Source organism: Cotesia typhae, unplaced genomic scaffold (genome assembly GCF_013202065.1).
Source record: "Cotesia typhae breed Kobodo isofemale line unplaced genomic scaffold, CoteBio_Ctyphae contig_22, whole genome shotgun sequence".
Taxonomy (NCBI): domain Eukaryota; kingdom Metazoa; phylum Arthropoda; class Insecta; order Hymenoptera; family Braconidae; genus Cotesia; species Cotesia typhae.
Genome location: NW_027423728.1, coordinates 7,471,220 through 7,676,213, shown reverse-complemented (window position 1 = coordinate 7,676,213; position 204,994 = coordinate 7,471,220). Strand labels below are relative to the sequence as shown.

The 204,994-nt window shown below is 28.0% G+C and overlaps 31 protein-coding genes, 3 long non-coding RNA genes and 4 other non-coding genes across 63 annotated transcripts; 21 read left to right on the top strand and 17 right to left on the bottom strand.

Annotated features, from left to right (window-relative positions):
- Window positions 1–385: 385 nt before the first annotated feature.
- On the bottom strand, window positions 386–2,166 carry LOC141524067 (uncharacterized). Its single transcript, XR_012478662.1, has 3 exons — window positions 1,620–2,166; window positions 719–760; window positions 386–640 (listed from the first exon to the last, which is right to left on the bottom strand). It is a non-coding gene; the product is annotated as an uncharacterized LOC141524067 (long non-coding RNA).
- On the top strand, window positions 1,075–5,560 carry LOC141524066 (CD63 antigen). Of its 2 annotated transcripts, XM_074237715.1 has the most exons (6): window positions 1,080–1,226; window positions 1,313–1,380; window positions 2,236–2,424; window positions 2,835–3,005; window positions 4,018–4,236; window positions 4,432–5,560. In XM_074237715.1, the coding sequence occupies exons 2-6, from the start codon at window positions 1,318–1,320 to the stop codon at window positions 4,495–4,497; spliced, it is 708 nt and encodes a 235-aa protein (XP_074093816.1). In that variant the 5' UTR covers window positions 1,080–1,226; window positions 1,313–1,317; the 3' UTR covers window positions 4,498–5,560. The 2 variants fall into 2 exon arrangements, with proteins under 2 accessions (XP_074093817.1, XP_074093816.1); XM_074237716.1 differs by having other exon boundaries at window positions 1,075–1,335.
- Window positions 5,561–8,533: 2,973 nt separating this feature from the next.
- Ubc2 (ubiquitin conjugating enzyme 2) lies at window positions 8,534–11,976 on the bottom strand. Of its 4 annotated transcripts, none has more exons than XM_074237876.1 (5): window positions 11,701–11,976; window positions 11,160–11,294; window positions 10,878–11,061; window positions 10,547–10,694; window positions 8,534–10,374 (listed from the first exon to the last, which is right to left on the bottom strand). In XM_074237876.1, the coding sequence occupies exons 2-5, from the start codon at window positions 11,288–11,290 to the stop codon at window positions 10,277–10,279; spliced, it is 561 nt and encodes a 186-aa protein (XP_074093977.1). In that variant the 5' UTR covers window positions 11,291–11,294; window positions 11,701–11,976; the 3' UTR covers window positions 8,534–10,276. The 4 variants fall into 4 exon arrangements, with proteins under 4 accessions (XP_074093977.1, XP_074093973.1, XP_074093975.1 ...); XM_074237872.1 differs by having other exon boundaries at window positions 11,618–11,975; XM_074237874.1 differs by having other exon boundaries at window positions 11,714–11,973.
- A 575-nt stretch (window positions 11,977–12,551) lies between these two features.
- LOC141524594 (RING-type E3 ubiquitin-protein ligase PPIL2) lies at window positions 12,552–14,938 on the top strand. Its single transcript, XM_074238617.1, has 7 exons — window positions 12,552–12,708; window positions 12,923–13,458; window positions 13,537–13,685; window positions 13,761–14,033; window positions 14,131–14,282; window positions 14,352–14,690; window positions 14,782–14,938. The coding sequence occupies exons 1-7, from the start codon at window positions 12,677–12,679 to the stop codon at window positions 14,855–14,857; spliced, it is 1,557 nt and encodes a 518-aa protein (XP_074094718.1). The 5' UTR covers window positions 12,552–12,676; the 3' UTR covers window positions 14,858–14,938.
- A 243-nt stretch (window positions 14,939–15,181) lies between these two features.
- Pax (paxillin) lies at window positions 15,182–27,721 on the top strand. 5 transcript variants are annotated; one of them, XM_074238614.1, is made up of 9 exons: window positions 15,182–15,565; window positions 21,024–21,187; window positions 22,781–22,940; window positions 23,152–23,284; window positions 23,361–23,550; window positions 24,011–24,508; window positions 24,590–24,820; window positions 26,105–26,225; window positions 26,331–27,721. In XM_074238614.1, exons 1-9 carry the CDS (start codon window positions 15,553–15,555, stop codon window positions 26,474–26,476), a joined length of 1,656 nt encoding a protein of 551 aa, XP_074094715.1. In that variant the 5' UTR covers window positions 15,182–15,552; the 3' UTR covers window positions 26,477–27,721. The 5 variants fall into 5 exon arrangements, with proteins under 5 accessions (XP_074094715.1, XP_074094717.1, XP_074094713.1 ...); XM_074238612.1 differs by lacking the exon at window positions 15,182–15,565 and adding an exon at window positions 17,012–17,605; XM_074238613.1 differs by lacking the exon at window positions 15,182–15,565 and adding an exon at window positions 20,654–20,784.
- An 85-nt stretch (window positions 27,722–27,806) lies between these two features.
- Xbp1 (X box binding protein 1) lies at window positions 27,807–30,026 on the bottom strand. Its single transcript, XM_074238618.1, is given in 4 exon segments — window positions 27,807–28,487; window positions 28,568–28,747; window positions 28,750–29,074; window positions 29,500–30,026. Coding segments are annotated over 4 exon segments (1,365 nt in total). The 5' UTR covers window positions 29,778–30,026; the 3' UTR covers window positions 27,807–27,905.
- A 1,382-nt stretch (window positions 30,027–31,408) lies between these two features.
- LOC141524134 (E3 ubiquitin-protein ligase rififylin) lies at window positions 31,409–33,582 on the top strand. Its single transcript, XM_074237802.1, has 7 exons — window positions 31,409–31,567; window positions 31,727–31,879; window positions 32,112–32,304; window positions 32,481–32,577; window positions 32,642–32,987; window positions 33,151–33,331; window positions 33,401–33,582. Exons 2-7 carry the CDS (start codon window positions 31,763–31,765, stop codon window positions 33,580–33,582), a joined length of 1,116 nt encoding a protein of 371 aa, XP_074093903.1. The 5' UTR covers window positions 31,409–31,567; window positions 31,727–31,762.
- LOC141524135 (carbonic anhydrase 2-like) lies at window positions 33,560–39,791 on the bottom strand. Its single transcript, XM_074237803.1, has 6 exons — window positions 39,646–39,791; window positions 36,180–36,224; window positions 35,926–36,087; window positions 35,443–35,690; window positions 35,126–35,365; window positions 33,560–35,052 (listed from the first exon to the last, which is right to left on the bottom strand). Exons 1-6 carry the CDS (start codon window positions 39,683–39,685, stop codon window positions 34,828–34,830), a joined length of 960 nt encoding a protein of 319 aa, XP_074093904.1. The 5' UTR covers window positions 39,686–39,791; the 3' UTR covers window positions 33,560–34,827.
- Window positions 39,792–40,870: 1,079 nt separating this feature from the next.
- Window positions 40,871–45,337, top strand: Nup154 (nuclear pore complex protein Nup154). The gene is made up of 3 exons (XM_074259890.1): window positions 40,871–41,035; window positions 41,171–43,965; window positions 44,046–45,337. The coding sequence occupies exons 2-3, from the start codon at window positions 41,173–41,175 to the stop codon at window positions 45,129–45,131; spliced, it is 3,879 nt and encodes a 1,292-aa protein (XP_074115991.1). The 5' UTR covers window positions 40,871–41,035; window positions 41,171–41,172; the 3' UTR covers window positions 45,132–45,337.
- A 188-nt stretch (window positions 45,338–45,525) lies between these two features.
- On the top strand, window positions 45,526–48,462 carry LOC141538445 (protein spaetzle-like). The gene is made up of 6 exons (XM_074259893.1): window positions 45,526–46,116; window positions 47,085–47,202; window positions 47,271–47,461; window positions 47,535–47,594; window positions 47,831–47,934; window positions 48,064–48,462. The coding sequence occupies exons 1-6, from the start codon at window positions 46,087–46,089 to the stop codon at window positions 48,245–48,247; spliced, it is 687 nt and encodes a 228-aa protein (XP_074115994.1). The 5' UTR covers window positions 45,526–46,086; the 3' UTR covers window positions 48,248–48,462.
- On the bottom strand, window positions 48,414–52,490 carry Smc2 (structural maintenance of chromosomes 2). Its single transcript, XM_074259892.1, has 2 exons — window positions 52,191–52,490; window positions 48,414–51,981 (listed from the first exon to the last, which is right to left on the bottom strand). Exons 1-2 carry the CDS (start codon window positions 52,356–52,358, stop codon window positions 48,586–48,588), a joined length of 3,564 nt encoding a protein of 1,187 aa, XP_074115993.1. The 5' UTR covers window positions 52,359–52,490; the 3' UTR covers window positions 48,414–48,585.
- A 288-nt stretch (window positions 52,491–52,778) lies between these two features.
- On the top strand, window positions 52,779–55,972 carry Cdc5 (cell division cycle protein 21). Its single transcript, XM_074260024.1, has 2 exons — window positions 52,779–53,059; window positions 53,437–55,972. The coding sequence occupies exon 2, from the start codon at window positions 53,497–53,499 to the stop codon at window positions 55,861–55,863; it is 2,367 nt and encodes a 788-aa protein (XP_074116125.1). The 5' UTR covers window positions 52,779–53,059; window positions 53,437–53,496; the 3' UTR covers window positions 55,864–55,972.
- Window positions 55,973–56,113: 141 nt separating this feature from the next.
- Window positions 56,114–65,748, bottom strand: LOC141538510 (dnaJ homolog subfamily C member 9-like). The gene is made up of 4 exons (XM_074260026.1): window positions 65,513–65,748; window positions 65,119–65,433; window positions 64,861–65,027; window positions 56,114–56,567 (listed from the first exon to the last, which is right to left on the bottom strand). The coding sequence occupies exons 1-4, from the start codon at window positions 65,604–65,606 to the stop codon at window positions 56,331–56,333; spliced, it is 813 nt and encodes a 270-aa protein (XP_074116127.1). The 5' UTR covers window positions 65,607–65,748; the 3' UTR covers window positions 56,114–56,330.
- Window positions 61,884–64,194, bottom strand: LOC141538509 (uncharacterized). The gene has a single exon (XM_074260025.1). It carries the CDS (start codon window positions 64,048–64,050, stop codon window positions 62,092–62,094), a length of 1,959 nt encoding a protein of 652 aa, XP_074116126.1. The 5' UTR covers window positions 64,051–64,194; the 3' UTR covers window positions 61,884–62,091.
- A 377-nt stretch (window positions 65,749–66,125) lies between the features above and the next one.
- Window positions 66,126–67,809, top strand: Tcs1 (Threonyl-carbamoyl synthesis 1). Its single transcript, XM_074237550.1, has 3 exons — window positions 66,126–66,320; window positions 66,487–66,650; window positions 66,926–67,809. Exons 2-3 carry the CDS (start codon window positions 66,609–66,611, stop codon window positions 67,691–67,693), a joined length of 810 nt encoding a protein of 269 aa, XP_074093651.1. The 5' UTR covers window positions 66,126–66,320; window positions 66,487–66,608; the 3' UTR covers window positions 67,694–67,809.
- Window positions 67,810–68,078: 269 nt separating this feature from the next.
- Window positions 68,079–95,130, bottom strand: S6kl (ribosomal protein S6 kinase like). 2 transcript variants are annotated; one of them, XM_074260045.1, is made up of 10 exons: window positions 94,894–95,130; window positions 94,381–94,442; window positions 94,217–94,311; window positions 93,796–94,063; window positions 93,555–93,639; window positions 93,368–93,475; window positions 93,133–93,291; window positions 92,957–93,045; window positions 68,540–68,752; window positions 68,079–68,447 (listed from the first exon to the last, which is right to left on the bottom strand). In XM_074260045.1, exons 2-10 carry the CDS (start codon window positions 94,435–94,437, stop codon window positions 68,325–68,327), a joined length of 1,197 nt encoding a protein of 398 aa, XP_074116146.1. In that variant the 5' UTR covers window positions 94,438–94,442; window positions 94,894–95,130; the 3' UTR covers window positions 68,079–68,324. The 2 variants fall into 2 exon arrangements, with proteins under 2 accessions (XP_074116146.1, XP_074116145.1); XM_074260044.1 differs by lacking the exon at window positions 94,894–95,130 and adding an exon at window positions 94,513–94,806.
- LOC141524642 (U6 spliceosomal RNA) lies at window positions 69,240–69,346 on the bottom strand. The gene has a single exon (XR_012478743.1). It is a non-coding gene; the product is annotated as a U6 spliceosomal RNA (small nuclear RNA).
- Window positions 73,312–73,418, bottom strand: LOC141524641 (U6 spliceosomal RNA). Its single transcript, XR_012478742.1, has one exon. It is a non-coding gene; the product is annotated as a U6 spliceosomal RNA (small nuclear RNA).
- Bnb (bangles and beads) lies at window positions 87,351–91,634 on the top strand. Its single transcript, XM_074237782.1, has 3 exons — window positions 87,351–87,563; window positions 88,758–89,229; window positions 89,659–91,634. The coding sequence occupies exons 2-3, from the start codon at window positions 88,768–88,770 to the stop codon at window positions 90,631–90,633; spliced, it is 1,437 nt and encodes a 478-aa protein (XP_074093883.1). The 5' UTR covers window positions 87,351–87,563; window positions 88,758–88,767; the 3' UTR covers window positions 90,634–91,634.
- Window positions 92,375–92,448, top strand: Trnan-guu (transfer RNA asparagine (anticodon GUU)). The gene has a single exon. It is a non-coding gene; the product is annotated as a tRNA-Asn (tRNA).
- On the bottom strand, window positions 92,709–92,780 carry Trnaw-cca (transfer RNA tryptophan (anticodon CCA)). The gene has a single exon. It is a non-coding gene; the product is annotated as a tRNA-Trp (tRNA).
- A 122-nt stretch (window positions 95,131–95,252) lies between the features above and the next one.
- Window positions 95,253–96,240, top strand: LOC141538522 (cytochrome c oxidase subunit 6A1, mitochondrial). The gene is made up of 3 exons (XM_074260057.1): window positions 95,253–95,413; window positions 95,685–95,839; window positions 95,988–96,240. Exons 1-3 carry the CDS (start codon window positions 95,314–95,316, stop codon window positions 96,102–96,104), a joined length of 372 nt encoding a protein of 123 aa, XP_074116158.1. The 5' UTR covers window positions 95,253–95,313; the 3' UTR covers window positions 96,105–96,240.
- Window positions 96,241–96,379: 139 nt separating this feature from the next.
- Window positions 96,380–125,914, bottom strand: LOC141538511 (uncharacterized). 8 transcript variants are annotated; one of them, XM_074260034.1, is made up of 3 exons: window positions 125,882–125,914; window positions 108,163–108,290; window positions 96,380–104,532 (listed from the first exon to the last, which is right to left on the bottom strand). In XM_074260034.1, the coding sequence occupies exons 1-3, from the start codon at window positions 125,897–125,899 to the stop codon at window positions 96,798–96,800; spliced, it is 7,881 nt and encodes a 2,626-aa protein (XP_074116135.1). In that variant the 5' UTR covers window positions 125,900–125,914; the 3' UTR covers window positions 96,380–96,797. The 8 variants fall into 8 exon arrangements, with proteins under 8 accessions (XP_074116135.1, XP_074116132.1, XP_074116134.1 ...); XM_074260031.1 differs by lacking the exon at window positions 125,882–125,914 and adding an exon at window positions 120,216–120,284; XM_074260033.1 differs by lacking the exon at window positions 125,882–125,914 and adding an exon at window positions 114,327–114,380.
- LOC141538519 (mitochondrial carnitine/acylcarnitine carrier protein-like) lies at window positions 110,092–113,580 on the top strand. Of its 4 annotated transcripts, XM_074260049.1 has the most exons (6): window positions 110,092–110,192; window positions 110,281–110,471; window positions 110,554–110,705; window positions 110,797–111,006; window positions 112,518–112,700; window positions 112,772–113,578. In XM_074260049.1, exons 2-6 carry the CDS (start codon window positions 110,375–110,377, stop codon window positions 113,051–113,053), a joined length of 924 nt encoding a protein of 307 aa, XP_074116150.1. In that variant the 5' UTR covers window positions 110,092–110,192; window positions 110,281–110,374; the 3' UTR covers window positions 113,054–113,578. The 4 variants fall into 4 exon arrangements, with proteins under 4 accessions (XP_074116150.1, XP_074116149.1, XP_074116153.1 ...); XM_074260048.1 differs by having other exon boundaries at window positions 110,146–110,471; XM_074260051.1 differs by lacking the exon at window positions 110,092–110,192 and having other exon boundaries at window positions 110,334–110,471; window positions 110,541–110,705; window positions 112,772–113,577.
- LOC141538518 (SREBP regulating gene protein) lies at window positions 115,068–135,927 on the top strand. 2 transcript variants are annotated; one of them, XM_074260047.1, is made up of 4 exons: window positions 115,068–115,216; window positions 134,707–134,931; window positions 135,191–135,403; window positions 135,493–135,927. In XM_074260047.1, the coding sequence occupies exons 2-4, from the start codon at window positions 134,710–134,712 to the stop codon at window positions 135,925–135,927; spliced, it is 870 nt and encodes a 289-aa protein (XP_074116148.1). In that variant the 5' UTR covers window positions 115,068–115,216; window positions 134,707–134,709. The 2 variants fall into 2 exon arrangements, with proteins under 2 accessions (XP_074116148.1, XP_074116147.1); XM_074260046.1 differs by lacking the exon at window positions 115,068–115,216 and adding an exon at window positions 134,041–134,499.
- Window positions 130,001–131,775, bottom strand: LOC141538521 (uncharacterized). Its single transcript, XM_074260056.1, has 2 exons — window positions 130,786–131,775; window positions 130,001–130,445 (listed from the first exon to the last, which is right to left on the bottom strand). Exon 1 carries the CDS (start codon window positions 131,423–131,425, stop codon window positions 130,805–130,807), a length of 621 nt encoding a protein of 206 aa, XP_074116157.1. The 5' UTR covers window positions 131,426–131,775; the 3' UTR covers window positions 130,001–130,445; window positions 130,786–130,804.
- A 23-nt stretch (window positions 135,928–135,950) lies between the features above and the next one.
- On the bottom strand, window positions 135,951–165,881 carry LOC141538520 (phytanoyl-CoA dioxygenase, peroxisomal-like). Of its 3 annotated transcripts, XM_074260053.1 has the most exons (7): window positions 165,729–165,881; window positions 165,496–165,646; window positions 138,283–138,460; window positions 137,762–138,139; window positions 136,661–136,862; window positions 136,415–136,576; window positions 135,951–136,091 (listed from the first exon to the last, which is right to left on the bottom strand). In XM_074260053.1, the coding sequence occupies exons 4-7, from the start codon at window positions 138,130–138,132 to the stop codon at window positions 135,951–135,953; spliced, it is 876 nt and encodes a 291-aa protein (XP_074116154.1). In that variant the 5' UTR covers window positions 138,133–138,139; window positions 138,283–138,460; window positions 165,496–165,646; window positions 165,729–165,881. The 3 variants fall into 3 exon arrangements, with proteins under 3 accessions (XP_074116154.1, XP_074116156.1, XP_074116155.1); XM_074260055.1 differs by lacking the exon at window positions 138,283–138,460; XM_074260054.1 differs by lacking the exon at window positions 165,729–165,881 and having other exon boundaries at window positions 165,496–165,718.
- Window positions 136,890–137,761, top strand: LOC141538525 (uncharacterized). Its single transcript, XR_012481063.1, has 4 exons — window positions 136,890–137,025; window positions 137,124–137,189; window positions 137,259–137,359; window positions 137,591–137,761. It is a non-coding gene; the product is annotated as an uncharacterized LOC141538525 (long non-coding RNA).
- On the top strand, window positions 139,287–161,457 carry LOC141538512 (uncharacterized). Its single transcript, XM_074260036.1, has 10 exons — window positions 139,287–139,564; window positions 155,678–155,850; window positions 155,925–156,118; window positions 156,220–156,664; window positions 157,465–157,713; window positions 157,804–158,041; window positions 158,639–158,881; window positions 159,126–159,260; window positions 159,337–159,470; window positions 159,941–161,457. Exons 2-10 carry the CDS (start codon window positions 155,749–155,751, stop codon window positions 160,328–160,330), a joined length of 2,130 nt encoding a protein of 709 aa, XP_074116137.1. The 5' UTR covers window positions 139,287–139,564; window positions 155,678–155,748; the 3' UTR covers window positions 160,331–161,457.
- On the top strand, window positions 162,680–168,709 carry LOC141538513 (scoloptoxin SSD14-like). 3 transcript variants are annotated; one of them, XM_074260039.1, is made up of 7 exons: window positions 162,680–162,905; window positions 166,325–166,558; window positions 166,809–167,225; window positions 167,306–167,756; window positions 167,839–168,029; window positions 168,089–168,332; window positions 168,405–168,709. In XM_074260039.1, the coding sequence occupies exons 1-7, from the start codon at window positions 162,859–162,861 to the stop codon at window positions 168,666–168,668; spliced, it is 1,848 nt and encodes a 615-aa protein (XP_074116140.1). In that variant the 5' UTR covers window positions 162,680–162,858; the 3' UTR covers window positions 168,669–168,709. The 3 variants fall into 3 exon arrangements, with proteins under 3 accessions (XP_074116140.1, XP_074116138.1, XP_074116139.1); XM_074260037.1 differs by lacking the exon at window positions 162,680–162,905 and adding an exon at window positions 164,941–165,387; XM_074260038.1 differs by lacking the exon at window positions 162,680–162,905 and adding an exon at window positions 165,265–165,535.
- Window positions 168,710–168,832: 123 nt separating this feature from the next.
- Window positions 168,833–173,024, top strand: LOC141538514 (scoloptoxin SSD14-like). The gene is made up of 8 exons (XM_074260040.1): window positions 168,833–169,200; window positions 169,272–169,474; window positions 169,563–169,976; window positions 170,041–170,491; window positions 170,572–170,762; window positions 170,847–171,090; window positions 171,156–172,841; window positions 172,920–173,024. The coding sequence occupies exons 1-7, from the start codon at window positions 169,183–169,185 to the stop codon at window positions 171,417–171,419; spliced, it is 1,785 nt and encodes a 594-aa protein (XP_074116141.1). The 5' UTR covers window positions 168,833–169,182; the 3' UTR covers window positions 171,420–172,841; window positions 172,920–173,024.
- Window positions 170,721–172,930, bottom strand: LOC141538526 (uncharacterized). Of its 2 annotated transcripts, none has more exons than XR_012481065.1 (3): window positions 172,802–172,930; window positions 170,945–171,107; window positions 170,721–170,859 (listed from the first exon to the last, which is right to left on the bottom strand). It is a non-coding gene; the product is annotated as an uncharacterized LOC141538526 (long non-coding RNA). The 2 variants fall into 2 exon arrangements; XR_012481064.1 differs by having other exon boundaries at window positions 170,945–171,096.
- A 241-nt stretch (window positions 173,025–173,265) lies between the features above and the next one.
- On the top strand, window positions 173,266–174,544 carry LOC141538523 (nuclear protein 1). The gene is made up of 2 exons (XM_074260058.1): window positions 173,266–173,580; window positions 174,152–174,544. Exon 1 carries the CDS (start codon window positions 173,366–173,368, stop codon window positions 173,573–173,575), a length of 210 nt encoding a protein of 69 aa, XP_074116159.1. The 5' UTR covers window positions 173,266–173,365; the 3' UTR covers window positions 173,576–173,580; window positions 174,152–174,544.
- On the bottom strand, window positions 174,450–183,716 carry Mu2 (mutator 2). Its single transcript, XM_074260060.1, is given in 10 exon segments — window positions 174,450–175,337; window positions 175,421–175,732; window positions 175,869–176,229; window positions 176,232–176,920; window positions 177,076–179,152; window positions 179,225–179,950; window positions 180,042–180,134; window positions 183,110–183,208; window positions 183,449–183,569; window positions 183,644–183,716. Coding segments are annotated over 9 exon segments (4,677 nt in total). The 5' UTR covers window positions 183,551–183,569; window positions 183,644–183,716; the 3' UTR covers window positions 174,450–175,119.
- Jhe (juvenile hormone esterase) lies at window positions 180,403–183,095 on the top strand. The gene is made up of 7 exons (XM_074260042.1): window positions 180,403–180,795; window positions 180,884–181,190; window positions 181,316–181,513; window positions 181,589–181,936; window positions 182,216–182,551; window positions 182,613–182,739; window positions 182,820–183,095. The coding sequence occupies exons 1-7, from the start codon at window positions 180,595–180,597 to the stop codon at window positions 183,001–183,003; spliced, it is 1,701 nt and encodes a 566-aa protein (XP_074116143.1). The 5' UTR covers window positions 180,403–180,594; the 3' UTR covers window positions 183,004–183,095.
- Window positions 183,717–183,882: 166 nt separating the features above from the next.
- On the bottom strand, window positions 183,883–186,652 carry LOC141538516 (uncharacterized). The gene is made up of 8 exons (XM_074260043.1): window positions 186,289–186,652; window positions 185,961–186,154; window positions 185,620–185,897; window positions 185,387–185,550; window positions 184,427–185,291; window positions 184,274–184,366; window positions 184,087–184,191; window positions 183,883–184,015 (listed from the first exon to the last, which is right to left on the bottom strand). The coding sequence occupies exons 2-8, from the start codon at window positions 186,100–186,102 to the stop codon at window positions 183,968–183,970; spliced, it is 1,695 nt and encodes a 564-aa protein (XP_074116144.1). The 5' UTR covers window positions 186,103–186,154; window positions 186,289–186,652; the 3' UTR covers window positions 183,883–183,967.
- Window positions 186,653–187,597: 945 nt separating this feature from the next.
- LOC141524101 (putative aminopeptidase-2) lies at window positions 187,598–201,461 on the top strand. The gene is made up of 19 exons (XM_074237756.1): window positions 187,598–188,143; window positions 188,555–189,001; window positions 189,069–189,258; window positions 189,808–190,049; window positions 190,126–190,487; window positions 190,547–191,003; window positions 191,212–191,523; window positions 191,586–191,670; window positions 191,755–191,946; window positions 196,922–196,966; window positions 197,128–197,663; window positions 198,248–198,694; window positions 198,761–198,950; window positions 199,004–199,248; window positions 199,335–199,696; window positions 200,058–200,526; window positions 200,585–200,893; window positions 200,986–201,070; window positions 201,144–201,461. Exons 1-19 carry the CDS (start codon window positions 187,620–187,622, stop codon window positions 201,351–201,353), a joined length of 5,709 nt encoding a protein of 1,902 aa, XP_074093857.1. The 5' UTR covers window positions 187,598–187,619; the 3' UTR covers window positions 201,354–201,461.
- LOC141538477 (aminopeptidase N-like) lies at window positions 192,450–196,571 on the top strand. The gene is made up of 9 exons (XM_074259958.1): window positions 192,450–193,014; window positions 193,632–194,078; window positions 194,134–194,323; window positions 194,509–194,759; window positions 194,840–195,201; window positions 195,263–195,718; window positions 195,792–196,085; window positions 196,173–196,260; window positions 196,343–196,571. The coding sequence occupies exons 1-7, from the start codon at window positions 192,494–192,496 to the stop codon at window positions 195,854–195,856; spliced, it is 2,292 nt and encodes a 763-aa protein (XP_074116059.1). The 5' UTR covers window positions 192,450–192,493; the 3' UTR covers window positions 195,857–196,085; window positions 196,173–196,260; window positions 196,343–196,571.
- Window positions 201,462–204,994: the final 3,533 nt, after the last annotated feature.

Below are 204,994 nucleotides of genomic sequence, written 5' to 3'. Positions count from 1 at the left end.
CTCTGGCTAGAAATCGTTGAATTAAATCAAGCGAAACCACACAAATCAATAACTGATTGTATTGTTGTAGTAACACGTACCCCCAGAAATTTGGGAATTAATTTTATTGCAAAATATGAACCTTAAGTTAAATAAAATTAATTTTTTAAATTGAACCAAAAAAAATTATCACATAATTTGTTTCAGTATCATTAATTTTCCAACAATTAAATTACAAGTAAAAAAATCCTTAAAAAAATTGCAGGTATAATTTTTAAAATCTACATGTGAAATTTTTTATAATGCTGAAGTTAGCCGTTAGCTGTCAATTTTAAAAATTTTAATAACAAATCAATTACAATAAAAAAAATGCTTCTAAAAATTTTCACTTGTAATTTTTATTAATTTTCACATGTGGAATTTTTTAATTAAATTTTTTTTATAATAATTGCATTATTATAAAATTACAAAATAATTTTTAATGTCTGCCAACTTCAGTGTAATAATTTTTTCAATAAAAAAAATTATAAAAATTTTCAGTCAGCTGATTTAATTTTCATTATTATTATTATTATTATTATTTATTTGAATTTCCTCTTTTCTTCTCCGCCGATTACTTTCAAGCTTCAATTACAAGGACCACAAATACTAATTTCTGTAACTTTAAATTGGAAATGTAATAGTCACTTGTCACGATACATCAAATCGAAACTCTGCCGACTTCAGCAGTTTTACTTACCACTAAAATTTTATTCGATATTAATTTAATAGTCTTCTCTACCTGAAAAGAAAAAATGAATTATTAGTCGAGTAAAATAGAAAGGAAAAATATCTTTCCTTTGTTTTCTCAGTCTAAATAATTAATTCCTGAAAAACAGATGTCAAATATATGAATGTACATAATAGACATATTTATTATGACTAATGAGTTTTTTTCAATTGTATAATAATAATTATCATCATTTCCGTCTTATTAATATTTTAAAAAATTCACCAGCTTTTTATTTCTCTCCCTTTTTATTTAATTTTATATTTCAGTTCCAGTCACCACGGCGTCAGTCGTCTTTTGCGTTTTGCGAAAGGTGCGCGCGCGCAGTTCAACAATAGCTACAACAACAAAAATATCCGGTGCATTTCAAAGCAGGGTACCGAAACGTACGTACGTAGTTAAACCGTGTGCTAAAAGCTGAGAGAAAGACTCGAGGAGAGTAAGTGAAATAGACAGTCGAATAACAAAAAACGACTAGGCAAGTATAAAGAAAAAAAAAAACAGTGGGTGTGTGTAATAATTGTCTAGTGTTTCAACGTTAATAATCTAAGGATATTTAAGCAGTCAAGATGGTGTCCGGAGGAATGGTTTGTGTCAAATACCTTTTATTCCTTTTCAATCTTATATTTGCAGTAAGTATTTATTATTAATTTAATATTTAATTAAAAATTAATTTAACAGATATTTTAATAATTTTTTTAACAAATAAAAAATGTCAAAAAAAAAAAATTGACATGTAAAAAATTTAAAATGCAATTTTTTTAAAATTAATTTTTAGGAAGAAATTTTTTTTTGTTAAAAAAAATTTTAAAATGTCATATTTTATTAAATTAAATATTTTTTTAGGGCATATTTTAATTCCCCTGTCTACCTATCATTGTTGTGCGTTAAACTTATGAACTGGAAGCTTCTTTGAGGCCGCTCGATAATGCATACACACATATATATTTTTATCCTCACACTAGCAAGTCCCGCTGCGAATGTGAACCCAAACGTGTTATTTATGTCCATGGGTTTTTTCTCCGTACCTATTTTCCGTCTTTTCAATACAAGTATTGACGTTAAATTAAAACTTTCAATGGATACACCGAAAAGCGTGACGCTGAGGAAAAATGTGTCAGGAAGAAAGAAGAAAAAAAAAAAATATTTTTAGATCTACAATATCTTTTTAAACGTTTTCTCAGAATCTATAAGTAGAAGCGATGGTCAATTCTCTTTGTAACGGAGTTGTTACGGAGAACAAAAAAAAAAAAAGTAAGAGAGAAAAGGTGGACGCCCAACAAGCGTAGGATGTACTTTTTGTTCTTCTTTTTTTTTTTTTTTTTTATTTGTTAGACAAACACGTAAGAGGATAAATTAGATGATTAATACTGGTGAATGAACGAATCAGCTATTATAAAGCATAAAGAATAATTGTCTGTAAATTGAATAATAAGACACATGTTACAAATATAATATTACAATAAATGAAAAAATTTTAATTTCAGATAACCGGAATCGTGTTTATTGCGGTTGGAGCGGTCATTCTGGCTATGTATAATGACTACAGTAATTTTATGGATAATTGGTTCTTTGCTGCACCTGTTTTGATGATTGCCATTGGGATTACAGTTTTCCTAGTATCCTTTTTCGGATGCTGTGGAGCAGTAAAAGAGCATCATTGCATGATAATTACCGTAAGAACAAAGAAAAATTTATTATAATTTTATTACAAGGGGACCCGGTGGTCTAGCGGCCTAAAATTTAAGCTATTTTAAAAAATTTTATTTTTACATGAAGGCAATAGCTAATGCTTTCAAAAAAAATTTTTTTTTTGTGAATTTAGAGTTCTGTAAAATTAAAATTTTCAAATTTTATTAATTTTTAAATTTAAATCAAATAAATTTAATGATTTTCTCTTCAAAAAAAAATTTTTTTTTACACTTATTCTATTACTTATCAAATGTACAAAAATTAAAATTAAATTAAGACAAAAAAAATTTGTTTTTAATCAGAAAAATGCCGCTGGAGTATCCCCCAAAAAATGGACCTAACTGGTGAATGATTGATTAATGACAAAATTTTTTTTATTTTTATCTTTACATAGTTCTCAGTGATGTTACTTGTGCTGTTCGCTCTGGAGCTCGGCGCAGGTATCTGCGGCTACATGATGCGCAATGAAGTAGGCAAGATGTTGCACGCTCGTCTAAACAACACCATGCCCCTGTACAAGTCGGATTCAAAGATCCAGAAGTCTTGGGATGTTATGCAGCACGATGTAAGTTTGTCGGTTTATTGCAATGAAAATTCATTTCGCAATAAATGATAGACATGTATGGCTGGCATTTGTTCAGGCGTTAATGTGCTAGCATTATAAACTAGCCACGTAAAAGTAGACCTTGCTTATGTCATAAATCAATATTCCGCCCTTATAATCGCGGCCTTATATATACGGTATAGTGACACTCCTCAGTACATTTCCTGTCTTTCCCCTCTTTTATATTTTACTTAGGTAATATGGTCAATGGCATCCTCGCGTGCATAGATATTATATCAAGAACCTTCCTCAACAAAACAGATCTCCAATCTCAAATAAAACTGAGACTCTTTTTTTTGATTCTCAAAATATTCTTCAATTCATATTTTTTTTTTTTGCGACGCAGTATATATTGTTACACGCCGCTAAAAAAATACCCGATAAAAAAAAAACCTGGATTGTCTAGACTGGCAGAATTATGTGGATGTAGATAATAGGGAAGTCGCGTGTCGCTCACGATTATTACATGACCATGTGCTATGCTTCACCCTTAAAAAATTTTACATAACATTCCCCCTAATTTTTTCCTTTCAACGCAACGTAAGCTTGACATTTCTAGACCATTGAAAAATAATTTTTATTCCAAGTCTTTATTCATCGTCCGTGGCTTCCTTTTCTTTGTATACGTGATCTATCATTCGAATCTTGAAGTCATCGACCGCAATAATCAATCTGCTCGAGCTGGTGCTCATTCAAGTTACCAATATCATAATTTAATTAAACTGTCACAGTGGAGATATTCTATAAATATATTAATTATTTTAATACAAAATAAAATTCCCTTTTTATTATTTTTATAAATAGCCCTTTATCTAGAATATCTATTTATGGCTCACTTTCAACATAGCTTAGATGCATACTTTATTTTTAACTTTTTTTTCTTACACAGTAAAACGTTAAAGAATAATTAAAAATTTTTATTTATAGAAGAAATTTATTTTTTTAATTAAAAAAATATTTTATAATTATTTAGTTCAAATGCTGCGGTATTGGAGGATCTGGAGATTGGGCTAATTTATACCCCAACACTGAATTACCAAATTCGTGTTGTCATGAAGTTGCATTCAACCAAAAGTGTGATTCAAACTCAATAACTGTTAGCACTGAGGGATGTATGAATAAACTAAAGAGTGCTATTGAAGACAAAGCAGTTATTCTTGGAGGCGTTGGTATTGGTATAGCTCTTGTTCAGGTAATAAAAAAAAAATAATATGATAGAGTAATAATAGATACTGAAATTAGCAGACATCTGACAATTATTTGAATTTTTATAACAACTTTTTATAAAAAATTGTTAAATTTAATATCATAAAAAAAAAAATTTTTTTTTATTATATTTTATTGGCATTATAAAAAAATATTAACCCCATAAAAATTTTATTTGCAGTTAATTGGAGTTATATTTGCTTGCTGTCTAGCACGATCGATTCGTCGTGAATATGAGACTGTGTAAGCTGAAATAAAACCGTATCTATAACTTAAATTACAAAAGAAAAAAAATAATTTGTATTCGTCTAAGTGTGCACTTTTGTACCGAATATTTGTTCTTTTGCACAAGCTAAATTTAAACACTTATTAAGGATGCATTTTATTCAATTCTTACGAATTAAAACTTCGCTTTGTTTCATCAAATCATTTCTTTAATCAATTTTGTATTTTTGTACGAAGAAGAAATAGCTAAAATTTCCATTTAATATTCTTGTTAAATCGTTTAATTTTTCAATTCTAATTATCATAAAAAAAAAAATTTTGATACAACTATTAAATGATTTAAATGTAAAATTTTCTTTTTCATTAAAAAATATGATTGTAAAAGCTTGTTTGTAAAATGTCTTGATGAGCCTTTGTTTACTTTTATTTTTATTTTTCACTTATCGATAAAAAAAAAGGACGTTATCATAAAAGCTTTCGCTTATAAATTCGATCGTCGTAAGCATGTACATACCTGTCTTTATTCTGCGACAATGGTGTCAGGGTTTTATTTCTTATTGACTTGTATAAAACTTTTCGTCCATAAAAAACTTATTTTCACGCAAAATGGTATGTTAATAAATGTTACTAAAATTAGCCGACGTTTAACAATTATTGATTTGCTTCAACAATTAAACTACAAGTAAAAAAATATTTTTAAAAAATTGCACAGATAATTTTTCTACTTGTGAAATTTTTTTTTTTTTTTCCAATTAACAAAAACTAAAATAAAAATTTTTCGCTGTCGGATAATTTTAGTTTCATTTAACTTTCATTGTTAATAAATGTTTTTGTAACTCACATCACTCATACTTATTCTAATTTTCGGTATATTTAAATATGCTTCAGAACACAAAATTGAAAGGCGCTGAGATCGAAAATAATTAATGCGTGTCTATGTAATTATAAAAAAAATTAAAAAATAACAATTTAAAAATTTATTCTTCAAAAATGTACTGTGTTACAATTGCCAAGGATCTGAGCATCGATATTTTTGTGTAAATTTGGGACAAAACAATTAATAATAAGTCTTTCTGTATTTAAAATTTTATTTCTCCTAAAATTAATCGTCAATTAAAAAAAAAAAAAAAAAAAAAAAAAAAAAAAAAATCTATACAAAATTTTAGATAAAAGAAAAGTATTAATAATTATAATAAAATATTAATTATATCGTTAAAAGAGTCGTCTATATACATAGATATATAAATAGGTATTATATATGTATGTATATAAATAATTCTATTGTTTTCTGCATTGTTAATTCTACGTAGAGTTAAAATATACTGAAATATTTAAAATGTTTCGGGTAGAACCGAATTTAAAATTAAAACTAACAAATTTATTATTTACTATTTTATTACTTTTATTTCTTCTTTATTTTCCGAAAGTACGTACAGAAAAGTCACTTATGTGCGACGAAGAGGATCGATCAATGCAAAGTGAAAAATTACCAACTTGGGACAAAGGGTGTATTTATTTAATCACTAAAAAATCTTAATTAATTAATTATTATTTCTTCTTGCCTACTGTATGCTCTATCTGGCGCTTGCTTGAACGTAACTGCATTTTTTTGCACCATGCAAGGCCTCTAAAAACTATTATTTCACTCAATAGAGTACAAATAACAATTTAAAAAATTAATTATGCAAATAACAATAACAACAAATTTTATTATTTATAAAAAATGATACAATATTTCAATTACAGTGAAACCACGGCACACTGATGAGCTACCAATTAAGAGGCATAACATTTTCATATTAAATATTATTTTATTCATCATACATTATTAATAATTAAAGTAAAAATTAACAATTACATCACCTCAATACGCTTGTTGAAAATAATGATGCATAAATTATTAAATCATGCGATAATCTTCATTAGCGGAAAATTAAATAAACTACTCGGCTTGTAAAGCTCTGATAAAATTGAATCAGATTAAAAGTTTTAATATAAAAAGCAGTTTAAACATTTTATCTGCTTTAAATTTCTAACAGCTTTTTTAACTGCCAGTTAAAGCCAAAAAAAAAAAAATTATTGTGTGAAGAAATAAATTATAAATAATACTTTGCTATTAATAACTAAAAAAAAAAAAAAAATTGTAAAGCAGCTTTTAATAATCTAATGCCTCATGAACTGGCTTGCAACGCTTCTGTATATTAATGAACAAAGAAAAAGACAAACATTATCACTCTGCATCACTAGCCCAGGATAAACTTTCGATAAAAATAATAACAACTTTAATTTGGACTGTGCGGTATTGATCGCCGCTTCCTTCATACAAACACTGTTTGATATTACATCACTGTAAAAAATAATCATTATTTATTTCCGTCCAGAGATCTTTTAATAATAATTATTATTAATTATATTTTGATTGTTTATCCTGGGAAGAAATAATATTTTAGTTACATATACTTGTTTGATAATTAAAAGCTAGTGTAGAGAAGAATATAGAATTCAAAATAGATTTAATTAATCTCTTATTATTTGAGATTATTATTTATATAAATTTATTAAAATATTTATCGAATAATCATAATATTTAGTTATATAATAGTATGGTAAATAATTAATAAGTATTTTAATTCCTTTTGGTGTTATTGTGTCCTTCCTCCTTCGCTCGCACGTTACACTTTAAATAGGAACAGTAAAAGGAATAAAAAAAATTAAATTTTTAAATTAGCTATCACTAATTACTATTGAAGTGTGCCTAATATATAAATGTAATCCTTTTTCAGGATATTTTTAAAATCTAATCTCCTGTAATTGGCTTTTAATAATTTTATTAATTAAACTTAAATTTTTAAATGCGAAAAATTTTTTATTTCTTCTCGCTTAAAAAAAGCCGATTTACAGAATTAAATTTTGAAAGTACTCTTATTGAAGATAACCTGAATATAAATTTATTATAATTATTACTTGATGATTTAAATACATCAAATAAATTAAATGTAATTTTTTCAATCCAAGTTTAAAAAAAAAAAAACTTGAACGATGTAGAAAAAAATTTTAAACAAAAGCATCAATTATAAAAAAAGTATTGTTCATCTTCTTTAATGACCAACATTATTTTTTGTATTTTTATTGTTATAAAAATAAAAAAAAAAAAAAAATTCAAGTGTGACCTATTTTGAAGTATTTAAAATTATAAGGAATAAGCATGTAATTTAAATCAATCCAAAATTTCTCTGAAATTTTTAAATGTCAGTTTAATTTTTTTGGGAAGAAATATTTTAACTGATTGATTTAAATTTTTTCTGTCAAATTTTGTATTGGTATAAATAATATGTTAATTTCTGGTAGTTTAGTATATTTTAGAAAGGTCACCAACCTAATTGGTCTACTAATGAAGTAATTATTATCAGGCCGCGATAAAGACTGAACAAAGATTATTATAATCAGTATTAAAAAAAAAAATTAATAATTAGAAAAAATATAATGAAAAGTTTACAGTAAATATTGGCTATATGTATATAAACATTTTTCGATTGGATATTCTACAAAATTATATTTTTGTCTTTTTTTATTATACTTGTATTTTTATGACTGATTTATAATACGTTGATGTAAGATTTATCACTATAAATTCTGAAAATAATTGAAATTGAATTTTTAAAAAATCAAAAAATAAAATTGAGATGAAAAAATCTGAGTAAATTTAATTTATAATTTACTCATTTTTTAAAATTCTATATAATATATTATATATATTTATTTATATAAGAATTAATAATAATATTCAACTTTATCACATAATTGTTTAGCTTTTATGGTGTATTAATAAATAATTTATGCGGAAAAAATTATTTTTTTAGTATAAATCCTTTATCTTAAACAATAAAACCAATAAAAAGGAAGAAATAAATTTAAAATAAATAATTGTACAGTGTTTTACATATTTTATTTTTATTTATACTGGTACCGATATAGTTAGCACTGATTAACATTCAATTCCATCATTTTTAATGGATATTTAAATTTTATTAAATAGATTGAAAAATTATACAATCTGATTATTTTTTTTTTTTTTTTTTTTTTTTTTTTGTACACACATGAGTATACTTATATATACTCAATTTATTATTTATCGCTGTTTTTCATAGAATACCAAAAAAATATATGGATTCAACCACTTCGCAACTCAACTCCACGCTAAACGATATTTATAAAATATCGATATTTTTCTTTTGCAAAAATTTTATCAATAAAATTTTGTTCACAACGTGTATCATTTTTTATTTTCTATAATACAAGGCTACGCTTAAGGCTAAATTTTTTATTTTTATTTTTTAGTTTATTATTTTTTGCCAATACTGAATAAAAGATATTTTTAAATATTTTAAAAAGCAAAAATATCTACGCGTTAAGAGTAAGCAAAGTGGGCTCATCCACCTTAGACTCGTTGATAAAAATAATAAATTTAATTAATTATGATATGAAATAATTACCGACAATGAGAAAATATGCAGTGATACTTTAACTTAACTTAAATATGTGTCTATAATTTTTCTCGCTTTAAATTTACATGACACACTTGTCAAAATTTGATTAAAAAGACATTTTTTATTCACCTTATTGGCTATTGTCTCAAACGGGCAACTTTTCAGACTTTAAATATTTAAATAAAAAGTATGAGCTTTCAGAATATTTATATATTCAAAGAATAATTGATTACAATTCTCAACGTATTCCTTTTAAAATCTTGTTACGTTACAAATTACTTGGAAAAATTCTTACATTTATTTCTACATAGTAAAATATACAATGAACAAAAAGAATCATACTTATTTACAATCACAATTATTAAATGTGTTGTATATTAAAAACGAAAAAAAAAAAAAAAAAAAATAATAATAATAATAATAATAATATAAAATTAATAAATCAATAATTAAATTAATCAAATACACTATAGAAATAAATTAGTGTTTTTTAATTGTCGGATTACAAAAATATTCAAAGAGGCATAAAAAATGGTTAGTATAAACGGCTTTAATAATTAATTTATATTTATATATATAGTTAGTAATTTTGTTTATATTTATCTTTATATGTTTGTAAGAAAAAAAAATTTGCGTACCATACAAGTTTCTTTAAAAACTAAAAATATTTAGTAATATTTTATTACTTACAATGCATTCTTTCAATTATTATATTTTTTTTTTTTTCGTTTTCAATATTAAAGTAGTTCGTTTTCCTAATATCTAAATTATTGATGATTGATCATAGATCACTTATCTTTTCCATTTACTTTCCAAGATTAAACATTCATTAAACACTACATTGTAATAGTAATGTACACCCGAAAAATGGGTATTTTTAATAAAAATTAAAATAGAAAAGTAAATAGTTACTCCCAGCTCATGCCTTTACAAACTATGACATAAAATAAAAAAAAAAATACCAATCTGCATTCATTCATCTTCAACACACTAGCTTTATTATCTTACATACAAATAATCACAATCGAACCGGATTTAATTATTATTAGTTCGTAACTATTACGTTTATTGTTAAAAATTTTTTATTCTTAAATTTATTTTTTTTTTTAATTTTTATTTTTCATTATTTTTATACGGGAATTATCTTAAACTTGAATCGAGGATTAAAACTAAAGTCCACGATGGACTCGATAATTAGGAACGTATTTGGCGCACACACGCACACGAGGCATTAAAGAAAAGGTTTGTGAGAGCAGCGCAGTGGATGGTTAATTGGCATGAGGCTGTTAGGAGCTGAGATTTCGAGCTAAAAGCTCATGTAGCATACCGTTTCGTCCAAAGTCGTGCTATACGATCATGTTCCTCTCGATTCTGGAGATATTGTGATGCTATACTACCAACCAAAGGATCCGCTGAAAAATTATACTTGTGTTTAGAAAATTAGTTCATCTCAAACCAGATAGCCTAGTTGATTTAGATTATATCACAATATTGTAATATTAGGCTATAGATTAAATTTAATTAAATTAAAATTTTTTTTTTAATTACTATAATTACGATAATTAATTACAATGTCATACGAACCTGGATTACAATCTGTAAGGAGTGAGCAGATAGACAGAAGAACCTTGGAGATGGTTAATGCGGGAGACCAATTGTCTTTAAGTATATCAAGACAGATGACACCTTGGCTGTTGATGTTGCAGTGATAAATACGTGTTCGAAATGTTACCTAAATTAAAAAATATTTTTTAATTTGATAAATATTCGTATTATGTTTAAAAAAAAAAAAAAAAAGTTACGACGTAAAATAAAATTAAATGATAATAAAAAAAAGTGTTGTTGTGAAATGACGCTTTAACATAAACATAAATACGAATAAATTAATTTTTATTTTTCTAAAGACAATACGTACTTTTGGAGGTTTGAAAGGATACTCCGGAGAAAAATGAATGTCCAAAAAAAAGACACCTCCTTCATAGACTGACCCTGGTGGGCCCAAGATAGTAGACACCCATTCATACAAGTTATCTCCCTTAGGGCCTGCACTACAGTTTGGCGGAGGGTCCAAAGTTATTTCTGCTAATTCTTTTTGTATTCTAACATAAAAAAAAAAAATTATATAAACAACAATAAAAATATAAAGATAATTGAGATAAATAATAAAAATAAAAATAAATGAGGTTATGGTATTTACCTTTTAGCTGAAGTACCTAAAGCTTTTGACATTTTAGGATTTGGCTTGGCTTCCTTATTCTCGGGCTTATTGTCTGCCAACGAGGAGCCTCTTCCTCGCCCAGTACCACTGGATCCAGCTCCAGAAGACATTATTCTAAAAAAAAATAAGCCTTAAATTATTTATTTAATACTTGATGGTGAGATTAAAAATTAATTTTCACAAAAAAATAATTAATTATTAATGAATAATAATTTTGCTTCTATCAATAATTTTTTTAATTATTAACAACAATAGTTAGATTAAAAAATAAAATTATAAATAAAAAAAAAAGTATGCATAATGAGTACTTTGTGTTTGAAATTTTCACGGCGTGTTGACAATTTAAAGTGATTATTTAAACGTTAATCAGATGGTAATCTTAAACAGTATCACAATAATTAGATAATATTTTAGAGGAGTAAAACAAATAATTGTACCGGTTGCTCCTGAATATCTTAGACTCGTCGGATTACGACAATGGAGGTTTTGGGTATATACAAAGGATACAACATCAACTCACAACAAGGAACTACCTTAAATTTTGACCATTAATTTTTCAAGGTTAAGAGGTTCAGCTGGATCACTACGTATCGTTATTCACTTAATAGTTTTCAAAGATTCAGGTCAATTTACTAGCTATTCCTTAGATACCCGGGCGTCTTTTCACGATTTCTTTCTTTTCTTCAAGCCTCTCTCTCTCTCTCTCTCTCTCTCTCTCTCTCTCTATTTCGCTCTCGGATCTTCTCTTTCTCTCTCACTAGATTGTTGAATTCCTTTTTGCACGCCGTACTGCCGGGAACAACCTTCACTGAATACAAGCTACAAAGCTACACAAGCGCACCGAATAGACACCAATTTTAAATCGTCCGCTCAGAAAATGTCGCCATGTCTTTTGCGATTGTGACTAGAAATAGAAAACTAGATACGTCAATTATTTTTTACTTTCACATATTTATTTTTTTATCGTAAACTATTTTATTTTTTTAACAGTAATTTTCCGGGATAGTTAATTCTTTTGTTTTATTTAATTTCACTTTTATTAAAAAAATAAAATAATCATTGTAGTGCTGAAATAAAATTTTATTTTTGAATATCGGAAGTGAGAAATTTAAAAAAGCGCCACCAGAGACATATGTACAGTGTTTCCGGTTGGATAATCAATACCTATAGCAAATTTTACTTGTTCTGTTGGTAACAATAAAAATGCAATAATAACAAGACATTAGCACTATGATTATTATTTATTAACAAAATTAAAAAAATACTAGAGTTAAGTACGCGCGCAAGCGCGCGCGTGCATGTAATCACGAATTAGATATATTTTCATGCTTAATATATATTTATTTAACCAATCACGTTACGAATAGTTTGTGCAACAACATATATTTTCATATTTTTGAGCAAACGTTTATGTTGACAAAAGTTAATAATATTATTATTTAAATAAATAACAATAAAATTTATTTGGAATTACTTGAAAATAATAAATTATAAAAATGGGAAAACGACAGCATCAAAAAGATAAAATGTGAGTAAAATTATTATTATTTTTTTATGACATTTAAATTAGCAGACACTTGATAATTTTTTAATTTAAAAAAAAAAAAAAAAAAAAAAAAACTAAGCCTAAAAATTATTTTAAAAAATTTTATTTATAATTTTTAGAGCTTCTAAAAATTGAATTTTTAAATAAATTTTCATCTCAATTTTTGTATCATATTTAATTAAATTATTTAATCCAGGTACCTGACGTACACAGAATGGACGACTCTTTATGGAGGAAAAAAGTCGGGTGAGAATTCAGAGACCAGTGAAGATTCAACCTTTCGAAGATTGCCTTTTAATCATTGTTGTGTCAGCTTGCAACCATTTGAACATCCGTATTGTGACCCCGATGGAAATGTTTTTGAATTAGAACCGATATTGACATATGTAAAACATTTTAAACACAATCCTGTGACGGGAAAGCCATTTGATGTTAAAAAACTTATTAAGTTGAATTTCACTAAAAATTCTGCTGGAGAGTATCATTGTCCTGTGCTTTTCAAAGTTTTTTCAAAATTTTCGCATATTGTCGCGGTAAAAACAACTGGAAACGTTTTCTCCTGGGAGGCTGTTGAGCAGTTGAATATTAAAACGAGAAATTGGAAGGATTTGATTAATGACCAGCCGTTTACTCGCGCTGATCTCATTACTATCCAAAATCCTACCGATGCTAGTAAATTTAATTTGTCTAGATTTCATCATATTAAAAATAATTTAAGGGTTGAAGATGAAGGTAATTTTAAAAAATAAAACAATTTTATTTTTATTGCCAAATTAGTATAAATTTTAAAAACCAAATTATTATTTTTAGAAACTATTCGAGAACGTAATGATCCAAACGCTAAACTTAAGACAGTCTCAGCAGAGACAAGTGATATATTGGCAGAGCTTGAGAGGGATTATAAACCTCCTGAGCAAAAAACAGAAACAGCTAAAGCCACAGCTGATAAATTTAATGCGGTAAGATATTATTAATTAAATTAATCTTGGTTATTTTTGAATTTTTTATTATTTAATGCTTTTTATTTATTTAAGGCTCATTACTCAACTGGCGCAGTAGCAGCAGGTTTTACTTCCACTGTAATGCCAAGAGAAACAGTTCATCAAGCAGCAATTATAGCTGATGACTTAGTTAGATATGAGAGAGTTAAAAAAAAAGGATATGTGAGATTAGTTACGAATTTTGGTACGCTTAATCTCGAACTTCATTGCGATATAGTACCAAAAACCTGTGAAAATTTTCTCAAACATTGTCAAACTGGTTACTATGATAATACTAAATTTCATCGATCGATAAGAAATTTTATGGTAGATATAAAACAATTATGATTTATAAATTTTATGGTACTGCGTGTTTTCAGCCCCCGATAAAATATCCCCGACAATTAATTTTTTTTTCTTAAAGATTCAAGGTGGAGATCCTACTAACACTGGTAACGGCGGCAAATCTATTTGGGATGCACCATTTGCTGATGAATTTAAACCAAATTTAACTCACCAGGGAAGAGGTATTCTTTCGATGGCAAATTCTGGACCAGATACCAATGGATCACAATTGTAATTTTTTATTGACAGCTTTTAATTATTTTTTTTTATCGTTATTACTAAATTTATTTTGATTTTTAGTTTCATAACTTTCCGGTCGTGTCGACATTTAGATCGCAAGCATACAGTTTTTGGAAAAATTGTTGGTGGTTTGGATACTTTAAATGCTATGGAAAAAATAGAAGTTGACAATAAAGATCGACCTATTGAAGATATCATCATTCTTCGCGCAAACGTTTTTGTGGATCCTTTTCAAGAAGCAGATGAACAATTAGCAACTGAAAGAGCTGCTGAATTAGAAAAAGCTGCTCAAGAAGCTAAAAATAAATTAGCTATTAACAAAAATAAAGAACAAAAAAATGTTTTACAGGCTTATCATTCTGGCGTTGGGAAATTCATAAATATTGCTAAAGAAACAGAGTAAATTTTTTTTTTTTTTTTCCCCATTAATATAAAATCTTTATTTTTAATATAATCGACTTTTATATCAATTTTTCATTTTATTTTTTAGAGTTGCGGAGTCAAATGTTCCAGTTAAGAAGAAAAAAAAATTAACATCTTCTGTCGGAAATTTTTCATCGTGGTAAACTAATTTTGAAAATAATAAATAAAATTTAAATTATTTTTTACATTGTAAAATAAAACTATTTTATTTTTATTATTGTAAACTGTTATATTAATACATAATGACTTAATAAGTTATTTAAGAAAAGCTATTTAGAAAATGAATAAATAATTAATAAATAAATAAATTAAGTTAAAAAAATGGTAAGTAAAAATTACATTTTTATTAAAATAATTAATTTAAATTAAAATATAATGACAACTTAATTTTGTTAAAAAAAAATTTAATTCAAAAGAATTTCTTATTTCCCGCGTTAATTTAATATTTGCGCGTCTGCGCAAAAATAAATGCGCAAGAAAATATGTTTTCTTTCTTAAAAATGAATTTATTAATTATTAAAAAGGTATTTATTCGTAAATTAATGATTGTCAATAAAAAATTGAACAAATTAAATATTAATACATTGCTAATTATCAACAACTATGAAATAATATTACTTTTTCCATAAACAGGTTTTTAATTCTTGGAACTGCAAACCAAGTCCACCATGTTAACTCCAGTCCCTCCCTGACGTTTCCGTACATTCCTTCGATAACTTTATTATCTTTTATAATAAAATTTTTCATGTGAATTATAAGCTTCAAAATCTGACTCAATGCTGTGAAATATCTGGAACAAGTTGCTGCTAATCGTCGAATAATAATTTTGAAAAACACTATGGATGATCTCGGTGAGTTTTCATTTTTTTTCCAACAAATTATTCATTATTTTTTAACCTCGAAATATTTTATGCTAAATTTTCAATATTGTCCATTAATTATGAACTTATTTCTTAAAATATGTTTAGATAAACTAGTAAAAATTTACCCTGGTAAGATTTTGTTCCTGAAGAACAATTATAAATAATTAATGTAATAGTAAATAGAATTTTTTTCCTATTCTAGATCTATAAAATCGCGGGAAATTCAAGTTATAATTATTAAATCTGACTGGCCGAGTCTAAAAATAGAAAATTACGTTTATTAGAGTAAATTTGTTTTGTTGACACTAAACATTGATTGATGACAGTGTTTATCACGTAGTTGGAATTTATACTTATAAACATTCTGCAAAAAGTAAGTGAATGGGTTTATAATTATAAAAGTAATTTTTTATATCAAAATTCTTCAGCGCTCTTGAATGACATTAAAGTTAGCAGTCATTTGGCAATTTTTTAATAATAATAAAGTTAGCTGACGTTTTTAATTTTTTAATTATTAAATTAGAACTAAAAAATATTTTTAAAAAATTTTACAATTGAAAAAATTTTTTTTTATTTTTTTGAAATGATTTTTTCAATTAAAAAAATTCTAAAAATGTCAGCTAACTTAATTTACATTATTTTTTATGATATTAAAGTCAGCCTTACATTCAACAATTTTTTATTTTTTTATTAATTAAATTAAGACTGAAACAACATTTTAAAAAAATTGCACGTGTAATTTTTCAAACTTTCTGTCCGTGAAATTAAAAAAATTTTTGTTTAAATAATTTTTCAATGAAACAAATTATAAAAATTATTTAAAAAAATTCGACATTTTGAACAATTTTTCAGAGATTAAAATGCCGGTAAAATATTTTGAAATAAACAATTCATATTAATTTAAACAAATTTATACTGAAGCGACATTTAAAAAAGGCCTTTTTGATTAGCTGTAAGTTTTTTTTAATTAATTATTTAAATAACGACCGTAACATTTGAACGCAAAAAGTAGAGACAGCTGCTTAAGGAAGCCCTTAATGAAATAAAAAAAAAATAAATAATTGCTTAAAAACTTGTTTAGAGCTTACAGTAAAAAAGCTCTTGAATTTTACAACAAATTTCAAGTGTAATTACAATAATTACAATATTTATCTTCTAAACTAGAGCTTAAAATTCCATCTGTACATGTTAAGTTTTCTCGTTTGTCGTGGGTCAAACACCCATGTTCTGAGATAGTATTACTGAAGCATCTCACCGTATATATGTATATATATATATATATATATATATATATATATATATATATATATATATATATATATATATATAGCAGTTGTTATTTCTCGTAGAGAAAATAACGTTCCACTTATAGTGTCGCGCGACGAACGAGTCGTAATATAAGTTGAGTCTCTTAACTTAAAACACTTTCTTTTTATCTGTCGAGCAATGCCGTTTATGTGTGATTTGTTTTAAAATTCAACAAGTGCCTTTAGTTAAAAGGCTCAAGTCCTTCTCAGTGTTCACCGTTATCATTTTACTCTACTTTCTGTTTAGTTGTCAGTTTATTGGATTTTTATTTGCTGATAGCAAATCTGTCTGTTATCTGTACTGTGTATTTACAGTAATGATTAACTAATTTTTCATTTCTTCACTGACATGAACAGTGGAGCGGTAAAGTCCTGATAATTCTCATTACTCATTACATAAAATCATATCGGAGTACGTGTGGATATAAGTGTTTAACAGCGTCTATTTAAAGCTCGTTAAGTTTATTTTTGTTTATATTCTTCTTAAAATAAAAACACCTAAATCGATTATGGATGCAAACACTTGATAATACTATCCAAGCAGTGAAAAGTTTAACTCGCTGAGTTTTGTTTGTAATTTTAAATATTGTGATAAAAATTGGTTTTTTAAATTAAGTTATAATTATGGATAGAACCATGTATGAAAAAGCGAACTATGGGCCAACTTACAGACCTTACAGGATAACTTTAAGAAGAGGCAGAGATGCCGAAGCTCCAGGATGTGAGTTTTAAAAATTTTTATCTAAAAAAAAATCAAAATTAAATTTTATATTGAATTAATAATAATTAAATTAGCTGAAAAAAAAAATTTGCACATGTAAAAACTTGAAAAAACAATCAATGCAAGTATTTATAATAATTAATGCGTGTTTAAAAAATTGTAAATTGATAATTATCTGCTGTTTAATTTAAATTCGACTTGTAGTTTGTGTTTTTAAATCTTCTACGTATGCATTTAGTTAAGAGACAGTGTAAGAACTGTTAACATTAAAGAATATAAATTAAGGTCGATGTTAAAGCTATTCTGTGTATAAATATCTGCATGACGGCATTCAAGAAGTTACTCAACAGCTATGTTTTTTATTCTTCCTTTTTTTTCTATTCATAAAACGTTCTTAACATTCTAAGATAAGCACGCGATTATCCCTTTACATTAAAAAAATTTTTTTTTAATTTTCTTCAATAATCAATTATTATTTTTATTAATTTTTTACTAGGAAATTTACTAGAAATAAAAATGCACATTTAATTTAAAATTAATCGTTATAAATAATGTCACTATTTTTCACTAGGAAGAATAATTTCTAACGAACACTTTTATTTAGTCTGGTTAATTGTAACACAAAATTTAGCGACTAGCACAATTTATTTGGGTGCATTTAGAGACCCGGTAGTGTCTCAAGCTAAACACACATTCAAATGCATATTTATGGATGACGCTAAGCGGTCATATATCTATTCTCGGGCCATGTGTCATTCAGAGCTCTTATGATTTATTATTTTGTTTTTTAATTAATAACTATTTTAATTTTTCCTGTTTATTTTTTGTAAAAAAATTACTTGCTCCAATAAATTTATTGAGAATTTTTGGTCGACTTACAAATTCAGATTTCTGTTGACTGCCCTTATAAAGTAATAGACACTGAACTACGCTTTATGGTGATTTTATAAAAAAATTTTTACCATTTGCCCGGAAATGGTTTTTATTACTGTACAGGAAATCTGTGGTTTTATGAATAAGAATTCTTGTTTTTTATGATAAATTTTAGAAAAATAAATGGTTAGACTATAAAATTACCACATTTAATGCGTCATCAGATATCGTTTTTTTATGTAAATAAGAAGTATTGGATAGAAACTAAGTATTATAGCAGTTTCTCTCTTACAATAAAGTGCGATACAGCTACCATATTTTTAAATATTCAATTACAAATAAAAGTAAAAAATAATTTCGAGAATTATAATTTTGGATACACAGTAAAAATAAATTTTTTTCATTAAAACGTAAAAAGTTCAACGTACTAAATTTATAAGTAAGTTTTTATTTCAAATTCCTTAAAGTTTTTTGACTTATTAATTTAGAAAAAAATTAACAAACTCGACAGTTTTTAATTTTAATTTATTTTGTAAAAAATTAAATTTTTTTATTTTTAAAATTTTTGCTTATAAAAAAATAAAAATAAATTTTCATGTAAAAATTAAAAACTTACAACAAACATTTAAATTTACTCTGTTAATTTTTTGTATAATTAAAATCAATTAAATTCTATTATCTTTATAGATTTATATAGTAATCAAAATGTCATCCATAAGTATGTTAATTTTTCTTTATTATTATTTATTATCACCGCGCTATTTTTATCCCAGATAAATATTTTAAAATAATTTATTATTACGTCAGGGCCAGTAATTTAACCATTTAATAAAAGCGATTATTAAAGTCCTTGATAATACGTCTGTTCGAGGTCTGGATCCATATGAGGTTTGGAAGATTAGTTATATATGAAAAATTCTCCTACGACATACACTGTACTCCCACGCAGTTTTTAACATTTTATTTCTGTTGATATAATAATATTATATCTTGGCGCTCCCACTATAGCTTCAGCAACTTTTATATTATAAACCATTTTCAATATTTTTTGTTACGTAATATTATACTCCAATTCGCATCGAGGCGCTGTCATTTATCGGTTATTAATCGGTTAATTTATAAGTTTAGATTTTTTGATTAATAAAACAAATTTTTTAGTAAAAAATTTATTTTTGATTCTTTTAATTAAATAAATTAGAACTAAAAAAATATTTTAAAGAAATTACATGCATAATTTTTAAAATTTTTCACTTAATAATTTTTTTTAAATAATTTTTCAATACAATAAATTACAAAAATTTTTTTAATTATTTTTTATTGAAATAATTATTCAAAAAAATTTTCTTAAATTTTTTATTTGTCAAAAAATTGAAAATCACTCAGTTCAATTTTTTAAAAATATTTTTTAATTTTAATTTAATAAATTAAAAACGTTGGCTAATTTTAGTATTGCGTTAGAAGTAAGACGGAAGATATTATTTTTGTTTGTATGAATAAGTGAGAAAAGAGATGTTGGGCACACCTTGGCCAAGATTATATTCTTTCGGCTATACTTAATGTACAGTAAGTTCAGTAAGAAAGACATAATCCAAGTACGCGTTCTGATTTAATAGAAGCTCTTTGTGATTTTAGTTTTCCTTCTTGAGTTTTACCAGACATATTAACCATCTTTGTTGTCTCTCTCACGCGGAAACGCTAAATGTTATTACTTGTGGCACGTGTTTATAAATAAAGGATAAATTTATTTTTGTTGGAACGTGTAAAAGTTTCGTTTGACAAATCAAGTTTAAGTCTATTCAATAAAATTTATTTTATTACATTTTTTTTTTTTTTTTTTTCAGATAAATTTTATTTAAAAATTAAAAAAAAAATTAATATTTAATAAAATTATGTAATTATTATTATTATTAAACTTTTGATCTAAATTGTGATTTATTTTTGGTTTCGGCTCGTCGTAATTTTCGTAACGCGTAACTCAACTTATGTTTATTACATCAAGTATTTAAATTTAATAAATAAATATTTTATTTATCGTTGAAAGTTTATAAAAAATTTCATTAATTAATTTATATATCTTCTCTAAATATTTTATAATTTTTAAAGAAAAAAATTTTTTTGCTAAAATATTTATGAGTTTTAATATTATTAATATTTAATTGAGGTAGTTTTGGATTAAAATATTGTATAAAATAAATAAAAAAAAAAAAATAAAATGAATCTTTCGAGACCAGTGTCGCCAGTATTTCCAATCAATTGTAATCGTTTGGCGACAATTCAAAGGCATAAGCCATTAGAACAACATATAAGTAAGTAAAATCTTGAGAGAAAATATGAGACCTCAATTAAAACATGCCAGCCTTTTAAATTTCTTATCAATTTAAATTCAAGTTAAAAATCAATCAATGAGATCAAGGACAAGAAGAAATTTTTGTTTGTTATATTTACTTATTAAAATTTTTTTATTTATTGCAGAAAAATTAATTAAACTGTTTTGTTACATTCACTGAATAATTCCTCTAATACATATTAATTTTTTTTTTTGCAGATGCATTGCTAGCTGATTTACAAAATACGGTATCGCCGGATGGAAATCATCATTTGAATAATAAATCAACTCCAGGATATGGATCGTTGAATGGCAGCCGAACTCACCCGCAAAATATTTATCGATCTTACGACAATCGGACGTCGCCACTACCTCCGCAATCGGTAAGTAAAAAAATTTATTTATTGAATTTTGTATTTTATAAAAAAAAAAAATATTTATATATTTGATTTTTTTAGATTTTATTATAAAAATATTTTCAACAAGAAATTATGAATTTAATAGACTTAAATTGTCTTCTTTTTATATTGTAGAAAATTTAAGCTCTTAAAAAATTAAAAGAATTATATTTTAAAAATTAGACTGAAAATAATTACTTAGCAAGTGTTGAAAAATTTTCTAAAATTGCAATAAAACTGAATGTTTATTTTTTAATAATTTTGACTGATAATTAATAAATTTAATTATTAAATCTTGAAAATAAATTTTTCATCAATAGACAGAAGAATAAAATTTTAGATATTAATATCTGTGAAGATGATAATTTGTAAATATTCCAAACAACTAGTTGAATAAGTTCCAACCATCAAATTAACTAGATGCTCCTAAAATAGTATAGTTTTTATTTTTTCTAGTATGTCTACTTGTCATTTATTTTCTTAAGTGTTGTTATGCTTGTTTACTAACACGAAAACACCTGTAAATATCATTAAATAAAATGAAAATAGAATCTAGCATAATATTCATGAGTTCATTAGGTTTTTTATAATTTCAAGACTTTGGCTCTATATTTATAAATAAAGTTATTTATAATCTTTAATAATTTTGCGTTTAAAAGCAAGACAAAAAAATCTAGTCATAGAGCTGTATTATTAGGTCAAATAATCTTTTAGTTACATAAAAAATAATCTATTCATAAATATCTGCAACTTGTAATAAATATGTTATATATACAAGTATAACTAACAGTAATAAATTTTCCTCCAAAACTATATTGATATCACCGTTATATTTTTATGTAGTTTGCTTTTAGATATTTTTGTTTTAACCCAGTTTCCGTTATAGCTATCTTACGGATTTAGATCAATAATATTTTACACATTGGATCATCATTTTTTTTTTTTATTTTATAATAGATAAGAATTTTTAAAATTACGACTTTTGATTTTATAATTTTTAAATTATTCAGACATATCTTCTTTAAGTTTAAAAAAAAAAAAAAATGATTTTTTTATAAAGAGAATGTCAATAAATTTTTGAGAAATAGTAAAAAAATATCAGATTAATTTTACAGGCTAGCAAAAAAATTGTAAATTAATTTTTTTTTAAAAAATTAGAGCTAAGTCTTAATTTTTTTATAAAATTAAATTTGAAATTTTTTTTTTTTTTTAATAATAAATTGCATATAAAGGAAGACAAGACATTTCAAAAGAAAATTTTCATTAAAAAAAAATAATTTAAATTAAAATAAAAAATTTTAATAACACGTTACATAAAATAAATAGTTATAAAAATAAATTAAACTAATTACAAGTTGCTGATGTGTATTAATTATTTTTAAGTGTACATTACTTTATGATGTAACTGTTAATGCAACATTTTCATAGACGTGGCATCATCATTTCGCATAATAATGTAATATTTTGGCAGACGCACACAAAATTGTTTTTAAAAGCCAAAATAAATATGCAGTTATCAAATTTTATTGTATGTTCTAATGTTCTGATGTTTATTAATATATTTTTATTTTTTTTCAGCCGACTTACCAAAATCGGGAAATAATAGAGGAAGTAAAAACATCAGGATCTTATCAGCCATCAGGAAAAATGCCATCTTTAAATAACAATCTTTCTGAATTAGACACATTACTTCAAGACTTGAGTAACGCTCGCTACAATTCTTACTCCATAGAACGCGGTTAGTATCGATATTTATTTCAAATTTTTTATATATTAAAATTTCTTAAAACTTAATAAATTCTGGCAAGTTGCCACTCGGTTGCTTCAAATATCTACATCTATTAATATAAATACTTGTAAACTATTTAAATTGACATATTTTTTAAAGATCTAATTTCATCATTGATCAGCTTCAAGTAAAGCCTTAATTAATTTTCAATCTATTACAGACACAAGATCATCAACTGGAGCATTGAACAATGAAACTTCAAGTCCAATGATGAGGTCACCAAGCAGCTTATCAACATCACGTCCAACTGTGGATGCTCTGTTGGAAGAATTAAACACCGCAGTACCTAACGGGTAATTTTAATTTAAAATCTAACAATAAAAATTCACCAGAAATTAATTAATTTATTTATTAATTTTAAAACAATAGAGATTACGGCCACGAAGGAAGAGTAAAAGTAACGATTCAAGAAACATCTACAGAAGTGCACCCAGTGTATGAAAGTCACCTAGATCGTCAAAATGTACTGGAGCGATCAAGTGGGTACGCAAACGGTCATACTGCTAGCAATGCAACGAAAGAGCTTGACGATCTGATGGCCTCTCTTTCAGAATTCAAGGTAACTTTGAATTTATCATAAAAAAAGCTTTTAAAATCTAAAATATCTGAAGGGACTAACTATTAACTGTTGCCATATGTATCGATGAAAAACAGTAACGTTATAAACGTTGCCTGCCCATTCTTGGACGGCTAGGTTACCGAAATAGCGTCAGTATTCCTCCATTTCGTTGGCAAATGAAAATTATCCACTGTCATTCTGTTTCCATCTCTTTTTTCATCGCCTTCGTCTTAGCAATCTGCTATGCTTTGGAGTGGGGTTGAGAACCTCAAGAGACTCAATCTCGAGAGCTTTTCAGTCAGTCTTGCAAGCTTACTAGGAGCCTAAGGTGTTTAGAACTTTCCTCTCATCCAAAACTATTTATTTATTCTAAAGATTTTTCGGATATTTTTGATTTCTCGGTCAATTTATTTTTTAATTTTTAATTTTTTAAATTACAAAAATATTTTTTGACTTTTAGATAAATGGTAGTACCCATCAACATCAAACAGTGACAGACTCTCCCTACGCAAAACCGAACAAGGCGACCAAGAGTGCTTCAAGTCCATTACCTACGGAAACTGGTGGATCAGCACAAACTCGGATTCATTTTTCTGAAACCCACTCGTCACATCAGTATCAACCGCAGCAAGGCGAGAGCAGTCATACATTGACAACAACCCACATAAAGCAAAACCAGTTGGATTCTATGCTTGGTAATCTCCAGGCAGATATGAGTCGCCAAGGTATCAATACAACCCAGAAAGGATGCTGCAGTGCTTGCGAGAAGCCTATTGTCGGGCAGGTAATCACTGCTCTAGGTAAAACGTGGCATCCAGAACATTTTACCTGCACTCATTGCCGCGAGGAACTTGGAACTCGTAACTTTTTTGAACGAGAAGGTCATCCCTACTGCGAGAATGATTACCACAATTTATTCTCACCTCGTTGTGCTTACTGCAATGGACCAATTTTGGATGTGAGACTCTGGAATTTTATAAGACTCATTTTTAAAAATTTTTTTTTTAATTTTTGGTACTAATTAAATTATTTATTTCAGAAATGTGTGACTGCGCTGGAAAAGACTTGGCATACAGAGCACTTCTTTTGTGCTCAATGCGGCAAGCAATTTGGTGAGGACGGATTTCATGAACGTGATGGCAAACCTTACTGCCGTGAAGATTACTTTGATATGTTCGCTCCTAAATGCGGCGGATGCAATCGTGCAATAATGGAAAACTATATCTCAGCTCTTAATAGTCAGTGGCATCCTGACTGCTTCGTTTGCAGGGTACATATTTTTTTTTAATATTATATTTATTTATTTTTTAAAAATTTTTTCAGCAAATAGGTGCCTAGGATTTTAATTAGGTGGTGGAAATAATATTTTTACTGTAAATTAAATTATAGGACTGCAAAAAGGCTGTGTCAGGTAAATCATTTTATGCGATGGAGGGAAAACCAGTATGTCCCAAATGCGTTGGAGTTGATGATGAAGAAGAAGAAGAAGAGGAAGCTTAATGAATGATATTTTTTCATGCCTTAATTACTTTAATGATTTTATCATCTTGCTTTTCAATCCCACATGCCCTCGGGCTCCAACCATGTGGAGCCCACCACCCCTCAAATATTTTAGATAAGCAAAATTATGATGATAAGTCATTTTTTGAACAAATTAATTATTTACATATTACAATACACAATATCATACACAAAGCTAAATTTATAGAGGTTGTCAAAGATAATTTTGCAATAAGAGAAAAATAAAATATTTTTCTCTCGTTGCATTTTTCTCTTATATTTTTTCTATGTAGATTGTACGTAATCTTGATAAGATTTGTCTCATGTTAAATAAAAAATATTATTAAAAAAAAAAAAAAAAAAAAAAAAAAAAAAAAAACAAAACAAAATAAACACACATACACACACAAGCACGCGTGGTTTACATACCCGCGGTCTTTGTTAAATTGTTTGTTTTTAATTTCGGGGTCAAGGTCTAAGTGTTGAAAGGGTATAATGACCTAGATACTGACCTTGAGAAAATTTGGAATTTGTGTATTTATCGTGTAATGTAGTAAACAATATTGATAATATTTGGTAATTATTTACAAGTGGGGTCTACCATTTTAATTTTCCATTTTTACTTAAAAAAAAAAAAAATAAAATAGAAATTTCGTCCAAAAACATGAGCAAAAATTTTTTCCAATTTTTTAAGGCAAAAAATCTATCGAAATATTAATTTTTTACCTAGATATGGCCAAAAATACGTTTGACCCAACTTGTAATTAATTACCTAATATTTTTATCAATATTATTACATCAATATCAATTAGAAGTAACTATGCTATTTCCGTAAACATTAATTTGAGACAATAAATTATAGTTCAGCTGTTGCTCAAAGAGATTCACTCGAGATCTCGGCTTAATGATGCTTTATGTCTCGTCAGCGTCTTGGAGAAATTTTTGGCAAGCACATTGTTTTGCCATTCGCAGAAATCAAAATAGATAATAATGATTTATTAAATATTTATCTGGCTATTTTAATAATAATTTAATTTTGAAATATCAATTGCAGGATTGTCGACAAAAATTCCAGGGCGGTTCTTTCTTTGACCATGAGGGTTTGCCATATTGCGAAACACATTATCATGCAAAGCGTGGGTCTCTTTGCGCTGGTTGTCATAAACCGATTACTGGTATTTAAAATGACTATCTATCTTGCATGTACTTTTTATCATGAGTTCATAAATAATCTCCTTTTTTTTTTTTTTTTTTTTTTTTTTTTTTTTTTTTTTTTTCAGGGCGTTGTATTACTGCAATGTTTCGCAAATTTCATCCGGAACATTTTGTCTGCGCCTTTTGCCTTAAGCAACTCAATAAAGGGACATTCAAAGAACAAAATGATAAACCTTATTGTCATGGTTGCTTTGAAAAACTTTTTGGTTAATTATTATTCTAATTATTTTATATTAGAAGAATAAAAAAAAAATATTATTCAAATATTTAATTAATTAAAAGTTATCAATTAATTAAAAAACATTTTTATTTTGCATTAAAATAATATTCATACAAATAAATGCTCTAAAGTTTAAACTTCTGATAATTTTAAAATGGTTATATGACTTTATAAAATTTATTTTTTATGATTAAATTGTTTAACTGACTTGAAAAAATTACAAAAAACAAAAATTACGGCAACGAAGTAATTTTGAATTAAAATTTATACTAAAGTTAGCCGACGTTTTTAATTTTTAATTTTTAATTTATTAAATTTAAACTAAAAAAAATTTTTTTAAAAATTGCACTTATAGTTTTTCAATTTTTTTACAAATGAAAATAAAAAAAAAAAATTTTTTTTCAATAAAAAAAAATTCTAAAAATTTTTAGGTCGGCTAATTTAATTTTCATAAAAATTTACAGCTCAAAATTTTTAAATAATTAAAAACAAAAAACACTAATGTCTTCTATTAACAGATCGTTGTTATTTTATAAAATTTATAAAATTTTATCTTTTGATCTAGATATATAATAATCATTAACTTTTATAATTTTAATAGTAATTAAAAATTATTAAAAATACTTTTCTATATATAATTTTACAATTGTTATATTTATATATGTACAGATAATTATAAAAACAGACATTATTTTTGTTTGACAATTGTCACGGAATTTTTTTATGTTTTTCATAAATATTTGATTATTCATTCAATTAGTTAAATTGATATTAATTAAATACTAATAATACATGGTTCTATTAATACAGTATTAATATTACTATCATTAATTAATCAATAGACTAATTAAAAAAAAAAAAAAAAAAAAAAACTAATAAGGGTTAAAAAAAAATATACCTTGTATCCTATCGATGGAAATCTTATCTAATAAAAAAATTTAATTACAATAAAGGCAATATATAATAATAGACACAACCTTAGAGTTTATTAATAAATAATTTTAATTTTTAATTACAATACAATACAAAATGCTTTTACTACTTGAATTGTTTCTAAATTATTCAATACAATAATTACTTATAAGACATAAAGTTAAATAATAGATATAGGAGACACTTATACGATGAAATTGTATGAAAAAAAAATTCGATTAAAAGTGCGCACTTTGAATAATTATTTTATAATTGAACATTGTTAAGAAAAAATACTCAATAAAATTAAAAAAAATTTTTGAACATGAAATTTTATCTTTAAAAGATGTACTCGAGAGAAAGAAACGATTATTGTGATGACATAAATAAATTTAAGTAAGTATAAAAATATATATTAAATATAATAATATATTTACATTTACAGAGTACAAAAACGAAACTTTAGTGAACATAAATATCTAAAAAATAGATAAATTAAATTGAATAATTAAACAAGACTAGGAAATAATTCCGAAAAACTTTCGTGCCATAAATCTATAGGTGTTGCAGTGTCAGTATGCCTTTCAGCTTGCGGAAAATCATGAGATTCGTATCCACAATTCGAGATATTAGATTTCATTTTATAACATACAGAATTAGCATCAGAATCATCAGAATGCATGCTAGAGGGTGACATAGAGTCTGCTATTGAGTAAAAAGGTGAAACATTGTTGTAATAATTAGGCGTTAAATTAGCGGATTCATCGCTGCTGACTTCTTGGACACATTCATCTATTCTGATAGCATCATCTTCTCCAGGATAAATAATAGTTATACAATTAGTAGCCTCATCGTAAGTCCCATAAACAGTGTCGACATCGCTCACTGGTTCTTGCTTGATTTTAACTTGACGTTTAAATAATTCTGGTATTGAAGATTTATCAACATATTGAGCGGGGAAAGGAGTTGACTCTTTGGGATATAGAATTAAGCTACTGCAGATTGGACTGGCTTCCACATTTTTTGATGCCGGCCCCACCATTTTTTTTGAATCATCAAATTCTTCAAAGGTATCTTTCTTGATGGTGACCTGAGTGCAGATAAATAAAAATTAAATTTTTGAGTATGATTATTAATTAAAAATAAAAATTTTTAGAGAAATAATCCCACCTGTTCATTTGGTCTCTGAGCATGAGCTTCCACGCCAGCGGTAACTTCTCGCAGAAGACTTTCTGCAAGTTCTTCGAGTCGCTCGACATAGCCATCACTTTGGATGTCGGCAAAGAGTTCCTCCAGATGAGGTAAAGCGTCAATATCTTCAACAGAATTTCCGCACTTGCTGACGGTGTTAGGGACAGTGCCAGTTGAGTTGCCCCACCCTGCGGCAGAGGGTTAATGGGGGATACAGCTGATCCCAGCGCGGGTGCAACACAACCGACACGACCCATGCACATTGAGCAATACCGATCTGAATCAGTTTTATTAACGCTTTTATCTCCTTCTTTCAGCCTTTGATTCTCCGCAAGTAATGCTTTGTTTTGCGCTCTCAGACTGTCACACTCTTCTGTGATTAGTTCATTTTTTTCTATTAAAGTTCTTACTGTTTCTTCCAGTTCATCAAGCTTTGCTTTTTTACGGTCTCTGGATGTTTGGGCAGCAACTCGGTTCTTTAGTTTTCTAGGATAAAAAAAATTATAAAAATGTCGGCTAATTTTATTTTCATTGGTATGACTGAAGTTAATTAAAGTTTTAGCAGTCACTTGATAATTTTTTAATTTTTTTTAACAAATAAATTTGCTCCAAAAAATTATTTTTAAAAAATTGCATTTGTAGTTTTTTAAAATTTCTACATGTCAATTTAAAAAAAAAATTTTTTTTTACCATAATTTATTTGTTAAAAAAAAAATTTATAAAATAGTCAAATATCTGCTAAATTAATTTTAATTAAAAAATTCTACGTGTCAAAATTAAAAAAAAATTTTTTTTTATTGTAATTGATTTTTTCAAAAAAATTGACAGCTGTCAGCTAACTTCAGGATTATAATTTAAGTAACATATGTTACATGTTAATCTCGTTGAAATGAATAAAATAAATTACTTACTTTCTTTGAAGTTTTTCTTCCCATGAAAGATGATCAAGCCTTCGTTTTTTTCCTCTCAGCCAAATGTCTGTTTTCATCAGCTCACCCTGAACATCACCATAACAATCGTGCTGAATTTTCTGCATGTTCTTCGCGTCAACCTTCGACTTTGTGGCAAGAATAGATGTCGTAAAATTTAAATTTCCAGTCGGCTTAATAATATTACGCACCGGGCTAATCACTGGTGATTTTTGAAGCCCTTTAGGCAACGTAATAATGACACTTTTTGGCGAAATCATAATATGCCATAGATTTATCAATAAACAATTTGAGCGATAAAAATTATCCCACTTATTAATTGTGTAATATCACTGTAATTATCTTCAAGCTTAATTGCGTTACTGAAGAAAATTTATTAATTTATTAAAATTATTTAATAACCAAACACACTGGAGCTTAATCGTCAAATGTTTAGTTTATTTGACTCCTCTGTTATGTTCTTCACTCTGTACCTGATGCCTGATGCAATAACTCGACCGTACTGCAGAATATTTCCCCTTGAAGTGGGATCAACGAACATTCTCGTCGTTTTCGAAGCGTTTTATTGGTTAGAAGTGACGTTTACTTGATGTGGTTCACTTCTATTGGCTGAAGATATTCGTGTCGTCGTCATAACTACCGGTTTTTTATACAAATGTGATTCATCATTTATTAATGACCTGTTGATCGACTTTTAACATTTTCCTTTACTTACAATAACAAAACTACATTATTATTTAGTAGTAAAAATATTTTTCAATGATCTGTAAGTCGTAAAAAAAAAAAGATTTTTATTTGTTAAAAACAAATTATCATACTTAAAATTGTAACCTATAATTTTAATGAAATTTAATTTAGCTGTCTCTTGACAATTTTTTAATTTTCTTTAACAAAGAAAATTTGTTCTAAAAAATTGCATTTTTAATTTTATTAAATTTTTACAAGTCCATTTTTTTAATAATTTTTTTTTGCAATTATTTATTTATTGAAAAAAAATTACAAAATTGTCAAGTGACAGATAAATTTAATGTCGTATGATTTCATTGATATTTAAATATTATAATTTGTTTATCTACTTGCAGTTTTTATTTAAACTAAATAAATAGGATCAAATTTATTAAATAGAAGTCTTAATTTACAAACATGTAGTAAAAGCGTTAGATTTTTTATTTTAATAAAAAAAAAAATTCTTTTCTAAACTTATAATAAAAATCTATTTTTAGTTTTCAATCGATAAAGTTAGGTCATTGAAATGAAAAACTATAAAAGTAAGCGGAGTTACTTTTATCAACATAATCTAGAAAAAAAAAAATATATATATATATATATATATTAAATGTCTGTATTTTTTAAATATAATAATAAAATAAGTATTTTATTAATTTTTACGTTGGAAAAAATTTTTTCTAATTTTACAATCTTTTTTTTTTTTTTTTTTTTTCAGATCAAGTGAAAATTTTTAGACGCATTTTTTTATTGTAATTAATTTGTTAAAAAAATTTTTTAAATTGACAGCTGTTTTAATTATATGTAAAATATAAATAATTTATTTATTTATCTGATTTTAGTGACTGTAAATTAATATATCAATAATTATTCAAATTAAATTCAAGTAAAAAATGAATCATTCAAAAAAGTGTTCAAAGTTCAAATGTAAAAAAGAAGATAATGAAGATAGCCAAAAATTTAATGCATTATTATTTAAATAAATATATATATAAAGAAATTATAATTGTCTCATCGATAATTCAGTACCCTCAACAATACAATATCTATTTTGACATTGATTCAACTTAATTTCAGAGTAGAATAATCACGCAAGACTGTCGTAAGATTTCTGAATAGCTAAATTATTATCTAAACCGTCAGATAATATCAACCATCTTTCATTTGCATACTTAGTAAATATATACAAAATAAAACTTTAGTATTGTGAAGATTGTAATGAAAGTCTTCACATTTGTTAAAATTTTATAAAAAAAAACTACATAAACAAAACTGTGACACAAGCACTTGTTTTTTAATTACAATTATAAGTGAAATAATTATTGTAAGTAGAAAATTATACAATTAAATATTACTGTAGCCCTAAAATATTCTTTTGTTAATAATGATTGTCATTACTAATTATATAAACTACAATAACGTTCAAGAAATAATTTTTTTTTTAAGATAATAACATTAATATAGTCATATGTTTACATTTCAGTATTGATAAAACTGAGGAAAACGTCACGCAGTGTGAATGGATAATGACATAACCTATAAAACTATACTAAATAGTATTAATAATCTAAATAAAATATTTGACGACATGGCTTGTGAAGCCTGTTCAACTAAATTCACATTATTTAAAAGAAAAGTAAGTAATTTTTTATTTTTTATACTTATTACTGTTATTTATTTTTTGTTTTTAATTATTTTAACGGGCCAACTTGATTGTAAAAAATAAAACTTTTTAATGACATTATCGTTAGCAGTCACTTGATTATTTTTTAGGTTGTAATTTTTTTTTATATTTCTAATTTTTTAAAAATAAATTCTTAAAATTATAAAATATCTGCTGAATTAATTTTAATAATTTTTTATTACAGAAACAATGCAAGGATTGTTTGAGATTTTTTTGTACAGATTGTGTGATTAGAAGAGGAGATAGAGTTTTAAGTTGTGATAATTGTAGTATGTTGTCCAGAAGACCACTTATTAAATCTCAAATATTGACTATGAAATCAAAAGATCTCAAGCAATATCTTATGGCAAAAAAAGTATCCCTCAGAGGATGCGTAGGTAAGAATTTAATATTTTATTATTTTTAGTTATAATAAAATTGAGACATCTGATAATTTTTAACAATTAAAATAATTTTTATATCTAAAAAAATTTATTTTAAAAATTCCATCTTTAAAAGTTCTAAAAAAACTACAATTAAAATGTTTATAATTAATTTAATGATTGATTTACAGAGAAAGAAGATTTAGTCAATATTTTAATGCGGTATGCCAATGGAGAAAGTCAAATAGACAACGAATTATTAACAAATAATGTGTCTCAGCCATTAAGGTAATAATAATTAAACAAAAAGGTGATGAATAAATGAATTATTTAATTAACTATATTATTACAGGCCGCAGGAAAGACAAAGCACACCACCTGGTTCTCCGCCAAGACGATCTAGAAGCCCTCCGATTAATGTAAGGCAAACAGTTGAAAGTCCGCAATCTGAGCACGAGCCATTATTTCCACCTAGAAATCATAATGTAGATATAGAAGAAATTTCATCCGAAGAGGATATCAGTCCATCGCAAGGTCCGGAACCTTTAATAACAGAACAAGAACAAGAGCAGGACCTCGAGCAAGTACAGCCAGAAGTAGATCAAGAACGAGATCCAGAAATAGTTATTCAAGAAGAAGAAAACTCTCCAGAAAGTTCTAAGAGTAGTGATCCATCTGAATTTAATGAGCTTCCTTCGGTAATAACAATTATTATTTTTATAATTATTTTTATATTGTGAAAAAAAATTTTTTTTGGAAAGAAATGAGAATTTTTGTGACAAGAAATTAATTTATTGGAAATTTCAAACAATTTAATTTTAACGTTAATTTTTTTAATTTATTTTTTGTTATTTTGATCAGTGGACAGGTAACGTGAAGCTATCTGACATAATGGAAAGATCCGATTTAGAATTTCTTAATGTGAAGCAGTTAAAAGACCTCCTCAGATCAAATCGAGTTGATTTCAAAGGTTGCCTCGAAAGATCTGAACTTCTTGACAGAGCTTCTAGACTTTGGGATGCTCATAAACGATCGAGAGAAGGTAATTTTAGTATATTTAAGATCTAATTAATTAATATGTAAATTATTAAAATATTAAATTATTTTACAGATTTAAGTGCAGAGGGTCTTTATGATGAAAGCTTGTGTAAAATTTGTTGGGATTCACCTATTGAATGTGTAATATTAGAATGCGGGCATATGGCTTGTTGTATAAACTGTGGCAAGCAAATGAATGAGTGTCCAATTTGTCGTCAATATGTTGTAAGAGTTGTGAGATTTTTCAAAGCTTAAATTGAAAGGTTTAAAATATTAAGTGGGGAAAAAAAAAAAAAAAAAAAAAAAAGTCTAGACTGGATACAAAGCGTATAACATTTTATTTTTTTAAAAGTTACTTTTTTTCACCGGTGTCAAAGTAATAATATATATTTATCAAATGTTTTTAATTTTCACTATATTAGTTTAATTTCTTACAAAAAAGCTTAGAGTAAAAATTCAATTGATTTTGAAGTTGTTTGTTGTTGATAAAAATAAAAATATTTTTTTTATTTCTAAACATCGAATTTAGAATTATAAAAAATCAATATTATAATGAAAATTCTATTTAAGTGTCTTCAGTACTATTTTATAAAAAATAAGTGATTATTATGACAATTAATATTTTTAAATAAAAAATTTAATTGACAATTTAAATAATTCTATTAAAAATTTTTCAATTTAAAATTTATCAAGAGTATTATACCGTTATAATAGGCCTTTGTAATTTAATTTATCGTTCTGTGCTTTATTGTTCTTTATAAATTAAAATAAACAATTAATTGTATCAAATATTCAATATTTCTTATGAAGAAAGACAGATTGTTCCGTCAACTTAAATATTTATAAGGTGATAAGTTGTTTTATAGTATACATATCAAATAAGTAATTAAATAAGGCAGAAATTTATTTATTAGGGCGATTAAATAGTTGAATATTTCGATTATAGTGTCTCAATAATTAAAAAAAATTATACAATAGTAAAAATATATAAATATTACCAAAATTCTGACAGCCGAAACTTGATGTTTAATATTATATTTAATTACTCTGTATAATTTTTAATTCATACTTTATTGACTTATTTGATTAATACAATAAAAATAAAAACTATAATTTTTATTTCTTCTTTACAAGCTTGTTAATTAATTAGCATTGTATTTTAATAAATAAGATTTGGCTGAGCATAAAAGTACAGTGCCATTTTTGACTTAAAAAAAAATTGAATAATTAAATTTTTTAGGACCACAATACTGAAGAAGAAATGATCAAACTTATTTTTGTAAAGAACCGAGTTTCTAGGTATACATATTAATTTTAAAATAATTAATTAAGCAATAAATTATTCTTAGTTATCTCATTCAAAGTTTACTTGTTCATACTTACACTATTCTTCTCTAATATTTATAAGTCATGTTCTTACTCATTTAAATAATAAATAATTTTTTTAAAGGTATTAAATTTCATCCAAGCATCAACGTAATTTATACTAAAAGTTATGATTTAAAGCCCGAAGAATGCGAGCCAGAGTTCCGGAGGAATGGTCAACAATACAGCGGCGAAAGTTATTGATAGTGACGATGAAATCGTCTTAACGTTTCCAGAATTATACAAGTCACTCACAATAACGTTTCTAAAAATTTTTCTATCCTCCAACTTCTGAACTGGACGGAAATTGTGAGTAAGTTTTTGATTATCAAATGTTTTAATACTCCTAAAGGCCTCAATCTTTGAAAAAAAAATTTTTTTTAATTAATTGCAAATTATTTTGAAGAAAAATTTGGCGAGTTTGATGACTTACTTGCTCATGGCTCATTCGGAATGGATCCTTAAAGTCAATCCAGATGACAACCTCCGAGCAAGGCGGAGTAGTAAGAGAGCCATGGTACGTGTAATAATCTGAGACAATTATTTCACCTGGTAATAATAATTTTTCAGAATTTATTGCACCGTTCAATGTAACATTCGTGTTGACTTCTTCAATTATTGGAAACGCTGCTAACAGTGGTTCATACACTGGATTAAATTTAGTGTTGTCAACCTAATTAATTTTTTTTTAATTTTATCTATTATTAATTAATTAATTAATTATTATTAAACAGAAATTTTAAAATTTACTTCAACAAAGTAAGCAAGAACTGCAAGACCATCAGCATAATGCATCGCTGTTTCCATGGATCCATAAGATTTTTTATAAAACACCGCATGGAGTTCCATGGCATACGCAATGTTATTTATACGATCTTCAGAGCCTTCGTTGTCATCCGAGCCCCAGTGGAAGTGCATTTGCTTGAAGATATACGGATAACTATCCAAAGGACCTCCGTATATTTTTATGGCTTCTGGATCGTCGAATGTTACCGCCACTGAAATATAAAACGTATTTATTTCTTCTTCTTAATCATCAATTTACTCTTGGCTTTGATAAGTCTTTTGTTGAAAGATTAGATCTTGCAATTTTTTTTTTTATTGTTTTTAAAAAATTTAGAGATAATTATTAAAGTCTCAAAAAATTTTTATAAAAATTTATTAAAAAATTTTATTATTAAATTTATTAACAAAATTTAATAATAAATTTATTAATAAAAATTAATAAATTACCTGTATGTCCATTATTAGTTAATGTAACTACTTGAGGATTTTGAAGGCCCACAAATTTAATCGAAGGAAAACTAACGTCCTCGACTTCATGTTCTTCAATGTTAATCGGTGATTGATGTTTGCCACTACATGTTCCGTAATCTTTAGTCCAATATTGTGGTCCTAAAAAAATTTAATTATTTTATTAATTTTTTATTTCTTCATTTAAAATAACAAAGAAGAAATAAACTACAGTAAAAAATAAATTTAAGTACCATGAACGCCTTCATAAGTAAATTCTTGACCTCCAGAAATTTTACCTGAAAAAAAAAAAAAAAAAAATTATTTTTAAACAAAGAAAAAAAATGCACAAAAATTTATTTCTTCATTTTTAAATTATTGATTCAATAATTCATTTTTTTTACTGTTGCCGTGAAATAAAATACTGAAGTAGCTGTCTTATTCATCACCAACAATATGACAGTACTCAAAACAAAGTAACTTATCACTTAAATGTCCATAAGTAGATGCACATACAAAAAATATATAATAGGCTCAATTAGTAAGTCTACATGCAAGTTCCCGACCTTCAAATAAAATAACGTTATCATACTCATTATATTTATATAGATATAAATTGATATCTACCGCAAATATATTTGCTATTTGCTGTACTGTTAACGTAAATGTCACGACAATTGAAAAGAAGAAAAAAAATTATTTTATTGAGATACCGTGAGAATTTTAACGCTGCGTAAGTTCCGTTGGTATTTTCATTGTTTTTTTTTTTTTTTTTGATCCAGTGATCTATAGTTGATAATCTTCCCAGCAATCTTTGATATATTTTATGTGTTAACTGACATTTCCGTTTTTTTTTTTTTTACTCACTAATTTTACCTGATAAATTTATCTGTTTTGACACATTATACCATTTATTCTAAATTTTTACAATAAATATTCATTTCTTTAAATACTGTATTTCTTCATACACATTTATTCATGAATTTATATTTTAAAATTTTAATAAAAATTTATTCTGAATTTTTACAATAAATATTCGTTTTTTTTTTTTTTTTAAATATTGCATTTCTTCACACACATATTTTTTTTTATATTTATTTATGTATTTATATTTTAAAATTTATTCTAAATTGTTACAATAAATATTAAAATTTTTAAAATATCGCATTTCTTCACACACATATTTTTTTTTTTAAATATTTACTTATGTATTTGTATTTATATAGCAATTGAAGACATTATCCTTCACCTACTTGGCAAAAGACTCCTGAATAATATGAAATTTTATTATTACGAGTTATCCTGCCCCATTATTGTCAAGGATAATGAAGAAAACGTGTACTTATAAATAAATTAATTTAATCTAATAAAATACTTGGCGCTTTATAGCTTCAATTAAATAATTGATGAGAAAACAATTCCTATTTATTTTTAAAAAAAATTTACAACCGCTTATACTGTATTATATAAATAAATATATATCATATTTATATAAAATTAATATTGAGATAGTTATGTGAAATTTAAATCTTTAATTATGTAATACCGGCTTGTAATGTTATATTTTAATTTCAATACGCAGTTTCTTAATATCAATTCTATCTCAAGACAAAAAAAAATTTTTTTTTATAATTTAATTAATCAATAAAATTAACTAAAAATAAAAATGAACTTAAAGAAGATATTGCAGAGATTTGTGTCATGTCAATTATTGATATGAATTATTGAGCGCAGTTTTATAATAACATGTCATAATAATTATTATTGTAATGGTAATGATCATATAATTTTTTTTTAATTATTGATAATTACCCGTAATTATTAATAATTTTTTTTAACGCTCAAAAAAATCTCTAAGTGCGAAATAATTTATTTTAGGATTTAATTTTATTAGAGTGGGAATTAAATTATTTAAATTTATTACAAATGAATCAACTTTACGTATTTTTCCTATTTCAGTGGGAATAAAATTAAAGGAAGTGAATGTTCGGTAAAAACTTTAGTAGACCAGCAAGTCTGAGTCACGATAAATTTCTTTTTTAAATAAAACAAAAAAAAAAAAAGAGTTTACTTTTATTTGTTACAAAAAAGTATGACAAATTAAGCGAGTTTATTTATCGATAAATAAATAAATAAATAAAAAAAATTTCTTCTTTATTTAAATATGTCACAAAATTAAAAAACAAGCCCGTTTTTTATCCAAAAGATCATTTTTGAATAATTTAAATAAATTTAATTAAATTTTTAATAATAAAATTAATTATTTAGACTGATTAAAAATAAAAATTACTTATTCAGATTAATTAATTATTAAAATTTAGATATTAAATTTCGCGATTAATTAATTGATTAAATATTATTTGATTCTTAGAATGATTGCAGAGGCGGATACATTAAATAGATTAATTTATTCGAGACACATAATACCTTCAATGATATCAAATAAAAAAAAATTTTACAAAGTGTGTAAACAATTACAGTAACAAGATATTTCAAACATTTATATAAATTATTTTACAATAAATCCTTACTCTTATTACAATTACAATTATTATTATCCAATAACTAAAAAGCGACTGAAATTATGACATAACAAGTATGACCGCTTATTATTAACAGTTTTATCACGATTTTGGCGTAATTACTTTGCCTTTCATTGTATTTTTCTACTTTGCATGCATTATATCGTGACGCTACCGGAAGCATAAAAAATATATTAGGATGAGCGATGCACGCAGAGTATAATAGATTTTATATTTGAAAAGATAAAAAATGAATACTTCTTCGACGTGACTTTCTTCACGTAAAAGATCGGACCTAACGGTCACTACTGGTGCTAACTTTCTTTGATTCTTATAAAAATATCCAGTTATTTTTTTTTTTTTTTTTTTTTTTTTTTTTTTTTATGGGATCAGCATTGCTAGACCATTTATCTTATGACAGCTAATTTTTCTCTACCTCATTTTGCAGGAATTTTTCTTTACTATTGTGCCGGATGCTTTCAGGTAAGCAAGAGCGAGTTTTATTTCAGGTGCATTCTTTGTGGATACTTATGAATGCAGAATGTAAAAAATATTTGTAAAATTCAATGAATTTTTTTTTTTTTTTACAGAATTTTAAATTTTTTTCTAAAGAAGAAATATTATTTAAATAAAATTAACATTTTTATTGTTTCAAAAATAATAAGAGCGATAAATAAATGCATCAGTATTGTTATTTAAATTCTTTTTTATGAATTTAGAAAACTAACGTCAGGATCAAAATTTAATAAATAAAAATAAAAAAATATGCGGAGTAAGAAGTTAAAAAATAAAGAAGCTTCTTGCAATAAAATTGTATTATTAAAAATAGATAAAATATTTTATTGGCAATCTAAGGACGTTTTTAATTGACATTTAAATATTTTTTTAATAGCTCAGTAACATGTTACTTAATGCTTATATCCATTTATTATACTTAATGCATTTTTACTGCACTTAAAAATAATTTAATTATTTCTAATCGCTCATTTACTTCCAATAATTTGAATTTTGTTAATTTTTTTTTTTGTTTTAAATTAATAAAATAAAAATGTTTATCAAAATAATTTTTAAGGGAAGTAATAATTTTTAATCTCAGCTGCGAAGAAATAAAATAATTAAATTAATAAAAAGGTTTTTTTTTTTTTTTTTTTTTTTAAATTAAATTTTGGTAAAAATAATAAAATAAATAAAAACTTACAAGTGAACAAAAAAGTGAGGATTAAAATTTTAAAATCCATTTTTGAAGTTAAAAAAAATAAGCTGGTTTCGGAACATGCACCTTCGACTTCGAATCACCGGAGTTAAGTTTGAACTGTTGAGCTCGTGTAAGCCATTATATCGTCCAGCCGCTCGCGATAGCACGAACATGAATAAAGAAATGAGTAATACAACATATTATCCTACACCAGCTCGAAAGAGACGAGGAAACCCAGACATAAGTCATATGTCATGATCATGATTGATTCTTACAAAGTAAATAGGTGAATACTTGTCAATTAATGGTCCTTTAATTATTTAAGTTTCATGAATTATAGGGGTGAAAAATAAATTCTAAAAGTCATAATTTAGCTTGTCATGAGGGTAGAAAGAATAATCAATTTTGTTATCCACCATCTGAGATTTTATGTACATAATTGCTGACATTCAATTATGTGGAGTTTATTCATTAATACGTTTAAAATAATTGTAGCTCATAAGATTTTCACTTTTGATTATTCTGGTCAATTAATTTTAATTTGACGGTTCGTTATCGCCTGAGAGACTTACTGGGGTCTTTGAACGTAATGTGAAACCTGTAAAATGAAAAATAATTATTGTTTAGTTTGTCAGAGTTACAATTTGATACTTATGTGTTTGAAAATTCTCTTTGTTAGAATTTTGTTGCTAACAGCTGTATTAATGAAGACACCACAGCTTTTGTTTAAAATATTATTATGACATTAAAGTTAGCTGTCACTTGATCATTTTTTATTTTTTTTAACAAACAAACTTGTTCGAATTTCATTTATAATTTTTTTTTAATTTTTACATGTCAATTTTTGTTGCAATAATTTATTTGTCACCTAAATTCTTAAAATTAATTATGAAAATTAAATTAGCCGACATTTAAAAATTTTTAGAGTTAGAAAATAATTAAAAACATAACATTACTTTTATATTTAATTTATCTGAAATAATAACTTGAAATTTTGAAATTCTTAATTTTAGAAAAAAAAAAATATCCTATCAAAATAAAATAAAGTATAATTTTATATAAATTAATAAATTATTATTCTATAATTTTATTTAAAAATTGACTTGTTAAATATAATTTTAACAAAACTGTAAAACTGTTTTACTTTTTAAAAGTAGTTTAAAACTAGTTCATTTGCTTACCGAAAGATGATGACAGGTGTTATTTCCATCAGAAAAAAAAAATCCGTTAGTGCCGCATTATTAAAAGCCATAAATTAACTTATAATCAAGTTTATTGTGTAGTTTTTAAATAAAAATCTGCAGCAATCAGTTGCTGATCAGATAAAATTTATTTTTTGACACATACTAGAGTAATAGTAATAATAAATTAGTAAAAGAAAGTTTCCCGCCTGGTAAGTCATACCTAACCTGCAAAAGTTGTCTATAATTTATTTACTTACTTTTATCACTTAAAAAAAAAAAAAAAAAAAAAAAAATAGATAAACAATAAAATAAAACAACAATTATAATTACAAAATAATTTTCAGACATGGAGACGTTAAAAATCTACTCCGACGCATTGGAAGTAGCGGGAAAGATGATCGACAAGCATGTGGTAATAGACAACAATTACCCGTCATTAATAAATTTAATGAGATACTCAGTGCAAGGTGGCCCGACGGTGAGTGGTCTGGATGACTACGAGTACCCTAACCTGAGCAGCAGCGCTCTGAATATCAGCAGTCTGAACCAAATAAAAGTCCACAGCAAAGTGCCGCTTCCGTCAGAAGTAATGGAGCATTTTAGTCACATGCAGTGTCACTGTATGATGGGACTGTTCACTGAAATTTCGAAAGCCTGGCTGACGATCGACAGTGACATTTACGTCTGGTCGTACGAGAATGAATCAGACGTCGCCTATTTTGACGGACTGAACGAAACAATCATCAGCGTGGGTCTTGTCAAGCCAAAGCCGGGAATATTCCAAAACTACGTTAAGTATCTTCTGGTGTTGACAACAACTGTAGAAATAACTGTCCTAGGTGTCACATTGATGGACAAAAGCGACGGAACTCAGGGAGAGATTCAGTTGGTGCCCGAGCCAATTTTTACAGTGACAACCGACGGCGTAGCTATCACCACAATAGCAAACACCAACAGCGGTAGAATATTTTTAGGAGGTCGCAATGGAAGTCTGTACGAGATTCACTATCAAGCAGAGAGCAGTTGGTTCGGAAAACGCTGCAAGAAAGTAAATCATTCCGAAGGACCTCTGTCGTTTTTGGTTCCTTCATTCGTAGCAGTGGCGCTGTCAGAGGAGGAAGCTATTGTCCAAATCAGCGTAGACGACTCGAGAAATATTTTGTACACTCTTGGAGACAAAGGTACCATCACAGTGTGGGACATTGACGCAGGAGGAGCTTCAAAAATAACGACTCTCTCCCAGTCTTCGCTGGTCCAAAACACTGTGCACGTGGTGAAGACTTTAGACAGCAATAATTTCCGACCTTTGGTCAGTATATCAGCGATCACCGAGTCCGAATCGGTCCATGTGAATTTAGTGGCGGTCGCTGCTACTGGTACGCGGTTCTACTTCACTTGTACATCAGTAACAAACCCCGGAACACGTCCTCAATGCTTGCAGCTGGTTCACGTACGTTTGCCACCAGGTTACGCTGCTAACGCTCCAGTGATGCGTCCCAGGAAGGTCCAGATGGCTCATTACAAGAAAGGAACGCTTATTTTAGTCTGCGGTGGCGAGGTAGAGACAGCTTGGTGTCTCAGCAATGACGCCTACCCATTTACCAACTACTTAGCAGAGACCCAGAGTATTTTACCATTTGACAGTCCAGCCTGGGCGATGGCTGAGATCCCTGGAGAGCCTGCGATTCATATTGACAAGCAGTTGGCCATGCTAGCAGACCCACCGCTGCTGGTCCGGCAGCACATGGAGCCTCCGAGAAAGTTTATCTTTCTAACCGCTCAAGGTGCTGTTATTTTAGTCCAGCTGCGGCCTGTTGATATTCTTCGGCAGCTTTTGCTGGAACAACGTGGTCCTGATACTGAATTGGTGCGTGATTACTTCCTGAGCCAGAGTCCGGAGCAAGCTTGCGCGACTTGCTTGATTCTCGCGACTTTGGAGAGCACGCAGAATGCCCAATTGTCTGAGTGGGCCACCAGAGCTTTCTTTTTGTACGGGAGTCAGAGGAATGTCAATCAAAATATGGATCTCTATGGATTTAATGTGTGTACTTCGACCCCTAGGATGAATAATTTTGATATTCTTCCAGGACAGTTTAGGAGCCACGGAATGGGGAATCAAACTTACCAGCAGGAGTTTTCGGCGAAACACGAGGGGCTTTATTTGTATATCGGGAGAATTTTAAGGCCCATTTGGAACATCAGGTGCATAAAAAGCGAGATTAGTAATAATAAGACTCAAATAATGAGCAGTATCTCGTCGATACAAGTAGGATGGATTCTGGGACATCTTCAGGCGTTAAGAGCGTTTTTGAATAAAAACACTCACATTTCTAAGCATCATAACACTTCTAGGAATATTACTGATGGTTTTGATGGGTCGCTTACTCAGTATCAAGAACCGATGGTTGAAGAAAGAAATTCTCTTGATGCGTTGAAAATTTTTATAACTCACGCCTGTGAAGTTCTTGGGCTCTGGAAAATTCTCTGTGAAAATCAGCTGCATAATATTGTCAGCTCGCTGTCCAAGGACCAGGTGAATCAGTTCTCCACTGCAACATTCAGGGATTTAATATTAATTGGCCACGAAATTTCTTCTCTGCTAATTCTCCATCTCATAGACAGCTACCTCGGTGATAACGCTTCAATTGACACAGTCAGCGCAAAACTTAGGGAAGTATGTCCTAATTTATATAAAAGTGAAGATGCTGTTTGCTCAAAAGCCAACGAAATAATTCTTAAAGCTAAAAGTTGTACTAACCCTGAAGAAAAAGAATCTTGTCTTCAGTCAGCTCTGAAGTTATGCAAAACTGTAGCGCCAAGATTAAACTTGTCAGCCGTGTGCCAGCAGTTTGTGGCTTGTCACTTCTACACCGGGGCCTTGGAACTTTGTCTCTGCTGCGCGGAAAAAAGCGATCCGAACAACGCAGCTCTTCATTATTATAAAAATAACAAACCTCCGGAGGATCAAGAAGGTTTTTTGGCGTACTCCAGGCGTCAAGATATTTATAAAGAAATAACTATCATGCTAGATTGTCTTTATAATCAAAGTATGTCCAATCCGTTGACTCCAACTGTTCCTAGCAAGCCTGGACCTCCAACTTACAACACAACAACTGCTGTTGCTCCTGCAAAACAAATTGTAAGTTTATTAATCTATATTATTAGAATAAGAGAATAAGAAAAATTTTTTTTAATAATTAATGATTAAAATTTTTTCAGCTACACGAAATAATCGATGACGCACTGCACAGTCCCTGCGAGGTTCTCCACGAGTCAGTCTACAACTGGATGAAAGACAAAGGCCTCGACGGTGAACTAGTAGCGTTAGCGGCTCCATCCCTTGAAGCTTACTTAATCCGCAATAACAATCCCGAGCTACTTTGGCAGTTTTACGAAAGGAATAAAAATCATGCTGCGGCTGCTCAAATTTTGGACTCGCTGGCGACCAAGCCAGACCCTGAAGTGCCTCTGGCTCAGCGAGTTAAATACTTAGCACGCGCTGTCGTCTGTATGCGCAGCGACCAAGCCGGCTACGCGCCTTACCTGGGAGTCTTCTTGCGTGAGCTAGAAGACAAAGTTGAGATAGCTAGGATCCAGCAACAAATACTGACCACAATAACCAATCAATACCGTCTGTACGATCCAATGACCAGCAAGGACGCCAAATTGCGCTTGAACTCGTCTCTGCTGGACATCACTCAGCTGTATGAAGACTACGCAGATCCTCTGCAGCTCTGGGAGTGCAAGCTGGCGATTATTCACTGCTCCGGTCACCAAGACGCTATGCTCGTCCAAGGAATTTGGAGCAACATCATCGACAACGAGCTGAAAAATTCTTTCTCACTCTCTCCGGAAGACAAGATCACAGTTGTGATGAGCAAGATTAAAATTCTGGGCCAGGAATATTCAGGAACTCCAAATTGTTTTCCTCTAGACTATTTAATCAAGGAGTTAGAAATTCGAGCTTGCAGGCTCCAAGTCTCCAATACTGAGATCATCACCGGATTCTTGCAGCTGGGTGTTGCTGTTGAAGATCTCATGGAGATCTACGACAAATTGAACACCGGAAACAACCGGATTTGGTTGAACGAAGGCAACGAGTTTCATTTAATCGACTCTACTGCCAATCTTGTGACTTATTTCACAACTAATACCAATATTGGGAACAGTTTTGTACGCAGAAAAGTTATTACCAAGTGCCAAGACATTATTTCTAAATGTCTCACTACACTCTTCAGTAAACCCAACAGTGATGAATTAATTTCAAGACTTAGGTCCATTCAAAGTGTTCTTAATAGATTGTAAAATTTAATTTAAATTAAACTTTAACTTTTCTTTTGAAAGTTTTTTTTTTTTTTTTTTTTGTTCATTTATTATTTAAAACTTAACGGTAAACTTGGTTTGTGTAATTTTAAAATGTACAGTTTTTGATAAATCAATTATTATTATTTTATATATCTGTCGAATAAATCTTACTGGTGATTAATTAAAAAAGTACATTTATTTCAACGTCAATTTTTTTAATTTTTACAACAAATAAATTATTACTAAAAAAAAAAATATTTAAAAAAAAGCAACTGTACATTTTTTTTTTTTATATTTACAAGTGGAATTTTTTAGAAAATTTTTATTGTTATAATTTATTTGTCAAAAAAAATTCTAATAATCAGCTGACCAGTATTTATTTCAGAAGATCATTTGAATGAATTTTCTTAGCTTAGAATTATGATTTAAATGTTAACTTGACAGGATAATATATTATTATTATTTATTTATTTATGATTGCTAGGTATTAAAAACGGAAACCGGTCATATCCCCTTCCTATCAATGTGTTACGATGATTGTTCCCCACTTGCCTACTTCTCGCAGACATTCTGACCACTTAATCATCATCGTGGTGTTTATTGGTGCCTTTATTTCATTTTAGTACACGTGGAAAGAGAAAATAAGTTATATGAGTGTTAATACAATTTTAGAGAGGACTCACATTGGCCTGATAGCTTAAAGAGTGCGGGTCAATTTTTGTTTGATAGTACTATCATTAATAATTATTTTATTTATTTTATCTCCCTTAATTTATTAAAAATAAAAAATATTTATAGAAATATATTTTATCGTGGGTTTATACAGTTTGGTCCCCTTGTTTCAAAATTATTTCCTATTTAAAATTTTTATCATTATGATTGGATATGTTTTTACTTCGTAGTTTCATTTGAAGTGTAACGAATCATTGATTAAACTTCGTTGTTATTTTTAAATATGAAGTTTTTTATAGTATTTATTATTTACGTAAGTTTTTTTTTTTTTTTTTTTTTTTATTAATCACTTGTTATTTTTAATTTAATTTTTAATCTCCGTGAAAATGTGTTTTTATTTTTTTAATTTAATTTATAAATATCATTTTATTAGCGAGCAATTAAAAATATTTTTTTTTAAATACTAAAGCAATTATTTTGACATTAAATTAAATACTTAAAAATCAATTGTTTTTTAAGTATTTAATTTAATGTCAAAATAATTGCTTTAGGATTTTAAAAAAAATATTTTTAATTGCTCGCTAATTGCATTTTATATTATTAAAAATTTCGAAATTTTTAAAAATATAAAATGTAATTAATCTTCAAAATAAAAATCAATTGTTTTTTTAGTATTTAATTTAATGTCAAAATAATTGCTTTAGGATTTAAAAAAAAATTGTCATGTAGATCTACATGACAATTTTTTTTGCCATAATTTATTTGATAAAAAAATTCTCAAAATTTTTTATTTTTTTTTTTTTTATTTATTAAATTGGAACAAACAATATTTTTAAAGTTTTTTACAAATGGATTTTTTAATAATTTTTTCAATAAAAAAAAATTATAAAAATTTTTAAATGTCAGTTAACTTAATTTTTATTCAAAATTATAAAATATCTGCTAAATTAATTTTTATAAAATAATAATTTATGGTAATAAACAAAAAGTAAAATTTTAACAAGTAGTTGACCTTGTAAAAAATTTCCCGTCACCAAAAAAAAAAAAAAAAAAAAAGTGTTCCAGTTCATTAATTCAGTTCGACATTTTTTTTACGACCTACGTAACATCTAGTAAAATAGCAAATAGTTTAACAAAGAATACATAAACCTGATAGTAATCTCCAGACCAAGGATGAATTAAATTTATTAATAATTATAAGTGTTTCTAAGTAGTCATATCTGATGGTTAATTTAAAACTTACCTCAATTTTAATTATTTATTCTATTTGTGATTCCCCAGGTGTTGCAGCAGGAAATACAGGCTTTTCTTGACAGTCATACGTCGTATCATTACGAAGAAAATTCAATGGGATTTAATAATTCCCGTAGCTCAAATGAACGACACATCCGTTTCAGTTGTGAGAATATTTAATTTTCTTAATTTAAGTCAAGTTTATTTTACAATAAAAAAATAAATTTATTTCAGCGTCAGGATCAGATAAAATAATATTTCCCACCGAAAAACCTTCAGAGCCTGAAATGAATTACACGCCAGAATTAGCTCCTGATTGTTATAACTCAACATTTTGCGAGTATGTACCAAACTATCCAAAGGAATATGTTAAGCATACTATAAAAAATATGGAAGATTTAAAATATTTGTCCTTTGTAGATGAGGTAATTAATTCATTAATTAATTAATTAATTAATCTGAAAAAAAAAATTATTAGAAAAAATTTTTTAATTTTAGTCACCTGAAATTAGCCAACGAATTGATCTTCCTGAAGATGATTCTCTGTGTGTTGTTGATGTAAGTAAAAAATAAACAATAATTATTTATAATACTGAAATTAGCAGACACATGAAAATTCTTTAAATTTTTATAACAAATAAATTATTAAAAAAAAAATTGTTTTTAAAAATTCGCGCTCAAATTATTTTTTTTAATTTCTAAATTTTTTTCATTATTTAATTGTTATAAAAATTAAAAAAAATTTTTAAATGTCTGCTAAATTTAATATAATTATTATTTATAATTAATTTCAGTCGACAGTAACATTTCCAAAGTCAGCTCAAAATAAAAAAAATGAGTGGCTGTTTATAATTAATGAAGATGATTTTCTTCAGGGTGTTCGTATTGAAAAATGTGTGTAAGTATCTGTGCGATAAATTCAATTATTATTTAAATTAATAAATTTAAATATTATTAAAATTAATAAATTAAATTATAAATAAAATTAATAATTTTAAATATTAATAAAATTAATATTTATTTATAGAAATGAAAACACCAGTTGTAAACTGATAGAGGGATTCGCCGAAGGTTACGTGACAAGCTGTAAACAAAAATTTATTTATCGTCAATTAGCAGCAATAAGAACCAATGGAACAGTCGGGCCAGATTGGTTTTCATTCCCATCAAGTTGTTGTTGCCATGTTAAATTTATTGGGCATCCGCTGTAGAGGATCGCCAGCGCCAGAATGAACATCAACAATAACAATAATAATTAAGATAAGAAAATTCATTCATGATACGTTCAAGCGTTTCCTCACGTTCTGCGATTATGCGGAAAAAGGAAATAACGTTAACTGTTATAATTAGCATAATAATTCAAATGAGCCAATGTAATTTTAAGTATTAATTTTTTTTATTTCAATAAACTTCAAAGTTATTAAAATATTGATGATAAATTATTTTAACTTTAATAATATCCCGTAAAAAAATTGTATTATTTTTTTATATGAAAATATTATCTATCTTAATAAATTATTTTACATAAAACTCTTTTAGTCATTAAATATCAACGACTGGGATTATTGTCACGGTCAGCTATTTTCCTTCTACCTTTCTCCTCTCTTGTAATCGAAGACATCCCATCAATAAATTGAGTAGTAAACAAAACATTAGCATTATTAAACATACCATCTTTAAGAGACACAATAATAAATTGAGAATTATTAAAATGTTTTTTCAACATAGTACCAACATTCTGAGTGTGCGAAAGATCCAAAGCGGCATCAACTTCATCAAGAATATAAAGCGGAGCTGGCTTGTACCTCAGCATAGCAAGAATCAGCGACAAAGCTACTAAAGATCTTTGACCTCCAGACAATTCCCCGAGAGATTCCTTCCAGACATTACCAAACCCGACTTTCACCTCCAGACCCGAAAGAACATTTTTATCAGGCAGAGTTTGAAGCTTAGCTTTAGCTCCAGGAAGCAAGCTACTAAAAATAGACCCAAAGTCTTGATTAATCTGCTCCCAAGCAGTCATGAGAGTATTCTTCTTCTGCTCTTCTAGCTCCTGAACTGTAAACAAAATATTTTTCTTGTCATTTTCTACAGTTGTCTTTTTCTTGATAGTTTCATTGAACCGTTCCTCTTCCATCGATAACAAATTCATGGCTCTAGTATTAACAGACCGGCTCATTTGTTCTTTATTTTCCTTCAGATGGTTCAGTTTATCAATAAGATTGGTCGGATTTTTAGCTTCAAAATCATACATATTCCCTGGAACTCCAAAGTATTTTTTGTCCTGTTCAATCCAAGGATTATTCCTTACCAGTTCTTTGATTTTCTGCTGGCAATCAGTGGCATTGCTTTTAATATTCCCAATCTCATGATTTAATTTTTTAATATCAAGCTCATACTCCCTCTCCTGATTAATAATTTCTTCCTTTCTAGCAACTAAACGCTGAACTTGTTGATTCTGCTGATTAACCAACATCTTATGGCGCTTAACTTCCTCCTGCTTCTCCTTAATTTCATCAATCAGCTTTTGTAGTTCTTCCAAATCAACATCGTGCTGCTGCTGTAATTCAGCCAGTCTCTCTTCAATCTTTTTGATCTGCTCCTCATCATTAACAATAGTCTTTTTATCCTCCTCAACCTGCATCACCAACATCTGAGCATCGTTCTCATGCTTTTCCCACTCTTTCTTACTAGCATTAGCCTTCTTCTGCAGCAACTCTAGCTGCTTCTTCACCTCCTTCAGCTGCTGTTCTTGAACTCTGTCAATGCATTCAATCTGCTTCTCCAACACACTGACCCTCGCGTCGTTCTTAGCCTTCAACTCTCTGTTAACCTTTATGTTCTCATCAGCCGCCTTGATCTTCTCCGTAAGACTCTTAATCTCTTCCTCCAGCTGATAGTGCTCATCAACAGTCAGCATCTGCCTTTTAGCCTCCACTTCATGTCCCTGAAGAACAAACTGCTCTTTAATTTTATTCCAGCGTTCAGCTTTGGGAGTTTCATTCCTAATTTCAAGGTCAATAGCTTTTAAATCAGCTTGCTTGGTGTCCAACTGATTTAACAACCCATTATAGTCGCTCACTTTAGTCAAAATAGATCCTGCAGAAGCTGGAGCTCCTCCAGAAAGAGTTCCAGAAGGATCACAGACGTCTCCTTCCAACGTGACGCACTTTGTCATTATTTTTTTATCAAAAGCTACTTTCTTGGCAATCGACAAGTCTTTGCAAATAAATACATTGCCGAAAATAAACGACATAGCTGCTGACAGCTCATTAGGATACTCAATTAACGACAAAGCTGTCTTTACATTATCCTTCCCCACCAATTGCTCTGCAGATCTAACAGTAGCTTCATCAATTTTGTGTCCGCTGATTTTATTAAGCGGAATAATCGTAACCCTCCTCTGTAAATTCCCACGTTGCAGCAAAGCTTTACTGGTCGTCTCTTTGTCCACAACTACATTATACAATTTATTTCCCGCCGCAACTTCTAACGCATACGCAACATTTCTCTCCTTCAAGTTAAACAAAGTGCAAACCAGTCCTTTGACAGACTTGCGATTGAAATTTGGCTCAGGATTTGAATAATCAAACCTTAAATTCGGATAACGATCCAAAAAGTTATCAATTTGGTCATTTATACCGCGGATCTCTTGATTTAATTGCTGCCTTTGGTGCTGTAACTTCTCCAAATTACCTTCCGTATAATTAATCTGGTTCAATTTATTTTCTAAACTCTTCAAATATTGTTCCTTCTCCTTCAACTCTTTGACAATTTGCGTATAATTGCTGTTAGTATTCTTCAAATCCCGCTGTTTAATTGCAAGCTGCTCACGATCGTGCTTAGAAATCATTTCTATCTGTTTTATTGCAGTCTCAGCCATAGAAGCTGCTTGCTTAGCGTTCATCAGTTGTTGACAGATAGTCGCATTCTCACCATCTTCATTTTCCAGCAGCCCGGTGCTAATTTTCTGATACTTATCCTGAGCAGCGAGCACCGCAGCTGCGTCTTCTTCTTGCGCTTGACGGAGTTTATCAAACTTACCGCCGAATTCTTCCAAATCTTTTTTCCGTTGCTCAGCTCCTTGTATATCATCCTCCAAGCTTTTTTTCAACTGATCAAGCTCATGAACAACAGTCTTGATTCTTTCTTTGTCACTGTTGATTTTAGCTGACAATTTTATCTCTTTTTTCTCGGTAACTTTCAACTCTTGCTCTATTGTTTCAAGCTTATTGCTCTTCTCTTTCTCCATTTTATTAATTAATTCCTTGACATTAATCTCTATCTTTACAATCTGCACCTTTCCGTCCTCAATAGCCAGCTGCTTAGCGTCAATATCAGTCTGTATTTTATTTAAATCCGCATTTGCCTTGTCGCTGGTTTTTACAGCAGAGTAATATTTCCACGCAGTGACAATCTTTTTACAAATTTCAAACTCACGCTCTATCCGCTGATATTCCAAGTACTGAGCTCTTTCCTCGCGCAATTTAACCAACCTTGGATTGATTTCTTCCTCGAGAATATCATTGATCTCTTTGAGTTTAGCTTTCTTTTTGTCGATCAGCTTCATCGCTGATTCCTTCTTTTCTTCGTACATTCTGGTGCCGGCAGCTTCTTCAATCATCGACAAGATCTCCAACGGTTTCATGTTTAGTACCTTTGTAATACGACCCTGCATGATGAGAAAATGAGGATTATTTACGTTAAGTTGTACCGAACAAAACATATCCTGGATCCGGTGATTCGTGACATTGGTCCCGTTCAACAAGTACTTATTTTTTCCATCGATGACGATTTGACGCGTCACTGCTATCTCGTCGTAGTTCTCATAGCCGATCGGTGAGGCTTTTTTGTCGGAGTTGTCAAATGTTATTGTGACTACGGCTTTTTTTATTCCTGCTTGCCCGGATTTGTAGACTAACTCTTGGAGCGACGTCGCTCTGACCTAAATAAATATTAATTAATAATTAAACAACGTAATATAAATTTAAAAAATTTTTTAACAAATAAATTATATCGAAAAATATAAAAACAAAAAAATTGTAGGAATTTTTTTTAAATTAATTTTATTTGACAAGTTTTTGTTAAATAAAATTATAAAATAATCAAGTAATTGCTAACTTTAATGTCATGATAAAAATAAATTAATATTACCTGTCCAAGAGCTGTGATACCAAGCACAAAACAAATAGCATCCAAAACATTTGATTTTCCACTGCCGTTTAGTCCAGTGATTGCATTGAATTCTTTGTCAAAGCCATTTATTTCAATTCTTTTGCCATATGATTTAAAACCATCAATAACTAATGACTTGATATACATTTTTAAATCCTTTTGATGACTAGTTAACTAACTGAACAAAAGCTGATATACATTAGCTATTTATTTACAATGTTTACAAGCCAAATTAGGCGGGAACTTTTCAGAGGTTACACACACGACGTGACGACGGTTGAATTGAACATATAAAAAAGCTTGTTTATCTGAAAAGACAAAAACAGAGTCGCCATCTAGAGAAAAATTTATTATTATTCTTATGAACTACCTAAAGGCGTAATATCAATTTTTTTTTAATACTGAAGTTAGCGATCAGCTGTCAATTTTAAAAATTTTTTTAATAAATTAATTACAATAAAAAAATGCTTCTAAAAATTTTTATTTGTAATTTTTATTAATTTTCACATTTCAAACTTTTTAATTAAATTTTACATGTCAAACTTTTTGATTAAATTTTTTTTTTAATAATTTAATTGCTATAAAATTCCAAAAAAATTTTTAATGTCTGTCAACTACAGTGTTATATTTTTTTTTCTCATTCCTCGCTGCTTTCAGCGTCTTTTACTGTTATTATTATTGACTGAAGCCATTAAAACTACTAAAACGTATGTAAATCGTGTTGCAATTCTTTAGTAATAACCTTACAAATATATAATATTGTTTCGTGTTTTTTTATAAGAATTTGCATTAAAATAAGTTGCTAAATATTAGTGCTGGTTAAAAAAAATAAAATTGTCATCAACCAGGTAATTCATCACTAAAATACATATTATTATATATGACATTAAAGTTAGCAGTCACTTGATCAATTTTTTATTTTATTTGACAAACAAATTTGTTTCAAAAAATTGCACTCTTAATTTTTAGATGTAAATTTTTTTTTGCCATAATTTATTTACTCCAAAAATTCTTTAAATTATAAAATGTCTGCTAAATTAATTTTTATTTATAATATATTAACAAAAATTAGGTTAGCCGACATTTAAAAATTTTTTTAATTTTTTTAATTAAAAAAATTTTTACAAAAAAAAAAAAATTTATTTTGAAAAATTATAAGTGCAACTTCAGTATTACAAACATTTAATCAAGAATAAAAATAAAAACAGTCCCTATAAAATTTTAGGTAACCAGACCGAGATTATAATTAAAATTATTCAACACGTTGCATCAACACTAATCCAAAATGCCGAGAATAATGATAAAAGGAGGGATTTGGCGTAATACAGAGGATGAAATCCTCAAAGCCGCGGTGATGAAATACGGAAAAAATCAATGGAGCCGTATAGCATCATTGTTGCACAGAAAATCCGCAAAACAGTGTAAAGCCAGGTGGTTTGAGTGGTTGGACCCCAGCATCAAAAAAACGGAATGGAGCAGAGAAGAAGACGAAAAATTGTTGCATTTAGCCAAGCTGATGCCGACCCAGTGGCGAACGATTGCGCCAATAATCGGTCGCACTGCTGCACAATGTTTGGAGCGCTTCGAGTCTCTCCTGGACCAAGCCCAAAAAAAAGAGGACAATGAAGACATAGACGATCTCAGAAAATTGAAGCCCGGAGAGATAGATCCCAATCCAGAGACAAAACCCGCGCGTCCTGATCCAAAGGACATGGATGAAGATGAGCTTGAGATGCTTTCAGAAGCTCGTGCTAGGTTGGCGAACACCCAAGGAAAAAAGGCTAAGCGCAAAGCGCGAGAAAAACAATTAGAGGAAGCTAGAAGACTTGCTGCGCTTCAAAAAAGGCGAGAATTAAGAGCTGCTGGTATTACCGTGTCGCAAAAAAACAAACGTAAGCGCGGAATAAATTACAACACAGAAATTCCCTTTGAAAAGCGGCCTGCTATTGGATTTTACGACACAGCCAATGAGCACGTGGACCCGCTTGCTGCTGATTTCAGCCGCATGCGGCAGCAACACTTGGACGGAGACTTGCGGTCTGAAAAAGAAGAATTGGAGCGCCGCAAAGACAAACAGAAGCTTAAACAGCGCAAGGAAAATGATATTCCCATGGGAATTCTCAATAATGAAGAACCTCCGCGTAAAAGGAGTAAATTAGTTTTACCCGAGCCACAAATTTCTGACCAGGAGCTCCAACAAGTAGTAAAACTAGGCCGCGCTTCCGAAATCGGACGTGAAATAGCTAGCGAGAGTGGAATTGAAGCTTCTGAAAGTTTGTTAGCTGACTATTCCCTGACTCCGAATGTACCAGTGACTCCAAGGACTCCTGCAATCACGGACAGAGTTCTCCAAGAGACTCAAAATGTGATGGCACTCACGCACGTGGATACGCCTCTGAAAGGTGGACTGAATACTCCGCTTCACAATGTCGACTTTAATAGTATTGTTCCTTCATCTTCAGCTGTTGCTACTCCAAACACAATTTTGGCGACGCCTTTCCGGTCACAGCACGGTGATGGAACACCATTGAGCAATACGTTCAGTACTCCAGGGTCTACCAGGACACTGAGTGGCAAAAATCCCTCAGCTACGCCGATTCGTGATAAGTTGAACATTATTACCAATGAAGATCTGGAGGCTTCTGAGTCATCAGGGCTGAGGAAGAGAATAAAGCAGCAGATGCAAGCTGATTTTAGCACGCTGCCCAGTGCTAAAAATGACTATCAGATAGTCGTGTCGGACAATGAGGCAATGGAGGAAGAGCCGGATAAATCTGAGAGGAATATTGTCGAGGACCAGGCGGACATTGATGCTAGGAAGCAACAAGATTTGATGGATCAGCAAAAGCATGAGTTGGAAAAAAGGTCACAGGTTATTCAGAAAGGATTACCGCGGCCGGTTGAAGTTAATTTGAACATACTAAGGTCTTCTACGGAGGCGTCCTTGACTGACTTTCAGCGAGCTGAAGAGTTGATCAAAAGAGAGATGGTCACTATGATGATGTACGATGCGGTTCAGAATCCCGTTCAACAGATTAACAAACGAAACACTGCTCTGGCTCAAGCTCAGTCTTACTTGGACCAGAATCCTTATGATGAATTTGAGAAAAATGAACTGGAAAACGCCAGAAAGCTTCTGGAGGACGAAATGGCTGTGGTCAGAGAAGGTATGGCTCATGGAGATCTCAGTTTGGATGCTTATACTACCGTCTGGGAGGAGTGCTTGTCCCAGATCTTGTATTTAGAGACCCAAAAAAGGTACACCAGGGCTAATTTAGCTTCAAAGAAAGACCGAGTTGAGTCTCTTGAGAAGAAACTTGAAGACAACCGGAGCCACATGACTGGAGAAGCTAAAAAAGCAGCCAAGCTGGAGAAAAAATTGAAAATTTTAACGGGAGGGTATCAAACTCGCGCGCAAGTTTTGTCCAAACAACTTAATGATTTGTTGGATCAAATTCAACAAGCGCAACTCGAACTTTCGACTTTCAAATTTTTGAAGACTCTAGAGGAAGCTGCGATCCCGCGGAGAGTCGATTCTCTGATGAACGATGTTAATAAGCAGATAGCAAGGGAGAAAAATCTGCAAGTTAATTTTGCCAATCTTCAGGATCAACTTCAGAAATTAGTTGTGGATAGTGAAAAAGAAAATTAATTATAATGCAGATTTTTTTATCAATATTGATTATTTTTTGTTTATATTAGTAAGTTTAACTTGTGGTAACAAATTAAATTAAATAATAAATGTAATTAATTATTAATCACTCCAATTAGTACATTTATTATTTTAGTTTTTTATTTATTTATTATTTTATAAATAATGTAATTTGATTTTTGCAGAGATTTTTAGGATAGGAAAAAAAAAAAAAAATTATAATTAAAAAAAAAAGAGTGAAGGATCAGAATTATAAACACAATAATTTATTTATAAATATCAATACAGCAGAAAAAAAATTGAAAAAAAAAAAAATAAAATGAATTCTGATGGTTCTTATTACTTAACATGAAATTTGTTAGAATACTAATTTTATAATTATTATTATGAATATAATAGTTATTATTATTAATTAGAAAATATGTATCTTAGATTATTGATCGAGCAAACGTTTAAGGTAAATATTTTTATGTTTTTTTCTTCTTTTTAGCGGAGGAATTCTTTTTTTTAGCCGGCTTTTCGGCTTTCTTCGCATATTTCTCTATCAGTGAATCAAAGAAGTTTTCAGCCTGTCCAGCACGCTCGCGGTTTCGATTTTGTATAGCGAGCGCAAGATCATCTTTGTTTTTTGATTTATTATTCTCATCATTCTCGAGTTTCATCTGCTTCTCAAGGCGCTCCGCTTCGGCAGCTTCTTTTGCCCACTAAAACAAATAAATAAATATTTTGATTAATAAATTTTGGATTAATTATTTCAGGTGCAGATAAAATACTCAGTATATATTTATAAAACAAATATACTCTAACGGCTTCTACTTAATATCTCACGCTGGTTTTATTTAATGAAAAAAATTTAATATGCTCATTATTAATGTTCACATTCTATTTTTGATACGTACCACGCGCTCATTCTTAAGAGATTATTTAATATTGTAGATATGAATTGGATATGAGACTAGAGAAGTTTAATAGAAAACAGATCAAGATTATGGAGAGAAAATTAGACTTTTTTTTTTTTTTTTTTTTTTTTTAATAAATAAAAATCAACTTTTAATTTTGCTGCCAGATGTGAAAAGTAAAAAATTAATTTAAATGAATCCCGCATTCTTTTTTTTTTTTTTTTCTCTTGACAAGATGATAACAGACTGTTCTGTTTAAATTACAAAAAATTTTATGGTGTGATGAGATGAATTAGTGAAATAAACTTGAGTAAATTTTTTTTCGTTAAACTTAATTCTAAAATTGATTTAAAAAAAATTACATGCATTTATTTTAATAAAATACAATTTAAAAATTTTCTAAAAAAAAAAATATAATTTTGTAAATATAAAAAATTTTTTAAATCAAAAATTTAAAAGATAAATTTTTATAAAAGTATTTTTACTGCAAATTTGTTAGAAAAATAATTTTTATACCTCAAGTTTTATTTGAAGTAAAATAAATTAATATAAGTATGTTTACAATTTTTGAATATTTTAGTCAAAGCTATAAAAGTTAAATATATTCTTATGGTGTATTCAGAAATACTTAAATTACAGTTCTAAGTAACTGAGAGAATTTCACGTGATAATAAAAGAAATTAAAAGACATTAATACTGATAAATGTCGGCAAATAAAATTATCTAAAAGAAGAAATAAATAATCGACTAATTTTATTAGTCTATTACAAATATACTTAAATTGATTTTTATGAGTAATAAATCAAAGATGCATAAATACATTCGGCAAAAGCCAATAAACAATCACATACTGTAATTACTTAATTGTTTACAAATCATTTGAATTCTTGATAATAAAATTTTGAAATAGCTTCAATGATCGAAAAATAATTGAATGGAAAATAATGTTTAGCAACAATTCATACTAAAATAAAAATGAGAATTCAATACGCTCATAAAATACAGCGATAATATATATTTTTCATATATAAATATATAAAAAATTGATGTGGGTACTCAAATGAAAGGTCTCGATGAGTGTAACATCAGGATGAGCTTATATCTTTAAAAATGTCATTAGTTCACAAGATACAAGGTCATTGCCTAATTATGTATCTAAAAATAAATAGAGCATTTTTAAATACAACCTAAATACTTATAAATAATGTTTATTAATTAATATATATAATAAAAATTAATTAGTGATAATAATTTTAAGTTTTATGCGAACTTTAAAATTATTTATGAAAAGTAGGGTCAGTAAAAAATGATAAAAAAATAGATGATGGAATCGTTCCATTTAAACATTAACGGGCATTAAGAAACAAGAGTTTAAGAAGCGCGAATTCCGGTATTTATAATTCCTGGCAAGCTTTTCTGAGGCACCAACTAATGTTAGGTTTACATTGCATAACGTCAATTCTTTAATGTATATATATATATATATATATATATATATATATATATATATATATATATATATATATATATATATATATATATATATATATCAATAGCCAAACACCAAGTCGATGGCTGTGATACAATTCAAGTATATACACATTAATATAAATATATATCTCAGATTCTAACGTCACGGCTAATCGTAGCCGTCGATGAACTCGATGAGGTAAAATCTAAAAATTTTCATGACCGCACTTCAAGTCTTCACCCTAAAATTATAAATTATAAATTATAAATTATAAATTAATAAATTAATAAATTAAAAAATAAATAATTATTTATAATTCAACGTCAAGAATTTAATTTTAACTTAATATATCAAACGGTAATTTTCTGCGCTGATGTAATTGCAGATATTTTATTGATAATTGTTTATTAAATATAAATCACTGTCAGTTTTCTTGATAAATATTTTTGATAAATATGAATACTAACTGAGTTTTAATAAAAACGGACGTGATGTAAGTAGAGCTAAAAAAGGTTAAATTATTCAAGGGCAAAACCGCTATGAATATTAATAGTTTTAATTTTAAAATAGAAATAATAAATTTATTGTGTCAACAAATGTGGGCCAGTAAAAATAATAGAGGTTTTAATTGTTTTTTTAGTTGTTAAGTGGCTGGAATAAAAATTTTTATTCGAGATTTATTGTTATGTAGGAGATTATTGAATAGACCGAATAGAAGTGTGATATTGAGATATGGAGTGAGTAATTCAAATAATTTATTTTTTTTTTTTTTTTTTTTTTTTTTTTAAAAGAGTTTGCGGACATGTTTATTTGTAGATGTAATACTGATTGATTTTAATTGAGTACAACAACCCGTAGAAAATTATTTACGAGAATTTTAATAGTGTCCATTTATTTTTATTTAACTCACTTTAATTCTGTGGAATGTCGCGGTCACTGTAATTAGACTTTTTTTTTTTCTGTTTTAAATATCTTGGAATTTTATTATTATTATTATTATTATTATTATTATTATTATTATTATTAATACTTTTTTAATGAACTAGAAAAATACAAAAATTATTTTTTTAGAAAAATGTATACTTAAAAAAAGTCTCTTTTATTTTTTTTTTTACCCAATGAAATTTTTTTTTTATAAAATCAAATTTAGAATTTTTTTTTATTTTATTATTTTTATCTAAATAATTATAATTTTGTTTATAATATTGATGACTTTCAAAAAGCTTTCAAACAATAGAAACGTATTTTTCATTGTCATATTACAATGCCTCGTTTTAATGATGAAATATTAATTCAAGTAAAATTATAAAATATTTTTGTTTTTATTTATTAATTAAATTTATTTTATTTTTTTTTTTTTTTAAATGAACTTTGAACGGTACCTTTATTTAAGATAATAAACTTTTATATAAGAAAGATAATAAATAAAAAATTTATTTGATATTAAAAAAGTTGACAATAAAATTCATTATTCCTCTAAAAAAATAAACTTCCAAAAAAATTGTGCTTAAAGTTAATTATTAAAAAAATTTTGTTTGAATTAAAAGGCTTGTTTGATTAAATTAAAAGTATTTATCACGCATAAAATCAATCACCCATGTCTAGACTTTTAAAATTACTCAAGTAATTTGTCTCAATCTTGTTATTCATCAACTTGGCGTATTATCGCGAAAAAAAAGCCGAAATGTGGGACAAATTCTCTGGAAGTCCTCCGGAAACATGCCAACCAAACCATCACAAGACTATAAGATGCCCTAAATATTTCATTAGTCATAGTGTTATGCTGGTTAGCTCAATAGGAGCATTCTAAGACAGTACCCACCAAAGTTCTGCACACTTAATGCTGGTATTTAATACTAATACCAATATATATACATAACAGAGTTACACATTCAAACAATCTGAAGTAGAATTATCATTAGCAGCTGTAACAGCACATACCTCATACATTTTAACATTAGCCAACATTTATTCTCATCATTGAACTATTTTGACAAATATTTGTGTTAGTTATTCACAGAGAGTGCCTAGATTTCTTATTTAATCAATGAACAAGTTCACGTTTTGTTTATATGACCGCGAATTATATATTATAGTATTATTTATTATTTAGAAAATTATTTTAGTAAAAAATTTTTATTAATTCTTGAATTTTAGATAGTTTAATTGTTTAATTTTCAGAAAAAAAAATTTACAAAATTTTAAATTAAATTTGTAAATAATTAATAAGAAAAAAAATTTTTATTTTGAAGTTTTATTATTTGGAAAATTACTCCAGTAAAAAATTTTAATTTTTAGATAATTAAATTTTGTAATTTTCATTAAAAATAAATATTGACTAAATTTTTAATTTATAATTAATGTTTAATATTTAGAAAATATCTACAAGGAAGCACATGTGCGATGAATAGATATGTGAACGCAAAAAGACGTAATCACGCTCCCCTTAAATAATTTGACATACTCGAGAGAGCTTGATATGATATTAGCAATATAACAATGGATGGATGGCTCCGATTCGTTATTAGTTATTATGTCTAATGGTTATTACTTCAATTGTATGTGGTGAAATAATCCAGAGTTGAAGAGAGATTGAAGGTCGCGCGTGAGCTTGCAAATAGCACACTGTCGATAATCATAATCATTAGGATTATTATCATAAACTACTTTTTTATCTCAATGGTAATCAATATTACACTACAGAGATGTCATTATAGACGACTTGCGTGAGATTAATATCGCTTCAACGTAGGTAATTTTTTTCGGCGAGTAAATTAATTGAGGAATTTACATTGAAGGCGAAGATTTTGTGATAAAGAGTTCAATTGATTTGACCGTGATAGTTCTCATGAAATTGATTACTTTTTCTTTCGCTTATTAGAATTTATGTGATTGACTTCTTCTTCGTAATGACATATTTTTTAACTGACAGTAATTTCATTTTTTAAATTTTTAATTTTTTCTTTTTTAATCTAAATGCAACTTTATGATTCTTACAAACATTTTTTAGTGAAAGAAAAATTTTTTTTTAATTAGAAAAAAAATATTAATATTTTTTAATAAAATTTTTTCTATACTAAATAAAAAAATATTTAAAAATTATTATATTAATTTTTTTGAATTAACAGAATAATTTTTTCATTCCCACTCCGGAATTACATTACCGCCGGCCTTCCTATTAATTTCAATAGATTCGCTACATTAGACTACTATCCTGCACGCATCTTTATTTATAAATTTAAAAAGCTCGTAGGAGTTTTTCTGATTGAAATAAATTATAACAATAAAAAAGCGAAAATAACTTTCGCAATTCTGGACCAATTTATATCTTCAATACTGTGATAATATAAATGAAGCGAACGTTGCGCAATTAATAATTAAAATATAGATTACGCGTAACTGAGCGCTAGTAATTATGACATTAACACCATGGATGCAATACGACCCTCACAGCTCGTTACTTTCAATTATCGCGCTGTAAAAAAACAAACTGTACGTAACATTTAATAAAAAATATTTAGAGTATCATGCAGATTTGATTGAGCCGCTACAAAACAATAGGCAATCCCAACAAAAAATAATTTAAATTGAATGAATAAAATAAATAAAATTATCATAAATAAAAATAAATAAATTGTACATACTCAGAATTAAATGAGGCATAAATCGGTCCTTGGAATAAAATATAAAGTCCATTAAACGTTGCATTAATAATAATCCATAGGTACTTGTTAAAAGCATTTTAAATAATAATTAAAGGTACTGGAGTTCAATATTTAAACGAAGCTATATGAAAAAATAAAATAAACAAGTAAGTCTTTCATCTCCAACTCTCCACTCTTCTCCTGGTCGTCGCGACTAGATCGTTCGTAAAATCGAATGGGAAACCGCGAAACATAGTATGGCAATGGAACCGCCAAACCCTATTGAAGCTGAAGAGCTGCAGCTAGGCAGAGGCTTGTCCGTGGTGGTTGTCACGGGTCCATTGGTCGGTTCCTCAGCAGTAAAAATAGTCACCGGCGGCATTTCATCGACCTGTTGATAATTCTCGAGCGTGTGAGGATTGCCCAAAGGCAGGCTAGCTACTTCGTCGGTGACTTGTTTTTCTTTCTCTTGCTCAAAAGGCCTGGTAGGATAATATCCACGCTCTGGATAATTAACATTGTGATTGTCTTCCCTGGAAAGCGGGTCTGCCTCAATCGGATAGTATATGTCGTCAAAGGTGTTGACGTCCTCGGAGTTTGACGTCCAGGATATTTTGGACGTCGACGTTGGCAGGCGGTGCGCGTTTACTTCGCTATATGGAGCAAAGGTCGATGATCGCGGATAATAATAAGGCTCTTGTGGCACTGACACTGGTGGGGTTGGTATGTCTGGAAAATTTCTTGAAGCTTCAGGTTGAGAATAAGTGCTCGGTGGCGTGTCTGATTTATCAGGATAAGTAACAGATGTTGGATAATGTATACTTGTTACTGGATAATTAATATTACTTGTACTAGAAGGCAATTCTGGGTTATGAGTTATTATTAAACGTTCACGATACATCGGCGTTGTTTCATAATTTTCGTATACTTCAGGTGGGTTCGTTAGATCAAATCTTTGGTAGATTTTTGGTGGCTCTGTCATTAATTTTGGTCTGGGGTGGTTTCTTGAATCTTCGTCAGGTCTTTCAGGATTTTGATCAAGTTCGGTGATTGATTCTGGTCGTTCGTAACCTCTGGGAACTTCAGTTCTTGAGTCAGGTGGTTCATAAATATTTTCATTTTCAGGTTGGTTGTATGTTCTTGGGTTATTTTTTATTGAGTCAAATATTTCATCAATTCTTGGATCTTCTGGTCGCATGTTAAGGATTTCTTGAATTCTTGGATCTTCTGGTCTCATGTTTAATATTTCATGAATTCTTGGATCTTCAAGTCTTTCATGAATCCTTGGATCTTCAGGTCTCATGTCGGGTCTTTCATGAATTCTTGGATCCTCTGGTCTTTCATGAATTCTAGGATCTTCTGGTCTTTCATAAATCCTTGGATCTTTAGGTCTTTCATAAATTCTAGGATCATAAGTTCTATAACTCCTTGGATCTTCAGTTGCCAACTCAGGTCTATCATAAATTTTTAAAGTTTCAGTAACCGACTCCAAGACCTTAGACAATAACTTAGCAGATTTAGGTTGAATTAAATCATGAGTAATTTTATCCCAATCATCATCACGTTCATAATTAATATTCTTGGACTGCATCAACTGATTCACGGCATTCGGGCACTTGAATTCAGGATTACGGTTCAAAAAAACACGTTTCAAGTCCACCAGGTGGGACATTTCATCAACATTCAAACACTGAAGTTTATTCCCGGCGATTCTCAGATCCACAAGACCGGGCAAATTAGCAAAAACCCCGTCTTCGATTCTCTCAATCTCGTTGTAATTAAAATCCAAGTAGGTTAAATATGTCAAACCTTGGAACCACTGGGCTTTTACAGAGCGTAAATTATTGTTATCCAACCTCAGCTGCTGCAAGTTGGTGAGAGTTTTAAAAGCGTCGTCATCTATCTCTTGGATTGAACAGTAGGAGCATGAGAGGACCCACAGGTTGTCGCCAAATCTGCCGAAAGTATTGGCGGTTATATGAGACAAGTCTATGTTTGCTATGCGGATTTTTTCAGTTCGTTCAGGGATCGAGTAAAGGTCGGCAAGCGTACCATTCTCACAAGAGTACTCAATCATGTCTTCATTTTTCACTTGCGTACATGTTGATGATACGCGGTTGATTATCAAAGTCAAAATTAACAGTTTTGAAAACAGATACACTGACACAGACATCGTGATTTTTTATTTTTATTTTACAAAATTCCGGGTAATTTATTTATCAACTATTTACTATTAATATTTAATACATCGTTGGAGCGAGAGTTTGAGTTGGAGTAACGAGGGTAGAAAATTAAATACGGAGACTGAATTTACTTTACGAATGCTGCGGTTATTTATTTACTAATGTTACCCCTTCTATTTGAAGTTTGGAGCCCGCTTTTTCCCTCTCTACACCCACGTGGGCTCATCTTAGTTATTGCGCTGCAGTTGATAGGATTGCTACCGCCTATCGGTATTAATGGAAATCATTTTTATTGAAAAATTGGATGATGGCTATCGAAAATTGTTGAGAGATTTAAATATATAAGAGATTTTAATTAAGTAATTGGGTTAAGATCTTCTAATTTGTATTAAATAATCCTTCATTTTATTTTTCAGATCTAAATTTATAATTTTTAAATCTAGGAATAATTTAATAAATTTAAATTTATGTGCTCTATAATTTTCTATAATTTTTCAACCTTCAATTTAAAAAAAAAAATTGAAGATTTAATATTGAGTAATTATTTTCAGTTTTTTTTTTTTTTTAATTAAAATTTATAGATTAATTTTTATATATTAAAAATAAATATGAATTTAACTTTTATATTGATTCATATTTCATAAGAATAAAAATAATCAGATAAATTATTATCTCTGACAATTTTTTAAATAATTATGACAATATAAAAAATGCATACGTTGACGGACAAAATATAAATTGGCATATTTTAATATAAAAACTGAAACTAAAAAAAAAAAATAAATTAAAATATTACTTACTTTACGTTTACGACGAGCTTTTTTCTTTTCATTTTCATTAGTAAAAGCTTTGTACTCAGGTACTTCACCGTCTTCAATAAGCTTTTGAATAATTGCGTGCAAGCGAGGCTCTTCATCACAATTAGTAAATGGCACGGCTTCTAGGATGTAATCCATGTCACCCTTGCCTAAAAAAAAAAAAATAATTTGTAATCATAAGTACATTTTTTTTTTTTTTTTTTTTTTTACAGATAAAATAATAATAATAATAAATTTTACTGTCAGTGTAGGCTCGCTTGAGATCTTTAATCTCAGTCTCAGATCCTTTGTAATCCTTTTCATACTTGTTGATGTCTTCGATAGTAACTTCCTTGAACAGTGTACGCCAATAGTCGGCCCAATTCCGCATCGCAACTTCTTCACTTTCTTCATCGTATTGGCCAGTTTCATCATAAATTTTACGTTTTTCAGTGTCACTCAATATTGAATGAATGAATCCAAGTACCTGGAATTTTTCAGTGGCTTCTTCCTTTTTATTTTCAGCAACACGATCCGGATGCACCAACAGTGACAACTTGTGGTAGGCTTTTTTTACTAAAAATTAATAAAATAATTTTTTTAAAATAAATTTAAACTAATAATTATTTTTTTAATAAATTGTGAGGTTAAATACCTTCTTTGTCACTCGCTGTTTTAGGTATTTCGAGAACTTCATAAAAATTCCGACTTCCGAAATATTTTTCGCACAAATCATGTAATTTCGCCATTATTTATGATTACTTATAATTTAATGAGTGTAAAACGTGTAGAAAATAAAAGTTATCACAAAAACAAAATGGTTAGACAACAAATCAACGAATGTTGCTTTTTTTTACCATAACAACGGAGTAAACCATTTTTAACCGCGAAAAATAATGCGCATGAGTTCTGAGTCGATTGTGAGACACTCCACTATTATTATTATTATTATTATTATTATTATTATTATTATTAAAATTTTTTGATAGTGAAGTTAGCTGACAGCTGTCAAATTTTTTGAAAATATTTTATATAATTTTTATTAATTTTCACACGTGGAATTTTTTTATAATAATTTCATTGCTATAAAATTCCAAAAAAAATTTTAATATCTGTCAACTTCAGTGTTATCTTAATTTTCATAATTTTTCAACTGTTGATAAAGTAGGGTTATGTCAGAAATATTTTATTGTTGATGGTATGGAAGATAGAGGTCCTCCCTACCCTCCTTCATAAATAACTCAAGCCCTAACCTGAAGTGAATAATATTAAATACAAGTTTTTAAACATAACCACGTGTATGTTGAACATTTTTAGAATTACCTGTTAAAAAATAAAATATTTATTGTAGACTTATTGAAAATTGTCATTAAATAATTATTTTATCAAGATTAGACAGTTTAATGTTCTACGCACTGAGATAATACGAATAGCAAAAATAATTTTTGCTCATTATTTATGAGGTAATATTCACGAATTATTGCAATTACATATGTAATTTTATAATGACACTGAAATTTTTTTATTGAAATTGATTTGTTATAAAAATTTGAAAAATTGGCAATTGTCAGCTAACTTCAGTATTTTAATTTTACATTACATTTAATTAATTATTATTTTTTATTGCAGGTGTACTCTCACTATTAAGCTAACAATGATTAGATCCGACGACTTAACTTTTTAATAGTGATTTGTTTGGATAAATTTAATAAAGAATCAACTTTGGAATTTAAAACAATTATATTTTTCAAATGTTGTTCACTGTGATAAGAGTTCAATCATCTAAATTAAAGGTTCAATATTATTTTAATTTCTTACATCAGTTTATTTCTAATATTTATATTTATTTTTTTTTAATAATTTTTTCAATTAAAAAAAATTATAAAAATTTTTAGGTATCAGCTAATTTAATTTTTATTAAAAAATTACCCTAATAATTTTATATTGATTTAGAAAATTCATAAACTAATTTATTATTAATATTATATATAATTTTTTGTAATTTAAAAATGACAATAATAATTGTGAAAATTATATTTAATTAATTTAAGTAATTTTTTTTTTACAGTACCAGTGTATTGTTGAAGCCAGAAGATCGATAGCAGACGTAAAGTATTTGCCTCCAATAGCAAAGACAATTCGGGAAGTAACAGTCATGATGGAGCACTTAAGTCCACGTGCAAAGCATTGGTTCATCGGTGGCGACAGGAGTTTAGCTATCGGAGTAAAATTACTACGTGAAAAAAAAATAATCGCTGTTCCAACAGACACGATATATGGTCTAGCAACACTAGCTCAAGACACAGAATGTGTTGAAAAACTCTACGAAATTAAAGGACGCGATAAAAACAAGCCGTTTGCTATTGCGGTAAATAGTGTTAAAGACATTAGTTGTTGGGGTCATATAGACCATATTCCCCCGAATCTTCTGCTGGCGCTTTTGCCAGGACAGGTCACTATCGTCGTGAAACGGACCGATAAATTGAACCCAAAATTGAACCCTGGAATTGACACTATTGGGATTCGTATCTCAGACAGTAAATTTCTGCGAAGTCTCGCTAAAATATTGAATGAACCTTTGGCGCTGACGAGTGCTAATCGCAGCAACGAACCGAGCAGTCTCACAACTGATGAATTTTCCGAGCTTTGGCCGGTAATTGATGGTATTTTTTATAATATACCTGATAAGCGCAAGCTCAATGAAAAATATCGGGTCGGCTCGACTATTGTTGATCTGACTGTCTCAGGTAAGTATAAAATTATACGTCCTGGAATTATTCTTGATCGTACTTTAAGGTACTTACATTATTATGGATTTAAACCAGCAGAACCTTAATTTTTTTTTTATATTTAAAAAATTATAATAAATTATTAGTTAAAATATTTATTTTTTTTTTGTAAAATTTTTTGTTACAAATAAAATAAAATTATTTTTAATTCAAAGATAAACAATTTGTACTATTAAATTATAGTATTTAATTAAGCATTGTAAAATAAAAAATAATTAAACATTATTTCTTATCAAAATGTTTAATAACTCCATTTTAATATTGAAGATGTAAATTATTAAATAACAATAATCAAGTTTTATAAAAGAGATAAAAATAATTATAAATATTATCTAATAGGAATTTAACTAAATATATAATAAACTGAATGTACAAAAATGAAGATTTTATAAACATAAATACCATTTAGTAACATCAGTATAAACTGAAATAAATATATAATATTTATTCCTGAGATTCATAAGCACATATATCATTAATAATTGACTTTATAATATTATATAGAAAGTTTAATATTAAGTAACAAATTATTTCGTTATGTAATTAAATTTTTAAATTGGCTATTACTATTAAATAATATCGTCCTGATTGGCAACATAGTAAATTTGTAATTGCTAATTAAAGTCTAAAAATATTTATTGGAAGAATATTGATGATATTAATTTGTTGATTGATATATCAATTAGTTTTCCGATTAAAATTATCATTGGAGGGATAATTATTTAAAATACCATTGCACTCAGTCTCGTGTAATTGTACACTATGGCCCATTTCTCTGCCAAGTAATTTGAAAGGTGAGACCTGAAATAAATTAATCGAATAAGCTTGACTTGATAGAAATTAATTGACAATATTATTTATTATTTTTATTTTAGATCACTGGTGCCTGATACCTTTTTGGACATGAAACTCTGGATGTCATGTCCCATAAAAAAAGCAATTCGTTGTAAAGCGAAGAGTGATCGTAACCGAGCTCTTGGATCTGGATTTAGGATTTTTTTTAGAAGATCTTCAGCAGCTTTTGAAATTTCAATATCTTCCGGTAATCTTCCAGGAACAATTGCAATACCGTTAAGGATACTGTCCTCAGTCAAAGTCTCTGGAAACTGTAAAAGATACATTGATTTAAAAATAGTTTCAATTGATGATTGATGGGTAATTTAATCGCTTGACTAAGCGATGAATAAGATGATTAATAAATTAATATTATTTTTTTATTGAGCAACAACGCTTAAATTATTTGATAAAAGTGATTGATAAATAAGTAGCTATAAATATTCAATGTAATTATTCAACCGATTAATTTTTGTTACCGAGAAAATTATAAATAATTATTGTTTATTACGCACTGCAATCAAATATTTTTATTCTTGCTGATGATATTATTTTCATTTTTAAATATTATTTATTTTGGCTTGGATAATTTTTTATCACGGATTTTTTTTTTAAATAAATTTTTTAAATTAAATATTATTTTGTATTTCTCGATTTAATTATTCGGAGAATTAAAATGTAAATTAAAGAGGTAGATTAGATTAAAATAAAAAGATGAGTTGATAATTTAAAAATGTAAATAGAAGATTTGAAATTGCAAAAAATGTGGAACGCTTCACGATTTTGCGTGTCATCCTTGCGCAGGGGCCATGCTAATCTTCTCTGTATCGTTCCAATTTTAGTATATGTACTGCCGAAGCAAGTACATCTATAAGTGCGTTGAAACTTTTATATATACTAAACAGCATGTATGAAGAGTACATACGAGAAACTTTTTAAGCAGAGTCACCTGTCGGTGGGGTTGGAAACACTATCCCCCACTCTTAAAAATATTATTTTAATTTTATCGATCAATAAATACTTGATTATTTGTTTATTTATTTTATTACTACAATAATGCTTAATTATAAATATTAAAATGATAATCTTTTAAATATTTCGAATTTTATAAATTTATAAATTGTAAAATTGAAACTCACTTTATCGATAAAGTTTATTTTCAAAAAATACAATAATAAAATTTGATAATTTTTTAAGAGTGAAAATTTTAATGAAATATTCTTTTTCGTGGGATAAAATTTAATTTATTTATAATAACAACAAATAATAAAAATATAAATGAAATATTGAACCGAATCGTCAGTTGTGCTCTATTAATAACCGAAATAAATATTAACATAATAAATATAGTTGGTATAATTAAATGCAAAACGGGTGTCTGGTCTGGACACTGACCTTGACCGAGACTCGTAACGGTATAAGTAGAAAGGATTAAATATTACGCGATTGAAAGATTAAATGTATTTTATCCCCACTTTGTTCCAGAGATTGTTTCCTATCCGAGTACTATCATATTGCGAAGCCTAAAGTCCTCGAATATTTAAAAATTGAAGAAACTTATACAAATATTAACATTGACATTAATATTTAATAAAATATTGTCTCTTAATCTGAAGATAAAACTCTTCTTCTGTTCTTACATCTCAAAAAGTTGTGTTAGCTCTCAAGCCAGCAAACAACAACTGAACTGAAACCGCCTCCTTGAGAAGTTTAAAATAAAAATTCTAGTAAAATGTTTAAACGGCGACGGCGTAAACATTGGCGAATAAAAGTATGTAAAAAATCAAGTTAAAATCAAGATACTAGAATAATTTAAGCTTAATTTATTCCAAGTATTGTTAAATAAATACGAGATTTCTTACAGGATAATATAAAGGCAAGTACATTCTCCTTGTATAATTATTAGCAAAGGGTGCAGTGATACATACATTTTCCCAACGGCGTTAGGATCACTCATGAATAAGGTAAAGAAACACAAGGGCAAAGTCATGGTCTCGTGAACTCTCTACAAATGTAGATAATTATTTCACTTGGCTACTCTTGTTTATCAACAAAAAATTATTTATTTAAAAAATTAAATATTTTTTATTGTTTAAGCCAAATTTAAATGGATAAATTTAATTTAAGGGAATTCTACAAATTTTTGAATTTCCCGCTAAGAAAATTTAAAATTTTATGTTAAAAATTTTTGTGATAAATATTTAACACTTTTATTTAATGGGTGAATTTAATATTTATTGTGTTAAATTAATACAAAAAAGTTTCAAATATTTAACATAAAAATTTTTAACACAAAATTTTTTGACGCAAAATTTTTAACTGTGTATTATAATTTTTATTTGAATTAAAACTTTTAAATAAACAGCTTAAAATTGAGTAAAAATGAACGAAAGAGGATGCGGTGAAAAAAAAAAAAATATAGTAAGTAAGATTGAAAAAAAATAATAAATTATTGATTAAATTGAGAAATGGGTAAGATGCGTCGAGCGGATGTCACGGAATAAAGAGGAAGCAGACAAGATAGACGTTGTAAGTTGTCTTGTATGCTACATACAATCTTTCTCTATGCCCTTTGGCTTATCTCATGAATATTCAGCGAATACAATAAGCATATAAATATAAAAATGAATGCACATTATCACCGGTAAAAAATCGTTACGACTGTGTAATTAATCGTAATATTTGTACGTGGATTAAATTAGCCAGAAAAAAAAAAATAAAAAAATAAAAAAATAGTAATAATATAAATGATGGCAACTACAGCAACTACAGGTGTTGATTATTGAAATATATAATCATAATCGGACTCGTTCTTGTCTACCTTGCTATGCTGTATTGAGTACATTGACATCGCGTCGGTTTATTTTATGCTAACTTTAGCTTTAATTCAATTTTATTCCTGGCGCCGTAATCAGGTTCTTTATCATACCCAGTTTCTCTTCCTCTCAATCAAGTTTCATCCTTCAAGATGCTCCTTCATTTTAATTCTCTTTATCTGCTTGTTATCTCTCAAAGCTCAGAGCTACGGAGCATTTAAATTTATTGAGTTTTGAAAAATAAAAAGGTGGATTAAGAAGATATTAAATTAATTTATAATACTCAAATGTTTAACAAAATTTCCTCATTTTACAGTTAAATAAAATAGTGTAATTAATAGACAAGTATTTTTTGCTGCGTTGATTTTTTTTTTCGCCTCATTAGTTAATTTTTAGATTTTTTTTTTAAAAGAAAAAATTAAAAAATAACTTTATTGGTTTTTTATCTGAATTATTAAAAAAATTAAATTTTTATAAAATTATTATTCATTAATTTTGAGTGTTAATAATTTTTTAAAAAATAAAAATGTTTGCAAATATTTTTGCGTAAATTTGTGTCCATTTAAAAATATTTAAATTAACAGAATTTAATTTTTTTTTTGTTAAAAACTGAAAAAAAAATTTTTTTCAACTTTTTAAATAATTTATTTGATAAAAAAAAAAAATTTGACGTTAATTTTAATTTAAATAAAATTTTACTTAAAATAAAATTATTTATGATATTTTTTAAATATAAATTTAAGAAAATAATGTCTCTTTACTTTTCAATGTAGATAAAAATTTAACGAGTAGAGACACGATGTATAAAATATATACAAAACTAGGAGTCCTTGTAAAAAATCCACAAAACGATTTTGATGTAATCTTTCGTCACCATGTAAATGATAACAATGAAAAAGCATGAATGTTAATAATATTCTAGTATTATCTTGGGATAATTGGGCTCCGCAAGGTATTTAGTAGGCGTCGAAGACATCACAGTTGAATGTAGTAAAATGTAGAGTGCAGTAAGATGTAGAATGCGGAAATATTGGCATAAGCTGAGCCAGATATTATATTAAATAAAATAAAGTAAAGTGTATCTGTAAAAATGAGAGGCCGAAAGGGGAAAAATAGTTTTGAGATAAGAATAAAGTGAAGATGGTGACGATGGTGATAGAGATGTTGACGATACAGATAGCAAGTGGTGAGTGTGGTGGTGGAGAAACGTGGTCGTTTGTGGTGAGCATGTAACGAACGTTATATTAGCCGAGTTGGTTATTAGAGAGTAAGAATAATAAAGATAAGGACTATGGTAAATCCTCCTTCAGGCGCCAGGAATAATCTTACGGTCGAGTATTAGATGCACGTATAATCTTCTCTCACGGCTTCAAGGCTATTTATAAACCAGCAGTACGAGATTGCGTGCTGTACGCAATACCCTATAGACTGGTCCGGTTAGTATATTTACAATAAGTAATATACCTTGTAAGAATTAAAAAGAAACTGATTGCTTCCGTTTCCTCAGAATTTATTTTATCTTCTTTGATAAAAACAATGAAAAATTTCCACAGTAACAACTTGCAATTGATGATTGATGGGTAATTTAATAATTGACTAAGCGATTAATAAGATGATTAATAAATTAATATTATTTTTTATTGAGCAACAACGCTTAAATTATTTGATAAAAGTGGTTGATAAATAAGTAGCTATAAATATTCAATGTAATTATTCAACTGATTAATTTTTGTTACCGAGAAAATTATATATAATTATTGTCTATTACGCACTGCAATCAAATATTTTTATTCTTGTTGATGATATTATTTTCATTTTTAAATATTATTTATTTTGGCTTGGATAATTTTTTATAACGGATTTTTTTTTAAATAAATTTTTAAAATTAAATATTATTATGTATTTCTCGATTTAATTATTTGCAGAATTAAAGTGTAAATTAAAGAGGTAGATTAGATAAAATAAAAAGATGAGTTGATAATTTAAAAATATAAATAGAAGATTTGAAATTACAAAAAAATGTGGAACGCTTCACGATTTTGCGTGTCATCCTTGCGCAGGGGCCATGCTAATCTTCTCTGTATCGTTCCAATTTTAGTATATGTACTGCCGAAGCAAGTACATCTGTCAGTGCGTTGAAACTTTTATATATACTAAACAACATGTATGAAGAGTACATGCGAGAAACTTATTAAGCAGAGTCACCTGTCGGTGGGGTTGAAAACACTATCCCCCACTCTTTTATCTTTTAAATATTTCGAATTTTATAAATTTATAAATTGTAAAATTGAAACTCACTTTATCGATAATGTTTATTTCAAAATTTTATTTTCAAAAAATCCAATAATAAAATTTGATAATTTTTTAAAAGTGAAAATTTCAATGAAATATTTTTTAGAAAAATATTATTCAGTTTATAAATACGAATAAAATTAAAAATTTTCTATAAAATGAATAATTAAGAAAAAAAATTTTAAATAATTTTTAAAATTATCTTTCTTATTATATTTAAATTCCACTGATAGAAAACAGACACAGAAATGAGTTATAATTTTTTTTTATTATAAAAAAAAAAAAAAAACTGATAAATTAATCATTCCTAAATCCTCACAAAATAATGAATTACAAAAATAATAAAAACCGACACAAAATGATTAATTTGAAGAATAAAAATTTTTTTTGTAAAATATAAAACCCACTCACTATATTTATATCTCCGTGCAGAATAAAATGTAAATAAAAATAAAAAGTTATAATAATAAATGTAAAAACGCGGAATCGCACCTGCAGGATTACCCCGAGTTATACCCGGCTATTTCACATCGTCCGTATTGAAGGTAGGTAAGTTGGTTGGTTGGTACTCATACACCGTAGATAATAGCCAGGATCTATAAATAGAAGGACTCCGTGAGCCCCAGGAGAGCTCCTCGCGAATTGCGAGTGAAGAAGAGGAGTGAGAAAGTTGTACACGCGAGCAGCTAAGTATCCATCAACCTTTACTTTTTATATTATTTAACTCAACTTCAACTGGCTTTGCTGAGCTTGAGCGTACATCGTACGTAAGCCACTTTGATGAGTACCTGATCTCTGTGCTATAAAAACTGTACTATAACATTACATTTTATAAATAAGAACACCGAGGATAAAATAATTCTAGAGAACCTCAAGAGACAAACTTTTATTCTCGTCTTTTCACTTATTTGTTATTTCTTTATCGTTCTTTGAATTACCAATAAATTAAGTCCCTTAATCAATTGACCTTGTCGCTTATTTATTGACAAATAAACATTCTATTTTTGGAATTAATTTCTTATATTTCAGAGTTGGAATTATAAATTTAACCACTAAAATTTGATAAAGTATTTCAGGCATTTAAAAAATTTTTATTGAGTTATTTGCTTAATTTATCAACTTTTTTATTGGACAATTCCAATGTAATTGCAATTTTAATTAAAAAAATTTGATTAGTTCAAATTTTTTAAGTATATATTTAATAAAAAAAATTAATATTAAAAATAATTATTTTAAAATTTTACTGAAGCTCATAATTTTGGAGATCAGTCAAATTAAACTATATTTTTTTTATCAAAAAAAAAAAAAATTTAATAATGAATTAAAGAATTGTTTCAATTTTTTTTTTACATATTTTTCTTCTCAACTTTGTTTGTAAAAAATTCAGATTTTTCTGAAAAATTCCTAAAAATCCATTCTTGATTTTTTTGAGTATTAACTGCATCCCTATAAATCTTTTAAAATTAATTTAATAAAGAAAAAAAAATCCTGACCGGTTTTTTGACTATTTTAAGGTCAAATAAAGAACAGTTTAGGACCGCAAAAAGGTTTTAAAATTATGTGTGGATCAAGCGCATCACAAAAGAGGTAACTAAAGGCAATAATTATTACTGTAATTGATAAGCAGTCTGCCCTGACCTGGGTCAGAAAGATTGCAGTTTCACAGTTGGAACAAATAAAACAGATTCCGAGAAAAGTCGTGTGTACTGATGCGGACTAGTTACTGAGGCGGATGAACACAAGCCGGCAGCTTGTCCGTTTAATATTTTCTCATGTTGTAAATAAAAGTAAACATGAAAATAGTATTGCGCTGTACTGTATAGCAAGCAAACTTATACAAGAAATTCCTTGTTTTTTTGTTTTGAATCTCGAGAGTCCAACGACTCGGTTAAGAGTTGGGTATTACATATATTTCCCTTCTCCGTCTTCTTCTTGGTCTTCTCAGGCATATCCTTGGGTGTGCTCGTCGTGCGGACGAAGCAGCTCCTGGACTAGGTATAAACTACCTCGGCATATAGAAAGGTAGAGCAATTCAACTCGGCCATCATTACAAAGTCGTCTTCTTCTTACTACATCCCCCGGTGGGTGATTGGTAGCACAGGTCTATTTATATCTCGAGCCAACCATCGACAAGTATAGTAAACTGTATACTAACTAGAAGAAAAAACTTGACTATTTTCCTGGCGCTGGATCAGGTCTTTAGTCTTCAGTCTTCAGTCTTCACTCTTCACTCTTCACTCTTCTTCTTATTCTTCTTCAGTGGAAAATAACTAAATACACAACAATTCATTTTATTAATCGACACTTGTCTAGATTAATCGGTGTAATATTTCCAGGACTAAGTCCTACTTAAATATTCTTTTGGCTCTTTTGTAATAAAAAATCGTGTCGGCTCTGTATCACAACAATCTGTATGAAATATTGGGCTCCGCATCCTCAGCTCTCAAGTCCCAGAGGTATTAAAACTCGTTAGTTTCTAGCCTGCAGGAGTTTGGGCTTTTAAATTACCATTGAACGTCTCAAGATTTTTTAATTTTTAAATCAAAGTTTTGTAACTATTCATCAATCGGTTTTTGGTATTTTTTTCACACAAAATAGTTCTTCAATAAGCCTAGTGGAGGCTAAAGAAGAAAAGTTTGAAAAATTAAATTTTTTACTAGGATTTATCGATTTTTAAATACCAAATTATTTTTTATTTCAGAACACTACAAGGGCTGGAAATCATGTCAACCAGGGTGGATCCTTTTTTTTTTTTGTAGCCTCCACTTCACCGGCCTGTACTTTAACCAATTTTTGATTTTTTTATATTCTTGAAATGTCAATAAACAGTATACAAAAAAAATTGGTAGCAAAAATATTTTCCATTTTTTTTTATCGTAGTTTTAAAAATCTCCAAAATTTATTCGAAGATCTTTCTAATTGTAATTGAATTATTACAAGATGTAGTCTCAAATTTAAGTGTCAAGGATATTACTCACAGTTTTTTTTTTTTTTTTTTTTTACAAGGAAACTGTTTTTTTACTCAAAAACTAATTTTTCCATGTGTTCTTGATTTTTAACATTTTCCAATATGAGAAAAAAATTTTAAGTAGTTATTTCAGCTTTAAGAACCGTAAATCCTTAAAAGTAATAAATATAAAAAAGATAGTTTTCGTCTAGATACTCTGATCGTTAAATTAAGTATAAGTTTTAAAAAGTGACCCTTACAAAACAATAAATTACTACAGAATTATCGTAAAAGTTCAGACATATGTTCAACCCTCGGCGGCATCCTGTAGTTTGAAAATGTTACAACAAAATTATACGGGTTAGTAAGAAATTTTTCACTGCCCGTTGCATGATATGAATAATAAAATAGTTTTTTAAAATAATTTTGTATGAAAAGTTTTGCTGAAGTAAGTTTAACTTGAATTTACTGCTCTTGAATTGAGTTTACCGTGTATAATGTATCCACAGTGCGTATCTATAGATACCGTATAGGGAATCTTATGTCCGATGGGTCTTATGTTCGCGATCGAAGCTCATGAAAGCAAAAAGCTAAACCTGCTTCTCAGCTCGCCCGTTCAATCCTTTTTGCTCGGTTTGTTTGTTTTTTACCTTTGTTTTTCATAATATTATGTCCTCGTTTTCTAGAGACCGCTCTTACTTTTTGGATTTATTTATATTTATGCACGCGAGGGATAAATGGATAATATATTATATATTATATAAATAAATGGGGATAATAGAATTAGTGTTTAAGATATGCATGAGATACATAATTGTAACAAAGAATAAACGCACGTCGGGATTTAAATATACACCAAGAATCGAAGGTCGAGGATGTGAGGATAGAACATTATAAGTATTAAGAATCCTTGAGATTTATGAGGGCACTGGCCATGAGTTGCCTATTAATAATCTAATAAATTAAACCCCGGAGAGCATTAACTCTCGTTACGATTTTACTTTACGTATGAATTGTATATTGATAAATTGCTGTGAGTATCCTACTTAAGGGTTGTAATTTAAACTTATGTTTGCTAATTTTTTAAACTTTATACTAATTAAATTTACAATTTTTTTCAATCAAAAATAATTTAGATAGTTATATTATTTTTTTTTCGTTGAAAAATTCTAAAGAAAATTGAGGCAATTACAAATTTTTTAAGTTAGTAAAAATTTCTATTTTTATTTTGAAAAAAGTTGATAAAAAAATTAATTTAACCTAAAAAATATCTTTAATAATTTTTTTAGTAGTTAAATTTTTGAAAATAATTTTTTACACTTTTAAAATTAATTTAATTAAAAGGAAAAAAAATTTTTCTTCTTATATTTATAATTTTGAATAAAAAAAAAAAATAATTATAAGGGTAAAAAATTTTTAACTAATTCTCGAAACTTCTAGATCAACACAAAAGCTTGTATTTGTGTAAAAGTATCAGTAAATAGCTAATTATGATTATAAAAAGCAAAGTTATTGTAAATAAGAATAAACATTGTTACAGCGAATTCATTAATGTGGGCGCCGTCGTGATTAACGTTATTGCATTGTCAAGGCGACGAGATATATTGCATGAAATAATTACAAAGATGAAGAGAACGTTTAAACATATCTTTATGAGTGGATGGGAAACCGCGTGATTGCAATACAAATTAATTTTAATGTCTACTAGAAATAGTGTCGTCATTAAATATTATAACAAAATTATATTTTTTTTTTTCTTTTATTCTTTACTGATGGTTGTATATTAAGTATTGCATCAGATTTCAGATGCGAGTCATTGTAACGCTTTTTAAATTTAATACTATTAACAGTATCGCGAGCTATTAAAAATGATTGGCTAATTAATAATGATTCAAACAATCACGACAGCAAGACCATGATCTCGGGGTCTTGTTAAAATAATTACATTAATCAGTAATTAAGAATACTATTTATTTTCACACAGTTTGCACATTATTTAATTTTGGTAATTGCTCTAAAGTGTTCAGAGAAACTAAGATATTTAAATGATTAAAATAAAAAGCTCTGTAAATTGTGAATTGGTTTGGGCGCTACCGATTTTAAAATATAATCCGGGTGTGAATAACAATAATAAACCGTAAAAACCGCGGCACAAGCAATAATCACCTCGGATGATATGATGGGTAATGATCGGGCGGCATCAGCCTTTCGCGTCCCCTTTCCGTCCTCAGGTCATTATTCAATTGAATTCAATGCTAAGCCAGTCCACAACCATTAGGAAATTGCCTTCGAGAACTTTCTTTCGAGACGTGTCATCGTTGTCACGATATGCTTTACAGACAAACTATCAGACTCTAAGCTGTCAGTTATGGGAGTTGAATTATTTTAATATGCGTTACATTTTTTTATTTTTATTTTTCTGGCTCTCAAATGTGAAAAATTTAATTAAATAAAATTATTTTTAATTAATTCTTTAATCATTTATAAATTATTATTACTCAAAATTTATAATAATAAATACTTTTAAAAAATAATAAATGATTTTAAAATTTTTAATTTTAAGTTTTTAAAAAATTACTAAATAGTTAAATTTATTAATTAAAAATTTTTTCTATAAAAAAATTAACTTTATCAATTTTTTCATTTTTAATTTATAATATTTATTTTAATTCGCGGGAAAAAGAAAATTATATAATTTAATGAAAGCTCTGAAAATTAACATTCACAGTTTGAATTTAGAAAAATGTAATTTTGAACTGCAATTTTTTTAGTTTTTTTTATAAAAAGCAACGCTTATTGCTATTTATAATGTAATTTTTCGATTTTTCTTTTTTTCATGTTGAAATTTAATAAAAATTTGATTAAATAAAATATTTAAAAAATTTTTTATTAAAATATTAAAGTCTTATTTTTAGCTTGAAATTAAAAAAAAAAATTATTTAACGATAAAATTTGTCGAAACTTTACACTTGATTTGCAACTAAATTTTTGTAAGCATGTGATGCTATTTAACGATAATTTCACGACAATATAATTCTTTATAGGTGTCGAGAATTGAATTAAAGATAATTATTAAATGATTGCCCGATGGAATTCGGCCGGAAATTATATATGAACGAATCTGAATGCGGGACCAGCATCGTCGTTGAAGTACAACAAAAGTAAATAAAATATACGCATAAAAAATTAGTATTCAAATAAATAAATGAACAATCAATCAATTCAAGCCTGATTATCTACGTCATGCAAGGTTTCTCACGTTATTCCGAAGCCGGTGAACTATTCGAGCCAGGACAAGAAAAGAAAAGCACCGAGGAGGTAACGCCTTGCATAAAACACCCTACTAATCTTTTTCTGTCCTAAAGCAGCGTATCTTTTATTCTAATTCAAGCATTGATTATTTACCGACTATTTATCCGTTGCTTTTACATTAACATTACACTAGATCAGATCTTCAGTTCTCAGTTTTGAATTCTAACACATACAATCCTGCCCTTTGTGCGCATAAGAATCTTTAAATCCTACAACCTCCCACAGGACTTATCTTCAACAGAATTGGAACTCAGTTCTTACAGAGCCGATGGAAAAAAAAAAAAAAAAATAACGTGTGACTCACATCAACAAGAGTAGCACCAATAATGAATTAAAATTACGTGATATTCTTCAACGTGATATCTCTTTTCCTTGTTGTTGTTGTTGTTGTTCATCGAAAGTTTGTTTTTATGCGCAGTTCAAAGCCTCGTGGCGATTGATAATTTTTTTTAATTCTATTTTTTTATATGTAAATAGTTCAATCATTTATCTATTGACTAATTTATAGTATATTTTGTGAAACCTTTCAGCTCAATCAAATTTTAATTCTTGATAATATAGTCACGGAAGTTTTATTAAACATAATGCGTATTATTTAATATCAACAGCAAATTTTTAAATATTTAAATTATATAATGATAAATTAATTTGTTTAAAATTTTAAACAATTTTATTTCTTAGCTGAAGAAATAAAAATTTTTTGCATAGTCACTATCTTGTTGAGAAAAAAAAATTCTGGATGAAAATTCAAAAGTTGTCTATTTATAATTTTTATTTTTATAAATTAAAAAAAAATTTTTTTACCAAGAAAATTAATATAAGAAAAATATTTATTTCGTCAGCTAAGAAATAAATTCATTTTTTTTTTAATTAATTGTTCTATCCATTTTTAAGGGATAAAAATTTGTCATAATAATTTCTCAATAAAATAATTATAAAAATTATAAAATTTTCCATAAAATTTACTCTTAAAAAAGTGATCTGTCAAAATAAAATTGATATACATATTTTTTCATAATAAACGATAAGCAAATGATTACATCGGTTTGAATATAAATTTAGTGCCTTGTAAAATACGTGATAAGCCTTGTTTCTTGTTTACTGGCCTCGGTAGCCGAATTCAGACAATAACACCCGGATATTAAATACAAAAAATTTTTTCCAAGTCATTAGTGATAGGACTTGAATATAAATAAAAGAAATAAAATTTACTGAACCATAAAAATTTCTAACTTGAGATTTCAATAGATTTTTGCGTCATGCCTGATCGCCTTGACACCTGTATCACGATATACTTCAAGATAAGAGTAATTATTTATTATTCATTAACAGATGACGCATAGTATGATAATACGGGCCGTAATGATAATGTTTATAGTAAATAATACTTGATACTCGGCCGGACGTCAGATGTAATGTAAGTGAGAACTATGAATGGAGTACCGTGGATCTCCTTGTCTCGCGCGTGATGTGCATAATTTTTTTCCCAGATATATGTGTACATTAAATATGTATGTACAAGACGTAGATACGTTTGACCCTCTTGGCGCCTCGTGCTAAATGTCATTACTCTGTTGACAAATAGCTCTTCATTTGTCAAGTTCATCATTTTTAAAAGTGACCATTATTTTTTCTAGCGACCTTGCTGACACATGTGCTTTAATTTTCAATTTTTATAATTTTATTCTTTGCTTTAATATAAAAAATTAATTTTTAAAATTAAAATAAAAAATTAAATTTTTTCAATTTAAAAGAAGAAAATTAATTTTTAATATAAAAAAAATTTCAGTGTGCAATTTATTTATTTTTCTGAGCAGTGTTTATTGTAAATAATAATTTTATTTAATTTTAATTTGAAGCTAACTTTGTAAATACTGATATTAATTGCTTAAAGCTAAGCTTTAGAAGCAAAATAAATAACTAAAAGTAAAAAATAAAAAAATTTCACTAGAAGCTAGAAATATATTTTTTTTAATTTTTAAATTAATTAAAAAAAAATTCTCAAGTTTCCAAATTAAAAAAAAAAAAAAACTTCTTTACAAAACAAGACAAAGCCAACATCCATGTTCTCTCGAGGTCGCACGTACGTTCATATAATACTCGTAATACATGTAATACAGATAATACTTGTAATACCCGTGTAACTTATTATCAAGCTGCACACCTGCACACTCATCGACAAAATCTTAAAACCCTACTGACATGAACTTGTACCTACAATACAGCGCATTCGATCCAATACAATGACCATAGAGTGCACATGTGTAGAGTACTTTCGTCCGTACATCGACCGCGCAAGTGCGTCCTTGCCTGGGGAGTTTCTTGTAATTCAGCTTGAAAGACTTGATTGCCCAGTCGTTGCACTCTCCGGTTTAAAATTCATCAAGTTCGAGTTTTAAATGAATACTTTGATTATCAATTCTTAAAATATATCTCTCTGGTACTATCACTTAGTAAAATTATCAATCTTGCGTTGAACCCGGACAGATATCGGCTTCCTCAACTGAGTGTGCGGCGCACTCATTGCCGTGATTTTAGCTGGAAAAATACGAGCTCAGCTTGATGATTTTGAAACCCGAAGAATAATAATAAGAAGAAGAGTTGCATCCTATCCGCAAGAAGATAGTGGTACAACAATGGTATAAATGCCAGAGTATAGTCGGAGTATATAAGAGTAGGGACGGAACGAGTTGCTGTTCAGGTTTTGCTGCAAGGGATCGTTAAGATAATCGTTACTATCCTCATCCTAACTTAGACTCTGTATAGTCGGATGCTGTTGCTCTTAACAACCCTTTCCCCTCATACTCTTCGTTGGGTCCCGGGTTTAGCTCTTGGGTATTTGCTTCAATGATATTTCTTCGCTCGTATCATCAATCTTTTGTCCGGAAAAATTCAATCGATCATCAATATTAGTTCATCATACGGTTAATTAAAATTTATTCAATTATCGTAGAACAGATGCTAATCTTAGGCCGGTTTCCAGCCTAAGTCGATGACCCAATAGACCCAAGACTCTTCGTCATAATAGGAATTCACGTGGTCGAGATTACCTTTGTTTGTTTGCTACTTTCTGGCCATTTTCAGCATAACTTCCAAGAGCTAATCAGAGTGAGATCCTTATCTGCAATTACGATGGATTTCGTGGCGACAAATGTTTGTCTAACGCTGTCATTATACATCGCAAGGAGCCCAAGGTCCTTGTCTTCTCTTTTTCCTCTTCACCTCGGATTCTCGTATAGGTGCCATATAATTCTCCTTATCCACACTAAGTTTAAATCTTTCTATTACACCAGCGACCTTCGTAGTCAAATTTATATTTATTGTCAAAGATTATTTTTTTTTTTTTTTTTTTTTTTTTTTTTTTTTTTTATTATTATATAAACTTTCATTTTAAGAAACTTTTATTTATTTCTTCTTCTGATAGTGCGATATTTTATTGTGTAATCTTTCAATTAGCAATCATAAATATCTTATATTGGTATTTTTATCTCGGAATTATTTTGTTATACTCTTAGTGACCACTAAAAATATTTAAAAATTTTTTGCTGGTAGTTTTAGATAAAAATTTGTTCTAAATAGATGAAATATCATTAATTTAAAAAATTATTGGGTGAAAATTGAGCGATAAACAAAATGGCTGTTTTAAAGTTGGCAAAATGGAAATTAAAAATGGCGCGTTGAAAAGCGCGCGCAATTTGAAATTTAATCAACAGTTTTAGTCGATAATAATTGTGATAGAAATAGTTTTGTTTAATATTATATAAATTTTACAAAACAAAATTAAAAAAAATTTGCTTTTCTTTGTTCAGTTAGCTTTCTTGAGTTATTTTCCTTTTAAATCAACAGTCAGAGATTTTCAAATAATTCATTCCCCTCAGAGATATTTTTCCGTGTTTTTATAAAATTTAAACCCCCATCTGGTTTGTTTTCTTTCTTTAAATCTCATAGTTGTAGATGAATAAAACTAAAAATAGACGTAAAAACCTGATACAAAAACTATCGTGTGACCGAACTTTGAAGGGCTCGTTCTAACACCGACTCACACATAAAAGCGACACACACACAACAGGGAAAACCGGATTGTGTATTGAGATAAATTTAAACTTAAGACGATCGTTTTATAAATTTAATATTATTCTTAAAATAGTTTTGATCATTAAAATTTAATATGAATAAACTAAAAATAAAATAATGTAATTACATGAAAGAGATTATTTTTATCTCATATAAAAATGGAAAAAAAAATAATAATATAGAAGAAAAAAACAAATTAATATCCACAGAAGGAAATGTTGAATCTACAAACTTAAAGGTTTTATATTATTCAGGTGTAATAATTTTCTTTCTGCGTTTAAATATTACTCACATTAACATATTCCCATGTATTACATACTAATGTATGTGTGTGGATTTGCTTGTAAATATTAAAAATATAAATGTACGTTCAATGTACTGCAAAAGAAGCACGAGCCAATGCAAGGGAATGCATTAGAAGAGAACGCGCATAAACTAAGTGTGACCTTGTATTGGTCACTCGACTGTAAAAGATCATAAGGCTAACAGCCATCTAAGTGTAATCAATTTTATATATTTTATGCAGGATTATATTTTTTAAAAAATAACATTTATTATCTATGGATCGGTAACTACAATTTTTTAATGTCTCTTGTTCATTTTTTTCCTTAATTAAATCACAAGGAAGTTTTTGTTGAAGAAAATGTCTGACATTGAGAATCGGCATTGAGAAAATGTTTAGATTTTAAAAAATTAATTTTCCCGAGAATAAAAAAAATTTTGCCGCTTTCAATAAAGATCTTCCCTATTTTTGGTCGTTAAATTGAAAGTTTAAACCACTTTGTTCCAGATTTTGGGAAAAAGAAGAAGAAAGAAAAAAATCGTTAGGGGACAAAAAATCCCCCGAACTTTTCTTTATCTTCATGATACATGTTATGTAAGATTTTTTCAACCTTTTTGTGCTAGAAAAACATTCAGTTTCATGAGAAAATTTATTCTCAATGATTTTCTTTGTTTTAAACAAACTTATTAGCTTGAAATTTTATCCCCGTGTTTAAAAATAATTATTTATACTTCAAGGGGTAAAATTTAATAGATCAGTTTTTGCTCAATAAATTTTTACAGATTAATAGCTGAGATTATCTTTGGCTAGAATTTTTAACGGGCATTAAAAGTATATGTTTCTGTATTGAAAAAGAGACAAGATCCATTAATTTTGCAGCAATTATCGGTGCCGATTTAAAAGATATAATTGTGTAAAAAAAGGATAATTGCTATTAGACCACTTATTGGATACTGAGCTCGACTTTAAAATTTTTTATTTTTATCGTACTTATTAAATTATTAAAACGAAAAAAAATTTTTTTTCATTATTTAATTGCATTTTACTGAAAAATTATTAAATAAACTTCTTTACGCATACAATTGTGTTGTGATTTTGACTATTTAAAATTTTTTAATACAAAATTTATCATTGAAATAACAAATTTTACTATCTAATCGTTAAAACGACGATATTACTATTTGAAACAATAATATTAAGTGTTTGTATTGCTTATTATCATTTTTTCTCCTTCTAGTTCAATCTAGAACTTTCTTGAGATTAAAAAAATAGATTTAAAATTTTTTTTTTTAACAAACTAAAATAAATTAATTAAATTAAAAAAAAAAAATATATTTAAACGTGAAACTGCAGTCATTGCTTTTAAATATATTTTTGAAACTACCCGTTATTTATTTTTATTTTTAACGTCAATTTGCGCGTTAAGAAATTTAAATTTAAATTTTAAAAAATTTATTGAAGCAAAATATTTTTAATAAATAAAATTTTAATGTAAAAATTGTTAAAATAATTGTCGCTCTTGAAAATAAGTGACCTTTTGAATTAAAAAATAAATTAATCACTCAAATTTAAAACGAAGAATTATTTAATATTTCTAAAAGTAATTTTTACAATGTCAGCAACTATTTATCCAATTGAAGAGCCTTACAGAAAAAAGTATAACTATAACTAATTTATATTAGTATGGTTGTTATTTAATAACAGTCTTTATTAACTTCTATATTTTTAGAAATAAGATTAATGCCACAACCCGTAAAAATAAAATATTGGTTCTTTTTATCCTTGTCCGCCTCTATATTGCAATCTTACTAACGGGATGTAACGGTTAGCAATCACTGGTTATACGAAACTATTAACTTAGAATAACAAAATAAAACAAAATAAATATATAAATCACCTCTTTAACAAATATACGCATATTTAAATACTACGGAAGTAATAATAAAAAAAAAAAAAAACAATCCAACTATTAATACAAACGTATTTTTTTTTTATCATTGTCTCGCGATATTCAATGACGAATGAAAGAAGACGCTTGGCAATTGGAAACCGCTTGTGTGAAATAAAATTAGTGATAATTTATAACACTAACAATAAGATAATTATTTAACAAATGAGTCAGTGTTTAAACGTTAAAATTAATTAAACAAACTGTTAAAATAGATAAATTTAAAGGAAACGACACCTACGTCTTTAAATTACAGATAATTATATAAAATAATTTTGTTGTTGTCGTTGTTGTTGTTGTTGTTATTTTTTATTCCGTGTCTATAATCTATGATCATGGGAACATTAAGTAGGTCACAATTAATAAGCATATTATTTACGGAATTTTTTTTTACAACTAAAAATATACTTGCGGATTAAATTTATGGCATAAATTATCAAAAAAATAAATCAATAAAACCGTTAGTGCCAGGAATTAAATTTTATAAATTTATCAATTAATAATTCAGACCAAAATAAATCAAAAAATATAAATTTTTTTTTAAAAAATCAACAAAGAGTCGATGCCCGAAACAAAAACAATGATTTTTTAAATTAAATTTAATTTTGGGAATTTGAACGATAAATTAAAAGAATTGCAACGTTAATATAAATATTTGACATGTAAAAAAAAATAAATTAAATTAACAATAATTAATCTTATGGTTAACATCCTCGTCTAAGTTTTACATAATCAATAGATGTGATAGAATAAAATAAATTCCCAAGATTAATTTATTTAAAATATTTTTAATATGGACGAAAATTTAAATATTATTTTTATTTAGTGGTAGCAAGACGCAGAAGAAAGAAGGGATTTTTTGGGGGGATAAAAAGAAATCTGAAGATGATAAGAGGTCGTGTGAGGACTGAGACCATAAATATGATGGAAAATTTCCAAAATAAAAAATAGGGATTGAAAGAAGATGGAATATAGGTAAGAAAGATCTTGAGTCTTATTATTTATAAAGAGAAAAGAGGGAGAAGTTTCTGCTGATGGCTGGTCCCGTGAAGCAGATGTAGGAGTAAAGGGAGGAGCGGGAGGAAGCGTTCGGGGTCCCTCGGTACGACCCGAAGAGTTGTTGGGTAGCTACAGACCGGGGTATATAAACCGCGGATCGTCGATTCTGTCTCGACACACGACCCAATCTTCCTCACGATCGCCTGCTACGGTCCCTCCGTTGAATTTATATATATATGTATATATATATATATATATATATATATATAAAAATATATATATATATATATAAATATATATGTAAATAAATATAAGATTTTATACGCGAACGTTAATTTGGTTTTATATATTTTATCGAGTTTGGAGATTAAGAAGTTTCGTGATTAAGGATCAATTTAACTAGCATTTCAAAGTGAGTATTAATTTTAATTATTATTTTTTTTTTTTTAATTTATGTTTGATTTTATTTGAATATTTTGTGATAAGGTAAAAGACCCAGTTATTGAATTTTACACTTGCAATTTTATTTTAATAAAAAAAAAAAAATCAACTCTAATAAATTTAATTTTTGAATTATAAATTTTTTAAAAAATTGATTTTTTGAGAAAATTTAATTTTTTTAATTAGAAAAAAATTGCAAGTGTCAAACAACTAGTCCAGTGTCAATAACTGGGTCTTTTTACCTTAATAATTAAAAATAATAATTGAATAAATTGCAAGTGAATTTAAGTAACTCCTTATAAAGAGATGAAAAAAAGGGTTTCGTAATGTAACAAGGATCTTGGAAATTTAGCAATAACTTGACCTGCTACCTCTCTTGTTATTATCATCACAAAGTAATGCAACAACTTTTGCCGTAATTGTTATTATTGTCACAATAACTCATCAAAATTAATAAGCTATTTAACTAATATTAATCTACTAATTTTGTTGAACCGCAAAATATTATGAAATTACTAAAAATATTTTTTTAAAAATAATTTTACTGAAGAAAGACTCTTTTTGTTGGTTGTTATTACATCTGATACAGTTGATGAAGTAATAGCGGGGTTTAACATAATCAATGGCATTTCCTTTTATCACGCCTGGTGTTATAAATTACTATCTCCGTTTTATTTTATTAACTTAAAAATTATTAAATATTTTAACTTTTTTTTTTTTTTTATTTATTTATTTTAAAACGAAATTTATTTTATTAATTTATCAATAAAAAATTTTAATTATAATTGACTAATAATTTGACAGCTACGAAGAGTGTTAAAATGAATGTCGCATCCTGTCATTAACTCGATAGAACTCGACATGTTAAAAGCATTCAGTTCAATGTCACTTATCCTCGTCAACGACCCCTTATAGAAGATATTCAATAAAACTCTCTCTAATCCCTTGTCTCGTGCCTAGTGTCCGTTAGTAACATCAATCATTTCAATCTAAAATTTTCATTTGAATATTACTCCTAACAAAAAACTTTTATTAATATTTTTATTAAATTAAATTTTAATTTTGATTATATATATATATATATATATATATATATATATATATATATATATATATATATATATATATATATATATATATATATTTTTTTTTTTTTTTAATTTAGACAAAACAAAATGAAGGTTATATTGGCAGCATTAGTATGCGCTTTGGCAGTACAAACTGTGATGCTGATGCCGGTAGCGGAGCCGGGATCTGAACCGCTTCCAGTGGTGCCGTTGGAGAAGAGTTCCGCCCAACACGTGCTCAGGCGAGAGACTGTCGAAACTGCACCAGCACCTATTCCTACCGAGCACAAGGAAAACGAGACCCCGGAGGCACACAAGGCTCACGAACACCAGCATCAGCAAGTCAGACTCGTCGATAGACTTGAAGAAGCCATCCAGAATGTAGAGAAGAAAGAAGAGAAGAAAGAGGAGGCTAAGCCAGCTGAGGAGAAGAAAGAAATTCTTCTTGATGAGAAGAAAGAGCTGCCGGAAAAAGATGAAAAATTAAAGTCCGTCGCTGCGGAGGCTGTTCCTGAAAGCATCGCACCCGTTGAAGCTCCAGTTGCTGCACCAGCACCAGTTGAATCAAAAGTAGGTTTTTATTGATATTATTTTATTAATTTATGGGCAGATGCAGAATTTTTGCCTTCATCTCAGAATAATAATTAATTTTTGATATTACGCCGAATAAATTGGTCATATAAAAATTTTTTTGAATAAAAGTTGTTAAAAATTTTATTTTGCAAAAAAAATTTCTCAGAATGTTTTCTTATGATGATTAATAAAAATTTGAATTATTTATTATGAATCTTAATTTTGAAATTACAGTCAAAATATTGATTTATAAAAAAATTATAGACATTTTTTGTTAAAAATTAAATTTTTTATAAATTTTTTTTCCAAGTCCAATATTTTCAGCTTAATGTCAAAATTTAAACCATTCATTTTGAAAAGACAAAAATTTTGATCTTATTTGTGATTAATAAATTGAATGAAGAGTAATTTATTGGTTTATTCCAGCCGGAAGCGATTGTACCAATCGGAAAAAGCGCCCCACAAGAAGAAGCCGTCGAGCCAAAGACTGAAGAAAAGCCAGCAGAGGTCCAGACCCCAGTTGCCAGTGAAACAGTAGCTGCACCAGCTGTGAAAGCCGCGGAAGTAATCCCCGAGCCGTTGACCCCCGCTCAAGCTGAACCCGCTAAAGAGCCAACCGTCGAGCCAGTTGTCGCTGAAGAAAAGAAAGAGGAAAAGAAAGAAGAACCCAAGAAAGAAGTTAAAGCCGATGACAAAACCGACCGCGTAACTCGCGGAACCGAGGAAGCTTCACCAGTTGCTGCTGCTGCCGCTGCTCCTGCTCCTGCTCCAGCTCCAGCGGCACCCGCACCTTCTTTGGAAGTCGCAGCTGCCTCTGACGAGCCTGAGAAGAAAGAGGAGCCTGCTCATGAGACTTTTGAGAAGAAAGTAGAAGCTGTCGAGGCTGCCAAAGAAGAAAAGAAGCCAGAGGAAATCAAAGAAGAGCCCAGTGTGAAGGCTTTGGAAGCTGTTGCTGATCCAGCTCCTGCTGAATCTGCTGCCGCTGCTTCTGCTGCTGCTGCGCCAAAAACTATTGAAGCTGAGAAGGAAAAGGAACAGGCCAGTGACATTAAAGCCGTCGAGCCAGTCAGTCTAGGAAAAAGTGCACCTGTTGCTGCTGAACCAGCCGTTGCTGAACAGCCCCAAGCTTCTGAACCTGCAGCTGTTGCCGAATCGACGCAGCCAAAACCAGTGCCTGTTGCTGAGACGATAATTGCTAAATCTGGAGCCACCGAGGCTGCCAAAGAGACCATCGAAGCTGTAAAAGCTGAGAATTCTTCAGAGGAAAAGTCCAGCGAGGAAGACAAGTCCAGCGAGGAGGAGAAGAAAGAAAAGCCCGCGGAGATCAAGCCTGTTGAAGCTAAGAAACTAGACTCAAAGCCTGAGGAGCTCCCGAAACCTCAGGAGTTGAAGGAAAATTGAGTTGATCAGTTCCAAAGTTCGAGGAAGATCAGGCGCTTTCTGGTCTGCATTCACTGACCCATCTTTTTTAAAACTCTAAAACGAAGAAATTAAAACTTGAGAGAAAGAGAGAGACGCGAACGAACGAGCGAAAGACAAAAGAATGGGCTAGAATAATCGAATTAGTATGCTTGAACGATGTTGAATGTATGTTAAAATGATTGAATGATGATATAAGAATAATCGAAATAATCGACGGCTGTTGGATTAAGGAGAGAGATGGTGAGAGGGACCAAAATACGATGGATTTATATGTAATAATCGAAGACAAGAGTTGTCCTCACGGTCCCTAGCGCGCTGCGACCTCGAAGAGACATTATTTTTTTTTTTTTTTGACTTATTTAATTAATAATTATTTAAAAAAAAAAAAGATTCTCTCTTAATTCGAGCTCGAACCGCTCGGGACTCCGTGATAATATTTCGTCGCGTTGAACAATTATCGATTGGTGTTCACCGCGACGATCAGCTCTCCTTACATTATTATTACTATTATTATTATATTTTTTTTTAATCATCTCACCTTTTATCGTTAACTTACTCACTCGCTCGCTCACTCACTCACCAATTTATTAATTACATTAATAACTCTCTCCATTTATATATTACATACCACCCCTAATCCATATTGTCCATTTGTCCTCATTAAATTCCGAATCCATTTGTTTTTGTTACTCTCCTTTATTTTATTATTTTTTTCTCCCAAGATGCACATTCAGAATTTTATTCTCTCCTTACATTTCCCTAGCTTACGTGTCATTATTTTTATTATTATTATTATTATTATTATTATTATTATTATTATTATTTTTATTTTTATTATTAATTATTAATTATTGATATAATTTTTATTATTAATACGTTTAGTGACGGTACCAATAATATTATAATATTATTATCGATTTGTATTATTGATATCAATATCGTTACTACAATAATAATTTTCAATTATTATTTAAAATGTTTATAGTTTTTTTTATTTCATTCCTTTTCGTTTTAAATCCTATCCTGAACTCCGAAATTTTATTATTTTAAGTAAATTAATAATAAAAAATATTATTTATTTTTGTCAGAAAATTAATAGATAATAATTTTATTAAATTAAAAATTTGTGCAAGTTAAAAAAAAAATTCCAGTCAAATTTAAAAAATTCAATTTTAATAATTTCAAATTACCCGCCAGTTAATTATTAATTTATAATTAAAAATAATAATTAATTGAAAAAATTTTTTCGTTCAAAATTGAGGAAAGATTATAAAATAAAGATAATTCTTAAATAATAAATTAAAAAAAAAAAAAAAGTTTTGTAATTCGTAAAGTAGTTAATGCCCAAATGCTACTTGTTGGTTTATATTGTACAAAATATGTACATAGTACAATATAAGAGAATGTAAAATTAATTATCATGCAAAAACTAACAACACTAGTTGTAAATACGTATGAGAAAAAATTTTTTAACCATTCTAATTATTTGCGGCATATTTGATACGTGTTATGTGTAAATTTCTCAATATTTTTTACACCATGGGATACTTGCAATCGTTTCTATTAATCAGACAAACAACCAGAAAGGCAACGAGTTTCAAGGGGTCAAAGGGGAAATTCTAAAATGTCATTGCATTTTGCAATGCTGGAATACCTGAGTAAGTTTTGAATTGTAGAAAATTGTAGAACATGGTGTAGTAAAAAGTATACTCTGATATCTGCTTCCGTGGCGCAATTGGCTAGCGCGTTCGGCTGTTAACCGAAAGGTTGGTGGTTCGAGCCCACCCGGGAGCGGTTTTTTTGTTTTTTAAATTTATACTTTTAAATTCAATTACAATTAAATTTTATCAATAACTATTTACAATTGCATTGGAAAAAAAAATTTTTTTTTTAAGTCAAATTTTAATTACTAATTTCAAAATATATATTAAAAATTTTTCAAGACTTTAATGGATTCTCTGAGGAAAAATTTAATTGATAAATATTTAAATAAACTTTTAATACTCAAAGATAAGTAAATTAAATTAGAAAATGAAAAAACAAAAAAAATTTTTTGACCCCGACGTGATTTGAACACGCAACCTTCTGATCTGGAGTCAGACGCGCTACCGTTGCGCCACGGAGTCCCATGATATATCGTAGCTGCTAATTCAACATAATAGTTAGGCTTTTCAAGCGTATATTTACCACGAAATATTCAAACTTAATTGTCAGTAACTGTGTTTTAAAATTCGGCAACCGATATTGCCGCTTGGCGTTAAATAAAATAAAATTAAATAAATAAAATAAAGTTAATTATTACCTTGTTTGTAAGAAGAACACAGGTGAGAACTCCCAAAGCCCACCAATCAACTTCATGGCCATAATACTCTCCACGTACAATTTCAGGAGCTTTTTATTAAATAAAAAATAAATTTATTAATTAAATAAATTTTTTGATCCAGTAATAATCAACGAATAATTTGTGTAAATATTTACCCATATATTCTTGAGTACCGCAAAAAGTATTTGTACGATGCAAAGGCCGTAACCATTTAGCTAGGCCAAAATCAATTAGTACCGCGTGTCCTTCATTGTCTAATAACACATTTGTAGCTTTTAAATCTCTGTGAACAATGCCAGCATTGTGAAGAAAATCTATTGAATATAATTAATTATTATTAATAAAATAATTATCAAATATTTTATTAAATTGTAAATTTAAAATTTTTACCTATAGCTAATGCTAGTTCAGCAACATAAATTCTAACAACTTCTTCTGGTAATGTCTCATACTCACGAATTAAATAATAAAGTTCACCACAATTTACAAATTCTGTCACTGTAACAATTATTTTACATTATTTATATTTAATTAGGATGTTATAAATTGTAAAAAAATATCTTTCAAAAATAATTACGCATATATAGAGTTTTCCTGCCTTGCCAGTGATGACAAGAACGGACGATGAATGGATGACTACTGACAGCTTTTTGAATCGCCACCTAAAATAAAAAAAATTTATTAAGTAACGAAATAACACTTGATTAAATTTATTTGATAAATTTAATATTGTATAATTTATATCTTTATGTATATTGCCGCTTGGCGTTAAATAGAAAAATAAATAAATATAAAAAAAAAATTTTATTATACTTTACCTCTTCTTTAACTTGCTCGATTGCATTTTCTTCAATAATTCTTGACTTACTGATGACTTTTAAGGCGTAAACATTTCCAGATAGTTTATCCTCGACTTTATATACTCGTCCGTAAGCGCCTTTAGCGATAAATTTAATGAAATTGTATTCATTATTAATTGGTTGTTCTCGAACTTTGAATTCTGGTAGAAAAATAGCTTCGAATTTTGGTACAGGCCACGCTGTTTTTGATGAGTTCAGTGGATTATTCAATGTTCCTTCAGTCCATCTATCGATAAATTAATTATTTATTAGTTGACATTGAAAATTATAATTATAAATTATTTAATTTAACACAATATTAAAATATATAAATTTAAAAAAATTTTTAACAAAACTTTCACACTTAAATATTCAATTTTTTAATTAAAAAAATACTAACGTTCGTCTAGAAATTCGTGACCATGGCCTACATTCCTCGTAAACAGATTGTGATTGTCCCGTACAACTTCCACTGATGATACTACTCAAACTACACTAAAAAATTAAAAAAAATTTGTTTAAATTAAATTAATTTATTTATTTTTATTTCAAATTAAAAATTACCTGACTATTATATTTACGTCGAGAATAATGATCTATTTTATGATTGCTGTTTCCCATTCAATCTGAAAAAATATAAAGAATTAATAAAAATTAAATAAATAAATAATCAACAATTAACAAGTAAAAACTAACCTATAAATTTTATTTATCTAAATAAATTACAAATGACAGTTTTATAATTATTTATAATACTGCTCGTAAATTGACGACTAATTAACATGTTATTTGTTAATTAATTTTAAATATTATTTAATGTCACGCAATAATTAAATAAATAATATTTACAATAATTAACAAATGACAGCTTGTGCAAGTCATTACAATTTTATTATTTAGGGATAATTAAATTGTAGTGTAATAGTTAATCAACAATTAGCACATGACAGGTATAAAATATGCGTGTAAACAAAAACTTTGTTGGTATAATGTATATTTGTTACGGATTTTATTTACAAGTATGAAAAATAATGTAAGAGACAATTAGGAAAATTTAGCTGATAACTTATTACTTACTGGTAAAGTAGTCGTCGTTGTCTATCCGTGTATTTGTGGCATTGAAGTGAAGTTAGGCATTATAAATTTTTTTATGAAAATAAATTTAACAGATATTTAATAATTTTAAGAATTTTATGGCATTTTATGGAATTTTTTAAAAATAATTTTTTGGAACAAATTATTTTATTAAATCTTGACAATAAAAATACATGAGAGTGTGAATTTAGTCAATAGTCGAAACTCACAAAAAATGGTACCTGATTCCTTATTGGTCGAAATTAAGGCACGCGCGTGGCGCGCTATTTAAATTTCTAATAAATTTAATGAATCGATATTTCGACTTCGAGCTATCGATTCAAATATGACTATGTTCACTCTCCTCATAGTTTTCACTGTCGCAATTCAGAGTATTCTGGATAGAAGACAGCAAGTGAAAGAATGGCGTCGAAATTACTCTTTACGGGCCGTATTTTAGCTCGTAATTATGTTACTGATATGTCATTTGTACCTGGATACCACAGACCTAAAAATGTCGAAAGTAAGTCATTTACTTATTTATTAATTCATTTATTCAATCACCTAATTTTTTAATTATTTGTTCATAATTAATTTCTCCAGGTTTATTTAATATATTTAGAGAATATTTATTATAAATTAGAACATTTAGATTAGAAAGTATTTTTTAAAACATTTATTATTTATTATTTGCACAAAAATATGCTCAGTTATTTATTTTTAGTTCTTTATCAAGCTTATAGGTTACACCTATTACATAACTTTTTTGTAAATAAAATATAATTGATTTTCAGAAACAAGGAGAATGTGGGAATTGCTTACATACTTCGTAGCCTTTCCATCAGTTATTTTGGGCATGATTAATTCCTACTTGCTGACTAAGGAAGAAGAGGAAACCCTTGAAAGACCACCGTACATTCCTTATGACCACATGTACATCATGAACAAGGTATTGAGTAGTTTAATTTTTTAATAAAATATATTATAAAAATTTTTAAATGTCGGCTAATTTAATTTTCATAAAAAATTTTAGTATACTTACACAAATAAACTATCCTAAAAATTAATCAATATTTTTATTAATTTATTTTTTACAGCCTTTCCCATGGGGAGATGGAAAACACTCTCTTTTTCACAACCCAGAGCGCAATGCAGTCCCTGGAATCGGCTACGAAGCTCCATGGCCACACGGTCCCAACGCCCACAAAAAATAATTTATTTCTAACTTTAATTAAACAGTAAATGTATAGAAATAGTTAATTGAAAGCTAAAAAATAATTTAAAAAAACAAAAAGAGAAAACAATAATCATTGTATTAATGGTGATTATAAATAAACACTTTTAATTCGATTTAATGTTTGTTTTATTCCAACAAAAATATAATTTATATTTTATTAATTTATAAAATGAGAATTTTTAAATTATATGCGAGTTAAAATTAAAAACTTTCATTTATTAAATAATAATATAACTGGTAAGGTGATTAAAAAAAAAAAAAAAACTTGGTTTGGTTCAATGTGTATTTAATAGAATAATTTAATTATTTTATCATTTAAAAAAATACATTTAATTTGACTATTGTTTAATACACTTTAACTTAAATAACAAACTTATAAATTTACGTAAAAGATAATAAAAAATTATATAAAAAAAAAAAAAAAAAAAAAAACAGTAATAGTACCTGTTGTCTAAACTTTGGATTATCAAAACATTAACACCGAGTCAATTATTTAAATAAATTTTAAATTGAGTTAAAGTATTTTACACTAGGTAAACAAAAATAATTTATAATACTACGTCACTACGTCACAGTCTTCGCTTTAAAGAGTTTTAATTTAAGATTAAAATAACTAAATAAATAAATCTATTTTACATTATTCGAGATCAATACTTATCAACTAAATCTCTTATTCCAATTTAATAATATCTTTTCCGACATTATTTTTTTCTTGATCAGTAACGTCGACGATATCCTCCATCATAACTTCCGCAACAGATTTATCAATAGTCTTAAAGGCGTCTTCAGTGATGCTGCAAACCCCCATGATAAGCGGGATGGAGCTCTCTTGATTATCAACATCATCATCGTCATTATTATCCTCAGCTGGCTTTTCAACCACTGAAGAATTATTAGCAATTGCAACGCAGTCTATTTCTTCATCAATTGACGACTGGGTGTATTTAAATTGTTCTATCTCCATTTCTTCTGCCTCTTCTTCTTCTTCTTCTTCCGGGTCAGTTTTAAGCGGCGTAGCAGGAACAGTAGAGTGAGATTTATTGTCACTACTATCATTATCATTACCATCACTAGCATCATTATCTTCAACTTCTGTTTCAATGTTAGCTTCATCATCGCTTTCTTCATCACTATCAAGCGTCACCAATTCTATTTGCTTCGACTTACAACCAGCAACTTTGTCATCAAAGCTTGTTGAGACATCAGTTTCAGCATCTATCTTCTTAGTTGCATCTAAACTTGTTCTGCTATTCACTGGACTTATTTCCGTTGAACTAGACACTTGATTTTCAACATCCATTTCTTGCTGCAATGAATCAGGCTGATTTTTACCCACATCAACCGAATTAGCTTCAACATTTAATATTTCTTCATTATCCAACAGCATTTCTTCTTTATTTTGAATAAAATCTACAACCAACTTTTCTATTTGATCAATACTGGTCGCCGTTTCTTCCCCAATTTCATTATTCGTGTCTTCATCTGACCCAGACAACAGAACAAGCTCATTTTCTGGAATTATATTCAACACCACCGGCCGATGTTCAAGACCTTTTGCCTTAGAACTTCCATCAATAACTTTATCCTTCAAAATACTGCTACATATATCTTCACTTTTATCCTGACTACTTTTTATTAAATCTTCTTTGTTCGCAGAAATAGTTTTCGTCGAATCAATAGACACTAATTCATGATTCGAAGTCACTTGGCTAGCTTCAATCTGATCCCTGGATTTTTTTGTAGGTGAAGGTTGTTGAGTATTATATTCCTGATTCAACCGTTTCTTCAATGGCAATCTTTCATAGGATTTTTCATAGGATTTTTCTTTGCTATTTGCTGGTACAGCAATTGCCAGTTCGTCAGAAATTTTATTTGTCAAATTCTGACTGTCTTCAGATGATTTTGTGACAACAGTTGGTGCTATTGATTCATTTACATCCATTTCTTCACAGGTTTTAAGTAAATTAGCTTTCAAACTCGAACTTTCCGCCTGTTTATTTAAATTTTTCTCACCCTCATTTACTAAAGGCTTATTTTTCACAGATGAATCTTGAGTTACAGCCGGAGTTGTATTATTACTTACTGAATTTTGAACTTGAGCAGTTGAATTGTTAATTTGAGCCAGCGCTATGCACCAAAGAATCACAGGCCTGTCTTGCTGTTGTTCACCACCATTCGGTTTACTATTTGATACTTGTGTTTCGTTGTTTATAATGACATTATTAGTTAGAATATTATTTTGAGCTAGAGGCGGATTATCAATAACTGTTGATTGACTCTGTATGGTCAATGTTTGACTTTGAAATAAAGCCGGTGCTTGTGAGCTAACATTAACTTGACTATCGACAACTGAAATGTTATTAATCACTGGAACTTGATTACTAACAGCAGAAGTTTGTGTTCTAATAGTAGTTTGATTATTATCACTAGCCTGCGATTGAACAACCGAAACTTGCTGGTCAAATGTTGTCGCTTGAGTTCTAACGACAGCTTTTTGAGCCGGATCAACTGGGACCGACACTTTATTTTCAATCGTTAAATTTTGTACAACAACCTGAACTTCATTTCCTGAATTTTTAGTTAAATTAACAGCACTGTTATTTATACTACTTTGTCCAGTCAAATTAATATTACTAGTGTTTGAAAATGTCGGCGTAAGAGCTTGATTCACTCCGGTGTGCGTTGCGGCTGTCGCACTTTGACTAACAGCAGCAGATGGCTGACTACTCACTTGATATTGATTTACATTGGCATGGATAGCTTGAACATTTTGCGATAATGACATACTGGGTGCAGGTGCAGCTGTCATTTGATGTTGGAATAAATTAATATTTTGTGAATTTACTCCACTGTTCTGTTTAATATGAGCGTTATGATGTTGAAGAGAAAAATACTGATTATTTTGGCTGGAGTAGGCTTGATGGTTAATGTCTGATGAAATATTCGGATAATTTGAATTACTAACAAGCTGATGATTTACCGAATACATTGCCGCTTGACTTCGAGCCAAATTTTGCACTGAATTAGGATTTGTCCTTTGCATTATAGGTACTATTGGGTGTTGCGGTAACTGCAACGGTTGATTCGACACCGGAGCTTGTATTTGTGATGAATATTGAGCCTGTATTTGCTGAGAAGATTGAGATTGGCCTGGCACTTGACTCTGCATCAGCGGATGCACTTGATTAGCAGGTGGCGTGTGAACTAAAGCTGAATTTTGAGCTGTATTAATTGGAACTGGTGCTTGGTAGTGAGATGGCGTCGTTGATGGATATTGTAAAGTATTTACAGCAACTGAAGATTGATATGATGCTAAATTACTACTTGCACCACCAGAAGCTGAATTGTTAGGGGCCATCCGGACTTGCTTGGTTATCGAATTGACACCCACGACGTAATTTGGCGGTTTATTTGTTGCTGAATCATCAAATGGATGGGTTATTTGATATACGGATGAATTTACAGTGTTTTGCATTGGATATGATGGTGGCAGTGGTGGTAGATTTTTGATTGGTTGAGAATCAACTGTGGAACTGGAAAGCGATCCTAGAAAATAACGATTAGTGAATTGAAAAAAATTATTGTTGATTAAATAGGAAAATATACCTTTGAAAGCTGAGTAGTCTTGTTGATTTTGATATTGTTGTCTAGGTGGCACTGACTGCAAATTTGTATTAAATGTAGACTGTGACTGTTGATTCACATGGAATAACATATTCTGGTATTGTTGAATTGATGGCTGTTGTCGATATTGTTGTTGCAATGATGGTTGATATAACTGCTGATTATGTTGTAGTTGTGGTTGTGGTGGTCGTTGTTGCTGTTGCTGTTGTTGTTGGTGTTGCAATGAAGAACTATTATTGAAGTGTAGATTTGACTGCTGCTGCTGTTGATAATATGATGATAATTGCCTGGGGTATTGTTGTGTTGGATGTCTTAAAAATTGTTGATGAGGTTGTTGTGAACGAGGTTGATTTTGCAACCATTGATTCAATTGTTGGCGTGGAAATTGCTGTTGTATTAATGATTGTTGTAGTTGCAGCTGCTGCTGCTGTTGTTGTTGTTGTTGTTGTTGTTGTTGTTGTTGTTGTTGTTGTTGTTGTTGTTGTTGTTGTGGTTGTAGTTGCTGCTGCTGTTGATGTTGTTGCGTTGAAGAATTACGTTTTTTCTGAGAAATTTGTGGTCGTTGTTTATTGTACTGCTGTTGTTGTAGCTGCTGCTGCTGTGGTTGTTGTTGTAGTTGCTGCTGTTGGGGTGATTGTTGCTGTTGTAGTTGTTGTTGTTGTGGTGGCAATGGTTGTTGTTGTTGTTGTTGTTGTTGTTGCTGCTGCTGCTGCTGCTGTTGCTGTAGATGAAATTGGCGGTGTAAAATTTTTTGAAATGGTTGTTGAGAAAATGATTGCACAAATCGCTGTTGCTGTTGATATTGCTGTGGTAATGATTGTTGTTCTAACATTGATTGTTGTTGTGCCTGTCCAGACTGTTGTAATTGCCGCTGCCTTTGTACTTGATGTTCCAATTGTGGTCGTTGAAGTTGCTGTTGCTGTTGCACTTGTTTTAGCAACCGTAATAATTGTTGCTGCGCTTGTTGGTCTTGTTTTTGTTGTTGTTGGTACGATTGCGGTTGCTTTTCAGTAGATTGTAGTTGCTGCTGCTGCTGCTGCTGCTGCTGCTGCTGCTGTTGTAATTGTATTGGCTGTCGTTGTAATTGTTGCTCAGAAGCTTGCTGTATCAATTGTTGTTGCTGAGATGTTTGATTAATATTCATTGATGCTTGACTAATGTTCGAAGTAATTGGACAAGAAGTTTCTGATGATTCAGATTGTATGAACTCTTGAGCATCATACATTTTTATCTCGTCAATTACTTGTGAATACCAACACTTAATTGTGTTCATTGTATTTAAACTTACTGGATGATTAATTTTTTTGCTATAAGCGACGAGTAGCTTGCTTGCAGAATCACGTTCGATGGGCTGTTTCATATTTAAGTCTAACTGACTCATCAACTCAAATACCGCGTCAACACACGACGTAAAATTTTTTCGTCCCTCTTGTCGACTTGCATTGTTCAGTAGCGTATTACGTAAATGTTCATAGTGCTTAATTATTATGTCAATATTATTGAGAATTGACAATAACTTAGTTTCTATATCTCCGACGAGATATTGATTAAGCAACCATGATTCTTCACTCGATAATTGCATACTTCCTCTGTGTGTATTAACAGATGATGTTATTATTGCTGCTGGTGTTACTGTTGTCGCTGTCACTATTGATATTGTCGCCGTTGTAGCTGGTATTGATGATGAAGAAGATGATGATGATGATGATGATGGAGATAAATAATCCAATTGATTAGCATTGCAAAGCATACGAGCACCTAATTCAGAAGAACTAGCTAAAGTATTACGATTAGCATTACTTTTAGTCTGTCGTTTATTAACACGACTTCTACGTGGAATTGAAACTTGTAATGGAAGATTGTGACTTCCACGTAGATATGGAGACTGTTGGAAAGATACCCCCAACGTACCTTCCTGAGTAACCGGTATATTCTGCTGAGATACTTGAAAAGTTTCAAGACTTTCTTGTACCACTGATGGCGCTGGGGTAAAACAATCCGATCTAGCGCCAAGTTCTGTAGGCCGGATTGCGCGAATAAATCCTGAAGAAGTTGAAGGAGAATTAATATTAAATGAGTTAATATGGTCTATCAATTGACTTTGTTCCACTGATTCTTCTCCAACTGCTACTAAATCATCTTCTATCGTAATGCACTCTACATCTTCCGGAAAATCATATGGCTCCTTTTTAATATTAACAGGCTCGTTAGAATCATTGAGAGTCAACTCATTTGAATTTGATTCATCAGTTGATTGATGAGTCTCACTTTCAGGTTCAATTTTTATTTCTTCATTAGATGCTGGAAGGTTTAATGACGAATCTGACGGCACTGTTGCTACCAATGATTTTGTTTGTACTGATGGATTTAATACTTCCAGCTGTCCCGGTGATTCTGAAGGCTGTAATAACTTGGGAAAATATAATTCTTGTTGATTCATAAATAAATTCCTAGATTTTGATGATTCATCACAACTTGATTTATCTTCCTTAGAATCTTTGCTAATAATATCAATAATATCATCCATAATATTATTTTCAGGTAAGTCATTTGTACAACTTATATTAATTACATTTGCATCGACTGAAAAATTATCACACGTAGGCAGAGGTCCTTGATTAGTGTTATAAACATCAATTGAAGGATCTTCAACCGAAACAATAACTGGCAAACTTAAAGCATCACTTCTATTAGCTTCTTCTGCCATTTCTTCCGAGTCAATTTGTACGTCAATATTCACATCTTGCGGAAGAGATGATAGAGATGGCAAACCTAGATTAGACACACGGATATAGTCAGGCGAATCCGGAGAAATATCAATTGATTGACAGCTAGAAGTGTTTTTAGATAAAGTTCTTCTTTTTTTAGATGAACTACATTCTTCATTAGCCGAAGAATACGATTCTGAATTTTTGCTAGCAGATTGTTGAGAATTCCTACGTTTACGAATCCGACTTTGGATCTTTTTGAAGTAATTAACTTCATTGCGAGCCATCCCTTCCAATTGCTTCGCAATACGATATTTTATTTCATCATCCATGTTGTTTGAGCTATCACATCCCAGTAGACTATCTCTCTTAGACCTAGATGTTAATTCTGATCCTGATAAACTTCTACCAAGTTTTATAATTTCTTCTGAGTGTTCTGTAGCAGATCTACTGCTTAAAGGTCTTGGCAGATCTCTATCAGATCTAGAGCTTTTATCTTTGGAACGATCTCTATCAGATCTGGAACTTTTATCTTTAGAACGATCTCTGTCAGATCTAGAACTTTTATCTTTAGATCGATCTCTATCAGATATCGAACTCCTTTTTCGCGAATGATCTTTATCAGACATTACACTATTGCTTCTGGAACAATTTCGATCAGATCTGGAACTGTCTCTTGAACTTCTATCCTTCGAGTGATCTTTGTGAGATCTGGAGCTGTCTTTTGAACGATCTCTCTCAGAATTTTTATTCCTCATATCTTCACTCAATTTTTCATTAGATCTAGGTGAAGAATAATTTTTCTTTTCCAATTGCTCACATCTAATGCTCGACGACTGCCTTGGACTCAAACTCACTCTTCTTTCTGGAGAACTTCCTCTATGGGACTCCATATTAGCAATATCAAAATCCTCAATACCGTCGTCCTCGTCTTCCCCAAGATCACGCGTTGGCAAATCAACTGGTGATGTGTCGCGAACTGAAATTCCAGAATCTACAGATCTGCGTGAATATTTTACTCGTGCCGCTTGTTCACTTTCAGCAATAAGTCTAGCATTTTCTTCCTTTTCGCTTTCATCGGCCGGCTTGCCAAAATGATCTTCAAGTTTGTGACTTCTACGGATAAAGTGTTTTGTTCTTATAACAGGATCATGTTTGAGGGGAGTTGAATAAATCACATCGGTATAAAAAGGTGTGTGATTTTCTATTATTAATGGTCTACAAGGATTTAGATTTTTATTATCATTACTGTGAGTTCTAGTGTCCTTATCTTTTGATTTTTGTATCCTTTTAGTAAATTTAGTTGATAAAGATTTTGATTTTATAATGTACTTTTTGTTATTATCAACTTTAACCTGCCTTTTCAATCTTCGAAGCTTAGCATCAATTTCAACTTGTTCTATATTATTCCTTGAGCTTTTAATACGTGATATACGTCGCTTAACATTTGATTCTTGTGTTGATGGCATAATTTTTTTTGATTCAGCATCAGCTAAATTTTCTTCTCTTGTTTCTGTTTCATTTAAATTTGATACGTTATTATTATTATTATTATTATTATTATTATTATTATTATTATTATTGTGCCACGTCCCGTCGTGTAATTTTTTAAATGTTATTTTTAACTTAGAATTTGGTGATTCATTCAAAGATTCAACAATATTTTCTACATCAGGTACTTTAATCACTGATGAATCATCAAGGTTAACTATCTCATGACTAATTTCATCAGATATTTTACTTTTCAATTTAATAAGAGATTTTTTAGATTGAAAAGGTATACGTGGCGTTAGCCCTACAGCTTCATCTAACAATTCTGGACATTCATCTGCAGTAACTCGATTATTTATATCTTCTTCAACTGCATTTAGATTTTCTACAGATTCATGTAACTTATCAGGTTCATCTAAATTTTCCGATCGAGATGTATCTTCAGAACCTTCAATTTCATCTGAAGATTCAGATACCTGTTCACTTGATGAATCTTCTGTGCTTTCAGATCTATCTTCTGTTTCTTCAGAAGATTCTATGGATTCCGCATCATCCGATTCGTCATCTTTATTGCCACTGGATCTGTAAGCAAAAAAAAAATTTTTTTAGATTATTTAATAATATTCATTTGTAAATATTTTGAAATTAATTTATTACTAAACGCATATATACAATTTTTTTTTTAAATAATAATTATCAAATTCTCTCCTGTAATATTCAGCGAAAAAAGTTTTATTTTCATGCTGATAAGTTTATAAAAACAAAATGATTTGCGAAGGGAAAATAAGATCAAAGTTTCTAACTGTTTAAAAACTTATTGCAATTGATCAATAATCAGCGAGCGAATAAGTTTAGGATTAAGAATGAATATGTTTGATGAAATATTTCATTAAAAATTTTATAGAAGAAATACAATGAAATGTGTTTCAAGTTTTGCAAATTTTATTTCATATTATTTGAAAATTAATAAAACAAAAATTAAAGTAAGAATAAATGCTGTCAATAGTTTATATTAAATTTATATCTATTGATTTTATTTAGAAGTTTATTTCTATTTATTATTAAATGTCACGTGATGTGACAACAGTTCTTTTTTTTTTTTTTCGCATTACAGCTATTGTCTATCCTCACCCTGGTGCTCATGTATTTTTAATAATTCATGTGCAGCACGAAACAGTGAATATAAATTATAAATAAAATTTTAGCTCACAATAGAATTGTAATAATAGTTTTTTATAAATTTTTTTTTCTATTTGTCTGATTTTATAAAAAAAATTAAAAACTGGCGTTTTAATTTTTAATATTTTACAAAATTTTTTACATAAATTCTAATTTTAAAATACCATAAAAAAAGGTAAAAATTTTTAAAATAAACCTCAATTATTACAATCATTATTGTTGAAGAAAATTTAAAAATCGTTTAAATTTTGTAAGTTTTTCTTTTATTATTCGTAGCTATAAACGGCTAACTAATTTTCCTTGTTTAGAAAGATAAAATTTTTCCGTATTAACAATTTATAAGTTTGATCTTACTAGTAAATAGAAAAAAAAATTTCTTAAGTATTAAAGATTAACCCAACGTATTAACTACTAACCCAAATAAAGATTTTTGTCAAGAATTAGAAATTTCACTAAGATTTTTTATCTTTACAACGGGCTCAAAATAAATTTTAACCCATTCTTAAGCCCAAAAATCAACAGTAATATTTTTATGACCCTAAGATTTAAAAAATTACATTTATATATTAACAGCACACAATATTAACCTAAGCGTAATTAACAAAAATTACAAATAAATATTTCTTTAAATTTTATCAATATTCAGGATTATAACAAACTCGTTTAAAGGATTTTTTACAATAACTCGTCATATTTATAATTAAAAACTTTGTAACTCATTTAACTTAATAACAGTAATTTAAAATTCGCTTCGAACATAAATAATAAACTATAAATCTACCTGATTAACCCATCATGACTCAAAGCACTGTCATTAATCAAAAAATGGCGAGTTAAAATATCGTCTTTGCAAAAATGAAACTTTTCTTTGGCACTTTTAATTATAACTTTCGACGGTGATTTTAAAAAAGAATAATAATTATCACAATCAACAGTATCATCAAATTTCGGTAAAATTTTTAACAACAATACAAAACACGCTTTCATACACTGACGGATTTTCCTTGGATCAACCGAGCACGGCATGTCTTGATGACTGTAAGGCACTATGGGTGAACATGTTATTTTTCTAAATCTTTTTTTCCATTCCACATCAGTACAAAATTGCACAATTACAGCTTGTAATTTTTCCTTGTCCTCAACCGGTTTTGTATCACTTAATTCTGTATTAATATTTTTTTTATCATCACAGTTCAGTAAATTTTTATCGTCATTTTTTTCCACTTTATTTTCATTATTATCATTATTAAAAAAATTATCAATTTTAATAATATTACTTTTACTGTTTTCAAAAGTATCTTTTTTAAATGAACTGGGTATTCCAGTGTAAAAAAACTGCGTCATAATTATGTTGATAAAACATTTTTAATAAAATAAATTAAAATATTTCATAAATAACTATTAATTGTAAATTATAAATTACTGCACTGTCAATATTTAAAAAAAAAAAAATAATTCTACAACACAATTTTAACACAAAACTTGCTGACGTAATGTCATAAGCCACAAATGCCTACTGGTGGCTTGCATCGCGGTGGGCTTTCGAAGAAAAAGAATAAATGAGAGAGTAAATATCTTGGAGAGGGAAGTAAGCGTAAGCGTTACCCTGAACTAGACCCTAGTCATAACATTTAGGTAAAGACTATTGCTGTGGGTATATGTATATTTATTACCCACACTGCAAGTGGAGGGGGAGCCTTAACAAAGGTCTATATAAACATATTGTGAATATAATACTATACCACCATAATAGTCAAGAGTAAAAATGAAGATAAACAGTATAAGATCGTAAAACTTATTTTACCCCCTCTCCAAACTTGCATGCGCGTTGCTTTAATCTGTCAGTTGATTTGCTGATAATGTCTGAAGTCTTTTTTTTCTCTCGCTTCTCACTGCGCTGTTCGCTTGTCTTCTTAAGTTACCCTTAATCCTCAATACGGCGACAGTTTTCATTTTTCAAGTTTAAACACACCGCACACATTGCATAGCTGTCGTATTATATTTATTATACTGTAACTAATTGATACTTGGAAAAACAAGAATTAAGTTTTTATTCAAATTTTTGACGTTGAATAAAAAAATTCAAACCTTTTGTTTAAAAGTCAAAGAATTTGTTTTTTTTTTTTATAAAATTTTGTACCTTGTTTTTTTTTTTAAGTTTAAAAAAGACTTAAAATTTTTTTGATTAAAAAATAAGTAATTTTTTAGTTTATAAAATGTAAAAAGTTTATCTAATCTAATATGTATATTTATGAAATAATAATTTTATGTGACATCTTAATATTTACTTTTATAGAAATGATAATAACTTATCTCTAAAAAAACTTATAAATAAAAAAGTATGAAAGCATCAGACTTCCTTTTTTTTTTACCAATAGTTTATGATTTATTGAAAAAAAAAATATAAATAAATAAAACAATTGTCAGACGTCTGTTACTTTCAGGGTCAGTTTTCCAATCCGAGATAAAATTTATTGGCATAGGATCAAATTTTATCTCGGATTGAAGAACTGGCTCTCTGTATTGTGAGTCAATGAATTAAGATAAGCAATCTTTATAATTAGAGGAAGAGTTAGCATCTGATGATTTTTATTTTATATTTTATAAAACTGAATTATTTAAACTACGAACAGAGCACAGTATTAATTGTTAAAAAAATTTTTAATTGTTAATTTTTACTAATACTTTTTAAAAAAATATTTATACAATTACTGGTAAAATTATCATCAGTTACTGAAACTTTTGACTTAAAAAAAAATATTTTTTTTTAAATTCCAAATTGAGAAAAAAAGTTAGCCGAGTTCTTTATTTTTTTTTAATAATTTTTTCAATAAAAAAAAAGTATAAAAATTTTTAGATATCGGCTAACTTAATTTTTATTAAATTTAATTATAAAGATAAGAGTAAATCACGGCTTTTCAACTTACAAATGTAAATAGAACCTGATATTTACTTATTATAATAGGCCAGTAAGTTAAAACTACTTGTTGTAAGATTTATGAGCCACAGAAGATGTTAAAACACAAAACTAACCGTTTAAAATAGCGAAAACCATGAATTTTTAATGGTACGACAACCACTTTTGGTTGACACTCTAGTTGTCGCAAACATTTATCAATCCTTCTTTGAGATAAGCCGATACGCTCAAGTTTTTTTTTCGCCTGAAACATTTTAAGGATAATCAGAATGTAATTTAATGTTAATATTAATCATAAATGAAAGAGTTTATAAAAAATTAATTCTCTTATTAAAGATAAAGTAGGAGAAATAATTTAAAAAAAAAAAAAAAAAAAAAGAAAAAAAATATAGACCCACTTGACGGAAACGTCGCACGTGACTGTATTTTCGCTTAAGCAAATAATAAATGCTCTGCCAAGGATTTAATCCGACGTTAGGTATTTTGTTTTGAGACATGTTCTCAACTGAATCTTACCCTGATAGCCACCTTACCTATAACTTACTGTCAATCTACGTCCGCAATTTGAAGCAAACTTGACGGAAAGAGTTGGCAAAGCGAGCGATTACCTATTAGTTACCTATAACTTACTCTGCAAATAGACGTCAAAACTTGCTGTACAAGTATTTCCTTCAAATTGTAGTAAAGTTGAAAGGAAATTTAACTACAAGTTTGATTGTTAACTTGTATTCAAGTTGCGGCCGTAGATTTCTGTCAATTTGCTTACAACTGTTGTTGAGTGAAGAATTACCGCCAACTTGATGTATAACTTAACCGTAACTGCTGGGAGTCAACACTTACTGAGAAAGCGCTGGCTATCAGGGTAGTTATCAATTTTTTTCCGACTTTGTAAGATTTATAAGTCATCGTTTATATATATATATATCACCCTCTCCGGGCCAAAACAACGAAATTCACTCCATTCTTTACGGCTTCACACATTCGACTGATTCCACCACGAATTTTTACGAATTAAAGAGCTGTGAGTAGCGGCATCTGCATATTTAATATTTAATTACGTAATATTTTTATTTTTCATTAGACTACTTTCCTACTTGGAGTTTTACTTTTTTCACACAAATTTGTAGAGAGGTAAATAAATTTAGATTTTTTTTAACTGCTTCTTAAATTTTAAATCCTTAATTTAGAATTTAAAAATTAATCACTCTGAATTTAGCTGTCACTACAATTTTCTAATTGTCTTCAACAAACAAATTTGTTCCAAAAAAATATTTAAAAAAAATTACATTCTTAATTTATTTAATTTCTACTTGCCAATTTTTTTTTTGCCATAATTTATTTCTTAAAAAAATTTTTAATAATCACTCTCACAGGATATGTATGTTTTTTAATATAATACTGAAGTTAGCGGTCAGCTGTTAATTTAAAAAATTTTTTTAACAAATTAATTATAATAAAAAAATGCTTCTAAAAATTTTCACTTGTCATTTTTATTAATTTTCACATGTGAAATTTTTTAATAATGTAATTGCTTTAAAATTCTAAAAAAATTTTAATGTCTGTCAACTTCAGAGTTATTTGATCTTAAATGTATAATTTGTTCTAAATATAAACATGATTTTTTTTATTAATCTACAATTTAATTTTTTTTCAGCGAGAAATTTTTTAATCTTGCTCTCACGACATACGATACCGCTCTTGGAAGTGAAACTAAAAATAAATGATTAGCTGTCAGAGAAAATTGCGTCTCAGTGATATATTACTCTTATTGTTCTCGTCATCATCACTACTTACATTATTATTGTTATTATTATTATAAAAATAAATAACATGAGATGAAACTGTAAATATAAACAATGGCGTCACTTATTTAATATTTTTATTTTTATGTTGGCAGTGTTAAAATTTTAAGATTGAAAACTAACCCCAGAAAATAAACAAAACATTGTTTTATGACTTGACGTGAGTAAAAAATAAAACATGTGATAAATTAAAATTATTAAAAAAATATTTCAAGCATCAATGCAATTTAATATGTCTGTAAAATTGATTACTAAGCTTAATTTACATGTGTGACTGGATTTAAGTACAATGAAGCTTAGAATGCTGATATATTGAAATTCAAGTGACGCAATGCGATATGAATGTAGCGTAATCCAAGCCAAAAGTTAAAATTCCATCATTCTTATCGCTTATTAATTTTATTTGAATAATTAAATTAATTTTATCCGTAGGTACTAATGATTTTTTTTACGTTTCCAAATTTGTGTGGTTAAATTTTGAAATTAATCCAAATATTAAATTTTTTATCTAAATTAACTTACAAAAATGGGTTTAAATAATAAAAATCCGGCAAATTTATACTCCGAAGAAGACGAGACAAGAGCATTAGTGCGAGATCGTCCGCCTGGAAAATATTTTATTGGTTAGTAAAAACATAAAATTATTTTATGCAGAATCATTTTATGGGTTTGCATATCAATAGTAATTACAGATGAATATCGTAGCGGGTGGCTTTGGTGGACTATGTACAACTTTGTGTGGGCATCCTTTAGATACTATAAAAGTAAGAATGCAATCTAAGCCAAGTGAGTATAGAAATACTTGGGATGCGATGTCAAAAATAATTCAGCAAGAAGGACCATCAGGATTATACAAAGTATTTTTTTAAATTAATTGATCAGTTACAATTTAATTCACCCTTTTTTTTTTTTTTTTTTTTTTTTTTTTTTTTCCAATAATTAACGCAGGGCATGATGGCACCTTTAGTAGGAATAGTCCCAATATTTGGATTGAGTTTCTTCAGCTTTAATTTAGGGAAGAAATTAGTAGCAGAGCCAAATCAACGCAAGGAAAACTTGACAGTATCTCAATTATTTCTGGCGGGAATGTTCAGCGGACTTGCTACCATTCCGTTGAGCGTGCCGGGAGAACGTGTCAAGTGTTTATTGCAAATGCAAGTAAGCGAATAATTTAAAAACCCTGTTGGCAGCTAAATTGTAATTTCAAGGTCATTCATGAGAGTAAGGTCTTATGAAATAGAAATCTCAAATATCTGAACGTTGTCACTTTGTCCGTTCGGGAGCTAAATTAAAAATTGCGTTGGAGTATGGAGTGGTACATCTTTTGCTGAAATAATTAAATAAATAAATAGACGCGGAGCTAGTCAGTTAAAAGTTAGAATAACAAAGTCGTTAAAATTTCTGATAGATGTCAATGCAGCATCCGGGTTATTCGGGTTATCTGGATAATTCATAAAAACCTCATTAAATCGTGGGAACGTAGCGTCGGATTTCTCTTATACAGACTTCAAGGGTACGACAAATTGTAAGCTGAAAATAAAGAGTAAAATATATTTAAAAGAAAAGCATAAATTTTGAATTTTAGCAGAGGTTACACATCTAACAAGTGGTCATAACATTAATAATCCCACTGAATTTTTTTAATGGCCTCAATATCTATAAGTACGAACACCTTTGATGCATTTTGAATGAAGGATAGTGCAATAAACCATTTATAGCTCGTTAAAGTGCAGAATGGATAATATACAAGCGATAAGCGATATTCAGAGGGGTTAATCTGGTTTTTATGACAATATTGCATAGTTACTACAAGTACAGGAACTATGATATGGCAATATTGATAGGCAAACTTTGATAATACTACTAAAACGTATACCGCTCTATCAAAAAACACTTAAACTAAGTAGGTTACTGACAAGAAGACATAAAAAATAATGTTCCAAGTTATTACACATATCCAATGGGTTATAGAAGTCAAGTGTTTAATAGCAATGATAGTGCACTCAAAGCGTACTTCTTAACTGAATGGTCAACCGCTCACAACTGAAGTCTGTGTTAACAATGCATTCTTACGTAATTTTTTTCTGTCATACGCAAAGTAACTTTTTAAAAAGACTGTTCTCACTTTAAATATGAAGAGGATACCTTTTTTTTTTGAGGACTTGTTTTATTATAGGCGAGAAAATTTCTTAAGAGGCTTAAATAGATCGTAAATGATTGTATAGTAGAGTTTTGACTATTTTTTTAAAGATTTTTTTATTCTAAGTATGTAGGGATAATAAAATCCTGAAAATCGTTGGTTAATCTTAGAGGAAGTCTGTTAATGCGGGAAAATTAACCAATCCCAGCCAGGGTTACCGCAATAAAATTTTTTTTTTTTGACCAGGAATAGTATTAACGATTTTATTTGGGATTCTACCTGAGATTAGGTTTTCAGAAGATCAGTTCAACTGTTACCTTTTACCTGGGAGATATAAATGATAAGAATATTTACGATAGTTTAAAACTTCACTTTTTTGGAAATTTTTACACTCTAAAATTTGTTACTGTTTAAAATTCAATTGAATTTGCAGTATTGAAGCGACATAAAAATATCTTGAGAATTAAAATTATTATAAATTGCATTAAAAAAAAATATTATTGCAGTAAAATATTTATTACTCCATTAGATTGGCAAAAAAAAAGTATTCCATGGATTTATAGACTGCGCTCTAAAACTTTATCGGAACGGTGGTGTAAAAAATCTTTATGTAGGCACTGGTGCAACATTATTGCGTGACCTACCCGCAAGTGGAGTATATTTCAGTGTTTACGATATTCTAATGAGATTATTCGCTAATCATTTTAAAGAAGTAATCCATATAATTGATTCTTATACACCAATGCATATATATTAAACGATTAACATTTCATTAAATTATAGACATTGATGTGGCACTCAATATTCGCCGGAGGATTCGCTGGGATGATTAACTGGGTCGTGGCTATGCCTGCAGATGTACTCAAGTCTCGATTGCAAACCTCATCAATTGATGAATATCCACGTGGCATGAGATCTTTGCTTCCTAAAATTTTACGTCAAGAAGGGCCTTGGGCGCTTTATCGAGGAGTTGTACCAATTATGATTCGGGCAATTCCAGCTAATGCAACTTGTTTTTTTGGGATTGAAGTAGCTATGAAAATTCTTGACTCATACTTTCCTTAATTCCGGTACAAATTATTAATTTATGAATTATTTTTACTAATAAACATTTAGAAATACGCTTTAAACTTTTTTTGTGTTGAGAATGATATCAAATTGTGTATTATTTTTTTGTTTATAATATTACTTGGAGAGTTGGAGAGAAATCGTGAGATTATTGACTAATACCGGTAGTAATACTCCATTATAAGTCAGATAAATTCAGATAAGTCAAATAGTACGTGTGCAGTTTTCTATTTTATTTTTATGAATCATTAGACTAAGCGAATCATTCACTAAAGAAAAAACATGCGATATGACATGTATTCTGCATTAAGATTGGAAAAAAATTTTAATTACATCATTAGCTCTATGTAGATTGCAGTTAAAAATAACTTTTTATCAATATAAACTTGAATGATGATAGAAAATGAAAAATGTTGCCGAGTTTTCATGTAATGCAATCGTTGCTTGATTATTCTCGATTATTTTATGAGTCAAAAATTTTCGATTACTTTTTTTGGCCTACAATAAACTAATATACTCCAAAATATATTATTCAAGCTTACTCCTACTTATAAAAATTCACTATTCTTCCCTCCCCTGCTCATATATCTATAAAACAAGCATTGAATTTACCGACTGTACTTGCAGCAGTTTGCTACAAACGTTTACTGAAGTTTTTTGATAGATACGCGTGTGATATGATATTCGATTCTCAAAGCGTGACAATAGCGATCGATAATATGTAAGTATATATCATTTTTTGATATGCTTTTTGATACCTTGTTTGTAACTGTTGAATATTCCGTACAAAAATTTATAAATCTTTAATTTTTTTTTATTTCAGATTTACGCTCAGATTTTTCGGTTTAAAATTTAAAGTATTCTCAGAAAGGGAAAGTTATTTTTAGCTCTGTTTTATTATCTCGGACACGTGGGTCACACAAGGACTCTTTCTGTATTAATATGAGCACTCTTTCCTTACAAAGCTGTACGAATATTTAGGTAAAACCATGTGTAATTTTTGAGACTTAAGGAGAAGTATAGACCTCATTGTAAAATATTTTTTTTTAGTTTTAGTTAGTACAAATCGATTTTATGATTTAAATTATAAATCATAAAGATTAAATACTTTTTTATTCTTCAGAAGATAACTAACGAAGTGTTCTACATACTTCTTATTAATTTACTAACTTCACTCAAAAGATTTTATTTCTTGTCCGATTAATTAACTAACTAATCATTGATCAGAATATTTTTACATGAATTTTAGTTTAAAAAAATTTAGGGTTACCTTTTTATAAAGACTTCCACTGCTTTGATGATACACCATGAATAAAACTTCTTAAAAACTGATAGGTTAGACATGTAAAAGCACCAAACCTTAACTAAAGAGCGATTTTGAAAAACTTTCCATTTAAATAGGTTTTTTTTTTTTTTTAAAAGAGTGGGAAGAAATAATTACCTTCTGCTGTAATAACTTCAAGGTTACTTTAAGAGCTTCACTTAGAGATTTGGGAAATCTTCGGTAACTTATCCCGACCTTATGTTACATTCTTACCAAGTAACGATCATAAAAAATAATATTTAAAGAGCTTATTCAAGTAATGACATCTGCTGTTACCTGCATCGCTTTAAGTTAGCAAACTATTTAAATTTTATGATTTCAATTGTAAGTTTTTTAAAGATTTTTACATTTTTTTTCTACTTTTCATTTATTACTATATTATCTGAATAGATTTTTAATCTTAAGAAGATATTTTTCGTTTCTCTATTGAGAACTTAATTGTAAATTCGAGATAATAAATTTTATGATCCTCAAAGTATTTAAAAAAAATATTTTATTAGAAAACTAAGGAAGATTACTGAAGTTTTCATTGTGGTTAATATAAAAATTTTTCTATTGGTCATGCAGCAACTTGAAGTTATCAGCAGATTACTAAATGACCAACGCGCATGCGTGGGTTCAGCGCATGCGCACTAAAAATTTTAACAGGTGTTTCTAACTAGTTTCAGGCACTATCTAGTTAAGCGAGTAAAAAGTAAAAGCAATCTTGTAGGCATGAAGAATACAATTATAATAAAAAGCGACAGGTCGTTAATAAATTCATTTTATGTGGCGTAAAAATTAATTTTATACTTACTGAAAGGTCGATTCAATAAGTTTAACCACATCCAACAAAAGTAAGTCAAATAAAGTTCAAGATAAAATTTAATATCAATAAATTAGTTAAGATTGAAATAAAAAATAAAATTTTTATGGAATTTAATTAAGATGGAAATAGGAGCGTTGAAAAATTTAGTTTCGATGATTCAATATACTTACAAGAATTATTCATTACTAGTTTTGCTTAAAAGTTTTTTAAGCAATCGTCTGTTAACTTATGACACTGAAGTTGAGAGACATCTGATAATTTTTAGAATTTTTTTAACAAAAAAATTATAGTAAGAAAATTTTATTTAAAAATTTCATCTTTAAAAGCTCTAAAAAATTGCAAATCATATTTTTATAAATAATTATATTAACTACAGAATATTTTATATTGAAGTAATTCGAATTTTAACCTTGAGTAAGGCTTTCAGCTCACCGAAAAAAAAAACGATGTGACTCCCAAGAGTTTTCGAGTCAAACTGTGGTGTTGAGGAAAAAAAAAACATTCTATAAGATAAAATGATACGTAATAATGAGGCAGATTTACTGTAGAAAAGATTGTGGGGTCGCAGGTTCCTAGAAATGCGTTTATATGTTGAGGCCACATTAGGTCTGTTCAGCCGAACTGAGTTCTGAGTAAATTTAGTGAGAATTAGTATAGTCAAAGTATTTTTTACTATACTTATTTTTACTAAAGTTTACTTAGGATTTAATTTATTTTTAGAATTTTAATTATTGGATAAGATAACCATTACAAGAGGGCGCATGATCCCTGAATTGTCTCCTTAGAAGAGAGGTCAGTTTGAGGTATAAATTTAATTACAATTTTTTTTGGAAGCGCGTTAAGCTAATTAACAATTTTATTTTTTCAAGCAACAATGGGTTGATATCATTTTAAAAAAAAATTGTTATTAATTTTTACTTGGTACTTATAACTTGTACAACACACTCGAAATTGGAGTGTTAAAAGATACCTGAGAATAGCCGAAAAAGGATCTTGGAGAAAATTGTAGATAAAAAAAAAAGAGAAGAGGAAAACACATGGTATAACTCCTGTGTTTAAGCAGTAAAGTTCTTATCCTTTGTTTGACATTGCTTTAGAAGATAAAAAAGGTAAATCTCAGATTACAAAAAAACTACAAAAAGAATAAGAAGATTATAATATACCTGCGGGAAAAATGTGTTGAGAAAAACCTATGCAAATATTTACAGCATGATACTATAAGCCTAGGGCTTCATTCACTCCGCCCAGATAAAATTTACAAAAGGTATTCAATAGTTGTAACAGCTAGACAACAATGAAGACGATAGTTTAGCTGCCAGGTATAATAATTAATGGTTATTGCTAACAATAGACGAGTGTTTTCTCGATATAGTCTATTAAAGTTAAATTTAAAGTAACTGGTCGTCATTAATATTCATTAATAAGTATGGTGACTGAAGAAAGTTCTAACAAAGTTCAGAAATCAATAAATGCGCTTAAAAAAAATTATTTCATTCAAAAGAAATGTTTTTTATCTAAAATAATTATTAAAATTTATTTTTCGAACCAAGTAATTTTTTTTTCAGTGCAAAAATAAAAATCACTCATTAAAAAGTGTGATTGCAATTCGCACTTACGGGGATATTTATTTAAATTTCGCTTTTTGAATGATAAAAGTTGCTTTTCTTCAGTCTTGCTGATATTCGCAAACTTGAGAGGCGTGGCAAGAGTTTATAGTGGGGGTTGAATAAATGTTATATATAAAATGATACGAAGAGAAGGGGATTATAAGGCGGTCTCAGTGATTGTTCTCGCCAACAGTTGGTTACAGCTAGAAAGCTTTTTTATTTAAATTATTAATTGAAAACAATTTTTTTTTCATACATTTCATATTAATCTGATAAACTTTAATTGAAGCGGTAATTTTTGTCGCAAAAATACTCACAGTGAATTAAAATTTCGCAAAAACTGCTTCTTTATAGGCAATTTACACTTTGAAGAAAACATTTTTGCACAAAGTTCAATTGATGAAAAGTTTGCAAATTTTTTTCGAATAAAAAATGTCTAATAGTAGCGCTAATAAAAAATACCATAAAAATATAATTAAAAAATCCACTGATTTTGTTAAAAAAAATTGTAGATGCAAAAAGGTTTGTCGGTATCGAATAAAAGTTAGTTTCATGAAGAGAGTTTCATTGTATTTTAAAATTGAAACGTGATTCTCGTTATAAATGAAAACATATTATTACTTAATAACGTGATGACTGGTAGGTAAATATAGGGGTGAAATAAATAGCACATCCGGTGGAGGTTCACTAGTAAATTACAAATGAAAACTAAAACGATGAATAATTGTGTAATTGTTTTCACTATTACAGTTAATTATAATAATCTATTTTAAATTCAAACCGAATTGAATTAAAAATATAATTATTCACAAAAATTGAGACAATATTAAAGTTAAAAATTTTTTTTTTAGCTCAAACAAAATTTCACTGTGCGAAAAAATAAAAAATACGTTGTATCAGCTCGGATTTTAACACTAGACTAAATAGAAATAAAAGCTTTTGTCCTTTTACACATTATTGTTAATTATAATATTTATAGTCGCGGCATGTGTGCTTACTCTGACGTGGCTTTTCAGTAGTTCATGTTTTATAACCGAGTGGCAATTAGCAACAACACAATTGAGCGCCCTTTATTGACTAATGTGTACAGAAAAGTGCAGTATTCCTCGCGAGTTCTAGAAGTTGTAAATATTTTAAAACTGATGGCCAAGGGTTGACAGTTGGTTCTGCAATTCTCCTTTTAAATTCTTTTTGTATAAGTATTACATAATGACGATTGTTAAATCGAGGGAAGGACACTAGATACTAAATTATACTTCTCTATTGTAGCCGGAAAGACAATTATTTTGGCTTAGGCTTTGTCGTTAAAATACATATTTAATTAATGCAATTAATGGGAATAGAGCCGGTTTTTATCGTAATTATTTTGAATATCGGAAGAGTTCTTAGTTATTGTTGAGAAGAATTCATTTTTTTAAATTCTTAATTCATTAATTCATTTATAATTTAAAAAATTATAATTGATTTATTTATTGCTGACTATTAGACGAATAATAAATTAACTAATTAATTTTTAATTATTTGTATATCGTAACTATTTGTAAATTAGTCGATAAATCAAAGTGAGTCAAGGATAATCAAAGAAAAAAAAATAGTAAAATAGATAAAACAAAAAAATCTGGAAATTTTTTTGTTTGATTTTATTAAAATTGCGGATGAACTGCAATTTTTAATGTAAAAATAAAAGCAGCGTCGACCATGCGGTGATTTTAATGCCTCTTCGGACGATAAAAGCGATATCGATTTAAATTATTAATCAAAATTATCCGTAATAAAATATGAAAATTCTATAAAAGTGACATTTAAAAAAATTATTTCGATCGTGAATAATTATTAACTTTTTTAAATACAATTTTATAAAAATGAAAGAGGAAAAAACTAGATTATTTATAGGTCACATCATGTTATGATATTTTTAATTACAGACTGTCATTTACATGCAAACAAAATTTTTGTAACTGCTAGAGCAATTTAATAAAAGTTTCTTTTATATAAAATAATGTAAACAGGAACCCGCTAGGCAGATTCAGTTTTGCTAACACACATATTGCCCGCGGGGGTTAATGGATATGAAACATAAAATAAATTTTTGATTTCGGAATGTTTACGCGCAAATATTCAACATGTCCAGTAGAAAATGAAGAGGATTAAAAATGAGGAGGAAAAATTTTTTTCGTACCGCGAAAATAAATTTTATAATTATAGTTGGAATAAAATTTTCTATACACTGTCATGTCATTAACAGTGTAAAATGGTTTTAATGATTTATTTATTTATTTAAAAAAAAAAATAAAAAGAGTAAAAGTTAAAAATAAAGTCTCCAATTCGTTTTATGTCCTAGGTTTAAGTGCTCTATACTCAAATCTGAGAAATCGTAAAATTTATTGACTGAAACGAATGAAAAGACCAAACATTTTCTGTAGAGAACAGTAAAGTACTGTGTAATATGAGCTAATAAAAAAAAAATACTAAATTAATTTTATTTAGAAAAAAAAGTCACTATTCTAAACTTTTTTTTTTTTTTAACCTTGAATGCTTGATTAATTTTCAACCAATTATTAAAATTAGATTAAATAAAAAATTTTTTGTTTGATTTTTAAATCACTCCAAATTAGTGACCACTTTTGGGAGATATTTAAAAAGAAAAAGTTAGATAATTTAGGAAAAAAAAATTATACCGAAAGGGTGAACCCGTCAATAAAAGTGACGTAATATAGAGATATAAATATAATTCATAGATATAAATAGACACCACGTGTAGTAACACGTCTAACGGTTGCTAATCGAGGATCTACACTCGTGAGCAATGTCATATTAACATCTGTCGACGCGATAATTCCACAGTAAAAAATACTATCGGTAGTTAGTATCACATCTTCTTTTTTTTTTCCGTTTTATTTGATAAACTTTTTTTTTTTTTTTTTTGGTAGCAAAATTAAAAAATAATTATTTCATCTTTCATTCATTTTATTTTTACAACCGATTTTATTAATTAAACTGTTTAATTTTTTTTAACTCATTTTAATTTGCTCCGAAAATGAATAAGTTTAAATTTAAAAAAATATGAATTTTTTTTTGATGAATTTAATCACCGAAAATTGAACTTTTTGACAGGTAAAATATACAAAAATAAATAGTATTTTACACATCTAGGGCAGTAAAATAAGAAATGTCTCAGATCACATGTAATTGTTGTCCGAGGCGAAGCCGAGGTCAATAAACATGTGATCTGAGGCTTTCTTATTTACTGCCCGTGGTGTGTATACTATTTTTCTCCTCGACGGAAGCGGAAAGCGGCATTTTCGTTTAGCGCAGCGGGAGCAAAATTGACGCTTTCCGCCCGGAGGTGAGAAAAAAATTTTTCATCATATTAAAAATTAAAAAAAAAATTTTTTTAATTATAAAAAACAATGGTCTAACCTTCATAATAATAAACTTTTGGTATTCCCCACAATTTTCACCGTGAAAAGCCATGACAGTGACAAAAAATAAACGTTCTCCACAAAACGTAACTATTACCGCGAAAATGAATAAATATTCCACCTTGCATTAAAATAATCAAACGCTAATACGCCCCAAAGTAATATTTAACAAATAATAGAACGACCTGCTTGACGGGATTATATCTATCAAACTGACCCTCACCGACGAAGAATCCTCTATTTATTTCCACGACGAGCTTGTGTAGTGAACCTTATTCCCACCCCTGCATATGCGGTGGCGTATGACGATCCCCTCACGGCATTAAACTTTTAAAGTGAGACTTTTTTTCTAAGTATATATACATGTTCTTCGGAACGTAATGATACTTAAGTAAAAAAAAAATTTTTACGAATATAAACTGGCATAACTTAATAGTTAACGACCCTGCTTAAGATTTTTATAAAAAAACTTTTAATTGTTATCGCTAACCCACAATTGAGCGTAAAATTGGGGGAGAGATAATTTACAATGCATATTATTATAAATAATCGAAGTAAAAACTTTTTATGGAAAAAATTAAAAAAATGATTGTGCGTAACGCGAAAGTTTAAAAAAAGTAAAAGTGCCTACGGCTGTATCAATTTTGACAGATGTTTTGTGACAGCTCACATGTACATTTAATAACTCCTTAAAAGTTACATGCTTTCCTTTGAGAATATTTTATCAATTCGTACGAGTGCGATGTAAGCCAGCAAACAATGTACGCATGTACTCTTTCATTATTTTATACTTTGTTACTTTTTCTTCGTTATAAATTGTTAAGTTTTAAATAGAATGGGCGCAATTACCTCGATGTGAGTAAGACAGAATTTTAAATTTTGATTTTTGGGTGAAAACTGATTTATTTTAGGAAATTCTCAACTTACAATTTTATTTTTGTCATTATGATTTAAACAAGATAACAAATCGTCAAATAAAAAATTTTAATTCACAAATTGTGTGTTAGTTTATCATGTTAATTATTAATCAAAATTTTTTTGACAAAAGATTCTAAAATTTAGGAAGAAATAATGAATAAAATATGTTAATTATTAATAAGAATTTTTTAAAAGAAAATTTTTTAATTCGGGAAGAAATAAAATATCCTTCCGGTTATTTAGTTGGTTACTTTTTTGAAAAAGTAAATAGTGTATATTAATGATGAATAAATAATCTGTTTGAATGCATCAACTCGTCCACTTAATGTGGGATTTACATAAAATTTAATATAAAAACTCTGGTATAACAACGGAAGAGAATATGCACATTTAAATGAGTTTGATTCTTCACCCGTCACGTAAAAGCATTTTTTTAGGACAAAAAAAAAATATATTTATTGGAAGTAAAATTCATGAATTTATTCCATTGATTTTCCTATCGATTTTTGATACTAGAAAGGTATAACTGACTGATAGAAGGGTTAAATAAGGTGTTTTCTATCGAGTCAGGTAGGAATATGTACGATAAAAAGAACCCTTCGTATAATTTCACGTGCGAAGCAGACACTGTAATTTAAGCTGCACTGTTTATCTGTAAATTAGGTGTATGATCCCTTCTCAACGTATTTCACTAGCCCAAGAGAGAGTAGTCGTCACGCTACTTTTACCAAATACAAGAGGGGTGTTGCGCCTCGACACAAGCTTATTATTAATTTACTATCTAGTCTTTTAATGCAGACACCGTATATTTAGAGAAAAAAGTACACTGTATTTTCCTACGAAAATATCAATAAGTATTTTATATTTAATATTGAGCATCATATCCTGAAACATTTCACCAAGACATACGGCTGGTCTGCAGAGTACAAAGAAAGGGTTAGTGAAGAAATATGGATTTATATTAATACTATTGCATATTTTCTGCGTTTTGTGTTATGGTAAACTTGGACAATAACAATTTTGTAGATAAAAGAAAGTTATGAATAACTGACAGCTTTTTTTTTTTCCAGAGTGTCTACGGGTATTTATAATTTAGACTAAGCTGAAGTAGAATGTGTCAAACATTGTTTTCATAGTACCTACTTATCAAGAACTAGCATTTTGTTTAATGCTGTAAAGATAACGGAGGTGTTCGGGCCATCTTAAAGACAGTTAAACGTTTTATATTATTTTATAATAAATTCTTTTCATTATTTTATGATAAAAAATAATTTTTTAAAGTTACTAACAAGAAGAAATAAATATTATATCATATTAAAATTCTTTTGTATAAATACTAAAGAACAGTCGTTAAATTTTAATTGGCCACTATGCTACGTACTTAAAATCAAATATCTCGGTACCGTAGTTTTATAATTGTCGGAATTAATTTAAGATATAAATTAAACATTTTAAGGTAGTTTTATAAGAGATTGAGGATGAATGCTCACAGAGGTACATTGAAACCCACTCGTTGCTTTGTTTGGAAGACTTGGTGTTATTACCTTATTACTGTAGATGCTTCTTGTAAGTTCGGGTAAGAAGATTGAAGGTTGTTATGATACATTATAAAGTTATCGTTTGTAAAGATACATAATAGGATTGTCGACTGTTTTAATTGAGGATAAGACAATTTTTTTTAATTAAAATAATCCCTGATGATGGTGAAATTTATTTAAATTATAACAATTAAAAAATAACAAATTGAAAAGAGTAAAATTTGTTGCAATAAAGAGATATATTGTAATATTGGTTTTACTTACAGATAATTGAAGCTGTAGCTTCAACGCAGAAGTCTAATGCAAGATACACTGTCTTACACGTTACACTACATCTTTAATTGTCTTTAAATGATTGAAGATTGTGAGAATAGGAAGAATCATGTCATCTTATCAACGCAAGGCAAACGTTTACTAAAATAGCTAATAAAACCGAGCCGTTGCTTTTATCTGTCTTATAAAACACAAATTTTGACTACCAGAAGGTTACTGTTATCACTCGCTTCCGAAGATGACATCACTGTTGTATTATTAGAAAACTCTGAGAATGAATAATAAAAAAAAAGATTTTACCCAAGCTAATAAAATCGTTTGGGACAAAATGTTTACTCTTTAATTCCAACAAAAAAAAAAAATATGCTATCGTAAAGACAAAAATGGATATCAACGTAAAAATGAGCATATTAAAAAGAAGAATATTTTTGAATTCCACTGAGATTAATGCTATTGCTTTTTTTGGCTTTGCGAATATGCGAAGACAGTCGAGTTGATAATTTAATTTGGACAAAAGGCTCCAGAACAATAACCAACAGATGTCTTTGGTAAATACTCGAACCACCGACATTGTTTTGATGTGAATAAAATCTCAAACATTGAATTATAATAATATTCAAAGGACAAGTGGTTCTGCAGATGATGTCAATACTGAGTTTGTTGTATTGAATACCTTTTTAAGTTGGGATATTACTAGAAGATGTACAGTAGCTGTTGATAGTATTGCATCACATTATTTTTTAAATAGTAGATTAATTTCACGGATAAAAAATTTATTCCTTGACGATCTGATCATTTTACGCTTATTTATTAAGTATATTTTACAAATGAATATTATATTGAATTTTTACTTGCAGGTTTTAATTAAATCGATGATACAAATTCAGTAATAGTTGATAAATGTAATCATACAGTAACTTAATTAATTCTGGATAGTGCATAAATATTATTAGACCTACTAACACACTTAGGTTCCTAATTTCAGTCTTTATAAATGTGTTTTAGGTTGTAAAACTCAAAATGATACGAATTGTAAAAGCACCGGTCCAAAAGTTGTGAGTAAATTTAATTTTTCTCAGTGCATGAATTATTTGAGAGTAAAAACTGTCTAGGTATTGATAAAAAAATTAATACCTTGCACAATAACTAATTGCGCTTTAACTATTGCTTCTTTTGCATACATTGCACTCATTCATAACATTTCAATTGTTCCTTTTATTTATCTAAACAATGCAGTGAGCCTCTTAATACTTTTAAAATTTTTTAAATTACTAAAAATTTTTTTAACGATAAAATAAATTAAGCTCCGCAAAAATAATGATTAATTTTCCGGCTCGCAAAAAAATAGCATTTGGTGAAAATAAATGAAAATAAAACTTTCAAATGTTGGGTTGAAAAATAATAGGTAGGGTTGAATGAAATGAATCAGCAAAGAGAAAGTTAACTTCCCGGTGTAAAAGTCGGTAGGAAAGGCAAAAAATATGCATGATGATAACTTTTGGAAACGAACACGCTAGTCTTGTCACGAGATACATTTTCTAAAGTATATAGTATTTATTTAATTCTATGAAATGAAAATGTGAGGATTCTATTTTTAGTTTATGAAAATACAGTGGATAATGACAAGTGATGAGTAATGACTATCGATATCTCTTAAAAAAAATTCAGAAAGATTTTTTTTTTAACACAATTTGAGCTTATTATTGATTTTTATTTCATGCTTAATTCAAAATTTTAACTCTTGAATCAAACAAATTTTTTTACCGGTGTAATTTTAAGCAGATAAAAAAAAAATTAATCACTTTTAAATCATGCCAACATTCATGCGTATTTTTTATTCAAATGATAAATAAAAATAAAACAAATTTTCTAATTAATTTGTTGCCACTTAGTAAAATCAATTATTTTTTATGAAACTTACTTTTTTCTATCTTGACTTCGTATTATAGATATTCTTGTTACAATTGGCGAATGATTTGATTCTCGAAAAATTTTTATTTTTAACTTCGGACATAGTTTTCCCGCCATTTTTTTAGGACTAGTTAAAAACCATATTTTTAACGAACACTTGCTTATAATTATAAGATCTTTATATTTTAATAAGTATTGCTCAAGAAAAAAAAAAAAAAAATACTCAAAATAGCTAAAAAAGAAAAAACTAAATTCAACAGTTTGAAATCACCTGTTGGTTGAATACCGGAATTTACCCGTGCGATTCAGACACTATCTGTCAACTGAATTCAAGGTAGAACGCGCGTGTCCTTTATATGTGATCGATCGCCCTCAACCCTTAGAAGGGGAAATATTCACGCAAATTTCAACGCAATAATTGTTGTGAAAAGCTTTAAAAATTTTTATTTTGAATAATATTTATTATTCCATTTTTCCTCTAAAAATTTCTTCGATCTTCAAAGATCGATTTGGGCATTTTTGTAGCGTACTTTGAAGAACTTTCGAGGAGTGGTAGCGTGACATTGGACTATTTTTCCTTTCTATTCGCTTCTGCGTAGAAGCAGGACTAAGAAATCTTAGTTTTTATCGCAACCCTCCATGACCTCTCACTTTTCCGCGGTCCAACAGCTTGTCGAGTCATGAGGGATGGATTGTGGCCTTGATTCTACGTCACAGGTTCTATCTGCGTGTTCCTGACATGCGTTAGTTTAAAGTGAGATAGTTTCTTCCCTTTTAGGGTGATATTTATCTTCACGCTCCTCTTTTCTTTTTACGTTTGTTCAATCATCAGAATAAAATAAATCCTGATCAATTTTTTTATTTTTATTCTTTTAATGATTTGTATAAAAAATTTTTTAATTAAAAAAATATTTTTCAAATTTACCAATCATAGAAATTTCGTCAAAAAAATGCGAGATTTAAAAAAAAAAAATAAAATGACAAGAACATTTTTTTTTTATAAAAAAATTAAATTTATACTTACTGGCGTATAAGTGTTCATTCTCAGTAAATATCTCAGTATAAATTACACAATATAAAAACGTTAGTTTGAAGAATAAAAAAGCTTTTAAATATAAAATAGATCTTGAGAATCCGCAGTAAGAATCGAGCAGTAAGAATACTCAAATACTGATACGATCGAAGAGTCAGGAAACTCTTTTATATCCAATTTGTTACTCAATCATGCGTATAGTCTGAATAACTTATCAAGTATTATAAATTAATTTATCAGTGTATAAGTAGATTTCCGGTGATTTATTTCTGATCTTCGATGAAATGACAGAGGCTAAAGTTCGTGATTAAAAATAGGAGTCCTTTTGATAATAATACCAAGCTAATAACTCAGAGAAGATAAGTCAGTGAAAGTTCGTATTCAAGCTTAAGTTATTGCAAAACAATTTTTTTATGATAACATAATCACTGCGTGCTTTTGAATTCTGTCATTCTCATACAGTAATTGCGTCAGACTCTTTAGAACACGTGTCAAGAATCGCACGCGCTTATCATTGATTATTTTTATTTTTCATAATAATTATTTAGAGAGAAACGCGTTGGTTAAAGTGATGTTAGAATTAGCAAAAAAGCTTCTCAAGAGAAGAAAAAAAAATATTGATGCATGAACAAACTAGTATTGTAATTCATACAAATGAGATCCTCAGCGATGCGGTGGAATAGTAATTTCAAGATCCAAGATAAACAGTGGAAAACCAATTGACAGGGTTTGATCGAATCACGCCTTGAATGCCTTACAATTAAATAAATAGAGCGATTTTTATAAAATTTTAAAATTATTCTCATAAAGTTTTGCTAATAGTTAAGTGCGAATAAATTTAAATTTCATTGCATAATAAAAAATAATAATATGTACATTGTATCATTATAAATTTATGATAGCTTAATAACTCAATAAAAGAAATAGTTGGGACATTATTTTCTTATTGCAAAATAAAATGCAATGATGTATCAAATTGTAAAGATAATTTATGCATCATAGACTGACCATCTTCAATAAAAGTTTGTTTTATTTAGAATTATGCCCATGAATTCTTAAATAATTATATTATATTAATTTTTTTTAGACTTGCTGAATAACTGACTGACCAAGTTTGCTATTTTTTCGGAGTTTATATATTTTTAGGGGGTTTAATTATCGATGCTCAATAAGAATTAACGTATTGAAACCTCTTGACCTTGATTATTTAATTTTCCCTCGAAGACAATTTCGAGTTGCCTAATTGTTTTATCATCTCATCCAATTTAAAATACTGGTGACAATTTCTATCATCATAAAATATTGTTTCATGGTTTTTTTATTGACAGTTTTATCATAAAAGTTCATAGTATTTAATTTAATTTGGATGATAATATATATATATATATATATATACGGTTAAGAAAAAATTAACTTAACTGCTCTAGTAAAACAATTGATTTAAGCTCATCTAAGTTCATTTTTTTGACTCAATTTTTATTCATATTTCTGCAGATAAATATTTTCGTTTATTTTAAAAATTTTCTTACTTAGATCCAAAAAGTTAAGAAATAACTTGACTGAAAATTTATTGACCATCACGTAATTAATTTAACTAATTAAATGCTCACCGGATTTCTCCCTTCAGGTCCATTGAAGATTAGTAGGGTTTCCGCTGAAAGTGAAGCTTCCAGTTAGATTTGACGTATGATTGGTATTCTGTAACTGTCTCTATATACAAGATTGATATCATAAAGCACGACAAACCCTTACAGTAATTCATGCAGGGAAAATTAGTAAATTACCATATAGACTAATATTGAGTAACATAAATGGAATTATATTAATAATATTAATAAAAAAATTAACTTTTGATTTAAAAGAAAAATTTTTGGACCAAAAATATTATTTTTAATAGTTTGATTATTTTAAATCAAGTAGAAAAATTCTTAAAGCTCTTTATTAAATATTAAAATCAGCGCTTGATTTTTTATCTTAAAATTGTCTTTAATTTTGATTTTTTTCTCTAAGCTATTTGTTTATTCGATTGGAAAATAAAAGAACTGTTTTTTTTTTTTTTTTTTAGTGAGATAAGAGTATAAAACGAGATCAAATAGATGTATATACCTTATTGGTCTTCGGGAGACTAGGGCAGAGGATAGTAGAGCAGTGTGTAATGTTTTGAAATCGTGTATCCGGTATATGGTAATAACTAATAATGTAAGGTCTTGGTGCAGTTCAGAGGTCTTATATGTTTATAATTGAAGTATTAATTTAAGATTAAGAAATATGATTATTTATCTGTGGGTTTTTTCGCATTTATATACGCAAAAAAAAAAAAAAAAATTATAAATATTTTATTTAATGTGATGTATGTACGCAATAATTTTTTCTTTTTATTTTTTTTTTTTTCAACGTTTCATTCATTTTATTTTTAATTTTATATTTTTGGATTAAATCTGGGATAATTTAATAATCCGAGATGTTTAAAAATTATTAATTTACTACGTATCGGTTAGAACAAGAGTTCTTTGAAAGAAAACTCTGAGGAAATACATCGAAGGTTAATAGACTACAAAAAGTATAATAATTTTTACGTTATCATTTTTCTAACGTTAGATAGGGGCAAGGGGACGTAATTAAGTAATTTGACGGTCGATTTAGAATATTATTTATCATGAATGTATTTCTTTTCTTAGCATTTTTTTATGTAATTTAAAGTCAGTACTAATTAATAATAAAGGATAGTTACGCTGGCTGTAACACAATCCAATTAATTTGCTTTTGAGCAAATATTAATTAATATCCATCACAATAAAATTATATTCGTATCATCATTCTTCGATAAAACTTCCGGATAGGAGTTCTGAGGCATGACGTGGGTTAAACGCTGCACACAAGTAGCAGTAGAGAATTATATTGCGGTGGAGAGCAAACAAGAAGCCAAATAAATACCGTATTGAAGTGATATATAGCTCCAGGCTCGGGTAAAGGAGAGTTTCGGGATTCAAGTGAGAACCGTGGTAAAGATTATATTAGCATCGATCGACTTCATCGTTAGGATGTCCGAGAAGATGCTATTTAAAGATCGAAGCTCTATATTATAAAGAGTGAAGCTATACAGGTTGTAGATATGTCAAACTTTTAAGAGTTAAACATAGAAAAATTTTATTTTTTTAATAAAAAATTATTTTTAAAATGAAGAATATGAAAAAAAGTTATTTTAGAGCAAGAAGAAATTTTTTGGGAAAAAAAAAAAAAAAAAAGACTTTAAGGAAGGGAAGGGGTTGAAAAAATATAAATATTAGAAAACTTAAAGTGAAGTTTTCTTTAATATATTCTTGAGCCAAGCACGAGTTAGCGCGAGTACTATAAACAGTTCGATGTCTTCAATATCGATTTCTCAATAAAATATTATTATAGTGTCTTCAGGACGCAGAATTCGAAGTATAAGAAAAAAGACAACTGGAGGTAAAACTGTCTATTATTATCGAATCCTTTCGTATCATAGCTTTTTGTATTATCGCTTATATTCCGTTAAGTCTACCCTAGAACTCGGATAGTTTAGTAAATATAATAATAGAATAGTAGGGTTTAGTTACTATACCGTCAGTTTATTGCGTTCTTAACTTGACTGTTCACTTTCATGCAAGCATAAATTATATACTTAGTCCTGCTGTCTGAGTCTATATTTTATTAACAATCGGCGTACCTCTCATTTTCATAGTAGCAATTAGTTAAATAGCTAGTTTAGATCGGTTGACTGAATACTTTTTTGTTTTTCCGCAATAAAGGAAGCTATAAAAATCCACTTTTGTCTTTTTTATCGCAGAGTAAACCCTTCGTATTTTTAAAAGCTTTTTTATAGTAAAATACTTTTAGAAGAATAAAAATACTTGGAAACTAACCCTGCAATCTGTTTGTAATTTTTTTTTTTAAAGGAAAACATTGACAAACTTAACATTAACAAAAAAAAAAAAAAAAAGACCGAAAAAACCGAGTAATAAATTACAAAAGGGGCCTTGAGAAAATGTTTTGGCATCCCCGAGGACATTTTTGTCTTCGAAGGTGAAAACTCGTACGGAAAAAAATTTATGCACAAAATTAAACTGAACACTTGATATTTTTTATTTATTTATTTAACAATTTTTGAATATTACAGACTGAAAAATTATTCACTAGCATTAATATAAAATAAATATATATTATTCTATTTTTAGTTACCACATTTGTCAATTCTCATGCTAATACTTCTCTGATATTCATAAAAAAAAAAAAAAAAAAGTAAACATTTATTCGTAACGCACTAAGCTTTCTACTCATAAAAAATATATTATTGAACATTAAACATACTTTATTCATGACCCCGAAGAACAAACGAAAATAAATCATATGACCAATGTCAAAATAAACTAACTATATACCGAGGAAAAGTCTTTTACTGCACATTTGTGTTTTTTTCTTGAATTTCTTAATTTATTTACTGGATACAATGTTGTGGTGTTGACTGCATTGAAAAGCCTCACGTGTGACTTCCAGTAACACGAACAAAGGTTCTCTGGCTTCTTACTAAAAACTTTCAAAGTATGAAAAGTTAGTAGATCATAAATTATGGTTTTTTATGTGTGTTTTTGAAAGTAAACATTTGAGTACAAAAAAAAATAAATTTTTTCTTATTTATATTTTAATAATTTTGCTATTTGGAATAATTTTTCTTTTGTAAATTTAAAATTTGAACATTTCAATAATTAATTAAAATTTTTTTTGTTTATAAGTGTCAATAATTTAATTTGGAAGCAAAATTAAAATAAATTTTTCACTTTTACAACTTTGAAAAATAAAAATATCAATTACCATTCAAAATTTAAAGATTAATGATATTTTAAAAAATTACAGTAATAAATAAAATTAATTACCTTTTTAAATAAATTAAACTTAACCATTATGGTTGTAAGAGTCTCGTTTTTTCATCAATTTTTTCTCTTTGGGAACCAACCAAATTTTAGGAGTTTCCAGATCTATCAATTTTAATTGGTCTAAAGCTTTATTTGGTGTCGAAGGACTGGTCGGTGTTGAGGCTCTGTGCGTAGTTTTTTCTTCAACCCCAAAATCTAGTTTGTCAGCTTGTTTTATTGGATACTTTCCTGGTTCGATAATCTGGGGATACAAAGGCTCGGTTTGATTAATGTGATGCCATTTTCGGGGCAAAGTCGACGATTGGCTCATATTTTTTAAATTAAAATCCGCGACTGGTGTCGTTTTTTTGGTGGTTGTTGTTGACTCAGTAGAAATTTTTTTTTCTATCGGTAAGTGAGGGAGAATAATCGGAGGCAACCGTGTAACTGGCGGCCAAGTAGAATTATCAATGAATTTATCTCTCTTGATTTCCGACTCGTCCTTTTGTGACTTAGCTTGCATGTCGCTCAGTTCATACAGCCGCTCGTCTTCATTTTTATCTTCAAAGTAAGGTATTATGAAACACACAGCTGCAACTATCGCTATTAACGCGAAGAAAAGTACCGCGACCAGCACCCAGCCTATAATTTTCATGGCCATTTTTTTAATTATTTTTTTTTTTTTTTTAGAAACTTATCCACTTAATCGACAAATTGTTTATTTTTGCGCTTATTTACGCTGTTTACTAAACACGATTGTCGTTTTTTTATTTTATGACGCGAAGTTGATCATTAATCGGCATCAAAACAAAAATACAGTCACGTAAATTATTTTATCTTTCTAATTAAGAACTTTAACAAAAATTTTTTAAACAATTAAATTATACCAAAAAAAATTTATTTAAAAAATTCTAAGCTTTAAAAAATTATAAATGCAATTTTTAAAAAATAATTCTTTCTTCTCATTTCTAAAACTGATTTTTTTTGTCTTAATCGACGCATTTATAAACTGTTACTAAAAAATTATGTACCATGTACCCAGTTATATAAAGTATGCGATAAAGTAATAAAATTACAAGTTTATTATGTATGAAACAAGATTTCATTCATATAGAAGATTTATAATTGACCTTGTCACTTGCGATTTGCGTTAAACGTTAAAACAATGACATTTATTTTTTTAAAACTCGTGTTTGGGTCAGTTTAGTAGAATTATATTATTACTAATAAAAATAACCATAAATTATTTTGTATAGCTTGTAGATTATTTTTAATAATTCATATGCTAGAACTATTTTTATGATCAATTTATAAAATTGTAATTTTTAGTCTATGAATTTTTTATTAATAGTAAATTATAAATTTTTTTTTAATTTAATAAAATATATTAAATTTAATAAAAAGATCATAAAACTGAGTTATTTTGTCTAGCTGCTGAACTAAAAATTCTTTTTTAATTATTTATCATTTCTACACAGTAAAAAATTTTTAACACAAAATTTTTTGACGCTAAATTTTTTACTGTGTATATTCCAAAAATGTCATAATTTAATAATTTCTTCACTCGCTCCAGGCACTTAATTTGCCAATGCGTTAGATGGAACATTAGAAGTCTGTAGAAAATTTAATTTAATCAAGATAATCATCAAGGGTGCTTGATGCTTCAAACATAAATCGTGAAATTTAATTAAAAATTTATTTGTAAAGAATGTAGTCTATAAAATAATTAAATTTAGAAAAAAATCAAGCAGAGAATAATCGAGCTCTTATTCTATTAATTTTACAAGGTGATATAAAAGTTTGTCTTTGTGTCACGTTTCGATGCTGTAAACTCGATATCTTCTCAGTTTTTTTTTTTTTTTTTTTACAAGTTTCTTCTGACAAAGGATTTGTAAGTTTGAAAATTCTTCGTGCGCATTTTACACCTACATTCTTAAGTGTGACTAACAATCAACGACTAGGGGAATAAACTTGTTGCTGGAAAAATTTTCTACAAAATGCTCTCAACTTTCTTACAAATAATAAAGAGGAATAATTGATAAAATTCTACAGAATTTTTTTTTTTAATTCGTATGATATAATTTTACTCACAATAGATTGACGAGTTTAAAACTTCCACTACTTGCAGATCAACGTTTAGTCAGCCGAAGTAATAAATGTATAAATATCTATTGATAGTATAACTTTCAATTATTTTATTTTAGTAATAATTAATAATTTTTCACGTTTTAACTTTTTAAAAAAATTTAAAATGACAAATACTTAATTGTATGCAGCTTTTTTGTCTACTTCAAATAGATAACTTAAATACCAGCGTCTTTACATTACAAATGCGACTCGATCCCCCGCTGAGTCAATGAAGAGGGTAAAGAAAGGTTTCCTAGACAGGCGCCTACTTGTACCTAATGTACAGTGTCCCATTATTTTTGACGTTTACGATCTGAAACCAGGTCAGGAATAAAAAATAAATAAACTGGTAGGGGTAGGATGACATATGTTTGACGAGGGTTGAAAAATTTAAATTAGAAAAAGTTAGACTAGGCTTTAAAACTCTCGATAAATTTTTTTCTAATGATCATTATATACTAATTGAATTATTTTTGCATTCTTCACAAGGTTTTTTAGCCAAACAGTTGATTAGTTTATTATTTTTTTTTAAATTTAGAATTTTTTTAAAAATAATGAATTAGAATTTTATAAAAACAAAAACGTGAATTTTCCATTATTAAAAAATTAATTCACAATTATAAAATTTAAAATTTCAAGAAATCTCATCATTTTTATTTTTATGACACTAAAATTAACTATTTTTTAATTTTTTTTTTTAACAAATAGATTTTTTCTAAAAAATTATTTTAATAAAATTGCATTTTTTATTTTTTAAAATTTCTACATGTCAATTTAAAAAAAAAAATTTTTTTTTGCTATAATTTATTTATCAAAAAATCTTAAAATAATCAAATATCTGCTAAATTAATTTTCATTGATTTTTTAACGTTTTATTAATGTATAAATTTATAAAAAATGATTGCATGGGTCAAATACGAAATGCTGCGCAATCTTGTTGTGGAAAATATAACTACTTACATTAAGTGAGCTGTTCTACTGTACGGGTTGCAAGTAAAACATATTTAACAATAAGTAAAATGTATTTATCAGTAATTGAATTTACTGATTTATTTAATTTATTACTTAATTTATTAATGAAAAAAAAAAAATGAAACAGTAATTTTCGTAAATTTAAATTTAAATTAATTTCGCGCCTAAATTTTGATTGGTCCTGACAGCGACCAATAAAAAAATATTAATAAAATTGACGTAACCTCGAAAAGACAGTCAGATTGTGTCAAGCTAAAAAAATAAAAGTTGACATAGATAAATAAATCAAAACAAAATAATTAATTTAAATGTTATTACTAAATACTAAAATAAGTACTAATGAAGTGAATAATTTTTTATTTTCACGTAAAAACGTAAATGACAAAATAAATTTTAAAATGAGTGCACACAAATTTTGTGGTGCCTTTTTAAAACTGGCATTTATTTAATATGTTTTTTTATGACTATATGTATATTGTTTACTTTATATAATACTCAAAAATAGTTGCTATTGATGTAAGCATGTCAATAACTTGTGGGAGTATAGTACGTCTCTTTCGTCGCAGGATAGTACTTGCTTTAATATTTGGTCTCTCACTGACTTACTGTGCAATATCATTATTATCATCTCACGATGTAAGTGCAATTTTTTTACAACATTAAAATTAGCTGTCACTATTATAATTTTTTTTTATTTTTATAATTTTCATAATTTCCATAATTTATTTGTTAAAAAAGTTCTTAAAATTATTAAATATTTACTAAATTAATTTTCATAATTTTTTTTACAAATAATTATTTTTTATTTTGAATTTATTGATTGGATTTTATTTTTATTTTCAGAAAATGGGAGTATCAAAAGTTCAATTTGAGGATAATGACAATATGATTATTGACAATGAAGATTTACCGCTAGACGATGATCTAGATGATGATACATCAGGTAAAAATATTCCTTGGCCAATTATTGTGGGCTCTGATGACGGTATAGTTGATTCTAATAACCAACAACTTGCTAACACTAATGAAACTGAAAATGTTACCAAAAACTGCCGTAATTCTGTTCAGGTACTTGATATTTAAATTTTTACCGGTATTAATTCCTTTATTTACACTGTAACTATAAAAAAAAAATTAATAAAAAAATTCCAGGTGTGAAAATTAAAGAAAATTGTTAGTGGAAATTTTTTAAAGCATTTATTTTTATTTTTACTGATTTTTTTTTTAGGAATTTAAAAATTTAGATTAAAAAAAAAAATGTATTATTAAAATTACATTATAATATAAAAAAAAAAAAAAATATACTTATAATAATTTTATTTAACAGGGAAAATCATTGATAGTCGATGAACGAGGATTTGTTTGTAAACGCCAAGAGCTTCTATCAACAGGCTGTTGTAAAAATGAACAAGAAAAAATATCAGACAACGGTGATAATTCTTTAGTAAAACGCGAAAGATACAGCTGTGAAACTTGTAACCCGCAAGGATGCTGCGCTATCTATGAATATTGCGTTTCATGCTGTTTACATCCAGCTAAAGTAAATATATTATTTTTAATTATATTTTCCTAGTTTTTAATTTATACGAATATAAAAATATATATATTAATAAATTTACAAATTTACAGAGAAGATCAAAAAAAGATTATCATGGTGCATCAGGACGCCACGACATCTCAAAATCACGTAAAATAGAAAAAGTTATAAAATTGCGATTACGCAATCTCGACCGTTTTCAATTATGTCTTGCCGTATGTCGCACGTCAAGTGCCAGCGTAAGACATGAAAACACATACAAAGATCCAGATTCAAAACATTGCTACATAACGTTATTACCAGCGGGCAATAATGTCAATAATCAAAATAATGAACGTAATTCATTACTAATCAATCATAATAATAATAACGACGACAAAGGCGTCATTACTTCTTTTTCTACAGTTTCATTATTTTTCCCCAATTTAACTATGTCCTGCGATTATCCTTTTTCATATAATACAAACAATATACATTTTTATTTATTAGTTTCATTAATTAGTCATTTTAATTTTCAGAATAATTAAAAAGAATTTTTTTTTTTTAATTATTAAAGTGAAGAACGAATTCCACGAACCAAAGAAGATTTCATACGCCAAACATCATTGTATTCAATATCTGCAGTTGGATAACGTTTTTTTACTAACTCTAATATTTCATTACGAATGGGCTCTTGGACAGTCCCTCGTATCTATGAAAAAAAAATTAATAAAAATTTTTAAGTATTGATATTTTTTATCGGTTGGTTAAAATAAATTAAAAAAATTTTATTTTTATTAAAATAACAAATATAAAATTAAAAAAATTACCTATAGTTTTAAAATAAAATTTCATACAACTTTAACTTTACAAACCCACCGTAAAATATATCAAACTTGAAGAAGGAAGAAAAAATATTTTAACTTAAAATTAATAATATTTTTTTTATTAAAAAAAGTAAAATTGACATCTTTAATATCTAGAGAGAATTTAACTGAATAAATTTTTTAAATTTAATTAATAAATGTTACTCACATCAATATATTGACATTCAGCGGATGCGTAATGACAGGATATTGCTTTTCGCGTGCGATTTGATTTATTAACCCCTGAGCCGTGAACAAGCAACGGATGAAAAAATACAGTATCACCAGGTTCCATTTCTAAATCAATCCATACCATGGATTTCGGTAAGCCCTATCATAAAAATATTAATCTTCTTTTAAGTGAATTTTAAAAGTCAAACATCAAATATTTAACTATCAATTTTATAAAACTCACATGAATTCCGTGATAGAATTTATTGGTTGCATTTTTATCCTTCGGGTAACCGTGTGGATATAATCTTTGAGGGATATGTGATCCAGATGATACAAAAAGACAACCATTGGAAGTGTGACAAGGCTCGACAGCTGTCCAAGCAGCGACTATCGAGTTTGCGGGTCGGAAAGGAAAATAATATAAATCTTGATGAGGTGGATGTCTGCAAAAATAAAAAAAAATCATGAATAGTATCGCAGTGTCTTAATCTTTATATAATAATAATAATAATAATAATAATAATTATTATTATTATTATTATTATTATTATTATTATTATTATTATTATTATTGTTATTACTATTTATGAAGAAATTATTAACATTGTAAGTATAAATTAAATTAGATCGTAATTATAGTTTATTAGGGTCATCTTCAATAACCTTATACTGATAAAATTAAATAAAAATATTAAACGCATTAGTTGCAGAATCACTTGGTATAAATAATATCAATTGCTCTTAGATATTTCATTTTGCTGTCGATAGCTGTAAGTTTATGTTCAATAATTTAATTAAGATCAATAATAGTTTTGTTTTATAAAATTTAAATTTTACAGCGCGGTAAATTACGAGAATGAAGAACTTAATAGCATTATTCTTTCTTTTCTTCGTTTTTGGAGTTTCTAAAAATTATGCTGATAGATGAGATAATATGTTGGTAAGTTGTTGTATATATTCAATTATTGAAATAAGATAATTAAAATTAATTTTTTTTTTATTAAATTAATTTTATTTTAATTTACAAACATGTATGAATAACACTCACATTTTATGTTTGTAAAGGCGAACCTTCTTAAAAACTCCTTTCCATGTAAAATAAAAAAATTTTTCTGAATTTATTAAACAATAAACTATTTTTTTTTTTTTTTTTTTTTTTTTTTTTAATTAGTGCCATCCATCAAAAGGATATCTATGCTGCGAGGGCTATATATGTGATGGCTATTAGTACGAAGGAAGCTGTTTCCGTATTTCAACCTACCAGAAGCAATAACTGATAAAATTAACTTTATCTCAATATGTACAAATTTTTTAAACTCAATAAAAAAAAAGTATTAATTACCTGCTGCTGTTAAATCCGGAATCAGGAGGCTTAGCAATAAGCATACTGTGCATCGCCATAATATTGGGGCCAGTAAATGCCTCGACAATATCCAGAATTTTTTTATCCTCAATGTAAGATCGGAATATTTGATCGTGGTTAATATCTTGCACTTTGTTGACTGCTCTTCGGTCGACTATGTCCCGCATTACTGTCATCATTCCGCGATCGACTTTGCCTTCTGCGATGTCGTCGAATCTTTTTGCGCATTGTTCCAACACTTCGCTGGATATCAATCTTGGAAAAATTATGTAACCATTTTTTTCATAAAATTCTCGCTTAGCTATTGTCAAGCTGAGAGTTTCCCGGGTTAACGTTAAATATTTCTTCATTTTATCGCTGGAAAAATATTAAAATTTAATAATTTGAAAATTATTTTCAACCACTCTTTTAATAAAAAAAAAAAAAATTCTTAAATTTATTTATAAAAAAATGAAATTTAACAATTTTTTTTTTTCACTGATAGAAAAATTATTCTTTACTGTCGCCTTTTAATACACTCAGAATTTGCCCGAGAATTCCAGAACAAGATTAGAAGCAAATTTTTTTATTCGTCTATATTTTCAAATAAAAGTATTTTGGTCACAAGCTACAGTTGTCCCCATAGACATCGAAAAAAAACGTAGATATCTTTTATTAAGACAGTTCCCGAACTCAGTCCTGCGAATATGAAACCGAAAGAAATAAGATTAATCAAAAGAGCTTATTAGAATGAAGAAACTTGGTGTCTTTATTGTTTCTGTCGGGAGCAAATAACCAAAAAAAATTTGTGAAATATTTTCGCTGGCATAAAAAGTAGTTTATAGGTGAAGAAATTAAGATTTAAATTTAATAATCTTTATCACGATAATTTTTCTTTCTCTTGTGAAGCGTCCAAAGTGGATCTTTTGCTTCTCAACTCATAAAATGTTCAATAAATCTTTTATGCAATTATATTTGATTGAAGTATTTCTCTATAAATAAATAAAGTAGAATAAAAGTAGATAGAATGTATACGTATAATAGAAGAAATAAAAAAGCGCGTAAAAGTACGTCAAAGGAATTGAATTAAAGTATGTATGTATGAATGTATGTACATCAGGATTTGTTGGAATGTATGATATGACACGCAGACTGTCAGCGAATCCAGACATGTATTTTTTGCTCATACGTACTCGCAAAAAGAAGCAACAAAAAGCGTAATACAGGTAGCGAGTACGCTGGTACGTGGGTATTTAAAAAATACATAAAAAAAGTATCTTCTTCGTATATAAATCCTTATATATATATATATATATATATATATATATATATATATATATATATATATATATATATATATGTATGTACTAATACTTCTTAGTGATATGTCGCTAAAAATGCGCGCGACGTTCCAGCGTCGAAAGCGTCGGCGTCGTTTCCTATTTGACATCAGCACGTGGTATCAAAGCAAAAGGGGCTGTGCAATGTTCACCGGTGGTCTTATTCATCATATGTCGACGAACTATTCACCTCGCTCCGTGTTTATCATCATTTTTGTACTTTTAAACTTCTTTTCATTCCCCTCTCAAAAAAAACAACAAATTATTTTTTTGTCCTTAAAAGATATTTTTTTTAAAAATTAAAATTCCATCTGTGATTTTTTGAGTGATTTTTTTATTTTTTTAATTGAGAATTTTTGTTATTATTATTGATTAATTTTGAGAAAATTGACGATTATTATGGTTGCGCTAAATAATTTCGAGAGAAAATTGAAATGTTTGAGGAAAATGGAACCGCTTGCCAGTAAGTAAAAAAATAAAATTGTTTTTTATGGGATTGGAGAAAAATCGAATCGGATTGAAAATAACAATGCGGATGTATGTATATGCCGGTGAAGAAACGAGTTTACCAAGCCAAGCAGACACAATCGATGTACGACGCGTTAATAATTAAGTAGTAAGGTCTACAACCTTTTCTATTAGAAGAACTGGTAAAAATTCGAGTTGGTTTGTTTTTTATAAATTTATGGTGGAATTTTAAAACTTTTTTTGGGGAAATTTTTAAAAATAATTTTAAAGAGTTTTATTGTTTTAAATCAAGACGAAAAATTTTTATATCAAGTAAAATTTACTCAAACAAAAAAAAATTCAATTCAAGAATTTTTTTTTTAATCAAGTTAATTTTTTTTGTATAAATTAATGTATTATCTTTTAAAATATTAAAATTTTTAAAAATACATTTTTTGAAAATAATTTTCATTTTTTTTTTAAATTAAATCGGCCGCAAAATTTATAAAAAAAATTTTTTTTTTTTAATTTTAAATCTCGTTTTTTATTAAATTTTTTTAATGCAAATTTTATTTAAAATCAGATTTGGATTTTTGCTAAGAAAATTATTCAAAAAAATTTTAATTTTTGACTTTTTATAATAAATTTTTTTAATTCTGCCAATTTTAGCTATCAGCTTTATTTTCTAATAAAGATATATTGTATTTTGTGGTAACAAATAAATATATCAAACAACCTTATTTCAAAGAAAGCCCAGGTGTTTACTTGTCACGTACATTTCTTTTGTTCTCTATATTTTGCCAATCACTGTCTTAAATACTTTGAAATTTCCAATAACTTATCTTGCACCGTTCAATGCATCAATTGCAAAAAGGCGCTGTCATAAATTCAACTAAAAGCTTTGAAAATTTTAGATTGCAAAATAATTTTATATTAAATTAGCAAATTAGAAATTTATAAAATATTTCTTAATAAGAATAAAAATTTTTAATTTTTACGTTAAATTGATTGAAAATTAAATCAATAATTTATAATTGATGGAAATTAATAAAATGATAAAAATAAACGCTTGATGTTTTTCATCTAAATTTCAATTTCCTGATTTGCTGTCCATTGCAAGCTTCTTTGACGAGACAATTAATTTAAATATTAAATTTAAAGATTTTTTTTTTTTTTAATAACTATCGTTAACTTTAATGACAGCACGACTGGTAAAATAAAATTCATAACAGATTTATTGAGAGCTTGACTAAAAAACAAGATTTAAAGTTTTATGCGACAATATTTCTTGCCGCGAGTGCAGCTCTGCTAATAAAACGAATATGAAAAATTTTAGATAGTTAGATACCTATGACCGGGCCGAGTGTTTTATGACCAGGGACAAGTAAAGCTTGCGATGGGTGAAAGAACGGTAAAATGAAACAAAATTTAACTTCGGACGGGGCATTATACATTGGATTCATATATAAAAGAAACTGCATTTCTTGGCCAGACATCAGGGCGTCTCAGTTCGGTGACTGGTATCAGATAGACATCGTTCTGTGCCAAGAATTTTTGTTAATAATCTCGAGTTTTACTAGCAAAGTGTTTCTTATAAGTTTTGCCTCGGCTACTGCATCGAGAAGCTAGAGTTTTAATGGAAGATCTCGTTTGAGAGAATTAGATGATTAACGGGCTTTAGAGTATCCTATACTCACTAAGTTTTTAAATCATTAAGAGTGAGAATTTAATGTCGAGCAAAGATAAAAAAAAAAATTTATATTTAAATAAATAATTTAAGTAAAAATTGGAATGATAAAAATTGATCAATTTTAGAAATTTTTAATTATTAAAAAGAATGATATAAAAAATTTTCATTGTCTAATTGATGTTGTTTTTTTTTTTTTTTTTTTTTTTTTTTATTTAGATGTAAATGAATAGTAACTGTTTTTTATATTTTTATTAAAATCTAATAATAAATAACAACCCTTAATGTATTTTCATTAAGTATGATAATAGATTAGTATGGTGGGACATTTCTATTGCGAAAAAGCCGCTAGTGATAATAAATATTTATGAAGATAATTAAATTTCATTTAAAATAACCGGAAAGTAATTGGATGATTGTAACGATGATTAAATTGAATAATCAATTTTAATAGTAACAATGATTTAAAAAATTTTTAAATAGAGATTAAAATTACATTTCTTTTTATTAGAAAACTTAAACAAATTTTCTAATAATTAAAAATGATCAGAGAAAAATATTTTTTTTATATAGCTTCAACTTGAATGGAGGAAAAATTTTTTACACGCCTTTTTGGTATTGTTCTCTATCTTCCTGTAGTAATACGCCCTTTTAGATTTATAAAGGAATGCGATAACGTTGTTTTACTTAACTCTTGATTCTCCCTCTCTTTTGCGTTTATTCCTTTCATTGTTACTATTATGGTCTTAATCAATGACATGGGGTGGGTATACCTATGTATAGATAAATATATATCGAACAACGCCTCGATACTTTGTTAATCACTAAGCGAGTATTATTTAACTCATTGGTATCCTTAAATATCTTAAATAAATAAGTCTAGGATAAACAATCATTTTACTAAATATAGAATAGTTGTTGGGAAAAAAAACAGTTCAATTAGATATTTTGCCGGATGTGCAATTAATAGCAATAAGGAAATTTATTCCATTATTTATCCCACTTATCAATAAAAAAAAATTCATAATAAATAATTCATATTTTATGTTAAAAAATAATGCAATAAATTTTCCCTTTTTTTTTTTTATAAAACTTTCAATCGATAAAAAATTCATAAGAAATTATTGGAATTTACCATTATAAATTCTTATGTAAATTTTTTTATTTAAAATACCCGCTAAATTTTACAGCAGTTTAAAAAAATATCAGTGCATAAAAAAAATTTATCAGAAAACTTTAAAATATAATTTCAATTTTTCCGCAAAAATTAATTTAAGTAAAAAAAATAAATCTACAGAAAGTTTGTTCCGAATTTTCTCAACTTGTGATTGTTTCAAAGAAATATAATTAAAGGGTAGAAAAGTCTAGTTTTTTTTTTTTTTTAGCCACTCTCCACTTGTTTTCTTTTAATTTAAAATTAAAACAAAAAATTCAAAGTTATTTTAAAATTACAAACATTTAATTTTTTTTTTATTGGTCCTGGGAAAAAAAAATATTTAATGGAATTCATAGAAAACTGTAAAAAAGTTTATAAAGCCTGTCTATGGCATATGCAGGAACAATATTTATTCATGAAAGGTTATTCGAAAAAACCGATGGGAAAACTATCCGCAAAGTAAAGAAAAACATGTACTATTTTTTTTTTTATTGCATTCATAAAAATTTATTTCAGACACATTTCATCAATATTCAATAGTAAATACCATATACCATTAAATTGAAACAATTCTGATGATAAAAGCTAGTAAATATTTTTTTTTTATGTTTGTGAATATGAATATTGCTCTAAAATATTTTTACACGGGATTTTAAACACAGAAAAATTCAATAAGTTATTTTTATTTAAAAAAAAAAAAAAAAAAAAAAAAAAAAATTGTATTTATTAATAAAAAGAGATTTAAATATTTTAATCACAATTTTAGTTGGAAAAATTTACATATTTAAAGTAATGAAATTGGAGTAAATTTGCAGAACGTGACCAAGCAACGGCGAAACCTTTTTGGGTGAAACTAGTGTAGTATAAATTTAAAAGGCTTGAGGTAAAAAAAAAAAAAAAAAGGGGTTTAAAGTGAATTTGAGGGCAGAGTTTTAATTTTGGCAGTGATTGTGGCAATAAACAACCTCTGAGAGAAAGTTTATTAGATATAAAATTGAGTGTAGTGTCCTGTCATCTATTCATCTATACATAGATCGTTATACAGTTTATATTGCCGCTATTTGCTGAGAGCAATGAGACACGAATTCATCGCGTGAGCTCCGACCGGTTAATGAAATTTCATGAACACGCACAAACACCACCGAGGGTGAAAAATGAAAGAGAAAATCGAATAAAAGCCCAGAAAATAATAAAAGAGACTAAATAATCGATAAAATTTAAACTATTAGTTAGCTTTTAAACTCTCGTTATACTTTCATTGATAAACTTTTATTTTTGTTTATTGATTTTATTAAATAAAATTTATACTGGCAATTTTTTTTATTTTTTATTTAATTTTTTTTGTATAGTTTGAAGCTTATTTAGAAAGAAGCGGAATATTTAATTTTGTTTCAATGCAGGTAAAAATATATTTAGGGCTGGAAAAAAAAAAAAAAAAAAAAGATGGCCAGTCATTACCGGTCGGAAACAATCGATAAAAGTAACGAGAGATTTAAAACTCATAAGAGACTTCAAGTCTCGGGAATTATCATGTCAAGGACATTGAATAATAAATGACAAATTGCCAATATTATTTTTTTAATGTATTATTTTATTTATTTTTTTAAATCACCGAAATCAATACGATCGGAATTAGATTTTTCTGTCAATAAAATAAAATAAGTTTTAACATGTTAGAATGAATAAAATAAAATTTTTTCTGTCCGCTTTAGAATTTACATAGGAAAAAAAATAAATTTAATTTCAAAGTATAAAAGTTAACTTGTCTGTAAAATATTCCCCTACAATTTATTAAAATTCTATGATGGCCTATAAATTACGTGTCGAAAAATGGGGAAAGTTACCTTTTTTTATTTTGTATGATAATATGATGAAATTTAATAATTTAGCGGTACAAATTTTTTTTATTATGCATCATTAATTTAAAAAATAAATTACTATAAAAATAAAAATAAAAATGATTTCTTTGTGGACTTAAATTTGAAAAATGTAAACTTTAATTTAAGGTGAAATTCAATATAGATCAACAAGTAATTGTAGAATAAGTGTCTTAACCTCGAGAAAAGTTTTTTTAATTCAAACAGAAAAATGTTTTTAGTAAAAAAAATAAATTCTCAGTTTCTAATTTAAATTATTTTTAATTTAAAAATTTAAAACTTGCAATTTCAATTTTTTTAGATAAAAATTATTAAAAAAATTTGTACATTTTTTATAGCAAAAAAATCCTTTTTAAAAAATAGGAAAAAAATAAAAATAAAAATTTGAGTAAATTTTTATGAATTTAATGATACAAAAATTTTTTTATTAATTGAAATGTTCGGAAGAAAAAAGTTAAATGTAAAAAATGAATTTTTACGATAAAAAGAGTTGGAATTTTTTATTTCCCGGCTTTTAATTTCCTGGCAAGCACTTGAGTACTTTCTTCAGGATTGTTCTGACGTAAAGGATTCAGTCTTGCATTGAAGTGTACCTTTTGGAGTAGCATTGTATGCAACAGCGGTACAGCGGCAATACGATACGATAAAATGTTAAGACAAGACGGACTTTCCGTACACTTACATTAGACGCTGGAAAAATAAGAGGAGAATAAAAAATAAAAGCAGTTAGACATGATTTGAGAAAATAGAAAAAATTAATACTCCAACGATCCTGAGGTTGGTTTTGACTGTTAAAAAACTAGGACATGACCGTTAAAATCGATGTTTCACTCGTCCAGTTTCAATTCGGCACGAGATCAATAAAGTTCCTGAGTCACGGTCTATAAAAATAAACGATACATAAGTATTCACATTTTAAAAACGAGCACGATCATTTTTGTTTTGACTCGCGATTGGTTTACCGCAAGTATATAAAGAGTTACGTATAAAATTAAAATTTATATTTTATACCAAATAAATGAGTTACTCAAATAAATTGTGAATAAAACGTTTAGTTCACAATTTATAAAATGCAAGACTAATGATAGATGTTGCATTAAGTAAAAACCAATGAGGTTTAAATTTAATTTTAATTTATTTAAAGTAAAAACAAAAAATGCGACTGTGCGCTACAAGTATTTGAGAATAACTAACTTAGAGAAAATACAAAAATTGTTAAGAGTAGAGTAAGAACTAGGCGTTACAATTACAAGCAGGAAAAATTAGGAGTAGGAATATTTTGTGACAAATAGTCGACCAGGAAATAATTTGGAGGCGAGATAATTGCAAGCTATGCAGTTTGGAAAAATAAGCAGGAAAGGGAATGCGGGTATACTAAGATTTTACCTGGATGGGTGATAGGTTTACAAAATATTTCTAAATTTACTGAGCAATAAAAATATTAAAAAATACAAAATTTCCCAAAAGTAAAATAAACCCAGAGTAATATAACCTAAATAAATATTAAGTTTATGACTTAATTCAAATTTATTAAGTGACTATAAGCAGCTTAAGAAACTATTTAAGAAATATCCCAAAAAATTACCATTAAAAATTCATTTTCTACTCTAGAGCTAGGAAAAAAACTAAAATATAAAAAAAAGTAACAAATTGCCTAAATTTCTATTGCAGTACATAGGCTGGGAAATTTTACTCATAAATAAAATTGAACAAATAAATGAACCTTTTTCTAGGTAACATAAGTAAAAGTATTTAACAAAAACTACGGATTTAAATTCTAGATTTTAAAAACTAAAATATATTATTTTTCAAAAAGCGCAGCAATTATCGGCTATGACAAAATATAAATTATTTAAATTAATTTAATTAATTTAAATTAATTAAAATATAAGTGTACGACGGAACAATTTTTATCGCATTTGTAAATCATTTTTTTACCATGACTCTAAATGCCAACTTCTAAACTCTTAATTTAATAATTTAAAAATTGAATTTTGATTTTTTTGAAAATTTAAATACTGACTTGGAAAATTCTTATCAGCTCATTAATAATAAATGAAATGTTGACGTTAATAGTCGTTGAGGAAACTAGAGAGCTGCGATGGGTAATAGAATAATTGATGCACGTAAAACAAATTGAGGGGTAAAATGAGTACTCGTGTTTATTTTCTGACTCCTGTTTCTTCATGTCACTCTATCATTATTTGTGACGAGAAAAGGGAGCAAGGCTAACTCATCTATTACACAATACAATAAAAGAAAAAAATATTTACGTATATTATATCGAGAAAAAAAATTTAATTGGAACAAAACATTTATAATTAATCACAAGCGAATTTTAATTAAATTTTTTTGTTATCTTCATTAAAGAAGGTATGTTGTAATTATAATTACACACATAAGGGTAATTGTTTTCCGGCTGGAAAACTGATATTTTGGTAAATTGACCGGCAAATTATGGTAATATTAATAATCAAAGAAATTTTTTTCTTTATAAACGTTCAAGCTTTTCTGTTTAAAATTATAAAGCAATAAATTTTTAATATATATTTTAGTTATTGTTTTTCTGAAGAAACGCGTGAACAATCTTTACTACTTCGCGTGTAAATTTTTATTTTTGTAATTATGGAAATTATAACAAATTAAAAATAATTTTTTTACTCAATTTTAATTAGAAAAAATATTTATAGAGCTTGGATAAAATTTATTTTTTAAAAATTTCTAGAAATTTTCTCCATACTAATTTTTAGATTAAAATAATTAATCAATACTTGATAATAATAATAATAATAATACTAAATAGACATATATGTATTTTTTAATGACATACTGACATTCCCTTCTGAACTTGTAAAAACATAAATTCAATCTAACTTTCGGGTTTCATCGCCCAGAAGATTATCGCACCCTTTCTATAGTTGGAACAAACTACCGCGCTAAACTCGTAAGAAGGTCGCGAGGGTGGCGAATTCCGGAGTATAATCAAATATTTTACAAGAAAAAAAAAATAATGATATAAAAGTTAATTGACTGTAAGTAAGAAAAACATCGATACTTTTGTAATAAATATCTGTTAGGGTTTTTCTGACCGAAAATTTTCATTTTTAAAACTTTTATTGACTGTAATTAATTTTTTTCATCAATTTTCATGTATAATTTTTTTTTTTATACAGAAAATTTGTTAGAAAGTGTCAATAAAAATCTAAATTTTGAAAAATATTCCTTCCTTTAGTTTCAACTAAAAAATTCTTCAATATTTGAAGGAAAAAAATGTAAATCATAAAAATAGGATAAAAAACTCGGACTATAATTTTAAATCATGAACTGCGGTCATTGTATTTAAATGAAAGTGTAATTACTATGATATTTATTTTAATAGAATTATTAAATAAGGGTTATATCACTAAAATACATATTTAATATTAATTATACTTCCATTTTACATAATACTAATCTAAATATAAAATAATAATTAGTTGCGTGTTATGAATCAATTTATTTCCTGATGTAAAACTGTTGTCATTTATAATTCATTTTAAAATAAAATATATTTGAAAACGAACCAGACGATAATCTATAGCAAATATATAAGTCGATAGGTCAGAGATATGAACCGTGAGTCGAAATAATTATGAGAAATGCCACGAATAATTGGGTCACAACAAATTATGCATAAATTCCTATTAATAACTTTTATTTAGTCAAAATAAAAATAAAAAATGTACAACTTAATTGATCAAAAAAATAAGATTTTAATTGTTGATCCGACCTTCAAATTAATGAACCGCATTAAAAATGAATAACTATTATTTATAATTGAAAGTTTTGAATTGGAATTTTTTTTTTTTTTTTTTTTTTTTTATTGTCGTAATTTTTAACTGAGGTAGCAAAAATACCCGATCGCAATAACGGCGATCATAATAATGAGAAAAATAACGAACCCACAGATATAAACAATGCAATCATATACAACTTTTTGAACATATAATATGTCTCCGTCATTATCGTTCCGTTCTTCGATCACTAATCTCACGTTGTCGTTATCATTATCGTTCTTTTTAATGTCTTCTTCTTTTATTCTTTCGTTCTCCCCTTGTACTTTAGATTGAGGAGTTTTAATATCTATTTCAGAGACATCATTCTCGTCTACAGCAGTCTCAACTTCCTTTGTACCGAGATTTATGCGCACTTTTCCGCCTACTCTTGTCGTTGCGATATTACTTCGCATTGAAAATCTATTTCATCAACTTTCACACTAAAGATAACCTTTTGTCGATGTATTTTTGTATTTACTTTGACTCAAGGCTCGAACAATCTCATTAATCCTTAAGGATATGCTCAAGTTTTACTCAAAAACTTACGGAAAAAAAATAAACATTTCATTAAAAAGTTATTTCTGAAAAAAAGTGATTTTTATGTCTCAATAATTTTAATTTACCTCTATTTAAATCCTAGTTATCGATTTACTGAAAAATATTACCGCAGAAATTAATCAAATTTATGTCTTATGTCATTTTAATTTAATTAAATTGTTTTAATGCTTAAACAATGTGAAGATATGTGCTTAATACATCGACTGGATAACCACGTCAATTTTTGGTTATGGATCCATTATCCAAATGAGCGGTTACGTATCCTGTCGTTACGAGATTGTTTTTAAGGATATAATTTAAGCGATTATACGTATTAAATTTAACTGAAATAAAATTAGCATATATTTTAAGAATTTAATAAAAATAAAAATATTTCTTCCTGATAATTCGTTTTATCCAAGGGATTTTTTTTTTAATTATTACAATAATTATTAAGCGCTTAAATATCCAAGAAACTCAATCTTTTAATGGTTAAAAAGTGGATTAAACTTTATGAATTTATATCTTCATGAAAAAAGAATTATTGATTTAAATTTATTGAATTTTGAATAAAGGTCTGAGACCGAGCTTTCCATTTAAAGGTTACAATAAATTATTTATTTTTCATAAATCATACACCAATTTTTATTGGTTCTCAAAGGCGCCTATAATATTTAAAAAAAATAAATAAATTGACTAAAAAATACGATTAACTAAATTAATATAAAATATTAAATTTCAATTCTTCATAAATGTGATGATAATAAATCTGCATCAATATCAGCAGTTCGCGCTTGTTAGAAGATTTTAATTAATTCGTGGGATAATATTCTCGCAATCTCACTGTTAGAAGGTCTTATTTATGATTAATTGTTGCACGCCGAAAGGTAAATTTAATCTTTATCAAATCATTTATCGCTAAATAATTAAATGCGACATTAAGGTCACAAGATTTATCATTTAAAACATCTAATATCATGCGAAACATATATCTCCAACGAATATCTGATCTTATATTTTTTTTAAAATTAATATTCATCTTTTAATAACAACCGCAATTTTTTTTTTTTTTTTTCCATTCTCTTTAATAAAAATCAAGTTTGCAATGTAAATGGATTCAAAAGCTGGGTTATGTTTGTTAATAAGTATGAATCTCTATTTACATATGGATGAATAAGTACTTGGCGTAAAGCACCACCGTGTCTTTGTATTATACTTATTATATTTTATTACGGACAGTTCATTACGGACAGTTCATTATTTATAAATAATAACACATATAAAACAAGTTCAAGTTTGTTTGTTCATTTATTATTTACTCAGAGGGTTTGTTTGACTATCCCTACATGCCCAGATCTTTTGGCTTGACAGTAACGCTAGGGAAAAATAGCTATTCCGAAAACTCATTAAATACGAATGTTTTTTAATTTTTTTTAATATTTAAATATTTCCGTAATATTTTTTTGTAATTTTCATAACTGATAAAATTTTTTACAAATATTATTACTTCTTTAAATTTTATTTTTCCATTTTTAAAATATTGTTACTTAATAAAAAATTATAACAAAGTATCTCTTTATCCCTCTAACTAATAAGTAATTAAAGAAATAATTAGATTGTAATTAAATAATATAAACGCTTAAGAATTCCGCGCAGGCTTAATTGCACCGCGGTAAAGTGTGCTTTGAATCATTTAAAATTTTTTAATCGTCCGAGCCACAAAAGGCCAAGTAATTGCTTCACATCCCTGGATTATCTTGAGTCAGTCCTTGTATTTTTTAATTGAATTTTTAATTTCTAAAACTTGCGATTAAATTTATCGATTTCAATGGACACTTTATTTTCCACTGAACTTTATAACTTTCGCTACAAGAGCTTACAAGCTTTTTAAATTTTTATTATCAAAGATTACTCAAACTTTACTTTACAAGTTCGGTAATCCAGGGACACGGAAGCACCTTGCGCCAAGTATGTGCAGGTAAACATTGTGAACGTTTCAACTTGAGACGACCATGTCTTTATTCTTCCATCTTGTTTACATAACTTTAACCTCGTGTAAATTTAAATATTTTATATATTAAAATTTTTTTTTTATCTTCAGAAGAATAAATTTTTAATCTTTTAACTGTAGATTTATTTTTATATTTTTTAGGTCTTTAAAAATTACAAAAAAAAATTTGTTTCGATGAAGAAAATGGAAAAGAAGAAATGAATAAGACGCTGATAAAATTTGATGTAGTAAATCGAAACTATTAACGGCTTGGAACAAGCTTTCAAGTGATTCGGGACAATCGATTTTCCTCCAACCCCAGTCGTGTTTCAATAGAAGAATAATTCAAGTATTAGATCATACACATTCTGATTCTATTCCTCACGACTGCGTTCTTCGGACGTTTAGTAACAGCAAATGGAAAAAAGTAAAGTTCACTGGAACTTACATAGGGAGAAAGCTCCATTCAAACCCTTGTTTAATCGCTACAGAACACATGACACTTTATTTTAATAATACATCGACGGTCGGGCTTAGAAGAAGCTAAATTTTATCAACCTAAAAGCCTTCGTCACTCTAAATATTTTATTATATTTTGTAATTCAGGCTCCAGGGTTATACAAAATTTCTCGTCATAAATTTCATTTTTTACGCGACATATTTTTATTCTATCAACCCAGGAAATCTCTTCGCTTAACCTTTTACTTTAAAAAATTTTAAATTACTCTATTAGTGAAACTAAAATATTACAATAAAAATTTTTTTATAAAGCTTTTAGTTTAAATTAAAATTTAAAAATTAATAAAATTTTTTATTTAAAAATTAAATTAATTTTTTTATTGCAGTTTCTTTTTTATAATAAAAATAATTGCAATCTGGGTTTTTAATTTAATAAAAAGGCGAATCCTTTTGAAGCGTGCAATAGCAAAAAACATTTAATTAAATTTTATTAATCATCCAAAAAAAAATCGATTTGACATCAAAGTAATTGTCCAATAAAATTTCTCAGCTAAATTTTTTCCACTTTAATAATTTTTTATCCAATTGGAAACTACAGATATATTTGAGCTTATAGATTCATTGGTGTGTAATTGAACCCACGAATAAGATTACAACTAAAGCGGATAAGAGAAATGAACTGATTTTATTTGATAGAAAATTTCTGTATAGATTTGATTCGAAAAATGCTTGATAATTAAATGAAATTTAATTAAATAAACAAAGCATTTTAATTTCGAGTTTATAATTAAAAAATATATCGGTTTGTATTTTTACTCCGTACATTTCAATTATCACCTCCTGTTTATTTAATCCGTTTATTTTAAATCCTAGATTTATGGACGAATGTCCAGCAGATTCTAACTAAAGAAAATTTATATTGAAAGTCAATTAATAACGTTTAAAAAAGCAAATAAAAAATTAGGAAGTCGCTTCACGTCCTCCAATTGTGAATTTATTTTTGCAGTGCGTGATACGCATACGATAGCTCTTTAAATTAACAATAAACGGTCATTGTTTGGTTGTAAATGATTAAATATAGAATATCAATAATATTAAATATTTACTGTGGAAAATATATATTTTCAGGATAGTTTGATTCATTAGGGCAGTTAGCGAAAATTGATAGAATATGCTTTCGCAAACCAGAACATATCTATCGAGTGTCTCATTATTAATTCTAATAAGCGCGTGCGCGAATTGAACGCGAAGAGACTCTAATACATATATCCATGCATATACGTGCATTGACAAGTCTATTAATAGTCGATAATGGAACTAGCGATGGTGTAACGCAATTACTTGAAAATAATATACTTTTACTTGTAAATGCAAGCAAGCTTCGTCGACATCAATACCGATGGAGTTAAAAAAATTGTTTGGCTGTTCATCGGCTGATATATGATATATAATATGAATACTAAGTAAAGCCATATATATATATATATATATATATATATATATATATATATATATATATATATATATATATATATATATATATATATTAGGTGGGTCAAAAAAATCGAATAATTTATTTTTGATTTTATACTCTGAAAAATAGGTTCATAGACACCTAAAAAGAATTCTCTCCAAGTATAAGCTCTTAATTATAACGGAAGGTCCTCCGCTTTGCGGGTTTCTATTTTTTCGAATAATCAGATAAAAAAATTTATATCTCGCTTCCAACTGCTTGGAAAAATATTCCGTGGCATAGATTTTGTGAGAAATTGAATGCTTTACAAAAAGGTCTCTTATGACTTTTTCAAAAACTCAACCGATTAAAAGATATTCATAGTTGAAGTTTGGCTATTTTAAGGAAAATATTCGTTTTTATTATGAATTTTATAAGTCGATGAAAAAAATTATTTCGGATTGCGGAACTCATGATTTTGTAGGAAATTTACTGCTCTACAAAAATGGTCTCTTATGATTTTTGATTAAGTGAAGCCGTTACGAGATATTCATCGTCAAACATTAACGAATATCAATATTTCCAGTTTTTGATCAATAATTCGATAAATTTTAATTTAAACTATGAGTTTCAGGAAAATTTACATAAATTTGAGTTTCGATCGATAAAGAAATGTTATAATAAGTTAGATAAAGAATTATTGGAATTATCATTGATTTTCCTTGGAGAAATGCCTCAAGAAAAGATTTCTTTCAAACGTCCTGGTGCTGTTCATCATGCTAGATGGATGGCTAAGGCCATTTATAGTTTGAAAATGTATCTATTCAGAGATGAATTCAAACTCTCTCAGAAAGAATTGCATGGTCTTCGTCATTTCTGTATTTTTATAGTCACATTGTATTTAAAAGCTTGGTTTTCATCAACTTCTGCAACAACTGCTGCTTATCATGACTTGCAGTTTATGAAAAATTTATTGGAGTACAAACATATCAATCCTTTGATTTCTTCAGCTACGTGTGAAAAAATGATTTCGCACTTATGGTATTTGAGCGATGAACTTGCCATTTTATCACTGTTTGACGATGGCGTTCCATTAGAAGTAAAAAAAGTATTGTTGAAGCTGTTAATACTCGTGAAGGTACAGATTCTAAAGCTAAAAGATTTGTAATTGCTAAAAAAGATTTGAATTCATTGGCGCAGAGAACTCTGAGTGACTTTGTGTCTAAAAAGTCATTAAATCTTTTTAAAATCTTCGATCTACCGTATGACTTTCTTGATGTCGATGTTGAATTATGGCCTACTAATGAGAGTTATCTCGAAAATAAAGAATACTTTCAACAACTAAAAGTTGTCAATGATTCAGCAGAGCGAGCTGTTGCATTAGTCAGTGAATATAATCAATGCTTGACAAAAAATGAAGAACAATTCCAGTACTTATTGCAAGTTGTCAAAGAACATCAAAAACATTCCCAAATTGTAATAAAAGAAATTATTTATAGTAATAGCGTACTGTTATGTTAAAAATATAGACAATTATATTGCAATTGATAATTCAATAAAAAATTTATCTATAAAAAAGTTAAATACTGGTTGTTTCTCACTTGATTCAATACTTTTCATATTAAATTTGACAAAGAAATATGTCATTCACTTCAAATTAAACTAATCATTGGCTATATGTCGAAAAAAATGCTCTAATTTCTTGTTTTAATGCAATCAAACAAGCTCAAGACTGAAAACAATATTAAAAAAATTGTTTATAACATTTCTTTATCGATCGAAACTCAAATTTATGTAAATTTTCCTGAAACTCATAGTTTAAATTAAAATTTATCGAATTATTGATCAAAAACTGGAAATATTGATATTCGTTAATGTTTGACGATGAATATCTCGTAACGGCTTCACTTAATCAAAAATCATAAGAGACCATTTTTGTAGAGCAGTAAATTTCCTACAAAATCATGAGTTCCGCAATCCGAAATAATTTTTTTCATCGACTTATAAAATTCATAATAAAAACGAATATTTTCCTTAAAATAGCCAAACTTCAACTATGAATATCTTTTAATCGGTTGAGTTTTTGAAAAAGTCATAAGAGACCTTTTTTGTAAAGCATTCAATTTCTCACAAAATCTATGCCACGGAATATTTTTCCAAGCAGTTGGAAGCGAGATATAAATTTTTTTATCTGATTATTCGAAAAAAATAGAAACCCGCAAAGCGGAGGACCTTCCCGTTATAATTAAGAGCTTATACTTGGAGAGAATTCTTTTTAGGTGTCTATGAACCTATTTTTCAGAGTATAAAGTCAAACATAAATTATTCGATTTTTTTGACCCACCCTAATATATATATATATATATATATTAGAGTTGTTTCAAAGGCATAATTTTTTAAGACGTTTTTAATTTTTAGTTATCATTCTGATTGTCTCTTCTGATCCTCTTAATCCGATCTCTCGACAGTCTGTTATTTATTGAAATTGGTTTTAGCTTTCATTGATTTTCCGATTAAATTAATGTACTATTATATTACACGACTGGCTTTTGTACACTCGTGAAAACCATTAGTGTAGAATTGAGGCTCGAATTATATTGAGAAACTGTACGATCAGGGATATTAGGTTGGGTAAATCTCCCAAATTGGACACTAACTAAATACTTTACTTGGTCTAAGTCTTTAGTTGTTTTTCATAAATTTATACAAAAAATTTACATGGTTAGATTTTTTATCTAACAATCACACATCACGTATTTTTTTGAAAATTTTAATTTTATAATTTTTTAATTATGAAAAATTCACGTCTTAAAAAAAAAATTTATTTTTAAAAAAATTCTTTCCTTGATTTTTATTCTAATTTTCTAATGAAATAATAAACCAATCAACACTTTTGCCTCAAAACCTTGTAGGGGATACAAAAACAATTCGATTGGTCTATAATAATCATTAGAAAAAAAATTATCGAGAGATTTAAAGCCTATTATATAAAAAATAAAAAAAAATCAACAATATTCAATAAATCATCCAAAATAAATTATTTTCATAATTTAAATTTCTAGTTACAATTTATTTATGCTCCAATCCAGAGACCCGGTTGTGTCTCGCACTGAAGACACTTTAAGAACTGATAAAAAATTATTAATCTGTTCCAGGATAATTTTTAAAAATAAAATGTACGAAAGATTGCGTTGAATCGCATCATCGTGCTGGAGGAAGTAGAGGAATGGGCCCTTGGGCCTTTGGAATTCCTATTGTCCTTGTTTCCACTCTTGGTCTCCTTCTTAACGCTTATGTCCTTTTAGTAGTAATTGGCCTCGGCAAGCAGGCGAGTATTATATTTATAAATAAATAAATAAATTATTTAATTAATAAAAATAAATTTATTTATAAATAAAATAGACGCAGCAACAAACTTCAAATACTCTTCTGTTAATTCACCTTGGAGCAGTTGAGTTTGCACTTTGTTTTGTATTGCTTGTATTTACAACCGGTCCTTGGACAAATTCTGGTTCTTGGTGTGCAGTTCATGGTTTTCTGCTTACTTTACTCCACCCAGTAGCTTTGTGGACCGTCACTGGGCTCAATTGTGATAGGTAAAAATAATTTTTGAAATAAAAATTTGATAATTAACGGAGATTACGCTTTTGATATAATATAATACACGATTATAATCATATACTAAACTTTGATCTAGATACTACGCCATAGCAGCACCCCTTCACTACTCGGCAGTAGTTTCCCCACGGCGAGTAATCCTAGGATTAGTAGGAGCATGGATTGGTGCAATCGTTCTATGTCTACCTCCATTTTCGGGCTTAATTGCACCGTATAAATATAGTCAAGATTTTGGATGCTGTATTCCAGCGTTCAGTAATGAGACATGGACTATTGCTGGTGTTATTTATACAAGTGTTTATCTGTTTGTGGGTTTAATGTTACCGGCGATACTTATTACAGCTTGCAATATTCGCGTATTAGGAATTGCGCGGTATCATCGCCACCGAATTGCCAGCGCTATTTATGAAGTTACGTTGAGCGCTCAAGTTACTATAACGCACCAAAGAAATCCGTTCTTCATACCGACAGTTACTTCACCTTCTGCTGGAGGACCTCCGAGATTTCACAGTGCTGCTAGTACTGTTAGTAATTTATAGTAATATATTTATTTTATTTTGCTATTTAAAATTTTTTTAAAGAGCAACTCACTATTTAATTATTTATTTTAAAGATTAGATTAACTAAAAAAAATTCTCAGCTCAAGTAAAAATTCTTTTGATCCCAGGAAATAATTTTTTTAAGGTTTTTTTTTTTTTTTTTTGGGAAAATAAACAAAATCTTTTAATTTTATTTTATATAAATTTTTTTCAGACTCACAAACCTTTAAAAATTATCTTTTTAACTTTTTTAAAGAAATATTAAAATTTCAACTTAAATTTCAAACTTTCTGAACAATAACGACAAAATACAATTTGGAAAAAAATAAAAATCAAAAAATTTGAACCAAAAAAAATTAACAGTGAGTTGCTCATCTCATTTTTGCTAAAAAATTTTAATTTACATTTTTGTTATTATTTTATTTAATTTTATTTATCAATAAAATATTTTTATTTCATAAAATATGTTTTCTTTATTATTTTATTTATCTCTAAAAATATTATTATTATTATTATTATTATTATTATTATTATTATTATTATTATTTATATGATTGCTCTTTTGCTTGAATATTTTTTTTATTCTGAATTTATAAAATAATTTTTGCCTTTTTTTTTTTTTTTTTTTTTTTTCTGTAAGAAACACGACGAGGGTTTTATTATTTTATTTTATTACTAAAATAATTATTTAATTGATAAGTCAATAAAAGCAATTTCGGGTTGATGAGTATGATTGACGTTTCGACATTAGGAATAATAAAAAAATTCCATCGATATCCTTAAAGGTGATGCAATTAGTTGGATCAGTCTATCTACTTTATTTCCCCTACTGCGGAATCATCCTATGGGAAGCTTGCACCGCAGCTAGTCATAGTCGTCTTCACTTGCACCCAAGATTCGCGTCCTTGGCCTCACTTTTACTCGCTACTTCGCCGCCGATTAACGGTTTATTATACGGCCTCAAGTCACGAACAATAAGACGTTCTGTCCAGAATTATTGGCGTAAAAAAGTAACCAAATCGGAATTGCAGCAGGTGAAATATTTAAAAAATTACAATTTTTATCATCAAAAGAATAATTTATAAATTATTGAATTTTTTTTTTTAAATAAAATAAATTTTCAGGAAATTCAAGCTAGAACCCCGAGCGTTGCAGGGTCGCGTCGCCCTTCGGGAAGTGGACCAGTCTCTCTGTTTCCGTTTCCGCCACTCCAACGACGTCTCAGCGAAGCTCTACTCAATTTAGGGACAAATTCAAGAGCTGCCGGTGGTTTCGAGAGTGGTAACATTGGAGCTTTTAATTGCAATCGCTTACAACCCGCTGCATCTTGTAATACACTACGGGTACCAACAAGCGAATCAAGTAATCAATTTTTTTTGTTGCATCATTTTTACAAATTTTTTCTTCCAATGATTGTCTTTAAAAATTATTTTTCATTAATTAAAAGAGCCATTAGAAAAATTTATACAAATGATTTGATTTTTTTTTTTTTTTTAAACAATTTTATCATTCATAATTCTCATCTAGAGAATGCAAAATTTATCCCGGTATAAAAGTAATTAAATTCGACAATAAAAAATACTATTTAAATTTAATATATGAGCTTATAGAAGTGATATTTTAATCAAGTAGCGCAAATATATTGAAGTATTATAGATGTTAACAAATATACATTTTATCTTTATTACGCATATTAACGACGAGCTAAAATAAATTGGATTATTTTTTATATAAAATTATACTGATAAATTGCAGATTATTTAAAAATTTTTCTATAAATTCTAGATGAATTGCGATTCCTAATTTTTATAATTTTCTTCTCCTTTCTTTGCTAAAAAAAATATTTATGATCTTTAAAATAAATAAATTTTGTTATTAATTTTTACATCAATTACTAAATAAAATTATCGCACTAAATTATTGCGAAAAATTTTTTTGATTTTTTTTTTTAATTTAAAGGTGAAAGTAACAGAATAGTGCGAACGAGTGCTAGCACAGCCAGCCTAATGGGAATGGGATATCACGATTCTACTAGTACAATACGTGAATCTTCGTTATTGCGCGATACGATAGAATTGTCAAAAAGAAGCCCAATAATACTGATAACACGGACACATAGCGTTGAAATACCTGACGGTAGTAGTCCAGTGCTCAAAAGATCTTGTATTACTTCAGGACACTTTGGTACAATTGTAACTGACAGTAAGTTTCAAGAGAAAAATTTCTAAACCAAAAAAACAATTTTAAAGAGCTTAAAAATATTTTTAAATTAAGGAATTAATTTTTTTGACTCAAGTAAATTTTACTTAGATCAAAAATTCTTCTTTTTAATTCAAGTTAATTTTTTTTTTAAAGTAGGCTGTATTATAAATATTAAATATTCAATGCTCGAATATAAAATAAATTTATGCAAATCTTAACACAAATTTAAATTGTTCTCAAATAGAGAGACGCTGGCGTCAAGTCAGCACTGGAAGTGATAGCAGTACAGGAAGCAGCGATGCTAGTATTTGGACAACCGGAATAGCTCATAGAGCTGCCAAAGGAAACCTTAGAAGTTCTATTGACAATTGGCCAATAGGTATTTCTTTTTTTTTTAATTAATTTGAATATTTATTTTTGAAAAATAAAAAATTGCTTAATTTATTTCTGTTTAGCTATTCGTCACGTGCCACTAGGGATATTATTCAATGGATTACGCGCTAGCAATAATAGTGAAAGTAGTGATACAACAGATACAACGGCAACAACAACAACAACATCAACTTTACCGTCCAAAGTATTTTCAATAGTGAGTTTTAAAAAATTTAATTTTAGATTTTTTTTTTTTTAAGGAGATTAAAAGAATTTAATAATAATAATAATTATTATTATTAATTTAATGTAAAAAAAAATTTTTAAAATAGAAATTTGAACTTATCTAGATTCATTGACATCTATAATATTCGATAAAACCATTCATAAAATTTAAATTACACAATAATGTATTTACATAATATAGTTCCGTCTCCGATAACTTTCTAGACTAATTAAATCAGCGCAACTTTAGCTGAACTGTTCCAGACTATCTATTGATGCAACCAGAGGCAAAACTTTGTCTTGTATTTTCATGTATTATTATATTGTTTAATTATAAAATTCACAAATTTTTGACTACTTTATTATTTATTAAGAGAATAATTCCTGAAGACTATAATTCATTTTTTATAATTAAAATTTTTTAGTTTTTTACAATTGATTTATTTAATAAATTTTTTTTAGGCACAAGGAACCCAAAATTCAAATAATAAAAGTGATGAAAAGCCAAAAGTGAAGCGAAAAGACAGTGAAGAAAAAAGTGAAAGCGAATCCAGTTGGGGCAGTATTGAAGAAAAAAGGTCAAATGATATCGAAGACGAAAATAGCGAAAAAGAAATTGAGAAAAAAGAAGAAAGAGATGATGATGAAGAGGATGATGATGATGATGATGAAGAAGAAAGCGCCAGTAGTAACGATAAAAATCCACACGAAATTGACAACAAAGGGGTTGTAAAAAAATGTAAAAAAAGAAGAAAAGAAAGGATGCGCTCTCGGATTATTAATGATGAAAAAATAAATGAAAATAATGATGGTATTAAATTACGATCACTTCTTACAACTTTGTCATCTTAGATATTTATTTTTTATTGTCTTCTTATTTTTTATTATTAGCTTTGTTGTTGTTATTGTTTAGATTGAAATAGATGACAAAAAGTATACCAAAGAGTAATTGATTGACTTTGTGAATTAAAAAATAACATATCCCGAAATACAATTATATTTTTGTACTTTTAACCCATGACATTTATAAATGAAAAAACATAAACATATACATACATTCTTATATATTGTGTTTGATAAACACAATCAGGTAATTGGTGAACAAAACACTTGACAACAAAACATAAATAAATAGGTTCGATTAATTTGAAAAGAGACCTTGAATAAAACAGTAAATTTTACACCGAATAGTTTCACCCTCAATGTTTGTTGGATCGAAAAAAATGAAACTTGATATATTAAAATAATAGTATAAAATGCAACATAAATATATGTGATTTGTTATTATAGTACTTGTGTATGTATGTAATTTTAAATGTATATATGTATTTTATGTGTGGTAGCATGAGCAAATTGTTGTTTGAATTGACAGTACAAGTTCACTAGTATTCAAAAAATTTATGTATTATAAAATAATTATTATTATTATTGATTGAAGTAATATTAAATATAACGATCAAATGTCTCAGCTAAAATATATATTTTACGTGCGACAAAATAAATATATAATATGTTAACTATTTAAGTAATTATAAACGTTGACTGTTAATTATCTCTCATGACAATCGTTCAACTGATATGCTAAACAAGCGAAATTTTAAAATATATAGAAGCCGTTGGAATTGAAGATCGTTTTTTTTTTTTTTTTGTTTATGATTAATTAATTATTTTATAACAAGAGGTGTAAAATATTATTTGAAAAAGGCGGCTTTAATTATTTTTTGTGTAAAGTAAGATTTAATAACTGTTAAGTATTATTATTATTTATTATTAATTATTGATGTTTGAATAACTTTTTTATGAATTATATAATTATAAAAGTTATTGTATTTTCTCGCTGGTTGAGAAATTGTATGCCAATCTGTAAAATAATTTTTTTTTAAATAAATTATATGGGGAAGTGTACATTGATGTAATGAAAAATAAACGGAACTAGAGACCTAGTAGCATAAATAAATCACTTCCCATTATCATCTCTCTTTTTCTCTATCACTTTGCTTCTTTATCTTTCCTTAGTCCCTTTACACCGAGCCCAATTTAATTAACCAATTTTTTTTTTTTACGTTTATATTTTGTTAACAACTATTTCAGTTTGAGGCACACTTTTTACTGTTTAGTATCACATTTTTCTGGAGATAACAAATGCATTATCAATAATTTACATAATCATATGTGTAGTCTTAAAATTAAGTCCTATTCCGCTATGCCAAATATGAAATTTGCTGTTGCACTAGTTTTAGTAGATTTCATAGAAAATTAACGATTTCCAAATATCGAAAAGTTATTGTTTTTACCTAGTTTTGTAAAAATCTAGTTTCGATGAGATTGAATTTTATATAATAACTGTGTAAACTTTGATTACAATGATTACAATATACATCATAATTTAAAATCTAATTGTATTTTTAATTAATAAGTGATAAAATGAAATCTACTTCCATTTCGGCTGCCGAATGGCTCTTTTTTTTACTTAAAATCGCGTTGAAAATTTTTTTTATTTTATAAAATAGGAAATTTTTAGGGATCATTTTTAAAAATTAGCCTTTTAAAATTTTTTAAATATTTAATTTTAATTTTCAGAATTTTTAATTAAAAAATTATAAAATTAATTTTAATCTAGTAAAATTTATTTAAACCAAAATAAATTGCTTAATTAAGAGATTTTTTTCCTCAAATCAAGACATTAAAATTTATTTTTAATTATTTTCTTGATAGTTATTAATTTAATTTTTTTTTCTATTTAAAATTTTACAATTTTTTCATAAAAAAATCTTTAAAAAAATTTTTTTTTGTCAACTTTTAAATTTTTATTTAATAAAAATATTTATTATAAAGTTTTTAAGAATTAAAAATTGTGGTTTATAACAACCAAACTATAAATTTAAAAAAATCAATTAAAAATACCAAACATTAATGAATCCATCAGGTAAATAAAACAATAAAGACAATACAATCATCAATAATATCAATAATAACAATAATAAAACTCCCGGCAAGAATCTTTCCGTTATTCGATCACGACTCCAGTTTAGTCAGTGCCACCGTTTTGCCTCAGTATTTTTTACCGTCTTGTAGAATAAAGTTTAATTTATTATTCCCTTCCCCACTACACTGATATATTTATTCTCTGTACCTGTAAATCCCCGACTAAATATAAGAACTATCTTCTCGCCAAGAGGCTGTATTAGGATATGACTACTCAGCCGACAGTACCGATTTACTGTTCAATTGTAGAAGAATCAACATGTGTTCATAACTCTTCATCAGTATTGCGTGAGCAGCCAATCGGTCAAGCTTAAAGTGCGCTCAACTGTCAATAATTATTGTTATTTTTTATTTAAATAAATTAAGTTACTTTTTTCGGGCGTTATTCTACCAAAATGAAGCATCAGATAGAAAGTATCACAATTGAGACTAAAAATTCAAAGTAAGTTTTTTTTATTTGAATTTTTTAAAATTAAATTGATTTAAAAAAATTATTAAATTATTAATAAAATAATAAAAAAATGAAACTTTGCATTAAACGCAAAATCGACAACGCGGCTATAAAAAAAATTTTTTTTTTTATAATTAATAAAGAAAAATTAATATCATAGCATGTTAAAAGTAATTATAGTACAATATATTTAATATATATATATATATATATATATATATATATATATATATATATATATATATATATATATATATATATATATATATATATATACAAAGTGTGTTAATTATGTTTTCAATGTGGAGTAATTGAAAGTGATCTAATGTTGAAGGTCACATTTCCTTAGAACGGCCGTAAAAATTTTATTTCTTTTCAATAAAATGATGTTAATAATTATTTATAGCTGTGTACTAATAAATAAATTTCTGTAATTTATTTAAAATAATAATATGCACTATCAATAAATTGTTCAAGTAATTAAAATTAGCCATACTTAGTAACGGAAAGTGAGCATAAATAATTAAAATTTTTAGTAACAAAAATTTTAATTATTTAACCGAAGGTCTTTTTTATAATTTTATAAACTTAACACTCGGTATGAATAAAATTACTTTGATAACAATTGTTTCTGATTGCTTTTTAATGTTTCGCAGAATTTTTACGAGGATAAATTTTACGTGATTTACAATAGATAAAGAATAATAATTTTAAAGTGTTAAATAATTCAGTGGTTTGAAAAATTTTAATTACGCTGAAAAAATATAAAATAGACGGATAAACTTAATAACCTTTATTAGTTTACTTTTAAAAACTTTACGCCGACTTGTTTGTCATCAGTCGTCAGCATTTAAAGACTAATGCTAATATTTTTGTAGCAATTACTAAATAATAAACTTATTTTAATTGTCAATTTAAGTTTTGGATTTATTTTATCTGAGATAATGAAACATTTTTTATATCTTCATTGTCACGTTAAAATTTATTAGGATAATCCGGCGTAAAAATTAAAAAACTATCGGATTATTATTTTTTAAGCTACTAAAACTGCCTATAAAATAATTAATTACTGATTAAGCTATAATTAGCTGATAATTTTTTTTTATATTAATTTCTGATGTTTGTTTATAATAAAACTAGCTACGTAAAATTTTATTTTTCCATCAAATGAGACAAAATATGAGTTTTAGATTTTAGATAAAATATCTCTAGGCAAATAATTATTTTTAATTTAATAAAAGAATTAGATTTTTTCAAATAGACGAATCATAAATAGATCTTTTATACGTCTGGAGTGATTAAAAATAAACTGTCTGTTTATTCTATATATTTAAAAAATCCTTACAAAGTTTCTTTAAATTATAAAACTCCAGAATTGACAGTGATTGAATTATACCTAGACTCGGGAATACTCTAGCTCTAGGTATATAATAAATATGGTCAAAAAAAATTTAGAGACCCAAGATAAAATCAAACAAAATAGTTTTTTTTTGTATCCTAAGAAAACTAAAAAATTCCAGAGCTGTTTAGACTAAATATATTATTTTTAACACCAAGTTATTCTTATATTTCTATTATTTATTTTTTTTTCTACTTTACTATTGTAGTATTGGTATTTTATTTTATTTTTTTAAATTAAAATATGTGAATAAAGTGTAAAAAAAATTCCCTTAAATTTTATTAGGATTTATAAAAAAATATTTACTAAATTATTATTTTTTCTTCTCAATTATAAAAAAATAATTTGAAAATTTTTTAATTTTAAATGAATAGAAAGATTTTAAAAAACAAATCAGATTTAATAAAAAAAGAATATCTCATTAAAAATTATTTTAATAATAAATAAATAAATAATAAATCATTAAGAAGATATAAAAGAAATTAATTAAATATCTCACAGACAAATTTACCAAAAAAATAAACATACATTTATCAACAAAATGAATTGCGCGTGCCTGTATCGATTTTAAAATCAGCTCCAAACAGTAGGTCAGTTGAAATTAGTCTTCCCAAGAGACTTTTTCATAAATGAAGCAATGTTCGTGACTTCTGAATTAATTGACGCGAATCTAAAAATAAAACTAACAATAAACAGGATTAAGTTAAAAGAAATAACCTTCTTACGATGGAACTATCAATAGAGACAGTGGTTGTTGATAAAAATAATCAACCGTGCGATTTGTGTTATGGAATGTTGGAAACGATCAAAGGTGAAGTCCAACAATATTCGCAGAAGACGAATGACAATCCCAATAGAAATTGAAAGCTCGCTTGCTGAGCATATCAACGATAATAATAATATAAATTATGACGGAGATGATTATGATAAAAGTCGCGGTTATGATTATTGTTGTGGTATGAGTAGAACTTTATTTAATCAGCGTAATGATCAGGCAGCTGTACAATTAATTTATTCTATCGACAGTAAGGAGTCAAGTGATTTTTCAGTCAATAATAATAATTGTAGAATAATGTGAGTAGGATTTTTTTTTGTCACTTTGACAATCTTGTTAAATCAAACCTTTTTACTTTTTTAATTTGTTAATTGATAATTTATGAATGATAATGTATAATTACTTACAAGTGGAAGATGAAAATATTCTGCGAAAGGCCCAGTTGAGGTTAGGATGTGATTTTTCTATTTTTTTTTTTTTTTTTTTTAACAATTAACGGTATTTTCTGTTATTTTGTTCAATAAACAAGTTCTGTTGATCAACAATACTGACACACACCTAATAACAAATGAAATAAAAATTAATATTCAAATAAAATTTATTAATGTTATCATTGCAAAGTCCAAAGTGTTTTATTTACTTTTTTCACAAGATTACATTATTAAATGTTAATGATAACTGTTATCTCATAATTTTTGTATTTATGAATAAAAAATTATGCATTGTAAAAAATATAAAAAAAAAATTTTTTTTACTCTAAAAATGTATTTTTTTATAATTTTACTTTATTAAAATTTTATAAACTGTTTTAAACTAAAAAAATTATTATTTACTTGGAAACTTTTGTTTTATAAATACTTATTTACTTTCACTGTGAATAAAAATAATTTGACATGTGTCACGCGTAATAACAAAGTGACAGTTGACAGAAATTCACGCGGGAATTTTAAGATACAAAAAAATTTATAACACTGAAGTTAGCTGACAGCTGTTAATGTTTTTAATTTTTGTAACAAGTCAATTGCAATTGAGAAATAATTAAAAAATTTCCATTATTAATTTAAAAATAATTTTTCAAATTATCCTTAAAATAAAAATACATGAGAGTGTGAAGTTAGTCAATAGTCAAAACTCGCAAAAAATGGGACCTGATTTCTTATTGGTTAAAATTTTGGCGCGCGCGTAGCGCGCTTTTTAAATTTCTATTTAAATTTTAAACAATATTTTTATTTTCAGATGGAGATCGAAACGTTGGAAAATAATAGCTGGAGTGGTGGTACTTGCTGTGATAGCAATCGTGATAGTAGCTGTATTATTATCTAAGGGAAGTAAAAAAATCGACGAAAATGACGACGACGTAGAAAAAATACCAGATGTTGAAAAATATCAACCACCATCGTCGAGTAAGCTTAGTAAATTTAAGCGCGGTGCAGTGTGTGTTGATGATGCTTATTGCGCTGACGTAGGAGGGTAATTTAAATTTATTATTAATGAAAATTAATTTAGATTAAATAAATTAAATTAAACAAATAAATTATGGAAAAAAAAATTGACATTTAAAAATTTTTTTAAAATAATTTTTTTGTGAAACAAAATTAAAAAATAATTAAGCGACTGCTAACTTTAATGTCATTAATTTAGCAAATATTTAATAATTATAAGAATTTTTTTTGTTTTATCTATTTATTATAAAAAAATTTAATTATCATTTTTATTTTAGCAAAATTTTAGAACGCAATGGTTCCGCGGTTGATGCGGCGATCGCTGCGGCTCTCTGTAATGGAATGGCGAACATGCAAAACATGGGACTAGGTGGTGCGTTTGTAATGACAGTTTATGACAAAACTTCTAAAAAAGCCTACTACTTAAATGCGCGAGACCGAGCACCTATGGCAGCCTACGGAGATATGTACAGAAATAAAAGCAAAGACGCATCATTTACTGGTCCACTAGCCGTAGCAATTCCTGGAGAAATTGCCGGGTACTGGGCCGCGCACCAAAGGTTTGGTAAATTGCCATGGGCTGATTTGTTTACTGACGCTATTGCGATGTGTAAAAATGGATGGAAACTTTCTAACGCTCAGTGGAGTGATTTATTCAAAAATAAAGCGAGTATTGAAAAAGACCCTACACTGAGGTAACAATTGATAATTTATTTGTTTAATAATAAATTAGTTAAATAATAAATGAAATTTTTTTTTTTATTATTTCTTGCAGATCCTTGTTTGTCAATGAAACGACAAAAGAATTCAAAAAACCAGGAAGTATTATCAAAGCTGACACGCTTTGTAAAACATACAAAGTGCTCGCTGAAAAAGGTGCAGACGAATTTTATAATGGAACGTTGGGACGAACTCTTATTGAGGATTTACAAAAACACGGTGGTATTTTAACGATGAATGATTTAAGTACTTACTCCGCTAAATGGCAAGAGCCTTTGGAAACTGAACTGTCTAACGGTTTGAAATTATTTACATCGAATTTTCCAACTAGCGGCGCGCTGCTTATATTTATTATGAACATCTTTGATGAATTTAAATTTAATCCAAACAGCTTGAATGGCGATGAAAATACTATCAAAACATATCACAGAATGCTTGAGACTTTTAAATACGCTTATGCTGTGAGAAGTAAATTAGGTGATCCTGAATTTCATGATATGACTGAGGTGATGCATCAACTAAAGAACTAATTGTTATACATTAATACATTTTATAATTAATAAAATTTAAAACTGTCTCTGTTTACAGTTAGCAAATAATTTAACCTCGAGAGATTATGCCCGAGAAATAAAAGCTCGAATAAATGACTCAAGAACGTGGAACGACGCTGCTCATTACGAAGGAGGTACTCGGCTTCTTGAAGATCATGGCACTGCTCAAATTTCAGTTGTGTCGCCTGATGGTGATGCTGTTTCAATTACCAGCACTCTTAATACCTTGTAAGCAAACTTATATTAATAATACTGATATTTGTTATTTAAAAAAATATTTATTCCAGCTTCGGCAGTGGTTTAGTCAGCGAAAATACTGGAATTTTGCTCAACAGCGGTATGGATGATTTTTCAATTCCATACATAATTAATTACTTCGATTTACCTGGTAACGCAAAAGAGAATTTAATTGAACCTGGAAAAAGGCCATTTTCATCAATGGTCCCGTCAGTTCTCGTGGATTCTAATGGTGACCTCCGTATGGTAATTGGTTCATGCGGTGGTACTAAAATAACAACATCAGCAGCTTTCGTAAGTGTCTCCCACTGTAAATTATAAAATTTTAATTATTAATTACAGATAAAATAATAAAATAATTTTTAGGTAATGGCACGGACTCTATGGATGAACAATACCATTAAAGAAGCAATTGACGCTCCAAGAATTCATCATCAACTGTATCCAATGAAAGTTGGCTATCAGTATGGTGTATTAAAATCTGTAGTTGAAGGATTGCAGAAGCTTGGACACAAAACAGCGCGATACAGAGGCCGAGGCAGTGTCGTCTGTGCTATTGAAAAATTAAATGATTTACTTTATGGAAATGCTGACTATAGACGGAACGGAGGTGTTAGCGGTATTAATTGAAAATTCTAATAAAATTTCTATCTATTTTTCTTTTAATTTAATTCTTTGCTTATTTATTTTCTTAATATTTAATAATTACACCAAAAAAATCCTTCCTGTAGATCATAAAAATTTTTATTTAAGCTAAAAAAAAATTTTTTTCAGCTTAAATAAATTTTACAAACATTTTATTTAATAATAGATTTATTTTAGCATAAGTGTTGTAATTGGATAAAATATAAACCCTAATTACAATATTAAATAAACTATTCATTAATTTTAATCGTATAGAAAGTAATTTATCAGTAAATTATAAACTTTAAAGTTAAAGGTCAATTGACCGGTTTATAATATTAATTCATATATAAAAAAGTGGTAATGATGATACAATGTAATCACTATAAATTATCCAGTCATGTGTATACATAAAATATTTAAACAAATTTATTATTTATTAAATATTAAATACAAGTGAAGACTATATAAAATCTACTCAAAGGTATTTAATAAAAAATATTTTATAATTTACATCACAATGACTATCATTGATAAGGTACGAATTACTATTAGCTGATTAAAAATTTCATTAAAAAAAATATTCCGACTAATTTTATTTTTATTTAGAAAACATCACTTGCTGTAATAACTATTACTATTATGTTTGCAATTACTGGTGTAATAATTACCATAATATTATCAAAAATTAAAGCTTTTGATAGCGATCAACTTGACATTAAAATACCTTCACCATTAATTGCTGGAAAATTGAGAAAATTTAAAAATGGAGCAGTCGCTGGCGATGATGCTGTGTGTGCAGAAATAGGAAAGTAAGATTGTGATTATTATTGAAATTATTGTAATAATAATAATAATAATAATAATAATAATAATAATAATAATAATTACTGGTTACAGATCAATATTGAAAAAAAATGGATCCGCGGTTGATTCTGTTATTGCAGCGTCTCTTTGCACCAGCCTTGGTTTCATGCAGAGCATGGGAATCGGTGGCGGGTTTGTTATGACAATTTATGACAAAGCTACAGAGAAAGCTTATTATTTAAATGCACGAGATCGAGCACCTCTGGGAGCTCATGAAGATATGTTCAAGGATAAAAGTGAAGCTTCACTAGAAGGAGCGCTTGCTGTGGCTGTACCCGGAGAAATTGCGGGTTATTGGGCAGCACACCAAAGGTTTGGTAAATTGCCATGGGCTGATTTATTTACTGATGCAATTGCACTGTGCGAAAATGGATGGGAGCTTTCGCAGATACAGCTGAATGATTTACTGAAAAAAAAAGCGTGTATTAACAAGGATCCTACACTGAGGTAACAATTGATAATTTATTTGTTTAATAATAAATGAAATTTTTTTTTTTATTATTTCTTGCAGATCCTTGTTTGTCAATGAAACGACAAAAGAATTAAAAAAACCAGGAAGTATTATCAAAGCTGACAAGCTTTGTAAAACATACAAAGTGCTCGCTGAAAAAGGCGCAGACGAATTTTATAATGGAACGTTGGGACGAACTCTTATTGAGGATTTACGAAAACACGGTGGTATTTTAACGATGGATGATTTAAGTACTTACTCCGCTAAATGGCAAGAGCCTTTGGAAACTGAACTGTCTAACGGTTTGAAATTATTTACATCGAATTTTCCAACTAGCGGCGCGCTGCTTATATTTATTATGAACATCTTTGATGAATTTAAATTTAATCCAAACAGCTTGAAAGGCGATGAAAATACTATCAAAACATATCACAGAATGATTGAGACTATTAAATACGCTTTTGCTGTGAGAACTAAATTAGGTGATCCTGAATTCCATGATATGACTGAGGTGATGCATCAACTAAAAAACTAATTGTTATATTAATGTATTTTATGATTAATACCATTTAAATCTGTCTCTGTTTTCAGTTAGCAAATAATTTAACCTCGAGAGATTATGCTCGAGCTATAAAAGCTCGATTAGACGACACTCAAACGTGGAACGACGCTGCCCATTACGAAGGCAGTACTCAACTTCATGAAGATCACGGTACTTCTCAACTAGTAGTTTTAACTCCAACTGGAGATGCAGTATCACTTACCAGTACCATCAATACCCCGTAAAATTAGCATATTTGTCAGCTATTCTTATTATTATTATTATCAAACCTTTTTTTTATTCATATACTGGCTTTTCATTTTAGTTTCGGCAGCTGTCTAATAGGGGAGAAAACAGGAATTTTATTTAATAACAACATGGATGATTTTTCAATTCCAACTGTGGTAAATTATTTTGGCTTACCAGGAAATAGCGAACAAAATTCAATTCAGCCTGGTAAGAAACCTCTGTCATCAATGGCACCTTCAATTTTGGTAGACACCAATGGAAATGTTAAAATGATAATTGCTGCATCTGGTGGAACTAGAATTATCTCTTCCTTGGCTTGCGTAAGTCTGAAAAAATGCTTAAATATTTAAAAATTTATTTTATTATATAAAATAATTATTGTCAGGTATTAGCACGAGTATTGTGGATGGGCAATACTATAAAAGAAGCAATTGACACTCCGAGACTTCACCATCAACTTTTACCTATGATGATAAATTATGAGTTTGGTACATCTAACTCCGTGATTCAAGGGTTGAAAAATTTAGGGCATCAAGTCTCTCAAGATAATTATCAAGCTTACAGTTTTGTAGCTGCAATTTTTAAATCAACTGACTTTATTTTTGCCAATTCTGATTTCAGGCGAAACGGCGATGCTTGTGGTATATAGACAAGACATTGTTCATAAAATTTATCTTTTAAAAAAAAAAATTTTTGTAATCAAAAAAATATGGGAATTATTTACAAGTGGAATCCACTCCTATTTTTTTTTTTTTGGTCTATATAACTACTAAAAATAATTACTAAAAATATTTTCAACATAGATTATATAAATGCAAGCATTAAATTATAATATTGCGAAACTTATGACCATATTTAAATCACTATCAATTTTTTTAATATTTCTTAATCATCAATTGATAAACCACCTGGTAAATTAATTAATATTATTTTATTATTCGTTTACTTTAATAAAGTAATTGCTTTACCAAACAGAATGTAATTGATCAAAATTATAAAAAATAATTTTTCAATCAAACTTTTATTAATCAAGATAAAATAAACGTGCGTTTAAAAAAACAATTATTTTTATCGATTGAAAAATTATCAATTATTTTTGTAAGATTCGACAAAAAAAAATGCTACTGCGCACTTATTTTTTACGGCCTTTAAAAAACATTACAGTAAACAATTGATTTAATGTTACAACTACTGTCGACAATTACAAAGTAATTGTCTACGCTTCTAGTAGTGATCAGAGAATCATATGATTTGAAGCAAAAAAAATTTTAATGAATTGAATTACTGAACGCCAACATTTATATCAATAGAGGTCATTGAAAATGATATTCCTATACCACGATTCCTTGAAGTTTATTGACCTTGGTTTAAAAAAAAAACATTGAACTAATCAAAACACTTAGCCATTCATCACGTAGATACTTCCGCGCGACTCAAAATATCTATTTTTTGTACATAATAAATTTTTCTTCAACCCTAAAAAATAAAATTATTTTTATTGTCAAGGCAAAATAAATAAACAGTAAATAATAAACAAAGTATGTAAAATATGTAAAATATTTTTTTGTAAAACACATGATTGTGATACAAATAAAACTCATATCTATCTATCTAATAAACAGTGATAAAAAAATATCTTTTACCCACAAAATACGTCAATGATGATAACAAATATATTACAAGTATTTTTTTGAATTAATAGTGGAGCTTTGGTCATTAAGAAATATAATAATTCCTTTTTTAATACTCTTTTGTTATATTATATTAATTTTAATATTATCCATGAGTCATTATAAATAATTAGCTGTTCGACAGTTGTAAAAATAATAATATTAACTGACTCATTAATTTATGTATTTAGATTTACAGGACGTAAAATATTGTTTTTATTTTTCTGTATATAAATGTTGATGATATATAAACACGTCCATTAAAAATTTCTTTTTTAATAAAAAATAAATAAAAAAAAAAAAAAAAAAAGTGTAACCTAAATAATATATTAATTCTTATAACTTGTATATAAGTTCCTACCGAAGATTTCTCTGGTTGTGATTATCTGCCATCATTCGAGGTACGTTTGTTTATTTTTATTTAATGTGTACCAGTTACATACCCGTTAGTATTATATGTTTATGTTTATATCGATTAGATAGTAAATATCGAGCCTCAACGTCGAAAAATTTTCTAGAAAATTCGCGTAGTAATACTCAATTGCAGCAACGGATTTATTGACATGCGCAACACCTGGGCATACATGCGCACATCGTACCTTCTATTTACTTCTACAACAAATAGTTAATTTAAAACTTTATAAAATGGAAATAACTCACTGGAATAATGTTTTAAATGAAAAAAAGATTTTTTTGGATTAATTTGCAGTTAAAAAAACTTATTGTTTCATTCAAAATAAAATGGTGTTTGTTTACAAAACATTAAATTTACTTACTGCGCATGCGCGAGTGTAATTTGATTCCTATAAAACTGAATGTAGCTACGGCGCTCCTCACAGTAACAAAAAGCTACTTCAAGTGACTTTTTATAAGCGATTTTATCGTAAATTTTCTCTTTGTGAATTAAATTAATATTTTGTGAATTATGTCTGATTCCGAATACATTGACCAATACGAAAAATACAACTACGATTTTGACAAGTACATTTTTTGCAAAAACGGTGGAAAGCAAAGGAGTAAACTGGAAGTTAGTCAGCATACCAATCATTTTGATCCAAACGGACATTCTAGAAAAATCTTGACCAAGCTTCAGAATACTGAGTATAATAAACGTAACATCAAAACCAAGTCATAAAAAAGGTAATTTATATTATTAAAATATGACATTAAAGTTAGCTGTCACTTTTATAACTATTTTATTTTTTTTTTTTTTTTATTAAATTTATTTGCTCCGAAAAATTGCATTTAATTTTCTAGATGTCAATTTTTTGTTTTTATTTTTGTTTTGATATAATTTATTTGTTAAAAAAATTTTTATCTGTTAAATTGATTCTCATTATGAAAATTAAGTTAGCCGACATCAAAAAATTTTTAGAATTTTTTTTTCATTGAAAAAATGATTACAAATCAACAAAAAAAAATTTTTTCATTTGTAAAAATCTTAAAAAACTATAAGTGCAATTTTTTAAAAATATTATTTAGCTCTTATTTAATAAATTAGAAAAATGTCGGCTAACTTTAGTATCATATTTAAATTTATTGTTATTTTATTACTATTCAATTAAATTAAATTTAAAAAATCACTTAGCCAGTATTTAATGTTTTTGTATTGGTTTGCGGGTGATGAAATAATCGACGCTGTTTACAAAATGGCTGCCAAGGTCATGATACTACGACGTAGAAACTTACGACTTTTTTTTCTTTGTTACAGTCGTGTTCATTTGTGTGTTCATGCTCTTCGTATTTGTGGGAATTCAGCTGATATTAAATTTATAAAAATAAATCAACGACTATTTAATAATATGAGCTCGAGCTGATTAATCGACGATACGAAGATTACCTGGACAAGCATTTAATCACGAATCATTTACTTAAAAATTTTAATGCATACATATGTCTATTATTATTACCTATTACTCACGAGTTCAATGTTCGCTGTGTAAGAAGTAAACATAAGTTATATAAGCTGCGACTTATTTTATTGTCATTATAATCATCATTGTATTTAGAAACCTCGGAGGATTATTTATAAATCTCTTGTGTGTGATATTATCAATTGTCACTAGCAATTAGATAGTTTTTCTTCTTTTTTTAACTGGTTAAATTTATCTCCTCGTAATAATGTTTAATTATAATCGTAATTAATACTAAACACTGCTTTGGAGTTATTCCATTTTATATGTGTAGTAGTGAGTAAGTCAAATTTGTTTGTGATTATTTTTATTTTTCTCAAAATTTTTATGTATCAAGTTAAAGTATTACCTCAATAAATAAAATAAAATAAAATGAATCAAAATGCTTTTTAATTTAATTATAAGTTTAAGAAAATAAGTCTATTTCATTAAGAAAATTAACTTAGCAGATTAAAGTAAAAAAAAACGTATTAACATTTCAATAGAATTAAATTAAATGAAATTAATTTTCATTTACTTTATAAAATTTCAAATTATAACTTTTTAGACGTTTAATTAATTCTATTATTTTAAATTAAAATTTTAAATTGATCGTAAGTAATAAAATTCTTTATATATTATGACATAGTTTAATTTAAGAAAATAATATTTTAGTGTAATATTTATTAATTATTCTTATAATAATAATTCATTTTTTATTAACACGCTTACCTTTATAAAAATATAAACTTTATTACACTCAAGCCCAACTTCTTATCAACTTATCTTAAAAACTAAGTTTATGTTCTTCTGTATTTAATTCTTGTTTCAAAATTCCAGACAGCAAAAATTCCGTCGTAACAACAGGAACTTTGACACCATTTGGTACACTTGCTGTTAATTTCTTAACTTTGGGAATATCAGCCTCACAACTGAGAATATAAGAATTGGTCCATGTTTTCGGAGCTCGAACCAAAGCTTTGCCACCAGCAACTTGTATCATATCTGTAAAGAATAATGAAGAAAAATTAAAAAAAAAAAAAAAAAAAAAATTTATTTAAAAATGCAAAGTATGTAAATAATTTTACTTTTAAGCTCATTAAAGCTAGGTTGATTAACACCAGGTGTAACAACAAACGTCAAATTGTGCAGTAAACTTTTTTCCTTAGATTTAATCAAACTCTGTTTTAAATTAAATCCAAACTTCGCCTCGGCAGCTGAATCACGCAAAATATAATGATCTGTGTCGATGAATTTATTGCTCTTAATACTTGCAGTGATCCAATTTTCAGAAACAATTGGAATACCGCGAGAAATGGCACAGAGAAATTTCAAAGTTCTGCGAACTTTGTCTGTTACTAAAATAGTCCCAGTCATAGGATCGTTGCTTATCACTCCGCCTGAAATTAAAAAATTAGTCTATATTATTAAAAAAATTATTCTCTATCTCTAGATACTTGATTAAGAAATTATTTTTGAATAGTAAATATTTTTTAAAATTAAAATTAATAAAATGATTACCAAGACTAAACTTACCAAGACTCTGAACGGCTTGTTCATGTCTTTCGTAATCAATACCAGTAAACATAATTTTATATTGCATCTCAGTCGGACGATGACTGTGTCTTGACCGAGCTGAAGTAGAAGGCGACTCCATAACACTAGCTCTAGACCTTTTAGATACAATTGTACTATTAAGAGTACTCGAAGATGCCGTAGATGAAGTGGAAGAATCAAAATTCGTTTGATCAGCAGCCACTTTCTTTGTTCGTTTAGTAGCAGTTTTTTTCTTAGCTTCAGTACTGTGCTCCTTATTGCTCGAGCTTACTGAGGCACTGAGCAGGCTTTGCTCAACATCTATTTTATTAGATCGTTTAGCTAAATTTTTTTTCTTCGCCTCTACTCCAGTTTTTGGTCCTCGGTACCTGAACTCGCTGAGGAGCCGAGCAAGCTCTGATCGTCATTTACTTTCTTCGATCGTTTAGCAGCAGCTTTTTTAGTATCTGCTTGAGCTTTTTCTGCGACACCAGAATTAATAGGCTCGGAATTTTTCCGAGCTTTGCGAGGTCGTTTCGCAGGTACCATATGATCTTGACCGTCATCATCAATAACAAATGATCTACTCTTCAATTTCTGAGGAAGCACGCGCTTTCTTGTTGATTTTCTGTCAGCGACTTTACTAGCCGCTTTTTCTATAACCTGTATCTTCTTCTTGTTTCTATTACTACTCCCAACTTTCTCGAGACCTGTTAAAATTTTTTCTTTGTCATTAGCATTAAGAAGGCGATTTGCCAGCTGTTTTAAACGAGCAAAATCAACCTCACCATCAGACGAAGAATCATCATCGTCAATACTCTTTAATTTGGGTAACTTAATATCTGTGTGACTAAAACTAGAGTTAGGAATTATTTTTGAATTGCTAAAAATACCATCATCATATTCTTCTGCCATCGCTTTTATCTTCGCCATTGATTTTTTAAGTTTCTGAACTACCTTACCCGACGAATAATCTTCTTCACTATCCGACGAATAAACAGTCGAATTTGCTGAGTTAGCATCAGTACCAGCAATACGAACATCTGGTAAGCCTGCAAAAAAATCGTTCTCATTAACCGGATTAACCGTTTGTTTTTTTTTTTTTTTTTCATTCTCGGGTTTTGCACCTTTTTTTGTAACCGGATAAAAAAATTAATTAATTTTTGATACAATATGCTTATAAATTTAATCATGTAAAAAAAATTACCTTCAGTTTTTGTTTTAAATTTTTTTTCCGGTGATTCGTACACTGGGACAGATTCACCGCCTTCAATTGGAACTCCATTTGAAAATCCAGCTGTACCTGGTGCATAAACAATTTTTTTCGCAGCTTTACCTTGACTCTTAACAGACTTTTGCGATGAAGAACTCCCTTGACTGTCTATAAGAATGTTAGATTTCTTCTTTCTAGAAGACAACTTAGCGAAGTAAGCCTCTTGTGTATCAGGACCTGAATCCACCTGGGATTCTCTGTTTTTTTTATTCGGCAAATTAATTTTATTTTCTTGACTACCGGATTTCTGAAAATTATTAACATTATGTAGTTTCTCAGGTACATCATTTAATATTTCCTTAAGCTGCTGAGTTTGAAGCGGACTCACATCCTCAAGTTCATCATCATTACTACCACCGAACATAGCATCTAAATTCCTAACTAAACTGTCATTGTGTGAATCATTATTTAATTTATCATTACTTTTAAATTCTTTTTTTTTGTCATGACTTATTTTTTTTTCCTCATCCGAATTTAAATTACCCACATTTTGTAATATATCAAGACTAACTCGGCAATTTTTCACAACAGTAAAATTAATTTTTCTTTTCCCTGACGAAAGAGGAGTTGAAGATGCTCTACGTGAAATTCCATGACTCTTAATTACAGGAGATTTGTCATCCAAATTATCATTTTTTAATTCACAAGCATTTTTTGAGCTTTCAAAATTTATAACCTGCGTTGGTGCATTCTCTAAATCAATAGAGTCTATACTATCATCATTTGTTTTATTTTTACTCGCTTTAACTTGCGGAGAATTTTTTTTAGTTTTATTAATTGACGAAAAAATTGCCTGCGAATCTATAAGTTGAGTTGGCTCCAGATCATCTCGTTGTGTTTCTACAAGCTTCTGAGTCTCCTCAATGCCACCCTGAAGTTTTTGCGTTTCTAAATTTAATAATTGAGTTGGCGCATCATTGAGATCTTGATCACAAGTCATTAATTTATTAACTTTATTAATTTTACCTTCATTAATTGATACTTGATTATTTTTGTCATCTGCTTCTCTACACAGTGACTCTGATTCTTCATCATCAGTTTCATCATCATCATCCTTACAATTATTTTGTAGGTTTACTAATTGAGTCGGCTCGAATTCATCACAAACTTCATGATCTTCAACATTATTAATTTTTTTACATGCATTAGTATTTAATGGAATAACTTGAGTCAGCGCATCAGGATCGCATTCTAATTCATTGTTCCGCGGTGAAACCGCTGCAGCCGGTTCAGCTGATACTGAAGGTGCTGTATCAGATCGCTCAATACCAGGCTGTTCAGTTTTCAACGCTACTTTCCTGTGAGGCGACACTAGCTGGTTAGGCGTCATATAAACCTCATCATCATCAGTTTCATCATCATCATCATTATAATTTTGCTCAGAACCAGGGTGTTGAATTTTCGAAAAATCAACAAGCACTGGACTTGGACATGCATTACTTTCTGCTTCACTATCAACTCCTCTGTTTAAAATTTTATTTTTATCAACACTTATAACACAAGACGGAATATCAGACGGCGAAATTTCATCATGTGTTTCAGAGTCACTATCATTATTTACATTGCTTTGTTCCTTATCTTGTATCCGAGCCACCTCTTCTTCATCGTCAGTTTCTGAATCTTTAACTGCATCATTTTTAAACGTTTCTTTATCATCAATTTTTGACCTACCATTAATCTCACTGTCTCGATTAATTACCGCTTTTTCATCATCCGTCTCAGACTCATCATCATCTGTTTCAGCAATTATATGATGATGCGCATTGACTGATATTGAAGGTGTCCTTTCATTGTCCTTAGATTTTTTAGAGATATTAGTGACTCCAGAACTACTTTGATGAACCGAAGAGCTTTGTTTTGATTGTATTTCATCTACTAACTCGTCGTCCGTTTCCGAGTCATCGACAATTGTACTCACATGTTTTTGTTTTTTATCAACCTCTTCAAAATTTTTTCGTGGAGCTGTAGATAGCGCTTTATTGACGACAGGATTTTTATTTGGAGCTCGACTCTGTAAAAATTAAAAAATAAATTATTTTAGTTATAATATAAATTATTAAATTATGTTTTTAAAAAATTTTACCTTTTTAAATTTACTTTTTGTAATTTCAAACTGTTTACTTATACGCTGTGTTTCACAATCATAAATATCATCGTCTGCAGCAATTTGTTGCGTAGCTAGATCATATAAATTCGAAGCTTGATCTTTTACACTAATTTTTTGTGTTTCTAAATCATAAATGCCTCGATTATCTGTTGTACTTATTTGCTGTGTACTCATGGCATAAATATCAGACTCGCCATCCGCTTCTTCAGGTAATCTCTGGGTTGCCAAGTCAAAAACATCATTTTTAATACCATTTTCACCCACCTGCTGAGTTTCTACATCGTAAATAAATTTTTTTTTATTAGAATTATCAACTTGTTGCGTTTCACGGTCAAAAATAGATGGATCATTATTTTCCTCCGATTGTCGCTGTGTTTCCAAATCGTGGATGCTGGCATTTAATTTTTTCCTAGCATTAGCACGAGCATCTCGAGTACTGGGACTACGAATTGGCAATGAGGTAGGCTTTGCAAATACAGCCTCATCTTTGGTCTCTTGAGTTCCGAGAACTATGGAATCATCGCTGTCGGTGACTGATGATTTGTTACCATCGTAACGTAATTTCAGACCAGGTGCCGGTGTTTCTGGGACAATTATTGAATCGTTGCTGTCTCTGAGCAGTAAAAATTGGGCATTAATTATACCAAAGGTAAGTTTTGAACCGTCAAGAATTTGGTAAAAACGATCCGGTCGCAAAGATTCCTAAAATATTAAAAAAAAAAATTAAAATTATTTTTTATCTATATTATTGAGAGAATAAAAAATTTTTTATCCAGGATAGTTATATACTTACATTATCAATCCGTGTTTTATTTGATGATCTTAAATCACAAATATAATAACAATTGCTTTTTATTTCAATTTCTGCATGGTTTTTTGAAACAGACTGAAAAATAAAAAAAAAAAAAAAAATTATTTTATAAAATTTATAATAAATATTAATTAATACTGATGTTTATGCAATAATTGATAAGTAAATGAGTCAAGCTAAATAATAACGATAAATTTGTGAAAATTGTTGTAAAAATAAATCTTTAATATAATTTAATAATTGATTTTAATAATCAAAGGTTAAAAAATAATGATAAATTTGTTATAAAAAATGTGTTTACAAGTAAAATAATGGGGCAGGCATTAACAAAATAATATATATATATATATATTTTAATAAAAGATAATGCATCAAAATGTAATTTTTTATAAATACTATCATATTTTATCGACCTGATAAAATATGAAAATGCCAGAAGCTATCAAAAATATTATTATGTCATTTACTAAATAATGACTATAAATACTGCTAAAGTAATTGATTAAGGCATAGACAGTCCTCAAGCTGTTGAAGAATGAAGGCTGCAATAATTTTGTGCTTGGTGCCGCTGGCACTGGCAACTCTGGACATCGAGAAGACTCCAGATGGTCCACGATTTGAAACTCCGATGGGAGGAATCCGAGGTTTCTACGACTACTCAGAGCATGGTCGCAAGTACATGGCTTTCGAGGGAATTCCTTACGCCAAGCCGCCAGTAGGAGATCTCCGATTCAGAGTGAGTATTTTCATATAACTACACAGTAAAAAATTTATTACTGTATACAATATGAAAATTAAACTAAATCTAAAATATTACTGTATAGCCACCACAAAAATTGAAATCATGGACTGGAGACATGGTTGCCATAAAAACCGGGCCACCTTGCACACAGTACATTCACACACCAATCGACGCCAAGGAAAGAATCGTTGGATCCGAAGATTGTTTGTACTTGAACGTCTACAAGCCAGTAACTGAATTAACCAAAAAGATGCCAGTTATCGTTTGGATCCACGGTGGAGCTTTCCAATGGCACATGGAAGCTAAAGACGGACAATTCACCAAGCCCCATTATCTCATGGACCGTGATGTTATTTTGGTGACATTCAGCTACCGTGTTGGTCCTCTTGGTTCGTATTTATTTATTTATTTATTTATTTATTTTTTTTATTTATTTAAATAAATAAATAAATAAAAAGGCTATTGATGTGCTAGCAATTGCAACCCAAAAAAAATTATTTTTATTTTCCTTCAGGTTTCATGAGCACTGGCGACGAACACATTTCTGGAAACATGGGTCTCAAGGATCAAAACATGGCCATTCGTTGGGTGAAAGAAAACATTGAAGGCTTTGGTGGAGACTCTGATAATATTTCTCTTTTCGGATTGAGTGCCGGTGGAGTGAGTGTACACTACCAATACTTGTCACCTCTCAGCAGAGGCTTGTTCAAACGTAAGAAAATTTAATTTAATTAAATTAATAAACTGAAGATATGAAGAATGTGTATTAATAAATTCGCGTGCGCAGGAGGACTGTCTTTCAGTGGAAATGCATTGAACTGCTGGGCTATCACCGAAGGAGCACCCGAAAAGGCCAAAAAAGTCGCTGCGACTGTTGGATGCCCAACTACAAACACTGAAGAGATGGTCAAGTGTCTCAGAACTCGGCCATACCGTCAAATCGCACGCACAGACATGGACTTCATGCCTTTCGAATTCAACCCGATGACTCCTTTTGGTCCAGTTGTTGAAAAATCAACAGCTGAGTCACCATTCATCACCAAAATCCCTGCTGAAATCATCAACAGTGGAGAAGCTTATGATGTTCCTTGGATCACTGGTGTTGTTCCTGAAGAAGGACTTTACCCTGGAGCTGGTTAGTATTTGAATTTACTCATTAAAAAGTTACAATTACTTTTTTGAATTTTAATACATCAATTATGACGAGGGCCAAAATTTTTAAATAATAATTCTATATTAATATTAATTCTAATTTTATAAATGAAAAAATTAAAAACGTCGGCTAACTTTAGTATTATACATTTTTTTTATAAAAAAAAATTTTTATACGTCAAATATTTTTGGCATAATATCAAAAATTAGAATAAATAATTATTTTGAATTATTTTGAACTCAAAAATGATGAATTTTCTAGATTTCTGTGCTGACCCAGTCTACTTAAAGGAATTAGACGCCAGATGGGACACGTTGGCTCCCTTCATCTTAGATTACAACTACACTGTCCCAGTGACCAAACACGTGGAGGTTGGCCGTAAAATCAGACACCACTACATGGGTGACAAGCCAATTGACAAAAGCACTGCCATGGACTTAGTTCACATGATCGGTGACCGTCTTTACGTAGTCGGTGGTGTTAAAGCTGCCAAGATGATGGCTAAAGCCAACAAAAGCCCAGTGCGCTACTACTACTTCACCTACCATGGAGCTGACAGCTTAAGCTACTCCATGACCAGAACCCACGAAGACTGGGGTAAGAGTAATTTAACTCCGAAAGATTTATTTGACAATAAATTGGTTTAATTCAAAAACAGGTGTTGCTCACGGTGACGACCCGTACTACATTGTTGGATCTCCATTCATGGACCCCACAACAACCCCCGAAGACCGTGCCATGCAGAGAGAACTTCTGGACCTCTGGGTATCTTATGCCACCCATGGGTAATTTTTAAAAATTTATTAATGCTTTAAAAATCCTAGAATAAGTGAGATTAATTGTAATTTATGATTATGCGATTTAGAACTCCTGATGTTGGATTCGACTGGACTCCAGTTGACGCTGCCCATGAAAAATTGGTCTACCTCCACATCAAGGGACCAGGTCACAAAGAGATGGACAAAGATGGTAACTTTGGATCCTACAAACTATGGTCCAGCATTGACTTCAACGAAGACAAAGTTGACGGTAGAAAAATTGATTTCTGAATGAGACATTCTCATGCATTTTTTTACATGTAATATGTCATAATTACGCGGGATTTTTTGTAATCAGAAAATTAATAAAGAGAATTACTTAAGCATAATTACTCACCAAATCATTTATGCAAACATCACATGCTGGATGTCGACCAATCTTGTTTATTCCTCTGAAGAGCGGGTATTTTTTATTTCCAATACACAAATTAGCAACCTACAAGAAAATTGTATCACATTAAAATTAGCACTTACTTAACCATTTTTTAATTTTTTTTAACAAATTGATTTTTCCCAAAAGTCAATTTTTTTTTTTCTTATAATTTATTGGTTAAAAAAAATTTCTTGGAACAAATTTGGTAGTTGGATAAAATTTTAAAATTGTCAAGTGAATGCTAACTAATGTCATGAAAATTGTAGGTTACTTTTTTTTTTAAATAAAATAAATATATTATACCTGGTGAACTCTCTTAGGAGTAATCTGCGAAGAATTTAATGATTGAGATGACAGGCTATCGTCATCATCATCGTTTAACAATTGTGTGGCTGGTAAATCCATTTTATTAAATATTTATTATCTAGATAAAGCGATAAATAAATTTTTTATGAATTTTATTAATTACAGCAATAACAAAATTTTATAAATACTTACAAAGTAAACAATGACGTATTTAACCTCCTTTCATTTAACACTGAAACAGCGGCGTTGTTTTGTTATGTTTAGCATGGACCGCTAAAATGGAGGTAAAATTTATTTTAAAATATCAGCCACCTTGCGGTAAAAAAAAAGTAACTACTTTGCAACGCGCCTTTATTTAAATTTAAATTTAAAAATTATTTGGACAATATAGGAAAAATAGAAACATTTGGAAATTGTGAATAATTTTTATATGATGAAGTTATTTTTTTAATTAATATGAAGAATATTACTGTAATAAAAAAAAAAATAATTTTAAATAATTTTAAACATAAAACCTTAACAAGTTTTATTTTTATCAGAAAATAAACTTCGCTTTGCAGTACCCTAAAAAAATAATTATTATGTGTGATTGTATGAAAATGAAATGTTAAAGTTTATATTTTTTATAAATTTACCGGCGATGGAGTAACTTTCAAAGATTGTTCTGGGGATGACGGTGGAGTTTGTGAAATTCGAAGCGCTTTTAATAATCCATCAACCTTGTCATGGGTTTCTTTTTTCTAAAAAAGTTAATAACTAATTAAATAATAATTTCATATTTTTTTCTTGTTCATAATTGAGAGTATTTTAATTTTCCTGAACCTTAATATCATCATCATCATCAGAATCAGATGACAGTAGAAAAGATCTTGATTTTTCTCCAGGTGATTGCGAAGAGATTCCGGTTTGTTGTTCCTGTAAACAAAATACAATAAAAACCAACTCATAGATTAACACATTTAAAAAAAATTATACCTTGGTCGATTCAGCTTGAGATTGAGAAGTAAATGTTGGTTTGACAGGTGTTTCAACTTTAAGTTCAAGATTCGATTGGCTTTTTGACAATTTTGCATCATTACCATACATTTCTTCTAATTGTTTGCATTCATTTTCTAATTCTTTTATTTTAACTTCCAATTGATTTTTTTGTTCCATTAATTGACTCTCAGATTCAATTTTTTTACTCAAAACTTCTTGCGCTTTCTTTAATTTACTTTCCAAATTTTTTTTATCCTTGGCGATTTGCGCCTCAAGACTAGTAAATTCATTCTCACTACTAAGTATAGAATTTTGAGTCTCAGATAATTCAGCAGCAAGTTTATTATTCAAGGCCATTTGTTTCCCCAAGTTAGCAACACCTGCATTGTACCGATCATCTAGTTCTTTCAAAAATTTTTCATGATCTCTCTCCAATTTTTGCTTATCAGCTTTCAATTCCTCATTTTCAATCAGTGCCTTCTCTTTACATTTTATCTGGACGTCCAATTTTTTTTTAAGCTCTACCACTTTAGATTCTTCAATTAACTGAAATTCCTTCAAATCTTTGTTAGTATTTGTTTTCGATTGTTCTATTTCAGTCAACTGAGCTTTTTTTTCTTCCAACTTCTGTTTAAGTTTATCGTTTTCTTCCTTCTTTTTTTCCATCTCTTGCCTTAAACTATTTACTTGATCTGCCAAATTATTTCTTTCAAGAGTCTCCGAAGCCAGTTTATCGTTTATTAATGAGAGATCATGGGTTTTTTCATCTATTTTCTTTTTGGTGTTCAAATTTTCTTCATTAACCTGCTTCAACTCCAAATTAGCCTCATCAGTTTGGTTTTTTATCTGATTTACCTGCGACCTAATTTCATAAAATAAGGCTGCTAGTATATTGATAAAAAAAATCATTTTAAAAAATCGGGATGTGTATAAAAAAAAAAAAAAAAAATTACTTACAAAGTTTCTTCAACATTTTTATCCAAATCTTCACATAATTTTTCTTGTTCTTTATATTTTTTAAGATCTTCTTCATATTCTTCCCGGATACTTTTTAATAGTGACTTTGACTTGTTCAATTCTTCTTGAGCCAAAGATAATTTTTCCGCAAAGTACTGTCTTGTCTAATAAAAAAAAAAAAAAATGTATATATTTAAATTCAAAAACTAAATTTACAATTTTTTAATTCTCACCTCTTTTATTTTATCAGTATCAGGAAAATTATTAATAATATCTAGCCTTTTTTTTTCTTGTTCATTCAAGGCGTGTTTTAACTCTTCGACTTTATTTTTCAATTCATCTTCAATAATTTTCTGACTTGCAGTACATTGCTCACTCATCTCTAATGTCTCCTTTGCTGTATTAAATTCTATTTTTAGTTTTATCAGCTTATCTTCTGATGCTGCATTTTTAGCCTTCATCTTGGCAATTTCTAACTGTACATGTTTTACCTCTTCGTTATATTTTTCATCTATTTAAATAAAATAAATATCTTAAAGTAAATAAACTTTAATTATTGCCGTTAAAATATTACCTTCACCCTGGACAGAATGATTCAATTCATCAAATTGTTTTGATAAATTTTTCTTATCATCCAATAATTTTACAATGCCATTCTCGTACATGTCTTCCAGATTTTTTGCTGACTCTTTATTGCGAATCAGCGTATCATTCATATAATTAATATGCTCATTAAATGATGCTGTTAATTGTAATGCTGACGCAGACCTAAAGTATGAAAAAAAAAAAAAAAAAAAAAAAAAAAAAAAAAAATGTGTAATTATTTTTTTACGTTAATCCTAATGGCAATTTTATAAAAATAAAATATTTATCAAACTTATTCAATTTATAATATTAATTACTTGTTTCTTAAAGATTGATTCAAAGTTGTTTCTTTTTCTAAAGCTGTTTTGAGTTCAGCAAATTCTTTTTTGGATGTTGTAATTTTTCTTTGGAGAGAAGAATAGGCTTTATAAACATGTTTCAATTTCTGTTGACCTTCTTGATAGCGTAAAAAATCCTGGGCCTGAAAAAATACTTGTCAAACTATTTTTTAACCAATTGAATAATGTCTGTAATACTTTACGTCATTAGACATCAAGTTATTTGAACTGGATAATGATGATGAGTTCCAAACAGCATCAATGGCATCAATTGGTTGACTACTCATCCTCATTTCAACATAAGAAGTAACGGTATCTTGTGATGTTGTACAACGTATTCCTTCTGGAGGTTGTTTGGTTATCTCCGAAGTTTTATCACCCTTATTTAATTCTTGATCCATTTTTCTAATCAATTTTCAACATAAAAAATTATGACATTAAAGTTGACAATTTTTTAATTTTATTTAGCAAAAAAATTTTTTCCAAAAAACTATTTTTAAAAAATTGCATTTTTTATTTTGTTAAATTTCTAGAAATCGATTTTTTAAAAATTTTTTTCTTGTCATAATTTATTTGTTAGAAAAATTCTAAAAATTATCAAATATCTGCTAAATTAATTAATTTTATTATTTTAAATTAATAAAGTATCAAAATTATTAACTAATTATTTAAATTAAATAACTACCTTGTAAATTCACGCTCGAGTGTTGTGTACTGACTGGAATCTTTGTATGAAATAAAAGGGTTAACCGTTTAGTTTTAAATCTGACCAATAAAAAACGTCCAATTGTTTCTTCTCACATTTTCTAATTTAATTGGTTCTTTTTTCAAAAGCGGGAAATTTGAATGAAAACAAAAAATTTATTTCACACGTACAAATAATTAATTAATTATTATTATAATTATTTATTGTATCTTTGACAATTTTTTGATAATAAAATAAAATGATAAAGAAGAAATAATAAGTTGTAATTAAATTAATTATATATCTTGATTTTAATGAAACAATTTTTGTTTTATTTATTTCTTCCCTCTTTTATGATTTTACAAAAACAATTTCCCGTAAATAGAGAAAAATTTTTTAGTTAACAAAATATCTAATTAATTAAATCAACGATTTCCTTGAATCAAGACACAAACAATGGCTTTTGCATTGACATATAAATGAATTCATAAAGATTTTCATAAATGAATAATTAAAAATTTATAAAGGTCTTTCAAAGTTTATAAAGTACCGATATCAACATAAGAAATTCAATGTATTATTGCTGGTGATAGTGGACTGCCAGGCTCTATAAAACAAAGAAGAAATGATTAAAAATTTGGAAAAAATTTTTTTAATTACTTTACTTTGCACAGTGACAGCATCGCCAGTTAAAAATGAAGATCCTGAAGTAGTGAATCACTCAAATGAAATAGAAGTTGATGGTCATAAAGAAGAATATCGTTTGCCTTATGACATAGAACCTCGGCTGTATGTGCTCGAGTTTGATCCGGATTTTGAAGGTGAAAAATTTACTTTCAAAGGAAACGGCACTATTTCATTCACAGTACTCCAGCTGACCACTTCCGTAACTTTGCACAGGTCCAAAAAAATAGTGATAGACCCAGATTCTGTAGCGATTGCCGACGAAAATGGAATTTCCCATCATCCAATTAAACAGGAGTGGAATTCAGAGAATGATTTTTATACAATTAAATTTGAGAAGAAATTAGAACCTGGAAATTATACTCTGAAAATTAACTGGGCCAGCGATGATGATGAAAGTGATTGGTTTTCTACTGACTCAGGTTTTTTTCGGGTACATGAACTATTTTTAAATGAAAACTCTAGGTAAGGATAAACTATAAAATTTCACTTAAATTTTTATAAAATAATTATTTTCTTCAGAAATTTTTGTTACAAGATATATTTTAATTATAAAAATGCAAAAATTATATATTATGTATCAAATGTAAAGTTATGTGACCTTATTATTGGCCTTTGGCTGGTGGGTCTTTTCCAAATAAATAAATAAATAAATATAAATTTGCAATATTACACGCAAAAAAGAAAAATTCAAAGATTACATTATAATTTAAACGCCGCGCTCCGTATAGAAAATATGAAAATTAATTTAGCTGATATTTAATAATTATTCTAATAAATAAATTGCTGCATAAAAAAAAAATGAGAAAAAAAACAACAAATGTTTAGAAATTTAATAAAATTAAAAATGCAATTTTTTTTAACATAATTTTTTAGCTACATGATTGCAACTCTTTTCCAACCAGTCAGCGCTCGTACCGCGTTTCCGTGCTGGGATGAACCTGGCTTTAAAGCTCAGTTTGAAATTTCTGTAAAACACTTTCCGAATTATACAGCGCTGTCAAATATGCCTGAAAAAAGTCGCCAAGAGCTTGATGATGGTAGAATCATGACAAACTTTGAAAGATCTGTAAAAATGTCATCATACAATCCTTGCATAATTGTCGCTAATTGCAAGTCTATTAAAAGTACAGAGAGAAATATATCTTTTTATGGATTTAATAATTTAGAATATCTGGAATTTCCATTAAAAATCAGCGAAAGCGCTGTTAAAGTACTGGAAGATTACACTGATATGCCATACGCGTTGCCGAAACTCGATCATTTAACGATTCCTCAGCCGGACATGCCTGCAATGGAAAACTGGGGGCTCATTACATATCCGTAAATACTCCAAATTAAATTGCTACTATTTATTTATTTATTTAATGTCAAATATTGTTTTACGCAGAACGATGTCTGTATTGTTTAAAAACTCAACTTTAGTTACGGACATTGATCAACAGGATAATGTAGCATTCTTAGTCGCTCATGAAGTGTCCCATCAATGGTTTGGCAATCTTGTTACTTCTGCTTGGTGGGATGATCTTTGGTTGAGCGAAGCTTTTGCAACTTTTTTTCCACATAAAATAATTGATCAGGTAAAATTGTATGATTTTTTTATTTTTACATTTTCTTCTTTTTTTTACGACATTAAAGTTAGCTATTTTTAATTTTATTTAACAAACAAATTTTTTCTAAAAAATTATTTAAAAAAATTGAATTTTTTATTTCTACGTCAATTTTTTTCTCATTTTTTTGCTATCATTTATTTGTTAAAAAATTATTAAATATCTGATAAATCAAATTTAAATTTTTTTGACGAACAATAAAAATATAGAACTGAGTTTTTATAATTTATTTATTATTATTATAAAAAAATGAATTTTTGGGAAATTAAAAAAATTACTATCAGCATATTCTTCCCATGTTAAAAATTTTAATTATTTTTTAAACAAATAAAATGTATTAAAAAAAATTTTAATCTTTAAAGGCTCTAAAAAATTATAAATGCAATTTTTTAAAAATAATTTTCTAAACATAATTTATTTTTAAAGAAAAATAAAAAAAAGCTACTTTCAGTGTCACTTAAAAAATCAATTTATGCAAGAAAATAATTTTTTTTGAACCCTTTTCAATCTCTGTTACAGTTGGAAGGAGGTAAACGCGCAATAGATACTTTTACAATCCAAAATATCAATGAAGCAATGGATCATGAGCATCCGCCCCATCGTGCAAGTCCAGTTAAAGTGGAACCAAAAGACAAACATGGCATTATTCAAATGTTTGGCTCAGCAACATACTACAAAGGTGCTGGAATTTTACAAATGTTGGAAAATGTTATCGGTGAAGATGTGTTTCGTAATGGAATTCGTCGATATCTGAAAGCGCAGTAACAAAATTAATTATTTAAAAATTAAAAAATAATTTTTAAATAAATATTAATGACAATATTTTTTTTTTTTTAGTCAATTTGGTACCGTTACAAGTGATGATCTTTGGGCAGCTTTTCAAGAAGCTTACGATGAAGCTAATAAAGAAAAATCGTTGAATATCAAAGAATTCATGGATCCTTGGATCCTGCAAAAAGGAAATCCGGTCTTAACAGTTACTCGGAATTATGAAACAGGCGAAACAAATATTACTCAGACAAATTCTTTGGATGAGGATTCAGACGTCCGGTGGACAATTCCGATAAATTATGCGACTAAATCAAACCCTGATTTTTCGTCAACTCTTCCGACTTTGTGGATGAATAAAAATGAGACAACAATAACACTGCCTGCTATCGACAAAGACGATTGGATTATTTTAAATGTTCAGCAAAGAGGTGAGCAGATAAATTTTTAGGTTTAAAAATAAAAATTTATTTTGTTTAATTTTTTCTAGCAATGTACCGAGTAGTTAATTATGACGAAGAAAACTGGAATCGACTCGCTGACTTACTGATAAAAGATCACGAAAAAATTCATCCTGTTAATCGTGGTCAACTCATAGCAACTGCTATCAGACATATTGAAAGGGATCCTTCTTTTATCGATACACTTTTTAAAATATCACTTTATCTTCATCGAGAAAAAGAATTCTTACCTTGGGTGTCTTTAAATGAGATATTGCCAAAAATTACAGAAGGATTTCTTAATACTAATTATGAAGATCTGTTTGAAGAATATCTTCGTTTTCTTACAAGTGCTATGGCTGAGATAAATTTTGATGAAGAGACACTTGAATCTGCTCGAATTAGGAAAACATTCGGTCCGATACTTTGTCATGTGAAGAATAGTAATTGTCTGTTGTATGCTCAAAAACTTTTTGATAAATTCTTAGAAAATCCTTCTAAAAATGCGTAAGATTTAAATTTATGATTATTTTTAAAAAATTGCATTTTTTAATTTTTTAAAAATTCTACATGTCAATATTTTTTTGTCACAATTTATTTGTTAAAAATATTATTAAAATTTTCAAATATCTGCAAAATCAATTTTAATTAAAAATTAAATCTACTATTCTTCTTTTATTATTTTTTAGTATAATAATTCTGTCAATATTTACAGATTTCCAGAACATGACTGGGATTGGGTAATATGTACAGGTCTTAAAGATGCCAATGATACTGTGTGGGAAAAATTAACATCTGATGAAGCTCCAATAAAAAAATTTGGTCGAAAATCAAATTACAAATTAATAAAATGTACAAATGACAATGAAAAACGTGATAAATATCTTATGAAAATAATCCAATTAAATTCAACTTCAAAACCGCATTATGTAAATAGAGTTCTTCAAGATTTTCTAAGGAGCAATCTCAAGGATGTTAATTACATCATGCAATTTTTCTGCGATCATTTTGAAGACTTTGAAAAATAGTAAGTTATTTAATACAATTAAAATTTTTGCTTTTCAATGAAATCTAATTTTTATTTTTCAGCTACACCAAAAATGATGGTGATTATTTTGCAACTGTTATTGAACGCATGTTCTCCAAAATTCAAAATCAAGAACAACTTGATAGAGTAAGATATAGAAAATTTTTTTTAATTTTATAAAAAAAAAATCAATTTTGAGTTGATATATTTTTAATTTAATTTATATTACAGATGAAATCATTTGTTGCAACTCACAAGGATAAATTAAACGAAATTATTTCCGACAACTTTTCATCAGTAGAATATTTATTAAAAAAAGCTGAAAAAACAATTCCAGAATTTGAGTCTTTTATTTCTCAATTTAAAGAACTAACAGACAAATATTTTGAAAAAGAAGCTGATGGTAAATTAAAATTGAAAAATTTGTAATTTAATAAAAAAATATTTAAATATTTCTTCAGATTTTATAATGATAAAATGTAAAAACTTTATTTATAATAAAAATTATTTTATTTGATTTATAGAAAAATAATTGATCTCTAAATAATATATCAAATATTAATTAATGTCTTCTTTTGAAAAAATTACATTTAAAAATTTTTTTTATTAACTTTAAAAAATGAAATAAAATTTTTTAATTAAAAAATTGGAGCAAATCTTATTACAATATTAAACATAAAATATTTATGGATTCTAATATAAAATTTTCATATTCAACAAGGTCAGCTGCTCAAGAATCGATAAGAATACGCTGATATTAACTATTACACGCTATTATGACACACATTCATTTATTAATATCTTCTCACGACCTTATATCGTAGTAAAATATGAATCAACAATGAATTAATAAATTGATAATTAAAAATTGAAAATTCATAACTGTATCAATTGAATTATTGCAGTCTGCTTAGTTTGATTTCTTTTCAAGGAGATCGATAAAAAATAAGTAGATTAAAAAATCAATAAAATGAAACTAATAATTTTTATAGTGTGTACAATAGCTGTGACATTTAATCAAGGATTGCCGGTTCGTGAAAATGAAACAGATAGTTTTTTAATTGAATCGGACATTGATCAAGAGTACGGTCATCGTTTGCCGCAAAGTACGGCACCGCGAGTGTATTTAATTGAATTTGATCCGGATTTTACCGGTGAATCATTTACATTCACCGGAAACAGTACAATTTTTTTCAAAGTACTTGAATCTACTTTTTCGGTTATTCTTCACAGATCCGACAAAATAACAATAGATAAAAACTTTACGCGGCTTGAAGATAAAAATGGAGCGGCCATTAAACCGGAGAAACAAAAATGGAGTCCGTGGAATGAATTTTATAAAATTAAATTTTCCCAAAAATTAGATCCAGGAAATTATAGTTTAAAAATTAAATGGTCGGGCATTGATGCTTCTGGTAGCTTGTATGATTTTGGATTCTTCCGGCAAGGATTTTTTCGAGCTTACGATAAAATAGAAAATAAAAAACATAAGTAAGTTTTAAATATTGTTAGAAAATAAAAAACATATATTTTATTTCTTTCTAAGGAGCCTTGTTACCTTTAAACTGTTAAATTATAAATCAAAAATTACTTTATGATTTTTTTTTATTGAAAAAATTATTACTAAAAAATTAAAAGAAAAAATTTCACAGGTTGAAAATTTAAAAAATTATCTGTGGATTTTTTTTTACTTGTAATTTAATTAATAGAAAAAATTGAATTTTGAACGTCCGCTAATTTTAATACTTAAATTAGTTCGCTAATTTTAAATACTTAAAAAAAATTGCACAGATAATTTTTCAAATCTTCAACTTGTGAAATTATTTTACAATTAATTTTTTCAATAAAATAAATTATAAAAATTTTTAAATGTCGGCTAATTTAATTTTTATAAATTAAAAGACATCTAATAATTTTTAGAATTTTTTAAACAAATAAATTATAGCAAGAAAAAAATTCTATCTTTAAAAGCTCTAAAAATTATAAATGCAATTTGTTGAAAATAATTTATTAGACTTAGTTTATTATTAAAGAAAAATAAAAAAATTGTTTGGTAATTTTAGTGTCATTGTTTGTATTATAAAAACTAAAAGTTTTTTTTTTTTTAGGTACCTTGTTACGACTCACTTTGAACCTTCAGGAGCTCGTAGCGCATTTCCATGCTGGGACGAGCCAGGATTTAAAGCTCAGTTTGAAATATCCGTGAAACATTTTCCAAATTATACGGCGTTGTCTAACATGCCTGAAAAAAGTCGTCAATTATTACCGGATGGCAGAGTTATCACTCACTTTGAAAGATCTTTGAAGATGTCTCCTTACCTTCCTTGCGTAGCCGTAGCTGATTACCAGGCTATAAAAAATGAACATGGGAACATAACATTCTATAGCTCAGAAAATAATTTAGATTCACTGAAATTCGCCCTAGAAATAAGCGAAAAAGTCATTCCGATAATGGAAGCATATACTGGTGTGCCGTATGCACTGCCAAAGTTGGATCAAATTGCTATTTCTCAGTATAAAGGCGGGATGGAGCATTGGGGTCTTGTCAGTTATGAGTGAGTATTTTCCTCGTAATTTCTCTATTTTTATCTCACAGTAAATTTTCTCTAGGACATCATCCGTTAAGTTAGAAAGTACCTCACTAGATTCTGATCTAGACAGCAAATACAACATACTTATTATTGTCGCTCATGAACTAGCACACCAATGGTTTGGTAACCTAGTAACTCCTGTTTGGTGGGATGATACTTGGTTAAATGAAGCTTTCGCAGCATATTTTGAATCTAAAATAATTGATCAGGTAAGGTATGTATCATCGAGGTGATGCGACCGCTGAACTTCAGAAAATTAATCTCCAAAAAAAAAAAAATGAAGAAATATTTTACAAAATTTTTTTTTCGGATCAATTGTCGGTTCAGCTGTCTGTAACCATTTGTTGAAACTTAGGAATTTCTTTTTAATAAATATCCTCGGGTTAATTTTTAGATCTATCCAAATCAACATATAATGGATTACTTTGTAGTAAATGATGTTAATTATGGATCTTATGATGCTGAGAAATTATCTTCATCAAAACATGCAAAGCCCATTAAATGGAATCCGAAGAATAAAGTAGACCTTAGAAAAATATTTAGCCCAGTCACATATCGCAAAGGGGCTGCTGTTATTCATATGTTAGAACATATTCTTACTGAAGAAATCTTTCGTGAGGGCTTGCAGCGGTACTTTAAAGCACAGTAAGAATTTTTTCACTGAATTATTATAATAATAAATAATCTTTTAATTATATCTTCTTTTATCAATTCATTGTGATTAGCCAATTTGGAACCGTCGTGACAGATGATCTTTGGAGAGCGTTTCAAGAAGAATATGATAAAAAGCACGGAGATAAATTATTGGACATTAAGAAGACGATGGATCCTTGGATAATGCAAACTGGAACTCCCATCGTAACAGTGACTCGCAATTATGATACAGGCGAAACAAATTTAACTCAAAGAGATTCTGCAGATAGTAATTCTGAAAATAAATGGAACATTCCAATCAACTATGCGACTGAATCTAATCCAGACTTTTCGTCTGTTTCACCTACGACGTGGCTGAATGAAGATGAAGAAATGATAACTCTGCAAAATATCGAGAAAAATGATTGGATTATTCTCAATATTCAACAAAGAGGTAAATAGTTTGAATTTTTACCATTAAAAAGAAGAAATGTTTGATAGTAATTTTTTTTCAGGTTTTTATCAAGTTAATTATGATCGAGAAAATTGGCGACGTCTTGCAGAATTTCTTACCAAGTCGCACGAAAAGATTCATCCTATTAATCGCGCTCAACTTATAGTTGATTCTGTGAAATTATTGGCTGACGATTTATCGTATGTAAATGTTTTCTTCAACATAACGACGTATTTGTACAAAGAAAAAAATCTTCTGCCCTGGGCATCAGTTGCTGAAATTATGTCCGCGATGGCTCAAATATTTCGCAATACAAATGCAGAACATCTGTACAAAATGTACACTCTTTTTCTCACTCGAGGAATTTCTGAAGATGATACCTTTGAAGAAGAAAATTTTTTTAGCGTTAAAATAAAAAATATTCTTGCTCATTTACTTTGTGACTTTGAGCAGGCTCAGTGCAGGTCACGTGCGCATCGTCTTTTATTAATTACTTGGAAAATCCTTCGAAAAATATGTAAGTTGCTTACATGCGTAATTTTAAATTATTTCTTCTTTTTTTCCAATAAGAATTTATTTTTTTCAAACAGTTCGGATTGGATTATCTGTTCGGGTCTTCAAGAATCAAATGAAACTGTTTGGAAAAAATTTATGACGGACCAGGATCTGTCTAAAAATTTTTTCCCTTATTCCAAGTATAGCTTCATCAAATGTAGGAGTCAAAAAGAGGAACGTGATAAATATATCAATGAAATAATCGGAAATTCAACTTTGAGTTCAAGTTCTGTTACTGAAATTTTTAAAACTTTTCTTAATAGCAGCTATGACAATGTTAATTATATAATGCAACATTTCTTCAATCATTTTGATGATATTCAAGAATTGTAATTTTTTTTTAAGTATTATTTAATAGTTAAAATAATTTATATTTTTTTTAAATAATATTTATTAAAGTTTTGGTTGTATTTTAGTTACATAAGAAGTGATATTAATTTTTCAATGATTAATATTACTTCTTTGATGATTTCGGCGATAAAAACTCAAGATCAATATGACAAAGTATGTTTTGTTATAATTTAAAAACTACTTTTTTTTTTTTTTTTTTCTATTCTAAGGTAATAAATCTAAAATTATTTTACAGATGGACGGATTTATTAAAGTAAACCGGGATAAATTTGAAGATATTTTTTCGGAATTACCGACAGCGCTTAGCAGCTTATTAAGAGACGCTCAAATAACTATTAAAGTAATTGATAAAATTTCTGCTAAATTCCGAGAACTTGTGATTCAAAATTTTTTAATTGATGATTATGATAATATATTGAAAAAATTATAGTATAAAATAAAAAATTTATTTTATAAAATTTAAATTTGTTTAGATTTTATTTAAAAAATAAATAAATTATAAATAATTAATTTTTAAAAAATTCTTTTATTGTTTTTTTAAAAATTTTTTCAAACACAAAAAAGTGTTAAATATTTAACACAAAATTTTTTTGACTTGTCAGAATTGTCACATTTTATTTCTTCTTGTGGAATTTTTTTATTGCTAAAATTGATTTATTAAAAAATTATAAAAAGTCTCTTAATTTAAGAATAATTTTTATAATCCTAAAAATTTTTGGTAACATTGATAAATCTTCTTTCTTCTTCTTTAACATTTTCCGACTGATACCTTGCTCTGATTAAATTAACTTACAAATTTAATTACATAAAGTAGCATCCAAATATTAATAAATTGGTAGCATCACCTCAACAACATCCGGTAAGTCACGGTAACATAATCATAAATGAATTATGAAAATGTTTGTACACTTTTCAAGGTTTAGACACTTTTAAAATGCATTCATTAAGTCGCTGATAAAATTAGTCGGGCTTTAAATTAAGACCAAACAGTTTTTGTAAAAGTTGTTCGTGTAACTCTGAAACACAATGAAGAAAATAATAATTATTTTATCTAAAGTAATAATGTGTGCGTTGGCGATAATACCTCTGGATAGAGGACCGCCTATTTCAAAAAGCAAAATGTCCAAGTTAATTGAGGAATCAACGGCGAACAAGCGATTGAATTATCGATTGCCTCATAACACAGCCCCGCGAGTGTATGTAATTGATTTTGATCCAGATTTCATGGGCGAATCATTTACATTCAAGGGAAACAGTTCGGTTATTTTTGAGGTGCTTCGATCTACACCCACGGTGATTCTTCATAGATCCTATAAGATAACTATAGACAAAAACTTCACTGAACTTATTGATCAAAATGAGGTATCTTTTAAACCGGAGTCACAAATCTGGCACGCGCATAATGAATCTTATGGAATTAGTTTTCAAAAAATACTAGAACCGGGAAACTATACGCTTAAAATGAAATGGACCGGCCGCGACGCTGCTGAGGACTGGTTTAATCAACGCATGGGTTTCTTCCGAGCTTTTGATAGAATAACTCCCTTTCATAAAAAGTGAGCATAAATTTTTATTTAGCAACAATAAAATTAAAGCCAATACGTGCCTTGTTACCTTTAAACTGTTAAATTATAAATCAAAAATTAATTTATGATTTTTTTTTATTGAAAAAATTATTACTAAAAAATTAAAAGAAAAAATTGAATGTTGAACGTCCGCTAATTTTAGTATCATAAATTGAGAATGATTTTTATTTTATTTATAAATTAATGTACAAGTAAAAAAAAAAACTTAAAAAAATTGCACAGATAATTTTTCAAATCTTCAACTTGTGAAATTATTTTACAATTAATTTTTTTCAATAAAATAAATTATAAAAATTTTTAAATGTCGGCTAATTTAATTTTTATAAATTAAAAGACATCTAATAATTTTTAGAATTTTTTAAACAAATAAATTATAGCAAGAAAAAAATTTATTTGAAAAATTCTATCTTTAAAAGCTCTAAAAATTATAAATGCAATTTGTTGAAAATAATTTATTAGACTTAGTTTATTATTAAAGAAAAATAAAAAAATTGTTTGGTAATTTTAGTGTCATTGTTTTTATTATAAAAACTAAAAGTTTTTTTTTTTTTTAGGTACCTTGTTACGACTCACTTTGAACCTTCAGGAGCTCGTAGCGCATTTCCATGCTGGGACGAGCCAGGATTTAAAGCTCAGTTTGAAATATCCGTGAAACATTTTCCAAATTATACGGCGTTGTCTAACATGCCTGAAAAAAGTCGTCAATTATTACCGGATGGCAGAGTTATCACTCACTTTGAAAGATCTTTGAAGATGTCTCCTTACCTTCCTTGCGTAGCCGTAGCTGATTACCAGGCTATAAAAAATGAACATGGGAACATAACATTCTATAGCTTAGAAAATAATTTAGATTCACTGAAATTAGCGCTAGAAATCAGTGAAAAAGTCATCCCGGCTATGGAAGCTTATACTGATATTCCGTATGCTATGCCAAAGTTAGATCAAATTACTATTCCTAATTATCAAGGAGCGATGGAGCATTGGGGTCTTGTCACTTATAAGTATGTAATATTTTTAACGATAATTAATTTTTTATTTAAATATAAAATTTATTTTAATTTATTTAGCGCAAAATGGGTAAAATTCGAAAACTCAACTTTGATTCCCAATATTGAACAAAAAGATAGAATACTTTTTCTTGTCGCTCATGAGCTAGCACATCAATGGTTTGGTAATCTCGTAAGTCCAGTTTGGTGGGATGACACTTGGTTGAATGAAGGGTTTGCCGCATACTTTCAAAGCAAAATTATCGATCAGGTAATGAGTGTTATAATTATAATTATATACTTGATAAAAAATAATTGCTGTAGATTTATCCACACTGGAACATAATGGACCATTTCGTAATTGAAATTGTCAACCGTGATTCTTACAACAGTGAGAGTTATCTTTCTCAAGCGAAACCTATAAAATGGAATCCCCGGGGAAAAATAGCCCTGCGCATAGTATTCAATCCAGTTACCTATCGCAAAGGGGCTGCTGTTATTCATATGTTAGAACATATTCTTACTGAAGAAATCTTTCGTGAGGGCTTGCAGCGGTACTTTAAAGCACAGTAAGAATTTTTTCACTGAATTATTATAATTATAATGATAAATAACCTTTTAATTATATCTTCTTTTATCAATTCATTGTGATTAGTCAATTTGGAACTGTGGTGACAAATGATCTTTGGAGAGCGTTTCAAGAAGAATATGATAAAAAGCATGGAGATAAATTATTGAACATTAAGGAAATTATGGATCCCTGGATAGAACAAACAGGTACGCCAGTTGTTAATGTCACTCGAGACTATTCAACCGGCGAAATAAATTTAATCCAAAAAAATTCACGAAATGAAAATCCTAAAAATAAATGGAGGATACCAATTAATTTTGCGACTAAGTCAAATCCTGATTTTTCGCGCACTACTCCAACTATGTGGATGGAAGTTGACCAAGAAGTTACTACGATACCTGATGTTAAGACGGATGATTGGATTATTGTAAATATTCAACAAAGAGGTCAGTTTAGATTTGAAACATTACATTGATCTTTTCTATTATAAATTATAAATTATAATTGACAAAAATTTAGAGACAAAATCTTGGATCAAGAAGACTATTTAAGAAATTTTTTGTCTTGAATCAAGCAGAAAAAAATTTCTTCTTTTCAAGATTTTGTCTCTTGGTTCAAATAAATTTTTTTAATAATATCTAAAAATTAAAAAATTTTTTTTTATTGAATTTTTATTTGTAAAAAACTTTAAAAACAATAATTGCAATTAAAAATATTTTTAATTTCTAATTTAAAAATTAAAAACGTCTGCTAACTTTATTATTATTATTATTATTATTATTATTTTTAATATTATTATTTATCTAGGGTTCTACCAAGTAAATTACGATAAAGAAAATTGGAAGCTTATCGCAGAATATCTAAATACCGAAGATTACACCAAGATCCATGTTGTCAATCGAGCGCAGCTATTTGATGATATTCAAAGACTGTACTCGACTGATAAGTCGTACCTGGAGATACTGGTTAACATAACTTCATACTTGCACCAAGAAACTGATTATCTTCCGTGGATCCCCGCAGTTGGAGTTATCATGGAAATGCAGGAAAACATGCGCAATACACTTGAAGAAGAGTCCTTCGAAACTTATATGTTGTACCTTACTAATGCGGTGATGGATAAGCTTGGATTTGAAAATCGTGAAGATGATGATCATTCAGCAATTAGAGTCAGGAATATTCTGGCTCCAGTAGTTTGCAGTTTTGGGCATGCTGAGTGCAAGTTATTTGCCAACCGATTGTTGAAGAAATATTTGGAAGATCCATCAAAAAATACGTAATTGTTTTGTCATATATTCAGACTACTTTTTGTAATTGACTTTTTTCTTCCACAGACTACCCACTAGTGATTGGGAATGGGTTGTATGCAATGGTCTCAGAACAGCGAATGAATCACTGAGAGAACAATTCATGACTTTATATTACGATGAATATGACGAATTATTAAAACTTAGAATCTTAATTGAATGCACTAACGATTTTCGATTGAAAGAAGAATACTTTTCTTCATTAACAAATGCTAATTTAACAACGAACGCAGAACATATTGATAAAATATTTGTTCGTTTATTGAGAAGAAAACTAGATGATGTCAATTTTGTTTTGAATTACTTCATAGATCATTTTAAGGATTTAAAAAAATTGTATTATTAGTATTGATAATTTTAATGGGGTATTTTATATTACCCTCTTGAATTATTTTTCGGAAAAAATGCTAAATCAAATTTATTTCTAGGTATAATGAAATTGAAGATGATGAGTACTTACTTCCCATTTCTCGAATAGCTCTAGCGATACGAACAGAAGATCAATATAAAAAGGTAATTAAAGTTTATTTTAAAAAAATTTTCAAGTCACTTACTTCATTTTTTTTTTTTTTTTTTTTTTTTTTAGTTTAAAAATTTTGTTGAAAGCATTGTTGTACCTGATCTAAAAGGAACATCCGATAGTGAAGGTTCGACGTTATTGTTACAAACTTCATTGGACGAAAGTTTGAATTCTATCAACCAGTATAAGTTATACTCAGCTAAATTTCATGAACTTATGGACAAAAAAATTCTTGAACCTAATGTAATTGAAATTGGCAAAGGGTTGAAAGATTAAATATTTTTGCTTTGTAAAAAATTATTTACATTGATTATATTTCTTCCTAAGAAATAATTGGTGAAATTAAATATAATAAAAAAATTACAATTTATATTTGTTAAAAAATTTAAGTGTTTAGATTTTATAAATAAATTGACTGAAAAGTCCAATTTATTTTAAAAAAGTTATTTCAGTTAAAAACGCTTAATTACACTTTTTATATTGCATCATTTTGATGCAATAGTCTCTAATCACTAATCAATTAACTCTGTTTATAGAATTTTTTTTTTAAAGTTAGTTTTGTTGTTATTTTTTTTTTATTTTAACAAAAACAAATACCAAAAAAAGTAAATTTTTGAATTTGATGAAAAAAAAATTTTTTTTTAAATAATTATAATAGTAGAAAAAAAAATTTTTTTTACAAAAACTTTAATAAAAAATTAAACATTTAGCTGGTGAGTAATTGATATAAAAAAAATCGACAAAACAGTAAAAGAGGGAAGTATAATTTGTGATAAAAGCCGTATAAAAACTGAGCGCAAAATTGTTGCTATCATCACTCTGAAGAAATAGACTTTGTAATTTGGTAAATACTGATTCAATAAATTTATTTTAAAAAATTATATTTAACATTTTTTAAATTAATAAATATTTTTAGATTCAGTTGACAAAAAAAAAAAAAAAAAAAATAATGAAGCTAAAATTTGTAATTATCGCCGTGATGTTTTTAATTTCAATAGGATTGACCGTAAGTCAATACAATTTTCCAAATTGCGGAACAATACACGGACAAGTAATAAAAAATGAAATTTAATAATTCTCTTAATATTTAAAGCTAATTAATTAATTAATTAATTTATTTATTACTGTCTGAATAATTAGTGTAAAGAAGACAAGGAGTGCTGCTCAGGAAGATGCGTTGAGTGGGAATCCAACGCTCGATCGTGTGGAAATGAAGATAAGAGAAACGATGTATTTAAGAAGAAATAAAAATTTTTCTTCTTCTCTTAATAATATAAATGATATAAATTATTTAATTGTAATAAAATTAAAAGAAGAAATCTTAAATGCAGTTTATAATTTTTTTTTCTTTATTATCATTTCCAAAATTTGGAACCAGAAGTATATTTCATTTTCACAATCTAATAATTTATTATAATTTATAATAATTAATATCTATTAATAATAGTAATAATAATTGAATAATCATAATACAATACAATTATAATAATAATATAATAAAGTTTAACATTGATTTCTGACAACGTCATACAGAAAATTGATATGCATGTTGTTATTGTTGTTTGTTGTTTTATTTTTAATAATTTATTTATCTATTATTACCCTTACATACTGACTTAACGTATTTGACTTACATGGGCATATAAATAGAATCTTATTGCTTAATATTTTTTTATTATTGTTTTATAGGTTTAATTTAATTACATATGATATGTTTTTGTAGTCCCAATGATTAATATGCACAAATTTTGTGCAAGTTGTGTCCAGTCGTTATTTGACGGACACATTTATGGACGGATTTAAACTAGATGCAACGTTGGCATTACGATTATCGAGTTGAAATTTAAAAAGATTTAAATATTACTATTTAATATACCTACACTTTTAGTAATTAATAAATTACTTTCAATTTCTAATTAAATAATGGACTTGATTGTCGATATAATTTACATTTAATTGTTTAAGCAATAATCTAAAATTTCAATAATTCACTACTGATGATTATAATTAAAATATAAATATTCACTAAATGCATTAATTAATTAATTAATTTATTATTATGTCAATTTCAACTCTCGAAATGCCAAATACACCTGGCAGTATTTGACGAGGCTTAATTAAGATTGTCCTTTACCTCTAAATTAATTAATCCACCCCAATTTAATTATATAATTTCACAGTTAGTGTTATTATTATTATTATCCTTATTAATTTTGGATATTTAATTTATCTAAAATTTCGTGGATTTTTTTTTTTTTTTTGAGGAAAATCATTTTAGCCCCGTCACTACTGTTTTTTTTTTTTTTTTTTTTTTTAACATCTAAATTTACATTTTTTTTTTTGCACTTGCTAAAAATGTGTTGTTGCCCCTTTCATTTTTTTATTTACTAATTATCGATAAAAATTTATTTAGGATAACTTGTTAATTTTAAAAGTTATCAATTAAATATCACAACAACCTCACACTAAAAGCTTCATTAATTTTTATTTTATTAAGTAATAATTTTTTATAATTATTTCAGTTGTATTCTGAGTCTTAACTGATTGTTGCATTAGCAAATAAAATAAAATAAAATGTTAGAATAAATAAATAAAAATAATAAATTAAACATACATGAAAAGAACAAGATGATACTGAATGTCATTCCAGATTATACTGGGTAAAAAAAAATTTAGATATTAGCTAGTATAATCCAGATTACAATAAGTATAATCCAGATTATAATTAGTATAATCCAGATTATAATTAGTATAATCCAGATATCACTGAGTATAATCTGGGATGATATTCAGTGTCATCTTGTTTTTTCCGGTGTAAAAATACTTATTTGCTTTTTCGTGTCTATTTCACGTGATTAACTATAATTATATTTAAATATTTAAATTCTTAATAATAAATACAGAATTTCTAAATCGATATTAGACAAATATTTACCGCAAAAAATTATTATTTATTATTTCGAGCGATTCGATGTTTTTACGTATGTTTGCGCTTGAATTATATACCGGTGGAATATTTAAAAAAAAAAAAAAATAAATAAATAAAAAAAAACTTTTACTCATCACTTTACTTTTGAACTCATAACTGTGAGAAATATTTTTTATATAGCTCCTTTCAATACAACTAAAATCGATATTAAAAGAGAACACGCACTCGCGTGTCACAAACTCATCATCTGCTTAAATATGTTTTTTTTTTCTCTTTCCTCTAAATTGCCTTCCAAGGAGACCAATCTTGATATTATTCTCACCCTATTCTCTCTTTCTCTTTAAAACTTACACAATACATACTACGGTATATCATGATAGCATGCTCACGATCGTTATAATCATTAATCGTTAAACTCACTCATAACGCGCACGACACACTCTTTTACTTTGACATGTTTTCCACACTAACAATAATAATTTATAGTATTTAATAATTTATTATTATCAAATTTTTTTAATTTAATAACTCGATTAAAACAAATAAATGTTTTTTATATTTTACTCAAGCTTTCATATATAAATTAAAATAATTTTTTCAACAATCACATTAATACAACTTAAATTCCCTCACAATTTATTTATTATTTTTATTTAAGCGGACATTTTTACTCGTTGTCAATTACTATTAGTACCCGTCAAAAATGCCCTCTTATTTTTTTTCGTTTTTTTTTATTTTTTATTTTTCCCCTTAACTTTCTTTCATACTCGTAATTAATATTTTACATTTATGACGCAAGTCTCAATTATTAAAGACAATAAAAATTATTCACTTTTTTTAATTACAATAATTTTTAATATTTATCAACTGAATAATTAAAAAAATTTGACAATACTGATCGAAATTAAAAATAAAAATAATTGTGAGGTGATTTTATTTTTATTTTTTAATTAATCTTTGGATAATATTTAATAAATATCGTGAAATA

What these genes read in the sequence shown, in the direction of transcription:
- LOC141538445 (XM_074259893.1), top strand. Translation starts at nt 46,087, where the DNA reads ATGAAGTTTTTTATAGTATTTATTATTTAC. An exon ending in ATTCTCTGTGTGTTGTTGAT is followed by an intron (nt 47,595 to 47,830) that starts GTAAGTAAAAAA and finishes AATTAATTTCAG; the next exon opens with TCGACAGTAACATTTCCAAA. An exon ending in GTTCGTATTGAAAAATGTGT is followed by an intron (nt 47,935 to 48,063) that starts GTAAGTATCTGT and finishes ATTTATTTATAG; the next exon opens with AAATGAAAACACCAGTTGTA.
- Smc2 (XM_074259892.1), bottom strand. Translation starts at nt 52,358, where the DNA reads ATGTATATCAAGTCATTAGTTATTGATGGTTTTAAATCATATGGCAAA. An exon ending in GTATCACAGCTCTTGGACAG is followed by an intron (nt 51,982 to 52,190) that starts GTAATATTAATT and finishes ATATTTATTTAG; the next exon opens with GTCAGAGCGACGTCGCTCCA.
- LOC141524134 (XM_074237802.1), top strand. Translation starts at nt 31,763, where the DNA reads ATGGATAATGACATAACCTATAAAACTATACTAAATAGTATTAATAAT. An exon ending in AATGTGTCTCAGCCATTAAG is followed by an intron (nt 32,578 to 32,641) that starts GTAATAATAATT and finishes ATATTATTACAG; the next exon opens with GCCGCAGGAAAGACAAAGCA. An exon ending in AATTTAATGAGCTTCCTTCG is followed by an intron (nt 32,988 to 33,150) that starts GTAATAACAATT and finishes TATTTTGATCAG; the next exon opens with TGGACAGGTAACGTGAAGCT.
- LOC141538522 (XM_074260057.1), top strand. Translation starts at nt 95,314, where the DNA reads ATGGCGTCGAAATTACTCTTTACGGGCCGTATTTTAGCTCGTAATTAT. An exon ending in CAGACCTAAAAATGTCGAAA is followed by an intron (nt 95,414 to 95,684) that starts GTAAGTCATTTA and finishes ATTGATTTTCAG; the next exon opens with AAACAAGGAGAATGTGGGAA. An exon ending in ACATGTACATCATGAACAAG is followed by an intron (nt 95,840 to 95,987) that starts GTATTGAGTAGT and finishes TATTTTTTACAG; the next exon opens with CCTTTCCCATGGGGAGATGG.
- Tcs1 (XM_074237550.1), top strand. Translation starts at nt 66,609, where the DNA reads ATGTTGTTCACTGTGATAAGAGTTCAATCATCTAAATTAAAG. An exon ending in TTCAATCATCTAAATTAAAG is followed by an intron (nt 66,651 to 66,925) that starts GTTCAATATTAT and finishes TTTTTTTTACAG; the next exon opens with TACCAGTGTATTGTTGAAGC.
- LOC141524101 (XM_074237756.1), top strand. Translation starts at nt 187,620, where the DNA reads ATGATTAAAAATTTGGAAAAAATTTTTTTAATTACTTTACTTTGCACA. An exon ending in TGGGGGCTCATTACATATCC is followed by an intron (nt 189,002 to 189,068) that starts GTAAATACTCCA and finishes TGTTTTACGCAG; the next exon opens with AACGATGTCTGTATTGTTTA. An exon ending in CAGCGGTACTTTAAAGCACA is followed by an intron (nt 199,249 to 199,334) that starts GTAAGAATTTTT and finishes CATTGTGATTAG; the next exon opens with TCAATTTGGAACTGTGGTGA.
- LOC141538518 (XM_074260046.1), top strand. Translation starts at nt 134,386, where the DNA reads ATGTCAATAACTTGTGGGAGTATAGTACGTCTCTTTCGTCGCAGGATA. An exon ending in CATTATTATCATCTCACGAT is followed by an intron (nt 134,500 to 134,706) that starts GTAAGTGCAATT and finishes TTTTATTTTCAG; the next exon opens with AAAATGGGAGTATCAAAAGT. An exon ending in ACTGCCGTAATTCTGTTCAG is followed by an intron (nt 134,932 to 135,190) that starts GTACTTGATATT and finishes TTTATTTAACAG; the next exon opens with GGAAAATCATTGATAGTCGA.
- Ubc2 (XM_074237876.1), bottom strand. Translation starts at nt 11,290, where the DNA reads ATGTCTTCTGGAGCTGGATCCAGTGGTACTGGGCGAGGAAGAGGCTCC. An exon ending in ATCCTTTCAAACCTCCAAAA is followed by an intron (nt 10,695 to 10,877) that starts GTACGTATTGTC and finishes TTTTTAATTTAG; the next exon opens with GTAACATTTCGAACACGTAT. An exon ending in CCTTACAGATTGTAATCCAG is followed by an intron (nt 10,375 to 10,546) that starts GTTCGTATGACA and finishes ATAATTTTTCAG; the next exon opens with CGGATCCTTTGGTTGGTAGT.
- Nup154 (XM_074259890.1), top strand. Translation starts at nt 41,173, where the DNA reads ATGGAGACGTTAAAAATCTACTCCGACGCATTGGAAGTAGCGGGAAAG. An exon ending in TTGCTCCTGCAAAACAAATT is followed by an intron (nt 43,966 to 44,045) that starts GTAAGTTTATTA and finishes AAATTTTTTCAG; the next exon opens with CTACACGAAATAATCGATGA.
- LOC141538477 (XM_074259958.1), top strand. Translation starts at nt 192,494, where the DNA reads ATGAAACTAATAATTTTTATAGTGTGTACAATAGCTGTGACATTTAAT. An exon ending in ATAGAAAATAAAAAACATAA is followed by an intron (nt 193,015 to 193,631) that starts GTAAGTTTTAAA and finishes TTTTTTTTTTAG; the next exon opens with GTACCTTGTTACGACTCACT. An exon ending in TCTCAATATTCAACAAAGAG is followed by an intron (nt 195,202 to 195,262) that starts GTAAATAGTTTG and finishes ATTTTTTTTCAG; the next exon opens with GTTTTTATCAAGTTAATTAT.
- LOC141538513 (XM_074260037.1), top strand. Translation starts at nt 165,101, where the DNA reads ATGGAATGTTGGAAACGATCAAAGGTGAAGTCCAACAATATTCGCAGA. An exon ending in TATTGCGCTGACGTAGGAGG is followed by an intron (nt 166,559 to 166,808) that starts GTAATTTAAATT and finishes TTTTTATTTTAG; the next exon opens with CAAAATTTTAGAACGCAATG. An exon ending in TAACAACATCAGCAGCTTTC is followed by an intron (nt 168,333 to 168,404) that starts GTAAGTGTCTCC and finishes AATAATTTTTAG; the next exon opens with GTAATGGCACGGACTCTATG.
- Bnb (XM_074237782.1), top strand. Translation starts at nt 88,768, where the DNA reads ATGAAGGTTATATTGGCAGCATTAGTATGCGCTTTGGCAGTACAAACT. An exon ending in CAGCACCAGTTGAATCAAAA is followed by an intron (nt 89,230 to 89,658) that starts GTAGGTTTTTAT and finishes GGTTTATTCCAG; the next exon opens with CCGGAAGCGATTGTACCAAT.
- LOC141538509 (XM_074260025.1), bottom strand. Translation starts at nt 64,050, where the DNA reads ATGTCTGTGTCAGTGTATCTGTTTTCAAAACTGTTAATTTTGACTTTG.
- Pax (XM_074238612.1), top strand. Translation starts at nt 17,509, where the DNA reads ATGGATAGAACCATGTATGAAAAAGCGAACTATGGGCCAACTTACAGA. An exon ending in AGATGCCGAAGCTCCAGGAT is followed by an intron (nt 17,606 to 21,023) that starts GTGAGTTTTAAA and finishes TTTTTTTTGCAG; the next exon opens with ATGCATTGCTAGCTGATTTA. An exon ending in GCAATGGACCAATTTTGGAT is followed by an intron (nt 24,509 to 24,589) that starts GTGAGACTCTGG and finishes TATTTATTTCAG; the next exon opens with AAATGTGTGACTGCGCTGGA.
- LOC141538520 (XM_074260053.1), bottom strand. Translation starts at nt 138,132, where the DNA reads ATGAAGAAATATTTAACGTTAACCCGGGAAACTCTCAGCTTGACAATA. An exon ending in AATTCTATCACGGAATTCAT is followed by an intron (nt 136,577 to 136,660) that starts GTGAGTTTTATA and finishes TTTTTATGATAG; the next exon opens with GGCTTACCGAAATCCATGGT. An exon ending in CTGAATGTCAATATATTGAT is followed by an intron (nt 136,092 to 136,414) that starts GTGAGTAACATT and finishes TTTTTTTCATAG; the next exon opens with ATACGAGGGACTGTCCAAGA.
- LOC141524066 (XM_074237715.1), top strand. Translation starts at nt 1,318, where the DNA reads ATGGTGTCCGGAGGAATGGTTTGTGTCAAATACCTTTTATTCCTTTTC. An exon ending in GGGATGTTATGCAGCACGAT is followed by an intron (nt 3,006 to 4,017) that starts GTAAGTTTGTCG and finishes ATAATTATTTAG; the next exon opens with TTCAAATGCTGCGGTATTGG. An exon ending in TTGGTATAGCTCTTGTTCAG is followed by an intron (nt 4,237 to 4,431) that starts GTAATAAAAAAA and finishes TTTTATTTGCAG; the next exon opens with TTAATTGGAGTTATATTTGC.
- LOC141538519 (XM_074260049.1), top strand. Translation starts at nt 110,375, where the DNA reads ATGGGTTTAAATAATAAAAATCCGGCAAATTTATACTCCGAAGAAGAC. An exon ending in GACCATCAGGATTATACAAA is followed by an intron (nt 110,706 to 110,796) that starts GTATTTTTTTAA and finishes TAATTAACGCAG; the next exon opens with GGCATGATGGCACCTTTAGT. An exon ending in AGTGTTTATTGCAAATGCAA is followed by an intron (nt 111,007 to 112,517) that starts GTAAGCGAATAA and finishes TTACTCCATTAG; the next exon opens with ATTGGCAAAAAAAAAGTATT.
- LOC141524135 (XM_074237803.1), bottom strand. Translation starts at nt 39,685, where the DNA reads ATGGATTTTAAAATTTTAATCCTCACTTTTTTGTTCACTT. An exon ending in CCTCACTTTTTTGTTCACTT is followed by an intron (nt 36,225 to 39,645) that starts GTAAGTTTTTAT and finishes TTTTTTTTTCAG; the next exon opens with GTAAAATTTCTGGAGGTCAA. An exon ending in TTCTTGCTTACTTTGTTGAA is followed by an intron (nt 35,366 to 35,442) that starts GTAAATTTTAAA and finishes AAAATTAATTAG; the next exon opens with GTTGACAACACTAAATTTAA.
- LOC141538521 (XM_074260056.1), bottom strand. Translation starts at nt 131,425, where the DNA reads ATGGCCATGAAAATTATAGGCTGGGTGCTGGTCGCGGTACTTTTCTTC.
- LOC141538512 (XM_074260036.1), top strand. Translation starts at nt 155,749, where the DNA reads ATGGGCCCTTGGGCCTTTGGAATTCCTATTGTCCTTGTTTCCACTCTT. An exon ending in TAATTGGCCTCGGCAAGCAG is followed by an intron (nt 155,851 to 155,924) that starts GCGAGTATTATA and finishes TAAATAAAATAG; the next exon opens with ACGCAGCAACAAACTTCAAA. An exon ending in CCAAATCGGAATTGCAGCAG is followed by an intron (nt 157,714 to 157,803) that starts GTGAAATATTTA and finishes ATAAATTTTCAG; the next exon opens with GAAATTCAAGCTAGAACCCC.
- LOC141538510 (XM_074260026.1), bottom strand. Translation starts at nt 65,606, where the DNA reads ATGGCGAAATTACATGATTTGTGCGAAAAATATTTCGGAAGTCGGAAT. An exon ending in CAAGCGAGCCTACACTGACA is followed by an intron (nt 65,028 to 65,118) that starts GTAAAATTTATT and finishes TTTTTTTTTTAG; the next exon opens with GCAAGGGTGACATGGATTAC. An exon ending in AAGCTCGTCGTAAACGTAAA is followed by an intron (nt 56,568 to 64,860) that starts GTAAGTAATATT and finishes TATTTGTTTTAG; the next exon opens with TGGGCAAAAGAAGCTGCCGA.
- S6kl (XM_074260045.1), bottom strand. Translation starts at nt 94,437, where the DNA reads ATGGGAAACAGCAATCATAAAATAGATCATTATTCTCGACGTAAATAT. An exon ending in TCGAGCAAGTTAAAGAAGAG is followed by an intron (nt 93,640 to 93,795) that starts GTAAAGTATAAT and finishes TTTTTATTTTAG; the next exon opens with GTGGCGATTCAAAAAGCTGT. An exon ending in GTGTTCTTCTTACAAACAAG is followed by an intron (nt 68,753 to 92,956) that starts GTAATAATTAAC and finishes TATCTTTTACAG; the next exon opens with TTTCCAGAGACTTTGACTGA.
- Cdc5 (XM_074260024.1), top strand. Translation starts at nt 53,497, where the DNA reads ATGCCGAGAATAATGATAAAAGGAGGGATTTGGCGTAATACAGAGGAT.
- Jhe (XM_074260042.1), top strand. Translation starts at nt 180,595, where the DNA reads ATGAAGGCTGCAATAATTTTGTGCTTGGTGCCGCTGGCACTGGCAACT. An exon ending in CTACCGTGTTGGTCCTCTTG is followed by an intron (nt 181,191 to 181,315) that starts GTTCGTATTTAT and finishes ATTTTCCTTCAG; the next exon opens with GTTTCATGAGCACTGGCGAC. An exon ending in GTATCTTATGCCACCCATGG is followed by an intron (nt 182,740 to 182,819) that starts GTAATTTTTAAA and finishes TATGCGATTTAG; the next exon opens with AACTCCTGATGTTGGATTCG.
- LOC141538523 (XM_074260058.1), top strand. Translation starts at nt 173,366, where the DNA reads ATGTCTGATTCCGAATACATTGACCAATACGAAAAATACAACTACGAT.
- LOC141538514 (XM_074260040.1), top strand. An exon ending in GTGTGTGCAGAAATAGGAAA is followed by an intron (nt 169,475 to 169,562) that starts GTAAGATTGTGA and finishes TACTGGTTACAG; the next exon opens with ATCAATATTGAAAAAAAATG. An exon ending in AACAAGGATCCTACACTGAG is followed by an intron (nt 169,977 to 170,040) that starts GTAACAATTGAT and finishes TATTTCTTGCAG; the next exon opens with ATCCTTGTTTGTCAATGAAA.
- LOC141538516 (XM_074260043.1), bottom strand. Translation starts at nt 186,102, where the DNA reads ATGAATGATACGCTGATTCGCAATAAAGAGTCAGCAAAAAATCTGGAA. An exon ending in CTCAAGCTGAATCGACCAAG is followed by an intron (nt 184,367 to 184,426) that starts GTATAATTTTTT and finishes TTTTGTTTACAG; the next exon opens with GAACAACAAACCGGAATCTC. An exon ending in TGAAAGTTACTCCATCGCCG is followed by an intron (nt 184,016 to 184,086) that starts GTAAATTTATAA and finishes TTATTTTTTTAG; the next exon opens with GGTACTGCAAAGCGAAGTTT.
- LOC141524594 (XM_074238617.1), top strand. Translation starts at nt 12,677, where the DNA reads ATGGGAAAACGACAGCATCAAAAAGATAAAAT. An exon ending in CAGCATCAAAAAGATAAAAT is followed by an intron (nt 12,709 to 12,922) that starts GTGAGTAAAATT and finishes TATTTAATCCAG; the next exon opens with GTACCTGACGTACACAGAAT. An exon ending in GATACCAATGGATCACAATT is followed by an intron (nt 14,283 to 14,351) that starts GTAATTTTTTAT and finishes TTTGATTTTTAG; the next exon opens with TTTCATAACTTTCCGGTCGT.
- LOC141538511 (XM_074260027.1), bottom strand. Translation starts at nt 106,473, where the DNA reads ATGACGCAGTTTTTTTACACTGGAATACCCAGTTCATTTAAAAAAGAT. An exon ending in AGTCATGATGGGTTAATCAG is followed by an intron (nt 104,533 to 105,910) that starts GTAGATTTATAG and finishes TTTTGCTTACAG; the next exon opens with ATCCAGTGGCAATAAAGATG.